The sequence below is a fragment of the Ischnura elegans genome, chromosome 5 (genome assembly GCF_921293095.1).
Source record: "Ischnura elegans chromosome 5, ioIscEleg1.1, whole genome shotgun sequence".
Lineage (NCBI taxonomy): Eukaryota > Metazoa > Arthropoda > Insecta > Odonata > Coenagrionidae > Ischnura > Ischnura elegans.
This window is the reverse complement of record NC_060250.1, coordinates 47,598,052-47,844,768: the sequence shown is the minus strand read 5'-3', so window position 1 is coordinate 47,844,768 and position 246,717 is coordinate 47,598,052. Positions and strand designations below refer to the sequence as shown.

At 37.9% G+C, this 246,717-nt stretch overlaps 12 protein-coding genes across 25 annotated transcripts; 6 read left to right on the top strand and 6 right to left on the bottom strand.

Annotated features, from left to right (window-relative positions):
- The first annotated feature begins 20,234 nt into the window (after positions 1-20,234).
- Positions 20,235-47,264, top strand: LOC124158833 (lanC-like protein 2). 2 transcript variants are annotated; one of them, XM_046534186.1, is made up of 9 exons: positions 20,237-20,803; positions 21,528-21,704; positions 22,751-22,899; positions 23,014-23,161; positions 28,195-28,335; positions 32,906-33,088; positions 35,941-36,132; positions 40,228-40,330; positions 46,708-47,264. In XM_046534186.1, exons 1-9 carry the CDS (start codon positions 20,705-20,707, stop codon positions 46,782-46,784), a joined length of 1,269 nt encoding a protein of 422 aa, XP_046390142.1. In that variant the 5' UTR covers positions 20,237-20,704; the 3' UTR covers positions 46,785-47,264. The 2 variants fall into 2 exon arrangements, 1 of the variants encoding a protein (XP_046390142.1); XR_006864875.1 differs by lacking the exon at positions 46,708-47,264 and having other exon boundaries at positions 20,235-20,803; positions 35,941-36,286; positions 40,228-40,327.
- Positions 46,823-81,388, bottom strand: LOC124158835 (cyclic AMP-responsive element-binding protein 1). Of its 7 annotated transcripts, none has more exons than XM_046534188.1 (8): positions 81,245-81,388; positions 80,529-80,645; positions 79,585-79,734; positions 77,021-77,150; positions 74,909-75,064; positions 66,570-66,864; positions 54,769-54,798; positions 46,823-48,352 (listed from the first exon to the last, which is right to left on the bottom strand). In XM_046534188.1, the coding sequence occupies exons 2-8, from the start codon at positions 80,625-80,627 to the stop codon at positions 48,193-48,195; spliced, it is 1,020 nt and encodes a 339-aa protein (XP_046390144.1). In that variant the 5' UTR covers positions 80,628-80,645; positions 81,245-81,388; the 3' UTR covers positions 46,823-48,192. The 7 variants fall into 7 exon arrangements, with proteins under 7 accessions (XP_046390144.1, XP_046390147.1, XP_046390143.1 ...); XM_046534191.1 differs by lacking the exon at positions 81,245-81,388 and adding an exon at positions 80,917-81,238 and having other exon boundaries at positions 66,570-66,663; positions 74,858-75,064; XM_046534187.1 differs by lacking the exon at positions 81,245-81,388 and adding an exon at positions 80,917-81,238.
- A 2,472-nt stretch (positions 81,389-83,860) lies between these two features.
- LOC124158831 (ORM1-like protein 3) lies at positions 83,861-113,171 on the top strand. 3 transcript variants are annotated; one of them, XM_046534182.1, is made up of 4 exons: positions 83,861-83,964; positions 84,574-84,745; positions 103,739-103,890; positions 111,833-113,171. In XM_046534182.1, exons 2-4 carry the CDS (start codon positions 84,575-84,577, stop codon positions 111,966-111,968), a joined length of 459 nt encoding a protein of 152 aa, XP_046390138.1. In that variant the 5' UTR covers positions 83,861-83,964; position 84,574; the 3' UTR covers positions 111,969-113,171. The 3 variants fall into 3 exon arrangements, with proteins under 3 accessions (XP_046390138.1, XP_046390140.1, XP_046390139.1); XM_046534184.1 differs by lacking the exon at positions 83,861-83,964 and adding an exon at positions 84,066-84,109; XM_046534183.1 differs by lacking the exon at positions 83,861-83,964 and adding an exon at positions 84,116-84,423.
- On the bottom strand, positions 87,121-93,419 carry LOC124158828. The gene is made up of 2 exons (XM_046534178.1): positions 92,054-93,419; positions 87,121-87,439 (listed from the first exon to the last, which is right to left on the bottom strand). Exon 1 carries the CDS (start codon positions 93,004-93,006, stop codon positions 92,080-92,082), a length of 927 nt encoding a protein of 308 aa, XP_046390134.1. The 5' UTR covers positions 93,007-93,419; the 3' UTR covers positions 87,121-87,439; positions 92,054-92,079.
- Positions 93,945-98,038, bottom strand: LOC124158830. Its single transcript, XM_046534181.1, has 2 exons — positions 97,483-98,038; positions 93,945-94,386 (listed from the first exon to the last, which is right to left on the bottom strand). Exons 1-2 carry the CDS (start codon positions 97,802-97,804, stop codon positions 94,163-94,165), a joined length of 546 nt encoding a protein of 181 aa, XP_046390137.1. The 5' UTR covers positions 97,805-98,038; the 3' UTR covers positions 93,945-94,162.
- A 2,045-nt stretch (positions 113,172-115,216) lies between the features above and the next one.
- LOC124158827 (intraflagellar transport protein 56) lies at positions 115,217-146,306 on the top strand. 4 transcript variants are annotated; one of them, XM_046534176.1, is made up of 11 exons: positions 115,217-118,839; positions 118,932-119,129; positions 129,763-129,954; positions 132,551-132,759; positions 133,361-133,553; positions 137,552-137,707; positions 139,309-139,419; positions 141,427-141,624; positions 141,876-141,984; positions 142,824-143,064; positions 146,022-146,306. In XM_046534176.1, exons 2-11 carry the CDS (start codon positions 119,070-119,072, stop codon positions 146,137-146,139), a joined length of 1,587 nt encoding a protein of 528 aa, XP_046390132.1. In that variant the 5' UTR covers positions 115,217-118,839; positions 118,932-119,069; the 3' UTR covers positions 146,140-146,306. The 4 variants fall into 4 exon arrangements, with proteins under 4 accessions (XP_046390132.1, XP_046390131.1, XP_046390130.1 ...); XM_046534175.1 differs by lacking the exons at positions 115,217-118,839; positions 118,932-119,129 and adding exons at positions 124,631-124,705; positions 125,558-125,689; XM_046534174.1 differs by lacking the exons at positions 115,217-118,839; positions 118,932-119,129 and adding exons at positions 124,723-125,451; positions 125,558-125,689.
- LOC124158829 lies at positions 121,612-124,605 on the bottom strand. The gene is made up of 2 exons (XM_046534180.1): positions 124,036-124,605; positions 121,612-123,942 (listed from the first exon to the last, which is right to left on the bottom strand). Exons 1-2 carry the CDS (start codon positions 124,211-124,213, stop codon positions 123,299-123,301), a joined length of 822 nt encoding a protein of 273 aa, XP_046390136.1. The 5' UTR covers positions 124,214-124,605; the 3' UTR covers positions 121,612-123,298.
- Positions 146,307-146,310: 4 nt separating the features above from the next.
- Positions 146,311-159,038, bottom strand: LOC124158832 (chromosome transmission fidelity protein 8 homolog). Its single transcript, XM_046534185.1, has 4 exons — positions 158,870-159,038; positions 153,026-153,086; positions 152,826-152,943; positions 146,311-146,677 (listed from the first exon to the last, which is right to left on the bottom strand). The coding sequence occupies exons 2-4, from the start codon at positions 153,043-153,045 to the stop codon at positions 146,450-146,452; spliced, it is 366 nt and encodes a 121-aa protein (XP_046390141.1). The 5' UTR covers positions 153,046-153,086; positions 158,870-159,038; the 3' UTR covers positions 146,311-146,449.
- A 2,642-nt stretch (positions 159,039-161,680) lies between these two features.
- On the top strand, positions 161,681-173,905 carry LOC124159682. Its single transcript, XM_046535592.1, has 4 exons — positions 161,681-162,081; positions 167,294-167,375; positions 172,568-172,729; positions 173,706-173,905. The coding sequence occupies exons 3-4, from the start codon at positions 172,600-172,602 to the stop codon at positions 173,903-173,905; spliced, it is 330 nt and encodes a 109-aa protein (XP_046391548.1). The 5' UTR covers positions 161,681-162,081; positions 167,294-167,375; positions 172,568-172,599.
- A 484-nt stretch (positions 173,906-174,389) lies between these two features.
- Positions 174,390-228,418, top strand: LOC124158824 (E3 ubiquitin-protein ligase HECW2-like). The gene is made up of 17 exons (XM_046534169.1): positions 174,390-174,498; positions 177,124-177,294; positions 184,954-185,123; positions 188,328-188,485; positions 193,320-194,518; positions 197,086-197,224; positions 198,057-198,258; positions 201,917-202,102; positions 202,614-202,787; positions 204,683-204,951; positions 210,258-210,458; positions 211,287-211,553; positions 212,877-212,975; positions 214,078-214,270; positions 215,731-215,929; positions 216,833-217,031; positions 226,375-228,418. Exons 1-17 carry the CDS (start codon positions 174,459-174,461, stop codon positions 226,484-226,486), a joined length of 3,978 nt encoding a protein of 1,325 aa, XP_046390125.1. The 5' UTR covers positions 174,390-174,458; the 3' UTR covers positions 226,487-228,418.
- Positions 228,419-229,749: 1,331 nt separating this feature from the next.
- On the bottom strand, positions 229,750-238,336 carry LOC124158825 (deoxyhypusine hydroxylase). 2 transcript variants are annotated; one of them, XM_046534172.1, is made up of 4 exons: positions 237,828-238,336; positions 237,424-237,747; positions 234,940-235,061; positions 229,750-230,014 (listed from the first exon to the last, which is right to left on the bottom strand). In XM_046534172.1, the coding sequence occupies exons 1-4, from the start codon at positions 238,099-238,101 to the stop codon at positions 229,832-229,834; spliced, it is 903 nt and encodes a 300-aa protein (XP_046390128.1). In that variant the 5' UTR covers positions 238,102-238,336; the 3' UTR covers positions 229,750-229,831. The 2 variants fall into 2 exon arrangements, with proteins under 2 accessions (XP_046390128.1, XP_046390127.1); XM_046534171.1 differs by lacking the exon at positions 229,750-230,014 and adding an exon at positions 233,549-233,815.
- A 121-nt stretch (positions 238,337-238,457) lies between these two features.
- On the top strand, positions 238,458-242,861 carry LOC124158826 (28S ribosomal protein S23, mitochondrial). Its single transcript, XM_046534173.1, has 3 exons — positions 238,458-238,710; positions 238,830-238,991; positions 242,356-242,861. Exons 1-3 carry the CDS (start codon positions 238,667-238,669, stop codon positions 242,693-242,695), a joined length of 546 nt encoding a protein of 181 aa, XP_046390129.1. The 5' UTR covers positions 238,458-238,666; the 3' UTR covers positions 242,696-242,861.
- Positions 242,862-246,717: the final 3,856 nt, after the last annotated feature.

The following is a 246,717-nucleotide window of genomic DNA, read 5'->3' as shown; positions in this document are numbered from 1 at the left end:
TTAGGCAGGCAATGTATGTAGCGTTGACAGGAATTGAAAGTTTTGTATTGCTGCATTTGCTAGGAAACTACGTGCAGTGAACTTTCATTGTGCTTCTAGTGCAAGTGAACACAATTTGTGCCCTTAATGTACACCTAAGTGAATGATTGCATATAGACGATGAAGTAAAGAGTGAAGTGAGTTGTGAATGTAACTGCTTCGACGAAATTATTTATTTCTTCCATGCTAGTTCAATCAACCCTATACATTTCGATCTAAGGTATCTAACTATTGCCTAGGGGATATTTTTCATATTTGAGCTAGTTGTGCTTTAGGGATACATCGAACGCATATTAATTTTCAATCGTTTGTTCGCTTCTAAGTTCCGTGTGATTTTATTACCTATTCATTTTGAGCATTCACGAGTGTTTACATTTCACGAATTTCGTTGCGCTGTTGTTTGTTTTGGTCATATTTGAATTTTAGAGATCGGAGGTATGGTATACATCAGCCCCATGACACTTCCTATCCCACTCCATTGGGAACCCATGGTCTTTTATTGAAGTCGTTTCCTCAACCTGCCGCACGTTTGCCGGGGCGGCGCCACGTATTCTGGAGGGCAAGAATTAGCGGATAAGTTAATTTCCGTATTGTTGAGCGCATACTACAGGTGAGTGGAAATAGTCATTTTTGTAATTAATTAAGATTTAGTTTTCATTTATTTTCAAATTTTAGTCTTCTGCATTATTTCCTTATTGTTCTATAGTAATATTTCGTGGATAAATATCGCGGATTTACTGAAAAAAGGAAAATGCCGTGGACGTGTGTTGTACCGCGTTGCACCACTGGTTATGGCCACAAGACTTCGGGGATTTCGCTTTTTAGAGTCCCCAAGGACCCTGAGAAGCGATGAAATAGCTGTACGATTCCTTTTTTGGGTGTGCTAAAGCTCCAAAATTTATACATATTTTAAATTACAGGTTCTGCTGTTCCAGTGGTCAATGTCATTCACAGTGGAGGAATGAAGTAACACTGAGAAAATGCAAGATGTGCGACGGCTTTCATCAACTATTCATCATTCTCTCCAACTAAATTGAATCTCTTAGAATGATTAGTAATTAGTAATAGAAAGAATTAATAGAAATGTTAAATTGTGAATACTTAAAATTTATTTTTCATGAAATTACCTTGCATTGATTGTATGAATAATCTCAGTTTCAATAGCATTGTGTAATCATTCTGGAAATGTAGATTTGATGTGTGTGTGTACATTATATAAGTTGGAAAAATGTGAATCGTTTTCATTCTTAATACCTCTTTCGATGATTTCTTTTAATGCAGCTGTTATCGATGGTGCGTTCAACTCTCATGAAAAGTACATTTACCGCGTATTAGCAGTATTAGCCTGTGGTTTCTGTCGTACTACTCATATTATTTTTGGGCGAGGGATAATATTTCAGATTTGCCAGCACCTGAAAGTGATCAGACATCCGCAAATCCCTCGGATTATATCCATTGCACTGTTTTCGTGGAAGTTTATTCGGAAATTATTTGCAAAATCTCTTTCGTTCTTATCTTTCATATGGTATTTTACTTCCTTAAATCTCAAATTATTCCTTTGGTGAGTAGGCAAGCATCGTAATAAAATAGCCTTTAACTGTAATATATATCTTCCGGAAATTATTCACCCTGTTCAACGATTAAATATGCCTATTCTATACCCGCAAAACGTCCCTAGGATAGAATCATTTTTTTAGATTTGCTGTGCCCTGCCATTATTATTATCACTTAATTGATCGAGACTCAGGAGATTAAAAACATTAACATACGTCACTTCATAAGAAGTATTTCACTTCGGCCTTGGTAAGAAGCCGTTTGCGTTTCTGATATTATATTTTTTAATAGTGTTTGAAAGCAAGGAATAACATCTATATTCTTATAAGGCCGTGGAAACATGCCGATGGGCTCAGAGGCAATGGTGCGTACGTATAGCTTCTATGACAACTTATATTAACGTTTACCACAAGATAGCTATAAATAATTATTTCCTGAAAAATACCTTTCCTCACTACATAAGGTTTTAACTGCTGACAATCTTTCGTTATGGCTGTAACTGATTTTACAAAGGTATGGAAGCAGACGAAGCTGAAATCCAACGCCTTCCATTTGATTAATACTCACGTATGAGAACGATTTCTAGGTATTTTTCGTTATAAGATGTTAAGTGCATATGAACTTGTTAACTAGTAACCACTGTCGATGTGTTTATATTCATTTTTGCCATAAATTAGTTCATAATTACTGAAGTATCGTATACAGATACGTAGGAAACTTGCCCTTCAGGATAGGTGGCGCCCCTACCGGCCTCAACGGGAAACGGCTTCATTAAATGACCATGCCTGAACGGAGAGTGTCCAGACCTTCTCATATTCTAAGACCGTGGTATACATTTTTCACGTACATCGGAGACAGCGCCCCTATGCTGATATTTGGAATCAAAAAAACAAATGAGTAACAACAAGCGGATATATCTCTTTTTTTGGAGAACAAAGCGCCACCGCGCCACAGTGGTACTAATCCGAACCTGAAATCGGATTCGAAATACGTGCTCCTGTAAATGAAAACTATAAAGAAGGCAAATTATACAGCTATAGCTGCAGAGAAAAGTACACATCAATTGGAAACCGTTATTATATTATTGTTTGATGCACAATTAGGCCCCGAGAGTGACTTTAGTTTCAGAACGTTACGGTTAACATTTTTGATGAACATCATCATGCCGGTATCATTCACCTTTTACATTATTTCGTGAATAGAATGTGTCTCTAAATCATTAAGTGGTTTTGTTTTGATGTCATCTATCTATGGGCAATCATGTTTGAGGAATATATCAGTGTAAATATTCGATGTGAACTTGGGGTAACATTTCTGATGAACAATTTTCTCATGCGGCATTTATCCTTATTTTCATCGTTCTGGAGTAAAAATTCAACTGTGAATAATAAATAGGTAAACATATCGTGTTATCGTACAACTAGAACGCTTTTTAGATGCAAATTAAAGCAATGGGAGTTATTTTAGTTTCAGAAAGTTTAGGTTAACATTTTTGGTGTACAACTTCATGTCGGCATTTATTGGCATTTTACATCATTTAATGACTAGAATGTGTCTCGTAATGATAAAGTGGCTTGGTTTTGATGTCATCTTACAATGGGCAATCATGTTTGAGGAATGTATCGGTGTAAATATTTTATGTGAACTTGGGGTAACATTTCTGATGAACAATTTTCTTGTGCGGCATTTATCTCTATTTTCATCGTTGTGGAGTAAAAATTCGATAGTGAATAATAAATAGGTGAACATATCGTGTTATTATAAAACTAGAACGCATATTTAATGCAAATTAAAGCAATGGGAGTTATTTTGGTTTCAGAAATTTTGGGTTAACATTTTTGGTGTACATCCTCATGTCGGTATTTATTGGCATTTTACATCATTTAATGACTAGAATGTGTCTCGTAATGATAAAGTGGCTTGGTTTTGATGTCATCTTACTATTGGCAATCATGTTTGAGTAATGTATCAGTGTAAATATTCTATGTGAACTTGGGGTAACATTTCTGATGAACAATTTTCTTGTGCGGCATTTATCTCTATTTTCATCGTTGTGGAGTAAAAATTCGATAGTGAATGATAAATAGGTGAACATATCGTGTTATTTTACAACTAGAACGCATATTTAATGCAAATTAAAGCAATGGGAGTTATTTTGGTTTCAGAAAGTTTGGGTTAACATTTTTGGTGTATATCCTCATGTCGGTATTTATTGGCCTTTTACATCATTTAATGACTAGAATGTGTCTCGTAATGATAAAGTGGCTTAGTTTTGATGTCATCTTACTATGGGAAATCATGTTTGAGGAATGCATCAGTGTAAATATTCGATGTGAACTTGGGGTAACATTTCTGATGAACAATTTTCTTGTGCGGCATTTATCTCTATTTTCATCGTTGTGGAGTAAAAATTCGATAGTGAATAATAAATAGGTGAACATATCGTGTTATTATGAAACTAGAACGCATATTTAATGCAAATTAAACCAATGGGAGTTATTTTGGTTTCAGAAATTTTGGGTTAACATTTTTGGTGTACATCCTCATGTCGGTATTTATTGGCATTTTACATCATTTAATGACTAGAATGTGTCTCGTAATGATAAAGTGGCTTGGTTTTGATGTCATCTTACTATTGGCAATCATGTTTGAGTAATGTATCAGTGTAAATATTCTATGTGAACTTGGGGTAACATTTCTGATGAACAATTTTCTTGTGCTGCATTTATCTCTATTTTCATCGTTGTGGAGTAAAAATTCGATAGTGAATGATAAATAGGTGAACATATCGTGTTATTTTACAACTAGAACGCATATTTAATGCAAATTAAAGTAATGGGAGTTATTTTGGTTTCAGAAAGTTTGGGTTAACATTTTTGGTGTATATCCTCATGTCGGTATTTATTGGCCTTTTACATCATTTAATGACTAGAATGTGTCTCGTAATGATAAAGTGGCTTAGTTTTGATGTCATCTTACTATGGGAAATCATGTTTGAGGAATGCATCAGTGTAAATATTCGATGTGAACTTGGGGTAACATTTCTGATGAACAATTTTCTTATGCGGCATTTATCCTTATTTTCATCGTTGTGGAGTAAAAATTCAATAGTGAATAACAAATAGGTAAACATATCGTGTTATTATACAACTAGAACGCTTTTTTGATGCAAATTAAAGCAATGGGAGTTATTTTGGTTTCAGAAAGGTTAGGTTAACATTATTGATGAACATCTTCATGCCGGTATTTTTGACCCTTTACATTATTTCGTTAATAGAATGTGTCTCGTAATGATAAAGTGGTTTGTTTTTTATATTACCTAACTATGTGTAAACATGTACTTGTCAGTGTAAATATTTTATGTGAACTTGGGGTAGCATTTCTGTTGAACCAACCTTACAAGGCATTCATCTAGATTTTCAACATTGTAGGGAAAAAATTGAATTTTGAATGATAAGCAGGTAAGCATTTCTTGTTTTATCACAATTATAACGCTTGTTTGATGCAAACCTAAGCACTGGGAGGTATTTTGGTTTCAGAACGTTTGGGTTAACATTTTTGGTGAACATCTTCATGTCGGTATTTATTTACTTTTTACATTATGTCGTGACTAGATCAAAACATGTCTCAAAATCATAAAGTGGTATGGTTTTTATATTATTTGACTATGTGTAAACATGTTTGAGGAATATATCAGTTTAAATATTTCATGTAAACTTGGGGTAACATCCCTGATGAACATTTTGCTCATGAGGCATTTATCTTTATTTTCATCATTGTAAGATAATTTTCAATTGTTAATAATACATAGGTATACATTTCTTGTTATATCATCAGTGGAACACTTTTGAAGCAAAGTTAATGTTTTAATCTCTTGCTCTCCAAAACTTTGACAAAAAATAACAATAAATACAACTAATATATGTAAAATAAGCTTTTAGATCTTGAATAAAAATTGTTAACCTGTATATTTATGATAATAAATCTGAACCAGTAAATAATTCTTTCTTTCTGTTAATCATATATACTAATGCAACTGTTTTAAAAATTCTTCAGTACCTTTTCAAATTGGCTACACATTTGAGATATCAAGGACCTCATACCAATGTAAAGTATTCAGTTGCATATCTGTCTATGTTGACATTCAGAAAAGGGTAACTGAGAAATTTTGTCGTAATCCTTACAATGCTTTCATGTGAAACCAAGGGACTCGAATATTTATTTGCTTACGGTTGAATCAATATCTGTCTCTAATGTTAGTTTGTAGTCCAACAGTACATATTGGTCCTGTTTTTAGTGGACCCTATGTAATATGTTTTCATGTAATTAGTATATTTAAAAAAAAGGGTTTCCATTTACAAAAGGTAAGTACACTACATTTAATGATGCTTATCTGCAATAAATTAATCTTGTACTACAAAGCAGATAAGCTAACCGTTGCTGAAGGTCAATGACATCATGTAGTATTACCGCTGACACTGCACTATGTGAATCAATGGAATACAAGATTTTAAAGTCAACTGCGGAGATGGAGTGCTTTCTCAGATTTTAAGACCATTCTCCATTAATGGACTCTATGGAAAATCCATGATAATTATCATTCACAAACAGTAATAAAGGAAGTGGTCCCAGGTGGGAGCCCTGTGGAAAAGCAGATGTTGCATAAAATTGTGATGGTTCTGCATTCTGGATTTTATTTGCTAGTCCTCTCTTTGACTTATAGCATGGGACCAGATATTCCATTGGCTGTCAGTTTTGCTGCTGATAGAAAAATGATAAACTTTATTGAATGCATTTGGAAAAATCACAATACACTCTACCTGAAAATGATCAGTAAGATCTGTAGCTACAAAGAGCTGAAAAGGCAAAAAGGTTTGTACCTAGTAGTTGAAATACTGCACCTAAATCCTTGCCCTTAATCAGTAATCAGGTTTTCAAACACTTTGGCAAAAACTGACTGAGTAATGATGGTCTACAATCACTAAAGGCTGCTTTACATGGGGCACGTAATTGCGCAGGCTAGAACTGCATTAATTTTCAATATGGCATAAAATTGTGAGAATGTGAGCTTGGGATTAGAAGGAGGCTATTTTGTCATCTCGTGTCCATGCATTATCGAATGCGTCCTAGGAATTCACTGCTTTACAGGACACAATTTTGACTGTGCCTTTGTACATAAGTCTGATTGCGCAGTGACTTGCCACTTTTTCATTTTTTTTTAACAGTGTTAACGTTTTTACACACAGGTATCACAATTGCTTTTTTGGAGGAGCTAGGAATTATGCCAGTATTTAGATACTTGTTAAAGATAATATGGAGAGCTATTTTAAATGTTTTGTTAAGAAGTGGGGACACAAATTCAACTGCATTCTTGAAGGAATAATATTACTTTTCTCATGAGTTACATGCAGAGGCATAGCCAGGAAGGTCTCTTGCCCCCCTCCCCCAAAAGCATTAGTTTTAGCAGAAAAATATTAACCTATAAAACAAATTAATTCAATTCCACCAATACTAGGAAGCAAAACTAATATTGACTATTATTTTTGTGAAGCAAAATACATAACATGTCAATTTTAGAGATAAAAATGTTCACATTTTCCCAGAGGGTTCCACCACTGTACCCCGAACACCATTCTAGCTCAGGTGCCCAGTCAGGAATTAGGCAAGGGGATGTTATAGGCGCAACTAACACTGAGGGATCTGAGGGTATGGAATACCCACTAGGAAAAGAGGGAGGTAGGCGGGGGCCCTCCCCTAGAAAATTTTTCAGATAAATGGCGAGTTTTACCACTTTAGGATGGATATTTTATTAATCCTTACACTATTCTATAAGTAATATTAATGCAATTAAGTAAAATGGATTAAATTGAAAAATTTCTCTGAAATCTGGGGGAGGGGTTTATCCCCAAAACTCCTCCTTGCTGCGCCTGTCCTAGCTAATGCCCTGGTAACATGAGGCCAAAAAATTACCAAATGGTTTAATGATCGCCTATTACTATCTCTTGATGAGGTGATTGAATTTCATGTACTCAGTTCGATCACCATTTTTTTAAGGTTTAATGGTAAATTTTATTTTGAGTGATCCAAATTTTGAGAGCAGGGATGAATCATTTAGGATAATTACTCTTACTAAAGAAATTTACGGGAGTGAAAATGCAAACAGCATATTAAGTACTGTTTAAAAACTATTCATAGCATCATATAGCGATTTTGGTTTCATGAAATCTCATTGTTGGACCAGTTAATATAACTGAAATAATAATTCAAACTAATAAAATCAGTTTTGAAAGTCATACAACAGTGTGATAAATACCACAGGCTTAATGGCAAATATTTTCCTCATACACTGACATCATTGATAGAATTATAGGTACTGTGTTTCCATGTGCTTTTAAGAGTTCCAGTCTTTTTCTGGGCAAACCTTTATTTGTACTATTAGTTCAGCACACTCCCGATTATCCGGCTACGGTTTATTTGGGTTGCGGATTATCCGTGCATGATTGTCACTCTTGCTCATTTTTTTCTGCTATATATTTAAAAAAATACAATCGGACGCAAAATCATCGGAATTACTGCATTAATGCGAGGATACACCATGCTTATTATTTCCGTTACAATCCCCTACGTAAAACGGAAGCGATCGCGCGCTAGCTGCATTGACGGGATCACCGTGTTCCTATTTTCCAAACCTCGCAATGCACGGCCGCGCTCCGTGATCACGGATACTCCTTTACCGACCTTGGGATACACGTCCCGCAGCAGTTGCAATCTGGGCAACTTGTGCGAGACGCAACTAACATAAGTGGCGCGGTGCCTGAAAGTAATATCCGTCGTCGAGTAGCGGTTTTGAAGCATTCGTTCAAACCACTTTACTGCATCCGTGATCACACAGCCACGGATGTATGGTTTTCGAAACCAGGCCTTATATAGAGCATAATTAATACAAGCACAACAATCTTATCGCCGCTAAAAAGATCGAGAACTGGCGAAGAAAGCTCTCATTGAGTCCGGGAAGCACTCTTAACTAACAGAATACCTGCATAAATAATATTATATTGTTTTTTACGTAAATTAGGAACATTACCAGACATTTAAGTAAAATTTTAGGTTATTCGTGTTTTCCGATTATTCGTGCCGTCTCTCCCCATCATTAGCCCGGATAATCGGGAGTGTACTGTATATGAAGTCATTTTCTTTTTATACATGGGCTAATAATTCTCATGTACTGACTAAACTAGCAAGTGGTACTCATTTAAATACAATGGGTCGCAAAGATTTAAATATGGATTAATTTATTATGAAAGAGGTGGTTTACTGTTTATAGCATGTTAAAGTAGAATTGTTTCTTAGGCAATGTTTCCAGATATTAGTAATGGTCCAAGTCTGACCTAAATGGAAAGAATACCATAGAGCTCTGCTAATGTTATATGCACAGGAGGAAGAACTGAAGCCCTGAAATACATCTGAAATACATTTACTCTATCATGTACCTTTCCACGTGAACATGAAACCCAAACACCTAACTTCTTCTCCGTGTTGTACTGATCTAAATAAACAAGAACAGATACCTACCAATATAATTTCCTAGAAGCAGGAAAAATTTAGTTACAGTAGAAGCTCGTTATTGCGAAGTTCATCGGACCGATAGCCCGGAGGTATGTAATAACGAAGTTCGTATGAACGTTTCTCTTAGGAATCGTCGAAAAAACCGTACGTGATAAATGCGATTAAATTACCTGGAAATATATATAAACAGGAAAAATCGTTTCAGTTTAAGGCATGCGGCATGACGTAATCGAGGGTTGATATCCTCCCGAGTACAGTAAGTCCGATTTACGAACTAGATGCGTTCCAAGACCTTGTTCCTGAGTTGATAAAACTTAGGTCCGGCCGCCGAGAGTTGTCCGATGACATGCAGAATAGTCTACGTCTGGGCAGTGTTGCCAGGTGAGAAAGTGAGACGCCTATAAGGGCCTCCGTGAAGAATGGAGACGGAAAGGACGACGAGCGTGAAGGACCCAGTGGAAGAATCACTTGTTTTGGGGATTCGAAGAAAGGGCATGTTTTAGTGGATCAGGCTTATTTCGCTGCTCTGTATGCATTTGACAACGTTGCATGACTAGGCATGTGTGAGGTGCGTTTGGGGGACAGCGATTGCCTGCAAACCGTGCTGGCGAAGGGTTATCCGCACCTCCTATTGTGCCGTCATTGGACCGGTCGTACTGTATGCAAGGCATCGAGGAGTACGGTTATGATGCAGAATGCAACACTTCACAACAATCGTGCGCTAACTCACGATTGTGACGAATTGATCTAGCTGGGCGTGCAACGCAACCGGAGCCGAAAAAATCGCTCTCCGCGGCAAGGAACAACGGGCGAATCGTTGAACAGTTCCTAACTTCACACCGGAATGAATGATACTGTTCAGATTATTCCCAGAGTACGATTTCCTCTACGCCGCACGGCTTAGCAACGGCTAAATCAAAAGGCACCAAATTCGAAATTTTTTAATGCTTTCATGTCCGCAAGTTCGTAAATCGAATGTGCGAAGGAAGAGAACTAACTGTACATCAAATTTACGAGCTGTGAGTCTGTCACCATGATTCCCAAGGAATGAAGTTCGTTATATGACGCTGCGCGAATGGTGAAGAAATAACCATAAATGACGCTCTCGGTCACAGTACAGGAGAACAACTTAAACGTGGCGAGATTATTAAAACTTAGCGTAGTGAATATCCATCTAAATGCCATAGCTTATGCGTGGTACTTCGTAATAAAGTTCATTTTGTAACTACCAGGACCGGGACTGAGGTTCGTAATTTCGTAAAAACGAAAGTTTTGTAATAACGTCTCTTTTCCTATAGCTTGGATAGGCCTTTTCGTCGGGACCAACGATTTGCTTCGTAAAAGCGAGAACTTTGTAATAACGTTGTTCGTATTAACGAGAGTCTACTCTAATATACCACAGTTCTCCAACCACAGTTGTATTCCATACAAGGAATTGATAGAAAAACTTATTTTTCTATGTATAGAAAATTCAGTAAAATGGTAAAAAAAAGCTCATATTGATGACTTCCTATGATCAATTGAGTAAGTTGAAATTATAGTTATCAAGTAAGTGTAATAAATGGGCTATGTGCTTTAGACATTCTCCTCATGCCAGCAGTAATACCAATATGTTTGTGGAAACATTTCACAACACTCTGAAAACCCATTACCTTAACTGGAAAGTTAACAGGAGATTGATGATCTTGTAACAATTATTTTCAGAATGCAAAAAACAGCGTACCTGTCTCAAAAGTACAATAGGATTATTGAATAGCCACCTCTTGGATTTGCAAGCGTAATTTGTTTACACCATTACAAAGGCATCAAAATCCTTGATGAAAATGTAATGGTAGTGACTAAAGGCTAGTGTTGGAATGTCAGAGCCCAGTCTGATCCTTCGTTTTTGTACTTTGTCAAGTTGGCCAATGGTGATTGTAGCCTTCCAGAGTTGTGCTTCGTAAAATGCTGTAGGTTATCTTGTGCGGGTCTTTGTTCACACATGTATATTTGATCATACAGTGACAAACATTCAATATGGAAGCACGTTCATAAAGTTCACTCTTTTCAAGTTCGAAATCATCATACTTCATGTGCCCCTGCCTTTGAAGTTGAAAGTACAGCGAAATTGGACCTTTGCTCATCATCACTTTCCAATAATGATTAATCTAAAGAACAGTTACTCCATTCCATAGAAAAGAGTTTGAAGCAAATAAAATCATTCATCAATCAAAAAAAGTCAGAGCCTCTCCTTCTCCATGTTCTTAACACTTTAAAATTACTGCTCGAGAAATGAGATGCGATTGAGCATACCACAGAACCTCCTAAACTGCAGCATGCAAGAGTACCCCCTAACTCTAAACTAGCAACTCAGTACAGGTTGCACCAAACCTCAAAGGATCGCAAACCCACCAAGCACTACTTCTAGAGGCCTAGCCGAGAACAACTAGAGTCCATTAAAGATTCATTAATGAATAATGAGTGTTGCTCTTGCAAAGATCGAATTTCTTCGAACAGTAATCTTCTGAAAACTGTTTGCAGGAGTGGCCAATATACAGTCAATTCTATGCATCTAAATCACTTGATTGTTTTATAAGTCATTTAGAAGTTGAGCAATTAGCCTAGTGTGTATCACCAGATTTTCAAAGAGGCTGGCTGTATGATACTGTAATCGCAGTTTTTCTAACAATTGTAAGCTCATCTATATCTACTGCTAGAATTATAGATCCGGCAGTTTGTAGTTAGCAATATGATGAGAAGGTATTATCCCTTTTTCAGAAAATCACCTTCCAGATGTAACTAAGCTAATTATTCTATTTAATCCATTGAATTCACATTGGCTTCTCCTAGTAGTTAGGCTTAATGAAAAAGAAATTGATTTTTATGACCCTTCCAGTGATAGCATTAAGCCTCTGTATAAATACAGTATTGCTCGGTAGGTTATATTCCTTGGTCATAAATGTAGTGGTGAGATTGCAGACTGGAAGACATTTCACCCAAAGCATCTGTTGCAAATTGATGGCCTTAACTGTGGGGTTTACATATCAAGGTTTGCTGAGCAAGACCTGAAAGGACAACCAGGCGATCACCCTTTCGATCCCGTTGCCTACAGGAAGTTAATGTTCAACACAATCACTGGGAGAAGCCACTGAAAACCATGCATGTAGGCTACCCAATTGCCAGAGGTTAAATCAATGAGTGTCTTCAATAGCTGCACCTTTTCATTTTCCTGTGTGCCTTAAATATTTTGCATGACATTTTTTCAGATCTTGAGATGACTTGCATCACATGCATCTTCTACTTACTTCTTCCTACTATCTTTTCAAATTTGATGGAGCATACTTCCTAGTTCAGAAGTATAGCATTTGTATCATTTTATGTGCTAGTCATATTTTATTTTTTGTATTGGAAGGTATGCCAAGATCAGTGGTGCCGACTCCATGGGGCTTGAGGGGGCCCGAGCCCCCCCAATAATTCGTTATGGGTGAGAGGAAAAAAGTGTCAGGCTTGTCGATTTTCCCCGGAGTGTCCAGATATCGAGATTAGAGTTATCAGGGTTCTAACTTTGATCATATGTCTCTTATAAAATGCATTAAAGACTTACAATTCACTACTTATAAAATTTCCGGGAAAAGTTCCCCGGTTTGGGCCCCCCCAATATTTTTTGTGAGTCGGCGTGCCTGGCCAAGATAGCAAATTTTTATTTGATTATTCTAGTCATTTCCATACATAACACCTTAAGTCTTCCACAAGGTCATGACTTTTATTTAGCTTTATCTATATGGAAGTGCTAAGGTGCTTTCTATAAAACTGTGCAATATTTTTTGCACTGACATTTGACGTCATGTACATTACAGCTTGCTAAGAGAGCAAATTTTTGTCCAGTCGTTTTGTAAACAGCATGCTAAGAAATGAATACGTCAAGCCGAGTTGCATAGCCATTTCTAATCATATGCAGCATGTCTATAATCATTCAATAACAACTGGCTCTTAATATCCTTCATAAATAACACATGTACATATCTCTCTATTTTCCTAAGTCTTGAAGGCTCAGAATGTTAGGAGAATGTGCAAGGAATTTATTTATCTTCAGTTACATTATTTTTTACTTTATAGTTACACCTATACTGTAAATATGTAGATAAGCAGTTTGCATGTCTCTTTCCAAGGACTACTACCTTGTCGCGGTGGAAGGGCTTGTGTGTTCCGTGAAATCTGCACAATATTGGCAAATGATAAGTTTTTCTCATTGTCATGTAAATTCACACCAATAATTTACAAGGGTAGGAACCAGACTAAAGGTAGTAGGTGATATCAAAAGCAGTCTTATCAACAATACCAAAATGGATAGCTGTTGAGTGTTACTTTCATGTACTTAATATTTAAGGTACATACAGATTTTTTTCTGAAAATAGTCTATGTATTTTTGGAAAGTGTGTCTGAAAATAATTTTTTGAAATGAAAATTTTTCTGTGAAAGTATTGTTGCCTCAATTCAATGCCAAAAGAAAAACAGCTATTTTTCTTTTTAACTAAAAATTTCTTTGTCAGCAAAAACATAAGTCCATCACCTGGCCCGAATGATTGATGGCAGTCCCCTTATGTTAATATAACAAAAAATGTTTACCTATTTTTTATTCACTATTGGATTTTTACCCCATAATGATGAAAATACAGATAAATGCCTCATAAGCAAATTGTTCATCAGAAATGTTACCCCAAGTTCACATCGAATATTTACACTGATACATTACTCAAAGATGATTGCCAATAGTTAAATGACATCAAAACCAAGCCACTTTATCATTACGAGACACATTCTAGTCATTAAATGCTGTAAAATACTAATAAATACCGACATGAAGATGTACACCAAAAATGTTAACCTAAACTTTCTGAAACTAAAATAACTCCCATTGCTTTAATTTGCATCAAAAAAGCGTTCTAGTTGTATAATAACACGATATGTTTACCTATTTATTATTCACTATTGAATTTTTACTCCACAACGATGAAAATAGAGATAAATGCCGCACAAGAAAATTGTTCATCAGAAATGTTACCCCAAGTTCACATAGAATATTTACACTGATACATTACTCAAACATGATTGCCAATAGTAAGATGACATCAAAACCAAGCCACTTTATCATTACGAGACACATTCTAGTCATTAAATGATGTAAAATGCCAATAAATACCGACATGAGGATGTACACCAAAAATGTTAACCCAAAATTTCTGAAACCAAAATAACTCCCATTGGTTTAATTTGCATTAAATATGCGTTCTAGTTTTATAATAACACGATATGTTCACCTATTTATTATTCACTATCGAATTTTTACTCCACAACGATGAAAATAGAGATAAATGCCGCACAAGAAAATTGTTCATCAGAAATGTTACCCCAAGTTCACATAAAATATTTACACCGATACATTCCTCAAACATGATTGCCCATTGTAAGATGACATCAAAACCAAGCCACTTTATCATTACGAGACACATTCTAGTCATTAAATGATGTAAAATGCCAATAAATGCCGACATGAAGATGTACACCAAAAATGTTAACCTAAACTTTCTGAAACTAAAATAACTCCCATTGCTTTAATTAGCATCTAAAAAGCGTTCTAGTTGTATAATAACACGATATGTTTACCTATTTATTATTCACAGTTGAATTTTTACTCCAGAACGATGAAAATAAGGATAAATGCCGCATGAGAAAATTGTTCATCAGAAATGTTACCCCAAGTTCACATCGAATATTTACACTGATACATTACTCAAACATGATTGCCAATAGTTAAATGACATCAAAACCAAACCACTTTATCATTTTGAGACATATTCTATGGTCATGAAATGATGTAAAAGGCCAATTAATACCGACAAGAAGATGTACACCGAAAATGTTAACACAACCTTTCTGAAACCAAAATAACTCCCATTGCTTTAATTTACATCAAATCAGCGTTCTAGTTGAAATATAACAAGAAATGTTTACCTATTTATTATTCACTATTGAATTTTTACCCCACAATGATGAAAATAGAGATAAATGCCTCGTAAGCAAAATGTTCATCAGAAATGTTACCCCAAGTTCTCATCAAATATTTACACTGATATATTCCTAAATCATGTTTACACATAGTTAGCTAATAGAAAAGCAAACCACTGTATGATTCTGAGACAGATTCTAGTCACAATGATGTGTAAGGCCAATAAATACCGACATGAAGATGTACACCGAAAATGTTAACACAAACTTTCTGAAACCAAAATAACTCCCATTGATTTAATTTGCATCAAAAAAGCATTCTAGTTGTATAATAACACGATATGTTTACCTATTTATTATTCACTATTGAATTTTTACTCCACAACGATGAAAATAAAGATAAATGCCTCGTAAGCAAAATGTTCATCAGAAATGTTACCCCAAGTTCACATCGAATATTTACACTGATACAATCGTCAAACATGATTGCCCATAGCTAGATGACATCAAAACCAAACCACGTAATAATTTTGATACATATTCTAGTCACGAAATAATGTAAAAGGCCAATAACCCAATAAATACCGACGTGAAGATCTTCACCAAAAATGTTAACCCAAACCATCTGAAACCAAAATCACTCCCGGGGCCTAATTGTACATCAAATATTAATGTAATAACGGTTTCCAATTGATTTGTACTTTTCTCTGCGCCTCGAGCCTTAAAACTCGCCTTTGTTTACATTTTTCAATAATATTTCGCTTTCAGCCATCTTGAATTTAGATGTACGTCCACATGTATACCAAGCCTCCGATCGGAACGATTCGTCATATTTGGGTTACGGTAAGAGTACGGGTAAGAGTAATAGTGAAATTCGAAGTTTTTTGATGTTACAATAACCGGTTTAGCTATTTGTTTCAGCCTATTCATTTCATTGTCCTCGAAATGTCAATGTGAAATAACGTAAACTGATTCTAAGTCGTTAGTGATGAGTGAGAAGTGAGGTGTGGAGAATCTTTCGAACTTCAAGGAGTGCAAATTCTTTTAGCGTGTGCATAGTGATTGGAAAACCGATTATCATGTTTTATTAGTGTTTTATATTTATTGTGAGTCAAGTTTTTCATTGAATCAGTTGATTCGGAATATATTCGAATAATTCGTATCAAAAAGACAACTCGTGAAATGTGTACGTTGTAGTGCTATTTATGATATGATGAGCAATAAATATGTACAAGTAAGGGTAATTTTGCTTATTATTACTCTTATTAAAGGATAAATTTGGATTTTCTTTAAACACTGATCTGGCGGCAGACGCTGGAGATCTTGAAAAAAAGTGGAATAACCCTGCTGAGCCACTTAAACAACACTGCAGTAGGGCATCTACAGGCTTGTGACGTCACACATCAATTCAAGATGGAAGTAGGGCTTTTTGGCGTAACGTAAAATTTGTCACTGTTTAAAGCCTTCTCTAAACATGTACAATGAAGAAAATAGCATAATATTATTGTCATTGCTCCTTCTGAAGCACGATCTTTCGATTTCTTAAATAAAAAAAATATGGTGAACAACCCTATTCTCTCATCAGCTCATTCTTGTACATGAATGCTTCCTCTGCCAACACAATGCTCCACCTGATGTCCTTACTGCTCTCTCAGTTTTCCGTTACTGTGCTGCCCTAATGTAGTTGAACTGCCCCACCTGCTCAAGTTTGTTCTGAACTACATTCATCTTGAGCATCACCTTTCCTGCTTCCAATGTTTCACAAAACGGCATCACTTAATTGTTCTTCTCATAATTTATCCTCATACCATAATTCTTTACAACCCTTTTTTTTTTTAGAGAGAAATTTTAAGTTCAATCCATTTTACTTGTTTGGATCAGTATACTTATAGAATAGTGTTAGGATTCATCTAATATACCTTAGAAAGGCGTAATACTCGCCATATTGAACCATTATTCTTAAAAATTTCCTGGAGGAGGCCGCTACTGCTTATCCTGATGGGTATGCAATACCCCCACACCCATAAGTATTAATTACCCTAAAACCCCCCCAGCCTTAATTCCTAGCTGCGCCCCTGGAACCATGCGTTAGTGATGAACAACTGCTGGAGCATTGAGAAAGCATATACTTTCTCTCCATGGTTGTTTTGCATTCCTAATCCAAATTCTCATTTTCCTCATCCTCATCTTCCTTAAAGTGTTGTGAGCACATAGGCAGATTATATATAAGGGGGATTGCAGCAGGCATGTGCCCCCCTCTTGTGGGACTGACTGCATTGCATAACCACAGCTTTTCTATATCATAAGATGGCATTATCCAATAAATGTTTATAATAAGTTTAAATAAAACTTTATTAAAATTTGTACGTTACTTGACTATTTTTTACTATGATAAAAGTGAAGGAATATGTTAGCTATAGCTCAAGATATCTTGTGCACCCTCCCCTTGAGTTTTTTCTGTATCCGCGATTGTGTGAGTATGAACATGTGCACCAACACTATACGGTTGGCATAGGTCGCATCTCAATTTCTACCGCCAGAATTCTATTATATATATATGTATCTGCTCTATACTTATCACTCTCTCATTGAGCTTCCCATTTACTATTACTATATTCCCACCATTATACATATATGTATTTAACCCTGTACCCATCACTCTAGTAGTCCCCACGTACTATATTCTTTCACCTCACCTGGACGGTCCCAAAATATCTATTCCCTCTTTCTCCATCTCCCTCTTGATATTGCTTAGTTTACCCTCACTCATTATTGCTTTAACATTCCAATTCCCTACATTGATTGCTACCTTCTACTTCTTTATCTTCTTCAGGGGTGGTCTAGCGAGGTCGGCTGGTTGGCGATCGCCGCGGAGGGTCCCGAGCTTAGAGAGTCCCCACAACATCTTGTGTATTGTGGCGCATATACAGTAGATTCCAGTTAATTGGGACATATCGGGATTTGTGAACTTAGCCCCAATTAAGCAGCTGTCCCAATTAGGCGAACTATCCTGTATATGGGCATAAACAAACGTTGAAATGATAGATAGAAGACTAAAGAATGTTTATAATGCAACATAAGTTTATTAAACTATTAATTTGATTAATAAATCAGCGAGTTTAGTTAATTTATTATCATTTTTAAGAATTAAGACGTATTAGTTAAAAATATTTTTCACAGCCTCGGGCGACGCTTAATGAATGTCTTTTACCGAATCCTATTAAAGAAAAGTCCTATCCTCTTGCGGATAGTATAAAAACAAGAGCTTTCAAAATAGGGCAACAATTGGAACATTTGTGAAAAATAAGAGTAAATCAAAGGAGGAAAATATAAAAAAATAGTATTCTGAAAAAAAAAATAATTTAATTTCGTCGCGAGCATATATGCTATATATAGAATCTATGTCTCCGTCTCATGGCCCAATAAAGCGGCATGCTGTCCCAATAGGGTGGTTTCCTATTATTTTTTTATTGCCTAAATCGAAAGATTATTACTCCTGGAGTACGTATTTCACGCTTTTAGATTTTTAAATGACGATATCTATTTTTCGCGATTAAATGAAAAGTGAAAATTTTCAAGCGCGCAAAAACGCGACGCGTAAGTAGGAAAGTCCGTGCGACGCATTTCTGGTTCCCCCTCTCTCCTTGTGAAGTGACCTTGATCGAGGCTCTGAGCGCTGATAGGACGCAGGATGCTAGCGGATAGCTGAGTACCTTGCTGAATGGTAGCGCTTGGCTTAAAAAAGGTTTATTAATACCTTATCAAACGAAGAAAACTTTCCGACCTTAGCCAGTTTTAATAGGTGATTATTAAGACATGTTTCCCTGAGCTCTGTGCCTCATGCATGCATTGGTAACCTCAGACGATGTATAACTCCTATCCTCTCGTGTAGAAACTAGGTCCCTGTGACGTCACGTGGAGTGGAATCGCATGGGCGCCAATCTGGCCTTTTTCAAATGAGGATAAAATTTGACCCTTGCCATTCGTCTAAACCGGTATTTCTAAAACCAAATAATTTGTGTATTATGAATACACTAATGGTGGGTAACGAATCGCAATCAATGCCTATCGTTTTCTTTGATGAAGTAAACTACCCTATTGAGCAGAGAATACTCTGGGATATTCCTCTATTGGGTTCTGTTCTTCAAGATCTGCCCCAATTAAGCGGCTTCCCCAAGTAACTGGTGGACCCATTAAACGGAATCTACTGTATTAAAAGTGTAACAAAAGAGACTCAGATTACTTGAACCAAAGTTTTTATGCTATTATAAAATTCTAAGTTTTCAATAATTTGCTTTATTTACAACATACTCAGTTTAAAAAGTCATGCGAATAATCAAAGGAGTCAAAAGAATAAAAAGAACCTGATTCTGTTTTGAAAGATTTATTTGAAAAGCTTATTTCAGATTTGTATAATTTAATTTTATAAGCTGTGAAATTCTCACTTCTAACTATGTATAATATTAATTCTGACGAAATTGCTATTTTTATTAACTTATATCTAGTTTTCAAGGGCCATTATAGCGTCAAAATCCATTTCTGGGCATTCAATTTCCTGAAATGTTCCGGGGAGGACCCCCAAATCCCCTGGAAGAAGGGCTCCATCATGAGCCTAGCCATGGCTCCCATTGCCCTTGCAAGGGCTCCCATTTACCCCAGACCGCCCATCTTCTTGGTCTTGATCTTTTCTTCCTTCTTGGACGTTGCTGATGATAATAAGTCTCCTAAAGAGTATCGCACGATGATGACCCTGCTGACTTCGCTGCCATGAGCAGCATCCATCCTTAAGGGTTGGGTCTCTTTGGATAAGTTTCTGAGGCTCATTTCATTGTGCTCCATGTTTTCAGGTAAGAAATATTTTGTAGGGTTTCCTATGATCATTCCTAAATGTATTCAAGTAATTTATTTAAATTGAGCACTACCACTAAATAAGGAATTATTATTATTAAAATTGCTGTTGTTAACTTCAATTTACCGGGTCCTTTATGAAAAACTTCAGGGAAGATGATTTGAATTTTCTTATGACAATTAACTCCATCTGTTAGCTTTTACGGTACTAGGTCTACCTACAGACTACTACCGTGCCACCGTGCCGTCTACGGTACTGGTTGGTACTAGCGGTACTAGCCATCAAAAACAAATCAGTCTTTGTTTATACAATAACGTCGTGTTGTCAGGAGTTATGATATTGATGTAAAACCTAACGGAGTGATTTTACTGTGTCATAATCCAATGATAATAGATTATGTTATGTATTGCCTGATTGCGACTAACTGAAATCTCAGTTATCATCGAGGCAGGTGCCGGCACGGCGTCACTTTCGTACTACCGCCAACATTTGTATATTCCTTATCATATGTTCTCAATGCTTAATGTCCTGGAGTAAGCATCGGGTTTACAACAGCGTGTTTTAGTTAGGAGGGGAGTCGTACAGGTAAACTCTATATCTTCATTCAGGGCTTGCAAGACGCTCGGAAGGTTTCGGTGCATTTGCTCTGAGCTATTATTACATTCGGACTGGGACAGCGGCACTCTGCTAGTTTCAAATAATTATAGCAAAATGGTTGATGAGAGGTCATATCCAAATCCTTTTGAAGATTACGTCGAGGAGCGTTTTTCGGAATTCTTCGAGCTGACAAAGGCTGGTGGATTCCCAAAGGTATTTAGTGTTGTGGGTTTTGGGATGACTTTTCAAAACCACAATGACAATTTTACAACGAATAAATTTTTTCGCCTGTTTCATTGTGATTAAAATATTTTAAAGAATGACTTTACCTACCTTTACCTGCTTGTCATTCATTGCTATTAATTAAAATATAAAACTACCACTTATGTCATTAAACAATATTTCACAGTAGCAACTTAATACAATATATATTAAGTTGCTACTGTGAAATATTGAATGAAGCCAATATTTTAACAGTGCCTAAGGAACGTTGCCCATGATAGAAATTAATATGGCAATCGGCAAATCATTTGAAGCTGTTCGTTTTCGACAACATCAAACCTCATTGAGTACTTTTTATGATGGTGTCAGTTTTAGTATCTATGAAATAATACAGCTGTGTCCATTTCAAATTTTGGCTAGCAGAGTCATTGGTATTAGCAATTTTAACATCTTGATATTATGAAAAATAATTCTTTCTAGTGATACTGTGAGAAACTGAGAGGGGATTTAAAGAGTTATAAATGAATGAAAACAAATCACAAATTTTCCTAAGTGCCAAACACAAAACTTGTTTTATCAACTGGCTTAATTGTAACTTTCTAATTGAAGGGTAGTGTGGAGGATGATGATATATGACATTGATTCAGCAGGTAAAGAGATAAAATGCATCCCAGAGGCCTGTCCAGGTTGTGTTAATAGCATTTTTTCATTTAAGCTTAAATCAGATTTCAAAGAGAGGCTGAGGACATCTGTTGATCAATTGCTGGCCAGACTGGAAGCTGGAATGGCCACAACAAGCCGATCAGATGTTTCCATGTACACTGGGACACCTGGATATGCCTTACTCTTCTGGATGTTGAGCAGAAAGAGACCAGGCGAGGACTTTCAACAGGTGAGTTGCTTTCAATTTCTATTTCTAGTTCCTATTATTGTCCTTCCCAACAGGTACTAAAGTTATGGATCCATGTGCCTGGAATCACTTTCTTCTATGAGGCATTCCAAACAAAGAGTAAATATACTTTTTGTGTGTTATAAGCCCTGCAATATTTGACCTTGAAAGTCACCTGGTTACCACTTATCAATGTGCCAATGTTTAAAGTTCTTGTTATGCATATGTTTACAAAATCTATCCAGCCTCAATTGGTATTTACATAGTGGCAGGTATAATTAATAACTGGAAAAGTATGTCATGCTGTAACAATTTCACTCCAAATCATATTTCATTAATATTAAGATCTTTCACTTTATCTTCAAATGACATTGCCCTTTACATAATTTCGCTCGAGGGGAGAGTCCTTGAGCCCATATGGGATCAGGGCCTTTAATACAATTTGATCATAGTGTTGCCTTAGTACAGAGAAGCTATTTTTTCAAACAATATCTAAAAAAAGTATTTATTTTTAACTTTTCAGTGCACTTCTTGTATGAAATGCTGTTGGATTTCAAAATTATGTACTATTTCTTGTACTACATTTAATTGAGCATTGGAAAAAGTCCCTTGTCTTCACAATCGGTCATGTGTATTAATTTTAGAGGGAAAGGGATCATCGTGGAGATCAAGTCATTTTTATCTAAAGTCTTTGTATATGTGCAGGGGCGGATCCAGGATTTTTTTCTGGGAGGAGCACAAGCAAGGCCGTATCCAGGATTTTGTTCAGGGGGGGCACAAGGATACACAGTAATACAAAACGAACGCAATGAAAATGGGACTGTATTAAAAATCTTGCATATTTTTGAGGGTCTGGGGGGGGATCGTGCCCCCTCCCTGGATCCGCCTATGTATATGTGCTTATTGTTTCTTTCTCTGGGGAAATTTGCTATGTTAGTTAGTAGATCAATGCATGAAATTGTTATAAAAAAATTGGGGTACATGTGAGCATCCAGTAATTTCAATGATATCCATCTAATAATAAATCTTTCATTTTGATGTTCATCTAGCATTCTATGAACATTCTGGAAGCTGCACTTCCAAGGCTGAGGAATCGAGATGTAACTTTCATCTGTGGTGACCCAGGCCCCTTGGCATTAGCAGCAGTTGTTTATCATACCCTGGGTAAACCTGATCGCTCTGTGGAGCTGGTGAAAAGGTGACTTTCTAACATTAATGTGAATGTTTCAACCACTGAAGTTTGTTAAAATTTTGAAATGCATGTAACGAGATTAAAAAGAAACTTATTTTGGAATTCTTCTTCTTGTCACAGGATAAAGTCCTTTGCCCCAATAATCACTGATTTGGAATCGGATCTTCCTGATGAAGCGCTTTATGGGAGAGTCGGTTATTTGTATTCTCTTTTATTTTTGAATCATTACTTAAGGCCTAATGCGATTGAAGACAACATTATTCGTCAGGTAATGATTATTGCATTTATTTGTCTCGTGATTTTTGTTCATGCTTTTTCCATTATAAAAGGCTTGTGAATAATGCAGAGCGTTTATTTATATTGAGATTACTAAAAATGTTATCTGTACAGTTAATCAATGTACAGTCCCAGGCACAAAAATCTTACCATCTGAGAGTCAGAAGTTGAAGCCAAATTGGCCATGCTACCAAGCCATGTCCCTAAAGCAGAGAACAACAAACCCTCTGAGCTGGGAGGGAGGGTCAATTCTTCCCTGTGATTGAAAAGTAGTTTGAAGCTTATTGAAGAAGGGATTTTGTCCAGAATAGTTATTTTTATGATGGGGTACACACTAGTTTTGGCACACAAACGGGTGTGAAGTCTTCAATGAGTTGGGTTACCAAGTATCCTGTAGCTATCATCCGCAGAAATTAGTTTGATGCATATTGCTTTGTAGAACATTTCAGAATACAAATGAAGGGCCATTTTGTCCCTACCATTAGATGTATTGCATTTAATAATTTGAATTGCACTGGTTATCATGAGTAGGTGGAGTGTCTGACTGCTATGTCTGGTCTTTCACAGTGGAAACAGGAAGCTGGGGAACAAAGGCCAAGCTCGAGCTTATGCCTTCATTCTGTTATAAAGCTAAGCTTTTAATAGGTAGAGCTTTCTTTAGTTATAATTATATCCAAAAAGTTATCGAGAGTTTTCCATTATTTTTCAAAATTGTATGCATTTTGCAAAACAAGTTCATTTTCTATTTTTGTAAAGTGCACCACGTTTTTCATAAGCCATAATATCCTCTAGAAATCATCTGGTAGCTCCTTTACCTATTCAACCTCCTACCTTGCCATCTGGGTCACTTTTCCAATCAGTCATTCATGATCATCCTCTAACCACCAAGAAGGGTTCCCATTTCCAATCCATATGGAGAAAATTAACTGTGATTGCTCTCTGCTGCAAATGTTGCTAATTTTGTCTACTCAAGACAAAACTTTAACATGGAAGCCCCTGCCTGACCAGTAATGTATTTATTTTGTAACTCATTGAGTATATGTGTGTGGTGACCCTGATAGTGAGGAAGGAGAGTGAAGAATTGCTTCTTTACTTCAACACTCATATTCCCAGCTGTTAACCTCCTTTCTTAAGAATGTTAAGATCCTCTCTTTTGGGAATGCCCTCTCTGTTTGGTGTATTCTATTCTATATTCCCCTTTTGCTTCGTCCATCACTAGTTACTTGGCAACCCAGTCAGCAGAATTCCTCCACCTCCTGAAGGGTTTAGTTTCCTCGTGTAATATTGGTCTTTGCCTATTCTCTTCTGCTGTTCATTTAGATTTAAATTTTTTCATTTATACATACTATATTGACTTATAGCCCATGCCTAGACTTTTTCTTTTTGCAATTAATGGAAATTTCTTCAGATCCGTCTTCGTCTCTACTATGAGTGCTGTGTCATCAACAAATCACAGCATGCTAATATTTTCACAGTGGATGTTGAAACACCTGGTGCTTCATCTTCGATTTCATTAATATGTAGATTTATTAATTGAAACTGAGGATTGTAGAGGACAGAGCTCAACCATGTTTCAATCAGTTATCATCTGTAAGAATGGTTATAGACTTTATTCTGTGGAGCTTGGAATGGTAATGCCCTGTCACTCCAGGTATTTCACTGAGTCCCCAAATTGTCATTAATTTTTATAATCCCATGGATGGAAGGAAAGATAAGTCATCATAAAAAAGTGATATATTACTCATTTATCCATTGGTTATTAAGTTTAAAATAAAAAATAGAAAGTGTGTGCCTACTTCTCATGAGTCGTTGCAGCTGATATGCATTGTCAAGGAGTAGCAAAAAAATGGTAAACTGCTTTTGATGTCATCTATTTATTTTTGAAAGGGGTAAGGTCATCAATTTTCCATAGCAAATAGCTTGAGAAGTTAATGACAGATCAAGAGACAGAAAAAGATTGGTCTTTTTTTATTTAACCCTTATCCGGGCAAGGAGGGTCCAACGGGCCCTACAGCCTTTATTTCAGGTTATAACATGAGAACAAAATATCCCAGTGCTGTGAACCTCTGTGACTTTGTTCATACGGACAAATGGAATAAGAAAAAAATATTTCTAAATAAAAATAAATATTTCTTTTTTGCTTATGGTAAATTTAAACTTTTCCTAACGTAACCGGGCAAGCTGGGTCCAATGGACCCTTCACATACGCGATCAGTTGCACATCATTAGATGGTTAATATAAAAGGTATTATGTTGTAATTTTTCAAGTATTATTTGGGAATCTTCACATACACATCTAAATAACCCCCTAACTCAGTGGCGTATGGCAGGAGGTGAGTGTTCACCAGTTATGCAACACGCTGCACTTGGATGTTTACGATCATATATATCCAGTTTGTGTTAGCTTCAATCACGAAGTTTATTTTAGCTATCACGGCTGGAAAATGTAATTAGTGTAAATTAAATAACTAGATTATGTACGCAGAATGTTATTCTAGGTAGCATGGGTGGTAAGATGGGGGCAGATACCGGGGAAGGTGAAAAGGGAATATAGAGTAGGGTGGTCACTGGAGAGTCACCGGTGCATTATGGTTGGAAAATCCTGGTGAAGTAGAGTGAGATGGGAGAGGAATGAACTATGCGCAACAAACACCATTATCTGTATCCATAAATGAAGGATGGGGACAGTTTTTTCATTCTTTCGCTTATTGCTATTGTACCGTGGCGGTCGCCAAGGGCATATGCTAAGAGAAATTTTCCTTCAGTTGGGTTGAGTCACCGGGAAACCCTAGAGAATGATCACTGAAACGATCCAGTTGTTTCCAAAAAAACACTGATCCTCGGAATTTATTTGCAGCGTCCATCCAACGACATTAGTGATAAAGGAAAGCATATATCCTGCCATACGGAAAGCATGCAGATGATGTCGCTTCGAATTTGAACGTTCCTGTTCATTATCATTCTCCTAAAAATCCCTAACGCATTGACAGTCCATCCTTCCCTGTTTTCTCCTTCTCCTGCACTCCTTGCCTATCTTTCCACCACCTTTCACCTCTACATCCTCCATCTTTCTTTCCCATATAAACTACGGCATGTATGACAAAAGAGTAGAGTGCTAGCAAAGTGCTACTGAGCAACGTAGATGAAGGCATATAAGATGTTGCACATAACTGATTCCGAAAATATGGGCTTTTATACGGAACTACCGCCTCAATATGCAATTCTCTTTGGGTAAAAGTAACACAGCCATCGGAGTGATGGCAAATATTTACAAGTTTCCTTCACTAAGACATCACATACCCAGGTAAGTTCTAATAGATGAGTACTAAGGAAGTAATCCGTAGTTTTAGAGAAATTCTATGAAATAGCATATTTTTTTATAATTATTAGATCATGGCTAGACAAAAGCTTTTGTCTCAAGATGGCACACAAAAACTGCTGAACATTGAAGAAACTAGTGACGATGATCTGGATTACCAGCCAATCGAAGAGGAGAGTTCCAATGAAGATGACATTGACATAAAGAGCATTGCCTGGTTTGGATCGAAGAGTTGTACAGCACCTCACTGAACCATACCAAAATACGAACAGAAATGAAACGAGTGACAAAAATTTCTCTGATATAAAGTTTGCATAGAGTTATGTTGGAACTATAGGAAAGTATTAACGATTTATTCCAGGAAAATTTCAAGCCAATAAAAGTGGTAAAGTCGTTTCTTCATTGTTTGGTTTCACCAAAAATGGTATGTTTGTGTCATTGCCCAAGATAAAGAGTTGACCGGTAGTTCTTCTATGATTCATGCATCATAATAAAATTATGGAAGACGTCAATGCTAAACCTGAAATTATCTGTCACTACAACTGCACCAAAGGTGAAGTCGATTTCCTTGACCAGTTGGTAAAGACGCACATGAGTAAAAGACACAAATAGTTGGCCTTTTGCGTTTTTCATGAGTGACTTGGACGTGAGTAGAGTAGCAGCGTATGTGGTGTGGGTGAATACTGATCTAAATTGAAATGTTGGTAGACATTATTCAAGAAGACTATTTATTGTAAGTGCATCCGATATTCTGGTTGATGTCCACATTGAAAGACGATCCAACTTGGGTTTTCCTTGGAACACAGGCTAAGGATTTTTTGATGAAGGAATTTCTGAGCCAAGACATTCATCAAATTATAGTATAACAAAAAATGAGATAATATATATGCCCATGATAAAAACATTATGAAGAAAAACAAATGTGTAACAACTGTGAGCAATCGGTGTGCAATGAACATAGTGACGTAAACGTGTAAATGAAAAGTGAAAAAAGCTTTGAGGGGTGGCCTATCCTGGACTCGTTGATAAAATTTTGTGTTTTCCCCCAAACAATAAGTTTTGATGTTGTACAGTGTCTCGTTTGATAAGTAAATGATATTCAATTATCCCTTATGTTAGTTGATTCTAAATTTAAATTATTTCCACCAGAGATCAATTTTATGAAGGATGAATAATAATTTATTTAGATTTCAAATTTTTGTTACTAATTAACATGAAAATTATTATATATATATATTCATTTATGAACATTAAAAAATATTTTGAAATCATTTATTTTGTATAAATTTGCACTATTTGACAAAAAACAATGATATTTATTCTAGCAGGTTGGCCCACATGAGCAAAAAGAAAAAATTAACAAGGAGGGTCCATTGGGCCCTGCTTGCCCGGTTACGTTAGAAATTTGAGGTGCCCGGATAAGGGTTAAACTCACTATCAATAAAAAAAAGTAGTGAACAAGCTCATTCTGGTGCTGTGCTATGGAAATTTAAGAGATGGAATTACAGTACAATGTCAATGTCTAAACCATTCTTTTTGTACAGGTAAAATAATTTTCATTGCATGGAAGTGGTTTCTATTTGGATAGATAATTTTTCATTAATGGGTAAAAAAATATTCTTGATGATTTTGAATTTATTCTTATCGAGTTGTATATTCTTTTATGCCTGTGAAGTGTATTCTTTCTGTTTTACCATTCCCATCAGGTTTTATCTGCAATTTTGGCTTCAGGGAAATCTCTGGCAAAATCTGAACATCGCAAAGTACCCTTAATGTATCGCTGGCATGGCTCATATTACTTTGGAGCAGCTCATGGCATCGCTGGAATACTTTATACTCTTCTATTGGTGAGTCTGTGAGAAATAGTTTTAAATTATTTTATATATAAGGGCTTCAGATAAGAATAAAAAAAATTCCGCTATCCTCGGGCAGTAGAAACTGATTAGAGAAGGACGAAGAGAGAGGGAGACAGAGGGTAAATATAGGGAGAGAAAGATGGAAAAATTTCTTAGACCATGGGGTGGGGAGCTCCTTCATCGAGTGTGGGAGAAATAATCCATTGCCAAGACAAAAGATTTTAGGTTCAATGAATTATACAATTGCAGAGATGTTGTGCAGATAATGTTTTTGAAATATATTTCATTGTAAAAGAGAAGGAAGGATGCATCGGGCAATTTTTAATGTACACTTTCCTTGTTGCAGAAATAGAATGAGAGAATCACATTTTTATTACTTTTTTGAGGGCTTATTACTATTTATCAAATACTTTCCCGATAAAACTAATCAACATGTCGTGTGCATTCATCTTCACAAACCATCCTCTAAAACAAGTCTGCTCCAGAAAATGTGTGTTCTAAACGAGCAATTGGCTGCGAAAACAGTCTGCTGAGCTATTTTCCATGGGCGCACAGAACATCCTGAGCTATTTTGTGGAAAAAGCCCACGTTTTATAAACTAAAAGCTATTAATATTTATTCCCAACCGTGTCCCCATACTGGAAATAACATAATAGATTACCAAATGTCTTAAAATTCAGAAATTAACTATCCACGCTTAGGGTTTTGGCCCGCTGTGCTTGAGAGTATGAAATTTGTCATAAGATAAAGGTAAGAAACAATTATTTATGAGCATATATATGGTTCTATACTTTGAGTACGTGAGTAAATTAAAACGGAAGATTCAAAGACATATCGTTTTCATGTCTGCATTTCTTGCAAGATACGCTGCAGACAAACACAACCATTTGGAAAAAACCGCGTAGTGCTGCATAAACACATATTGAATTTTTTTAAAATCATAATTCATTTCAAGTATCATTTCAATCATTGTGAAGTCAGGAACTGTTCAGTATTGTGCCCGTTCTTCATCCTGTGGGCAGCAATTTTTTTTTTACTCCAGTCGCAGGCACATGCAGCTACATCAGTTTGTGACCACCGTGAGCAAAGGCAAAATTGTAATGCAGTGCACCATTCTGCTGGATAAGGTCACTTTTCAATGCCTTGCTGAGGCTTTTCAACTTACGAGCAACGTCTTAGAATGCAACTTGGTCATAATCTGAGGATTTCCTGTAAAATTACCAGCGCTCAAAAGTTAAGAACACATATTTAAGTGGTGGGCTACAATTTAGTGTGTGTTACACAGTGGGTTACAATTTAGTATGTGGTACAAATTTCAGATAAATACTGTGGGGTAAATATGTACCTTAAGTCTGGGTATATAGACCATAGGTAAGTATTCAAAGATTAAAAATAATTGTTCACTTAAATACAAGGCTGCAGTCAGCAGAGAGGGGTACATACTCCTGCTGAAATGATCAGAATATTCATTCCCTCCTTCTGAGTGCTGACAAAATACACTGGGTAATTCATTATAGATAGGGACATGCAAAAGTCGCAATGGAATAACGCAAATTCCGGGGTATTCCTGCGAATACGAGAATTTTGTGTTAATCGCGATTTTCTCTTATAGTCCAGGAAATGAAGCATTTTGGCTTGCAATTTTTTCAAACTGAATCGATTTTCTTGAAATTTTCACAATAAGTAGGGAATATACCAAGAATCAAAATCTATATCATGCCGACGGGCGCTTTTACCCAGGGGGTGGTTTCCACCCCATCTCGGGGGTGGAAAATTTTAATTATATTTTGAACACAGGAAACGATAGAAAAATAAATTCTAAGAATAAAATGTTCTTTCCATTTTTTGCGTAAAATTAATATTTTTCGAGTTATTTGCGATTGAAAGTAACAGTTTTTTGACGAAAAAATCAACGCTTTTAATCGATTATAGGCAAATAACTTGAAAAGTATTAATTTTATTAGGAAATTGTTAATTAGAAAACTGTAGCTTGTAGAAAATTAAATAAAAATATTATTTTATATTTCCTTTATGACGAATTCGGACCGAGCTACAACTTCTTGATGGTTATCTATTGTTTGTCATATGCTAAATTTGCAAGATTCAATACCAAATAGCGGGAAAATGTATTTTTCGAGGAAAACTTATGCAATCTGTTTAAAAGTGTTTTTAAAAAACTTTCTTAAAATGGGAAAAAAAAATTTTTATCATGAAATTTGAGCGATTTATGATTAAAAATAAGATCAGTCCCCACTTTTTTCTACGAAAAAATCACTGAAAACAACTCCTTATTACCACACTAGACAAAATTGATCAATGCCCTTCAGAATTTCTCTTTATTTAACTATTGTTAATTGATCCTAGAAGTTTTTTTAATTTACAATTCTAACTTTTGAAAAAAATGGAGGAAAAAGTGAAGAGTCATTTTCTACAATTTCGTTAAAAATACTCTTTTTTTCAAAATAACTCCAAAAAAACTGGAGATATGAAAAAAATGCTAGGGTAATAAATTGTAGCTTCTTTATTTCCAAATATTTTGGTGTGTTTTAATTTTCTATACAATAAATATTTGGTGAGATATTGATAATTAAAACCTCCATTTCCAAGGGAGCTGCACCTTATTTAGACCCTTAAATCCCTCCCCTTTAAAAATTAATGACTCGAAAAATATTTAATTCACATGACCTCGTAGTCAGTAAAAACCCTACAAAATACAATTTAAATGAACTTTCTATCATAAAAAATAAAGGAGCTATGTTTGAAATACCCATCAATTATTTTCGAAAAATTCGAAATCCACAATACATAGCATAACATTCCTCATAATCAGCATATACTTTATGTACTTAACGTTCGAAGATAACGATACACTCAAATTTGCTACAAAATAAACACACATACCCATATGATGTATACATACATACACATATGTGAGTATGTGTGCTCTCGCTCACATTGACCTGTGAGCATGCATGTTGTGGGAAGACTGGAAGCCATACAGTCTCCGTTTGATAGTGTTTTATGTTACCATGACGAAGTTTGTTCTGTTTATCCTATTGTTATATATTTTCAGTGCTGTGATTAAAATCATGAGAGAAAAAAGTGAATACATAATAAAAGGAGTAAGAAAGTGATAAGAAGATAAAATGTGATAAATTTATATTTATAGGGTAAATAATTTTTTTTACATTAACCCCCAATAAGGGTTGATTATTATGGGTTGAAACGCCTTAAAATTATTTTCCAAACAAAAAATAACTATACAAATAATTTAAAGTAAATTTTACATGTATTTAGCTTTAAAATATAATTTTTTAAGTTTTAGCTTTTAGGGGTAGTTTTCACCCCTAAAAAATAAAAGGCGCCCTTCGGCATAATATAGATTTTGAAGAAGGGGGTATGATTAGTCTAATCCCAAATATTTATGAAAATCGATTTGGTTTGAAAAAATGTTTTAAAGGAGGTATGATTAGTATAATTACAAATTTTTATGCAAATCGATTCAGTTTGAAAATTCTTTTTTACATTAATCCCCAATAAGGGTTGATTATTATGGGTTGAAACACCTTAAAATTATTATCCAAACATAAAAAAATAATTATACCAATAATTTAAACTAAATTTTATATGTATTTACCTTTAAAATATAATTTTTTAAGTTTTAGCTTTTAGGGGTAGTTTTCACCCCTAAAAAATAAAAAGCGCCCTTCGGCATAATATAGATTTTGAAGTAGGGGGTATAATTAGTCTAATCCCAAATTTTTGTGCAAATCCATTCAGTTTGAAAAAATTGCAAGGTTTTTCACTTTTATGAGCTTCATTTCCTGGACTATTAATTCCAGGGCGATTTTCACCGACTCAGATGCGATTTTCATCATTTCTTTCTTCTGGTCATGCTTCTCCCACGAAATTGTTTTTTCAAGGAGTATATTTAAGCTACATTGTTCTGATTATCTCTAGATTTTGATGGCTTTCTTAGCTAATTTTCAACAATATGTGGTAGAATAACGGTACTGTGCAATATAAATTGATAATCGTAAATTATTCATCAGTGAGAAATCAACTAGTAATGTTTTCACCTTTGGTATAAAATTTTAAGCAGCTTTAATTCAGTGCATTAAAAATATTCCCGGTGAGGATGAAGCATTAATAACGAAAGAAACTGGTAACTGATCTGATATATTCATAATGAAGGTAAATAAACTCATATGAAAACAATACGTGCAAGAGAGTTTTTGATAAATGCCTTTCTTGTCTAAAGATGACATCAAAGGCAGCTTTCAGACGCGACGAGTTTTCGCCGGCCGCCATGATATCCAGAGAGATGTCACATTTGAAAGTGGCATGAATTTCACGACGACACGTTGCGACTGCGGGTTCACGGCGACTCCAAAAACTCATTAAGAGTGCTTATATCATCAGCGTAGTGAAATTTTTTGAACAACAGATTCTGATTGCATAGGTAACCAATCAAATTCAATTGATTGTAATAAATGCAATCTGTGGAATCTCTTCCCTTTTGAGGTGCAAACAAATACACATTCTGTTTTTGTAATTTCAGGCAAGAGACCAGTTAACTGATTCTGAGCTGATGGAATTGATTCGTCCAACCATTGACTTCCTGCTGGACACTTCCTTTCCCAGTGGAAACCTACCATCGTCTCTTGGCCGAGAGAAGGACAAGCTGGTTCATTGGTGTCACGGTGCACCAGGGGCTGTGTATTTGTACTGCCTGGCATACAAAGTAAGCTCAGATCCTTTGCTTTAAGACCTATATTGTGCACAAAAAAGTAACTAATTTTGTCACAAAAAAGTAGCCGGTACTCTCCCTCACATTCAATCCATTGGTCCGCTTTGCCATGTAATTCATGAAATCTGTACTCTAATGACCAACAGTTTCTCACCTCATTTTATCCTTTGCAGCATCTATGTCATTATAGCATTATCATTTTAGTTCTTTTTTGTGGATATAAAAAGAAATGAGATGGATCAGGAAAGGATATTGGGTAAGGCAGTCTTTTATTTTTCATGAATATGTACATACTAATGCAGGAGGTGCTGCTTGAGGAGGTGTATTGTCAAGGTGGGAAGACCAGTCCCTTATCTCCTACGAGCATCAGACAAAATTTGCTGAATCAATCCCCTGTAATTATTACAGATAGTATCTTCAATACTCTATTGTGGGTCTTGGAAGCATGATTGTAAGGACTTTTTCATCAATTTTGAAAGCTGATGGTTGTTTGAAATGGCCAAACGTTCAATCTGAGTCATCACATGCTTGGTGGGTGGCCTGGTTTCAGGTTCCCCTTTTGACTTCACTCACCATGCATGTGTCATCTGAATGGGGTTATAGCTTAACCAATGACACTTCATCAGTTGAATTTTTTATTGCTGAAAATAACAGAAGAGAAAATGAATGTCAAATTTTGATTGATATTTGCTCAGCTTGACATGATGAAGACAATCGTCGAAGGACAAGTGGAAGGCAAGAATGGAAAAAGAAGACCTCGAACAAAATATATGGGACAAGTAAAGAGAGATGTGAAAGAGAAGAAATACGTAGGTGTGAAAAGATTAGCTGATAGGAGAACTGAGTGGAGAGCTGCGTCAAACCAATCCTAGGATTGTTGACCAGTGATGACGATGATGATTTGCTCAGCTCTTCATAGAAATAGTTATTGGAAACGAGCATATGCTGGTTGAGTCTATTATTAGTGGGTAAATTTGGAGGTATGGATTGTTATTAGAGATGGGTCGAATAGCAGATTTCTCGAACTCTAATATCGAATTTGAATATTAAATCATTGCTCGAATATTCAAATACCTCGAATTTCGAATACCTTGAATACTAGAACTGCGCAAAGCATATTGAACGTACGTTTTTTCTTCTATTTCACTTGATGAATGTATGTATAAATAAAAAGGTATATGCAGTGGAACCCTGATCTATCGTTCCCGCATTGATCATTTTCCCACATTCATCTTTCGCTGTTCCTGGTCTCAAATAAAGTTCCATAATGACAATGGAAGTTATCTATCTAAGTTCGCGTCTATCGTCCCCCGAAGTATCGTTTTCCCACATTGATCATTTGAAGATCGTGGTCCCATCCTATAATTTTCCCGCATCCATCGTTTGACGAAAATGAGACGAAGTGTTTACAATGTGTTATTTGTGGCTGATGACGACAGACACATAGTTTGAATCTTCCCCTGGAGATTGAACTACCATAGAGAGAAGCTGAGTGCCGTGGAATAGTAACATTAGCGCATTTCCCAAGATCGGCTATCCCCCTCCTTTCAGCGCTCGCCTCCCCCCCTCTGACACTTTCCTCTTCTCTGAAATCAAGCAAAAGGTCCCAGCTCACGCATGGATCATATTACAAAGGCCTTAGTTTCGAAAGAAAATATCAAGTTACACGAGAACAATAGAAACGTGTTTCGCGTCTCTCTGATTCTCGCCCTCTGAATTTTTTCAGCCTTTCTCCTTTAAAGTTCCCAGTTTCTCAAGGTCAACTGCTGCATGAATCACCAATTAGCCCAAAAGGTGTCTAAAAATGTATTTCGGCAATTGGTATTATACTGTTATTAGATGGAGATATCAGTAATGTGCACGTAATTCAAAAAAGAATGATACCAAATACAACGTATTTCTAACGTTATTTAAACATTTTAAGCAAGGAAATAGTCGGAATAATACGATGGTGATTTCTGGCGAATCTTAATGTCCTTACAGCTGAGCTTTCTCGGCAGTTATTGCAGCATTTCTTTCGAAAACAGGGCATCAGGTTACAATTCACGAGTTATGCTACAAGTCTCACTTGTCAGAGTTGTTATCGAAGTGACATCTTCTCAGGATATTGTGTCGTAGGTGTATTGATGCATTCAGCCAGGGGCCTGCATATATGCCATTTTTTACTATTATTTTAATGAAAATTTTGATCCTTCATCAAATTTTATGTGTCATTGCGGACCCGTCATTTGGCATAAAGAAACAAAACTGACGTCAGGGGAAGCCCGCATTCTTGTAGTCTTTGAACCCGAAATGCTTCTTTTTCAACAGTGAAGAAGTAAATCTTATGTGATTTGGTGGAATGTATAAATATACCATAGAAAACAAGAAAACGGACAGCATATAATGCAAGGCGAAGAATAAGTTATGGCTGGCTGTACGTAGTATGTACAACAGCCACCACAATGTTGTTACAAGAGACGAAAACAACTTCAAAAAAAGCAGGTTAACTGATTTTTTTTTAGTCGATAATATGATGATGAAGTTACTTAGCATTACTACATCCTGGCCTCACCGGATTCTGCATTTTCTGTCATTTTTATGGTGAAATATCATTGTAAGTATGTGGAAACCATATATCAATGTAAGTAAAGTTGATGTGTAAGGTGACATTAATGAAAATGGGTGAAAACAAATGGTTTGGGAATGGGCGAATGAATAATATGACAGGGTGAATAAATGCTATGGTAAGAATAGGTATGGAGGTGAATAAAGGTTTCAGGGTAGAAGATGAATAATATTATTGTTGAGTTAGTGATTGCATTAAATTTATGGAACATGTCATTCATATTGGCTGCACTTTTCAGGTGTTCCACGATGAGCGCTACTTGGATGCTGCCAAGAAGTGTGGAGAGGTTGTTTGGCAGAGAGGCTTGCTAAGAAAGGGATACGGCATATGCCATGGTGTGGCCGGGAATGCCTACACCTTCCTCTGTCTACTCCAAACGATAAATGATTGCAAGGGAGCTAGCGACTCAGAATCCCAGCAGCAGTCTTGGGTATGATTTCCATCCCTCAACGAATCCTGTAAAAACATCTTAAGTGAAACAATCTATCTCTAAGCACTGTGGTTGAATAGGCCGTGGTACTCTCGTCTGAAAGGAGCATAATCAGCTCAAACATTGGGTTGGCTCAATGGATCTTGATAGATGTGTAAGTGCTATGGAATGAAGGCAATCCAGACATCCCTCAAATGTGTATACTTCACAGCTGAAAAAAAGGGCATTATTGCTCGTCATATTTGGCCACACAATCCTCTTCTTGTTACCACCCCCAATCAGTTGTTGTTGTCCCTTTGGTCCTGGGATCAAATCACATTGGTAGTTTTAATATTTTTGTGGAGGCCTGTTCGATTGGGCGGATCGGAAAAATCGATTTTTTTCAAATCCATCTGGCCCAATGACAAAAAGTTATGGGGCCGATCAAAAATAAGGCCTGAAAATTTTGAGACCTCTAGGTGAACCCCTGAACCTCGATCAAATGCAATTTAGGGGGGGGAGGGACAAAATTCGAAAAATATAATATTTTATGGTCATTCCCTATAGATTTTGCTGAGTTACTGCCCATTTAGGGCAAGAATTTTGTGGATTTTGACGAATCTACCACCGTTTAGCCACAAAATGCCTAATTTGAGTCCGCGAAGAAAATATTCCAACACCCACACAGGGTCGTGGATACAAGAGTGGCAGGCCCATCCCATCCCCTCGCTTCTCCCCCTCCATCACCTCGAATACAGCAAAATTCATCCGGCATGTGCTGCCAGGAGGGCGTTCATCTTTGATAATATAAATCGGAAGATGGTAGAAGGTAAAAAAGGGTGCGTAGTTAGACGACTTGTCTCTTCTTTGATTTTCACTTGGAAAGGAATTGAGAATCGCAGATTTTATTACTTTTGCTAATCCTCCGATGGGTGAGGCAAAACCCCCAAAAGTGGGACCCTGTTTCTTCAACTAACACCACGCATTCCCCTCTAAACTTGGATTGATATGTCCTCTTGCTTTTTTTCATCAGACAAAAGTAGTCTTTCATTCCATCAGAATGGAGCCTTTTGATACCTCTCTTTTCGTATTCACAGTAATTAGCATCTTTTTCTGTCTATGTAAGTAATTCTGGTGCACTACCTTGGATGTATCTTACAAAGTTATGATTTTTGTGTTGGTTAAAGTTGCGGGAACGATCATTACTGTTGCTTGGTTCTTGCATATACCTCTATAACAGTTGGCAGATGCATTTTCCCCGCAGAAGTTCCAGTTATAGTTAAGTCCTTCATGTTTATTTCATGAGGAACGTAGAGATACTAATCGGCTGAATTCTCGTCAGTTTAATTTTCTTCAGATAATTGATGAAGAAATTTTAAAACTATTTTCCCACATAAGAATTGACGATGTTGACTCAACGCTCTCTGACAATTCCCTTTTTTTCCTCAGTTGTCGAGTTTCTTTATGATTCAATCCAGCAGCCATCATCTTTCGTTTCATCCAGTTGTCTCTCAAAATACTTCTCCATTAGGGGGAACCTTATGTTCCCTCTTACATTTACATGCGAAAATATCTCATAATTTCAAATGTTCCATTAAAAGTGTTCGAGTTTTGTACTTAAATAAAACCCTACTTTTGGCCTATTTGCATTTTCCGTAAGTATTAGTACTTCCTATGGTACCACTAAATCCATTTAGTCACACACATAATGGAAGAGAAGCGTGTCATCATAGTTCCCACACCTTTACAGCCATTTTTAGAGGCTTCTTCATAACCCGTAGGCGCCTTTCCTGTGTTCTCGGATCTAAAGATATTTCATCACTTCTCTAAAAGTTGGTAACATCGATTTGTTTAACACCGACAAGGTGCCAAATAAGAGACAAGTCGTCTCACTACGCATCCTTTTTTACCTTCTACCATCTTCCGGTTTATGCTATCAAAGATGAACGCTCTCCTAGCAGCACATGCCGGATGAATTTTGCTGTATTCGAGGTGATGGAGGGGGAGAAGCGAGGGGACGGGATGGGCCTGCCACTCTTGTATCCACGACCCTGTGTGGGTGTTGGAATATTTTCTTCACGGACTCAAATTAGGCATTTTGTGGCTAAACGGTGGTAGATTCGTCAAAATCCACAAAATTCTTGCCCTTAATGGGCAGTAACTCAGCAAAATCTATAGGGAATGACCATAAAATATTATATTTTTCGAATTTTGTCCCTCCCCCCCCCCCCTAAATTGCATTTGATCGAGGTTCAGGGGTTCACCTAGAGGTCTCAAAATTTTCAGGCCTTATTTTTGATCGGCCCCATAACTTTTTGTCATTGGGCCAGATGGATTTGAAAAAAAATCGATTTGTCTGATCCACCCTACTGTTCAAGGGTGGCATTACCAAATAGGACGTTCAGCCACTGTCCCTTTGGTGCCTTTCACTAACATCTTGGAAATGCTGGGTTTCATCCTTCTTAACCCTTTGTATTGGCATAATTGGGAAAAGTTGCATTTTCCTTCTCTCAAAGGAATAGAATTCAAGTGTATATCCAGGTAATAAAATATTTTGACTTATAACTTTTCCCGAAAACTTTTTACTCGGAAAGTTTGTACTTCATTACCAAATGCAATTGCATATTTTTTGTCTGCTCTATCACCATGTCAAATGTTGCAGTGAATTCCTTTGTATGTCCATTCAGGGGCGACTTTTTGCAGCTGTGTTGATGGTGGCATGTTGACTGCACGATGTTAGAAGTCAATCTGGGTCAGCAGCGGTGACAAAAAAAATGAAATTTTGGTCATAAAGTACTTTCAAAGTAAAAATTCTTTTGGGGTATGCAGTCATGCTAGTTATAATTAAAATATTTTAACATGAGTGTGTGAACTCAAATTTTATTTTCAGAGTGGGGAAACAGCTTTTCCCAATTATAAAAGGTACAGGATGTCCCAAGTGACAACTGTTACTCACCACATCTAGTCCATTGGCTTTATTGAACTTTTTAGGTTTGCAAGATTGAAATTGCCATATTTCAATGCATGTAAGATTAACATTTTTTTCCAAAAGAATAGGTAAAAAAAATCACCTGCTTCATGCATGCTTAAATGTGAAGATTGAATATCCATGCGTTAATGTTCAATACTGACTCGATTATATTTTTACTGAAATGTATTTATTATTCAATTGAAAAATTCTGTGGATGTCATTGTTTTTATTGAGCTCATTGCTATTATGTGATGTTATTAATCATTTATTTAATACAGTGGAACCTCGTTAAAGCGAGTACGGACTATAGCGACACCCCCGCTATTACGAGAGATAGCCGATGCACCGTCGATTGACCCTATAATAAGCGTGTTAAAAAATTCGTTTTTACGAGACCCTTTCGGTGTTGGCTCTCGCCATAGCGAGGGTTTCACCGCCGGAAGACTTTCATGAAGACTCCTTAACCTCTGTAATTGCTAGCGATCTGTTAGAAATGAAGTTAATGGAGTGCTCAGTCTCAAATTTATGTGGTAAACTGTCGTTCGATAAATATAATGATGACAAAACAATGCTTTGTATGATTTTTATTCAGTGCGGCGCTTATAAATTGTTTGAATAGTTGGTCGTTATTTGAGTAAGGAAATTTAGTGATGCAAAAAAACATCGCCTTTCTTCTGGATTTATGCTTACGTTTATCGGATAGATGTTTATCTGTCGCCGCACCACTCCTGTTCCTGTATATCTGTTCACAACAGGTATATTGGCTATTATTTGCTCCACCTCCGGTAAAGCGACAATTCGCTATAGCGAGTGTTTATTAGTGCACCGTGGGGTGTCGTTATATCGAGGTTTCACTGTATACCACTATTGTTTTTCTCGATTTGTCATATCTAAGGAGTTGGGAGCGAGATACTGAATGAGCTTGATCGTATGTATATTAATGTGGTCAAACTCATTCGATATCTTGCTTCGATTTATACGATCGTATAAGATCTAAAAGGAACAAAGTACCTTGCCTTTGCATGGACTTTTTTCTTGTGTGTGCCATACGAAAGTGAGGGTGTATCTAATAAGCTGTCAAATATATTATTTTTTTCTTCAATTGAAGCTCCCCTTCATGCTCTGGTCTCTTTTTTTTCCTGCAGGAAGCTAAATATCTCTACAGAGCTTGTAAGTTTGCAGAGTGGTGTATGACATATGATGAGCGCCAAGATCGGGTTCCAGATCGACCCTTTTCTCTCTTTGAAGGTATGTATGCCAATGGTGCCTCGTGAACTCTGAAGAGGGGAAGTCTGCTCCAACTCTCATTGTGGTACAGAGCTCACCGCCCCATCCCCTATGCGTATAGATTAGCCCTTATGTGTACATTTGGTTTATCTTATGGATAAAATAATGTGAATAAAATCTGGAATATAAAGCATATTTAGAGTTTTAGGAATGAGTTATGAGATTTGCATAATTGAGAATCAAGTTTTATAAACTCAAGAAATAGTTCCACTCATCAGGGGTGCAGCTACGAATTAAGACTAGGGGGTGTTTTAGGTGCAACTAGACCTGGGGTATGTGGTATACCCACCAGGATAAGAGCGAGGAATGGGGCCCTCCCTCAGATATTTTTTAAGATAAATGGTTCAAAATGATGAGTTTTATGGCTTTCTGAGGTATATTTTATTAATACTTACAATTTTTGTATACGTATATTAATCAAATGAAGTAAAATGGATTAAACTTTAAAGTTTCTCTGAGCTTTGGGGGGGTTTTATCCCCCAAACCCCCCCCCCCTCGCTGCACCACTGCCACTGATGATGGGTTGAGTAAAGAGTAATTAGTTTATACATAATTGGAATTATTGGACTGTTATTCTGTTATTTTTTGCTATTCATCATCCGTGAACTGATTATTTTCGAAGGGCAAATAGCGTTGAATACCCCCTCCTTTTCTCTTCCTAGTTTCCTTTAGCTTTGGCACCAGCTTCCTGCCTCTTTGGTGGTATTACAGCAACCTATTTAACACATTGCGTTAGCTGTAATTTAGAGAAAATGGTCGGTGACTGACATTTTGGCAAAAATTTGTATATTTTTATTATTATTTTAACAGTAGGATCTTATGAGTAGAAGCAAAGATTATCGGTGAATAAAAACTTTGAATTTCGTCATAAAAATCTGTCAATTTCGGTTTAAAATTTCGTCGTGAAATTGCAATTTCGTCATATAAAATAGTTTCGTCATAAAATTTCACTCATCACAAATATTTATTTTTATCCCAAGATCAGTAATTTCACCAATAAAAATTGTTATTAGCATATTAAATATATTTTTAATAGTAAAAACCTTGATAAAGAAGGGTCAAAGCAAATTCTAAAGGAATAAGTTAAGCATTTGTTACATACACATACCATAAACAGTCTTTGCTATTTATGTATTTCAACCTCTTAACGCGAGAATAGAGAAATGTGGGAGTTGTACAGATGGGGAATATTTTTGATTGGTCTAAATTTCACCGGATCATTGGCCTGCATGATATAAATAACTTATAGTTTTCACTTAACTCATTGATAATAAAAGTCTTCAAGGTCTTACATAAAAAATATAAAATCAACACATGCAAATATGTATTTGTCTACTAATAGGTTGCTTCTATCTATATTTTTTTTTGGAATATGCCACCTGAAATTATTCACACTATGGAATTAAAAATTGGCTGAATCCTTCTTTTACTGGAATTGAGATCCATTGATCAAACTTGACTTTAATTCTACATTTTTTGGAAGTTCAGTGGTTCTTTTATTTATATTTCCATACATGGAAAAACCTCTTTCTGCATCTACATTTGCCACAGGTATCCACAGGGTTTTCACACAATTTTCTGCAAAATGGGGAAAATCATTTATAACTGCAAGAATTAATGGAAGACCTGAAAATTCTTTTCCTTCTTCCCGAACTGATCTTACAGAATCCTTCAAAGCAAAATAGGCAAGAAATTCTTGAGTTTCTGTTAATAATTATATGAGGACATTAGCAATAATTGTGCTTAAGCCCTTCACATTAGTTGTCAATATACACCTTGAGTTAAATAATCTTCCCATGGCTGTAATAATGTTCCCCCCTGGGTCCCTGTATACAAGAAATGACAACTTGATATTAGTCTTTATGCCTATTTGCTTCAGGACCTCACACATGAAAAGTTGCACAGATTTTTTGACCATTAAGATAAGATTCATTTTCTTTTCCAAATTGTGCATTGCTGACTAGGGTAAAGGAATTCTATAAATTAAGGTTCAATCAGTTCTTAAATGTTTTTGGTTCCCGGTACCTGTCTGGTTCTCCCCCATCGGTTCTCGATACTTGGTTCCCAAGATGAACTCTAATTATCTCAATTAATGTCAAATTTAAATGAACAACCACAAGAAGTGAATGCAAATAATTTCATGAAAGATGCTAATTAGCAGGAAAGCTCTGTAAAAAAACTTGAGATTGTCTCCATAATTTTATTTGCCAGGTAAAAAAGTTAAATAACACGTTGTTAAGAATGCATGATTGACCAATATGTCTCATTACATCAGGCAACCACTGGTTCTTTCTCCAGATTTTTTGTTGTAACTTGTAAGTCAGATCAACATACATTCCGTGATGTTGCTTGCTTAAATTGTTACTTTAATTGACAACTTATTAGCATGCTTCACTGTCACAGTTCTTATAACCTCAACAATAAACTGCTCAATACGCCGGTACAGCGACAACATGGATAAACTGAGCGGCCATGAATTAACGCAAAAGTGTAATGCGGTGTTGCATTCTGCAGGATAACCACACACTTCTACTTATTACATTAAGTAGTTAACTATATTTCTTTATTTCATTTGGTCACGAAACCTCAGGGCAATTTCAAATACATCATGCGGCTTACACCCGTATGTCTCTCTTTAATCAGATAACTACATCTTTAACGATTAATTTTAATTGTAAAATGTTAATCTTACTATGCTGACTAAATACATAACTAAAACACTGAACTATGCTAAAGCTATTTATTACATAAACTTTCAGAGTCATACTGAGTAGTTCTCACTTAATGACATTTGCATATGTAATCAAGACCACTGAAATAAATTGGGTGAAATTAACTCTCTAGTGTTCCCATTTATTGAAGAATCAACCAAGTTTCGCTTTTATGCTATTTTGGGAGGACTACAGCAATTATGGGCATGTTTGCTGGTCATTGTGCGGTACTACTAGGCAGGTGTCAGGCAAGCTAAAGACAGCATTTACCATTATAATTAAACTTTGCTTAAGCAAACAAACCATATTTGTCAAAATGTTAGTGTATGAAACCCCAGGAAATATGTACAGCTGTATATGGACTCGTCTCTAGTGACAGACTCTTATCCTAAGATTATAATGATCTGCTTGCAACTGTAAAGGTGTGCTACATTCAGATAGAAAAGTATACGAGGGGTCAGTGGCATAGCCAGGGGGGAGGTCCGGGGGGTCCGCCCCCCCCCCACTCCTCAAAATATAAAAACATAATTACTCTGATTCATAAAAGAAAACAAAATATTGAAAAATCATGAATTTACAAAAGATTTCTTTGACAAATGAACTTTTTTTTATTATGAAAAGTGTTTCAATTAGTTAAAAACCCTTTTACTCAGTACTCTGTTTGTCAAAAATTTACCCCTAATTTTGGAACCCCCCCATGAAATTGTTGGCTACACCGCTGCGAGGGGTCATGAAGAGGAAAAGCATAGCCAACATAGCAATGCATGGTGTTGTTGAATAGAATTCGGTGGGAAGTGAAAAAGGCATAGTTAGGCATGGCAGGGAGAACCCAGCATTGATGGGTCTCCTAACTCAATAGGAGGTTGGCGAGTGAGGAAAAAGGATGGGAGGATTTGTAGGGAGCACATTATTGCATTTTTTTTTTTTAACTCCATGCATTCTGGTCAGTGATGATAATGAGCAATCTAGGCTGTAAATAAGGATCGTTTGGAGGAAACTTATGTGAAAACAATATGAGTTGATATGAATGCACTTGGATTTCAAGAGAAGTATTTATTGGAGGAAAGACAGATGATTGCCCAAGAGATGGCTTGGGCACTGGGAATAATGGCAAAGGGAGGAGGAACTGTTTTTACAGCATGCCTTTAGTGTATTTATGGTTGTAAGAGTGTCAAATAAAGATTTAGATTTTCCCTCGGGTATGGTATGAACATCCGCAGTTTGCACTGATTTGATCGTTGACTATGATAACTTATGGTAAAGAAATTATTTTGGGGGAAAAAATACTGAAGCTGAATGGATAAAATAAGCTCCACCCAACCACATGCATATATTCATTGAAATATGCATTCAGCAAGACTGTGTATCAGTTTTCTTGGAAATTAGTGGACTTAAGGAAGATAATTGTCATCTTTGTGAAGTGGCTATCATACCTTGCGTCAAAAGGTATGTCTATAGGAACCACTTTCAAGAAATTAAGAATTACTTTCATTCATCAGAGAACAACAGGTTAGAAAAAGATATGACATTCCTAAAATACTAGAAATGTAACTTCTCAGATGTATTGATGTATCATCTAATATACTTTGATGAACCCAACTGAAGATTTTTATATTATTAGTATTGAGATAGTGCCCTTTTTTGGGCTCCATTCCTCTGAAATGTTTATAAGTGACCCGTTGGATTTGGTTTCAAGCTGCAGTGCACATCATCATCAGTGCATGCATATCAATTTTCAGCTTCTGGGATAGCTTCGCCATTTACAGATGCCTCTTAGAATTGAAAGGGAAGAGGAGTACCTGATTAGATCCAGGTGATTGGAAATCTAGAAAATCTCTGGTTTTTCAACAATTTTTGTGCCAGCCATTCCTTATTGGCAATTAGTATTCTTTTCCACTAGCACACTTAGCCAGGACCAAATTGCCAATTGCCCTCTTCAAAATCAAAAGAGAAGAAAATCTTATGACCACATGTCACTCACAAATAATGAAATATACTTTGAATGCTACTCTTAAAACTCCGTACTTGTAACTGTTGGTATGCAGGATCCATTAGGATATGTGAGACAGCACAATTGCCAAGAGAAAAAAGCAAGCAATTGCTTCTATACCCACCTGTCAGCTTCTATAACCAAGGTATGGGTGAGTTCATTAAAATGACAATGGATTTGCTAATTATGGAATAGTAATTGGAGGCAAAAAGGGGAGGTGGCCGTAATTTGTAAATTACCTTGATATTTTTTTTAGATAAATGTCCAGAATAGGTGAATGCATTCTTATTGACCTAAGGTCAGATTTATTTTAGATCGAAAGTAGTGTTTTTCTTCTCAAGGAAAAAAAACTGGTTAAGGTGATGCTGACACCGAAGTGCTACAATGTTGGGCAGTAGCAAAAATTGTTTCCAATAAGCACTATTTGGAAAGACAATGTCTGCCGCATAACTTTTCATAGTGAAAAATTTGACAAAGCTGCTGCATTCAAGAAATTTGTTTTTTTAAGTTCAAAATTTATTTAAATGGTGATTGTGCACTTTTTTGTGAGTGAAACGATGTTTAATCACCAATATTTCATGTTTTTGTTTACTATGTATTGTTAAAATATTTGTTTCGTGAAAATTTAACGCTGTGAAGATGAGGTATCCACTGACCCACCTGAGAACTCCTAACATTGCCTTTACACATTATGTCAGCATAAACTATTACCAACAATAATACGATAATTTTAGTTATATGAATGTTTCATTGCTATTTCAACAAAAAATTGAAATTTTGATGCTATTAACAAGTGTGGAATTTTGGAGTTATATAGTCCAATGTAATTTCCTCCATTTGAAGAATTCTACCATATTCATTTAGAGATATGGAGTTCAGGATTTAAGTTTTACAGTTCTCTTTTCCTCACCTAATTATCTCACTGGAAAGGGCTGGTTTAACATATGCTAAATGATGTACGAAGAAATTTCCCTACTATTTGCCACAACATACTAATGATAATTTAATAGTACTACCATGGTGAAAGTACACCCATGAGACTTTGAGTATGTGGGCAGAATCGGAATTGAACTTTCGTGTGTGCACAACATTTTCTCTTGTATTTAGAGAACCCAACTGAAGCATCTGTAACAATTTATTTTGTGCAAGTCCTTTTCACCCACCAATGGTGAGTGTGTTGAGGGAGTAACCCCGAAGGCCGTTTTACACGGTACACGGAATTGCGCAATCTGACGTACGTGCGAAGATCAAAATTGCGTCGTGTTAAGCGGCAAATTGCTAGAACACATGCGAGACGGCAAAATTGCCCGTTCTAATTTAATTCGTGCATTTCCACGCCATTTTAGAAATTAATGCAGCTCTAACCTGTGCAATTCTGTGTACCGTGTAAAACTGCCTTAAGATCAAACTGGCAGGTTATATCACGTATTTTCGAAGCAATATTGCAAGTATTCTACATTTTCAGCTACAAAAGTAAAATAATTTTTTAAGTACTGCTTCATGCGACAGCACACCACAGCAAAGAAATGTGGTTGTAGTTAGATCTATTTCACCATTTCGATAGATGATTCATTTTATCTACTTTCATTGAAATCGAGTGAATTCTACTAAACTGTATTCTCTTTTCCCTTGCATAGGCCTCGCAGGAACTATTTACTTCATGAATGATATGCAGGATCCAATGGAAGCACGTTTTCCTGCATTTGCTCTGTGAAGGATGAGATCTGGTTATGGGGTAAAGGAAAAATAAAGTCATTACTCAATAAGTTTCATTCTTTCAGGCAATATCCCATGCACACTCACACATAATTTATGACATTAACATTGCAACATATGGTTTCCATATTTGTTTCAAATTCATATTATAACCTCTAGATATTATGTACAAATGTGCTATGTGTAAAAATGCCTGTTGTCAAAAAAAGGCAACAAGAGTCACTTGTGAGCCAGAGCAGCAATCACCGACTGCAACAATGTGATCAAGAGTGAAGAGAAACTTTAGGCACATCATGATTTACAGTACTTTAAACTTGGAAAACTACTATGTGTACACACGAGCATCCACAAACTTCTTGTGATATGTAAAAATATGTCTCTGTCAAAATGCTTAAATCTTTCCACAATCAAATCATTTGTTTTTCTCATCTCTAAACTTCCAAGTAACGTACTGTAATAAAGTTACAATTCAGATTAATCTCTCTTTTTTTTTTTAATGGTACCAGGTGGTGACCAGTTAACGTTCACTTATCTATGTGCTGACAGTTAATTAATGTAAAGCAATATCTAGAGTCACAAATGACAACTATTAAATCAACAAGTGTAAAAACAAATCTCTTAATAAATAAGGTGACTTGATAGTTATTCACCGATGGTCACAGTATGGCCATAGCAAATGCCCAAACTATTAAGACATGGCTGTCTGAACACCATCCAATACCATTATCCTTTCTAAAGGCCGAAGAGAGTTGCTCTCATTTCTGAAATCGATAACAAGGGATTGGTAAAGAGCATTCTTTTACACTCACTCACTGATAGATATAATCACATTACCTACAAATCGCAATTTCTGTTATCAATAAAAATGCCCATAAAGTTCAAGCAAATCTTTTTCAGCAGGAAAAGGAACATGGATTTAAGAATTATCTATGGCACAAAGTTCATTCTGACCCTGAGTATGTACCAATGATGACATTCAAGAATGACAACGCACAAAAAATATCGCCTTTAGGGTTATACCACGACAGTCTCTTCATTCAGCAACATGCACCATATTGAGAATTCATTTGCTCAGCAATGGCGTACGATGAAATCTCTCATCACAAGCCCTTTAGACACTTTTTTTATAGTTAAGGTTTTCTGTAGGTTTCATTGTATAAATACAATATTATCTTACATAACAACAAAATGTTAGTATTTTCTTTGAGAAACAACTTCACTTAAACACACAAAGAATAGGAGTCATATCAAGAAGGTACTCTCGTTTGCTTCGACCCCTTCCTCCCTGGCCACGTCACAGAGTGACACACTAACATCACAGCTCAAAGCGAGATTGGCAGGTGCCAACCTACAGGGGCCCACCGCAGTGGGCCGCCAACTAGACTCGCTGGCAGGCACCCTCTGCTTCACTCGCTCCCACATTCCGTCTTCTGCTGGCAATATAGTTCCTTGAGTGCCTTCAGCTCGTCAATGAGGGCCTTGTTCTGATTCTCCAGCACCGCCACCCTGTTCTCCAAACACTTGATGTACTCCTTCTTCTTACGACGGCACTCCCGAGCCGCTTCCCTGGATGGAAAGTTTCCCAACAGTTGAAAAAGCCATCATTTGCAACAAATCGTACAACAACCAACTGGTCAATGCATACAAGCATACTGCTCATTCCCCACTGACCAGTCAACAAACAATGTAATGCTATAGCTATCGGAGTTCATCTTTTCATATCACAATTAAGGCCGTGCAGCACACCTTCCCTGTTCTACCAAATAAGATTTTTTTCAGTAATAATGTGAAATTAGAAAACACTACTGAAGGTGTCCACTTATAGTAACTTAAATAATACAACTAGTATGTTAATGCATCATATTTGAGTACTTAAAGATGATGCAAAAGAATTGACCCTAGTTATACTTGCAAAGTTAATACAAGAGACACCTTTCGTACTTATAAGTCAGCAAGTTCCGCAACATCTTGCCACGCACGAATGAGGGGATTTCTCATTGTCTTTACAATCATTTTGAATGCCATTTCAAATTCTTATTTTGAGGTGAAACAGACTCAATCAGTGAAAGGGTGAGCACAAAGCAAGGTTTCGATAAACTACCGACAATAGATGTTGTTTCACTTAAAAGCACAGTATCCAGATGAGACCCTATTCTTTGGATTTCCTACTTAAACGAAAAGTTTACATTTAGAAGAAAAAGAAACAACCAGACTTCTCCATAATGAGAATAAAATGAAATAGTTGTGCTGCTGAAATGAGCAGGACACTTGTATTGGTTTATTTCACTCATGTAATTGAGCTAACTAATGGGCATTTAGCATAAGGTGGACATTCCTAACATACCGAGAAAATGGCACCTGTCCTGTTTAGGTGGAAATGTACCAATGTGGTGTAAATGTAATTTGTAGTGCATGCTATTTTCCACAATTCTAATTCTCTATAGCTTACCAAATTATGGAACCAACGCCCATCATCAAGATTAAGGGACTTCCCTGAGGTCATGTATGTTTTCTGTGCACAATACCTAATTTGTTTTCAACTTCTGAGCCATCCTAAATTTTTTGAGACCACGATGATTACAATTTGGATAATAGTTGCCACTTTTCATCCTTGGGAAGTATGGCCAGCACCCAGATCAAGACTGGCTTCCCTCACTTCATTTTTGCTTGCAACTAGGCCCTAGTTCCACTTGTCAGTTATTGATGCCATCCACTGCTCACTACTGTGAGCCTACAAACTCGAGGGCCATTTCCTGTTTCACACATCCCTGCTGAAATTATAGTCAATCTAAGCATCTAGTTAGCGTAACTAATAGAGTATCCTACACAATAGCAGGAGGATCTACTGTCCTTGCAATAATGTGGAGATACCTAAATTCAACGAGTTGTATCTAGATACTACCCTATCAGTTGAGAATGAAAGGGATTTTAATTCTGAGTTTCTTCCATGTCGTCAGATATTCATCCCTACATAAACAATCTTTTGTCCGGCTTTCTCAGGGCCATGTAAAACATTTTGTACAAAATAAGTAAACACCTAAGCACATTCATACTACACGATTGATGTTAATGTGCTCCTAGTGAAATGCATTGATTATGATAGGGATCTTTTTATATGAATAGGCTTTCTCACAACCCTAGTGCTTACTGCATTGTTATTCTACTAGCATTAATATTTCCTCCTTACATGCATACCTGGAATGAAGTACTGAATGAAATACTGAAAGCGGTTAAAATGCTGAGTAAATGAATACCTGTAGGATAATTGAAAAATTGCATTAGATGATTAAATTTAGATTAAGATTAAGGAGGAAGCAAAGACTAGCTAGCTGTGAGCCTTTAAAAAGTAACCTTCATATACACACTAAATGCACAGTCCCCCAAGTTGTCACTGATGTTCCATACTATTGCCACTCAATCAACCTAGCAACATTTTATTTTATATTTTGTATAAATTTGGGACTTAAGTCAGTAGTTGGACTCAGCATTACAGTGTCTATTATTAAATTTACAATCCCTCATGAAGCTCAGAAATACATTGAAAAAATCTTTTCAAAATGGTTCTGTTTAAACAAAAACTGGGAAGGTTGAATTAAATAATCAGGTTAATGGCATGTAACAGGTTTTTAACTAACCATGCAGCTTTCAACTGTTCTACAGTCATTATCAAGGTGCAGAAGTTTGGTAAGTAGAAAGTATGTATTGCTTGCGTCAGTTAACACATTAGCTGTCATAATGCTTTCATACATATTTCGTGTGATGCCATGCATTTTTTATAGTTGCATACTTTTGTTTCATATAATTTCAAAATATCAATAAATGTGGATTTAACATGAATTTTAACTCTGTTTTGAAACACTGCAGTCATGATGACCAGGGTGGCATTACGTGATAAAATCGATACCTGCACTGCAAAAATGCTCAACAATCGCCCACTGAATTAAATCTGCTCATGTAGTACCCTAACAATACGAATCCGCTCAGTTGGTAGTGTCCGGAGCATTCCTGTTCTCGAAGCTTGGAGTTGAGCATTAATGCTCCAGGCACTACCAACTGAGCGGATTCGTATTGTTGGGCTACTAGATGAGCGGATTTGATTCGGTGGGCAATTGTAGATCATTTTTGCAGTGGAGGCATCGAAATCTTTGCCAGGAAACTATTACGACCAGTCAAGCAGCTCTGCCGAGAAAATGAGGTGAGTAATTTAGGCACACATTACTCATCTTATCTCATTCTGAAACAATTGTTAAAAGCCAAAAGGCACAGATAATATTTCATCAACTGTCATCTGTGCTTCAATGAAGGCCATAGAGAAGTCACTGAGGTTATGGATTTATCAGCATGAAAAAAAGCATTCATCCAATACATGAGATAATTCTAGCAAAGGCTTTCAGTTCGCACAAAAGGTTCAAAGAACAGCATAATTCTTCAAGTGCTACCGGCAGATTTTCTCTATAGCTTGTTTAGCTCACTTGTACAAAATCATACTCGACACCTACTGGCACTCTGTGTATGAGAAATTTCTCTATAGAACATTTACTCACAACTTTTCTACATAATTTTAAAGTTATTGCATTATTTTATATAATTTTGGATTGTAATTGTGATTAATGCATTCCTTTGCACGATAACACTACATGCATTAACGATGGAGTATTCCCCATAATTTGATGAGCATTTACACAACAATTTGGGCACGAGCTCGTAATTACTTATGATAACTACATAAATAAACAAAATTAGACTGAGTGCGATTAATTTATTAAAAATGCAACCCCTAAATTAACAGATAACTTAATTTCTCGATTCCCTTTACACTTTCAGGCAATATGTTGGAAAGTCCATGACTGACTACAACAATACCTCGTGTGCATACAATACCAAGACACATTTTGGCACATTTTGTTAGTTATGAAAATATGAGATGAATCATGATATGGACAGGAAAGCAGACCTTTGAAAATGGAATAATAAAATAACTCCAATAGAATCATTCAAGTTATGATTATTACACCATTTCTACTGTGTTGTTTTCAAAGGTAACAATGTCATTGCACTGTGTAATGACTGCCAGACAGAGAAAGGGGACAACTGATAGCTTAACAGATGGAGATTCACACATCTATTCCTGGATATATTTTGTAGATTCGGTCACTTGAGCTTGAATGGACATTATGGAGGATATCAATTCTTAGAAAATTCTCAAGCGTTACAGACCACAGTTAGGAGGCCATTTCTACTTTTTAACGTACCTGCCAATTAGAATTTGATTTTTTCTCAAGCTTACACCGTGGTGCTACAATTGCCTGTCTTTCATTCTGGCTGAAGCAAAATTTTCTCTTTACAATAAAGTGGCATAATGTCCAATATGCAAGTGAAGATGTGAACAATAATACTTTTAACGTCCTGTTTTTCACTAAATTTGTTGAATGAGGATTCACTGCTACCTTCAAATAGCTTTTCCTCAATGTTTGGCTATTTTTCTTCACCTTAAATTAAATACCTACGTTTCTTATGATTCTCAACATATACAGCCATGAAATTTAAACATTAACTTCACTACAATAAGCATTTAACTAATCTTTTAATAACTATCAACTAAAAAAGGAATAACTACCTGGAAATGGCTGTGAAGGAATTGGCTTCACAAACACACACACACACACAATTACCCTTAGCAATGCATTATGCTTGGGAAGGTTTCACACGATCATCTTTAGAGTAATCCATTGTTTAACATGTTGTACTCCAAGTGTACTTGTGAGATAGAAGCACGGACACAAACTGCAAGCAAGTATTGAGCATACTTACTGTGCGAGTTCTAGTGCCCAAACAAACATGAGATGAATATTTGTCCGGCATATCATAGAAATCTTGAGGATATCTAGATATTTATCATCATAGAAATGAAAGGTCATTTTTCCATTGTAGAATAATACTTTCAGAATGGCCACCACCACCTGCGTACGACTTAGTTATGCACCCACATCCATTGGTTGCAGGAATGAACCTAAATGCTACTGGCTAGCCATTAAAGTCATTTTCATAGCAGTTAACTTGAGATCAACTGGCTCAAACGATGTATTACCCAAACGATAATCGTGTGAAGGCACCTCTACCTCCATGGCATATGACATATAACATTCCCTTGAATTAAATCTCTACTTCCCTTTGGCCATGTACCTATGGGCTACCTTAGGGCTATGTAATGAAGCCATGCCTTAAGGATGCACCCAATTTGATTTGATTCCTCCCTCCCCTCACAGGCCAGTCCTCAGATCCCTCTCTCCACAGTGCCTACAACATACTAAATGGCACCAACCAAAGAAAAATATCCCCAGGACACCAAACATGTATAAGAAACTTCTTCAGCCATCACTCTGTGGAATTTTTTTTTCGTATTGAATCAAATAAAATTTTGTTTATTCCACAGATTTCATTAAACACTGACCAAAGTTTCAATGACTGAGCGACATGATCATGGTTCATAAAATAACTACTTAACTAACAAAAATTTTGTGAACCGAGACCGCGACCCTTAGCCATTGAAACATGTCAGTGTTTAATAAAAATCTGTGGAACATACAAAATCATTTAATTCAATTCCAAACATGTAATTGCATTTTGCAATTATTTTTTCTGATTATTCACAGCATTAGAACAAATGATGAAAGTCAAATCAGAGAGGACTAATTAGGTAAAAACATTAGCACAACAAAAAGGGGGGGATTAATAAATTTTAAACATCCAATCTTAAGGATTGATCTTTTGAATGGAAAATACTAACACTCAATGGAAGACTTTAATAACGACCGCAATTCTACGGGTACCAAAAGGATTTGACAACTAAGACTGCTACAACAACTATTTAGACCTTATATTAGATCTCTGTATAAGGATAAATAGAGCCATGGCCTTCAAAGGGCAATAAAAAGTGGATTGAAAAATTTCACATGAGAGAAAACAGAATACGCCCACTAGTGAAACTATCACCGGATAAAGAACAGGTGCAAACAATTGACACACTCCTCCCTACATAATCTAAACAACTTTTTTAGAACCGTAATGGAAATTGAAGGAGAGACTTATCAGAAATAACTACAGGTACTAATGAAGTACAAACATTTATTGCCATCGCAAAAAGTCTTGACACTTGAGTATGAAGTGCTGTAATTAGGTAACTACTGTATGAATTGGAAATGAAATCCCACGTATTTCTGTGCTTGCTGATTTCACAAATTCATCCAGAATTATTATATGGAAAGAAGCATGTTTTTTGGTGCTCAAAAATTGTTTTTAAGACGCTCAACTTTAAATATTTGCTTTTCAAGACCTTCTCCATTCATTGATGTGAGAGTACATATTACATATCAACGGACTCTTAACAATGCATTTTCCGATAAAGAACGTAGTTATAACTGTATTGCCTCTAAAATTAATGATAACATTATATGATATATTGCACATAGAGAAGTTCTTTGAAAATTGGCATTTAAAGTGGAGCTACTGTTTCCCACCACCAAAGTCATAAACATATAGATAAAAAAACACTGATTACACAATGAATAACTAATGATATTATGGAGGAAAAGAAATCCATTTCCATCAATTTACCGGTTCATTTCACCACAATTAATTCATTAGTAACCACGATAGAACAATTCAAATGAGTCTTGACTTTTTTAAAGTACCTACAGTACGAGCTTAATCATCAATCACAATAGAATCAAGATTGCAAGATAAGATGAGCCAATAGTAACCTGTAGAATTCAATTACTTAAAGCCAAAATGTTACCCCGACCAACATCCCTTAAAAATTGGATTTTACCAGATTTACCCTGATATAGCAAGGGATGGGTAGGGCCTGCACAGGGTTGCATGTATAATTCACTTTATTTATGCAGTAAAAAAAAAAGAGAAAGATTTAACTGCACATATATATACACCTAAAATAATTATAAGTACAGCTGTAAAATCCTCACCTGTTCTTCATGAGCCGCTGCTCACGCTTTCTGGCCATTTATGAAAACAAATAAAAATCATTTCTAATTAACAGAGGGACATTATCACACTAAATAAACTGAAGTAAATTAATCAAGCCCTTAGATAGCATGATGCATTCTAAAAAACATTATGAAATACAAAACTAGAATATTAACTAAATTAATCCTCACTTGGCATAATTCATACATCAATTAAAGTCAGCTGAGCATGTAGATTGAACTCAAATAACATATTAATGCAAAAAAAAATCTCCAGACTTGAAAAAATTCAATTTGTAAATGAGCAAGATTATGCCAAGTGATGGCAGCAAACTCTTGGTCATCCTCGGATGGATATTACACATATTCAGTTAGTGTTTTCTCTAAAAGCTTTACTCTCATGAAAAATAGGATTCAACCCGAAAGAAATACTTGGCAAGTGAATTGTGTGTTCCTTAACCTCTGGATGACACAATAGTGTCCAAAGAACACATAGCAGGTCAAGTATAACTTCTTCATACCAATCATAACAAAATGAAACCTCCTCACGACAGAGAGATGGCTCGGATACAGTGGCATCATAAAAAAATGCACTATAGCAATAGTCCAACAAGCATTTAAGTTTGCCATCAACACTTACACGAACACATTACAAAATCTCACAAAAACAACAGATTTCTCCTCTCAGCAATAAACTGGGATATTTACAACCAAAGTAGTAGCAATCAATTCCAAGTAAAGGCATCACAGCAATCTCATTGCACGAAATAGCCCAGGGAAACTTCAAAGTATATTTATAGCCAAGACACAGAAAATGCTGTATTCAATGATGTGCTTTCCTGAAGTACACGTGCCCTCGTAACAAGTGTTTCAGATAACATCCATTTGGCTACTAATAAAATATGAAGGTTAATTTTTCAAATTTAATGTATTTAAAAGATATTGAGCAGCAATGAATGTCTTGGTGATCCAGAATACTTAGTTTAAAAGAATACTAGCAATGTTTTCCATATTGCCACTTAAATACTAGTAAACCAAACTCTTAGCTAGGAAATTATCTATAAATAACTTTTTTGTTGCAGGTTGCCTTCTGCCCATAATCACAACTCTATAGGAATACGCATCATCTAAACAAAAATTGGACATACAACAGACAGTCAGAAGTTCCACGGCTAAATAAATTCAATTCATCGATTCACTATGATGTATTATTACTAATACATACTCAATCTTGATCGAAAAAATGAACGCCAATTTCTTGGCCAAAATTTCCGAACTTTTGAGGGAAAAAATTACGTCAGAATATTTTGACCAATTGACCATGACATGCACAATTTTTTGAAAGTACTAGAATAAGAAGTGCCCTATCTCAAATGTACTCGCCAAAAATTTTGTGGATAAATAATGTTTTCTAGCTGAGTTATGAGTCATTAAAAATTAATTTTCATCGAATGCTTGAAAACACGACGTCATCCGAGCGTGCGCGCAGGACGTCAAGGCACGGTATCCACTGACAACAAATTGAGAAAGTGCATAGAAAATCTGTCAATGCAGGGGCTCAAATGCAAATTTGGCAAAAATAATAGTTGTTTTCACGGCAAACTGCAGATTGTGAAACTGTTGGGTTGCCAAGGTGTTATTGAAATAAATAAAGGGGATTGTTTGGGGAGATTTGGAAGTCGATTGCAGATAGTGATCTACGTTACACACCTACCTCATTAGTACTACTAATGCAGTTAGTGTATAGCAGCATCGATAAATCATGTATAGTGCCCCTTCGCTCAAGTACCTCTATTTCTTTGCTGTAAAGGTTTTTGCTTGTGTCCCAAAGGACAAAATAAGAGAAGAAAGTGGTTGATGACCTAAAGAATGGAGTTAAATACTTCATCTATATCGTTAAAGGGACATTCTCAAAGTAAGTACATTCTTGAATCAGAGTTACCAAAGGGTTATATCGAGTTGCCAGTTTTTTCCGGATAGCCACCAAATTTAGGATGTATCACTTATTTCACTTTGTAAACGACCATAGAAGTGTCCCTATGCCCATTATAGAATTAAAAATAAAGGAAGGTGGCTAAATACTGATTACTCTTAAACCATGGGGAAAAATAAGGAATATAAGAGAAATATCAGGCTTTTGGCAAGGTAAACTGAATATTTATTACTGTGATGCCCATAGCGTTCCCCGCAAGTCAATGCAAAACCTTCAATTTCGACTCATTTTTGCTGTGGGTCTAGGTTTAAAAACAGAAACGAGTAAATACAGCATAAATAGTACTTGAAACTTATTTATGTATCTATCAAATACTTTTATATTTCCTTTTAACAATCATTTGGATCTCAACTCCAGCTGTTTGGGGAAACTATCCAAGTCCCACATGGTAGGTTACTAAGTAAATACATTAGATAGATTTTCAGCTAGCAATAGATATATTAAATCTTACTGGGCAATAAATAAATATTTAAAAATGTTCTTAATACAATTTTTGACAATCACATAATTATTTACCAGCTAGCATTTACTCCACACATCGCTGTAGAGATGAAGCAATCACTGTTTTTCAAGAAATCAGCCGTCATAAAGGAGTCGACCAAACGTAAACTGTTGTATTGTGCCTTCTAAATCCCTCTTAAGCCAATTCGTCCTTAGAAAAACTACGAGGCATGTTTATTAAGTAAATACCGTTTTGAAATTAAAAAAAGACATCAATCTGAAATCAGATGATTAACACAGCCAATTGTAAACATCTTGCTCTCTAATTAAATTTAAAAAGGAAAACAACCATTTATTGAGGTGAATCGTGGGGCAGGGTCACCAAGAAAAAGTAAGACCATAAACTGAGTAGAATACAAAGTACTACAACATTTAAAAACAATACAATTGTAGAAGCTAACGCGAAGGAGTGTTTTACATTTAAAGATATTCCTCTTTTTACATATATTTCACTTTGCGGTTAACGAATATTATAATTATCGTCTAAATTAGGAGCAAACAAGACTACACAATGGATGAAGAGAGAAAACTATCGATGGGATCCAGCTCAGGGAGTTTCTTGGCTTAATGGAGAGGAGAGAGGTCAAATTTGGGCAAAATGCAGTCAATAAGAGCCTATTGTAGGCATATTTGCTACATTCCTTGAGATTTTTTTAAGTATAGCTAAGTTATATCACAGATTTAACTATTATTGCCTGAAATTTGTAAAGATATCAACATCAACCACTTTTTAAATAACTTTTTCGGGGCCCATATGAAGAATACACAACTACCATGTACAATAAATCGGGAAGAAAAGTTGTAAAAAGTAGAACAATCATTAATTACCCATGCTATTACTTGATGATCTACTTCATCAAGTTCATGTTCATTGTAACCAATTTATTTTATACTACAATAACTATTTTTGTGTTTTGAATTTTACACCCGTATGAACTGCTGTAATCATTCGTGTGAGGCAAGGTTTGTATTTGCACTACATCGACTTAATTATGCACAATTTGGGTGAGATTTAAGGTTATACAATAATTTAATACTACCGCAAGGTAGCCAGGAGAATAATAAAAATGATTTTAGCAAATATTTTAAATAATACTTTTGTTACATAAGGGTAATTTTGGTTGGGATCTTAAGTGATGAATATAAGCCAAAATTGTTTTAGTTTTTAGTTTTCATTCTACTTACTATTACAATAAAAATAATTAGTGTAACAATTCGGTGTTTTCCACAAATTTCTATTTTTCTGATTCTGTTACTAGAATATATAGCATTTAATGCAAGTTCACTTGTCAAATTGTTTGAAAAGGTTACAAATTCTCAGCTCATTCTGTGACAGCAAGCAAATGACCAGTGAAACTATTTCCTTAATGTAGGCAGCAATAAACAACCAAGCATTAATTTCTGCTTCTAATAGTAAAATCAAGGTCAGAAAATTACTTCTGAACGCTACTGCACAGTTTGCTTGAACCTCCATTAGATATCTAAAACTCAGAGATGGTGCTTCATGCCAGAATACTGAAATAAGCCCTTTTCACCGACTGATTAAGGAATTTCAAAGAAAAGAAGTGAACTCCAGTTTTGCATAGCACAATGAGATTTTTGGATGAGAGAGGAAAATGCCATAAAATGTACAGAAGACAAAATTCCACAATCTATTCCTCGCTGAAAAAATAATTTCCTGAATGAAAAAAGATAAAGTAAAAAAAATAATCTATCCCAGTGAATTAACCTCATGATTTCATTACCACTAAAAATTTAAGCTAACCATATCACTACCTGAGCATCAACACTATCAGCAGGAACTAATAAATTGCATTCATTCTCATTAGCTACACACACAAATATTTGTTCAGACGTTTTTGACAAAAGGAAACATAGATTCACACTATCACTTCCAACAGAACTTCTTCAGAAATTATTGATGCATTATTACTCCAATACATATATAATCTCTATATTAATATTAGGGTGATGACAAGGAGAGAAAAAGTGAAGAATAATTTTATATAGTAAATAATTATACAGTGCTGTATTCATATTGTATCTGCGATTAATCTAAATGTCTTTTAAATTTATTTTTGAACATCAATAAGTGTGTTAAATTTTGTAACTAATTGTTAATTTCAATCTGCATTGATTTCAGACAGCTCACAAACACATTTATTATTAAAATGCGTTTAAATAGAACTTGGGACACATTCAGAAGAGAACTTATGATGAACCAAGAATATATTTTGATTCAACAATAATATCAAATGAAAGAGCCATTGAATTTCCAGAGAAGGCAACCCAGAGGTACCTTAATGTTCTATATAGTACCTTTTCGTGTTTTCTCCCATATTTTAAAAACAACTGGCAGACAGTTAATTGCCCTTATGGCAGGAAAAATGTATGGTCCTCATAGGTTCACAAGTCATCCACGACATCACAAAATGACCGAAATGAATGAAAAATATGCAAATAGCCACCAACATCTCCGCAAATTTAAGCAGCAAAAAGAGATTAACCTTCTTCATAAAATGGTGAACTATGTATAGGTATGTCAAGTTTGGGAAATTTATCAGATGTAGCTTTATAAAGACCTTTGCACTTCAAAGCCTCAATCAAGGAATTTGACATCAAACGAACTACATTCTTTTTCTGGGTCACGTGAAAAAATGTGAATTTCATCTATTACCACATTCAATATCTATCTTAATATTGAACTTATTTTTTAGTTCTTTTATCCCCGTAGGTTTCCATAACTAAAATGATCACTCAAGAGAACCATATACTGAAATTTAAAATGTTGAAAAATACCCAATTTGCCACACATGGAAGTCTTAAGAAATGCATCGACACGTGACTAGTGTGCGAGAGGCATGGCATGTGCCCAATCGGACATAATCAATAAATGGCCTTCAGAAACCCCACATCTCCACGAGCAGCACTCAACATCATTCACTTGAGAGAGCACATAGTCCAAACTGACTTCATATTGACCTGATCAATGATAATTAATCTTGATTAATATTCATTGCTAAATAGCAATTAAAATTTTAAAAACTCTAGGACACCATTCAATTTCACAAAAAAACTCCAGCTAAAGCGATTATCAAAGAGTATCCATTAAATACCTTGATGCATTTATGCAAGCCATATCGATTGTTAATTTAAAATGAAAATTATAGCTTATAAGTATGTAGATATACCAGTTTGCTGAGATTTACCAGATTAAAATTCTGCACATTACATGTAAAACTGACTGAAAAGGTTAAGTAACACGGTACACCGTTACATTTCCTTTAACACATGACACTTAAATGCATAAAAGCAAGGGAAATGAGACAATGAAACAATTTTTAAACAAAGTCAATCAAAAACTGTCCCAAAAAGATCGACTTACGTAAGGGGACAAGAGAGATCACATTGCAAACCCATCCACCACCTCACTGAAGGCAAACGTCCACACAATTAGTCCAGTCAATGAATGTCGAAAATGGCCATATATATAGGAGAGAAATGGTGCAGTAGCAAATTATTGCAGTGGTATAGCCTACCTCAAGCCCAGAAGATGGTTCAACCTACAAAGTAGATGTTGACGTCACCTGGAATCTTTTCTTCGTGTTTTTGAAACTTACATGAGTCTAGGATGGTCAACATTTTTATTCTGTTGTCTTGTCTGACATTCCACGTCTTGAAGCGGCTGTAAAAATTGTACTATGCACCTGCCCTCAAAATTTTATGTGAAATGAATTTAATTTTGAAATTCCAGGTTGGAGGAAAAATTATTGAATAAATGCATGCTTAATTCCAGAGACTAAAAATTCACGCACAAATACCAATTTTCCTGGTTGCTGGACACCCTGCCACTAAAACCTCTGACCTCAACGGGGGTGCGCAGGGATCATGAAATATGTCTTTTTTTCATTTCTCACAAATAACTTGAAAACTGAGGCCCTGGGCAAAACAATACTAAGACTGAAAATTAAAACTTCATAAATTTGTGACAAAAACTGTCCTAATATTATTTTTCTCTTCGAATTCTAATCCACAAGTTACAGGCCACTCTTTTATCTTACCTCGAATGAATATTCAATTCCATTTAGTGAAGAGTTCTCGGGATCGCCACCGGGTCAGGAACTCCATATCTGCAAACGTTTCGATGGCTGAGTCGGACATCGAAACGTTGGGAGATATGGAGTTCCTGACCCGGTGGCGATCCCGAGAACTCTTCACTAAGTCCATTCGCCGGGAAAGCACAAAATCTTTCTTCATTCAATTCCATATCCTCTTTACTTTCTAATCTACAAATCCTTAGGTAAAAAGGACCTTAATTTTTTAATATCTTTTAGCTTTAGTTTAAATTTGTGCTCTATTAATGTTTTACTGAAGGCCAAAGTTTTCAAGTTTTTTATGAAAAACATAATAAAGTGACATCATGGAGGGACATTCTCAATCCCAAAGAATCAGGGGTTACAGTGAGCCATTCATGAGGCTTGGTCGTACCACTCGACAAAAAATTTTGACTACACCATTTTTTTCCCCTAAAAAACATTCATTAACTGGATTAACTTGTGACTTGAAATGTGTAAATATGCAGCCTTTCAATGTAGTCATTCAATACATTCACCACAAAGAGGGTTAGTTTGCTTCCATTAATATATAAAAAGCATCTATAAATAGTGAGGAGATGCCATTGTTTATGATGGATATTGCACGCTCATTTCAAGCAATCATTCAAGCAGAATTAGTACATGCTTTAAGTTCAATGTAATGCATGCGCACAATAATGTAATTCAGAGAAAATTGATCAATTCTTAATTGCTCAATTCTATATACAGCCGACTCCTGATTATCCAGCTGTGGTTCACCTGCGTTTCGGATAATCCGTGCATGAGTCAACACTCCTTCAATGTGTTACGCGATCTTTATAAAAATTAAATCGTACTCAAAAGCACCAGGATATTTGCATTTCAATGCAAGGCCACACCGATCTAATTTCCATTAGGATCCCCACCGTAACATTGAATTATTTTATTTACTTGCCGACAAGGAATGTTTCAAGATTACTTGGATGTCTGCTCCAGCATTTCAGACGACAATTAATGGAAGGGAAAAAACTCTTGATTAAATTTAGAAGATTCATCAACGGTTATGTAATCGTAAGTTAAGAAAAATGTTACCTACGATCTTTAATTATATTTTTCATACTGCAAATTCACAATTATTCCCATGGCCTTGCATGTGGTTGAATATGGCCACAGAGGACCGGAGATTTTGTCCCACCCAGTCATGTTTACACCGTGACTAGTCAAGTTCAAACTGGACAGGAAGGGAATAGCAGAAGTGAAGGCAGCGGGAAGTGGTAGTAGAGATAGCATGAGTCATAGCCAGGCATTTGCCTGCATTGACAGTTTGCCATTAAGTCCTGATTTCCTATAACTGCTGTTATGATACGGCATGATTGCCCGCCAGTTGCCTTCACTGGAGCTTCGTGTTCCCGTTTTCCAAGCAGTGCAAGATTGCTATCAGTGATCATGGATCATCATCCTGCAGCAGTTGCAGTTGCAACATGTACGAGAAGTGACTACAGTGGAACCTCGATCTATCATTTTTCAGGGGGATGGACTAAAAAAACAATGGATGCGGGAAAACGATCAATGCGGGAATGTTTGGCTAGGTTGCTTATGTCCCAGGAAATGCTATATTTTGGCGCGTAATTATGATATTCGTTAAAGGATTCAAACAAGATTTTAGCCAATTACAGGAATACTAGTACTTCATCGAGACACTTAGGTCATATTGTTGATTCGAATAATATCTGTTTCAAATATCCTAAAGGAACTCGCCACCTTGCTAAAAAATGTTTGCTCTCCACTCGGCATTTACCCTGCTATTATGGATTTCTAGATGTAAAAATCCATGAAACACCATTTCCAGTATATGTATTCACGAGAGCAATGTGCATGTTATGCCTAAAACAACCACTTTCGCCGGCTCAGCGATTGGTTGTGAGACGGATCATATAGCCAATTATTTGTAATGTTCCTGTCTAATAAATATATTTTTCATGTAATTTAGGCAATGTGTGAAGCGTGAACAATGCTGCGTTAATCATCAGCGGCATGCCCGCCTGAGCCTCGGCTTCATCCCACTTCTTGTTTTCACCAGGTAGCTCGCTCTAGCCCCACCCCTACCGTCATGTGCTAGCAGACGGCCCGAGGCGTTCTTCAATATTCACGCGCTTCTATCCCGCATGCTTTTCTCTATATTCAATTATTTTCAGTCCATATTTTTAAGTACTCACTTGTTTCTTCGGAGGGGCAATGGCCCGAAGACGGATAAAAATAAAACTAATACAAATGAAACCTCACTTTGTTAAACCCAACGGAATACACTCGCTAGTTTGAAGTCAACCCACCCTGGAAAGTACGGAACTACTCATGCGAGGTGAAGTTTGGAACTGATGCTATCGCGTACATCTCATGCAGAACATACTGCAGAGGGTGAAGTATAAACATATGACTGCGCCATGAAATTTTTTGTCCTAAAGAGAAGGCAACTTACACATTCTTTTCTAATTAGCGTAGCGCCAGATGAGTAGCCGAATTCGTATTGCTAGTAGGAAGAAACAAAATATCCTGAGAAGATATCCCTTCCTCAGTAACTCTTAAAAGTGAGACTTAAGAGTATAACTTGTATTGATAACTGATAATGACCTTATATCCTGTTTTCGGTAAAATGCCACATTAACTGCCGAGAAGCTCAGCTATGAGGATATCGAGTTTTGCCAGAAATCACCATTGTATTTTCCAAATATTTCCTTGTTTGAAATGCTTAAATAACATCAGAAATACATCATGCTTGGTATCATTCTTTTTTGAATTACGTGCACCTTACTAATATTTCAATCTAATACAAGTAGAAAACCAATTGCCGAAAGTCATTGTTGGACACCTTTTGGGCAAATCGGTGTTTCATTCAGCAGTTGACCTCCAGAAACTGGGAACTTTGAAGAAGGTAGGCTGAAAAAGGTCAGTGGGTGAGAAAAGGGGCGGGGGGGCGCCAAACACATTTCTCTTTTTCTCATGTAACTTGATATTTTTTTCAAAGCTAAGGTGCTAAGGTCTTCGCAATACAATCCCTGCGCGAGCTGGGACCTTTCTCTTTATTTCGGGGAAAAGGAAAGCTTCAGAGGGGGGAGGCGAGTGCTGAATGGAGGGGAATAGCAAATCTTGGGAAATGCACTAATGTAACTATCCCACAGTACTCAGCTTCTCCCTATAATAGTTCAATCTCCTGGTGGTGTCTGTCGCTATTAGCCACAAATAACACGTTGTAAACACTTCGTCTCACTTTCGTCAAACGATGGATGCGGGAAAATTATACAATGGGACCACTATTTTTAAACGATCAATGCGGGAAAACAATACATCGGGGTACGATGGATGCGGGAAAAATTACATTGCCTTTATGGAACTTTATTTGGGACCAGGAACGGCGAACGATGAATGCGGGAACGATAGATCGGGGTTCCACTGTACACAGTGCCTGAGTGTAGTTTCCAACATCGCACTGCGGTTTTGAATCAGTCATGCAAACTACTTTTCTGAATCTGTGATCATGCAGCCACTGATATATGTGGTTTACGAAAACCAGATATTACAAGGAGCAGTAGGAATAAGAGTACAATCACGTAACCACCACTAAAAGATCGGGGTTATGAAAAGAAAACTCTTTATGATTCCAGAAAACAATCTATTATAACAGACAATGTGCTATTTAATAATAATATATTGTTAGATTTAGGTAAATAATGAAAATTACTTTAAAATAAAGAGAAACTTTGTATTATTCACGTTTTTCGATTACTCGTGTTTTCAATTATTCTTGCCACTTCTCCCCATCATTAACCCGGATAATCAAGAGTTTGCTGTAGTATTAATTTAACGAATTTCATTCACATGATAAACCAAATGACCTTGCACATGATCATACTTGGTGCTAAAAGGCCCTCATATAAATTTACCTCTGAATTCGATCATTTTAAATAAGTGTTGAATTTGGCAAAACTAAACAAATGTTCAATAAATTATGGCTTACCAAGCTACTTTTAGTTGAGAATTTGTTCTCCACCAAATGGGAACCAAAGTGATTGTATCCTTTTCAAAGGATACTGAAACAGGGAATTTGCAAACATGTACATCATCACTAGATGAATCCTCATTGAAGTCTTTTTCAATTACTTACACTTACACACACTATATCTAATAATTATTTCAGAAGGGTAAAATGAGTTGCTCACTTTTTCTCTTGAAGCAAATACTGGTACTATATTATAGCATTTATAGGTGGCAACCGACAGCTTATGCCAATAAGGAAGGTGGGAAGCCAACACTAGCCAACATTCTAGCCACCACACAACCCAATCGCCCACTATATTATGTCAATAGCAAGCCCTATGAAAGCCCTGTGAGCCTGCCAACATTACGCAGCAATGAGTCAATGACCAGCCGTAAGTTCCTTTTAATGCTAAAACAGTGCAAGTTGAACTTTAAATTTTAATGATTTCATGCATCAAATAGAGGTGGACACAAATTTATATTAATGATGACAAAATCTACCATATTTAATTTTTCATTTGATGTAAAACCCTCGCTCAAGCAAATGGTCTATTATCAATTTTGCTAAACAGAAAAGGGGAGCAAATAAAGCTACTTTTATGTGCATAGCCCTATGAAAGCTAGTGCCATAAATAAATCTGTTTTGCCAACATTCACAAAGAAGGCCACATATCCAACACACTTCCTTATAATGTAACCACATGCTTGCAATGTAAGCATACTTGTATTTAATGAAAAATCTTGTCAAGTGCTTAATTGAAATCCAAAAAATAAGGCATCCTCTTCCATTTTCAATTCACATGACTATAGATTTACATTATAATCAATAGATGGGAAAACAATAACAGACTGAGGAAATACAAATGTAACAAGCCATTAGTTTTGCTCGCAATCAGGGCCATAAGAGAAAAAAATTTAGAGGGAGGGAGAAGTCTTTGTTAGGGCTTATTAGGAGGAGGTGCAATATTTGGCACACTAAATCACATAATTATTTCAAGAGAGGAGCTTGAAGCTCCTGACTCCCAGCTCATAATAGCCTAGCTCAAAACTGAATTAATAACATGGATTGTTGCAGGCTGTCATTGTCTCATGTTCCCTTTATCAGGAGAAGAAGAATTCAAATATGATCATCAGTCTGGTTCACCAAGAGTTTGCTGCCAAGAGTGGTGTTTCGACCGCATTTTCAGAGGTGCCACACTCACCTGTTCTTCATGAGGCGTAGCTCTCGCTTCCGGGCTGCCTCTTCAGCCAGCTGCTGCGACGACTGCATCGTGGCGCCAGCATTTGTCGTGACCACTGCCCCGATGGCACCCGCAAGGACGCCGCCGCCCAGGGAGGAGCCGGCCACCAGAGGAGAGGACGAGCAGGACGAGGATGAGGGGGAGAGGGAGGGGGAGGGCGGGGGGGAGGAGGAGGAGGTCGTCGTGACGGTGTACCCCAGAGGCTCCAGTTCGACACCTCCCCCCACCACTCCACCGCCTCCTCCACCCACACTTACTGCGGACGGGCGGAGACAACAAAGTCCTCTCTTCACCATTCATTCCCCCCTCCCACACAAAACGAGTCTCCCCTTCCGAACGGAGGGATGGACTCGTCTACGAGCTTATGCCATCTACGCACAGGGCATAGTGTCTCTCATATATCTTATCAAAAACCATTAGAAACTGAATAGGGGCGGACCGACCCCATAAATTTGAAGCTGAGAAATGCATTTTGAAGCAAACTTCAACAAGGGCATAAAAACACTTTAAAAAAAGGCACTATATGCCATCTCAGGGACAAATGTAAGGAAGTGAGAAGGGGCCTGAGTTTCCCTAATTTATGTACCACCATGGCATTAAAGCCGTCTACTGCCAAAGGCTTCAACATATAGCAGTACTTAGCTTTTTTGTAATTTTAAATTAAGTTGAAATATAAAACACCATGGGTCTTCTAGTTAAGCTTAGACAAACCTTAAATTGAGAGACGATATATAATGAGTAGTCACAACTGTGCCATCTTTAAAGGATAATAAAATTTTTACAAAGAACACCCAAAACTCCCTACCATTAACCCAACACACACATGGACCTCTGAATATGCAATTTATTTTTGAAAGGATGCACTTCAGGAAAGTCTGAAAAACCCATCTTTTTAGGTAATGCAAATAAGAAAAAGTATACCCAGGTTGCCAGAGATTGGTAAAAGCACATACATTGATTACTAGATGGCATTACTGTCTGGTAGCTCGTAGGTCGTCAATCCCTTCCTTCTCTATCATTTTCACATAAAGAAGCTCTCTAAAATGAGAGAGCAGATAATACCGCCACTGTCAACTCATTTGATCATAATTGTCATAAAATATTACTCAAGGTGGAGGAGTGCAGTACATAGAAGCAGAAATGAGAGGGTGAAGAGCCTCATTGACATTGCATCAAAATACTCTTTAAGCCATGAGTGTTGTTGGCCAAGTGTTCATCCAAATGAAAGACGGCCCCATTGGAATAGCCTACCTACACGGTAAAAATAACTTAAGGTTGTTGCCACCATCAAATTTAAAAGTCGTAGAACTAATCGTAAGTCCACTGAACGAGTATCCACACAATAAAAGATTGCCTGCCAACGAGCTCAGTATCATTTTCAATCCTTGGGACTATTTTTGGTATGCTATTAGCCACCACATCAGATCAGCGATGATAGCTCATGGAAGTTACGCAAAGGAATTTTCAGTGCTGCGACAAGGTAGTTGATCCAGTTCAACAAAAAATTCAATGATAATTCTGGACTTTGAACAGTGAATTACGAATTTGCACTGATGGGGAGGAATGCAACAGAATTACCAGGAACTTTTCTCATGCACTCTGATTTGATCCAACCTGGAATTGGAGTTACATCCTCCCATACTTTCACACAGTTGCCGCTCACCAGCCCACTAGTATAATGGCATGATTGCGAACCAATTGACTTCAAAGGAGCTACGTGGTGTGGTTAGTGAAAATTTAGTCCTCTTTAGCCAAACCCTGTCATGAATCCAGCAAAATGAGTCAAAAACACCCCCTCTGTGTTTGCTTCAACAGGACAACACATGCAAATACCTATTTATCTGAATCATTGATGCAGTGTCAAGCATGAGGCTCTGCCTCTCTTATCCACTTCTATGAGGAGGGAACTTGGCCAGCTCCAATGGCAGCCAAGGGGATAACTGAATAATGTGAAAAGAGGACTACCCACAGAGAATACACCACTATAAAAATGCCTCTGGATATGTACAGTTATAAAATTTAAGTATTTATAATTCCCAAACCAATACATACTACTAGGCATATTCAATAACAATAGACCCCGCCACACTCTTATTGAGGTGGCTTTTGGGGTGGTATGTATATTTAGATGAAAAATTTAAATCTATAAAAAGAGTACCGACAATATGCAATGAATGCTCTCATTCTCATATAAAAAAACTATAAACATAAAAACCTTTCTTGTGACTAATAATCACTGCTGTCACTGACAGTGAGACAAATATCCCTGATGATAAGCACACAGCATGATAGGCAATGATCAAGAAATAAAAGCTGCAAGAGCCATAATTTATTTTGCAACATGTTAATACAGTTAACTGTTTTGCACAAGTATTACGCACTCACTCACTCAGAGTATCAAGAGGAAGGCTTGATTGGATGGGTGAGGGTAGATCATAACCATCATCCATACCCACCCCCCACTACAGATCAACTCATACACACATTAAGGGTAAGGGGTCAATTTCTTTCCTTAGGCCACCTCGCTCTTTAAGGATTCTTGTTTGGGGTAATCAGAAGACTTCACTGGGGATTTCACCCGGGGACCCTAAGGTTATATGCCAAGCGCTCAACCCACTAGGCTTCCTAACTCGCCATGGATAGACAGAGAAGCTCAACATGTCCACTCATCATTAAGTCCAATGAATAAAATATTATAAACCATATCAAGTCTCTTTGACTCATCATTTACGTGCAACCATTCTAGTTCTTTCTCAAGCCTCTGAGTGCTGCCACTCCAAAAGACAGCCAAAAATTAGACTTCAGCAAAAATAACATATCCTAAGCCATTTGTCAGTCTGCAGTCAAGTGGAAAACCTTGTAACTAAGACTGGTGTAATTATACTTCACTGTCTTATACTGAAGATGAAAAGAGAGACCCAGAAAATAGGGGGAAAAGTAAGTAGCATAATTTAAAGTTGGAATTTTATGAGAATACGCAAAGACAAGGCCAATAGAGCTACATAAGGATAATATTCCCTACATAACATTTTTGCTAAGACAGCTAGATCTCACATCTTTGACTGAGTACTGAAAATATTCAAAGGAGGCCAGAGAAACTAGGGGGTAGAGTAGACGTGAAAGGGCTTTGTAGTCCATATTTGTTGAGATTTCTCAGGGGCCCATGAACGTTATGCAACAGATTAGTGAAGCTTCTATCACAGAGTCAAATTTTTCTGCTGGTTTGGATTAATAAAACAAGTATAATATTTTATCTAATTTTCTGTACCAAACAACTGTTTCAATCAAACACTATGTAAATTTATTAACAACTACACACTTCAAGTTCAACAATCTGAGTATTAAAAAATTGGAAGAAACAATAATGTTTCAGGATACTACAGTAGATTCCGTTTAATGGGTCCACCGGTTACTTGGGGCAGCCGCGTAATTGGGGCAGATCTTGAAGAACAGAACCCAATAGAAGAATATCCCAGACAATTCTCCGCTTAATTGGGACAACATGCCGCTTTATTGGGCCATGAGTCAGCGAAATAGACTCTATACTCACTATGAAATTAAAATTTTTTGTTATCAGAATACTATTTTTTACATTTTCCTCCTTTTATTTACTCTTATTTTTCACAATTGTTCCTATTCTTGCCCTATTTTGAAAGCTCTTGTTGTTGTACTATCCGCAAGAGGATAGGACTTTTCTTTAATAGGACTTACAATTAGTAAAAGACATTCATTCGGTGTCGCCCGAGGCTGTGAAAAATATTTTTAACTATTTTGTTATAATTCTTAAAAATCATAATAAATTAACTTAACTCGCAGATTTAATAATTAAATTAATAGTTTAATAAACTTATGTTGCATTATAAACATTCTTTAGTCTAATTTCTGTCTTTTCAACGTTTGTTTATGCCCATTTACAGGATAGTTCGCCTAATTGGGGCAAAGTGCACAAGTCCCGATACGTCCCAATTAACCGGAATCTACTGTATATAGGGAGGGAAGGTCTAGTTGGGAGTGAGAATGGAGAGGGATGCCCACTGTCCCTCTCAACAAAGATTCAAGGGCCATGAAGACAAGGGAGACAAGAAGGAGGAGAGACAGTATGTGCAAGCAAGGCATCTCAGCAACTTCATTAGGGTTTAGAGATAGGAAGTAAACAAGGGCTTCGAATGTTAGTATTTGAGTGGTCAAGAAATCATTTTTCATCCACTGGGGATTGAAATGCTTCTTCCTGTATCTAAAGAGAGGAATTGGAAATGGCAGATCTAGGTTAGCACAAAGAGGATTGGGGAGAAAAAGCACAAACATATCACATAGAAGTAATTTCCTCATCTTCAAGAGGTGCAATAAGGCCTGAAGCATATGTAATGGTTATCCAGTAGGGATGGACAGATCCGGTTTTTTTTTCGGATCCATATCCAGTTCGGATCCTTGATTTCAGGTTTCAGATCTTTCATTATTTTTGGATCCAAATGCTTTTTTTAATTGCCTGCTATAAAATGCAGTCATTATTCAAATTTCTTCATGGTAAATACAATAAAAGGAATGCGATTTTGATTGTCATTAACATTTCAATATTTTCCAACTTTCCTCACAAACGTTTCCCTCGAATTTTGTCACTTTCTCTTCGCATACTGACTTGTGTTTCAGTGGCAGATGCTTCAGCAGAGTTGAGGTGGATTTAGCATTTCCTCGCAATAGTCTCACGTCACATTGCATACATTGAGTTCACACTATCCAAATAAAAATGTTTTAACACTTGGGAAGACATTTTCAGAAGTACAGTTAAGCATTAAATTAAAATGAAACTGCACAACCTGCAAAACAATTAAGAGCAATATAGATGTCAACTGCCGGAAACCTTATCAGAACGAGACAACAGCTCAATGAGGGATTGGGCAGCAGAAGCAGGGTAAGGAGACGTGGAGAGGAAGGAATGCACACCCTCTGTCTGTCAAGCAACAAGGCTATGAACAAGGGAGCTAGGAATTTGCTTTTCCAGTCTGTCTTGTTTTGTGTGAGTGTCCTCATGCAATGCTGGTTTCTTTGAAAATTGTGCTGTTTGGACAGTTTTGAGTAATGGCATAGCCTTGTTGTAACTAGAAAGCCTTGCATCAATCAATTAGAGCTTAAAAAACATAAATACTGACAGATGCGTCTAGTTTGGTCTAATTCTTTCTTGACTCTCGTGCATGTTATCCAATTGCCAAAAGCTATTGTTAGACACCTTTGGGTCCAAAAGGTGACACACATACCAGTTGCCTCCACGAACAGGGTGAATTTGAAGAACGTAGACTGAAATAGGTCAGTGAGACTGGGGAGGGGTGAGTAACGTTTCCATTGTTCTCATATAACTTTATATTTTCCTTGAAAGCTAATGATTTATGGTCTGTTCCATCTCGAAGAGGAAAATACAATATCAGAGGCGTGGGCCGAGGGCTGATGGAAGGCTGAAGGAGGGGTTAGCGGTTTTGTGAAGTCTGTTACGTAGTTATTTTCGACGTGATTTTTATCTTACACTGCTGAGCCTCCCCCTATGGTTGTTCAATCTCTCGGGAAGATTCACACTATGTGCCAGTCGTATTTTGCCTTACAATTTTCCATTTTTTGAAATTCTGTTATGGAGAGAGCTGCAAGAGCTTTTAAACAAAATGATTCATAAGTAGGACAAGCATTGCAGTGTATTGACGCATGCAAAGAGAGAATTGGAACTCTTTTTCCACATTAATGAGGCGTTGCATTCACTTAAGCTTTAATTTAAAATTTCTGATCCATATTCGAGGTCTTCCACGTCTCATAATCCGACATATCCAATGATGGGCAATGTCTGCAGGTATTTGGATCCGATTTATCCGATTCAGACCATCCCTATTATCCAGCGTCAGAGAGTTTTTCAAGCTGCTAGCCAAATATTGGGTCAAAAAGTATGGATGGTAAAAAAGCATGGATGACTGCATGATGCTTAAAGAAAGGCTAATTAAATCTGAAAGTGGCTTTGGTTTTAGATAATTCTTTCGTACACATGGTGAACCACGGTGAAGCCAGGGAAAGGTTGAAAAATACATAAATTTATTTCTCAACAACTAAACGTCAGGAAATACATGCAAGGGTATTAAAAATGTGAAGCAGGATTTTTGTCATTAACTTTTGTGCCTAAGACTTCCTGAATACGATAAATCAGTGACAAATTTAATTGGACATTCATGATTCTTCCAGCATTTGGTGCCATACTCAGAAAATGTGAAATTCAAATTATTAACTGATTGTTTCATGTTTGCAAAGTTTGTACAAATGAAAGACTAGTAGGTGGTTAGAGGCACCTCCCACCGATTTTCTTAAATTTGATCCACATGATCTCAGAAGAAGTGCTCAGTATCTTTCAACTTCTGATATGTTAATTTTAACAACTACAGCTTTATTAATGAAAAAAAATCAACAAGACGGATTTTTTCTCAAAGCTATTGCCTAAGTATGAAAATGTAAAAAATATAATTGCATTTCTGGGAGTAGTGGGCAAAATTCATAGGCATGAGCAGTTGACATTTTAAAAAATTGATAAAACTCCTGTGAGCTATCAAAATTTCCATACAAATTTTTCAGGAGTCAGAAATGATGCTTTTCTTTCACTTAGTTTGGCCTATTCTTCTGCAAATTTAAAGTTGCAGCTCTCTAGCCCATCCTGAAGCACCTGAGAATTTGAGTGAGTGAGTGAGCAATACAGCCAGTTACCTCACAAGGGACTGTGAGCAAAGAACAGACGCACACCACATAATTACACATCAGTTCGAGCAGAGATCACTTAAATAAGCTAAATGCATCCTCAACCTCTACATTTTTTCATATTCATAAAACAGCAGCAACACTTCAGAAGGTTTCACTCTTAAATGAACTCATGGATACATATTTTGTGAAGATGTGCGAATACCAGTTTTAACACGAGTCAAGTTCAAGTATACAGCTTACGAGCCTCACGTCAAGGTCAAGAGTTGATATTATACTTATTAACAAAATGAAATATGTAAGTTTAACTTCAAATGAGATTAAATATTACTTTATGATTGAGTACAATTTTTTAATGTAATAATATAAACATCACCAATGAGAGGTGTTGATCTTCAGTCAATGACGCTCTACTACAGAGGGGTAAGGGTCATAATTTTCATATATTATTTCCACTGATATCTTTCATGAAAACCTGAGTTCAAGTTACACAACAACACATTTTAACACAAGGAAGTGACTCTGACCTCATTGGAGACCGCACCGTCTAGTATTACTCTTTGCACATGATCATTCAAAACTTCTCTGATTCCATAAATGACATTATCATCGAGGCCGTAACTTGAAGAAATTGTGTCCAATATTGTGAAAAAATACTGGACTAGAAATTGGTGTGTGTCAGTTGGACCACAATCCAATATCCATTGGTTTGGCCAATGAATTAGGAATTGTCATACGGACTTAAGTGAGGACTTACTGTGATTTAATTTGAAGTTATTACCCACCATACGTTTTATCCCATTAAACAAAATCTTATAGTCTCACTGAGCACAATAATTTTCTCAACCAACATACTTATTGACACCAAGGATGAAATTCAAGACAAAACCCTTTGGCTAATCTGGGATTTGAACCTGGACATTCAAATAGCCACTTGGGAATGCTTGGTTCATGGCGCCTTAGACAACTTATATTTTTTAATTATTAATCAATTTTCTGCCAAGATGAACTGTGGTGGAGGTTTCTCACCTCCACCACAGTTCATCAGTACCTCGCCAAGTCCTCTTTCTCCGAGGTCTATTTCAGACTTGGTTTACTGATCAAGATGTTTGTGTCTCCAGCCCACATTGTGTCATGGAAGTCATGCTAAGCCACTGTTTAAGACAGAGAAACCCTACTTAGTTGCTACTCATTGACGTATTTTTTTCTTTAAAGTATTGCACATTAATTTGCATACAATCGCTCGTGAGAAGTTACGACCTACAAGGATGAAGGATGAAATTTTCCATGAAAAATCAGTATGCCTAGCGATGATTTGAAGCCTGACCTCCCACCTTCATGACCCAATGTAAGAGTTGGACACAGGTTTTCCAAATTCAACCTGACTCGCATTGTGAGTTATTCGCACACCTCAAATTTTTAGATGACAACAGACAAATTAACATTCCAAGGGACTGCCCTGACAGGCCATAAACAATTGCAGATAATTCAATTTACTCTACCAGGACACTAAGCCAAACAACTGAACTTGCCTCCATCCATGAATGCTGCTTCAAAAATCACTTCTTTCCCAATCAACTCACCAGGGACAAAGAACTGGCCATCTTGACCTTGTGCATACTGAACAATGGTACCTCCAGCTGCAGTAGCATTGGTCATGGTCAATGTATGCAAACCCTGGACGCCATCTCCCTGTCCTCCAGGACCAGTGGCTATCTGAATGGTACCAGCAGGGATCACTGTAAATGATAGAAAATTGCGGTCATCCTAAAGGAGATACCGTATAAGCTTGTGTAAGAGGCGCACACGTGTAAGAGGCGCACCCCTATTTTGAGCATCGGAGCTATAAAGAAAAAAAATTTACGGCATTTTTTTTATACTATCGCGCGGTGTTGCAGACGTACGCCGGGAATTTCGACAGTTATCGAACTTTCCTCTTTCAATATTGGAAAATTTCCTCTTTCAATTAATATTGAAAGAGGAAATTTTGATAACTGCGGCGGTAATAGCGGTATAAGAGGGAGTAGAAAGAGTTCCGATCCTCTCTTCGCATACGCCGTTGCTCTGCAATGCTTGTCCTACTCACGAACAATTTTGTTTAAATGCTCTCGCAGGAGTATTGCAATAGAATTGCAGCCGTGGAAAATTTTAAGGCAAAACACGACAGGCATTTAGCACGAACCTTCCCAAGAGCTTGGACAACAATCGGGCAATCTCAGCGCCGTAGGATAATAACCACGTCGTAGATTTAACGGAACCACCCTCGGTCCTCCATCAGCCAATGCCTCTGCCGTTTTTTTCCCTTTCCGAGACCCCACAGGAAAACATCAAGTTACAGGGGAACAATGGAAACGTGTTTCATCCCTACCCCGTTTCACCAACTGACCTTGATCGATCTCCCAGTTTCTGGAGGCCAAATGCTAGGTGAGTCATCAACTGAGCCCGAAGATATCTCGATAGCTTTCAATAATTGTATGACACGCGCGAGGTTCAAAAAAAGAAAGAGATCTAACGAGACGCATATCTGACAGAATTTAAGTTTTTTAAGATCTAATTGTTTGACACAAAGATTTACAGTGACAACAAGGCTACTTATATTCAAAATAGTCCAAACAGGACAATTTCGGAAGAAACAAGCGTAGCATAAGCGCATTCAAACAAGACGAGACGGACTGGAAACTTTATGCAACGCAAACTGCGTATATCACATTGCTGCTCCTTTGCCCCTTAGCTTTGAAGGCAACGACGTCAAATGCAAGATCGGACGTGTTCTTCCCCTGCTCCTTCGCTCATAGCTTCGTAGCTTGAAATACGGAGGGGAGGGATCGCGCTCCTTCCCCTGGACCTCTCCTTCCGCGCTCTTCACTTACAAGCATTTCTGATTTCTTCCATCCACAATTTAGTCCAACAATGAACACTCTCGTTCGAATTTTTTAAAGCGCAGGTTTTGATACCAATATAATTTTCAGTTGCAATAATCGTCATATTTTCGTCTGAAGATGATTTTTGGAAAATCAGGTCCTCAGCGTAATGGAAATTACTCGGCAAGACAGATATTGACTATTGACCAGGTATGTCATTCAAAAATACGCGTTTCTCTACGTTTGATAACCGATTACTATATGCAGTATAAATGGCGCGGGATGCCCACTCGCGGCGGTAAATTTAGCGCGCCCTCCGGAGCGAAAAAACCCCGCGCGATCTTTTCCATGTTCACCTCTGGGGTACTGACGTGACGGCGCGATGCTTACAAGAAAAGCAAACAGGAGAATTTTAAAAATACGTCACTAAGGGAGAAACTCCCCTGCCTGCCGCTTGTTTTTGACCTAGGATTACAGATAACTGACTCACACTGAAAACCAAGGCCACTCAGTTCCCCTTAGACTCGCAACCGGTGAAGGGGAGGGGGGAAGATAAGAAGTTTGTGTAAGAGGCGCACCCTCATTTTCGGCTGCAATTTTTGGGAAAAAAGGTGCGCCTCTTACACGAGCTTATACGGTACTTTAATAGAGTGGTTACAGGGAACCAGAGAGCCCTGTCCTGGAATAGGCTCTCAACGAATAAAGAGACATGATGGAACAGTTAGTGCATCAATAAATACCAAATCTAGAAAGATATAAAAACAAAACTAAAATTTCATTTCAATAAGATGTCACAAAATAGCATGGACTGGAATTTCAAAATGAAATGTTTACCAGCTATCTCCCCACCTCCGAGGTCGTTCAGTATTTTCCTGTAGGAAGGCCTCCTTGTTAATATATCTCTTCTCTTCTTGGTTGACTCATCATCGTTTGAACAGCTTTCATCGCTCCCCGTTTCCACAACCTACCAATACAATTGAATGACAAAAATGATAAATAATTAATAGAGAGGTAAACAACTATTTATGCCCATTTCCACTACGTCACCTTGAAAGAGCATTGTAGACTCACAATCCGACTTATTGTATGCAATACCAATGAGTTTGCCAACATGTACGTGAGTTGCATGAAAGGAGAACATTTGAGTGTAGACACCATTGCAAAAAAAAGCAAAATACGTCTAAGCAAAAAAATGAAAGTAAAGAGCAATACGAGAGTAGTGTAATTAATTTATCTTCCTATTTGCTCCTAACAATTTAAAAAAAAAGAAAATTAGGTCCTGTGGTGTGGGAGGGCAAACCATCACAACAAAAATGTCCGAGGCAAGCATAATAATACTAGTCAACCATGTTATCGCCGCTAAAAAGATCGCAAACTGGCGAAAAAAGCTCTCAATGAGTCCGGGAAGCACTCTTAAATAAAAGAATAACTGCATGAATAATAATATATTGTTTGTTTTACGTAAATTATGAACATTACAAGACATTTAAGAAAAAGTTTGGATTATCCGTGTTTTCCAATTATTTGTGCCGTCTCTCCCCATCATTAGCCCAGATAATCGGGAGTGTACTGCATGTCAAAAGCTGATCCTGTGCTTTTAGTTTATTTAATTTAAAAAATTCTGCAGTCATTATTGAGAATAATAAATCAATAAATTCATACTTGTAACTTTTGTTGGCCATAGGGTCCATCAGACGCATATGCTTTTTCATTTCTTTGTTGCATATACAGTAGATTCCGGTTAATTGGGACACATCGGGACTTAAACACTTTGCCCCAATTAAGCGGCTGCCCCGATTAGGCGAACTCTCTCGTATGTGGGCATAAAAAACTTTGAAATGGTAGAAAGAAGACTGAAGAATGTTTATAATGTAACATTAGTTAATTATACTATTAATTTATTTAATAAATCAGCGAGTTTAGATAATTTATTATCATTTTTAAGAATTATAACAAAATAGTTAAAAATATTTTTCACAGCCACGGGCGACGCTGAATGAATGTCTTTTACTAAGTCCTATTAAAGAAACGTCCTATCCTATTGCGGATAACACAACAGCAAGAGCTTTCAAAATAGGGCAAGAATAGGAACATTTGTGAAAAATAAGAGTAAATAAAAGGAGGATAATATTAAAAAAAAAAAATAGTATTCTGAAAACAAAAAAATTTAATTTCGTCACGAGTATAGAGTCTATGTCGCCGACTCATGGCCCAATAAAGTGGCATGCTGTCCCAATTAAGCGGAGAATACTCTGGGATATTCCTCTATTGGGTTCTCTTCTTCAAGATCTGCCCCAATTAAGCGGCTGCCCCGAGTAACCGGTGGACCCATTAAACGGAATCTACTGTATTACCCATGCATATTTTATTCTTCATGAAATAATATCAAGTTGATATATTTTCTTTTAATAACCAATTTCAATTCAAATCGTTTTTACTGCCACAGATACTATGTATTATTTCAATGACGTCACATGCATAAAACTCAAAATAGAACATTTTTTAAAAAAACAACAGCAATTTTAATGACATCATAATGTATGGTTAGAGACTTTTTGAAGTCAATAATGAAGATATTACATAGGATATTAGGAAAAGTCTTCCAAGGCAGGATCTTTCTTCTACCTTCCACCGTTTTTGTCTGGAGAAACAAATGTGATATGCTATTTCACATAACTTCCGTGAAACGAACAGGAACGATAAACATACACCAATGGAAGTATTTGAGGCATTAAATAACCGGGGTACCGCTTCCTCAGTAATTGTTTGAATTTTCAGCGGAAAATCACAAAATAATAGATTGATGATGTAAATGCACCAAGTACATAGAAAAGCGGCATTGTTGGTTGTGCATCAGACAATTGTGCAAGTTACTTGCAGTGATTTACCTCCTCAAATTATATTAGAATAAGCTATTACAATTGTAAATAATTCTACTACAAAAGATTCACTGCTTAAGAACAAAGCTAATTTTGCCTTGACATGGAAATATTGGTTTTTTGTTTCTCTCCCTTACAAGCTGACGATTGAAAGTACTCAAGGGAATGTCACTTCCAAAAGAGTTGCTTTTTGGCCATCGACAGCACCATTCCTATTACTGGTACTAAGACATTCACAGAACCGAGCAGCAAGAATCTACAGCAGCATCTTCAACAACCATTGGACCCAAAAGCTGAACACTAAGTGATATATAACTAAAATGAGCAGCTGTTTGCAGTAATAGTAAATGGTAATACTTCTACAATGAGCACACATAAAAGACATATTCTCCCACAGAATTCACAGCTTTAAGAATACTGATAACTGTGGGGCACACACCATATTTAGACTTGGTGACAAATGTTGGAGTTACTTGTCATGTGGAATACCATTAACAGCAACAAATTAAAAATACATACCTGTAACGTTTGAAGATTCCCACCAGCTGTTTGTATGACAGAATTTGGTTTGCTAACCAATATAACATTTCCTTTGGACAAATGTACTGGATGAATATTGGCGGCGGTCTGAATAACTGATTGTTGGTTGGGTTGAATGACAGATTGTACCTAAATGAAATGAACATAAATTATAATTACAGTTCCCCCAAAACACTCCTTGCGTTTCAAAGTTATTACTGAAATATTTCAGGAATTGAAAAACAAATAGAATGATTCAAGCTTCAAATGAATAATTGTATTACATAGCATGCAAAATATTGAAATTTGAAGTAAACACTACTGCTTGTATAGATAACCACTTATCTCTACCACACCTAGAGCATTCTCCAAGCCACATCCCAAAGCACTCGGCGGTCGACAAATGGTAACTAAAATCAAAATGGACTTAATTGAAAAGGGAATATGTGACTATAATATGCGGACATGTATTCTGGTAGGGATAAAAAAATTTGGCATGCCAGATAAATGACATGACTGCGCCAATATAACGTTGAAACGGTATATAACCATGCAAGTACTTTTTGATTCCCATAAGCATCATCAGAATAATGGAAAATTCATTCCAAAAAAATATAGTCCAATGTACATGCTCATGAAAACGGGTGATCAATGGGTTTTTAAGTTTAAAAGGCATGCACATGAATATCCTGAGGACTCAAAAGAAAACCTAGAATTGCGGAAGGGGCGGAATGAAAAAAAAATTGTGGGAGAAGGTATTGTACCAAAGTGTAAACTCAATGAACACTATTCCTTCCTGACTTCTCCCTCTCTACCTGTGCACCGGGAGTCTGTGGGATGGTGACATGTAAAATGCTGAGCCCCGTTGACCCCTGGGCTGCAGGGGTCGACGGTGACGAGGGAACTTCCAAAGTGGGAGTCTGAGACTGCAAGGAATTCTGTACCGAAGTTACAGTCGGCGACGAAGCCTCCCCTGGGGAGGGAGCAAGTGGATCACCTCCCGCGTTTCCTGCATTCCCATTTTCTTCTACCATAGTTTCCATCACCTCGAGGCACAATTCCTAAAGAGATTCAGAAAAATTAGGGTCTGCGATTATTTTTTTATCGTAAGAAGCCATAATAATACAAATTTGCAATTATCAATGGAAAAGTATAGTTGTACATCAGCCAGATTTTCATTCGCCCGATCATTCGGCAGCCACACAGTAAAAATTCAATTTCTTTCAGATATATGCTTAAAGTCACTTGTTATTGTAGATGAACTGATTTTTTAAAATAAATAGCGCATCCGAATTGCCAATCGATATCCAACTTAGTAAACTTCAAAATTACCATTCACAACAATGACAGTCTTCCTTTTCGTTTCCATTTAGCACGATAATACGTAGATTTCTCTTCACACTCCACCCCAAATCTCAAATTAAGTGATTACTTCATTTAAACACAAGTCACTTGGCTGCACCCAATGTAGATCTAAATTTACACATTCATTCATTCCACTGGACGCCATATTCTCCACCTTAGATAGTTTCAAGGCAAATTCGTCGTAATACGCATCATTCACATTTGCCTCATCTAACATCGCATTTGAACCCCACAATCGTGAACACCTTAACCCTAACCCATGCTTCGTTGTTATTTTCTTCAACTGAGTACTTACCAGTTACGTATTCCTCGTCACCAAGTTTGCTGCAATCGGAGTGGGCAACCAGGCAAGTACGTAGTAGCCACGTCAAAATTCCAGGGCCTTCGTCACACCACAAAATAGGGAGCCGAATCACCAATGGCGAGATGCTCACGTATACGTGCGCGTTGCAGCCTCGGCAACGGTGGATATGGTGGACAAGGGCAACTTTATGTTTAGTGTGCTTATTGGACAAGGCAAGGCCGTCTCTAACGTCGTTAATGATAGAGACTATATCAATTGTAAAACGGTATAAATTGATGTAAACGGGTAGGCCGAAAGCCGTCGTATAATACGATCTAAACCCTGGGTAGCATTATCCCTCGTGGGAGTGAAAGGAAAGACCAAGCGGAAATTTCAAAGGAAATGCCACACTTTATAATTTTAAATTATGCGTTCTGTTATCTTTCAGGATATAATTGTTTAATTTCATCCATTACTTTAACTTCAAAGATTTTAAACTTGGAATCAGTTTTATTCCACCGCTCTTGCATCATTTTCGATCGTATTTATTTAAAGGAGGGCCGGGGTGATTATCATTAATCAATCATTGACATTTTGCTTCCATGAGAAATAGGATCGTGCTGGTATTTCATGAGAATTTCATCGGAAATGTTGACAATGCCTTGTTTTTTTTCACTATATTTCAGCCATATATGCGTAGAATTCTGTGTCTTTATTGTACGGTACCATGTATGAAGGAGGAGATAAACTTACATATTTACGCGATAAAACATAGCGATATGCGGCAGGAGCATAGCACGTACACCCTTGAATAAAAAGTCTGTGCATACGTCCAATACGGAAAGAGCGCAAAATTAGCGCTGACGTCATCGTAACCTATAAGCGATCCCTTCGAATCTGAAGCCTCAGATATTCTGTAGATGACATACTCATTTTGTGGAAATCAAGGATTTTGCTCATATCTTTATCAAACCAACCTCTAACCAAATTTTCAGATTTAGTGAAGAAATTGCATGTATTCAGAAACAATGGGGGTCCGAACCAGTGGGCGAGGGGAAGGGTCCGGATCACCCCTCCTGAATTATAACTAAAATTATTTTGCTTCACGAAAGGAACCAAAATATCGAAAAATCATGACTTTTCAAAATATTCATTTTAAAAATTAAGTTTTTTTTTAATTGTGAAAAGTATTAAAAGTAGTTTAAAACCCTGTAATTAGTACCCTGTTTTTTTTTAATTTCCTCCCCTGATTTTGGACACCTATTCCCCCCCCCCCCCCCCCCCCCCCTTCCCGAACAAAATTCCTGGCTACCCAACGGGGACGAACAACAATGGTGGTTTATAATAATCCTTCCATACTTACAACTTACTTCCATAATTACAATCGCCGGTTGGCGGTGTGGCGTAACTGCACTAAGAACTTCAGCAACGGCGACATTGCTGAAGTTATTAGTATAGTTACTTTTAATAGCATTAAACCCTACATGCCTCCTCTGAAAAAATCTAATTTGTCGACCTATAAATTACAGCTTCACTCACTCGCACGGGTGACTCATTGCATATCTTTCTTTCCATAGCTCTAACCTTGCATGTATTTGCTATAGGAATTGCTATACCATTGGCAAGTTTTTTTATGAATATGCATGTATAATTTGCTGGTATGCGAAATATATTTCTATGACCGTGCGGTGTACATGTGGCGGTCTTCTTGCATGTTGCAAGTTGGTGATTGGTCACCCCCTGCCAAACACCATAAAGTGGCTCGCAGGGTATTATGTTAGATGTACCTTGAGCAAATGTGGCCGACAGGAATGGCAAAGTTGCTTTCACACTGCAGGGTGTAAGAATTATATACCAGTGGCGTAATTAAGGAGCATGCTTTGAGAGGATAGAGGAGCCTAGGGGGGTGATCCCCCTTCCGGGCAACGGGGGTGAACATTTTTGAAAGATGAAATGCCCGGAAATACATTTTACATCACTGGCATTTGAATTTTAACTTAAAGCAGATAACAGTTATTATCCGTCAAAACTATAAGAAAATGGTTTAAAATATTTTTTTTTTAATTCCTCTGAGGCTTTGGGGGGGGGGGGGGGGGGGGGGGAAGGGGAGCGGGGATCTAACCCCTCATCCCCCAATATAGTTACGCCACTATTGTATACGTAGGATAGCATTGGTTACCCCGAAAATACTCATCAAACGATATTGAACGCATGGTTATGTTACACGATTGAGATTGGTACGCTGCCAGTATGATACGTCCGCCAATAATCTTTCGTTATAAGTATTTATGCTACTCTGAAAAAATATTAATATCATTAAACGCAAAAGGCATTTATTTTCGTCACTATCTTGTCCTTTAGTACAACTTGTATACAAGAATCAATGAGTTTTGACAAAAATCGCGAAAAACGGGGAGGATAATAAAGGCTTCTTAAGGAATATTGAATGGTTGAAATTCAGACGTTCACAAGTAGTGGCCCCGTTTAGGCTCGATCCACCGTTTTTACTCGGTAATCATAATATACATGGTCGTGGAGGTGACAAGAGGGTGGGGTGGTGCGTAACCACTGAGGGTGGAAGGAGAGGGGACCGAGGAACTGAGTATTGATGACGTCAATACTATGACGTAATCATGAGTCATGTGTTTGGGAGGGGGCGGTTCAGGGGTTTGAGGTGTCAACAAGTTTCAGTCTCGCGATGCGAAAGAGTTCGTTGAGTTGACGCCTTATAGGTAAATATTCGTTGTCAATAATTGATGATAACGTGATAAAGACGTATGCTTTCAAAAAATACTATTTATTAATGGTTTAATTTTTCTCAATCATTGATATTTCTGAATACAAATACATTGACAGTCATGTGATACTTCGTCTGGGGTATATTGTCTATTTTTTGGTAAAACCAGTATTTTTTGGTGAAATTATGATGAAAGCTTAATTTATGAGTATATTTACTTGTCCTGTGCTTAACATTTGAGTCCAGCTAGCGATAAGAACGTCGTATATTTTTAAAGGCATTTGTCAATAAGGGATGTTTGAATCCCTTCAACTTCATCAGTCAACACATGTGGCTAGAGCTGTGCTCGATTCTGCATTTGAATTTGAGATGAATTGATGCTAGATATAAGTCTCCTTCGCCAGATCGAATTAGTGTAATATATAACTAGTTCATCATACTGGCATTTTCGAAGGCTAGTTCACTCGTCGATTGCTCGACGACATTGTACCATATGTTGACCAATAATTTCGACTTACTGCTGCACAAGTTTTACGATATCCCGAAATATTCCATTACTTGATGCTTCTATCTTGTACTTAATCATTTTATTGTTCTTCCCTAGGATGTTGGTTGGGGGCCATGGGGAAAGTAATCCCAACACCGTTTGGTTACAAAGCCGGGGCTTATGGCTAAGCTACATAGTGGGTGTCCTGATGTTGCACTTGATTCTTCTCAGTGTTCCACTTCTCACCATCCCATTAGCATGGACGTTGACAAATCTCATCCATAATTGTGTGAGTATGGTGCGACTAAATGGTTTTAGCCTCGATTCATTGTTCGACGAGCCTAGTCTCAAATTCATTTATTGTCTTGCATTTAGTTTTATTGATTTTTCCCTGCGGTTTGCATACTTTATTTCAATTTTCCAAGTGTTAACTAATGCTTAATTAATTAATGCTTTGTTTTCTTGAATTTATGCAAAATAATGCATGAACTGATAGCATAATAGGAAAAAGAAAATAGTAAGTGACTAGAATGGAAGCGTTTCGTTTTATCATTGGCATTATGAAGGTGTGTGTTTGTCATTAAATGAACATAGTAATCACTCCTCGCTGGTGATTTCCTGGGTTCAGTGGAATGTTTTTCCTTGTAGGGTGGATGTAAATTCCAAACTTGGTAACTAAATAATAACATCTTGCTTGTATGGGTGCAAAGATGAATTTTTTTTTATTGTGTCAGGATGTAATCTTTTCCTTAGCTATTCAAGGTTCGTATGCATTTATTTAATGTTAATTAATTGGTATAATTTCTCAAAGAGTTAATAGTGATGTAAATGAATAGTAAGTCAGTAATTTCCAAATTTATATGTTAACTTTAAAGAAAGTGGTGTCTCATTTTGCTTTGAATCAACACCATGGGTTAAATTAAATGGCTGTTCATTGCCTTCTTTTTCAGGGTATTGCTAAACAGTCTTTGAGAGTTACCATATCAATGTGGGTTTACAGGGAAGAAGTATTTGTTATCTTGGGTATTGTCTTTTCTTTCAGTGGCACTGAATATATTTTTAGAGCGGACTTTTGGTGGTTTCATTTACCCACATCACAAATGCGATCCATCTGCACCCTCATCTCACATCTAACAGCTTACTTCTTATTACTATCCATAGAAGATTCCTTATCCCTCAATCCCTCTCACCTTGTACGTTCTTCACTCATATCTGTCTCCTTTCATCATCTATGATTTTCCCATGATTTTATATGTCATACACATATCTTCCTAGACCCCATCTTTACCTGTTTCCTACCTACGGGTTTCCTTTCTTGTATCCTCTGGCTGTTCAAAGAAGGTAAACAAGTTTCTCAGAAGGATGCGAAAGAGAGGAGATACATAGGTGCCAAAAGGCTAACCTATAGGAAATTTAGGTTGAGAGCTACATCAAACCAATCTTAGGATTGTACACCAGTGAAGATGTCCACTACCCCTAACTTTTCAGTATTTTAACCATATTTTGTGACATGGGGCACAAGTATTTTATTTGTTATATACTTGGAACATATTCTGTATTCCGAGTTGCTACTAAAGATCTTTCTAAAGATCATCTACAATCCTTAGATTGGTTTGACCAGCTCTCCACTCAATTCTCCTATCTGCTAATCTTTTCACACCTATGTATTTCTTCTCTTTCTTTACCTGTTCCATATATGCATTGTGTTCGAGGTCTTTCCTTTTCCATTCTTGCCTTCCACTTGTCCCTCGACGATTGTCTTCATCAGGCCATCATCTCTCAATATGTGGCCTATAAGGTTGTTTCATCTTCTTGTTATGGTTTTCATGAGGCTTCTCTCCTACTCCTCTGAGGACTTCCTCGTTACTAACTCGGTCGATCCATTTGATCTTCATCGTTCTTCTGTAGGACCACATTTCAAAGGCTCTATCCTTGCTTTCTCCGCTGCAGTTATTGTCCATGCCTCACTTCCGTGTAGGAGCATACTCCAAATGTAGGTTCTTATGAATTGTTTCTTTACTTCCATATGTAAGTTTCCTGCTGTAAGCAGGTCTTTCTTTGGATGGAATTCTCTCTTCGCCTGGGCTATTCTGCTGATAATCTCTTTCTTACTTCTCCTGTAACTAGCTATCTTGTTTACCAAATAACCAAATTCATCCACCTCTATCAGTTTTTGGTTCCCTATTATAATGTTAGTCTTGACTTCTCTTCTGCTGCATACTAAGATCTTAGTTTTCTTCGTGCTTATTTTCAGTTGATATTTACCTGTTACCCTACACATATTAACCAGAATATTTTTCAAATCATTCTCTGTTTCTGCTATGAGGGCTATGTCATCAGCAAATCTTATCATGCTAATTTTTTCTCCGCGGATATTCACTCCCGAGGCCTTTTCTTTGATTTCATTAATTGCTTTCTCTTTGTAAACGTTGAAAATTACAGGTGACAATGCACGGCCTTGTCTCACTTCTTTCCTAATTCTTGCTTCTTCACAGCTGGGCCCTGATTTTATCACCGCTACTTGGTTTTTGTATAAACTGTATAATGTAAGGTTCAGTATATCGATAGCATCAGGGAAAGGCAGGATTAGTTTAAAGGAAAAACTCCATTACTCAAGCAGGTTTATTGGGCACATCCGCACTCTACAGCCGCCAAACACACTCTCCGCTCTTCGTGGACGCAACTCCGATGGCCGTTCTCATAGCACGCCTCTCCGCGTGATATCTCCTCTATCTTCTCACCCACGGCCACCCAAGAGGCTGCCTTCTGCTGACGCTGCACGGTTCTCACGCATAAGGCGATGGGGAGTGGGGTACGTGACAGGAAGGGTGATAAGACGAGACGCAAACCGCCAATGCAGCGGCCCGTGGGCGGTGGGTGGCGAGAGGTGGAAATAGGAGGTCACGTCCCATCTTCGTGATACTTACATCACCCTCCCTCCAAACAACATTTAATCCCCCGATTAAATGGGGATGGCCGGAAACTGAAAAAATGCTTAATAAGTGACAACATATACCAAAGAACCAAAAACATCCAAGCAATTGGGATTACCCACACGATACAAAAGAAAAAAAATTAACACTCAGTAATGGTAAATCATGTCCCCAAAATAAAAGAAAAAACATAGCATTCAAGGAATAATGTTTACACAAAAATAAATTCTGAGAGACAATAAAAAATAAACGTGATCAAAACCATCGTGGAATAATAATTACACTTCTACCATTACACAAATCAACAAATTCAGTACATCAACAATAAAAGCACAAACCAAACTATGAAAGTACACTTCAAACGCCACCGTGAAAGAAAGAATTGGGAAGAAAACAAATCATTCAAATATTTCACGCGCCTTTCTCTCTCTCACTTCACTTCTCCTCACTTTCATTTACTCTACGCGATACACAATAAAAATTTCTTCACTTTTCTCAGGATCTCTGACAGCCACGAAAAAGCTCTTCGGGGCAAGGGGGTTGGGAAGGGCAAACAGTTTTATTTTAAATCAGTCACACACTCTGAACATTTCACGCTACAATCACTGGCCTTTGAATTACTTTTCTCGTCTCGGCCGTAAGTCGTAGACACGGGGACCACTCACACCCACTGGGACCTCGTCGGGGGGGGCAGGGGAGGGTAAGGGCGTCTTCTCGTCAATGACGTCTTCTCCAGCTGGCGGCGAGACGTCCTGCCGTCGCGGTCGAGGGCGGAGATGATATGGGGGTCTCCGCGGAAGTGCCGGCGTGTCGACCTTCGCAGGAATGCAGCCTATCTCACGCTCACCGCCCAGATGATGCCGCACTGTTTGTTGACACTCTTCTTCGCCGGCCGCCGAGTTAACACTCGATTCTTCGTTACACTCCGTATTCAAGTCTGGGCTTGATGCTTCCTCTCGAGAGACAGTGGACTCAGGGGGGGAAACTTGAGGGATTTCACCAACACTAGGGGTGGGGGAGGGCTCACTTTGGGAAGGGGGGGCTTCAATTCGCGTATTCGGCGATTCTTGAGGAGGACATGTGGAATTAGTCATATAAGGTAAATTTTTCCTTGGTCTTCCCCTCCCCCTTCTAAACACCTCAGGGCGGAAAATACAGTCAGCTTCTCGCTTTTGTTTTTTGCACGCTCGATCAGCACACGCAAACGGAATTTCGCCAATGCATTCCTCCCATTCACTATCGGATACGGCCTTTCTCGGTCTGCCACGCCGTCTTTCTCCGTGGGGTGGGGGAGGAATCGAAAGATGACTAGGGTGGGGTTTCACTCGATCCTTATGTACGATCACAGTCCTATGCTGAAGCTGCAATTTTAAATTGGAGGGGGAAAGTACTTCTATCACCCTATACGGTCCTTTCCAGGGGCTGTGAAACTTTCGCACTTTGCCCGGTTTAAGAACTGGGTCCGTCAAGTACACATACTCACCCGCGACATAATTTATCCCCCTTTTAGTGTTTTTTAATCCTTTAGCTTGTTCCTCATGGGCTCTGCGATTATTCCGTTTACAATCTTTCCAAATCACTTGCAGTCTATTTTGTAGCTGGGACACAAAATCGTCCACGGAAACAGAGGCGTTTTTCACGCACTCAAAGGGGGTCTTTAGCCTTTCCCCGAATATCACTTCATGAGGGGAACGACATACGCTTCTATGCCAGCTTGAATTGTATGCACAGACTGCATAACCTACCCATAAATCCCAGTCATTGTTTTTGCAATTAACATAGTGGGAGATGATCTGAGCTATTGTACGGTGTACTCTCTCGACCCTGCCGTTACATTGGGGGTGGAATGGGGAGGTTTGTAACTTCTCTATGCCCAACAACCGACACACATTCTGGAAGAGTTCCGAGGTAAAATTACTACCCTGATCGGAAAGTATTTTTTCCGGGACACCGAACTTAAGTATCCAATCGCGCACCAGAGTAACGGACACAGATTCCGCGGTTTGATCCCCCAAGGGCGCCATCACCAAATACCGTGAAAAATGATCTATGATGGATAATACGTAACGATTTCCGCGTTCCGTTTTTGGGAGCGGCCCCACGATGTCTAGTGCAATGAATTGGAATGGTCGGTCCGCCTCCGGCAGCGGCTGCAATGGCGCCTTTGTCTTCCCATATGGCGACCTACGTAGACATGACACGCACCCCCTGACGTAATCAGTACAGTCTTTCTTTAATCCCGGCCACCAATACTGACCGCCCACGCGATACTTCGTGGAATTTACACCCATGTGCCCAGCGAGCCTATGGTCATGACACTGCCTTAGTATTTGCCTCCTCAAACCAGCAGGAACAACTACTTTGTGCACCCCTTCCTCAATTCGACACAGCAAGCCATCCGCAAATTCAAACTTATTCTTCCCGATCCATCCGATGCACTCTGCGTCTGCTTCTTGCGCCTCCTTTAGATTCAGTTCCTCCTCTGCAGCGACTTTTCTTACCTTGCGGCTCAACCCATCGGCATTCCCATGCAATTTCCCCGGCTTATGACACACCTCGTAATCGTATTCCGACAATTTTAATGTCCAACGAATCAACCGGCTATTAGGATCCTTCAGACTAAATAACCATTTAAGAGCCGCATGATCAGTGATAATGTTAAATTTTCGCCCATATAAGTAACACCTGAAATACCCTACGGCCCAAACGACGGCGAGTAATTCTCGTTCAGTGGCAGAATAATTTTGCTCCGCTTGATTAAGCCTACGAGATGCAAAGGCGACGGGATGTTCTTCTCCACCAATCTCTTGTGATAACACGGCGCCGAGGGCGTGATTACTAGCATCGGTAGACAACGTGAACGGTTTCCGAAAATCAGGATATGCCAGCACAGGGGTGGAAGTTAGAGAGTATTTCAATTGACTCAAAGCAGCCTCGCATTCAGCGTCCCACTCGAATGCCCTCCCCTTTTTAAGAAGATTTGTGAGCGGCTTTGCAATCGACGCGAATCCCTTTACAAATCGCCGATAGTAGTTAGCCAGGCCGAGAAATGACTGCAGCTCTCGGACGTTCGTAGGTGTTGGAAAATCTCGCACCGCTTGAATTTTTTCTGATTCCGGTCGCACCCCTTCACCACTTATCACATGACCCAAATACTTCACGCTGCTTTCCGCAAAATTGCATTTCTCCATTTTTAACGACAACCCAGCGTCACTTAGCCGCTGGAAAACAGAGCGTAACCGGACAACATGATCATCCACCGTGTCACTGAATACGATAATATCGTCTAAATAGACGAGACAACGTTCCGGCTTAAGGCCTCTAAGTACGCCGTCCATCATCCGCTGAAAACTTCCCGGCGCGTTCCTAAGGCCGAAGGGCATGCGTTTATACTCATACAGGCCACTATCGACAATAAACGTGGTTTTCTCCTGCGAGTCTTTAGCCATGGGTATCTGGTGATAACCACTCGTCATATCCAAAGTAGTGAAATAGCGACACCCCCCTAAATAATCCAAAGTTTCTACTATGTTAGGTAGCGGGTACACGTCAGGAATTGTGACAGCATTAAGTGCCCTAAAGTCTACACAAAAACGGTACGCCGGCTTTCCATCGGTAGACTTTTTTGGAACAATAACAATTGGGCTCGCCCAAGGACTGGAACTAGGGGATATTACCCCAGTTTTTAACTGCTCTTGGACGAATTGTTCAACCAAGGGCTTCTGGTGAAAAGGAATCCGATACGGACGTCGGTATATTGGACGAGCGTCACCAGTAGGAATATGATGTTCGACGAGATTAGTAACAGGGATGGATTCCTTTTCACTAAATAGTCCCCGAAAACTTTCTATTAGTTCCTGAAGAGGTTTCCTTTCCGACTCTGAAAGGTGTGCAAGTTTTTCCGTGAGATCCCACCCCGACTTGTCCTTCTCCGCGCGTCTAATTGCTCTTTCCGGAACTTCACTAATTTCCACACCGTTTGCCGCGGCAATCGTCGTACCTCGACGTATTCTAATTCCCTCGTCACTCCAATTAGACATCATTACTATTACCCGGTTTTCCTCATCCACCCTACTCAGGGTCCGGGCAACGGCGCACCCTTCCACTTCGATCAATCTGGGTTCTATCACAACCATTTCTGCGCCCCCTACCGCCGCGCGTGGTACAGTCACTAGAAACCTTTTTTCCGACCGCGGCGGTATGTACTCCTCATCTGAAAGAATTACCGCATGGTCCTTGTCCGTAGTGATCCGGAACGCACTAAATGTCTTTTCCGAACGATCATTCTCTACCCCATCAGCCCCGTGCAGCGGAATTACACGCCCGTCTAGTTTCATTGCCCTTTCTGGAAGGTTGATTACACATCCGTATTTACATAGAAAATCTAACCCCAAAATCCCTTCAAAACCGCCCAATGTTTCAACTACTTGCACATTGATTGGATAAACATGACCGCCTATTTCTAAAGACACCGGCTTCTCACCATAACTTTTCAGCACCCGCCCCGCGACGCCTCGGATGCGATATTGTGACGGCTTCATCCCGCTCCCTCTACACGATCCCCGCACTAATAATGACACTTGGGCCCCAGTGTCTAACAGAAACGAGCACATTTTCCCTTCAACCACCGCTCGCACGACTAAGTCCTTCACTCCCGCACTCACCTGGACGGCTGGAATCAGCACTTCCTTTACCAGGGGTCGGCGCCGGCGGGACGGTCGACCCCTTTGCCGTTTAAATTGGCCGCCCGGCTCGATGACCCCTTCCTGCACTCACGAGCAAAATGGCCCTCCACGCCGCAGCTGTAGCACTTCCCACGGCGTTGGCTGCGACACTCACGGGCGAAATGGCCAGTGCGCCCGCAATTGTAGCACTCACGAGCCGTCACCTGGAACGCTCGACGACTGGGCGATGGATTACGCGGCGTCCTCTCAGCCTCCCGGATTCTCACTGCCGTCGCGACGGCGGCGTCGAAACTCTCGGGCATAGCGAGTCGGCATAGCCTGCCCAATTCGCCCGAAAGGCCTCTCAAGAAGGCATCCAAGGCTCGCTGATCAGCCTCGTATCTCATTGCCTCCATCCGCTCCGGAGTTCCGCCGATTTCCGCCGTCCGCGCGTTGATCCGCCTGACTCGATCCGCGAACTCTTCGATGTCCTCCTTCGGCTCCATGTGAATGACTGCTAGGAGCTCTCGGTAGAAACGAGCGGTCTTTTTCGAGTGATAGCGGTCGAGAATGATGTTCTTCCATGCCGAGTAAGTGGCCGCCGTCTTACATTCTAGTCTCGTGCGCTCGTACACCGCGGCTTCCCCACCCAGACGTAGCCGCGCGGCGGCGAGCGTTTCCCCATCGCTCCATCCGCTCAGGGACGCCACCTGCTGGACTCGCTCGAGGTAGGCATCGACGTCATCGCCGGGGCGACCATGGAAGGGTTCTATGGAATTTAGGAGGGTGAATTTTGCACTCGCGGGTGAAGCGACCTCCTGCCCTTCTCCCCTGGCGACGACGGCTCTCAAACGCTCGTTCTCAGCACCCAGCTGCTCAAGTTTGTCTGAAAAGTCGTCGATCACCCGTTGGAGGTCCACCTCTTGCCCGCCAAAACTAACCCGACTCGCCATCTCGCCTTAGGTCGTCTCGTGTACTGCCCCTTGATACATATCGATCCCCACTTCGGACACCAGATGTAAGGTTCAGTATATCGATAGCATCAGGGAAAGGCAGGATTAGTTTAAAGGAAAAACTCCATTACTCAAGCAGGTTTATTGGGCACATCCGCACTCTACAGCCGCCAAACACACTCTCCGCTCTTCATGGACGCAACTCCGATGGCCGTTCTCATAGCACGCCTCTCCGCGTGATATCTCCTCTATCTTCTCACCCACGGCCACCCAAGAGGCTGCCTTCTGCTGACGCTGCACGGTTCTCACGCATAAGGCGATGGGGAGTGGGGTACGTGACAGGAAGGGTGATAAGACGAGACGCAAACCGCCAATGCAGCGGCCCGTGGGCGGTGGGTGGCGAGAGGTGGAAATAGGAGGTCACGTCCCATCTTCGTGATACTTACAATAATTCATTTGTCATCATAAAGAACCCCAATTTCCTTTAGAATTCCAAGCATTGTGCTCCAATCCACGTTGTCAAATGCTTTCTCTAAGTCTACAAACGCAATGAATGTTGGCTTGTTCTTTTCCATTCTCTTCTCTATGAGCAGTCTAAGAGCCAATATTGCTTCCCTTGTGCCTTTGTTTCTTCTGAATCCAAATTGGTCCTCATCCAAATACCCTTCTGCTCTTTGTTCTATTCTTCTATAAATGACACAGGCCTGCAAAAAAATACTTTTTGAAAGTTGTTTGAAATTTGATAACTGATTTTTATGTACATACTTTTCAGCGCCGATTTCAAAAATCTAATCCATTTTTGTCTATCACATCAGGTTTTCTCACAAATTAGGGATTATGTTTGGGTATAATAACAAAATATAGGCAATTTTTCACGTATTTCCAAAGTTATAAAATTTTATTTCATTTATAAATGTCGTGTTTGTTACACCCAACGTTGGAGGATTGAAAACACACGCGGTACTCTACACAGATTTATTCAACACAATCCACGATACAACCGCGGCCATTCGGCCGTACATCTTACACCGGATATCCGGGAACACACACAATGCCACCTTGTCCCCAACACTTAAATTACCAAAAAACAAGTGACACACAAAAACCATACATCACATTCCTCCCCTGCTAGGTTTCAAAAACCCTCCCTTCAGCCTCACAGGTTAAGGCGTACAGGTGCCTTGCTTCGTCGAGAGGAGCGACGAGGCTCACTGAAGGTGGTATCCCGAGGTTGGTCGTGGAGTATGCTTTCAGGACTGGTAGCTGGGGACAGGACAGGAATCAGTGGGTACAGGCATGCTGGCAGGGTAGAGTTATGGGTCTCCAATGAGGAATGTGGAGGTCGAGATGGTGAGTCCACCCTGTATCTAGCTGGTGCTCCTGGAGATGGAAAATCCAAGGTGTATTTATACTTAGAAGTGACATAGGGTAATGACAAGGATTTAATTTGGTTCATGTGGACTAGCCGAGTTTCACCTCCAATGTTCACTTTATACATCACTTGGCTAACTCTTCTCTGAATAATCCCCCGAACCGGTTCACTTTTTGGTTTTATTCTCACCAGTACCACTTCCCCCTCCTTATACTCTGGATACTCATGATTATGAATAAGGGGAAGGGGGGACCGAGGTTTGATTAATGAGAGGAGGGTGCGGGGTTTGAATTTCAACATTAAGTCGGATGGGCTTAACCCACCAGAGGAAAGGGGGGTGGTACGGTAAGAAAACAAAATTTTATTAAGAACCCCTTGAATGTTTTTGCTGTCTGCCGTACTAGAGCTCAGTTCCTTCTTTAGGGTTTTCTTAATGGTCTGAACTGCCCTTTCTGCAAGGCCATTTGATTGAGGGTGGTAGGCAGGTGACTTTAGGACCTCAATGCCTTTTGGCTTACAAAATTCCATAAAATGTTTGGAATCAAAGGGTGGGCCATTGTCAGACATTAATTGCAAAGGGAAACCAAAAGTACAAAACAAATTATTTAAATGCTCACACACTTTTTGGGAATTTGTCCCATATGGCATATAAAAGGCTTCAATCCACTTAGTACAGCTATCAATCACAATAAGGAAACATTTCTGCTGTATTACAAAAAAATCTACATGTAACCTACACCAAACATCAGCCATAGGCCAGGCTACATTTGCTGAACAATCTGGTCTAAAATTTGAAACCTGGCACTGTTCACAGTTACGGACCATATCTTCAATATCCGTATTCATGTTTGGCCACCAACAAACTGAGCGAGCTAAAGCTTTCATTCTTACCATACCAGGATGGGAATCGTGCAATAATCTCAAAATTGACTCCAGCAGGGATTTAGGAATAATTACCCTGGTGCCCATAAGAAGACAGCCATTTTCCAAAGAAATTTCAAACCTTCGTCGGAAAAAGGGAGCAATAGCATGATCCTCAACAAAATGTGGCCAACCTTGCTTAGTTAATTCCATAACCTTACTTAGAACTACATCTGAGGCAGTTTCTTCAGCAACTTCACTGTAGGTCAATGGAAAATTAATGGGGAGCACACTGAGTACATTTTCAATACAGTCTTCTGAGGAAATGGGGAGCCTAGAAAGTGCATCTGCAGGACACATTAAGGCAGACTTACGGTACTCTATTTTATATTTATAAGCAGCTAGAACAATTGACCACCTTTGAAGTCTTGCAGCTGCAACAGTCGGTATTCCCTTATCAGGAGCAAGGATATGGCGAAGGGGTTGATGATCACTGATGAGTGTGAACTTCTGGCCATACAGATACTTGTGGAACCTTTTAACTGCAAAGATCAGAGCTAATGCTTCCCTGTCCAACTGAGAATAGTTTTGTTGTGCAGCCGACAGGGTACTTGATGCAAACAGCACAGGTTTTTCCACACCCTCAATTATGTGGCTTAGGACTGCCCCTACCCCATAAGAAGACGCATCAGCTGAAACCACGATGGGTAACTTGGGGTTATAATGCACCAATAAGGAATGTCCTAAAAGTAATTTTTTGCTATCTTCAAAGGCTCGGTTGCACTCCTCAGTCCATTCCCAAGAAGCATTTTTCTTAGTCATATTATACAAAGGTTTTATGACACTTGAGAGGTTAGGCAAAAATCTATGGTAGAAGTTTAACATCCCTACATAAGACCTCAGCTGAGTGACATCTTTGGGAGGTTCAGCCTTCACAATGGCATCCATTTTATATGCCATCGGTCGAACACCCTCCGCATTGATAGTATGACCCAGATAGTCAACAGATTTAGAGAACCACTTACATTTGGCAATGTTCACTTTTACATTATATTCATTCAGTCTCTTTAATACCATTTCCACTCTGTTTTTGCAATCTTGAAAATCCCTTCCAGAGATCAAAAGGTCATCCAAATAACACACTACCATTGGTAATCCCTTGAGAATCTCCTGCATTACTGACTGGAATATACCAGGTGCACTAGAAATGCCAAAAGGTAGGCGGGTAAATTGAAATAATCCCTGGTCAGTATTTATAGTGAGGTACTTCTGGGACTCCAAACCCACTCCGAGTTGCAAGTATGCATTTTGGAGATCTAGAGTGACAAAGACAGTGCCTCCAGCTAATGAAGCAAAGACCTCCTCCAGTTTTGGCAATGGGTAAAAATCAGTGACCAGGACTTTATTTAGTGTCACCTTAAAATCCACACAAATTCGTACCCCCCCACCTTGTTTTGGTACACACAATATAGGGGAAGCCCACTCAGAATGGCGAACGGGTTTTAATATCCCACCCTGCACCATTTCTTCCAACTGCCTCTGAACCTCAGCTTTTAATGCAAATGGAACTGAGTAAGCTCGGTGAAATATCGGAGTAGCCCCCTCCTTCACAACCAGATTTGCCTTAAAATGATTAATGCTATCAGATTTCTTACCATTAAAAACACCAGGGAACCTGTAAACATACTTTGAAACCATTTCTTCTACATTTAGAATTGACTCACACACCCTTGCTTGGGGATCAGGTTTAGACTCAAATTGAAAAATGGACATGCCCTCCATTTCCATACTCAATTGTTTTACATCATTTACACTGCCCAGGAACACCTTCCTCCAACCTGGAAATAAGGCATCCAGCCATGGTCGACCCAACAGTGGTTTTATTTTCCCCTTGGACGAGACAACTATCAATTCTAAAGGATGACCTTTACTTTTCCCACTCTCTGGAAGGGATGCATTTACACATTTTCCCATGAACACAAAGTTGATCTCCGGTTACAGACTTAAGGGCTAGGGAACATTTTTTAAGAAAAATACCACTCAAAAAACTCTTATAAGTGTCTTTAGAAATTAGGGACACACTAGCTCCACTGTCAACTTCAAAAGCTAGGCGTATTCCATTTACAAGTATATTAATTATCACAGGAGCGCTACCTGACACTGAACTAACTGTGGGCACGTTAGAACAAGTTACCATTTCTCTTGGAAGAACAAATGAATTACTTAGAGGAACATACTCTGACCTCGATTCAGTAGATTGATGGGGCTGATCATCTTGCCATTCGTCCAAATACACCTCGCGGACATTGCCACTCCGGCACATTTTAGAGGAATGCCCCCTTCGATGACACCTGAAGCACTCCCACTCACGGGCCGGACACAAATCCTCGCGATGGAAACGGCCGCACCGCTGACAAGAACCGCCCCTCTGAGGTCCATTGCTCGGCCGGGTGCTCCACTGCCGTGACCCCCGATGCGCAGGAGCGGATTCTCTCCCCCATGGAGCCGCCTCTTGCTGCGGTCGCTGGCGATGGTCTGGGGCGGGGACTCTACGGCGAACAGCATCCACTTCGGCTTGCGGTTTCGCCGATTCCAAGGCGGAACTCTTTTGGGCTAACTCCACATCCGCGGCAATCGTGCACGCCTGCTCAAATGTTAGCTGGCTCTCTAGCAGAAGCCTCTGCCTCACCACAGTCGATTCCAGTCCGCACACAAGCCTATCCCTTAGCGCATCATTAAGAAAGTCACCAAATTCACAGAATTCTGCCAGTTTCTTCAAGGCAATAATGAATTCCTTAACACTTTCTCCCACCTGCTGCGAACGTGAATAAAATTTGTAACGCTCCGAAATTGTCAGACACTTTGGGGCAAAGTGCGACTTTAGCGTAGACAAAAGCACTTCGAAAGGCTGCTCATACGGCTTCTTGGGAAACAGGATGTTTTTTAAGAGCGTGTAGGTGGACGCTACACAAAAAGTTATAAATAACGGCACTTGCACGCTTGACTGTGATATGCCATTGAGCAAGAAAAATTGCTCAAAACGTTCTGCGTACGAAGAGAAGTCCTCCTTTTCCGGATCAAACGGGTCCATGCGCCCAATAAGCGAATTAGTCACCAACGGCGTCGCCATTTCATAAAAATCACAATTTATGAACTTATCCCAACCGTCGTCGCCAACTGTCGTGTTTGTTACACCCAACGTTGGAGGATTGAAAACACACGCGGTACTCTACACAGATTTATTCAACACAATCCACGATACAACCGCGGCCATTCGGCCGTACATCTTACACCGGATATCCGGGAACACACACAATGCCACCTTGTCCCCAACACTTAAATTACCAAAAAACAAGTGACACACAAAAACCATACCTCACAATAAATAATGTTATAAACTACACTTCCAGTACACTACCATTTCTCTTTAAGCTCATAAGTCCTTATAATAACCCTTTTGCTCTCTGTCGAAACTTCTTTTACTGCTTGTCCCGTCGTGGATTCGTTGAGGATCATCTCTTTTTATCATCCAGTATCTTCGTTCCACTTCTCTGACGTCTCGATGAATCTTGCGCCCTGCTCTTCACTTACATCACCAAGGTTTGCAGGGAAGTAGCGAAGATGTGAGTGGAGAAAATGAACATTAATGCTCATGTTACAGCCAGCTTCTTAAAGTTGTCGAGCATGTCTGCGACGATTGTCTTGTAGCTTGGATCTCTTTTGTTTCCACTTTGTTCACAAAGTTGGTATCTGTCATGAGTTTTCTAATGTCTGGTCCGACAAATATTTCTTCCTTTACCTTTGCCTCTGATAAACCAAGAAATTGTCCTCAAAGAAATCTGTAGCACTTGCCTTCTTTTGACAATGCCTTAAAAAATTGTTTCATCAGCCCCAATGTAATGTGAAGTGGTGCAAGTAACACCTTTTGTGGAACCACAAGGCTGTCAATATTTTCAACCCATACCTGTAACCTTTTTCTCAAGGAAGGGCCAAGCTTTTTGTATTTGGCGTTGCTTTTTGTCTCTACTGTCCCATTCACAGAGAAAGCAAGGGATCTTTGTATAGCCACTTGTTGACCAAGCAGCATTTAAATCACTTTTAAATCACCATATAGTGCCCATTTGTGGTCTGAATAGCAGAGTTTGCTTAAAACCAGTTCAAGATTTTCATAACATTCTTTTAAGTGAGCCAAGTGTCCAACTGGTATAGAAGCATACTTATTGCCATTGTGTAGAAGTACTGCGTAAAGGCTTTTTTCGAAGAATCAATATAAAGTCTCCACTCATCAGGAGCATATTCTACTTTGTAACGTGACATAAGTCCTGTTCTCTAACTAAATCTTTGAGTTCAAATTGTGAGAAAGAAATGGGATCGGTTGTGCTGGGATCGTAGCAATCAATGTCTTCTTCAATATTACATAGCTCAGCCAATAGCTCGTGGCCATCATGCATATCATCCAAAAAATCTAGAGGAGAGGGTATTGATACCTAAGATCCATGAGGAACAGGGCAAATGGCTGAATGAATGTTAGGATAAGAATTACCCTTTTTGTTTCTCAAATTGAAACTTCGTACCCTGCAAGAACAAAAATAGCAGTCATCGCTATGATTTTTGGGCTCCCAACAAACCATTGGTATTCCAAAACGTAAGGACCACTTTTTACGTTGAAATCACTGCCTCAGTTCTTCAACACACACTGCACAAAATTTGTGTGGGGACCAAGGGTTATTTTGATCACCTAACTTTATACCAAAGTAGTCGATATTTACTTTTTCAGCAAGTTAGCCAGCAAGTACATGGGGGAGGGGGACGACAAGGACAAGTGCTGACATGAAAATACTGCTGGTTTCTCCTAACAACTCTTCATTTTACGTATATCTAGTATGAAAACGGCAAAATAAAAGTTTTTCTTTTAAAATAAAAATTCAAACTCACTAGAGTACTGAAATGTTTATAAAAATATCTAAAAGCGCTAAAACTAGAAATGCAGTTTGTGAAATAACTGTGCGTGATGGAAATTTTTCCTTATTTTCCCCGAAATCAGTGTTGAAAACACTATGAAAATCACTTATTAAATTTGAAACAATTTTTATGTCACAGACCTGTGTGATCCATGTCAGTATCTTCGACGCATGTGTAGTTACGCTTATGGTCCTAAAATCTTCGCAGTTCTCCCCTCTTTTCTTCTTAGGAATAGGGATTATAATGTTCCTCTCGGAGTCCTTTGGTATCTCACCTGTCGAATATATTTCACAAATGATTTTGTACAGCTGCTTCAACGTCTTCTCTCCTGCATTTTTAATTAGCTCAGTGGGAATATGCCATATGCTTTATTTATCCTAAGGTCTCTTACAGCCTCATAAAATTCTGATCTTAAAATTGGGGCTCCCATGTCATCAGCATCCACTTCCCTCTCGTTTTCGATTGCATTCGTTCTTAGGCTGCTTCCTTTGTACAAATCTTCCAGATATTCCTCCAATCTCTTCCCATTGTCTTTGTTTTCAATCATTAGTTCTCCATTTTTGTCCCTAAGGGTATTACATCTTACGCCACTTTCCTTAAAGGGGTTCCTCACTATCCTATAGCCGGCCTCTACTTTTCCATGTTTAAGATTGTTTTGTACGTCTTCACAAATATTTTCCATCCACGTTTCTCTAGCTTTCCGCTCTTTACGACATATTTCGTTCCTTATTCTCCTGTAGCAATTCTGTCCTTCATCTGTTTTCGCAGCCTTGTATTTTCTTCTTTCTTCAATGAGATCTAATACTTCCTGCGTGATCCATGGTTTTTTCAGAACGCCTCTTCTTTTACCAAGAACTTCCTCAGCTGCTGCCTGCAGACCACTTCTAATGGTTTTCCAACTCTCCTCCACTGGTGTATTGGTCGTTTCCTCCCCTATTCTCTTTTCTACAGCTTCCTTAGAAGCCAGTTGATGCTGATCTTCCTTATATTTTTCAACCTGCCCTATGTTTTCCACGGCTTTCTTCAATTTTTTAAATTAAAGGTGGCATTTCATCATGACTAAGTTATGGTCACTATCGATATCTGCCCCTGTATAACTTCCTGGTTCCTGAATCTTTGTTTCACTAGAATGTAGTCGATTTGGAATCATCTAAGGTCTCCTGGCATCTTCCATGCGTATCTTATTCGCAGGGGATTTTTGAATAAAGTGTTGGCAACCACTAGCCTGTGCTCAGTGCAAAATTCAAGTAGCCTTTCTCCTCTTTCATTTTGGTTACCTAACCCATATTTCCCAGTTATTATTCCATCTTGACCTTCGCCGACGATGGCATTCCAATCACCTAAAATAATAAGATTTTCTTTCCCTCTTACCTGCTTGATAACTCCCGCTATATCTTGGTGGATATCTTCTACTTCTTCATCTTCATAATCTGATGTAGGCATGTAAACCTGTACCACTACAGTAGCTACGGGTTTAGTATCTATCTTCACCATTACTATCCTTTCATTAAACTGCAGATAGCTTTTGACACACATCCTGGTGCTCTTTCTAAGCATTATGCCTACAAGCATTATGCCTACAAGCAAGCATGCTAAGCATTACCATTTAGGGATCCTGTGTATCATTCCGTAGCTTCGACTCCAAAAGTCTCCTTCTAGGGGCCACTTCATTTCGCTGATGCCTAATCCATCGAGGTTCATTCTTCACATCTCCACCTTCAAGTTCTATAGCCTACCGCAGGTATGAAGTGATCTAACGTTCCATGTTCCTATCCTTAACATTCTATCAACTTTTTACCATGTACCCTCTCGATTAGCCCCCGCCCGGAGATCCGAATGGGGGACTAGTTTACCTCCGGAATATTTTACTCGATAGAATTCCATCATGTCATTATATAAATTGAGTGGAGTAGCTGCGACTCTTCGGGATGATAATGTGGTGGTTTCCCCTTGCCTTCCACATTGCAGTACTACAGCTGTTACTGTAAATGTTTGCCACGCCCGTAATGAAATGTGTGTCGCTGTACTGACCAGTATGGTCTCCACCTTCGCACATATGAAAAAGAGCTGCTGCCCTCTCCCCTGGGTGATGAGAGGCATAATTGTTGGTGGTCCCCAGTTGCCAGTCGCGGTATCTTCACAGGTTTTGGTATCATTTAAATGGTCTACCTTACCCAAGGGTAGTCCAATACCTCCTCAGAACACTGCTGCTTTTTGTCCACGACTGCTTATTCGACGAGAGAACTCGCTTATCTCGCAGCTAACCTCTATATCTAAAGGTCGACCCACCACGCAACCCGGTTGGTGGCTTTAAGCTCAGCCGCGAGATTGACAGGTTAGTTGAAAAAAACAAATCTGGTTTCGTTCAAACAAGTAATTTTTTTATCAAATTATTCTACCGATTAAGGTAGGTGTCCTTGGAGTGCTTTATAATCATTCTGGCAGCCACCCTTCCTTCATGTCCTTACCTCTTCAAATCATAATGAGGCCTACTTCTTTTCATTCTATCTAAAAAATTCTTTGTCTTCCTTCCTCTCCCTCATTTACCCGACATTCTACCCTCTAAGACTGTTTTCAATATGACAACATTTTCCCTCCCCACTAACAAGGAGACATCGCAAGAGTGATGTTCAGGATCTGGATGCGGATGTTATTAAATGACACAAATTTGGTTGAGAAGTAACAGAAATTTCAATATTTATTAGAGAGAAAAAAATTTGCTGCTGATGGGACTCGATCCTGGGACGAACACAGTAAGAGTCACTGGACCAGCACCCTAGACTGCTCCACCACTGCCGTAGTTGATAGTACTCAAGGGAAGTGATTTTGCACGAAATCTTAACATGTGAATATCTCTCGAACCCGGGCCTATGTGGAAGAAAGCAGTGACACTTTTTCTACATAGTTTCTATATAGTTTTGGAAAATAACATCCAAATCCAGGTCCCAAACATCACTCTCACGATGTCTCCTTGTAAGTATTCCATAGCATATCTATATCTACTGTCTCCTACACATCTCATCTAGAAGCCGCCTGTCCTCACCCACCATGTCCAGCATTTTGTTGTTCCTCCTCCTCTCTGTCCACTTCACCTTCTCCTTTCTCCTCCTAACCCACATCTCGAACACCTCCATTTCTCTCTTATCCTCTTCCCCGAGTGCCCACGTTTGTGCACTGAAAAGAGCATGGGTTTCCATGAAGGGTTGATGGAGTATCAGGAATTGTGATAGCATTCTTTCCTGAGGCTACAACTGATTTTTCTGGTTAACACAGCCTAAAATTTCTTCTTTGTTTCTTTGATCCTCATTGCAATTGCCCTCACCAAATCTCCTATGTACTCTTAGCCACTCAGGGGTAGACTCCCCATGTCAGATGCAACAGCAATTTAGCAGAATCATATGCCAAGAAAACTTACCTTTTAACTGTCGGCAGAGGTGGTGGGAGCAAGTTTACCTGTAATAGAAATTCGTTAAGTGATTGTTTTGTTTAAACTCAGTGTTTTATTGTAGTGGTGCTCATCACTGTCCTCCTTTTCAGTGTCACCTGGTGTTTTTACACTTAATTAAAGGTGCACCATGGATTCCTCAGGACCAAGGATATTGCAGAGCGCTGACACATTGGGAGCAAATAGATCACGGATGCCAGTTTACATCAACTCGAAAATTTTTGACTGTGGTGCCTATTGTATTGTGAGTATATCTTTTTTGTGTTTGATTTTTTTCTCGTCAGTTGTCTGTTAGATTTCTCTCTTGTTCATGCTATGTGCGAGGGAAAAATGGGGTTTGACATGTTTTCACAAGACTGACTACAATAGGATGTCTTTGTATTTGTGTAACGAGTTAATAAAATGGAGTTAAGTATTTCCCCTCACACATTTTACTTATGGTTTTGTACAGCTGGTTTAACATCTTTCCTCTTGCATTTTTAATTAGGTCCGCTGAAATATCATCAATTCCAGATGCTTTATTCATCCACTGGTCTCTTAGTGCTGCATGAAGTTTTGATCTTATAATTGGGCCTTCTGTGTTATATTTTTCCACTTCCTCTTCTTTTTTTATTAGTTTTCATTCTTTGACTGTTTCCATTGCACAACTCATCCAGATATTCTTTCCATCTCTTGTCTTTGTTTTCTATCGTTAGTTCTCCATTTCTGTCCCTTGGGGTATTACGTCTCACATCTCTTTTCTTTAAGTGGTTCATCACTGTCCTGTCGTCAGTTACCACTTTTCATGCCCGTGATTGTTTTTCACCTTATCACTGATATTTTTCACCCAAGTTACTCTAGCCTTCCTCGCTTTTCATCATATCTCTTTTCTCATTCTCTGGTAACTATTCTGTCTCTCCTCTGTTTTCTCATTCTTTTACTTTCTTCATTCTCCAATGAGACCTGCGTGATCCATGGCTTTTTCATAATGACTTGTCCTCCTCAGCTGCTGCTTGTAGGCCATATCTAATGCTTTTCCAGCTCTCTTTCACTGATTTGTTTGTCACATCATCTCTTAATCTTTTTTACACCGCTTGTTTAAAAGCCAGTTAATGCTGAGCCTCCTACAATGAGGAACTTGCATGGGTCGTAGATTGCTCTAAAAACTATTTTGAATAAGTCAAATGGATACATTAGCTCGCAAAAATACCTTCAGTTTCTCCATTCAACATCAAAAGAAATTAAAAAATTGCATTTAAAATCGAGAAAAATTTCTCTGAGCCGACCACTGCGCGAAGACACCCGAGCGTTGCCGAGGCCAGGCGTGACGTCATAGGTGCCTAAACAACCGTAGGGAGTAGGGAAATACGCTGAGCGCATGGTGTAAAATTTGTTTTGAGGGAGTATTTAGCCGCTCATCGTCACTTTATTTTGTTCTGTTATTCTTGGGAAAGTTTTCCTATTGCTATTGTTCCTAGATTATTACTTGGGATATTAATAATGCGGCATCGGGATGATGAAGTACAAGCGTTTCACTTCGTGTGTTTTGGTTATCAGAAAAATGGATGATAACGTTGCCACTCGTTCGAATAGTACACCTGAAATTCATCTACGTCTACATAATACCCCGCAAGCCGCCTAAAAGGCGTGTGGCATGGGGTGTTAGGACACCAGCCTTTTTTTAGGACACCAAAAATTGATGCCACGACCCTCATGGAATTTGTTAAGACAAATTATTGCTATACGTCGGCGGCAAATCGAGTTGTAAAAGAAACTTGTAATACTGGAGGATAACGATCGTAAGCTGTTCTGTTGACATTAGAGTAAGCTGTGCTGTTGAATTTGGCAACGCCGGATTAACGGAGAAGGTAGTTCTATCCGCCCTACGGTACGAATTCACAGCAAAACAGTCTGCACACAATCCACATGTGAGATCGCGAATCGGTTCCGCTGCCAACACACACACAAGCTACAACCTATTTCAATAATATAGGTAAATCCATAAACAATATACTAGCATATACCATAAAAATATAGTGGGAAATAGGCAAATACTCTTATCAAAAACTGGATGTCACTATCACATTCTTATATTCATCACGTACAACTTACAATAACAGAACTCGTTATGATGAATACAACTATTTATTTACTGATTTAAACCCTTAAATTATCCCACACAAGTGACACAGGTGACATTTCTCACTACTATTCGTTGAAATAATGGAATAACAAACTTCACACACAGTTTTTATTTCAATAGCGTGATCGTGAAATGTCATATCTACGGTGAACAACGGAGATTAGCACGCCACTGACAATTTTTACACTACTGTTAGACATTTATGGATAGCGTAGTAGCACTTTTTACAATTCAATCACGATGGAACACTGATAACTCATGGCCGATATTTTTCAACCTTGTCAAACTTTGTGCATTACAACCACTGGCACTGTGATTATTAGCAGTAGCTTAACGGGAGATGTCACGTTGAAAATAACACTATTTTGGCACAAAAATGTTCCTAGATGTCTCCAATCAGCGAGCAAAAGTTGCATTGACTGGAATTCACCTCATAATACAAGCACAGACAGTCCTAAACGACGAATTCTCCGGTACCTACGAATAAACGGATGAAGTTATTGTATATAAAAGCTAAGCGGACATTAGTAAACATCAAAATCGTTCTAATTACATACTTAAATGAATGATATGCCGTCGATAACATCAACTTACAATTAACGTATCCCCTTTCCAATGGCCGTGGCTCAGACTCCTACAACGATGTTATTTAGGTATTATCAAATTTTTGGTTTAACTGCTCCAGTTTTATATTTTATGCCCTTACTCAGATATTAATATTATAAATAATGCAAAATACGAGGGCTTCCAAGCCTCTATCGTCGGATATTTATCTTTAAATATAAAATATTCAACACGTCTAACAAACGAAGCTCTCACAACTGCTGGCAACTATTACAAACAATCACAACAATAGCTTCGCGTGATGTTTAGGCACCTTTGACGTCATCGAGGCTTCGTCGGCAGTGGCTTGGGGGGTGAGGGAGTTTTTCCCGCGCTTTAAAATTCGTAATTTTTATCATTAAATATCTCGCGAAGGAAAACTCAGATTTACATGCGGTTTTCTTTGTTGTATTCAGAAAATAATTTTCTGTCCGCCTATGAAATAAAAAAAATTCATGCAAGTTCCCCATTTTTCAACCTGCCAGATGTTTTTCATGGCTTTCTTCAATTTTTTTTATTTTAGGTGGCATTTCATCATAACTAAATTATGGTGACTGTTTATATCTGCTCCAGAGTAGCTTTTGCAGTCCTTGACTTGGTTCCTGAATTTTTGTTTCACTTGCATATATTCAGTATTCCTTTCGTCAGCCCTAATGTCAGATACACCTACAAATGAGGATATCAGTTATTGATTGTCTTTACCATGCATGTGCCGTCCTGGTATTTACCTCAAGGTCTTGGGAATCAAAATTCATTTGTATATTTTCAGAATTTTTTTTCTAATGTATGCTTGGGGTGAATAACCAAGATTTCTGCTAAGATTTTTAGACTTGGAAATATCATAGCACACCACTATCTGTTGAAGTAATGAAAATCTTTCAGGTGACAAATACTAAGAACATTTTCAAGATTCATTCTCCGATTGGGAAACAAAAATTTACCAGCTCAGCCAGAACTATTACTAGATTTTTCCTTACATAGATATTAGAATCTGGAAATATTTTTGGATTCTGCAATTATAATTTTAATTTCAAAGAGCATACAGCTGTACTGCTGGCATCGTCAGGCTAGCATGACACAAGGTTAGTCTTATGAAGCCAGCAGTAAAACTCTGTTGTGCCTACCTAAATTGAAAGTGAATAATAATCACGGAATCCAAAAATAGTTAATGATGTGATGAAATGGAAATTTATTGGTTTTTATGCTTACATTCAAAAATCTAGATGCCCTATAAATAAGAGTAGAACCTCCGTTATACGACCCTCAGTTATATGATGATTTTATCTGGTCCCAATGGATACAATGACTGTGCATTGGCGTACCAAGCGAGGGGCAGGTGGGGGCAGCTGCCCCCCCCCCAGAAGCAAAAATCGCAAATGTCTTTAAGGAAAATAATATTTTTTCAAGCAAATAATTTTGAAAACCAATAAAGAATATTATGTTACATTTTCCTTAAAATGTTGGTTTCATTCACCTTTTCTATGCTTAAATCTTACCTATGACTTAACCATGGCGTGCCCCGCCCCCCAATTTTGATCCTGGGTATGCCCTTGTGGCTGTGGTTGATGGCATGGTCTGCTACTCCAGATTTTTTTGGGTTGGCATAGTCAGAAGTGTCTTTGACTTCTACCAAACTGAAGTATTAAGGAACAGTTTGGCCTTGAAACAAAAGTATTCATGCAGTACATTCATATTTTTAAAATTATATATACTTGCACTAACACATGCATATATAATTTTAAAAATATATACTACGAATACATTGGCAAAGCACCATATCAAAATTTATGTGCTTATTGTTGACCGTTTTGGACATTGAATTCTAATTGATTTTTAGGTTCATCACTTTGAATGAGAGCCGTGTTATCTTTGGCATTCAATGGTAAAGAGAGATTCCAATAAACTGAAAAATTATAATATGAGGTGATAGGAGTTAGTGCCGAGAAGATGCTCAAAAACATAAGCATGACTAAAGGGTGTGTATATGGTGCTGGAGTGCTGGCAATTGCAACGGCACAGAAGCACTCTGTGATAGTGAAATACTATCAAAAGTAAATGACTCAGCATGTCAGTAGCCATGGTAACCGATGACACTTCGCAGCCTAACTTGTTCCTTTCTTGTATTTCTTCCTTAATCATAAGTGAAGTGGCCAAACAGAGCCCTTCACCTACTGAAGCAACTCTAGAGTTGCAAATGGACAGACATGTCAGCTTTGCATGCAAGAGTTATGCTAACAGATTTTACAAATGTATTTCAGCCAGTATTAGATTCAGATAGCTACAGTCTTTTGTCATGATTTTAATTTGTAATACATAATAATTATAATATCTTTATTTGTCCAACAATTTGCAAAAAGCAAATATAGGGCACATCAAAATGATACATATAATTTTATCAGACATAAAGCACATGGGTTACATCAGAAAAAAGAGCAAATGGATATAAACACAAAGATGATAGATACATCAAAATGAAACAAAAATTTTTTCAAACATAAGGAAATCAGGCGATACAAACATGGAGATTTAAACAAGATTAATAGCAGATAGACAAAAGAAGGATGCCTATATGCATTTTTCACTGAATTCGTCCAAGCTATAAAAGCACTTAATAACAGATAGTTCTTGAGATTACGTTTAAATACATTTAGTTCTTTTTCTAACTTGAGGGCAACAGGTTAATTATTATACAATTTAATTCCAATAGCTAAGGGACTGTGTAATGTTAGTGATGAGGGATGATGCGTCTGATGAATATGTTTACTAGTGCAGGTGAAATGAGTATGGATATTTGCATTTGATTCAACTTGGTGGAGGTTTTGTTTGATGAAGAGTAACAGATTTAGGATATAGGCACAGGGTAATGTGAGTCATTTTTGAGCTAGGAAGTGGGGTCTACATGATTCTCTATTGGGCAGGTTTAGAATGATACGTAAGACACGTTTCTGAAGGAGAAAGGCTTTATTCAATAGGGTGGGTGAGCCACCCCAGAGTAGGATATGTAATAGGTAGCTCTGCTATAAAAATGGCCAAAATAAACAGTAAGTAAAATATTTCTGGACACAGAGGGTTTTAGATATCGTAAACAAAATATTGAGGAGTGCAGTAGTGAAATAAGTTTGGAGACATGGACATCCCATTTTCCATTGTACGGAACATGTACACCTAAAAGTTTAATGCATGTTGTTGTTTTTATTATGCTGCCATCCAGAATTATATCTGGAATTTTTGTCATGCAATTATTTTTAAATGAAACCAATTTAGTTTTTTTGCTATTTAGCTTGAGAGAGTTCCTAGTGCTCCACTCAAATACTAAGTCAAGTAAAACTTGGGCTTCAGGAACTAATAAGTCAATGTTGGGGGATTAGATTAAAAAGCTGGTATCATCAGCATAAGTTGCATTACCAACATCGCTGTTGTTCCCAATCACTAAAGTCATTTATAAAAGTTATAAATAATATTTGGCCAGCTACAGATCCCTTTGGTACACCAGTTTTGATAGGTAAAGGATCAGACATGTGTTTCTGTTTATCATGGGTTAAACAAACAACTTGGTATCTGTTGCTTAGGTAGGATAGAATCCAGTTTAAAGCCACACCCCTTATACTAAATGCATTGCATTTCTTTAGCAGCAGTTGATGGCCAACCATGTCAAAGGCTTTGGAGTAATCCAGAAACATTCCCAGAGTTTTCCCCAAAACTCAAATTTTTTCTCATCCATAGAGTTGAAAATAAAGTGCATTGCATGGAAAAGGGCAAGAGAAGTAGATCACCCTTTCCTGAAACCCCACTGGCTATTAGATAATAGTTTATGATCTTCCAAAAATGGAATTAAACGATTTAAAAAGATTTGCTCAAATATTTTGGTAAACTGGGAGAGCAGGGATATGGGATGAAAGTTATTTAAATCATCACTATCACCTCTACCTTTATAAATTGGAATAGTTAAACTAGTTTTTAAGGCTTCTGGAAATAGACCCTCTTGTAGGAACCAATTAATGAGAAATGGAAGGGGATCAACTAAGTGATCTCTGCACAGGAAAAGTAAAGACCCAGAGATCTCATCAATTCCAGTGGAAGAACAATGATTCCATTTCTTAAGAACTTGCAGCAATTCCTTAGTGTCACAGGGGTAAAGAAAAATGCTGAAAGGTGAGTTAACTACATTCGACTGGCTGGCAACATTACTTGGAGGGCTGACGGATTCAATATCAAGAAATTTTTTATTGGTTGAATTGCTAACAGCTTTTAGATCATAAGAATTAGATGGATTATTAGCTCAAAGAGCCTGAAGAAGTACGAAGGGTTTCACAAGCTCCTGATTAACTATTTGCAATGCTACCTTGGATTTGTTTGAGGCATTTTCAAGTTGAGAATCATTATAAGATTTCTTTGAAGCCTGTATGAGAGATCTATATTTACGTTTCAGAGCTACTAAATAATCACGAGGGAGTTATTATATTTGACACTATAAGAAAGAGATTTCAACTCCTGAGAAAGGGAAATAATTTCATCAGTTACCCTCTTTTTCTTAACCCTTTCGCTGCTACAAGCGGGAATACCCGCAAAAAACATTATGGTTATTGCCTGCGACATGCGGGGATATTCCACGACTTTCAAAAAACTTTTCCTTTCAACACGACATGCGGGTAAATATCTACATTTTCGAAAAACCCTCCCTTCGGTCGTAGGTGCTGTCATCTGCTCGAAATTCTAGCGGAACTACGTCCATTTGTGCGGCGACATTCAGCGACGTCAAATGAATGATTCAATTCATTTTTTTCTGGATAATAGGCAAAATAATGGAACCGATGAAAAATCTATTGAAGCAGCAAAAGGGTTAAGTTGACTTTTTCCCAATTTTTTTCTTGACAAACTGAAAACAGGAGTCAAACATAAGAATTTGGAATAAAAGGATTAAATCCATTATAAGGTTGTAAGATTCTTATGTCACACCCAGAAGTTTTCTCTCAGAAATGGATTTTTTAAATGCACGAAGAATTTTCAGTGAACGACAACATTAAGATTTTGGCTAAATCAGATGCTCATATTGGAACGCACAGCGAACTGGCATCACAATTGGGAATTTTGGGAGGGCTGAATACAATGATTGAATATCATGATGAAATGGAAAGGTAAGAAAGTAAAAGTTAATTTCAGGAAAAAATATTTTTTTTAAGGGCACTCCCAGGACTTTCCTATATTTGAATTTCTGTTTGTATCAGTATAATAATTAGGTTTTTTAGTAACACCTTATTTTCTGGTGCAAAGTACCTGATGTGAAGTGTTATTCACATGAAAAGTCACTAAAATTTATGAAATCGTCTTTAAAAAATTAGGAGATGCCAGAAAATTTTTCAAAATGACAAGTTTACGAAACATGATCAATATCACACTCATTTGGTTGCAATGCATGAATGCAATAAATTGCATGCTAACAGTTTGATGCTCTTTTTTGCAGGTTCCTCCTGACAAGTTTTTATACCAGATATGATACCTATCACTTCGTCATCAACTTCATCTCCTTGATTGTGGTTGTTATTCCCAAGATGCCCCAGTTTCATGAAGTCAGGCTCTTTGGCATCAACAAGTACTAGATAATTATCATGGATACATTTATTATTTTGAGGAATATCATTCCATCAAGGTCTATAGGCTCAAGATGGTCAGCATCTAATAACATGACGTTAGCTGTGAAATTAGGTGCGTAGTAGCAGCTGCTGTTTATGTGCTGCTTTCATAATAAAAATTCATGAGGAAGCTCTTTCATGTGAATATGAGGTAGCAATTATTCGTGTGTACTCTCTCTTCAAAAATTGCTGCATCCATTTCTACCTTCATCATTTTGTACATAGCATTTTTATTTTCAATTGCCTCTCAATCATGTTTGAAATTTGACATTTTATTATTGTAATTGCTCATTATTATTTTAAGTCCATTTATCATGTTACTATTATCAAGTGATGAGTTTTTTTTATCGATGGAATATGTGGATGCCTGTATGCATTTAATATTTTTATGTTGCCTTCAAGAAGAATGTTATATATGCTAAGGTTGCATTTTTGGTGGTGCTGGATATTCTTCTTATTCCATAATGAGAAGCGGTTTGAGGCTGCTGCTTTATTGTTGCTCAATTTCGAGGGATATCAGTGAGGCTGGTTTTCAGTCAAGGCTTGAGTGGTCAAACAAACTACTGTCATGATGTTTTTCTTCGATGGATGGGGGACCCTTAAGGGGAGAGGGGGGAATAATTTCTCTCATTTCATGTGAGTGTGTTCCATTCCTGGGGAACCTGACCACCAGAACTCAAAATATGGGACTAAAGCCCTGATAGCTAAGAACTGTGGCTGGGTGATGCACATGGGGTGATGATTACGTACCAGTCCTCCTTTAAAGGAATGTGTTAATCGTTTTCATGCAACCCAGACAATATGTAAATCACTTTGTGTGGAAAGAGGTCTGAATATCTTGTTTCAAATGTGGTGCAACCTTACAAAACACTGTTTCTTGGATCTATGATCACACTGCTGTGCTTCATATAGCCATAGATGTGTGGTTCTTGGAAGCCAGGGTTAAGAATATGTGAGCATGGACACACTAAATGTCTACCCTCAATAATTCTTTTTCTACTTGTAACAATCCCGCATGATATGCGTGCAGGATAGTTACAAATACTGCATGAAAAGTGCAATCTTTTATCGATGCATGCCGTACAAGTATTTGTAAATCACACCTTTTATCGTATGAAGAGAAAAACTTTGTTTTGGTTTATTAAATAAAAAGTTCAGATTCTAAGGTGATGTTGCACAAAAAAATATTTCATTCCAAGTTCTCCATTGACATGACCTTCGATGTGAAATATTTGAACTAGTCCCTCCAAGGGCCGATCCAGGATTTTTTTCTTGGGGGACACAAGGGTCTAACAGGCAAACGATCTTCTCAGACTTGAAATTAAAAGCAAGATAAGATACAACATTTACAGTGGACTGTCGTTATTATGAAGTTTATGGAACTGAAAAACCAGAGGTTTGTAATAACGAAGTTCATATGAACGTTTCTTTTAGGGATCACCACAAAAATACATACTTTGTCTCTTCAATCTCCTGTGTATGTAGTCGCACTGTGGAATAGCTTCAGAGTCAAGTGTATGATACAAGCAATTAAATGAAGTGCAATAATATAAAAGCGACCTAAGAGACCTTGTTGATAAGTTGATAAACCTATGCAAGGCATTGAAAAGTGATGTTATCCTGCAGAATGCAACACTTTCAATTTTGACGAACTGATCAAGCAGTGCAAGCGACACAGCTGATGCCAAAAAGAATTGCTGTAAGTGGGAAGGAAGAATGGGTGCTGAGGGAAGGAAGAATGGGCGCCCAATAGTTCCAGACTTCACAACAGATTAAACAACATTTTGTTAAGACTGTGCCCAAAGTGTGAGTTCCTCTATTCCACTCCCCATCGTATCTGCCGACTCCAAAGGCACCAAATTTGAAATTTCAGGCACGCTTGAATTATTTGAATCTTCGTATCTCTGAAAGTTGAAAGTTGGTAAATCAAATGTTCGTAAGAAAGGGACTTACTATTTCGAAAGGCAAGCGGTAATAAGAAATTGCATATATTTGTAATGATTACAGATGAGGACTGAAATTTTATGTGTACTTCTTTTTCATCTCAAATCTCCTACAAATAAAAAATGATGCTTAGGATGGTGGCTTTGATCATGGCTGTATTTTGGTAGCTCAAAGACTATGGGAATTGCATATACGAACTCAAAAGATTTCATTAATAGTTGTGGCTACATTCTGTTTATATTTTGATTATGATTTCTTGTGGCTGCTCTTATTTTGTAAGAAATCATCACCATGGGTTTGTGGGTGTTGTGAGATTGGTGGCATCCTCCAATCACAGCTCCCATTTTAATCTCATTAACCATTAAATGCTCTCTCTGTGAAATCTCTGAAGTGAAATCCTTGTTTTTTTCTACTGGGTCCATAGCCTTGTGTACTTTGTAATTGACTTGTTTTCCATGATCAGGGCATCTTGGCTTCTAATCCAGCATGAGGAGTGCTCCATTGATTTTTAGTGTGGCCACAGAATAAGGATCTCTACGGAGTACATAGCTCCCTATTATGTGGCATGGCCGTGGCCTGGTCAAGAACCTGAGAAGCATTTATTGTGGTATAAATTGTGATAATTGTCTTGCCATCCACAAATGTTCCTATTGAGTCAGAATGAGGAGGAAACGAGAAAGGCTGAATGCTCAGCTGCCAAGTATTATAAATGAACTCCTTGTGAGGAATGGAAATGGGGACAACACAATCTGATGTTCATCAACAATGATACTTAAATATGTACATCAAATCGGTAAAAAATTGTCATATTATTTCCTCCATTTTTCAGTCAGACTTTAGAATTACCTCAAAAAAAACTTTCTCTCTTCCATGTGTATAATCATTACTTTGCTGCAGTCATTATTGAACATGGCTTAAATATAATTTATATGGGGCTTTTCTTGATTTCTATAGTTGCTGTGATTTAGGAATTTTAGTTTAAAAAAAAGAGCTGTTTAAAGAAGTCGATTTTGAACAATCAGCACTCTTGAAGATAATACTAGCACAAGTATGTCAAGACAGAAATATGCACGAATCACCATATTTCATTCATGTTTATGTTAATTGTAAGATAAATATTCTACACCATGTCCATTCGTTATTGTGGCAATGGCAGATTAACCCTCTACCTACCTACTGAAGTTTAAATGCTTCTTACTCCCCTCCGTCCTAACTCGGCCGCCACCATTTAGGTCGCTCCTTCATAAGCCGGCCGAATCCGCCCGCCCCACCCTACTATACTTGGGGCAGCCTTGAGCTTCAGGCATCTGTTTTTTCTTGAGAGTGTTTATCTTTGTTAGCACAAGCATCCTCCTTATCTCTCGTTTATTTAAGAAGAAGCAGAACGTTGTCACCATAAGCTAAAATCCCGAGACAATAAGGTGCTTTGTTCTAGCATGGTATATTAACTGGGGAGTAATGAGAGAAGATTCTAAGTCATTACGGAGGGATTTTTATGAGGGCCAGTTTTGAAATGATGTGATACGAAAACCCTATGCCAATCCTGTGTTATTTACAGTGACTGTCATATCTAACGGTGATATTTCTTTGTGCGTGGTCATACACAAGCTCACTCTTTTCCTATCTCATATGGCAATGAGGCGAAGCTCAGCTCAAATGAAAAGAAAACTTATGTCCCTCAGTTCTGACCATGGCTTCTTTTAGTAAGGATGCTACTGCAGAAGAAGTGAACAGAAGTGAATTTTCGAGTGATTCAGATAGTTATAGTTGTTTGACTGTAGAAGAAGGATACAGTGATAGTGACAAATCAAGTGAAGTAGAACTGGAGGATGACGTAACTGCAAGTACGAGTGATTTAAAAGGTGATAGATATTCAGGTGCATGACTCTTGGAGGGACACCCTGATTTTTGAAGAACCGTCTGAGTTCAAAGAAGAGAGCTATTCATAATTTGGTGATAGATGACAATGAATTTTCCTTCCTCAAATATATGCTAGGGGCCGAAGATTGTTTTTACAGCATTGTCAAGAACATAAATATGCAGAACATCTTCAATATTCCTCAGAAAAGGCTGACAAGAATGGGTAGATGTTATGTGCGATGAAAAGGTAGCATACATAGGGGTGCTTGAATACATGGGAATATTTGATTTATCTGAAAGCAGGGATTACTAGCATAGCCAAGATATTTACTGCTCAATTGTTCGTGACTGTATGACCTTTGGTAGATACACAAAAATTTCAAATACGTCCATATTACTGATATAACTCAGGAAAAAACCAGGGAGAGGAGGGTTTTGATGTATTGCATAAAACTATGCCGATTCTTGAGGCAATGGAAACTTTTCATCAAAAGTATAAACCAGGTAGGGAATTAAGTGTTGATGAGGCTCATGAAATTACTACTTATGAATAACGCATACGCATGCACTACTACTAGATCATCTTGTAAAGAATGGCCTATGGATTTGAAATATCCAAAAAAACTTAAAGACTCCAAAGAGGAGAGAGTAGAAATTTACAGAGTGGAAAAGTTACTGCAACGGTTTGGGATGATAATCGGGATATTTGTATCCTTCAAACCAATTGCGATCCCAACAACAAAGTCCATGAACAAAGAAAAACAGGAAAAGGGAACAAACAAACTATGGTCTCTTGTCCACATTCAGTCGCATTGTACACCAAATACATGGGTGGTGTTGACAGAGCTGATCAAAGAAGGTGCTACTATGGCTTAGGTAGGAAAACAAAAAAATGGTGGAAATATTCATTTGCCTTCGTCGTAAACACAGCTATAGTGAGCAGTTTTATCCTGTACAAAGAAACCAATTTACCCTCAAATACTAGGCATGGAGTAACACCGAAGAATTTTCGTCAAGCACTTTACAGGCAGATGATAGGGAAATTCTCCTCCTATAAAGTAGCAGGACTTAAAAGAATCCTTCCGATGGGCACATTTTCTCAGAGACAGCAACACTCTGTTGTAAACATCGTGGGGAGAAAAAAGAGTGTGCCCTTTGCAGCTCGAAGAAAAGAGAAACTCCTACCGGCCAGAGCAAGGACACGTCTTGGAAATGCATCGGATGCGATTTACCTCTTTGCAAATTAGGATGTTATCATCAATATCACCAAGAAAATGGAGTTGAAGCAGGGAATTAAAGTCAATATTAGGTAAGGCAAACTTCTTTCAATAAATTTATATATTCTTAAAACGTATACAAATTTAAAAATAAAAAACTTAAATATATTTCAAGCTATTGTAAGTTAATTGAAATAACCTGTGTAAGTTCCTCATCGCAGAGAAAAAAAAATGTCTACCAGTGGGGCAAAAGGGTATTTAAACTTTGTGCATGACACGGAAATGTTTACGGCCGGTTTTGGGTGGTTTAGGAAGGAGAGGGTTAAGGGGATGAGGGGTAGCCTATCCAATCCTTCCCCCATACTTTGTGGAAAAATTGAAAAGATGATAACCTTAAAAGGAGCTCTCTAATGAAAGCTTTACTTTGCAAACTATTAATAAACAATAAAAAAATAATTGGTTAACATTTACTAAAAGCAGATAATCTGTTTGAGATAAGAATTGCATATATCTAATGTAAGATCAGGCTATCTTAAGTCAATACTCGGGCTAATTTTTTGCAATGTGGTAACATCATTTTTTTGCATGCATATAATGCATTGTTATAAAAAAATTTCATTTCCCTGACGTATTTCGCTAAACCCTGACAATGATACAATTTGGTGAAAACTGTTATCTATGGAATTTAAATCCTACAACTGTAGAGATGGTTCCTCATAGGACAGCGCTTCCCCCCCCCCCCCTTCAAAAAAGTTACAAATAACATCTGTGGCAACCACACTTTGCGCAGTGGTTGGATGAAGGAGCCAATGATTTACTTTGTTCTTTAAGGTATATTTTAATATGATTTTAAGTACTTAGGAGACAATTTTGGCATTCATTCTTGTGTAGGTTTTCTCAGCAATGCTCAGGATCCATGAACAGTTTCAGGTTCTCCAGTTGCATTTGTTGTTTATTATTGACATCAGTTTCAAAAGGCATCCTGCTTTTGTATTCAGGTTGAAGCTTTGACTTTTGGATGTACTTCTGCTGAGCATTAGGTGAATGTGGTAATAGGCATCACCATCGAAAGAGAGGTCATCATGATCAGCTTTGACGTGTTACGATTTAGGAAAGAATCAGTGGATATTGTGAAAACGCTGACCACCTCAGGATTTCCCTAAGCTTGTAAGACATTGCCTGAAGACCACCTTTTTCCTTTGGAATGGTAATTGCTATGAATAATCTGACAGAGCAGAGATGGGATCTTCCCATGTAATGGCAAACCTCTTAGCGGAAAAGTTTGAGGAGGCCATCGACGCATACCATAACCAACCCTAATGCAATGTTAGGCCGGTGCTTTTTTTTTCAAAAAAGATCAGATTTAAAATTTGCTGTCTCAAAACATGCATATTGGTGAGAAAAACATTATCAAACAAGTTCCACGTTTGTGCGACATCAGATAGCAGTGCCTGAGGAACCTAGGGCCTAAATGCAGTTATTTTGAATGTTGAGTTTTTGACCCAGATAAAAGTTTTCCAGGGTAAAAATGATATTTTATAGTCCTCGGGGTAAAAATTTCAATCTTTTTGTTGTATCTTGATTCTTTCTGGCTGAAACACTGCCTCGAAGGCGTCCGCCGCACACCTCCCTGCCACCAGTAATGCTGCACGTTGCTCGACTCATGCGACACCCCTCAGTCCCATGGATCCTCCTTCTTCCCCTAACATGCTTGCAGACTGGATCTATATTGAGTGCTGGGGACAATATTGCCAATGCAATTTTATAAGAAGTACATTTTGAGCAAACAGGATGAGGAAAACAAGGATTTGCACTAGGTAAATATGTTGAAACAACAGTATGAGATATGTTTCTTTTTGTGCCAAACAATCCAAGTTGAATTTTTGTCATCGAATAATTGGCTCCTTAGTTGCCACAGGAGCCAAGCCCCAGATGAACATATTTACACGTTTAACGGAGTGTGGGAACGGAGGCTGACATTGAACCTGTCTGCTTCATCCTTGTATCCAGCAGCCTTACGACCGACGATCAACAAGAAAGCCAACAAATGCTTTTGAGGACTAACTGGTTAGAAACCTGCCATAAGAAAGAGATGCGAACAGGAAAGGTATAATATACATACCCAGTTTTGATTTTCTTCACTATCTGCACCAATTATATGTACACCGTATTTATCTGAATCTTACCCCCATTTTTTCCAAAAATTCCCACGGTAAAAATAAAGGGAGGACTATATTCGTACGCATTTTTTAAATTTTTCCTAAAACTACAGCCTCAAAATGAGAGAGGGGGGGGACTATATTTGGAGAAATATGGTAATTATAAAAAAATTACATTATTTGCTAGGGTATGAAAAAATTAAGGACTTAATTAGGAACTAGTTTCTCGGATAAGCATATTTTAATTTCCACCCGTTGCCAATAGGAATTCCATAAGTGCTTTCACCTCAAAATGAAAGTTTTGGTTACAATGTTATACTTTCAAAGTCACAAAAAATGAGATGCTACATTGAACTATGAGAGGAATCAGAATTTTAGCTAGCAATTATTCAACATGGGGGGAATAGGTACTTGCCATTGATCAGAATTATTCCAGCTGGTTTTCATTCTCATTGGTTAGCAATGCAATTGGAATTTGTTGCATATTTTTATTCTGATGACAATTAGCCCTCGTGGTCGGAGTGAAAGTTTTCAAATACAACAAATTCTAATTGAATTGCATCGAATTAGAATTAACTTTTCAGAGTGAAAACCAGTTCAGATCAATGTCAGGGAGAGGACAATCATGGTATGAAGTTTAGTAACGCCAAAAATTTCGAAGAAATTTATATAGCAGATAGAGACAATGGATTCGCATCCAAGACTAAATTATTGCCTCCACAAATGACTGCCTTTAACCAATACTTTCCCCACTTGTGGTCTATGGACACAAATTAAATTGCTCTAATATTCAATAAAAAATGATGCAATATTTTATCATTCATAGCCACTATCTTCTGGAAAAAGCAATAACTGCAGGGATAAGATTTTACTTTATCTCACCTTTACTTAAATCCACGGTTACATAAAGTTGTCTTTTATGATATCAAAGAATAGGGTGGTTTCCTATTATTTTTTTATTGCCTAAATCGAAAGATTATTACTCCTGGAATACGTATTTCACGCTTTCAGATTTTTAAATGACGATATCTATTTTTCGCGATTAAATGAAAAGTGAAAATTTTCAAGTGCGCGAAAACGCGACGCATAAGTATGAATGCCAGGAAATCTCTCCATGTGACGTATTTCTGGTTCCCGCTGCCGCCCTGTGAGGTGACCTTGAGGCGAGGCTTAGCGCCGATACGACACAGGCTGCTAGCGGGTAGCTGAGTACCCTGCTGGCTGGTAGCGCTTGGCTTAAATAAGGATTATTTATACCTCATCAAATGAAGAAAACTTTCCGACCTTAGCCAGTTTTAATAAGTGATTATTAAGACATGTTTCCCTGAGCTCTGCGCCTCATGCATGGTAACCTCAGACAATGTATAACTCCAATCTTCTCGTATAGAAACTAGGTCCCTGTGACGTCACGTGGAGTGGCATCGCATGGGCGCCAATCTGGCCCTTTTCAAATGAGGATAAAAATGGACCATTGCCATTCGTCTAAACCGGTATTTATAAAACGAAATAATTTGTATATTATGAATACAGCAATGGTGGGTAACGAATCGCAATCAATGCCTTTCGTTTTCTTTGACGAAGGAAACTACCCTATTATCTTATTCAGAACTTACTTTAATACCTCATTTTTTGACTTAAAATAAACGCAATGCATGGAAGATGCATACATTTTTATTTCCCTCACACAGCCACAAGAAAATACATGCCCCTTTTCTTCCCAAGAGCATATCACATATTCCTAACAAACACATAAAAGAAGAAATGAATCCATAATTAAGTTATTGTTGCCACTAGTTCACATATCATACAGCATCTCGAATCATCAATTTTTGCTGGTAAGTCATCATTAAACTATAATTTCAACACTCACTTTTTTAACTATTGTAATTGTCATACCCCAATTAATCGCAAGTAATTTCTTTCTGAACAGCTAAAAATCTGCTTTATTTGACCTATTTATCAGTTGCATGACTTACAAGACATATACCAAAACAGTGTAAGTATGGGAGGACAGGAAATAAAACATGAGATTAACTGATGATATGTAACTTGATCTCATATATTGAAAGATGCCGAGGTTATACGAAAAGATACATAATTACATACCTGTGGCTCAATAGGATATGCTCTAACCACTTTTGACTTCCCGATAGAAAAACAAAAAGTGAGAGTGGTTAGCCAACAAAAACAAGGTACATACTTCAAGGTGTGATTGATAGTTTACGGGGAATGAATTAAACACAACTTTAGAGGATGTTTAGGTATGAGGCATCTTCCACAAAGCAGAATTACAGTCGACAATGCTATCACTCAAGTTCACAAATCCTTTCCCGAAGTTGAAATCACACTAACGATTCATTTCTCATCAGGGTAAAAAAGTAGCAACTAAAAATTACTTTAACTTCCTCATAGTACAAATAACAATACAAATACAAAAAATAAACTTTTATTTTCTCTCGTGGTGAACATAATTGTCAGCAAATAACAAATTCATTTAGTCTAGAATAACACTACCATGTTGTCAGGTTTCATTACCATGCAATACCTCAAAGTACAAGGCCTAAACATCACCATTGATTACAGAGTGTGCTTACAGCCATTAAGTACAACTAATGAGCTAACTCCCCAGGGATAAAATAAGATATCATGAAATGGAATGTACAATGTAAGCACCATCAACAAAGGTGACATTTTACACATTAATTAACTCCAAAAATTAATGATATTCACACATCATATTATTTTTTAATTAAATAATTTTACTAGATTTTCTTCCTAGACTCTTTTCTTTCTTAGGATGCATGGAAAAACATAGGATGGTTAACTATATGAATTATCAATAAAGCACCCATGAAGAGAAAGTATTACAGAAACTAATAACTATTACATTATCTATAGGTACCACTGCAACACAGATGCCGTCCACGGGCAACAAGATATGGCTCTAAAGTGAAATAAATTAGCAGTATAGGCTTCCAACTCATGATTGTGACCTCGTCTGCGATAAAAATTACTCAAATAATACTAAAAAATACTGAGCTCAAAGAGCTAATAAAAAACTAATTAAATTCTCCTAAAATGTCATTAATGCCTCATAATTTTATACTCACATTTCCTCTAATAAAAATACCTTGTATAAATAGGTGCAGGTGTTTTAGCTATTAGCTTCCCAACTGGTTCTACAATGATGGGAGCCTGAGATGTAAAATATATTGCTGTGATGAGATCAAAGTTGCCAGAAGCTAGCACTTTTTACGTTAAACATGCAATTTCAAGATTTCTGGCATATACTGAACTTTATGAGCTAATACTAACAATTTTAAAAGATACCATATCTACTATTCATTTCATTGGGGGAAACTAAATTCCATACAATAGTATTCCCGTAGCACTCTGCCCTTCCAATTACAATTCAATGTCCAGAGCAGTCTAACAATGGATACTCCAAAAATATTTTAAAATTTACACTATTTCAGCTAATTTGCCACCTCTGTTGAAAAAATCATAAAAATATCGATTCTAGTAAACCACTCTCGCCATAAATGGCTATATTATGTATGTTCAATACTATTATCATATATCAATCACTAACCAGTACGTAAGGGTGCATTAGTGCTTGAAGTAGATGTATCAATAATCAAGATTCTTAAGAATGACAGCAATCATAACTGGGTGTCTACATATTGATACTATAGCATATTCAGGCACATATTTTGGCAACAACATCGCACTTAAGTTTTTAGTTATCCATTGGTATGTTCTGAAAGATATTAATTGACTGTGATTTGAAGCGTGCAGATCTGATTTCATAATTAATAATGTTCCTTTTTTAACACATTACAAATTATATTCCTTCACTGAGAAATTGCCAGAAACTACAACAGTTTAAATATTTTTGTGCAATAACCAGTTTGGGGGAAATAGCTAACAAGACTGGCAGTGAGTGCTCATTCAATCAAATAACATCTACAAAATATATAGGTGAGCAACAACAGATTGTAAGATAGATCTGTCAGAATTCTAAATGGTAAGGGCATCCTTGAAATATAAAGGATTCCTTGCTTTAGTGAAGAAATATCTATAAAAATATAGTATTCATTTATAAATAATCATGAACTTAAAGCACAATACTAATTGTAAAGCCTACGACAAGTAGCATCAGCAGAGCTGCCACTTCAAAACCATGCTTGGGTATAGCATTCCACACACTACCAGATATGATTCGGCTCTTTTTCCATGAGGTATGAGCATATAACATAATAGGAACGAAGATATTCAATATATCTGGCGTCATCAAACAAAGATCTCGAACCACTTGATGAGCTTGACCTCGTCCCTGAACAACATTTGCAATGAATTGGTCGCTCCCAGCTATCAACGTATGTAAAGCTCCCACTCCAGAAATTAAGAGTAACAACCGAGTGGATATGTAGTTGTCGGAATTAGCATAGTATAAAATAACACCGGTAGAAAATAATTCAGTCAGAGAGAAGAACAACTGGTGATTCCACTGAGAGTAGAAGTCGTCATTCCAATAATTGATAAAAGACCACCAAGAATAATAATGGGAAAACAAAGTTGTTAAAAATAAAAGAGCCATACTGAAACGCAGGCGTTTCAGTAAAGCAAGACGAACAAGACGCTTGATGCTCTCGTATAAGGACACAATTGCAAAGGTTGTCAACATCCACATTTTACAACCATTGCTAGTTGCATTGAAGTACATATGCTTGTACGTGGCCACACCAGTTTCGTATGGACCTAGAAAGCAGATAACCTCTTAAGCTCTTACATGAAATTAAAAAAATCCACGCAAGGATTGGCATAATTGCCCAGAAAAAATATTCCTCGTACCTTTGAAAACCGTATCCCAACACGAGCAAGAGCAGAATCGTTTTTCTACATTCCTGGAATACTGACTCCAAAAGTAAGATAGAGTATACACATGCACTGGAAGAATCAGTGCTGGAAGTAAATATCCACATAATGCCGATAAAAATTTCACTTTATACTGCTCTATATTGATATACATTTCTGTTGGCAAACATTCAAATCTTCGGCGGCATTATTCTATCGGCATAAACGATGGAGAATCGCACTTAGTCTATCCACAGACAGGTCTGATATCATGGTTGAGAGCAATTTACTTTCCAGATAATGGTACGATTGCAGCAGATTGCAGCACGTCCTTAACACAAGATAAATGCAGCGAGTGCAGTGAAGATAGCACCCGCTGGCTCCAACTACATAAATAAAAGAGCTAAAAAAAACCAGGAAGTTTCCGACGGTACGAACCTACAGTAACTATTGGTTCAGTTAAGTGTGGTTAATCGCGTTTAGAGAGAAATATGAATAATAACGAAAATTCTGTAACTTCACAGCCTTCACAGTTTCAAGGATTCCAACCATTTTAAAGACAAATGAAGTACTGGAAGTACTCGAGCGAAATCTACCTCGAATTACAAATTACGTGCAGGACCCTTTTGAGGGTTCTCGTTAGTGGTTGTACGGTTCGTGATTAAATGTAATTATATGTAGCGGCTACTTAATCTGAATAAATTCTTGTAAAAATGTAGTACTTATAGGAATTTCCTTTGAATAAGAAAGAACAAAGATAAGAGATTGGCAGCGTTAGGAAATGTTAAAAAAGTCGACTGAATTTCGAAGTACATTGGTTGTCTATGGGGAAATACAGTGAAGGTTGAATAAATCCAAGGTTCTTAGACTTACTCTAAGAACCTTGGGATAAATCCATCGTGCGGCGGTGCGGTTCAGCCATTTTATAGGAAACATACAATGGTTGACAAACAATGCAAGTCCGAGACTGAACTATTATCGATACGACAATTTCACTTCATTTCAATTTCACTTTGTATTTCAATCTCCATTTTTTCTTCTATGACCTCTCATAACAAAACTTCGAAAAAATCTTTCCATATAGAATCGTTATGTTTCAAACGATAAATCAACGAATTTTCGCGGAAATTAGCGGTTGAGAAAATGACTGTTCGTAACCATGGAAACGCCGGTGCAACAAAACATAGTGCCTTACAGCTGCTCACGGCCACACACGGTGCCTCGAATGTGGATTCATTGGCAACGTGCTGTGAGATCCTAGATACTACGTGGAAGATCAACTTTTGATTCAGTGTAAATGGTGCTAAATGCAGATTTCTATAACTTGCTACAATTTGGGGATGGTATTGTAAAGGGACCTCTCTGTCTACGTACATAAATACTCTATCATTGGGGCATATTAAATTCAAAATGGTAACTTTAAGTTATTTGCCTTAACACCCTATGATATTTAAGATACAATATTTCCTTTTTGGGTTGCTTTTGATAAGAAAATAACCCAGGTACTTCCGCTTCCCAGATGTTGTCAAGGGCTAAGCCTGCTGCTGGACATTCAGCAAAGAAAGAGCCAGTAAATGTTACTAAGCAGCTACCGAAGTTGAATGAATTTCTTAAGTCAAGGGATTATGTGGGTGCTCTTACACTTCTCGAGGTATGATGCAAATTCTCTCAGGTTACGTTTACAAATAGTATTTTTATTTGATAGAAATAACTTTACTTCATTATAACTTTTTGCTAGTTTAGATTTCCTTTTATGTAACAATGTAAATAAAATGTTTGTTATTAGATTTTTTAACCATTATATTTCACTGGTTTTATTTTACCATCACTGCTCAGTCAACACAACAATTGTGGCCTAAGTGGTTTGCCATTATGGCACCATAATGGTTTTGACCCGCAGCCATAATGTGGCTTAAGTATGGATCCATATCCATAGTACACTTTCTTAATATCAATAGAATCAACCAGCTTCCATTTTAATAACTTGCCAACAAACCTGCATCAGCAACTCACAGTATTCCTGATGAGGACAAACGAGTCACCGGTCTAAATGTCTACGGAAATCAGACAACTTGCGTGGTCAGAGCAATTCGAGAGCATTTTATTCAATTGAGACTCTGGGAAAGCACCAGATCATTCTTCTGCATAACTTTCGAACAGCTGAATTGAATCAGAGGTTAGTTTTTTCCCACTTCTTATCCATTTCTTGTAGAAAGGATTGATTTCCTCTTGCAAGAGAAAATACTCCACCTGGCAACCTTGATAGAGCAAGAGCAGTCTAGTGAGGCATTCTACCTTTCTGTTTACACTGCTGCTCTAGTGTGAGAGCAGCTCTACCACTAGAGCTGAGAGTCGCACTAGCTAGAGCACTCTCAGAGATGTTTAAATTGTAGACTTTTCTAGTAGACTGCTCTCGTTAGGGCAAATCTAGCTAAAAACTCAAAGGTGTACAAGTGCTTTAAAAGTTTGTCATACCCAAAAACTGGCATAACTGTTTGATTGTCACCGGCTCAGGAAATTCTTGGATGGCACTAACCTTGTCTATTAATGGCTCTGTGCCATCAACACTAACACAATAACCTAAAAATGTCACTTGTGACACACCAAAAACACACTTAGAAGGATTGATAACAGCACCGTAATCACTAGGTGGCTGTCCTTCGTGGTGGTGCTCGAAACTAAGAGCTCCGCCACACCCATTTACTTTGTCTATCTAATGCTTTTTCAAAATTCACAAAGCAAGCATATATGTCCTGGTTATATTATCAATTCCCCTTATAAGGTCCTTTTCACCACTATCACATCTCAGGTTGACTTTACCTACTTTAATACTAACCATTCTTCAACCAAATAATTAATTGTATGCCCTGTTTTTCATATGGCTGTTAGCAATTAGTTACCAGTACCACTTTATCTACATGCAGTATTAGGATAATTATGATAATTGGGATAAATTATAGTGTCCTCATTCTATAGGTTTCTTTCTTTTCAGTTGCAGAATTAGGACCATCTTCATGAAATCCTCCATGAAAGACCTCTCCTCATAAATCATTCGGATTAGTTCAGGAAACTTCCTCTTCTCAGCATTCCCTAAATTATTAAGAAGCTGAAATGGTATATTCTCTATGCCCACCTCTTTACTTGCCTTTATTTTCCAGAGGACTGTCTCTTTCTTCATGTCTAAATTCTGTGGTTCTAGTTGATCCTCATCCACCACACTTTCCTGCACTACGCATGAGCTGGCTGGCCTCTTCCTGCTGTCATTCAGGTCCTCCATATCGATGGCTAAGTTCTAACAACACAGATCTCAAATTCGGCCTGTTTGAGACGGGTATCTTAAACGAAGTGTACTAACATTTAAAAAAATAAAATACAAGCAAAAAACAACTTTTTTTTGCAAATGAATGCTTCTTTTTTAGTTTTTAATGTAAGTTCGCAAGAAAAAAAATAATCGCTTTTTTGCTCTCCTTAAAAGTTGCTTTGTATTTCTTTGAAATACATGTTGTAACACAACTCACCTTCTATTTTTTTGTTTCATGTTACCTTGGGGTATAGAAAAACACTTAATTATGAAATAACATGCACAAAATCACTTGTACACTTTTGTATTCAAAACATCATAATGGAAGACTGATAGGGTAGTTTCCTTCATCAAAGAAAACGAAAGGCATTGATTGCGATTCGTTACCCACCATTAATGTATTCATAATACACAAATTATTTGGTTTTTGAAATACCGGTTTAGACGAATGGCAAGGGTCAAATTTTATCCTCATTTGAAAAAGGCCAGATTGGCACCCATGCGATTCCACTCCAGGTGACGTCACAGGGACCTAGTTTCTACACGAGAGGATAGGAGTTTTACATCGTCTGAGGTTACCAATGCATGCATGAGGCACAGAGCTCAGGGAAACATGTCTTAATTATCACCTATTAAAACTGGCTTAGGTCGGAAAGTTTTCTTCGTTTGATAAGGTATTAATAAACCTTTTTTAAGCCAAGCGCTACCAGCCAGCAAGGTACTCAGCTACCCGCTAGCATCCTGCGTCCTATCAGCGCTCAGAGCCTCGATCAAGGTCACCTTACAAGGCGGGAGGGGGAACCAGAAATGCGTCGCACAGACTTTTTCCCATCATTCCTACTTATGCGTCGCGTTTTCGCGCGCTTGAAAATTTTCACTTTTCATTTAATCGCGAAAAATAGATATTGTCATTTAAAAATCTAAAAGCATGAAATACGTACTGCAGGAGTAATAATCTTTCGATTTAGGCAATAAAAAAATAATAGGAAACCACCCTATTGGGCCCAATTTACAATCCGACATTACAACAAATAGATTGCATAACATCCTTTTCTATTCCAATGGGCTTTTAACTCTTCCCCTTTTCCTTGTGTATTTATAATATCAATTTAAGTTCCACTTATCGGGTTCACTGCTCCTAGACTTCACTCAAACACTGCCGGATGGTTCAGTGCTCCACAGCTCCACTCACTGCCGAATATCTTCCTCCACGATCCCTCTCTCAAACTCTCGCCACCATTGTTATTCACGCATCCTTTCTTCTATCGGTTCTTTCTTGTGGGCGCCTCCTTTACCTTTGCGTCCTCTACTTTTTTTCTACCCGTCTTTTAAAACACGTCTTTTTTTTGTCTCTCTCAACGCACCACTCCTGTTAGTTTTCTGCAGTTGTTACCTCCTCACTACGATTGTTAATTTATTTATGGTAACGAATGACATGGTGGTTTGCATAGTGTTGTTAGAACTCAGCCATCGATATATTCCTTCTGCTTATCCTCAACACCTTCATTCTGTTAGTATCTTTTTATCAATAGCCATAATTTTGACAAGGCTTGTTCTCTTTTTGCCTCCCAAAAAATATCTTGGAATACAGGGTAGGTACCTCACCATTGTCCTGAAACTTTTCCATTCTCTCAAATTGTCTTTTCCATAAGCCTCTCTTACCTTCCTGGTTTCCATGTTTAATCTATTTTGGTTAAAATTCTTTTCCCTTGCACCATGTCCATGTTCTTTTCTCCTGCGATTTCTTTATCATTTCCTCCATGGTCCATGTTTATCCTTCTACTCTTTCTATATATATATATAATCAACTTCTCTGCAGCTTTTATTTATTTTGTGTTCACCTTCTCCTACCCTTCCTCTACAGTCTTTATGTCCCCTATCTTCCCCATATTTTTCTCTACTTGTTCCTGGTTTCCTCTTCTCTGAGTAATCTTCAGGGTTTCTAAGGGCTACCATACATGTTCTGTCCCAGCCTCAATGCTTAGCCTGTTTGGCCAGACCTCATTGGTTTCCCATCCGGCCGACAATCCACCTCAAGGAATCGCCACACACTGTCAGTACTTCCCTCAGTCCAGGACTGAACGCATATGGTAGGCCTAAGCTGGGCTACAGCTAGGAGTTTCGTCAAGGGGGCAAAGATCAGTTTGCCTCCCTTGATCCCCCCTTACCACTAAAATATAATACATCTGCAAGCTATTTTTTTGAGGGAAGTAGTTGAAATTGCATGCCATTTGTTTGCTATTTAGAAGTTTTATTAATATTACTGTATAATAATTTGTGGATTCATAAATATTGTTAAGTAATTTTGTCAGAAAAATAAAACAATTTTTTAATAAGCTTTTCAAATGTTTCCATCCCTTGAAATCTGCCACCTGGGGCACGTATATTACATTTACAACATTTATTGTTTTTCATTATTTCAGTTTAGCAGAAATGCCTTGAAAAGTACAGATGATGTGGACATGTGGATTGGATATTGTGCCTTTCATTTGGGAGACTATAAAAAAGCTCTTTTTACCTATGAGAAACTTTTACAGAATTATCCCTTTGAGGAAATTGCAATCAACTTATCATGCTGCTACTTTTTCCTTGGGATGTATAAAGAAGCTCTTGAGGTAGGAATAATGTACATACATAGGTACATTTGAATAGGTACTGTCAGAGGGATGAATTAAGGTTTTGCTACTTTCTCAGAGTAAAGTAAATACCTATGTAGTAAATACCCCCTCTCCCCATTGAGATTTTCCAAATGATGCCATTGGATCTCTTACCTGGCTAGAAATATAAATTAATAATTAGCATTTTATCACACTTATTAAGAGAAGAAGGCATCTGAAAGTTCAAAGGTAGGTAATTAAGATATGTGCTTCAAAGTACCACACATGATCATATATTTATGTCTATTCACGCTGATTTATACTTAAGGGAAGGTCCAAGCTATTTAACCAGATGCACTGAGCTAAATAGTTATTTTTAGCATGTTCTCACAATTTTTCTGACTTACATTGACTTTATTCAAAAACAAAAATTGAATTTGTATATTAGGAAAATTCAAATTATGTGGCAATTCATTTCGTGACAATCTGTAGTTAATTTTCCTAAGTGTAATAGGAGTTAATCATATTGTCTGTTATTGAGTAAATATTTGGGATGTTGTGACTCAGCTGCAAAAGTGGGGTAAAATTTTGGTGCTTATTTATTCTTTAATATACAGGCAGTTACCCTTTTACAGTAATTTTTAATGGTACGAATAACATCACATCATTCCTAAATCTCTGCTTTACCATAATAATGATACCTACCTATTTGATGTCTCCATATCCATATCAGTTACTACAACAACTCCACAAAATCACTATGATGTGTTAGAGCATGAAGAAAACTGTAGTATGTACCTGTTTCGTGAAAATTAAGTTGCACATAAGTTGTCTGGTTCAACATATGAGATCACTGCCTCCCATTCAGCTCCCACCTGATGGCTAAGGTTATGCTCGTCTTTGTATTCCTCTCAATTTTCCTGAGTCTGATCTCCATCCTCCTACTCCTCTTACCACATCTAAATTCAAAACAACTGCCAACCTATTGCATGTTATCAAGGAATTCAACATACTTTAAGCTGGGGCTTATTAAGGCATTATGTCCCAGATAGCACTAAGTATGTAAGAGAGTTATCTGTTTCCTATGGTTTTCTTACATAAAAAATTGATAAGCAGCTAATCGTAAGCTAATATAGACTTATATATGTCAAGGATAAGGATTTAGGGAAGAATAGGTAAGGAATGCCGTCAATATCCTCAGATAGCGTAAGTCGCTTCTGTTGGAGTGCCAAGACAGCTGAACAGCGTACTACAGATGCAATGTTGCTCAGCCCGAAATGAATTAAAAGCCTACCAGTGAAATTCAGTGAGTCTTTATAAGAGCTTAAAAACTAATTCCAGATTTTTGCTTTAATATAAAAAAATTAACAGCTGCAAGCGACTGGCTGATGAAGATGCAAAGCATAATACACATACTTTAACCTTGTGGCGGAAAGAAAAAAAATAAAAACAGGGAGTACCGAACGTGTGACCCCAAGCTCCACAGCTCTGTATGCTGACCATTACACTGCTGCATCTATTAAGGAAGAATGGTGTAGGCACCAGTTTAAAATCCAATTATATAACAAAACTTAGTTGCTGTGTGCATGAAACAAACTGAAGCATTCTAGGTCCTCACAAACTTACATTTATAAATCCTAGAATGCTAAAATCATATATGATTTTAATTTATTGTCTGATAATCCGATGAATACCATATGTATGTATATTAGAGATTCCTTTCGGCATTTTTATATTTTACATCGCTATTCGTGTGAAATTATGTTTTTTTCTTACGACCACGGTTTCGCCATCATGTCATAAATGTGAATGATTTTCAAATTATGGCTGTATGATGTCATTTCTACTCATACTTTAAAGAGCCAAAAATTTAAAAAAATATTCTACATATTACATAAATTCCTTAATGAATATTTTAAAACAATGGAATAATAACAACACCTACGGAAGTGGTGAAAGTTTGGCCTCCATTTTCCTTTACTCCGGATATCTGTCGGCCTGGCCTTAAGAAACCCATAAGGAAAGGCCAACAAACTTACTTTATAAGCGCCTTCCTAAATTCTTCCTTTCACCAAATCTTAATGACTTAAAATGTGCTAGCTGGGGTGGTTCAGCTACCCACTAATACTCGGCACCCCTAAGTGCTTATCAATACGTTCAAGGTGATAATATTAGCCTCCCTTAAACCCTCAGACTCTGCCCTTAACCTCATTGAAAAATACTTCATAGACCAACATCTCTAGGAAGTGCAACCGATCAAAGGATAAGCCTCTGTAACATTTCCATGATAAGTACCTATAAACCCACATAGCCGCAGTCAGCCTAATTTCAGTTTAACTGCAGTGATTTGTGTTGGCTGAAGTTTCATCTATGAAATGAAACCATGGATTGTCATTGTAAGATAAACATGATAAAAATGAGGCTTTAAACTTAGAAAAAATGCATGATAATTTAAAAAAATAAATTTCATTTGTCTGCAATTTATAGAAATATTTGAAGTGACTCTTAAATTCGTAAGATAGTGTGTATTTTATTCATAATGATGATATTCCATAGTTTTTACATTTTTTTAAAAATCTACTTTGAATGCCCTATGTAACTTTGGAATTTTAAGGCTGCAGAAAAAGCTCCAGAAGGTGGATTAAAATCAAGACTGCTGCTACATCTTTCTCATAGATTTGCAGATGATAAAAGAGTATTTGAGATGGAACAGAAACTAGGAGAAATGATTGAAAACAGACTTAGCCTTGCTTCTTTAAACTTCATAAAAGCCCACTATCAAGAATCCCTGGATGTTTATAAAGCAGTTCTACTGGATCATAGGTTTGTCTTTATTATATATTTTTGTGTTTTTAAATAAGATTAAATAGCATCAAAAAGTTGATGATTGCCTCTAAGTCAAGAGTATAAGGGAAATTTAAAAAATGTTACCAATTTACGGGAGTAGAGTTCGCCTAAAAATCTGAGATGAATAATCAGAGGGGGCAGGGGCTCAGCTGAAAATATACAAGTTTAGCCCCAGAAGTATTTCATTAGTAACAAAAGGAAAGAACATGGTGGTGAAATATTCTTTTGTGCAGCACTGCATTAATTACCAGTAGATGGGTTGGAGGTAGAACTATCAAGTACCACAGTTGTGAGCTAATGAGGGCAAAGGGGTGGATAATCTATGGAAAACTGCATGGGTATTCATGAATCCATACAGTCAGTGGCGGATCCAGAGAGGCCCCTATAGGGGGGTAACTATTGTTACCCCCCTTTTATCTCTATCCTGGATCCGGTACTGCATATAGTTAACCATAATTTATTTTAAATATGTCCATTCGACAAATCTTATAATTATATAAATGTACATATTACATGTGTGTGTGTTTGTTATTTATTTCTTCTTCTTCCAATAACTTTCTTCCTCCAATAACTTTAGGGAATACCTGGCAATAAAAGTTTATGAAGCCTACTGCTACTATAAAAATGGCTATTTGGATAAATCTCAGGAAGCTCTGCACAACTATTTGCAGCACTATCCAGATTCTGTGACTGCCAACAATCTAAAAGCTTGCATTTACTACCATCTGGATGACATGAAGGCTGCTGAAACTGAACTAAAAATTTTAAAAGTGAGTTATATATTAATTTAATAGGAGTGGATATCACATTTTTTCATCTCAGAATCTAATTTCAGCTGAATTCATGGCTACGTAAGGTATTTAAATTACACATACCTTGCACAATATTACATCTTTCGTTGGGAGCTTGTCTTACCATACTATTGAATCTAATGGTGAACATAATTATTTTTCTCTTATTCTTGCATTATAATTGCTTCTCAGTTCAAAAATATGCACCAATAGTTTAGTCTCTTCTGCTGGAGACTTTCCCACCCAGATAGCACTAAGTAAGATGGTTATCCATTTCTTATTTCTCACTTTACAACTAGTACCCTATGATAACCAGTTTACATAAAATTTCAGTCCATTTTGCCAATAGGTCACTAATGTGGGCAAGAACTGCAGCATTTATGCAGCCAATGCAAGAGGTTACCATAAACAAAATCACGATTAATTTTTTTGTGAAAGTATTCTGGGCTTAAATTCATCATCCATCAATTTATCAGCAGTTGCAGAAGGTAGGTTACCAAATACCATAAATTAGATGAAAATGATATATTTCCCAGGCCAATTCATCAATAAATTGGCTGTTTCAGGTCAATTTCGTTATCTTTTGGCATGCTAGAAGTTAAGTCACGGGTTTTAAGCGAAAGTTGTATTGGGGAGAAAGCATTTATTTCCAACTGGAATGCCAAATATTGTTAACATATTCACTATCGTCGACGAGTATGCTAGCAAATGGTTCTATGTGTTGAATAGAAAGTAAATTCTGCTGCACTAGGATAGACTGGATTTGTGATTGTCATTCTCTGACAGAAACACCTGGCCAAAGCTTTAAACTCAAGCAAGAAAGATTCCCAAGGAACTGGACTATCCGCTCAACAGATTTCCCTACACTTTTTACAAAAATCAAACTGCATAGAGAGAAGTTAAACAACAATATGAAAGACACATTTATTAAGGCCAATGTACTCCACTTAAAAAATAGAAAACCATGAATTAACCCTTTCAATGCAGCACCACGAGATGTGATAACTTTGCTGGTAGCGGAAAGTTTTTTTTTTGTAAAACAGAGTTATTTCTGCATAATTTAGGCTTAATACGATAATTTTATTCTTATTATACCCATTTTTGATAAAAAATAAATATTTTTTATTTTGACATTCATGGATGTCACCCACGTCATATGATGACTTCGGTGGTATGCAACCCGCATTGCCAAACCTGCTTTTCTATATCTTGATGATATTTTTTTTGTACATTTATGTCGTAGATGCATTTATCTGAATTAGTTATTCGGAATTAAAGGATATTGGGTCCATTTATTTCAAAAGATTTAAAGCCAAGTTCATACTTAGTTGTTTTTTTTTAATCCACAAATCAACAATTTGAGTGGCGGTGAATTCTTCTCGGGTTTCCATCCAGGTGAGCTCCATCTCCATCGCTGCTGACGTTTCGATAGAATCCATTTCTATCGTCATCAGGGCCGATGATGCCAGTAGGAAAGTGCCAGGTTTATATATCCTCGGTCGTTATGTTAGATCGTTCTGATTGGCGGAGAAAGAGTGCGCTTTTCCCGCCACTTTCAAAATCGGGTTCCATGCCTTACTTAAGTTGAAACCTTCGTCTCTGTTGAAGTTTTTCTTGGAGAGTCGTATTTCAATTGCCTCCTTGGTGAGGCGATCCCAGTAGCCTCTGGAGTGGCAGAGCATTTTGGTGTTTTCCCAGCGAATCGCGTGGTCGAGATTGATGGCGTGCTCCGCAACCACCGATTTCGATGGTTGGCACAGCCGGAGATGACGCTTATGCTCTTTGATTCGGGTCTCGATCGTTCTTCCCGTTTCACCGATATACTCCTCACCACACTCGCATGGTATGCTGTAGACACCAGGCAATTTCAGTCCTGCAGGGTCTTTGGCACGGACTAAGACTTGTCTTAGTTTTTTGTGAGGCAGATGCACTGTCCGTATGTTGTGTTTATGAAGAATGCGCGAAATCTTGCCGGATACCGTAGAGACGTACGGCAGGTATGCGTTGGCCACCGGTTTCCGCTCTTCTTCATGTGTCTTCCTTTTTCCTTCAAAGGCCCTTTTCTTCTTCAGATGTCCGAGTTCTGCAGGAAGGCTTTGTTGATTGGAAATGACTTTGGCTCTATGTAATAAAGATGAAAGAACCGCTGATCGTTGTGCTGGATGGTGGTGACTTCTTGCGTTTAAGTATAAGTCAGTGTGAGTCGACTTTCTATAAACCTTATGGCTCAGACTCCCATCTTCTTTCCTTTGCACCAATATGTCAAGGAATGGCAATCTTCCTTCTTTCTCCGATTCCATGGTGAATTGGATGCTCGGATGTCGGCTGTTCATGTGGTCCAAAAAAGGCTTCAGGGTGTCAACCCCATGTGGCCAGATGACAAAGGTATCGTCCACGTAGCGATAAAAGTATTTTGGCCGGAGGGGAGCCGAGTTGAGCGCATGCTCCTCAAAATCTTCCATGAAGAAATTGGCAATTACCGGAGAAAGTGGGGATCCCATGGCCACGCCGTCCTTCTGTTCATAGTAACAGTTGTCGAAGGTGAAGTAAGTCGAAGTAAGCGCGTGGTGAAAGAGCTTCACTGTGTTGGCTTCGAATTTCTTTTCTAGGAGAGACAGAGTTTCACGGAGTGGCACTCTGGTGAATAATGACACCACGTCCAGGCTGATCATGATGTCCGATGGATTATGGTAGATGCCCTCTAGGATTTTGACGAAGTCAGCGGAATTTTTCACGTGATGTCCACAGTTTCCGACGTGGGGCGCTAGAAGGCCTGTTAGATGTCTGGCAAGATTACAGGTTGGCAAGCCAATGGCGCTAACGATCGGTCGTAGCGGGATACCATTCTTATGGATCTTCGGAAGACCATACATCCGTGGTGGAGCTGGTGCCGGTGGCCGCAAGTTCCGTGAAATCTCCTCGGGGATGTTTGATTTCTTGATGAGTTCAATAGTCCGTTTCGTTATTGATTCAGTGGGGTCCCGTGGCAAAATCCGGTACGCCGCATCGTCCAGAAGGTCTAACATTTTCCTGCGATAGTCTTCCGTTTTCATAATGACGGTCGCGTTTCCCTTGTCTGCCGGCAAAATGGTGATGTCTTTGTTCCTTGTGAGTCTCCGAAGGGCAGAGAGTTCACTTGGCTTAAGATTAGCCTTGGGCGGTTTGGCTTTTTTGAGGAACGTGGAGACTTCATTCCTTCGAGTTCAATCCTTTGGAGAGAACCGCTCTGGTGGAGTCATCAATTTCAGTGTCAGTTAGGTTCACTACCACTCGTTTTTGGTCGATTGCTGTTGCCTTTGGCCGACGTGCTTGTAGATGATCAAATTTCTTATTCAATCTCTCCGTTTCTTGCGTCAGGAGTGATTCTGCCGTGGCCATTGTGATTCGGTCAATAAACTCCCAATCGGAGGGTGAGAGTTTTGTGGACAGCCACAGGTGCTAGCAAAGCTTTAGTCCGGGAAAGGATTCATGACAAGAGAAGACTACTGGACGCCAACGCCAAACACGGGAAAAATCTTCACCAACAAATTTTAGGAATGATTGTGTGCTAATTTTATTTTTAAATCGAGCTCATGCTTATCACACTGAGAATGTGATTAGAAAAGATTCAGAATAACAATTTGAATACTACCGAACATTTCTTATTAATCATTGAAAGACACAAAAAAGTAGAGAGACAAATGAATTGAAGTACATATTAATGAATCGTAATAATGACATCCAGTTATTCTAACATACCAGCAATAGTAATTTCATAAGTTTGTAGAATTAGCTTAAAAAAGCATTAAAGATACTATCCTTAAATTGAAAAGAAGTGAGCTATTTAAAAAAATTACTGTAAACATTATAAGGTTCAAAACATATATGTACATACATAGTTGAAAGTTTTATCTTGGAATATTATGACATCCCACCGAACAGTGTACCAAAATCCCACTGAACTGATTGCTCATAGCTAACTCTGTATTATATTTCAGGAGCAGACATCTGCATCAGTTATTTGCTACAAAGATCTTATTGATCACAACAAGGTTGTATTTCAAAGAGGTGAAGGTGCTCTACAGATTTTGTCTCCCCTGGTAGGCATTGTTCCAGAGGCTCGCCTTAACTTAGTCATCTACCATATTCTGCAGGTAAGCAATTTCAAATTGAAACAGGTTACTTTATTTTCATGTTTCACTGTATGTATATATAATGTAGTTCATGCAAAAGTCTGTTGAGCCAAAGTCCATTTGGCTTGAAATAATTGTCCAGTCAAAGAGTATTTTTGCCTGGATTTTGGGTATTTAGATTTCTTCCTCCTTCAGGTTTTTTGTGTGGCTGAAATGGTTTGATCACAAAATTTTGTGATTCAACTTTGCAACATTTGCAAAAAATGTAAGAAACCATATTTTTTGGCTTTTTTTTATAATGCTGTAGCTGTTAAATTTATCCACATGGTTTTTCAGTTTAACATGTATCTAATGTATAAAATTCTCGTGTCACGGTTTTTTGTTTCCAAACTCCTCCGAAACAGTGGGACCAATTCCTATGCAATTTGATGAGTATCTTCAGTAGGACTGAAAATATGTTGTAAACTATTTTTCATTCTTCTCCAGGGCCCATGAGGCCCTGGAACGGGCTCTGAGTCATTTCCATAAGAAATACACGTGAAGTTCTTTATTAATGACTGCAGACCTTTTTTCTTTCGCATATTTAAATTAGTGATAATGGTCAAATTAAGTTGAGACATTTTTCGCAAAATTGCAAAATTCGCAAAATTTTCTCAAGAAATTTAAACTAAGAATTGAATTCTTTATCTTTTGAGCAGCGTTTACAATTTTTAAACGAAATTCTACGATAAATATTAACTTATATCTCCAGTTATGTATAAACATCAAAATGGAAATTGTTGCTGCATTAAATGCGTTAACATTGACCTAAGAAATTTGTTTAAAATTTGAAAATGCTCAGAAAAAAATGAGGAATTCAATTTAAAGTCTGCAATCAACGTGCAAGCAACAATTATCCATGTGTCAAATACATATAAGCAATCCATAAGTTGACTGTGAACCAATGCCACAGGCATCGTAAACCCGGAAAGGAGGGAGCACAACTATGCTCGGAGTCCGAGAAAATGCGGAGTCCTTGCTGGGAGGGGTTGAAAAAGGTTGGAGCTGAAAGCATGTGATTATCTGCAAGACCCTTCTTAACAAATATCCTCCAAAAATTCTCTGTACCTCGAGAAAGAAGAGTCTCTTGGGGCTCAGTACAGCAGTTATGCTAGGGACAAAAACTCCACCGTCTTGGAAGGGTTAATTTACGCGAATTGATACTATGTTAAATTTGGTTGAATCTAGTTGGTCAATTGAATCAAATTTTTTAATGGCATCTAGAAAATTCAAGAAAGAGTTCCAAGAAGCAAGGGCAGTCCATCATCGCTAATGGCAACAATAGATTTCAATGCAGCTTTATTTTCCAAATGGATTAAACTCAAACTCACTGAAAGCAAATCACTGAACTAAATCAATCATTGCGGTTTACATTGAATGTATTAAAGCATTTCACATCCTGCGATTTCACATATGTGATGCAGTCAATCATTTACAATTATTTGTACATATTATCATGTGTGGTATAGAATAAATATTTTATTGGCTGATTGAGTACAGCTTAGTTTGATTAGATAATATGCACTCTGTTGATTGCTGTACATAATTCACATTTCAACTAATGTACAAACTTCTCTTTCAAGGATGACATCTCGGAAGCTTATAATCTCATGAAAGACATCAAAGCCACACAGCATTCTGAATATATTCTTAAGGGTATCATCCATACTATTATAGGACAGAAAAATGGATCGGTAAGTTGTCATTATGTTTTTAGGTGCATAAGTTAGTTTCAGTGATCCACAATAAGCCATTCACTGTTTGCTTCAACTTAAGGGAAAAAAGGGCTTTGGAAGAAAAGTTGCAGCATTTGATAATAGATGCTACCTCGACATCTGTAATGATCAAGCACAGTCTTTTTGGCAGAAAATAGCTCCGAAAAATTTTCTAAATATCTTTCACTAAGACATTTACTTTTCAAAGGGAATTTGTGCATAACTAATATGACGAACTGTATTAAGTAATATTCAATACGTAGTTTAAAAGTTATTTATGATAAAGGATGTCAAGTAAGCACCCCACTATTTAAATATCCTCCTCTACTGTAAAAATTTCCTCCATAAAAAATTAAGTAAGACCTAAATCAACAATCTGTTTCCAATCTGGGTGGTGAGGAGAGAGTTTACTGATAAAAACATCCCTCACTAATGGCTAAAGAATAATTTACTTCAATCCTCTTTAGTGACAAAGTAGCCCAACAAGGCTACATGAATACACACACACCTAGAACACATGGAGAATGCTGCTGTTGTGCAAGTTATGTCTCACTCACTAACAAGATTGCAAGATGAGAAAGCTTATGTTAATGAGAATGAAGAAACCCCACCGAGAAATCAGTCAGCCTAGGTTGGGAATGCAGTGTGTGGTGATTTTTACCTTTGAGTGACTCCAGTATTTCTCTTATGTGAGAGACTCATTCATTCATGCGTTGTCCCTATTACGTGTCCTCAACATGTTTCTCCACTCTTTTCCTTTTACCCTACCTTCTCTCTCCTGTTCTCTTTTCTCTATACTTATCTGCCTTCCATCAACTGCTGCTTTATTTTTTTATTTCAACTGCATTGAAGTCATCTTAATTCCTACATTTTCCCCTGTTTCCCTGCATCTGAGACACGAATTACCAGCATTAAAATCTATTGAATTATCAAAGGATCACTCACACCATAGACCAGTATCTGTTTCTAAAGAAATAGCAACTTTAGTTTCCCTTGCATGAATGTGGCACCTATGCGTTTTATTAAAAAAACACAATGACTTACATCATAAAACTAGAAGTATTCCATTTACTGTATTTGTCTGAATATAGTCCCTCCTTTTTTTTCCAAAATTGCCCATGGTAAAAGTAAAGGGGGGAAAATATTCAAACCCATTTTTTAAAAGTTTTTCCTGAAACTCAAGCCTCAAAATTAGGGGGGGGGGACTATATTCAGAGAAACACGGTAGATGTACATATTTAGAAAAGGTCAGATGCAAGGGCCTTCAGAGTATTGGAGTGGAAAATGTAAATAAATATTATATGGACCTGTAAAAGAAAATAATTGGAAAAGAATAAGTTAAACTGGAGGCTTGATCAATTATTTGAAGGCCAAGACATTTACAGGTACATGAAAGTACAGAGGGTAGAGGCTCAGCCATAAACAGAAGACCCAAATGAATGACGAGAGAAAAGTTCTAAGACCCAAAAAGAGAAAGGCAGACCAAGACACTTGTAGATTAATTAAATTACTGCAAATATGCAGCTAACGAATATTTAGAGATGGAGGAGCTAGGGTAAAGAAAACTGGAGGCAAATTAAGGAGGGGGCTATGGTTCACCAAGGGTTCACATAGAGAAGAAAGAGGGATAGATTTCCTCTGGTCTAGATCGGCCTGAAAATTTGTAAATGTGCAACTCTTTCCATTGTGTGTGTCATGTACTAATTTTTTTTTCACATCACTGATAGTACTCATAATATTTGTCTAAATATAACCCTCCTGCATTGTTATTTTCATATGTTTTACTTGGAATCCTTTATTTGATCAGTAAATTATCAAGACTTGATTTCAGCATCAAATTGATCGTCCATACTTTAGGTTACAATAAATGAGCAGAAACAAAATATGTAAGAAAAGAATATCTTGCCTTGGAAATACATTGGCATACCATGTAAAGATTAGTCTTGAATTATTACATTAATATTGTCACCATTTTTATCATTGCAGCGTGAGGATACAGAAATTGCTCAGCAGTACTACTTAGCAGTTGGAAACAGTGAAAGTGAAAGGGATACAGTTCAAGGAAGAGAGTGCATGGCTTCATTTTTCTTTTTACTGCATCAGTTTGATGAAGTTAATCGCTATCTCAACGCAATACGTAGTCATCATCATGGTGATGATGTATTTAATTTCAACTACGGACAGGTAACTAAGTTCCATAGTACATATCTATCATTAACATGTTGTTTTTTTGACCTAAGAACCTTAAAAGTTGCTACCATTGAATTCCATTTTTCCCTTTGAAATTAAGTTCATAAAGTGTACTATGTCAGTAAAATACAATTTCATCAATGAATTATGTTTAGATATGTAGTGCTATTATTAAGTATAGGACAGGACATTATGCCTATTGTCATTCTCTAATCAATGAAAATTGGTGGCAATGAATTTAACAGGCTAAAGCAGCAATTGGGAGTTTTAAAGAAGCAGAAGAAGCATTTCAACTAGTACAAAGTGAAAAATTAAGATGTGATTACACATTTATCAGCCTTTTAGGCAGATGCTGTAAGTATAACTTCTTAGAATATTAAATTAGTTCACTTTCATGCTCTTTCTCTGGTAAAATTACCCTCATTAAGCTACACACTTAGCTATAATATTGTCTATAATTTACTGTTCTCTCCACCGAGGAGTGTCAGTACATAATACATTACCTGCATTTCATCTGAAAATGGAAATTTTGGCCTGAGCCAAATTGAGCATACCTGAAGCTTTTAGTGTGATGTAATATAATAACATTTTCAAAACATCACAATAGAGAAAACCTAAAATTATAGAAGGCCATGAAGTATGAGTAGTGGATTTTAAATATGTAATAAATAAATCATAGAAAAAAAATTGCACAAACCAAAATTACACAACCAATCCTGTTATTGTTAAAGGGGTGAGAGCTGAATCTGATGTGAAATAAATCATGGGCATGGATTTATCCGTTAAATTTTAGTAATTTGAAATGTTTGCATTTTGCCAGTATTATTTCATGCAATCATTTTTTCATTGTTTGAAATAAATTAATGATTTGCATGTTACCAAGATTAAAATTTGTTGATTGCCCCTTAGCACTGCAGCCCTTTAATCATCCCCAGCCCTGAGTCAGAGACATTTTATCATTAATGATGTTTGAGCTATATTTCCTCACTCTGTGACCAATGTAATGCATGTTAGATCTGGGATGAGCTGATGTGTAAAGAGGTCATCTAAAGTTGCCCAGCTCTCTTTTTCCTAATGGATATAAACCAAACAGAAATGTATGTATGGGGATAAACAATTTGCTTACCCTTGCTCACCTTCAAATTTTCATTTATAAATGGCAGGTGATTTTTTTTCTCTCTAACACATGACAGACATCATGAATAAAAAACCACAAGATGCATGGGAGCTATACCTGAAAATGGAGGCATCCCCTGAATCTTTCAATTTGCTGCAGCTGATTGCAAATGATTGCTACAAGATGGGCCATTTTTATCATGCAGCTAAAGCTTTTGATATGCTGGAAAGATTTGATCCTAACCCAGAGTATTGGGAAGGGAAACGTGGTGCCTGCATCGGAATGTTTCAGAAAGTCATAGCGTGCGAAGAGCCCAAGTATGTATACATACTGTAGAAATATAGCACTCGTGATTCAGAAGTTCGTAGCCACTTACTGTGGATAACTAATTTTTATTACAACAATTTTCTCCTTGAAATAGACATTTTATTTGGAAACAAATTTATTCTTTTACTTTATGCACTAACATTCAATAAATGAAAAATAAATTATTTTCAAAACTTAAAAAGTTATTAAAATAAAGTATAAATAATTTTAAATATATTTCAAAAGAATTAATTTGATTTGAAAATCCTTTATCACATTGTTTCCAGTTCTAATGAACAAAAATATAATTAATTCTTTCTACTTCTTTTTCTGTGTTCTCAAGATGTACCTTTCAAATTATAACTTTCTTTTCCTTATTCTCATTTGAATATCCAAACATACATACATCATGGTTGTTGGTATTGGTATTTATAGTTTCAAAGTTTTTGGAAGTTAATTTGGGTCAGATGGGTTTCTGCAAGCACTCAGTTAGACATGAAATATTATTTGGAAACAAATTATCAAAACCACTGCCTAACTTGTAACAAATGAACAACACCAATTCTTGACGTCACCAGTGTTGTCATTCACACGATTCATGTTTTCATTGTCCACTCTTCCTTCTTTTTTGTCATTCCTGATGTCCAGTACATACTTCACTTTTATTACAGTCCATACCTATTCCTCTCTACCACTATAGAGTTCACTTCATTCCTTGTGTTCTGTCCATTTCCTTGGTCTGTTGCTTGGAATATTGGCATATTTCTATGCCCCTTCTAGTGTGGGTAATATCCTTTGATTTTTGCTTCTGTCATTGTACTGTGCTCGCTCTTAGTGAGGGGGAGCATTAGCGGATACAGGATAGGGACAAGGGGGGGCTAAGTGAGGTTAAAATTCCAGCTTTGGAGGGGGTCGGAAAAAAAATCACCATTCTATCTAGTGTAAATTGGATACCCAAGGGGGGGCTACACCCCCCTCAGCCCCCCCCCCCCCCATAGATATACCACTGAGTGGGAGTATCTACTGAAATTGACCAATGTTTCATTTAGAGATGGGACGAATAGCAGATCTCTCGAACTCGAATATCGAATTCGAATATTAAATAATTGCTCGAATCTTCGAATACCTCGAATACTAAACGATGAATGCAGGAATATTTGACTAGGTTGCCTATGCAGCAGGAAACCCAAGATTTTGGCAAGTAATTGTGATTTCCTTTGAAGGATTCAAACAGGAATTTAGCTGGTTAATGGAATATTTTAATTTTATGGAAACAATTTGGGCATATAGTTGATTTAAATAACATCTCTTTCAACTATTCTAAGGGGACTCACCACCTCGCGAAAAAATGATTGCATGCCGTCTCGGCATGTACACTGCTACAATGGATTTCTGACTGATGTATACATTCTTATCTACCAAACGCCATTTCAGCGGCACGCCCATCTGATACTCGGCTTCATCCAACTTCTTATTTTCAAAAGGTAGCTCGCTTTACCCCCACTCCTGCTGTCAAGTGCTGGTGGACAATTCAAGGCGTTTCGCAAAATACACGCGCTTCTCTGCCGGATTTTCTTCAATTATTTTCAGTCCATCTTTAGAAGTTCTCACGAGATAGCAGATGAATTCAAATCGCTAGCAGGGAGAAACCAAATATCCTGGGAAAATATCCCTTTGTCTGTGACTGTGACGATAGAGATTTATAGCATAACTCATAAATTGTAACTTGATATATGTTTTCGGAAAAAAAATATGGCATCAACTTCTGAGAAGCTCAGCTGCGAGGATATCGAGTTTCGCCAGAATGCTAAGTCTCCATCGTATTTTGACATTTATTTTCTTGCGTAAAATGCTTAAATAAAGTCAGAAATACGTCATGTTTGGTATTATTCTTTTTTAAATTACGCGCACATTACTAATATTTTAATCCAATAAAGATGTAATATCAATTGCCGAAAGTCATTGTTAGACAACTTTTGGGCTAATAGATGACTCATGCACCAGTTGACCCCCAAAAATGGGTACTTCAAAGCAGGTAGGCAGAAAAAGGTCAGTGGGGGAGAAAGAGGGAAGGGTGAAACACGATTCTATTATTCTCCTGTAACTTGATATTTTCTATCGAAACTTTTGATTTATGGATTTCATAATACGAACCCTGCGCGAGCTGGTGCCTCTTGTTTGATTTCTGAGAGGAGGAAAGCATCGGAGGAGGGGCAGAGGGCTGATGGATGGAGGGGGTAGTGGATTTTGGGAATTGTTCTTTGTATGTAGTTACTATCCCACGGCACTGAGGTTCTACTGGTGGGGGAAACCGGGGATTTTCGGATTTTTTCACCCGATCATTTTCGGTTCTCCAAGTAAAACTCTTTTCACCGCTCTAATCCACGAATTTGATGTAGTTTGTCAACTTGCCGAAAACGGCACTGCATGCACTAAACGACTAGAGTTCTCTACATTTTTCCGCGTCAACTACCAATGACGTGCGTGCGACAGTGTATGGCGCGATATTCAAGGTATTCGAGACGGTACCTTTAGCATAATTATTTGAGACCTCGAATATCGAATACTTTCTAGCATTCGAGTATTCGCCGTTACTATTTGCACATCTCTAGTTTCATTACAAAAGGGACATATAATAATTATTGCATGCACACAAAAGAGAATTGAGTGTTGGGAAGTAGCGTAAAAAATAATTCATTTTAATATACATATTGTCAGCAGAGCACACTCTTTTATGTTGTCTCTCTCCTCAGGAAAAGGCAGAACACATTAATAGACATTCTCAGTCACTTCTGTTGTAACTGGTATAATATAAACTTTAAGTGGACAACTTGATTGAAAAAATCATTGACCTCTGAATTTTATGCGCCATTTTAAAGAAGTTGAGGACAAAAAAATCCACATGTTTTGGTTTATGCCATCCATGTCTCTGGTCACATCATTAAATGAGTAATATTTTAATTTTCAGATCCATACTAAAAGATGCTATTCAACTGCTAAAGACATCTAACAAGCCAGGAGTAGAGCAAATGATAAAGGTGATTAAGACATGGGCAAAAGAAAACAAGATAAATGTTTTCATATGAGTACAAAAGAGTGAGAATAAAATGAAGACTCTCACTGAAATTTACAACTACATACTCCATTTAAGTATGCTTGTTTATTCATGATTATAATTCATGAATAAATAATTAGCTCAATTAGAATACAGACTTAAGTCTATTGTAAAAATAAATACACTTTTTAATACCAATTTGTTATTCCTTATTATGCATTGCATATTTATGACAGTTTTTAAAATTGAAAATAGGAGCACACAGGTCACAAAAGACAATTGTTATAAAATAATGTAATGAATCTCACATAATGCATATAGAGATCATTTCTATCTTACAGTTATGCTTGTCCAGCATATACATTGGCTATTATAGGCTTAGGCCTTGTTTTGAATATTAGCTTCTTATGAACTATAGTTTTTACCTCATACACACATTTATTGCCATTCTCCCTCAATCCAGCATCTAAATTTGCTGTTTTACGTTTCTCTAAAACAGCAAATGGTTTCTCTAGTGGAATTAATTTTCCGTGAAGTATATGATGTCCTATTATGAGGATTGGGATTTTCTGAAAAAATATGAATAAAATTATCCTCAGGTATTTAAATATATCTATTGAAATACATGCCATTTAAATGCATTTATTTAAAAATTTCAGATTTTTAGTCATAAACGTGAGCATTACATTATTGTGACAAGATTTCACTGGACTACAAGGTGGACTGAAGTTCAAGAAGAGTAAACTATTTTATTTTTTGTTTTGTAATAAAATCAAACAAATTTTATCAGTAGCATCACTTTTCACAGCTATTTCCCACCAACCACATACATATTTTATTAAATATCTGCACAATTATTCCATTTCATCCATCCCTTTTCACTTGTTGTCACCACTACAAAATCACTGATGCCACACTGGCATGACTGGTAGGTGTGGTGCCAAATGCTGTCCCAAAGAAATTATGAGTTGCTTACACGGACTAGTATGCACTAAAGTAGACTCTTGTTATTACAAAGTTCAAGGGATCGAAAAATCGGAGGTTAGTAATAACGAAGTTGATATGAATGTTTCTTTTAGGAATTGTCAAAAAAAACCGTATATAATAAACGCGATTAAATTACGCGGAAATATATACAAACAGGAAAATTCATTTCAGTTTCTCAACAGAAGAATGCGGCATGATGCAATCAAGGGTAGATATCCTCCCAAATACAGAAAGTCTGATCTATGAACTAGATGCATTCCATGGCCTTGTTCCTAAGTTGATAAACATACAGTCCAGCCAACGAGAGTTGTCCGATGACAGGCAGGTCTGGGTAGGGGGCAAGGTTGCCAGGTAATATAGGGAAACGCCTACAAATGGTTCCGTTAAGAAAGGAGCCGGAAGGGACGACGAGCGTGAAGGACCCCAAGGAAGAATCACTTGTTTTGGTGATTTGAATAAAGGGCTTGTTTTGGTGGATCAGGCTAATTTTGGTGCTCCATATGCATGTGACAACGATGCATGACTAGGTGAGTGTGTGAGGTGCATTTGGGGGACAGTGACTGGCTATAAACCGTGCTGGCGCAGGGTTATCCACCCCTCCTCTTGTGCCACCATCAGACAACTCTTGCTGGCTGGACTGATTGCAAGGAATCGAAGAGTACGATTATCCTGCAGAATGCAACACTGCATTACACTTATGCGCTAAATCACAATTGTGACCAACTGATCTAGCTGGGCAAGCGACGCATCTGGAAAAATAACTCCCCTTGACGCATCCGAAAAAATAGCTCCCCATGGTGAAGAAGAATAGGTGAAACGCTGAACAGTTCCTAAATTCATAGTGGATTCAATGACACTTTGTTCAGATTGTGCCCACAGTCATAGGCAGATCTAGGGGAAGGGGGCACAAGGGCACGTGCCCCCCCCCAGACCCTTAAAAAATATACAAGATTATTAATACGGTCCCATTATCAATGCGTTCGTTTTGTATTACAGGGTATCCTTTTTGTATTACAGGATACCCCCCAGAACAAAATCCTGGGTACGGCTTTGCTTGTGTCCCCCCAGAAAGAAATCCTGGATCCACCCCTGCCCACAGTGAGAGTTCCTCTACGCCACAAAGTGTAGCATAGGCCAAATTGAAAGGTGCCAAAATGGAAATGTGAACATTTTGAATGCTTGTTTCTCTGAAAATTCATAAATTGAATGTGCGTAGGAAGAGGACTAACTGTAAGTCCAATTTACGAGCGGTAATGAGTTGGTCACCATGACTCCACAGGAATGAAGCTTACTATATGTTGCGTGTAAACTGAATAAAGAACCATAATTGACGCTCTTGGGCACAGTACACGAGAAGAACTTAAATGTGGTACGATTACTAAAACTTAGCACAGTGAATATCCGCATACTGTCGTTGCTTATGCGTGGAAATTCGTATTAAAGTTTATTTTGTAACTACCGGGACCGGGACTGAGGTTAGTAACTTCGTAAAAACGAAAATTTCGTAATAACGTTTCTTTCATTCTAGCTTGGATAGGCCTTTTTGCTGGGATCAACGATTTACTTCGTAATAACGAGAACTTCGTAATAACGTTGTTCGTATTAATGAGAATCTACTGTAGTATGTTGTCTTTATGGAATAAGCATACTGCAGGACTTTGGGCCTAATTGTTTTCTCCTCCCACTGATGCTACAAAATGGTGCAGCATTGTGTCTAGCACGAACTAAATATTGTGCTTCCTGCATGTAATAGGAAATGAATCACAAGGGGAGACCATGTTACATTGCTCTGCCTTTTATGATGCTGTATTTTTTATGACATTCCATATGGCAAACACATCTCGGAACTGATAGTGGCTCCATTGAATCGGCGTTAATTTGGCTGTTATTAATTAATTTTCATGCGGTACTTTTAACAAGCCTTATATAATAGACCTCTGGACACCTATCAAGGTAAAGACCTTTCTGAAAAGTACGTGTAAATATTAACCTAAGTGGTGTAACACTTTGGCCGTATAATCTTGCATTTTTTTATTTCGAGCATTTAAAATAGCTGTCACTTGCCATGCAAGAAGAACGTAATGCGCACCACTGCCATCTTGAATGACGTCAGCTCATGCAATAGTGTCGTTCGCGTCCGTGCGCATTACTGTAGAGGAGGTAAAAATTAGTGATATTGTGGATATTACGCCGTTTTTGTTGTCGTATGTATTTCGTCGATTTGTCGAAGCACAGCTATAAGTACTGCATTGTGCCTATGTGCAGTAATACTAGTGGGAATGCCTCAAATAAGTATTTTCACTCGGTCCCCCAAGACGGTGAACGACGAACTGTTCGGATGAAAAAGTGCCGACGAATTTCAGTTTCTTGATTTATTGGTACTTACTAAGAAAACTCTAATATCATTAACTGAAGTAATTCTCTCTTGAAACTAGGGAAAGACTGGAGTTTACAACGTTAGAGTAACTCGAATATATGCTTTCAAAACCAAATTAATAAGTACCGTAGAACCCTATAGCTCTTTGATAGGTAACAAATGTAATAATAATAAGCGGATAGTTTTATCTCATATATTTTTGCTGCAGGTAAAGAATATAAGGAACAGCAACAGGAAAAGGGGAATTTTTTTATCCCATTAAGTTACTTAAAAGTGAAATTTTGAGGAAGTGGGCTACTTCGAAGAAGTTCCATATTATATTTTCCACACTTCAGGAATTACTAATTGTTAGGTCTATTAAATCGGAGATTTCACCACTTAAAAATTTCATCAGGTTGTTCTACACAAATAAATAACAGGAAAATTTGTTTACCTTTAAATGCCAAATAAAAAAGATACAATACCACTCAAGAGTAAAGTCTTACGTACCCAAACTGGCTATGCAATCCTTACACGAAAGAGTCACAACTTCGCTTTCGCCGCTCTCCTCCAAAAGACGGGCTTCAACAACATAGGCCTTCAATCGAACCTACGAATACGAGCACGGACGATGCATTCATTTTTATCACGCTTAACTTGCACGTAACCTATAGCATCATCGCCGTATTCTTCTCGTCCGACTCTATGTGAAAAAAAGGATTTAGAAACGTTAACATCAACTAATACCCTAAGAAAATCAATTTCCAATCGTGGCGATATACTCACCTAGCCATCTTCACTCCCCGGGTCTCAGAATTTATGTAGTTACTATTTCTACTTATGAATGTAAACATTGAGGCAGTTGAAATTTTAGGCTAGTTTCTCGCGTCTCCCTTACCGAAACCAGGATCCATGATGCCCACAGAAGCAAAATAATATCCCTAGTACCTTTTTCACTCTTCGGAAAAGCACGTCACGGCGATATTATGTACACTTCGCAAAGTGAAACGCTAACGAAGTGCCGATCCGTGCTGAAGATCTCCTTGCAAATCCGCCGAACCCCCATAAATTTCATGGGACCGCCGCATGGTTGCATGAGCTGACGTCATATTTCCGTCAGCCAATGGAAATACGTATTGAGGTGGGAGTGTCTGCTGATGAGAAAAGCTTCCTTTTCTTGCGATTAAAAAACATTCCATGGAAAATTATTACATATAATTAACGTTTTACGTATATATTTATCATTATTGATTTTTTAGAACATATTTGAAGGCAAATTAAAATTTTGTCCAGAGGTCTATTCCAAAATAATGCACCCTTCTGCAGATGGGTCAGTTTGTGTAGTGGTTAGCACCGTCAACTCTCACCTCGGGGGCCAGGGTTTGGGGCAACCTCACAGCAGTATACGTATTTTGTAGTCTTCATTTTGATCATAAGGCGACAAGTTAATAATTAATTTTAATTGCAGCAAGAACAAGCATGAGAGGATTTTGTTATCGTCATAATGGTATTAAGTTATTTAAGGAACCACTACCAGTTCGAAGATGTGTTCGCCATTTCGAATGCCATAAAAAAACACGGCATTGAAAAAGGCAGAGTAAGGTACGTTGTCTCCCCTTGTCAGTGAAGTATATCAAATTCTGTTGTTTACCTGTAGACTACAAATTCTAAGATTCAGAAAAAAAGATTGTGCAAGTCGCTGAACAGCCAAAAAATATCCTTATGAGCTTTGAGGAATGTCTATTAACTTTCAAATTTTTACTTCAAATCTTTGAAGAAGCACTTATTACTTAAAGCACTTGCTGTAAAACCTCTCATAAGGATATGTATTAATAAGTTTGGAGGAGTGATAGTAATGTAAATTACATCGAACACTGAATTATTTCCAGATGAAGCATCAGTTTAAAGATACATAGTGCATGTAAATGTTACTGTGATAATAATGATTGGTTAGCAAATAAACAATAGAATTGCATAAAGGATAGCACATTGTGTGAGTGGAAAAAAATTGACAAATTAAAAAGGGCATACAAAATAAGCTTAGACAGAACGCAAACTAAATCACATGTTGAACCTATTTTAATGCGAGTGTCTGCTGTGTATTAAAATAAGTTATGAATGGAAGAGGCTAATTGATACCTCTGCTGCACAAATGCTCAACAATCACCCACCGAATCAAATCTGCTCATAGTAGCCCTAGTAGTACTAGATGAGCGGATTTGATTCTGTGGGCGATTGTTGATTGTTTGTGCAGTGGAAGTGTCGTAATACAGCAGCAAGTCAACATATTGGAATATCTATCAAGCGAAAAACATGCAAACACTCAGTTGTAAACCTCAGAACCAGCTGCCTCTAATGATGTGCCTTTCTTTATGATTGTGAAATTCGAATGGCATGAAATTCCCTGATAGACAGTGTAACAATTAATTTTGAGTTATTTTGGGTTGAATGTTAATGTAACAACTGATGGGAGAAAGACAATGAAGCAGGCAATAATGAACAGCAAAAATAGAATGGATCAATTGTTGTTGACAGCGCAGGAGGGAGAATTGGGGAGATGGTTGGAAAAAGAGTGGCGTGCGTGTGTGCGCGTCGGCGCTCCTGATGTGTTCGCCGGGATAAAAAGTGTTCTAATTTTGTTTCAACTGTATTTGTGAAGTTTGCGAAGAAATAAAAATATTACAACAGGTAAGGTTATTCTTCTCTGTGGCAATGCACTGATACATTGCTCAAAAAACTATTTTCTCCCCAATCAGCACCTCTTTAAACTACTTCCGAGAAGGTGTCTTCAGAATGGAAATTCTAATGTTTGTTGAGAATGACGTGAAAAAAATGTGCGTCTTATTATATATTTATTTTATCTTGACACTTTTGTGGCACGATATCATATTTTTGCCCTTTTGGAAGAAATTTCGAAGAAAAAAATGTTGAAAGGACAAATCTCATCATTCTGCTATAATGATGATGTAATGGAAAGGTGAAAATTACTTTTTTTTTTAATATTTCACCATTCATTCCAAATTCTGATTATTCCCCACTATTTTTTTTACAAGTAAAAAAAAAAAAAGGATGTTCCCTACGCAACATGTATGAAAATCAGGAAATGTTTTGCAGGTGTTTTCACTTGAGGTTCTTTCGTAAGTGTTCTTCATAGCAAATTCTGTGAAAATCTTATGTAGCTATGGTCAAAACGGTGATCAATTTGACAAGACATTAAGAACTCAGAAATAAGAATTCTCATTGGCAAATGCCATTTCATCAGTAGTTTCACTCCTAAACATTTTACTCCTCGTAAAATGAAGGAATTTAATATTTTACTCATTGAGAAATTAAGGAATTACTGCGTGAAAAGGGAACCTTCTACTTAAGGTTACCTGCTGGCTGTAATGAAGATCTCCAATGAATTTTCCAGCCACATCAGAATGAATTCTTGACTCTAAATCTCCTTGTAACTCTATGATTGCCCACTCCTTAGTTTTTTCCACCGTTGAACTGAAAAAAAGGACTTATACTTTAACTGACATATTATTTACAAATAATTTAACTTCACTCAAAACATGTCATAAATACTTACACATTTATTAATATTTGCATTTTTGAGACAGTCTTCTGTCAACGTGAGCTGAAGTGAAGCCCTGCATCGTAAAAAGAAAAGTAAGTGCAGAGATTTTAAAATTAGGGAAAAGTCTTGGGATTGAAAATCCATCAGGGAGACTAGGGATACGCCAGGGAAAGTCAAATTACCGTATAAACTCATGTAAGAGATAAACCCTTATTTTGAGCATCTGAGCTAAAGTAAAAAAAGCGGTGTTTTTCTTACTCCCATGGCAAGGTGTCTCGGTCGTTTGCCTGGACTTTTGACAATTATAAAATTTTCCACTTTCAAAGCAAAAATTTACGAAACATTTCTCACCTAACTCTTCACGGCACTTACAGTGGTCGGAGAGGTATTCACTTCCCACATAGCACAAAATATCCTCTAGATGTCTAGAAAATATCTTCAACGTCTTGGATATTTTAACTATATACTAGAGTCTGGAAAATGTCTTCAATATCTTGGGTATTATAAAAATCTACTAGATGTTTAGCATGTGTCTTTTTGAGCAGAAACTCTTTGTATAAGTCCATTGAAATCAAAATTGATAGGTAACTATGAAGTGTCTCAGCTTACTTACCATCAATAAACAAATCATATTCAATGGAATGAAAGGTATGTCAAAATTTTAGTCTGCTTTTTATAATTGATTTAAAACTATTTTTATACTATCGTAATAAATATTACCATTACCTTTTAATTATCACATTTATGAACTCATTCATATAAATACCATTCATTCATAACCCTGATGAAGGCATTTAAATACGTTGGCAAAAACTTGCGTTAAAAATTCTTCAAGACCCAAATGTATTGCAAGACACTGAACTAACATTCATTGAAAATGTTGCAGACTCCTAAGAAAATTCTAAAAGGAAATTGTAAGCTGCTTTGGTAACTTCAAATTTGGAATCGGAGGAGGAAGCCCCCATTAAAAAGAAGTGAATGCCAGAGAGATTCCAATATTCAGGTAGAATCCCCCAGATAAGGCATGCTACCATCACCTCATGCTCCACCAGTAGGCTGTCAGTTGAAAATAAACTCTTGGTACACCGAAAAGTATTACATTTTATCCTGAATTTTCCCAATGGATACAATTTGAATATAAATGTCTAAAAAATGTCTTCTCAAAGATATCTTGTAGATATCAGAAAAGCGGACATTCAGATATCTACATAATATTTAGAAGGTAATACAAGATATTTTCTAGACATTGGCTGAAGTCGTTCTAGATATTTTGTAGGCATCTAGAAGATATTTTTTGCTATGTGGGTTGTAGTCTTAACCTTATGATACTTATTGGCGATGGTTCCATTGGGTACCTTGGATCCAAATATCTGCGGATAATGCCTTTCATCAGATATGTCAACTTTAAATTCACTGAAGAAATCGAATCTGAATCCGAAAATTTAAATTAATGCATCCGTAAATGCAGCGTCCCAAAAGAGGGAGCGGAAATTCAAGATGAATTATCAAGTTTTTTACAAATCTTGTACTGGGTCATTCCATGTCAAATCAACCAATATTTTGACCAAATGACACCCACCGACTCGGATTTTCATGAAACTTACCATGGTCATAAATTTTGGTATTATTAGAGGTTGTGTGCAATTTTAGCTTCCAATTGTCATTTGTTAATGAAATATCAGCAATTGAAATTTGGGCGTGACCCCTAAAGTGCCGCAACGTGCAACACATGGTGATTTTTATTTTCATCCATAACTCCATTCCTGTGAGATGAAAAGTCATGATTTTTTTCTAATGCTAAGTGGTCCATAATGATCCCACTATTATCATTAAATATTCACTGCATGAAGTAATTCAGCTGCAAAAAAATAAAGTTTACAAAAAAATCTCCCTTGCACTATTTTTCATTATCAGCATCCACAGGGAAAGGCCATGCGAGTACAGACTCCTGGTTTAGTTTAAAGTAATCACTAATGTATGAGCAAAGATCCTGATGAAAAAAAATCGTGAGTCCGGCGTTCCTTTTAGTAAAAAAAAATACTCGTTCATGTTCACGGGGAAAAAATGGCTCTTTTTCAAGGCACCTAGAAATTACACAATTTAGAGGAGATATAAGCTAATACTCATGATTAAACAATATTGGATCATGCATTATCTCACTATAGTGTATGCTACTGGTTCTTAGAGTAGGAAACACAAAGGCAATCATGTGAATGTACTCCCCAACGTACTGCTAATTTCGTGCTTTCAGGACTATTAGAGCAGAGGGAGTATTAATAAAAAAACTGCATGATCCATTGTACACTATTACATTCTACATATCTTTTAATCTGTGTCCAAAGACCAAATACATTTCATTTCCAGATGTATTTACATCACAGGAATGTACATTATCAAATGTCAAAGGTAACCGTCATCAAATCATTTGAATTGAGAAATTTCTCAGGTACTTTATCCTAATGCTTATTTTCAATGTTTCATTTAGTCATTGTATATCATTGGAAATTTTGGCAAAAACAGTAAAATTAAATTAATGACCTTACCAATTGATTTGAAAGTGAGCCTTCTCTTTTTAACTGGCTGACCACATTCTAAGATGTCTCATTGTTTTTCACAAAGTCTAAATATTTTTTTTTTAATGTTGTCCACTTCCTCCCTCAAGAAGTAGTATGACCTCCTAGAGCTTGTGGTTGCATGAGAATAAAGCACACACAATAAGTACCGTTGTGGCACACAGCAAACATCATATCTCTCTGGCCAAGAGAATGAAGTTGAGGGCCCTTTAGGTGTCATGAATTTAACTGAAATATCACCATCTTCATGGTTGAAAGCTTTCATTGCTCCAATGTACCACTGCTTGCTATAAATACACACTGCATGTGAACCAACAGCCAAATTATCTGGGAAATCCACTGTTTCAGAACAAAAATAAAATATAATGCTGTACTCATCATCCAGGCCAGTGAACTTTGCAGCGACTTTTCTATCTGATAAAGGCACAAAAGTGATGTAAATTTCTTGTTCCTGGAATTGTTTTTCTTTCCTTCTTTTAACAAACGAGGATTGTTCTTAGGTGACGTAATAATGTGGTATCAGTTTATTCATTTTGAGGTATAGAATGTCCAAGAGTTCATCAATGGATGATATATACAACTGAAGTTCTGTTCTATCAGTGGAAACCCACTGCCTATATTTCACTGTATCAGAAGGGTCATATTCACAAAATTTAGAAATGATGATATCCTGGAAGGATCTGGACAGTAAAAACATTTTCTGAGCATACAATCTGCATTGTTTTTGTCACAGATGATGATAGCAATCAACTTCTTATGCTTCCTTCAATTGCAAGGCACTAATTAGCAGTTTCACATTTTGATGTATGACACAAACACAAACTGAATGAGTCCTAGAAGCACCAGCCATCACACACCATTTTGGCTGAAGTGAACAAAATTTGGAGAACCCAATTTTTTCTTGTGGATATTGCTCTTAGAAGAGCACATGAAGTTTCTTCAGGTTATATAAAATCATCCTCTTCTCCATGTACCTACTCATTCTTACTCACACTGACTTTATCTTTGACTCCAGGAATCTGTCTAGGATTCTTGTCAAGCTGGTAAAAATTTTCCTTCAGCTCTTCTGTGGAGTTTAGACGTGGTTTCCCTGTACATGGTGATGGCATAGCAGAAATTCCCTTCTCATCAAGTAACTTTTTTGACTGTCTCACAGTGTAGTCTGAAACATGAAATTCACTCATAATCCTTTTCCTAGACCAAGATAAAGGGGCCAGGGTCAGCATTTGAATTTTACCCTGCCAACTAACTGTTGGCAATTAGTCTTAATTTTAGTCAGCAGGCCATCCAAGTTGGCTGCCTTTCGCTTGATGAGTTGACTGTCACTCTCATCTTCATTACTACTTATATTTTCCAGGGATGGATTCACTAATTTCAATGCACCAGACACTTTAGAAACAAGGTAATGCTTAGCCTGTGTTATCTTTCCTTTTCCATATGAGTGTCTACTGTGAGAAGACAAAGAATGTAATTTCAAAGGAGAGCAGTCTAAAGCCTCCAATCTGCAGTTGGCTTCTTCTTATTTTCTATCACTTTCCACCACAGACTTAACTGGTGTAAGTTCTCTCTCGCTTTCCTCACTGCCATTGGAAACAACTTCACTTTTACAAATTTTGGAAATCCTCTTGTCACACCTACAGCAAAATTTTTCTCCAGGCTTCACCAGGCTGCCCGCTGCTCACATAGGCTTAGACTTTTTTTAGAGGTATGGTCCTCACAGGACCTTTATGTATGGCAAAGGGGTACAGCATTTAAGCTGGTAACACTCGCATTTCTTTAAGTAGCAATGAAGATGATGAGAGCACACAAGTAAATGTAATCTGAGGTTTCAGGCGAGATGGAGTGGAAACGAGACATAATGATGAACTGCTTCTTCATTATTATCACACAAGTCAACAGTGATGAAAAAGGAATATTGCACAGCAGGGCAATTGATTCTCTGTCCACTTCTGGTAGTTCCTTGAAATAAAAAGTTTGGGTTCTTTTTTGTGGCATTCAGAACTGTGTTCTTTGCCAACACTACACAATGCTATCTCTGACATGGCATGACAGACCTCAATGTGAAAAAGAGATGCTACAATGTAAGCCTAGTTATCAGTCACACTAATATGAGTTACTTAGTCTGAAATTCAACCAGGATATCACTAAGACAGCACCATATGAATGAGAAATTAATTAACTTCACCCAGACTGAAATTTGAAAACTTTCTGATGGCTCTCTTCTGGCTTTACATTTTATACCATACTATTCAGTTACCCATTACTCATGGAAGATACAGCTTAATAGGAATAGTCCTGAAAGCACGAAATTAGCAGTACGTTGGGGAGTACATTCACATTATTGCCTATGTGTTTCCTACTCTAAGAACCAGTAGCATACACTATAGTGAGATAATGCATGATCCAATATTGTTTAATCATGAGTATTAGCTTATATCTCCTCTAAATTGTGTAATTTCTAGGTGCCTTGAAAAAGAGCCATTTTTTCCCCGTGAACATGAACGAGTATTTTTTTTTACTAAAAGGAACGCCGGACTCACGATTTTTTTTCATCAGGATCTTTGCTCATACATTAGTGATTACTTTAAACTAAACCAGGAGTCTGTACTCGCATGGCCTTTCCCTGTGGATGCTGATAATGAAAAATAGTGCAAGAGAGATTTTTTTGTAAACTTTATTTTTTTGCAGCTGAATTACTTCATGCAGTGAATATTTAATGATAATAGTGGGATCATTATGGACCACTTAGCATTAGAAAAAAAATCATGACTTTTCATCTCACAGGAATGGAGTTATGGATGAAAATAAAAATCACCATGTGTTGCACGTTGCGGCACTTTAGGGGTCACGCCCAAATTTCAATTGCTGATATTTCATTAACAAATGACAATTGGAGGCTAAAATTGCACACAATTTCTGATCATACCAAAATGTATGACCATGGTAAGTTTTGTGAAAATCCGAGTCGGTGGGTGTCATGGCCTGGTTGATTTGAAATGGAATGACCCTACTATGTTTATACAATTAAAATATAGCAACATTACTATCAGTTTATACTACTGCTTACTGCTGTTCAAAGAGGGTAAATGAATGATTTATATATTTAAATATAAACACTGTAAAATTACCAATTTCTTAGCAACACCCCACCATTTTCCTGTATTACTATATCTAAATCAAAATAGGGGATTAAAATAAATAAGATATGAAATGAGAAAAAGACAGCTACATGCGTTCAGCAAGAGAGAAAAGAAAATTTTGGAAAAAGCAAAACAAACCTTACCGAGAGATGTAAACACTTTTAAATGTGAAAAATTGATGTTCCAAACGTTCCTTTATAAATATTACAAAATTTTAGTGTCATTAATCAATAATTTCCCATTAACTTCACTCCAAATCGAAAAACATCAGGCTGAACTAACCCGAACCAATTTCACCGCCAAATACACGAAAACAAATGACTGGAGTAGGCCGTCGTATGAATTACGCTTACAACGCTCAACCGACGCTGACATTCGCGCATTCAGCGCTCGGCAGTATTGAGCATAGCTAAGTGTAAGCGCTCAGTCGCGGCTGCTTTCCGCTGATTGGCGGGAGTTCAAATAGCTTAAGGTGTCCAATGGTGTGTTATTATAATGGCCTCCATAAATACAGTACAATCAATATTGATGGAGGCCATAGTTTTTATGTTATTCAAAAACCTCAACGAACGACCTGCTCAACTTTTTTCCGGAAGAAAGGTACTACATACTATGCTTTTGGCATGGAATATTTCTACTCAATGGTTTGACATGTGCAGGGTTAAGGGAATGGGGGAGAGGAAACCCCAGGGGGGGAGGTTTTGGCTAAGGAGGTATAGGAAATTGGTTTATGAGCATAGAGTCAAGGGAGAAGGAGAGGGTATTTATGCTAATGAATACATTGTCTTCAAGAAGGGGAAGGTTGGTCAGGTGGATAGAAGTAGTGGTGTTGTCTTCCATGGTGGTGTAGCCAGGGGGGCTGTTTTCTGGGTTACAACAACCGCCATTGAGCTTTTTCTTCATCCGATCCATATAATTTATTAAATGCTCGTAAAAATTACTGTTTTTGAATCCTAAAAAAATCGTATTTTCAACATCGACAATCACAAAATTTCCCTGGATCCCCCTAATTCCGCAGGGGTGTTTTCCATACACACCGGAAGAGCTCTGAAATCTCCTGTAAATCCCCCATTTCAAAATCGTGCGGCTAAGCTACAGGGGAGGAGGAATTATTGTAAATCAGTGAAAACATTGTCAAGTGAGGTAGAAGGGGAGTTAGGGTAGGAAATAAAGGTATGACTTCTTTAGGTATGAAAGGAAGGAAAGCCTAGAGGCGGCAATGAGGAGAATAAAAAATCTCTTTCACAGTGCTTAGAATGTCAGATTGCTCTTTAATGCGTCAAGTCTTTCCTTCATGACTATGTGTAGGTTCTCTGGCACAAAGTCACTACTATAATGAAACAATGTAAACCGAACTGATGTATATACTTCTTCGGCTGCAGTTTCGGCCACGTAAACATTAGAAGTGTAATTCTCTTTGTAGTTTCTTTGATACATTATTTTTTCTCCTATCGGAACATGATTAATCAGTTGAAGCATTAAAGAAGGGAAAATAGTTGTTACCAACGTCACAATCTTCATAAAGAGTATGCCGTGGAACCGGAGCTAAACATGTGTCACATGCCTGATGAGTCGTTCAGGCAAAATCGAGTAATTAGGGGAAAAACCATGTGGTACATGGGATTCTCTCGTAAAAATATAAATAGCGCGACGTCAGTGGTTCGGGTCGATGAAAAACCATTGCCCCGATATGGTTAAGATGTGTAGAAAGTGGCGTATCTATTTACGAAGTTACATTCGAACTATTCAAAGTTAGAGGGGGATTTTTGGGTACGTCCCGCCATCTACCGATACTTCGACTAAAATGCGAGAAACGCGAGAAGCTCGAAGCGTTCAATGCGCGAGAGAGAGGAAAGCGAGGAAAGTAGTGATGGGCAAAGTCGATCATTTTAGTGATTCAATCATTTTGACTCGAGTCACATAAGTGATTCAATCAATTGATTCAATCACTATGATCGAAAAGGCTCAAATGAATCAAGATCGAAAAGACTCAAAGGAGTCATGATTGAAAAGACTCAAAAGGAATCAAGATCGAAAAGACTCAATCAATGGATGTAATAAATCACTTTGAATAATCGAATAAATACTGCCTCATCTGCGAAGAGCATTGGTAACGCTGATTGCTGTCCATATTATCATTTCATATACTATTTTGATTGTGAATTCCTAGATGAGTAAATTAGATTTCAAAAATGAAGGAAGTAGTGTCATGAAAATATTTGGGAAGGCAAAACTGCCACAGTTTCTTAACACTAATAAAATAATTTCTAACTATAGTTGATGAAAATATAACACAAAATACACCACACACTATGCAATATGCATGAATCTGATCTGCAGGATAATTTTATGAACGGCACAATAAAATGTAACCAGCTTTAACTTCTACTTCTTAACGTTCTCCTACAGGAGTCATCTTAATATTTTCCTTTTACGTGTATTGGTGTTATTAATACTGATAACTGCTGGAAAACATTTAAGAAAAAGATTACACAAGTATTCAGTTCTTCACAACATAGTATTTAATTTTCTCACAACTATTTCTGCCCTGAGGAAAAGAGATCAAGCATCTATCGTTCCAAATTTTGAAACAAACCGGAAACCGAGATGATTGATATTTATTTATTTATTTATTTATTTCCAAATTCCCCGTAAACAGCACATTGTGGCCTTTACAACGGGTCTTCAACATTAACAAAGCATAGCACAAACATCCATGCCCTGGTTAGGGATCGCCTACCCAGGTGGGATTCGAACCCACGACCTTCGGAATGGCAGGCGAGGACTTTACCCCACCGCCACCGAGGCCGGCGGTCGGATATGAAACCGGAAGTCGGAGTGATTGATGATTGATGATCGACTTGTTTAACGAAATGAATCATGAGTCATTTGATTCACCTAGTGATTCAATCTTTTTGATCGAATCGTTCATGATCGACCCATCACTAGAGGAAAGGCTCGGAAGAGGAAAGCGAGGAAAGGCTTGTGAGGGCTGGAGAGACAGCGAAGGGGCAAAGAGGGGCAGAGGATTCTCTGTCCGTCGTGCCCTGCCCACCCATCTGCGAAAAACGCAGTAAGGCAGTTTTCTTGTGATTAATTGGTGATTTATTGTCTGCAGAATGACAAATAGCTCAAGCCTAAGAATTCGCTATCGTGTTTTGTGAAACTATCAGTCGATGCTTGTGTTGTATTTAAATGTGCTGATTACATGAGGACGTTATTGAAATGAAATATTGTGTCATCAGCGGAGCTAAGAAGGCATACTCTTTTTACTGGCTGGAAAAAGTGTTTTCTGTGATCGTTTTCTACGAATTTTACCTCTGGCAGAAATGTTCATGAAATCTTGTCATGAATTGTAAGTTTTATATCGTTAAATTTTAAACTGTCTTTAGCTGAAGCTTTTAGCATGTATGAGTGAGTTTTATTTTTAATACCAGGAATGTAATGTAATGTTTTCGTTTATTAAGGAAATAATTAAGTTGTCCCGAGAATGCATTTATCCTTAGATGCACTGCGGCTAAAGTTATTAATTTCCTGCAAATTGTTATTTTTTTATTTTATCGCCGTATACCTTCTATTTCATAGCAACACAGTAGCTATTACCAATGAAAAAAAAAACAAAATGCACACACTACAGTAAGTTGTAGTGAAAAGATTGAAATATACACGTATACTTAGATGGATTGATCAGGAACGCTAAGGAAAGAACGAGAGAAAGACGTCAGATGTTTAGTTATTGAAATATGTAAAGATTTTTTTGGCGCTGAATCTACTGTTGCAAGTAATTGTCATTAATGTTTGCAGATTTAGCATAGTTAATCCAATGGAGATTGGCCTATTGCAAATTCGGGTATAAATATTTTTTTAAACTTTTCTCATGTTTATATAGGGATTGCTGAATTGATGGCAGCGTCCTACCAACAATTCGTACTTGATATCTGCTGCTTCTAATTTTCCACTCAATTGTACTAATTCGCACTATCCATTATTCGTTTTAAATTAAGTGTTCGGGTAGTAAAAGTGCGAACACATAATGTGAACACATTAAATTATTTACTGTTTATGTTTTTATTCTTGGAAGTATTCATTTTATTCACTGCGAGTTGTTTAAGTCTTTGTCACTCGGTGGAGTATACTCTCACCTCTGTCTCATTCACTTTTCCACTTCTTTGCAATATTATTTTTTTCTCCTTATTGCTTTTTTGTTGAAGTTGTACTTTTTTTGCAACACTTGTTTCTTTAATCACATTAAAGGTTCTAGCTATCCCTTCTGTGGTCCATTGTTTTTTAATCCCTCTAAATATCATACACGCGTATGCTTCCCCTGACTGTCTTAACCAGAAAGCATTTTAAGATGGAGTGTCCCTTGACTGCATCTCACTATAGTCTCCCAATACATAGCATTGCTGCACAGTTCAGATGATTCAGGTTATCAAGGATGCTAGTTTCCACTGGTCCATCTTGCAGCGGGCTCGCAGAAATTGCTTCAGGGTAATTTAAATAATTTCAAATTGGTATATATATATATATAGAGGGCTATGGCATGGCTATAGAGGGCTATGGCATATAGTGAATTTCCTTATGTAATTTTCCTCACTCTCCTTCATGAGCGCCTGGCTGCAGTGGTGCATTTTTACATCGCACAACTTGGTGGATAGCCAATTCAAATAAGGGAATGCATGAGCTCGTTACATTTGCAAATAAAAAACATTAATTAGTTCAATTTTCCCTCATATCAACAATGGTATGTGGTCACAAATTTTTCAAATGGAAACCCTTATGGAAAAAATGAACATTAGTCTGCTATGGTTTAAGTGCCCTTATTTCATGTACATTAGAGCTTTATGATCCTAGAATAATAAATAATTTGTCATGAAGTCATCGTTCATAATTTTTGAAGAGCCCACACTATTGTCCATTATGCTTCCTTTCCATTTGTGGTATTGTTCAATATGGATCCATTCAACTAACAAGCGTAAATGCTATATCATCATTATTGATAAACGAAAAGTGAAAATTTTCAAGCCTGCGAAAACGTGACGGCTAAGTATGAATGCTGGGAGTGCCACTACGATGCAGGCAGCAGAGTACCCTGCTAGCAGGTAGCGCTTGGCTTAAATAAGGATTATTATTACCCTGTCAAACGAAGGAAACTTTCCGACCTTAGCCAATTTTAATAGGTGATTATTAAGACATGTTTCCCTGAGCTCTGTGCTCCATGCGTGCATTGGTAATCTCAGACGATGTAAAACTCCTGACTACTTGAACAGCATCTAGGTCCCTGTGACGTCACGTACAGTGGCATCATATGGGTGCCAATCTGGCCTTTTTCAATTGAGGTTAAAATTGACCATTAACATTCGTCTAAACTGGCATTTCTACAACCAAATAATTTGTATATTATGAATACACCAATGGTGGGTAAAAAATCGCAATCAATGCATTTCGTTTTCTTTGATGAAGGAAACTACCCTATTAAAGCTTGAGAGTCGATTGTAAGAAGTTAACATCTTTCAATGCCCTCTAGGCTGGCCCTTATTTTTCAGAATTGAGAAAAGTTATGTTTTCCTAGTCTCAAAACGATCCAAATGAGGTTTATATTCACATGTTAAAATTTGGTTACTTTAAAATAACGGCAACATGTGCCCCGAGGGCCCTAAGTAGCGAGGATCCACAATAGGGTAGTTTCCTTCATCAAAGAAAACAAAAGGCATTGATGGCGATTCGTTACCCACCATTAGTGTATTCATAATACACAAATTATTTGGTTTTTGAAATACCGGTTTAGACGAATGGCAAGGGTCAAATTTTATCCTCATTTGAAAAAGGCCAGATTGGCGCCCATGCGATTCCACTCCACGTGACGTCACAGGGACCTAGTTTCTACACGAGAGGATAGGAGTTATGCATCGTCAGAGGCTACCAATGCATGCATGAGTCACAGAGCTCAGGGAAACATGTCTTAATAATCACCTATTAAAACTGGCTAAGGTCGGAAAGTTTTCTTCGCTTGATAAGGTATTAATAAACCTTTTTTAAGCCATGCGCTACCAGACAGGAAGGTACTCAGCTACCCGTTAGCATCCTGCGTCCTATCAGCGCTCAGAGCCTCGATCAAGGTCACCTACCAGGCGGGAGGGGGAACCAGAAATGCGTCGTACGGACTTTTTCCCCTCATTCCTACTTACGCGTCGTGTTTTCGCGCGCTTGAAATTTTTCACTTTACATTTGATCGCGAAAAATAGATATCGTCATTTAAAAATCTAAAAGCGTGAAATACGTACTCCAGGAGTAATAATCTTTCGATTTAGGCAATAAAAAAATAATAGGAAACCACCCTATTGAGTTTTTTGGGGCAGAAAAAGTACTACTCAAGTGGAAAACGTGAAATTAGAGACCTTTAGGAGACTTCCCCTCCTCCCCCTTCCTGTCTTTGCTCCTACTGGCAAGATCTATCCTCTGAAGAAATGTGCTTACGTCAGAAAGAATTTAATTACCATGGCAATACTTCCAATCCAAGTGATCAAGTTATTTTCACTATGTCCATGAATTTCAGTACATATAAGCCAAAATAAAATACATTTTCAGTCTATTTCTAATCTTTTACTGACACCCCATATTTGGCAATTAAAGTGTCTTTGTGTACGTTAGGGGTTGTGCTACGATGAAAATTCACACTTAGTAATAAATTTTGAAAGCTATCTTCCTTCGACGTGATTGACTTAAAATCTTGAATTACTTAAGGACTTCTGCTTCTCCTCATCCTAATGGCATTATTGAAATAAAAAAAAACACTGAAATTTACCCTTTAACAATGGCAACCATTAAACAAAATATTACTTGCTGGAAACTCCTTTATCAACTAAATAACAGATGGGTGTCAAAGTGGTACTCTTCAGCATTCCGAGGGGTTCCAATATGTCTGGTATCATATGCAGATCTAGGGGGGGGGGGCACGGGGCATGACAATCAGACCCTTAAAAAATATGCAAGATTTTTAATACGGTCCCATTATCATTACATTCGTTGTATTACAAGGTATACTTCCCCCCCCATAACTAAATCTTGGATAAGGCCTTGCTTGTGCCCCCCCACCAAGAAAGAAATCCTGGATCCGTCCCTGTCTGGTATTCAACTGTTACAACAGAAAACAGAATGTCCAACAGTAGAGAGAGAGGGAAAGCACTTGTGCTGTAAATTATGTATATTTTAAATATCTCAATAAATTCATGAAGTATGCAAGTGGACCAGTTACACTGCCAATTACATACTGCATTGTAAACAACATCATTTTAACAGACAGAGTAGAACCCCTCACATCAATCTTCATCCCTTTGGATTAAGTCTGCTGGAAGTGCTTTTCTGGAAAAATTTGGATGCTGAATCCTGACTCGACTGCTTTACCTTATTATTGTTTACCATCAGTATGTAATTGGAGAGTCGTCTTCGTGCTATTTCTGGTTTACTCAAGTTCGATACCATCTGGATCCCTCCTTCTAGGATAGTCATTCATATCAGGGGCGCAGATAGGAATTAAGGCTACGTGGGAATTAAGCACAATCAATACTGAGGGGTTAGGGGGTGTGGAATACCTGGCAGGGAGTGTGGGGACCCTCCCTCAGAAAACTTTTAAGATAAATGTTGGAAGATGTGAGTTTTACGGCTTTATGAGAGATATTTTATTAATAATTACACTATTCTATAAGTAATATTAATCCAATTAAGTAAAATGGATTAAAATGAAACATTTTTCTTAGCTCTTTGGGGGGTTTATACCCCTAGAACCCCCTTTCGCTGCACCAATGGCTCATATTAAGGGTTTGTATCCTTGTATCGCAGGACTCTACCCTGTGATTTTTGGATAGATGACTGGGATATTGTGCTAGATTGGTGTGTACTTTGCCAAGATATTTATTTAGTAAAAAATTGCTGAAAGTTGTTTGATCTTGGTGATTTTGAAAGAGCTTTTTTGGTCATATATTGTCAAATGTCATATATTTTTCTTTTGAACACATTGTGATTGTGAATGAAAAATTTTCCTCAGCTGAGTTAATTATTTGTGTATTACCATTAGCATATGTTTTAATATAGGTATTAGATGATAAATAGTTAGCCTGTATGCAGTTATTTTCAGGGGTAAATTTATGCCCAAATAAAATGAATGCTTTTTTGTACTTTTTGTTAGTATATTTGACTGTGGAGGAAAAAATAATATTATTTCTATCATATAACTCTTGGAAGGAAATGCATTACTGCAAAATCCACATGGTATACTTTTTGCATTATTTAAAAATTTTGTATGTAATTCTTTTTTGCATTTTATCGATGGAGCAAAGCACGTTTGTGGTGGTATCACGGAGTTGCTATTTGTAAAGAAGTCAAATAATATTAAACATCTGGTTATTGAATGCTTGATTAAAGTGAGCTACATATTACATCACTCTCAAACTTGGGTTTTATCAATTAATAAATCCTACTGTGTATTAGGAAATTACCTCTGCATCTTGCATGGCTGGCCTTGGGCCCAACAATGAAGTATATTGATTGCTCTCCTTTAATTCTTACAGATCTGCAAGGCATTTGTTCCAGTGAAATGGAATCAACAGCATTAGGCTATTGCCTCAAAAAGTCCATCTCATTATCCTGGAGGTAAGCTGTGAGCATATATGGAGAAATTATTGAATTTAGCCCTCTCAGAAATGAAACTTTGTCTAATTTCTTTTAAAATATAAGTAAATTTTGAAAGGGGTTGCCAGCACTGTGTGAAACATAGCTGCCACAATTTCAATTGGTCACATTTATTGTAGGGGCGATTGGGGGCTGCCTTCTGAGGTACCCCTCCCCTTCTCTCCCTATATACGGCTGCAGGATTGAAGTTCATAGTATGTTGCAATTTTGGTGAATTGTGTTACCGAAATGCATCATCATCAGGGTACGTTTAACTAAAGATATAAGGGAAATGAAAATTGTTTTAAGGCTGCGTTATGCATTTTCTAAAATTAATGTTATCTACTCGCAAAAAGGGAAGCCTGAGTATAAGATGCTTACTGCCTATGGAAACACATAATACTGCTTTGTTTCACCATTTATTTATTTTTTAATTTTAATTATGTTGTCATTTAATCACTTGCATAATTTTGTGAGCTTGTAAATTCCAGTTATATGTGCTTAAATCCATGCGTATAAAATTTCTCAAACAATACATTGTGTCATACACAAACCAGGATAATGCAACCTTGAAATAACTTCAGCCTGAGGAATGTGGAATTATCCTGGAATTTTATTTGTTGATATGTTGTGAAGGTATTGTTTCCAAGGGTTTGTTGGCAATACGTAGTAGAGCCCCACTAATTTGGACCCTGGTAATATAGGCTTCTGGATAAATTGAGGTGGGATAAGGAAATGTAAAAAAAATTTGAACTATGAAGTACAAATTCTCTATTGCTGTGCTGGCATGCTGTGTGTAATATCTGAGGTTAGCTGTCTCTATGACCTTGTTTGTCTACCTCAACTCTGGGCTCCTTCCTTCCCTTACTGTGCCTCCGCTACCAGAGTCGCTTCATTGCAATTGCCAGCTCTTGCTGTTTCGGTTCTCTCTCGGTTTTGTGTGCTTCAATGAGGACACAAGGTTACCTCAGCTTTGTGAAAAACTGGCAGCACTCTTAGCCTCTCCTCCAGAGTTTGACTGAGAGAACAAAGAAGATGAGGGAAGGCTTGGGGTAAGGTAAGGAGTGTGTTATCTGTCCACTACCATGACTAGTGTGCATAAAAAAGTGTGCGGATGAACAGTTTTTTGTTCCAAGAATGTTTAAGTGATGAGTTTGTGCTGTGTGTCAAAAGATTTTTATTTAAAGAACTTGCAAAAAAAGGTGGTCTTATAGTGGACAAAGCACCATCTCATTTGAACAACAATGAACTGTGAGTCGGCAACGTCAAGAACTTATTCCTGCCGCCTAATATTTCAATACTAATTCATCCTATGTATCAGAGCATACTAGAAAACTTGTATCAGTACCACTGTCATAAACTTTTAACTTCATGGATAGACTGTGAAACATAGATGAAGAACATAAACCCTTGGCTTGAATTAGGGCCTTTGAACCTTATCTGGGGTTCAGTGCATGCTATATTAATGAGTAATATGTCATTTTAAAGAAAATTTAATTCTAAATTCTGTTTTGCTTTTAGTTTTATGAAAAATCAAAAATTAGACTCGCCAGTGCAACAAATGACTCTGCGCACCGTAAAATTAGCCATTTTGTCAACTTCATGAATTTTGGAACTCTACCTAGGCAAAACTACTGCTTATACAGCATTAATCTTCCACAATAAGTTTCATACATCAATTAAGATTAATAAAATGGCTTTTGCATATTTTTAGAACCCATAGTTTGTTGTTAATTGATGAAATGTCTAAACATTATCTAGTCTTACAGATTACCTTGAAAGGAAAAATAAAACTTCTCAGGTAAAAACTTCTCCCTTGAAACTTAACTGAAACTCAGCAGAAACAACCTTGTAACTCACTGCCTTGCTTCTATGCTGAAACTGCATTGAAATTGAAACAAAATCAGTGGAGTTTGGAAGAGGGATGGCAGTGCAGTAGCAGTGCACTTAAGTACTCCAGCTACTCCAATGAAACTCCCTTGGCTGACTAAACTGAAACTCCCATGGCTAGCTAGACTGAATCTCCCTTGGCTAGCTAGACTGAAACTCCCATGCCTTCTGAGCTGGAACTCCCTTGTTTGGATGGATACAATTCCTCTGCCCAACCCATTGAAATTCTCCAGTCAAATCATATGAAACACCATAAATTAACAACTTGCACAACGTATGGCCAACAGTGGATGATCACATAATAGGTTTCTCCCACAATTTTGCATGCATGATAAAATATAAAGGGTAGACAGTTGATTGCGAGCAACAATAGTAATAACTGCAACAACCACAACATTTTTCAAGACACAATTTATGAGAACATGAAAATACATCAATAAATCAATAACTGTTAAATGCACATAAAAAATATTCTATATCAAAGAAGTTATGGAAGTTGGGTGCTCCTGCAATAGAGAAGAAACATGACTGATGAGAGTCACAAACAACTTAACTCAAAATCAAATTAGAATTAGAGAATTCAAAAAGATGGGCAATTAAAATAAATAACATAAGAATACATATCAGCACACAATTGATTACAAAAAAATCAAATCAAGTCATTTATTAAACAGTTATATCCCTCATTAATTACACTGGGTTCATACCACCATCAGCCATAGGACGACTTAGCATCAATTCCTTCAAATAAGAAAGACACTGCACATCTTTAAAAAAACTGTAACATAATTATATGGTTGCATTAATGTGAAGCATTCAAATGATAGAAAGCAAAACTTAAATTATCACTAAAGAAGCATGCGCTTTGCAACATAGTTCAATCAAGAACAAAGCGATGACCCGTTACTTTGGCTATGTGAACTCCTAACGAAAACCACGCACGCTTCCAAAACTATCAGCAGTAACACCTGCTTTCAGCAATTGTAATTATTTGTAGTTCTCCGTAGAGCTCACTTTTTTATAGCAATCTGCAGCAATTTAGTAAAGCGCACCAGCGAAAATTTACAGAATCTAGTAAACCAAACTGCAACTGAATGCACAATGGGTGATTTACCTGTTCGTCCCAACCTGCTGGTTTCAGGTGCAGGAACATGCGATATGTGGCGTTGGCCATGGCGTTCAGCCCTGAAATTGCGAAATATCACAGTTAAGTGAAACGTTCCTGATGCTAGGCAACGTAGAAGAACTTTTGACAGTATTCTACCAATTACTTATGGCTTTTTGTACGTACATACATTTAAATATACATTTCACAAGTGATACCCACCCGCATTCTTCGAAAGCCCGCTCGAGCTCACTCCTCCGCATGATGACTAACAGATGGCGTGGCATTTATGACCCGGTGTATTCTTCTTCTCCTTGTCCGGGATATCCATTAGGCAGGAAAAGAGGACGGCAGTCATCACGGCGTTCAAAGAAGAATTCGGTGGTGGCTGCATGACCCCCGAAAAAGGTTCTCGAAATCCTTAACCTGCCTGGATTAAAACACGAATTCAATGTCAAGATTCTCATGGTTAAACATGAAAGGAATAAACATGCCATCAGAGAAGTTAAAATGCTTACCTCCTATAATTGTGACTGCAGTCACCTCCCTGACCTCATTCTCCAGTTCGCCTTACTTTCGATTTATACTTGCCGTTAACAACCGTCTTATCGGGAAAATATTTGTCATCAATCTTTTCACGCCTACACCAACCGCTTGTCTTCGGCTTCTAGCAACTTGAGAGAAATAATGGCAACCAACAGCTTGATGCGCTGGAAAAGATACCTGTGTTGCCAATAGCTAAATTTAAAAAAATACATTACCGCTGGCTACAAGGGGCCTGTACATGTCTGGTAGATGGATTCCTATTATTGGCAAAACTTACGCTGGGTAGCACATGTGCAGCAAGGGAGAAGCAGTTCCACTTCATGAGGGGGGAGGGGATACCCAAATGCTGCAGCAGCACTGTGGCAGGGCAGTAAAGACATTTGCCAAGAGAGATGCAGTGGAGTCATAAAGTTGGCCTGGCCTGAGCCAACTGTCCAGTTCAGTGTCAGTGGAGCACACGTGCAGCAAGGAGAAGCAGTTCAAACGCAGTGAACTTGCAAGGAGAATGGCATCAGAGTTTCAGTGGAGTGCCCTTTTTCTTGTTGAGGACAAGGGAGTGAAGTGCAGTTACAAGGTTGTTTCAAGGCAGTTTTCACACATTCAGTGGAGTTTCAGCCCAGAATCAGCTCTGTTTCAAGGGAAAAATTTTTACTTGAGTTAGAGAAAAACTTTTTAATTTATTTTTAATTGTTATTTGATCCATAATCTATAAAAATATTGATATTTGTGAATGTTAATGAATTCTATTAATGCCATGTTGCCAAACGGGGGTGGGACGGGCCACTGCTGGTTCCCCGGAAGCAAGGCTAATGGTGGTGCACACCCACCGCTCTTTTCTTGTCTTTTACTGAAGACTGCTTTACATGGGTCGCGTACTTGCACAATCTGATGTGTGTACAAAGGCACATTCAAAATTGCTAGAACACACGCGAGAATGCGTGGATGTGAGATGGTAAAATAGCCCCTGTTCTAATTTTGTTCATGCATTTATTTGCACAATTACGCGCCATGAAGAGAAATTAATGCAGTTCCCACCTGTGAAATTCCATGCCATATGTAAAAGAGAGATGTTGACGATAGTCACTGTGGGAATGGAAGGGGCTGCTTGTGAGAGGGTAGTCAAACAAAGGTAATAAATAGATATTGGACAAATAAATGAAATTTTAAAACCCAAAAAAAGTAATTTAAAAAACAGTAAGTGAGGAAATTTTGTTGAATAGCTAAATGAACTGTAAAATTTAAAAGAAAACAGAGGTACAGTAATCAAAAATTGATTGAAAATTCAAATGCCAAAAATTCCAAATAAGTCTGTTTGCGATCTGAAAACCTGTATTGTAATAAAAAAAATTATTACAGAGATGAATTGGCGTAATTTAAAACTAGAAAACATTTTAAATTTCTACATCAGGTACCTTGTTCAATTGTAATTTCATACCTGTCTAAAAATTCAAGTTTCAAACCTTTGTTATGTATGTGTGAGTAATGAGGAAAAAAGTCACGGTGATATCCAGTTCAAGGAGAATTTATTACTAAGCTTGATTTCAAGTCATTGCTTAACTAGTTCTTCCTCTGCTCTTTTACTCTAGTCCATAGTACTGTGCCCAGCATATCCTATTTGCTATCCATATTTCAGGTGGCGCAGTGGTCGTGTGGAGGGATAGATCGATGCTGGCCGAGGTGCCTGCAGGTGACGACGCCCACCCCTCCCCTGCTGATGCTGCTGCCGCCTCGCACGATGACGAACAGCACCACCGAGATGCAGATGATGAGGATGCCCCTCTGCCAATGCCCCCACGTGAGTCTCACATTCAACCCTTTTGGAAGGGTGTTCTATGGGCTCGCAGAATTGAAATTATGATATTTTTGCTGATTGTGAATTTCAAGTTTTTTTCTAATCTGTGGCTAGCTAGGGGGTATAGCCCAGATAAAATGTCATGGCCCCTGTGCAGATGCTGGTATTGGGTTTTTGCAATTCTATTTTGAAGAAGGACTGTTACTTGGGATTGAAGGTTAAAATTGTAATTTTTGCTCGGAACTTAACTCAATCCGAAGCTCATCACCTCTCTTCCAAAATTCCTATCAGAGGCACTTCTCTCTCTACTTGTTCGAGTTCTGCGCATTCAGACGCCATTAATTCTTGTGGATTTTTTTTGGCTTATCTCATTTTTGTTTTATGTGAGAAAACTTTTCTTCTAATACCGTAAGTGGATATATCAGAATAACTTATTTGGTTACTGTTTTGTGGGATTTGCCTGCTGTGGAGGGTATGAAGTAGGGAAGCCATTATTTAAATATTTTCATCTCCTGGAAGGTAAGATTTTTCTGTGTGAGACTCTAATTACAGTTCTTTCCCAAATCATGATTTTACTTGCTTTTGAATTTGTTGCATCGAATAGTTAAGGACTTCAGATCATTGTGGGTTTCCTTGAAATCATTTTCTTCACAGCATCGTGCTGTAATCATGGTTGTACCTCAGGGGAAACAAATTATTGGTTCATTACGGGATCACAAAATGCACAATAGCAGTGGTTGCTTATATTTGTTTCCTGCTCTCCATTAACTAACATTTGAATTCCTCTTATAACTTGGTATGTTGTGCCCCACCATAGTGGTCAAAGCAATAAAAAATTATATTATAGTTTACATTTGAAGGCATGCATGAATGTCTTTTGCATGATCATTCACTGTGTAATTTGGCCATTGTGTAAATTCATGCTTGGTATTTTCAAATGCCTCTGCTTTTGACCATTGACCTTTCATTTGTCCTGCAGGTGGTGAGGGGGGGTCGTCATCACGTGGGGGGGTTTGGGTGGAGCCAGTGTCTGCCGATGAAGCCCTCTTACGGCTGCTTGTGTGCTGGGACCTTGAAGGCAATCCTGTCAGCCCACACGACTGGATTGCCCTCTACGACCAAGGCACGTGTCATCTCTCCCCACTCTCCTCAATTAGCTCCACTGTTTCTCATGGATGAATCCTTAGGACAAATCCTTGGGTCCTCAGCTGTTTGGACAGATTCATAGGGTTTTTAATGATGAATGTGCATTTCTAAAACTAGGGCAGTAACATTAATTTTTAATAACTGTTCATGACATTTTCAACCAGTAGAATTAGGTCTTGCTTTTAGAAAGAAAAATCAGCCAAATTGTTTTGATTGACTACACCTTTAAATGGAAATATTTTTATACAGTTCTGGAGCCTTTTGAAGAATGCCAGTGAATTTTCATTGCAATTTTTGTCTAGTTTTTGGAAAAATTGTTTAAATTTTAAAATTGAATAGAGTCCCTCATTAATGCTAATAACCCTGTCATTAGGCCATTGCTTATTTTGATTTGTTCTAAATCAAAGGTGTTTGGTTGTGTAAAGTGCTCATTGGTATGTGTAAAACTCATGATCTTTTTCTCTAGGGATTGATTGATATGTCTCTGATATTTGCAGATGGGGAGGGGGATGGTGAGGGTGGTGGAGGAGGTGGTGGGCTGGTGGAGTGCCGTGGGGAAGGGGTGAGCGGGGAGGCGAGCGGGGCGATGACATGGGTCCTTCCCCTGCCTTCGAGTGACCCTAATGGTGCGTACAATTTACTTTCACTTATCCACTAGTAAAATATTCATGTACACAGACACTTGTCCTTCTACAGTACAATAATAATATGTATTCACCTTGGTATGAAAAACTTTTTCAGAGCTATAATTTTCCTTTTTTTTAAGAGATGTGCGAATAGTATCCGCGAATACTCGAATACCTCGAATATTAGAAAGTATTCGATATTCGAGGTTTCGAATAGTTATGCGAAAAGTACCGCCTCGAATACCTCGAATACTTTGAATTTTGCGTCATACACTGTCGCACGCACGTCGTTGGTAGTTGACTCGGAAACATGTAGAGAACTGTAGTCATTTATTGCTCGCAGCGCCGTTTTACGCAAGTTGACGAATTACATCAAATTCGTGGATTTTAGCGGTGAAAAGAGTTCGACGAAGGGAACCGAAAATGGTCGGGTGAAAAAATCCAAAAATCCCCGATTCCCCCCACCAGGAGAACCTCAGTGCCGTGGGATAGCAACCTTAGGGCATTTCCCACGATCCGCTCTCCCCCTCCATTCAGCACTCGCCTCACCCACTCTGACATTTTCCTCTTCTCCGAAATCAAACAAAAGGTCCCAGCTCGCGCAGGGATCGCATTACGAAGACCCCTGCTTCGAAAAAAATATCGAGTTACGAGAACAATAAAAACGTGTTTCACGCCCTCCCCCCTTTTCTCATCCACTGATCCTTTTCTGGCTACCTGCTTCGAAGTTCCCCATTTCTGGAGGTCAACTGCTGTGTGAGTACCGTGGGATACTTACATTAGCGCATTTCCCAAGATCCGGTATCCCTCTCCATTCAGCACTAGCCCCCCCCCTCTGAGGCCTTCCTCTTCTTCGAAATAAAAAAAAGGTCACAGCTCGCGCAGGGATCATATTACGAAGACCTTAGCTTCGAAAAAATACCAAGTTACACGAGAACAATAGAAACGTGTTTCCGGCCCTCCCTTTTTTTTCCCCCACTGACCTTTTTTTTCCTACCAGCTTCGAAGTTCCCCAATTCTGTGGAGGTCAACCGCTGCATGAGTCATCTATTAGCACAGTGTCTAAGAATGACTTTCGTCAATTGATGTTACACAGTTTTATTGAATTGAAATATTAGTAATTTGCGCGTAATTTAGAAAAGAATAAGACCAAACACGACGTATTTCTGAGTTTATTTAAGCATTTTACGCAAAGAAATAAATGTCAAAATACGACAGAGACTTTGCATTCTGGCGAAACTCGATATGAGCAGCAGAGCTTCTCGGAAGTTGATGCGGTATTTTTTTCCGAAAGCATATATCAAGTTACAATTAATGATTGGTGCTATAAATCTTTATTGTTACAGTCCCAGACAAAGGGATATTTTCTCAGAATATTTGGTTTCTCCCTGATAGCAATTCCAATTCATCTTCTTATCTCGTGAGAACTCCCAAAGATGGACTGAAAATAATTGAAGAAAATACGGTGGAATAGAGCTTGTATTTTGCAAAATGCCTCAGATTGTCAGCTAGCACTTGGCAGCAGAAGTGGGGGTAAAGCGATGTTAGTTGAATTAATGATATGCCCAATTGTTTCCATAAAATTAAAATATTCATTAATCAGCTAAATTCCTGTTCGAATCATTTACAGGAAATCAAAATTACTCCCCAAAATCTTGTGTTGCCTGCTGCATAGGCAACCGAGTCAAACATTCCATCATTTAGTATTCGAGGTATTCGAAATTCGAGGTATTCGAATATTCGAGCAATGATTTAATATTCGAATTCGATATTCGAATTCGAGAAATCTGCTATTCGACCCATCTCTAATTTTTTTGTTTTAAAAATATTTTGTATTGATCAAATGGATCAATGATCACTTCATCTTTGCTGGAAAAGTAGAAAATGTGAAAGTTGTGGAGTACGGAAGCGTGATGATCCAGTCCATCGAATCCACCACCATTCTAGGACTATTTTTTTCTCTCTTACATTTTTAAGCCTGCATTGAATATGAACTTATAAACGAGAAAAGACCACAAGAAGGATTATTATTGTGCCATTATGCTAAGAGGAGATCCATCCTCAGCTCCTTGTTGGCCTAAAATGGCTATTTTATTGGCCAAGATATGAGTGGAATGGGTGTAGAGCAGTCTTTTGAGGCATGCTCTCCCGGAGAACCTGCACTAAGGTGGTTCATTATTTCTGACCAGGTCTGTCAGCCACATAGCCATAAATTTGCTTTGGGAGTGCATTGGAGGTATGGGGTTTGCGTATACTGATGTTTTGTTTCCATTTTCGTGTATACGAAAACCATAGATTTGATTAAGTTAGCTATATTATTCATTTGTCCAATGTTTGAAGTCAAATGCATTGTTAATTGTTAGTAGATATTCTGAAATGTAACTGTAACGAAAAATGGAGTATCAGAGGATATAGCTCGTGGACTAGTGGTCTCCTCAGCAGACGAATCGTGGTTAGTCGCTGCTGGGGAAAAAATTTCGAGGGGGCTGAAGCCTCAAAGCTCCTCCTCACCCCTGCTGGCTACGAGCCTGTGGTCTCCACAAAAAACTTTCTGAAGTGTGAAGCCAAAAAAAATTTGTATTATTCTTATTGGAAGTGCTTGAGCAACGTCTTTGTTGATTGCAGTGGCGGAAGGGGGGGCGGTGGGGCGGTGGTGCTTCCGCTACTATTCTGGCCTCAGCCTCGCTTGCCTTGCCGCCTCGGAGCCTATCCATCCTCACCAACTGGTGGCTGCAGCCCATGCCACCATTCCACCGCTCAATGACCCGCAACAGTTGGTCCAGTTCCGGGTATCTGGTGAGTTTACCCACTGCATGCTTATTCACAGTCTCAAAACACCTCATAAGCAACTGCCACCTTTCCAAATTAAACTTGTGCTTAAAGATGAGGATTTTTTTAATATTATTTTTTTACTTCAACCATTTAAATTGTGCTTTACAGAATTGAAATTATAATAATCAGGTGTATTTCTTGTGACATCTAGACATCACTCTAGAACCCCAAGTACAATGACAATTATTTTTCTCAAATTGACCAAATTATAGCATCAATTCTAGGTGGGAAACATACAGTTACAGTACTCCTTTGCCAAAATTCAGTCCATTTTTTTGCCTGAGCAACTATTTTCCAGGTATGAAAAATTTCAGCATGGTCTTCCCTGTAGACAGCACTTGCGGAATGTTAATTGATGTCAAAAACCTCACCATCCCAGTAACTCTAATTTACTCATGTGCATATTGAGGTTAACACGTTCGCGGCTATCGTGAAATTTGCGTTTCTTCCCCGTGGGCGTCAATTTTCGTAAAAATTAAATCGATCCAATCATGTTAAAATTAATGCACACTTCTTTGGTATAGTTGAAAATGATGAATTGCAATAAATTTTGGAAAACCTATGCACAGATATTTAGTAATTAATTAATCCCCTTTTGCGTATGCAACCACGCATTACACGTTTTATTTTCTTCTGTATTTATTTATTGTCACCTAAAATACCTTCAAAATGTACAAAATGGAAACAATGAAATAATTTATACACATAATATTATTATAAGCCCAGAATGCAATATTTAGCTATAAATTAATCCCCTTCTGCATATGCAACAACGTATTACACGTTTTATTTTCTTCGATATTTATTTACTGTCACGTAAATACCTTCAAAATGAACAAATAAGACGTGCTTTTAGATATGAAAACGATGAAATATTTATTTACTCTTCTTATAAGTATTCAGTTATAAGTATCAGAAAAAATTTGGTATTTCATAGTTTTTTTGCAACTGTTTAGAATTTCTTCTGAGCCTTCATTACACTCTTTCTATTTCGCTGTGATGCCTTGCTTCGGTTTTATTGCTTTGGGAACAAAATGCAGCGGGAGGAAATCATACATCTCGTTCCTGCTTTCATTGTTAGAGGTTCTATGCTTTCAGAAAGTCGCGAAAATGGTTATCCCCAAAATAATCGGGAAAACCTCAACCTTTGTGACGCTGGCGACTGACCGCTCAGTCCGTAGCACCCGATACGAAACAATGGCTTTCCCCTTCTCTCGCCTTTCGGGGTGGGCGTTCCATGGGATTTCGTAGACTCAAGACGGGCCTAACCGCACTTGTCCGGCGCTTAGAAAAGGCTAGGGCTGACGATATTCCGCACCCAACATCACGCCTCCTAGGAGAGGGATGGTGGTTGGGGTGGAACCTTTGAATCTATTATTTCCATAGTCTGCGGATAAGAAACCAAATTATTATTGGCATAGGTGAAGCTTTGCTTACAGTTTTATTGCAGGCAGACCCACTTGTGGGTGCAGTTAATATCGTAAGCTTACCCACAATTGGGTGTTGCAAGTAACCCTTAGGAGGCTAATCCCCCGACAGTTTCGTTTTTGACTAATCTTGTGCGGCATCGCTTCTCACATAGTGGCCTTGTCACAACAACGCAATCCACACGTCGAGTTTCAAATTAGTCAAGCCAAGCGGAGGGCCTTACATGTACAATGGTGACAAAATTTTCCTTGCAGTGAGAGAAGAACTTTCAGTCTTGGCTAATAAACGAGTGCCACTAGATATGTATACGAGTCTAATTTGCTTGCCTTTTTGTGGAGCAGTGATTTTTGTGTTATTAGTGGCAAAGAAAAATTAGAGGAGATGGCTGACTCAGATGCATCTCAATTTAGTTCTGACTCCGATGATTCATACATTTCATCCGATTTCGAAGAAGATTTCATATTCAGAGGACGAAATTGGAGAAGATTCACCTGAAGAGGAAGAGCATGTCCCGTTATCAAGCTCCGATGAATGGGGAGACTGCACCAATCGTACAGATGGTACCTTGGAGAGGTCGATTACATTTTAGGCAGTACCTGCCTGGAAAGTCTCATAAATATGGAATAAAATGCTACAAACTGTGTAGCCCTGACTCATTCACGCATAGTTTGCAAGTGTACTCTGGTAAAAGTGAAGTGCCAAACTAGAAGGAGAAGGTTGGACATGGACACAAAGTTGTACTGCAACTGATGGAGGGACTTTTTGATGCTGAGCGGACATTGTACATTGATAATTTTTATACAAGTATGGGCCTAGCTGAAGACCTTTTGGGTAGGGAGACCTATGTTTGTGGCACAATGCGGGTGAATCGGAAAGGTAATCCACCAGAGGTTCGTCAAAAAAAGTTGAAAAGGGGGAAATTATTGCAAGGCAAAATGGAAAAGGTGTTAGAATGATGAAATGGCAGGACAAAAGACCACTTATGATGATATCCTCTAATCCCGACCTTGGTGAGATTTTGCAACCAACCACGTCGAAATCTAAGCGAGGGGAAATAATGAAACCAAAAGCCATCATAGTCTACAATAGGGCGAAAAAGGGGGTAGACATTTCCAACCAAATGTCTGCTTATTATAGTTGCATCAGACGATCTCTCAAGTGGTATTAGAAACTGGCATTAGAACTGCTTCTTGGGACATGCATGGTGAAGTCATGGGTTTTATATAATAATTATGGCCAAAATAAAAAAATGGAAATGCTGAATTTTCGAGAGAAAGTTATTGATGGATTATTGAAAGAAGATGTCGTCTTTAGCGATGTGGCTGGGGGAGGTGTTCCAGCTTCGAAGAAGTGGAAGTCCTTGCACAACCTAAGTAAATATGAAGGTATTGCAAGGATAAGTAGGAAGAGATGCCTCAATTGTTACGAGAGAATGGGTAAAGAAAAGGGAACGAAAGAGGCGAGCAAGAGGGCAAAAAAAAGTGAACACATTTTGTGAGGAATGTGATGGACACCCTACAATGTGCTTGGATTGTTTCAACAAAATTCACCATTGACAATGTCAAAGAAAATAAGTGAATATATTGAAAATAATGTAAATAAGTGATTGTATTGAAAATAGTTTGAAATTATATTAGAGATTCGGCAAGTTTTCGTTGTGCTCATTTGTATTCCCCATTTAGAAAATTGTTTCCATTGACCCAATTAGGATATCCAAACTGAAAATGACATTTATTATAGTTTTGAAATGTTTTCTCCATTTTTGTTTTCGATCTAAATAATTTTTCCGGTGTATGCTACCCTCTAAATATCTACGGAATTGGAACATCTTCGATATGTGAAAGCCATGTAATTGAAACGGTGAGTGTAGTAGTATTTCAACGTGTAATCAAGGAAGGTAATCGTCCTTCTTTTAGGGCTATCTTACAGTCTTATTGAAAACGAAAAAAGCATTTCTAGTGATGCATAATGCCACGTAAATTGTATGAATATTTTAGTTAACCTATCTTTGTCGTAAAATGTAAATAAAGCCAAACCAACTTGATTTATATTTCGATATACTTTTGATAGACGATGCATAGCATAAAATTTACGTCTAGAGATTGCCGTGTCATAGAAAATAATGGCTCAATAACGAATCAACTATATGTAGCTCTCGTCTACCTTCAATATGACTGCAATATTCTTTATTTTCTTTTATTACTGAATAAACTTCATAAAACTGCCTGTGGAATTGATATGAATGAGAACTTTGTACGCAACACAACTAGAATTTTTTTAAAAACCTATAATCGACGGATAGGCAACCCGCAATGCAAGAATTACGCTTTTCATAAAATTATGGAAGTTTATTACCGATGATCAAGTTCATTTGAATATCTTTCCGATTAGTTAAACTAAAATTGAAAATATTTCACGCACAAATGCAAATACAACATCAAATACTGAACCTTTACATCATTACCCGTCATTTTCCTTGCTACCTTTCTCTAGGCAAAAAGTTCGATTTGGCATCAGTAAAAAGTTTACTAAAAACACCTTCATGGGCGATGAAGAACGTAATAAGTCCGTCCTCATGGGCGAACGTGGGCAGAAGCTCCTTTAATTCGCATAGGAAACGTGACCACCGGTGGGTCATGCCGCCCATGGGGATAGGCCAGCCATGACCCACCGGTGGGTCATGCCGCCCTGAACGTGTTAAACACTTATAAATTTTATAGTGATGTAAATGATCAAAATTATATACTTCTAGTCAAGAAATCAGAAAGAAAACATGGCCTATTATCGTAAAACTTCATTAGTTTCTCTTAAGTTGAGATGAATGAGTTTATGGCTGTTAGCTGCTCTGGTTACAATCAGTATGCATACTATGTTCTTTTGCTGTTTGTTTGGTTACAGTTTATTAAGTGAGTTTGGTGTTGTAGAGTGAAAATCTATCGGTAAACTTATTTGGTTTATGGAATTAAAGACATTTCTTGAAACATAACTCCAAATATTTTAGATATTTTTATTTTATTATATATAGAATATTTTATGGTAACAATTTGGGCATATAATTGATTCAACTAACATCTTTATCAAATATCCTAAGGGGACACACCACCTCTCGAAAAAATGACTGCATGCCGTCTCGGCTTTTACACTGCTACGATGGATTTGTCTGATGTATATATTCTTATCTACCAAACGCCATTTCAGTGGCACGCCCATCTGATACTCGGCTTCATCCAACTTCTTATTTTCAACAGTTAGCTCGCTTTACCCCCACTCTTGCTGTCAAGTGCTAGCGGACAATCTGAGACATTTTGCAAAATACACGCGCTTCTCCGCCGGATTTTCTTCTTCTTCAATTATTTTCAGTCCATCTTTGGAAGTTCTCACGAGATAAGCAGATGAATTCGAATTGCTAGCAGGGAGAAACCAAATATCCTGAGAAAATATCCCTTTATCTGTGACTGTGACAGATATTTATAGCATAACTCATAAATATCTTAACTTGATATATGTTTTCGGAAAAAAATACCACATCAACTTCCGAGAAGCTTAGTTGCGAGGATATTGAGTTTCGCCGGAATGTCAAGTCTCGGTCCTATTTTGACATTTATTTTCTACCATAAAATGCGTAAATAAAGTCAGAAATATGTCGTGTTTGGTCTTATTCTTTTTTAAATTATGCGCACATGACTAATATTTCAATCCAATAAAGATGAAATGTCAATTGCCGAAAGTCATTGTTAGACATCTTTTGGGCTAATAGATGACTCATGCTGCAGTTGACCTCCAGAAATGGGGAACTTCGAAGCAGGTAGGCAGAAAAAGGTCAGTCGGGGAGAAAGAGGGTGAAACACTGTTCTATTATTCTCACGTAACTTGATATTTTCTTTTGAAGCTTTTGATTTATGGTCTTTGTAATACGAACCGTGTGTGAGCTGGGGCCTTTTGTTTGATTTCGGAGAAGAGGAAAACGTCAGAGGAAGGGCCGAGGGCTGATGGATGGAGGGGGTAGCGGATTTTGGGAATTGTGCTATGTAGTTACTATCCCACGACTTTGAGGTTCTCTTGGTGGGGGTTTTTGGATTTTTTCACCCGATCATTTTTGGTTCCCCACGTGGAACTCTTTTCTTTGATTTAGTTTGTCAACTTGCTTAAAACGGCACTGCATGCACAAAAAACGACTTGAGTTCTCTACATTTTTCCGAGTCAACTACTAACGACGTGTGTGCGACAGTGTGTGGCACAAAATTCAAAGTATTCGAGGTCGTACCTTTAGCATAATTATTCGAGAACTCGAATATCGAATACTTTCTAGTATTCGAGGTATTCGAGTATTTGCGGATACTATTCTCACATCTCTAATACATACACCAGACCGAAATGCATCTTTTCAGTGTAATTATCGAGACGGCATGCAATCATTTTTTTGCAAGGTGTTGTGTTCCTTTAGGGTGTTTTAAAGAGCTGTTCGTCGAATCAACAATATGCCCAAAGTTTTTCCATAAAATTCAAATATTCCATTAACACATTCAATGTGGGCCCGATTTTCATTTAAGTTGTCAAATATGGCCTTTAAAATAAGAAAGAAAAATAGCTTAATAAAATATAAATAACTTTTATACCAAAATAAAGATAATATTTTGGACAATAATTGTTGTATTTTGTTTTTAATCTCAAATATGACAAAACCTGTCAGACCTTATGACCCCCCCCCCCTCGATGACGCATAGCGGTATTGGTCAATGTAACCAAATAACCTCTTAAAACATTCAATGCGGGCCCGATTTTCATGAAAGTCGTCGGAACCGGCTGATAAAATAAGAATGAAAAATAGAGAGAAGTTTTCGCACCATAACTTCCGTTCAAATACTGCTTTTTACAAGCAGCGCACACGGGTCGAAAGAGGAAAGCTTGCTGAAGGCCATACACACAATTGGAAGACTGGTAAGTGGATATTAGTCACGTATGGAGGTGGAGAAAGGCCCGTCCGACCGGCAGAGCACGTCAATTGATGTGCTCCATATCTCGGCTTGGATGGGACCACTTCAATTGATGTGCTCCGCAGTGAATGTGTTAATCAGCTGAATTCCAGTTTGAATTCTTTAAAGAAATTTCACGACCACTCTCCAAAATCCTGCTTTTCCTGCTGCTTAGGTAACCTAGTCAAACATTCCCGTATTGATCGCTTTCTTGCACTTATTGTTTTTTTTCGTCCATCCCCTTGGAATAGGATAGATCGATTTTCCACTGTATTACCTGAAGACAATTTTCTTCCTATACACATTTGTGTGGCTGGGCAAGTACTTCCTTGCCAAAATTGCAAGATGTGAGAACCTTGGAAATTTTTATCAAGAATTGTATGAACAGTGTATTGGATCTTGAATCTTTGTGGAATTTAAGTGGACAAAGTGAGCAAACAGTAGAACTTGCTATAGTTTCATAGAACAAAATAAACCATTCTTTATATCTCACTTTGTTTAATTAACTCTAGGAACTGTAATTTTGTTAGTTCTAGAAGGAAACAAATTGTCGACAAAGCAATAAACAACAATTGACATAGGATGTTTGTAGTACTCATTTAGGCTTAAAGATGCCACCAATTGCCTTCAAATGTGCATTGTCAGATAAAACCTAAAAGCTACATTTTTTTTTTCTTAGAAATCTTAACAATTTTTACGTATTCTCTCAGTGTTCAAGTAAAGAAATTAGGTTAGGTTTTAAAAGTATCGCATAAGAAATTATGATACAGTGTTCCCCTCCGATTACTCCAAACATGCCACAAGGTTGAAAGAGGGTCAGCTGCTGCTACTGACGAAAAGGTATTCAGCGCCCACGTTGACTGTTATAGTGGTTGAATACTACATATAAAGCAAGCTGAAACTCCCAGGCCAAGGAAATAAAACGATTGATTTGTTTTACAAACGATATTCTTACATGAGTTTGATGACAGTGCTTCCTGTCAGTAGATTTCTGACCTACCGGTCTCGACAGCTCTGCAACTGAATCAGCTCGACTCGACGTTTGTATTGGTACTCAAAGCCCTCGTGTCAAGTACCAACTACTCGACTTGAATTTTCGAGTACTCGCACATGCCCAAATTATTTTAAACTTGCTGATATTTTGCTTTTGTTCATGCCACCCCCCCCTTGTTGCTGTAGTGCCAGTGTCACCTATTTGTTTATACTTGCCTCATTTCTTCAGGTCTGTCAGCACGCGGTCTCCGCCGTGGTGCAGCTCCCCCTGACCCTTATGCCAAGCTGCGTATCCGAGCCATAGGCCGTGATGGAGGCCCTGCCACACCACTGGCAGAGGGGGCACAGGCGAGGACAAGTGTGCGTGAAGGCACAGCACACCCTGCGTGGGATGGTCAGGTCAGCCACCTTCCCTCTTTCTATGCAATCAAGTCTTCTACCTGATACCAGTGTGGAAACATACTCACTCACTGGAGCTCACTTACATTTTACTGTGGATTCTAGGACAATAACCTTACAATCAATGAAAGGACTGCGTAATGAAAAAGTGAAATTTGTGAATTGGAAGCATGAGAGCAGTGATTATTATGGTTACATTAGATTCTACGTTGCACCACGTCACATCATTAGGCAATTTTAAATGCTCGTCATGTGGTTTGGTGCAATATCCATTAATGTTACTTCATCACTTGAGGTTTTAGAGGTATGAATGTATTTGTATACAGTTTAAGTTAGTAAAATATGTATATTTCTGTTATGAATTTTAATTCTCTCGGGCACTTCATTGCTGCTGATTTGATCAATTGATTGTAAGGATTACCGTATAAATGCGTGTAAGAGACGCACCTTTTCTCCTAGAAATTGTTGCTGAAAATGGAGGTGCATCTCTTACGCAAAAATCTTATCTTCCCCCCTCCCTCCCCCTTCCCCAGTCACAAGTCCAAGAAGAACTGAGTGGCCTTCGTTTTCAGCATGAGTGTGTCATCTGAAACTGTAGATCAAAAACAAGCCGCAGGCAGGGGACTTTCTCTCCTGGTGACGTATTTTTACAATGCTCCTGATTGCGTTTCTTACTCGTAAGCATTGCGCTGTTACGTTGGTACCTCAAGAGGTGAACATGGAAAAGATTGCACCGGGTTTCGCTCCAGAGGGCATGCTAAATTTACTGCCGTGAATGGGCATCCTGTGGCTTTTATACTGCATGTAGTAATCACATATCAAACTTAGAGAAACGCGTGGTTTTAAAGGACAATACCTGGTTAACATCTGTCTTGCTGAGTAATTTTCTTATGTCAAGGACCTGATTTTAAAAAAATAAAAAATAAATCATCTTTAGACATTATTATGAGGATTATTGCAATTGAAAGTTATGCTGAAGTTGAAACCTGGGGTTTAAAAAATTCAAACAAGTGGGTACATTGTTGGATTAAATAGTGAATAGAAGTAATCGGAAATGCTTGTAAGTAAGAGCGATGAAGGAGTAGGAGAGGGTAAGGAGCGCGCTCCCTCTGTCTTTCAAGCAACGAGGCTATAAGCAAAGGAGCTTGGGAAGAATACGTCCGATCTTACATGTGACGTCATTGCCTTCAAAGCGAAGGGGCAAAGGTGCAACTATGTGATATGTGCCTGAAGTTTCCAGTCCATCTCGTCTTGTTTGAATGTGCTCATGCTACGCTTGTTCCTTCCGAAATTGTCCTGTTTGGACTATGTTGAATATTATTAGCCTTGCTGTAACTAAAAATATTTGGGTCAATCGATTACAGCTTAAAATACTTAAATGATGTCAGATATGCGTCGCATTAGGTCTCATTCTTTTGTGAACCTCGTGCATGTCATACAATTCCTGTAATCTATCAAGATATCTTCGGGCTCAGAAGGTGACTCACTTATCATTTGACCTCAAGAAACTGGAAGTATTGAAGCTGGTAGACCGAATAAGGTCAGTTGGTGAAACGGGGCAAGGATGAAACACATTTCCATTGTTCCCATGTAACTTGATATTTTCCTTCGAAGATAATGATTAATGGTCTGTATGGTCTCAGAAAGGAAAAAAACCTCAGAGGCATGGGCTAATTGAGGGCCAAGGGTGGTATTATGAAATCTACGCCGTGGCTATTATCTTACGGATCCGAGATTCCCCCAATTGTTGTTCAATCTCTTGAGAAGAGTCACGAAATGTAATGTAGGCTTCCGGGTTTTAATTTTCCGGGTTTCACCGCATCATGGTTGTGTTGGAGATAACAGTTTCTCCTGCATTCCAGCAGGCGTCTTCAGGTCGAAGTGCTTATGTGGTGTTTTGGCCGTCATTATATAGGCAGCCCAGTGGTGTATGCTCTCCCTGATTGGTCGCCTTGTGGCCAATAGCATAGGGGTATGGGGCAAAGCCTCTCTTCCATGTACTGTGGAGTTGGTAGCTATCCTCTCGATTGAAATTATGAGGATGCTTAGATATTTCAATCGCCTCTCGGTTGATCCTGGGAAAACATCAGGATTTTCTGGCAATGACTTATTTCTTCCCAGTTGATGTTGTGTCCTGGTTGAAACAGAGTTTGCTCAGCCACAGCTGACAGATGGAATTGTTTATTTTTCATCGCTCTTCTATGTTCTTGTATGCGGCACTTCAGAGCTCTCCCAGTCTGTCCGATGTATGACATACAGCAACTGCATTCAATTTCGTAAACTCCTTCATAGGTGTGAGGTGAGATACGGTCCTCAGGAGTCGGAAGAAGTTCTCCAGTCTTCTTAACACAGTTGAAATGTGTTGCAACGTCGAATTTTCGGAGAAGCCTCGCCATCTTTTCGCTAGTGCCTGCCACATAGGGTATTGTGGTATAACCTGCTGCCTTGGGTTTCTCCGTTTTCGGACTTGGTGTCTAATCACTGATGTGTCTTCTCCCCTGATATTTCATCTGAAATATGCTTGTTAATAATTTCCAAAATTTTATTTCTTTGTTTTACAATGTTTTTACATTTTACAAGGGGATCGGGTTGGTGTGGTGGCTAGAGTGTAGGTTTCCCACCCGGCGGGCTCGGGTTCAAATCCTGGCAGTGGCAGAGAATTTTCAGAGACTGCCCGATCCCTGCTTGAGTGTTGTGTGGAGGACATTTCAAGCGCAACACTCCGTCCGTCGGATGAGACGTGAAGCCGTGGTCCCCTTGGCGCCTTTCGTTAAGAGCAGGCTAATGCCGACGGCGGGTTTCTCTCCACCCTTCCTTCCTTACCCTTCCCGCATGGTGAAAATGACCTTAGCTGTCGGTCGCCTCCTCCAAATACCATAATATACCATACATTTTACAATCTTTCAACCATTTATGTCTTTCAGTTTGTGCAAAGGAAGAAAACATCAGTCTTTGAAAAACCAATCTAAAGTCCAAACCCAAGCAAATCCTTTCATCCCAGCTTGAGAACTGTATATTTCTTATTATTTTCTTGAATAAATCGAATAAATTTGAAAAAATAATTAAATACAATAAATATTTTATCTTAAGTGAAGCATGTCGTTGAACACTACTCTGATCATGTCTAAATGAAGCCACATTATGATTTAGTTTGAGGCAAAAGAGAAGTTCTATCTGTGCCTGAGGAACCCATTTTCTCTTCAGGCCTTCAGGCTCGTTGGATGTGTGCAGGATTCCCTTGAGGTAGAGCTGAAGGACAAGGCAGGGAAGGGCCGCGCTGCAGCATCTGGAAGCAGCAGCAGCAGCCGTTTCCTCGGCCGGGTACTGCTGCCGGTGCGGGAAATTTGTGATCGGGCAAGCGGGTAAGTGGTGGAGACGAGAGATAGATACTTGGAATGTATTGTAACCTTCCTACTTTTACCTCAGGTATCCTTAACTTATACACAATCTTTCAGTTTTGTTTAGGATAAGGTTAAAAATTAACCAGTATAGTATGCATTGTAAGTATGTATCACACAGGCTGTAATTATCCAAGTAGGTTCTAAGAAAGGTTTCAGCCTTCTACAGCACTTATGTCACCACTCAAAGATTCTCTATTGAGTTTATGATGGATATTCCCTTCATGTTTTTAAATTGTGTAATACATCCATCAGAGCATCGTGTATTAGTTATATGGGTCTTCCATTGTATGGATGCCTACTAATGCCTGTCATGAAACATGGGTAAATATTTAGCCATGATTGATTAATTTGTTTAAAGTATACCAGGACTAGCCGCGGTGATAACTTTTACGGGAGTCACCCGCAATGCACAATTGTGCGAAAGATCCACAGAGATAAAATCATCCGCCTTGACCGGGAGTCAAACCCAGATCCCCCGATTTACGTTCGAGTGCTTTAGCCAGTTAAGCTACTGAGGCGTTATTCTTCCCTGTGGATACACCCATGTCTCGTATAGCGCAAGGGATGCGTTCCTTGGGGTCTTTGCGCTATACGAATTTGCGTTATACGAGAGCGTTTTAACATAGGGAAGATAGGGATGCATTCCTGGTAGCATAGGTCTTGGGTATTGAATTTCCTCTAAAACATCTATATTCCCATAAAAAGCCTTAGAAAACATTATTTCTATAAATATTTATAGTTAAAAACATCTTTAAAGATAGTATTCACGCATTCAAAGACTTTTATTCACGTTAAAAAAAATTCTTACGTGCTTTCGAAATTCCGTCCTGTCGTGCGGGTGGGCTAACATCTGCTATCTCAGGGGATCGTAATGCGTTGCCGGCAGTTGATGATTTTTCAAACTAGTCTAAAAACAACTATTGTGTCACCCAGGCCCTTTTGTCGCTCATCGAAATGACAGGAAAATGCTACTTTAAATGCCATTTCATAGCTAGCGGAGTTTATGAATGATAAATCATTTTAATTTGAAGTCCTCCGAGTCATTAGCAGCTACGTGAAACAGCCTTTAAATGCCTTGAAACCTGACCCAGGTTTTCCTTCCCTGAAAATGAATGAACGAGAATGCATTCTTTTCCAAAAGAATATCGTCTCATCTACACTAAAAACTAGTTGAGGGGGAAAGGAGCCACTTTCAATAACAGCTTGGAGTTCATCAGAAAATGTTGTGGTGGCTGCACTATCAACACTTGCAGATTCACCAGCTGATATCGCCGCACTGAAAATACCTGCTTGCCGTTTAAATTCTGGAACCAACCGGAGCTTTCACTTAATGTCTCGGAGCGATTACCACTCTCGTCTTTTTGTACTGATTCACCATGAACTTTCCGTAGATGTAGACCGCTTGGTTGAAGTTGGTGCGGCTGAGGTCACTGATATTTTAGCTTCGTCTTTATTCAGAATAAGGCATCGTGAGTTTAAACTTCCGCGCAATATCGCTTTGACGCTCTCCATTTTCAAAGCAATTGACCTCTCTCAAGTCCTCTTCTAGGTTAATGGTTTTTCTTGATAAATTCTTGATTTTTCTACACGCATTCCTATTTTTTGCCATATTCTCTTGGTTTTTACCCTGTATGGCTCTATCTAAATCACCTTCTTCTGCTGAACTGTATTCCTGAGACGCAGAAGGGCTATGACTGCGGGGAGGGAACGAAGCCATTGTGTTTAAGACTCTATAGCGGACCCTTTTATGTGTTGATGCTATTCATGCGCAACTCGGTCACCGCTCCGTGAATACCGATGACCTTGAAGGCTTTAGCGTAGACTCTCTACCTGGAAGTCAATCGCCCGGTAACCTACGACGGCAAAAATACGTCTCAAACCGTATTGCTGAAAAAAAAACTCATTTCCACTAGCCCCACGCTTGATTAACGATCTAAATTATTTATTATCATTCTGTTAAGGAGACGAGATAAATCTTTGGTAGGCCGGCTATCTAGACCCAATGACGAGTAATACTTTTGGCAATTGCGCAGCAATGAATTTCGATTAATATATAAACAATAAAGAAGATTTGAGGCAAGAAATAATATTAATATGCGTAAATTGATAGAAATTTCGTGTGTACTTAGCGCAAGGTCACGTTTTATCACGAGAGCGTTTAAGATTTTTGATTAGGCTACACTGCGTTGCAATGTTTCCCCGAGGGACGAATTTGCGCTATATCGAAATTGCGCTAATCGAAATTGCGCTATACGAGACATGGGTGTATTTGTGGACACTACTGGACAAGGTGTTGCTGGACTGCTGGGCATATGATGCCACAAGCAGTCCAAATCATGCGCACAGCGCCACAGCCGGAGAGCAGGCCCGGACATAGAACACAAAGAGGTGTTCGCTCTTGACTAGTTTAAAGTATACCGGGACTAACCGTGGTGATAACTTTTATGGGAGTCACCCGCAATGCACAATCGTGCAAAAGATCCACAGAGAAAAAATCATCCTTAACCAGGATTCGAACCTGGATCCCCTGTTTTCCGGTCGAGTGCTCGAAAAGCACTCGACCGGGTCAAGGTGGATGATTTTTTCTCTGTGGATCTTTCGCATGATTGATTGACTTCCATTTTGCTTTTCATTTACAAGCGCAACATAAAACTTCTTCCATTTCTCATTATAAGGTAGTGGTGTATATCCGATGAAAAATATATTCAGATGGTACAATTTTTTATAGTCTTGAGGTGTTGATGTTGTTTTCTACAACGCTGTGCTATTCCACACGTTTTTATGTAGAAGTTTTTGGTAACCTTATAGGACTCACTTTTATAAAATAAAATTACAGTAGTTAAAAAAAATTATCTAAAATACACATTTTAATTTAAAATAAAAAGAAAAAAAATATTACAATAAATACAAAATTAGATTAAAACTATGCAATATATATTCACTGAAGTCAAAAAAAGGGCTGGGGAAAATGGGTGGAGGGAGATTGAAGATAGATCCACAGCATATGCTACTACATGTGTCCAATATCTGCAGATTACTTACTTACTTACTCCCAGGGCCATACATATCTAAGTAGATATTTGGCCGCACCAACAATCCTCTTCCATCTATCTCTATTTCCTGCGTCCTCCTCGGTCGCTCCTAATCGCTCCAGGTCTACCTTCACTTGGTCCCACCACCTTCGCCTTGGTCTTCCTCTTGGCCTTCTTCCTTCAGGATTCCTCATTATAACTTGTTTTAAATGATTAGTGTCCTCTCTTCTCAAAATGTGCCCAGCCCATCTAATTCTTCTACATTTAAACTCGCACACTACATCTGGATCCTTGTATAGCTCTCTTTATTCTCTATTGTGTTTTCTCCTCCACTCTCCTCCTTCAGAGATTGGTCCATATATTTTCCTAAGGATCTTATTTTCAAAAACAATTAATTTTCTTTCTTCCTTTTTATCCAGTTTCCAAGTTTCACTTCCATATAACAGTACGGGTCTTATGATTGTTTTATATATTCTGATTTTAGTAGTGTGTGATAGTAATTTTGAGGACATGAGTTTGTTGCAGGCGTAGAAGCATCTGTTAGCCACATTTAGCCTGTTTTGTATTTCTATTGCTTCTTTGTTTTCTCTTGAAATAAAAACGCCTAAATACTTAAAGGAGTCCACTTTTTCAAATTTGTGGTTGTCTATGTAGAGAGGATTTTGATTTCTGTTCATTTCATTTCTTGTAAAGTGTATATAATTAGTTTTTCCATCATTTACTTTTAGTCCTAGATTAGCTGTTTCTTCCATGAAAAGTTTTGTAAGCCGGCGTATGTCGTCTAAATTTTCTGCTAAAATTACCACATCGTCTGCAAAAGCAAGTATATTTATTCTGGAGCCAATTCTTACGCCTTCGTCCATTTTTGCTACTTTTTGAAGAGCTTCTTCTATTGCTAAGTTGAATAGGATTGGGGATAGTCCATCACCCTGTCTTACGCCTGCCTTTATCCTGAAAGGTTCCGACACCCGTGCATTTATTCGTACTGAGCATGTGGAGTCTGTCATACTTGTTTTAGCGAGGTTTATTAGCTTTTTTGGAATTCCGAACTTGTCTAACTTTTCCCACAGTCTCTCTCTATTAATACTGTCATATGCTTTTTGGAAATCGATAAATATTGCAAAAAAATCTTTATTAAACTCCCAGTACTTCGATATAATTTCTTTGAGAATAAATATTTGATTTGTTGTGGACCTGCCTTTTACAAACCCTGCCTGGTGATCTAGAATTATTTCACATGTATATTCTTCAATACGATTTAATATTATCTTAGATAGGACTTTATAAGGAATGCTAAGGAGTGAGATTCCTCTAAAATTACTGCACTCTAATTTCTCTCCTTTCTTGTGTATGGGGACAACTATTGCTTCCCTCCAGTCTTTTGGCATTTCTTCTCTTTCCCATATTATTTTCATTAATTCACATAGCTTATCTATGACTATATCTCCTCCCGTCTTCAATAGCTCTGCAGATATTTCATCCTTACCAGGAGCTCTGCAGATTATCCTTAACAATATGCTCCCTCCACCTCTTGTACCAAATGAACTCACTTCCAAAATCATTCACCCGTTTTCTTCTACTTCCTACACTGGGCATGTATAGCAATTTTCTTTCTTTCATGTTTTCATGAATTAATATGGATGTGATTTCTGTTTCGATGCATTCGTCTAACTATTCCATTGTCATTTCATTGTGCTGCCACTGTTTATTGGCAAGTATGGCGTGTGTGGACAATTTCCTTAATAAATAAATGTATTGCTCAGGTGCCCAGCTCAGTTCCGGTTGCCTCTCTCGCCTCCAGAGGGAGGGGCCGACGTCCTCTTCACGGTTGCTCTCGAGCCAGTCTCCCTGTCGCCGGACGACGGTGCTGTAGCACTGCCTCGCAAGCGGCCCTCACGGCCACGACACCATCCAGCCCCCTCCACGCCACCACCATCAACACCTTCCACATCCACGCCCCCACCATCCATGCCAGCTGAGGATGCTGCTGCTCCTGAGGTGAGTACAGATCTTCATGGGCGAGGGCGTCACCATCGACTAGAGGACCTGGTGAGGGGAGCTGTGGGGGGGAGCTCTGAGAGTGAATCGGAGGCTGAAGGTGGCAGCAGCAGCCTGCACTGCCTTCGTAGGCACCTGCTGCGCAAGAGGGGTGGAGGTGCAGGGGGTGCGGCAGGAGGCGAGGATTCAGGCTCGGATGCATCTGCCAAGGAGCAGACGACATGGAACTCACATAGGCGTGGTGCCTCGGAGGGTGAGGAGGATGAGGGTGGGCCGGAAGGCAAGGAGGAAGATGGCTACGTGGCCATCTGGCCAGCCACACCCTCCACGTACGAGTCACTGCGCCCAGGACCCCCACCGCTGCCCCCAAGGCGAGGGGGTGCCCGCCTCCACCGGACCCCTCCACCTGACCTGCCACTGCGCCGCCGGCGACAGCCACCCAATGCTCAACAGCAGCCTCCACGTCCGAATGCCAAGCACCCCCTCAACCCAGAGGACACCTTTGCCTTTGAAATAATCGACACAGATGAGCTGCCAGCCCCATCGGCAGCAGAGGGTCCTTCTCTGCTTCCTGTGGCACCACTGGCCACTCCTGAGCAGGACAGCAGTCTGGTGGATGGTTCGTCGCTCGAGAACCTGGTGGATGAGGAGGAGCAGCAGCAGCCCCAGGCGTGTCCCCCTGCATTTGCCCTGTGCAGGCAACCCACCGCTGAAAACAGTGAGGAGGGGCCATCTGAGGAGGAGGGGGCTGTGGCACCGCCACGTCCACCGTTGTCACGGCAACTGAGCCACCCTCTGCCATCATCACTGCGTCGTGCTGTGCCATGCCCCCCCACCCCAACCCATCATGCAAGGGTGCCTGATCACCCATCGGCACCTCGGCTACCGTCCATCCCTGAGCGTTCACTGGGAGGCCATCAGCGCAGGCTGGAGGCATTAGTGGAGGAGGACCCACTGCCCCCACGTGAGTTGCACAGCTGGTGGATTATTATTCTGGACTCTCCATTGTAAGGGTGGACTCACATCCCCCAAACAAAAATCTTCAAAATACACTAAGGGATATTAGTTTGGTCGCCTGAGTTGAGCTATGTCAATTCATTTTCATGAAGTATAATGCTAGCTTTCAAGACTGCTCAGTTGAATTGTTTTTGCTTCTTCAGATGACATGCGTTGATCGAATGAGGAACTTGCATGGGTCGTAGATTGCTCTAAAAACTATTTTGAATAAGTCAAATGGATACATTAGCTCGCAAAAATACCTTCAGTTTCTCCATTCAACATCAAAAGAAATAAAAAAATTGCATTTAAAATCGAGAAAAATTTCTCTGACCCGACCACTGCGCGAAGACACCCGAGCGTTGCCGAGGCCAGGCGTGACGTCATAGGTGCCTATACAACCGTAGGGAGTAGGGAAATACGCTGAGCGCATGGTGTAAAATTTGTTTTGAGGGAGTATTTAGCCGCTCATCGTCACTTTATTTTGTTCTGTTATTCTTGGGCAAGTTTTCCTATTGCTATTGTGCCTAGATTATTACTTGGGATATTAATAATGCGGCATCGGGATGATGAAGTACAAGCGTTTCACTTCGTATGTTTTAGTTATCAGAGAAATGGATGATAACGTTGCCGCTCGTTCGAATAGTACACCTGAAATTCATCTACATCTACATAATACCCCTCAAGCCGCCTAAAAGGCGTGTGGCATGGGATGTTAGGACACCAGCCTTTTTATAGGACACCAAAAATTGATGCCACGACCCTCATGGAATTTGTTAAGACAAATTATTGCTATACGTCGGCGGCAAATCGAGATGTAAAAGAAACTTGTAATACTGGAGGATAACGATCGTAAGCTGTGCTGTTGACATTAGAGTAAGCTGTGCTGTTGAATTTGGCAACGCCGAATTAGCGGAGAAAGTCCTACGGTACGAATTCACAGCAAAACAGTCTGCACACAATCCACATGTGAGATCGCGAATCGGTTCCGCTGCCAAAACACACACAAGCTACAACCTATTTCAATAATATAGGTAAATCCATAAACAATATATTAGCATATACCATAAAAATATAGTGGGAAATAGGCAAATACTCTTATCAAAAACTGGAAGTCACTGTCACATTCTTAAAGTTATCACGTACAACTTACAATAACAGAACTCGTTATGATGAAAACAACTATTTATTCACTGATTTAAACCCTTAAATTAGCCCACACAAGTGACACAGGTGACTTTTCTCACTACTATTCGTTGAAATAATGGAATAACAAACTTCACACTCAGTTTTTATTTCAATAGCGTGATCGTGAAATGTCATATCTACGGTGAACAACGGAGATTAGCACGCCAGTGACAATTTTTACACTACTGTTCGACATTTATCGATAGCGTAATAGCACTTTTTACAATTCAATCACGATGGAACACTGATAACTCTTGGCCGATATTTTTCAATCTTGTCAAACTTTGTGCATTACAATCACTGGCACTGTGATTATTAGCAGTAGCTTAACGGGAGATGTCACGTTGAAAATAACACTATTTTGGCACAAAAATATTCCTATAGATGTCTCCAATCAGCGAGCAAAAGTTGCATTGACTGGAATTCACCCCATAATACAAGCACAGACAGTCCTAAACGACGAATTCTCCGGTACCTACGAATAAACGGATGAAGTTATTGTGTATAAAAGCTAAGTGGACGTTAGTAAATATCAAAATCGTTCTAATTACATACTTAAATGAATGATATGCCGTCGATAACATCAACTTACAATTAACGTATCCCCCTTCCAATGGCCGTGGCTCAGACTCCTACAACGATGTTATTTAGGTATTATAAAATTTTTGGTTTAACTGCTCCAGTTTTATATTTTATGCCCTTACTCAGATATTAATATTATAAATAATGCAAAATATGAGGGCTTCCAAGCCTCTATCAACGGATATTTATCTTTAAATATAAAATAATCAACGCGTCTAACAAACGAAGCTCTAACAACTGCTGGCAACTATTACAAACAATCACAACAATAGCTTCGCGTGATGTTTAGGCACCTTTGACGTCATCGAGGCTTCGTCGGCAGTGGCTTGGGGGGTGAGGGAGTTTTTCCCGCGCTTTAAAATTCGTGATATTTATCACTAAATATCTCGCGAAGGAAAACTCAGATATACATGCGGTTTTCTTTGTTGTGTTCAGAAAATAATTTTCTGTCCGCCTGTGAAATAAAAAAAATTCATGCAAGTTCCCCATTTCCATACGTGAACTTGGAACTTTCTAATGCATGCGACTAATGAACAATTCTGTTAGACACTTCCTCTGTTAAGTTGCTGAAGTATTTTCTGAGAGTATGGTAACAAAACTATTGCCGTTAACGCCACTAACTTGTCAGTTTAACTGCATGTGTATACCTTCTTGCCAAATGACCTGCTTTGTGGTTTGCAGTGGAATATTATGGCTCTATTTTTTCATTATCTTGTGTGGTATGTAATGAATTTGTGTTTTCTTTCAAATGTTTCCATGCCATAGATTGGGAAGCTAGGATAGACAGTCATGGCAGAATATTCTATATTGACCATGTGAATCGGACAACGACTTGGCAGAGGCCTTCGACCACTTCAACCTCTCGCTCCAGCAGTGATATGCAGAGGCAGCAGTTAGATAGAAGGTTGGGATAAAGGCAGTCATTGTTAATCTGTCTGTGAATTTTTGCTCCATATTTAATTTAGCTTTTTTGTGTTCCAGCAATATTGCATCCTGTGATACCTGTCTCTACTCCTATTCTATTTTCCCATTTCCCTTTCTTCCTATGTGCCATCTCTTCTCCTCTATCTCAACCTCTTTTCGTCTTTTTGTAATGCCTTCCTCAAATTCTTAATCCATTTACATGTAGTTCTACCATTATTCTCAGCAAATGACTTTTTCTCTCCTTTTAATTTGCATATGCTACTGAATTATTGCCTTTTCCACTTTTTCTTTATTACTTTATTGATTAAACTTTGTTCTTGCATCTGTATTTCTTGCTTGATTTCCTATTTTATTTTTATTGCTCTTTGCAATTTCACTTTGCTTGATCAAAATGAAGGTAATTGTTGGAAAAAAAACCATCACATATTTTTTATTTCTGATCATCGACTTAATTTTTGCCATAGGATCCTGAACACTGGAGTATTGTACCTATGATGGAATCCTCACTGCAATTTTGAATGAAAGAAAGTTGAAATTTTCAAACTGGATTTTTCAGTCAAATATTTTGCGATCCAGTCATTTATCTTCTATGGTTCATTTGCTAATGAAACAGCTGAAAAATGTTCATCTGTACTGGGCCACTCACTTATGTCTCTATCTTGTCTTGAATAGTATTCCTATTTAATAGTTGAGAGTATAGCAAATGTGTTTGCCACCAAGGTGCCTGATAGGGCTCAAAATATTCATAAATTAGTCTTGAGAACTGGTTTGTTAGAGGAATATATCCCTTTATGATGATTGCCTCTTGCTAGGTACCAGAGCATTCGGAGGACGATCACATCTCATCGCTCTGAGATGGATGACAGCCTCCCTGTGCCACCTTCCTTTGGTGGCAATGCTACAGCACTACCAACTGCAAGGACTTCTGGTGGTGCCCCAGAGCACCTGCTCACAATCCCAGCTGTGCGTTTCATCTGTCGTCAGGACTTCTTCCCCCTCCTTCACTCTAATGAAGTAAGCTTCTCAATGAAAATAATTATAGTGAACCATTTTTTTTGCCAGCTCGCATGATGAAATTCACAATGTGTTGTACACATTATAAATGCAACCTGTGACCTACGCTTCGCCTCCGGCTGATCAAGGCTTAGCTTTCTGGATTCTGATTTTGGTTCATTGTAGTTTTAGTGTTGTTGGTTTCACCGAAACGCCAATTTTCCACTGTGGGTGCATAATGGGATCTAACTACGAAACTGACGAAAGACATCTGATAATTTTTGGGCGGATTATTAGGACAATGGTTCAAGGTAAATGAAGAAATAAACAAATGGTATTATCTGCCAGGTTGTGTCGGTACATTAATTATCGCTACAAATACACCCATGCCTCGCTTAGCGCAATGTCAATAAGGTGCAAATTTGTTCTTCGGGGAAACATTCCAACGCTGTGTAGCCTAAGCAAATAACCTTTAATACTCGCTTGAAAAAATGTGAACTTCTGCTAAGTACACACGAAATTACACTCATTTTATGCATACTAATAGTATTGCTTGCATCATATTTTATTCTTTTTTTATATATTCATCGAGATCCATTGCTGTACTAAGGACAAAAACATTACTCGTCAAGCATCCAGACAGCCGACCCACTTAAGTAATTTTTCTCGTCTCCTTATCTGAATAACATCAGTTAATTTAGATCATTAATTAAGTTTGGAGCCAGTGGAAATGAGTTTTTTTAAGCAATATGGTTTGAGACGCCATTTTTGCCATCATAGGTTATTGGGTGAATTGATTACCACGTAAAGGGTCCACCCGTCCAGCCTTCAAGGTCATCGGGGAGTGGAGGCCCAGTTGCATATGAATAGCATCAACGCGTAAAAGGGTCCAAGGGAGAATCTCAAACACAATGGCTTCATTCCCTCCCAGTAGCAGGAGGCCCTCTGCATCTCTGGAATACAATGCGGCAGTTGTTCAGTGGTAGAAAGTGATTTTGATAGAGCCGTACGGAGTAAAAACCAAGTGAACAATGGCAAAAAATAGGAATGTGGATAGAAAAGTAAAGGAGTTATCAAGGAAAAGCATAAACCAAGAAGAGAAATTGAAAGTGATCGCTTGCTTTGAAATAAGATAGCGTCAAAACGATATTGCGTGTAAGTTTAAGCTCACGATTTTGATAGTCTGCCCTATTATTCTGAATAAAGACAAGTTTAAAACGTTGTGTCATCAGCTGCACCAACTTCAGTCAAGAGGTCAACACATACGCGAAGTTCGTTGCTGGAAATGGAAAGATTTCTAATTACCTGGATTTTTTAATAAACAGTTGAATGATGTTCCTCTATCACAGGCAGTTATTTGTGCAACAGCTGTGGCTTTATGTGAATCTACAAAAGAAGATGAGGGTGGTGATTACTCCAAGACATTTTGTGGAAGCTCCAGTTGGTTCCAGAATTTTAAACTTTGAGCTGGTGTTTTAGTGCTATATTAACATTAGGTGAATCTGCAAGCGCTGATAGCATAGTCGCCACAACATTTTCTGATGAACTCCAATCTGTGATTTAAAGTGGATCCTTTCCCCCTCAACTAGTTTTCAATGTCTTCGAGACGAAAATTTTTTAGAAGAGAATGCAATGTTGTTCATTCATTTTCAGGAAAAAAAACCTGAGTTAGGTTACTAGGCATTTAAAGACTGTTTCACGTTGCTGCTTGATACTAATGCCTCAGGGGACTTCAAATTAAAGCCAGCACTCAGGGGACTTCAAATTAAGCATTCTCTGCCCAGAAACAAGCTGTTAAAGCCATGTTCCAAGTCCTAATCAGTACCCCAGGAAAACCGCTATTCACCAAAGCCCATATACTGACTCTGCCCTATATCTTTATCCTATCCTGTGTTTGTTTTGTCAAAGAAAATCCTGATAAATTTCCACTTAACTCCGTATTCCATGAACACTCCACCCGCTACAAAAATGACATACACACTAGTCAGCATTCATATTCCCTATTTGCAAAAGGAGCTCACTACTCGGCCTCAAAACTTTAAAATAAATTACCTAACAGCATTCTAGCTATCAGCTCTCCTGATGTGTTCAAAAGGAGAGTCATAGAGTTACTAATTAATAAATGCTATTATGATATAAAAGACTTTTTAAATGATTATACTTTTGTTAAATAATTATGGTGTATCTTTGTGTATTGCTTTTAAAATTGAAATTCAGACTAAATAATTAAGGAATTATGTGGTATATCGTTGTATATGTATCTGAAACATTGTAACTTATGTATTTGTCCCATCTGTATGCTTTTGACGAAACCATGCATGTATATGCCAACGGTGATATAAATATATTATTATTATTAGCTTTTACTTTCCGTAAATAATTTTATTATTGGGCAAATGGCAGCATTAACATACGTTTTCCATGGTCATACGTAAACAAGGTATGTATTGGTTTTCAAAAGCATACCAAGTACCAAACATAAAAAATATTTATATAAATATGCAAAACAAGGTGTATGTATACCACTATATTGACTTCAGCCAATTTTATTATTTATTTCACTTGATGGGTATAATGTGGTAGTAATATTACCTTTCTGCTATGTATCTGTACATTTTAAAATGTTTAGTGCCAGCTCATCTCCCTCAATATGAATTATTGCCCAGATTCTTCATTCGAATGCATCAGCAAATGAAATTGGCTGCCATGTTTTTGTTGGGTGCAGGGCTGATTCAGATATGCCACATCAAATAAGGGTCGTTTTGTTCCTAAAATGGTCATATGTAGGGCTTGTGGTGGTGCATGTAGGATGAAGTCGGTTTATGTAGGGGCTAATGACGTATCGAGGCTCGGTTGGCCCTGCAGGGTCGACTGGGCATGTGGCCCTCAATGTCCCCCTCCAATTGTATTCACTCACAGATGGTGCCAGACTACGTAATCTAATCAGTAATTGGATCACATCCTCTGGGTTGTAAAGGATGATTCAACCTTTGACTTTGATTCCACAGCAGAGAAATCAAGAATGGAAGCTTTGGAAATGTGTTGTTATGGAAGAATGGATGGATTGAATGAGTAATTTGTAGTTCTGAGGGAAGTAGGGAAGAAGTTTTATGATTACCTTTTGGTAGAAGACAGGGCAACTATATCAGCCATGTCATTAGACACAATTGTCTGATGCAAATAATTGATGAAGGACAGTTGGAAGGAAAGAATGGGAGAGGCAGGCCTCAGATGAAGTACATACATAGAGCAGATGATGAAGTATACGAAATAGAAGAATTATGTAAGTGTTTAGGAAAATTGTTAGTGTTTAGGACTATTGGGAAAATTGAGTGGAGAGCTGTGTCAAACCAATCTTAGGATCGTTGACTGATGATATCAATGGCAAAAATTTAGTGTTATTTGGATTCGGTTTTTGAATTTAATTAAAATGAGTGGGATTTAGTTAATGATTTGGTGTAAAAATAATATTTTGGTATGGAATTATAATAAATTTTGGGTTTTCACCATTGCTACTTATAGGCTGTAAAATATGAGAATATATGTATTATTTTCCTGTATCATCACATTTTTTAGCCTGTTTATTAGTTTTAAGCAACTGAGCATTATGCAGGTGTCTGTGCCTCATGTACTTGCTTCCGTAGCTTGACTAATTCAACCCATGTGGCTGCATTTGCAGGAGGCCCTTATCCTCTACAACCGGAATGGATCTCTCAAACATATGATATCAAAGATTCGCAGAGATGCTCACGCTTTTGAGAGATACCAGCATAATCGTGACCTCGTTGCTCTTGTTAACTTGTTTGCTGATACAGGGCATGATTTGCCTCGAGGATGGGAAACAAAGCTGGACCGCAATGGAAAGGTATTTCTTTAGTTTTCATGTAACTGGCCTTGGTGGTAGGGAGATTTGAGGAACAAATTCTATATTTCATCCTGAATGAGAACTTGTTGTATGCAATTTCATGAGTAGTGCTAATATTAAAGGATACACTCAGGTTATTTGAGAACAAATTATCAGATCTGAAATTAGAGAGTAGAGAATGTTGTGTCCATGGACAGGGGGAAACCATGTGGAACTTTTATGGTACAATTAAAACAAAATTGATTAATTGGAAGTTAAATGCATGATGCTCTCAGTTTATTTTCGGGTCAGTATCTGTCCCAGATTTGACCTGATCGATTCAATCTGATTTTAAGTGGGAGCTGCTCCTGTGAATTGTTGATAGGGAAGTGAATGTGTTTGTACAAAAAATATTATAGAACATGTTAACGTAATGGTCAATACTTGCTAAAGTGATTCAACCTTATGGTTGGTTTGAATAATTTTTGTTATTGTTTCTGTATTGTCATATGGTTGATTCTTCTGCCGGCAGCAATTCTTCATTGACCACACATGCAAGACAACCACTTTCATGGACCCAAGGGTTCCATGTGACTCCCATGTGGGTTGCGGCGGTGCATCACACAAGTTGGTGCTTCCAGGTGCCAGGAGGCGCAGTCGCAGTGCTGGCGAGGAGGAGGAAGTATTGCTTGCACATCACCTCCGGGTGAGTGCATTGTCGTTCAATGGTATTCAAGCAAAAAGAACAACCATGAACTACCTTAAAGTAACTTCATATATATTGAAGGATGAATCCTTTATTGTATTATAATTACAAAAAATTGAACTTTTTCTAAACAAATTGTAATTAAGACTACAGTGAGTCCTCGTTCTACGTCACCCCGTTTAACGTCATTTCGCGATAACGTCACGAAAATTTTACGACCGTGATTCGTTTATCGCCCCTTCGCTTCGCGATAACGTCACGTATTTTAAATTTCGCGCGAAAAAAAAAGGCGAAGCGGCGGGCGTTGCAGGTTGTTTGTTTCGTGGGCGGTAATACGGTCAGTCTATTCAAAGTGTAAAACGGTGTGTATTAATTGCGATTACGGTTTTGGCAAATTTTAGCATCAGAGACATTTCCACGACAATGTCCAAGAAAACAATGTTCACAATAATTTTGGTTCCTGTTACTGCGACGATGTTTCAGCGATGATGATGCCCAGGCGACACCCGCCCGCCTCAATTCGCAATTAAAACCATCTCTTTGATTTCATAATCCCAGTTTGCCCGCCCTCGCTCATTTGCGCCATTTTGATTTCGCTCCTGACCGGTCCGAAAAGAAATTCTCGTAGCGAGGGTAGGGCCTATGGACCGGAGCACCGGATCCCCGGTCTGTAGCATCTGGTAGCATTCATTGGACCGCACTATAGCGAAGCCGAAAAGCAAATGCGGGAAGATACGAAAATGGAGAAGGATTTATGTCACTGCTGCTATTGTCGTCGATGAAGACAGGAACTCGTATTTATGCCATAGTTTGGCATTCCCATCGTAAAAAATGCCCCAGATATGATACGCTAAAATTTTTTCGCATAGGAATTGTGAGGTCTAGGAACCGATATTCAATTTTTACATTGTTTTTATGGGATAATATGCTTCGATTAACGTCATTTCGTTTATCGTCACATTTTTCAGGAACGGTAGGTGACGTTAAACGAGGACTCACTGTATATAGATTTTTATATAAATAATTAGGTTACAAGATGTGTTATAATTTAAGACAGAGAAAGAGTGATGAGGAAGAGGTGAGATGAAGAGATTAAATAGTATATTGAGGATTCTTGTGTCCAAACATATGAAATAGAAATATGTAAATACAATATAGTTAACATTGCTAAAATTCTATGATATTTTCAAAAGCAATTTTCGATGTTGGAAATAAAATGGAAGCATCCTTTCATGTCCAAAACAAGCTCACCTAATAATGATTGTGTCAAATACCCACCTAGCTATGTAATCATCTATTCCATGAGCTTACAACATATTTTATTGATTTCTCATCTTCCTTTGGCAGAACTCTAATAGTCTTTCTAGATTTTGCTTTTTTATCACCGCAATAACTCTTTGATCCACTGGTGGAATTATTGCCATAATGTCAGAGGGCAACAATTTTGCTGTTACTTGACCTTTTTCTTATTATTCTTGATTATATACAGAACCATACTCAAACTTACTTACTCGTCTTACTGTCTTGACATGTTCTAACGATTTGATCGTTGGATCCCTCTTCCTCATAGAATGATCCCCCAAGATCGTTAGAACATTAATGGCTTTGCCCGGTTTCGCTGATGGTAGGACCCGCCCGCTTATGTGACGGTGCGGGATTCCTCGTCCCTTCCCTTCCTTCCCTATCCCCTCCCAGGAGGCGTCGTCGGGCTCCAATCGCGGCAGCGCCTCCTTCCTTTCTCCTTCCTGTCCTCCCCCTTCTGGGTGCAGAGGTAAAAAGCTCGCGCTTACAGACCCTGCCCCCGGGAGTGTATCCTCGCGAGCCCGCCCTAGGAGTCTCGTTCCAGTTGTCTTGACATGTGTTTCTGTGTTTCTGCTGACTCTCTGCCATGATAGGCTCCTGCACTGCCCCCTCGACCAACACCTGCCACTTCGTGCCTTGGGGGCCACCTGCGTGCTGGACACACTCCTGACATACCCACAGCTTACAACGAAAAGGTGGTGGCTTTCCTTAGGCAGCCGAACATCATGGACATCTTGCGGGAGCGTCAGCCGGCCGTGGGCTCAAGACAGGTGCTGCGAGACAAGGTGAATGCAGTGCGTGTCGAGGGGACGGCAGCACTGGATCGACTGAGCGATGATGTTGACCTCACCATCCTACTCAGGTAACTCAGTCAATTCATAAGCGCTAGGTTGTTTACGCGGTACACTTTTGTTCATAAAATAGTTAACACTCCGTTGGCAAAAATTTTCCAGCCAATATGACAATGCAGCAGAGTCCTGTCCCTGTGCTGGGTCTAAACTCTTGAACTCCCACTACTGAATTAAGGAAGCTCCAAAGCAAAAAAGAACTCAGGAGAGGCAGTTGATTTTGGTGCCGCTAATGGATTATTTCTGAGGAAAAGGGATTGACTGTATTTCTCAAGTTTGGAAACAAAAGTGATATTGCAAATTTCATCACAAAAACTTTCTAATAGTGATGGGTCGGTTCGATTCCTCGATTCTCGGCCAAGAACCGGAATCGAAAACGAGTACTTGCCAAGGTGAAAAATCGATTCCGATTCCAGTAGTACTTCAAACCACAAAATATACGACTGCGTTCCCAAAAGTCATTTGAATTTTCGCGCCTTGTAATCGTGATAACAAAACACATATCTTCCTGGGATGTACTCGAGCGTTTCGAGTAGCATTATGAATGTCGAGTCGAGTAGTTAAGGTTATAGAGCTTTCGAGTATAGTAGGTCCAGCGATCTGCCGACAGGAAGCGCTATCATGAAACTCGTGTTATAATGCAGTTTTTAAAGCCGATAAGTCATCCTAATGCCTTGGCCTGGTAGTTTCAGCTTGCCGAATACACTTGTATAGTTGTCGACATGGGCGCCGAATACCTTTACGGCAGCCGCGGCGGCCGATCGTCTTCCTACCCGGCGCGCACTGGTCCGAAATCGGAAAAAGCTGGAATGAAGTCCAAAATGACCTTTTTGGGGATAGAGACTTGAAACTTAGCGTAAATACTCATAAATTATTACCAGATATAGATTTATATGCCGTTTTACGTAATTACGACCCTTTTGTGAGATACAGTGGCCCAAACATGACCAATTTTTCAATGCCACGCGAGATATCGTTTTTCCTCAAAACATCTTTGAATTTATCCAGGTGGTTTTGCGTTGGTATGAGTTTAATGGAATAAAGAACCGCAATATTCCTTTGACCTGGTGCTTTCCCTTTATTTTCAATGACTTTTGAAGATTTTGGCTCTCATCTGTCTGGTTTTACAACGCAAAATGGCCGACCTGTTTTTCACGTGAAATTTGACATAAAGTAGATATTATCTTTCGTTTACGAAAAATATAACTCGGAAAATTTGAACCACAATATAAAGTAGAGATTTCTAAAGATTACTAAGTAGAAATCTTGGAAAAAAGTTTGCGACGAAGGAAATTATAGCGATTTTTAATCGCGCGTCAAGGCTGACCTACACGCCGCGGACCTCTGAGGCTGGGTAACTGAGGCCGATTTTTCAAGTTTTTTAAAACATTAGTCTTGAAAATCGTCATGTAAAGCATGGATAATCGTCTTAATTGACTGAAAACACTAAATTGAGGATGTTATAAAGGATTATGTATAGATCGAATAGGCCATTTAGCGCATTACTCGAAAGAAAATACTAAGGATTGGATATTTTTCGGAACCATCCCACGCATAAGAAATATGGCTCGGGTATTGAAGTAAAATGAAGAAATTAAGTCAGCATGCTTAAGAGAGAGAAAAATGAACTGTTGCCACGAAAGGCAACAACTGATACCCTTTTTCTAGAGATGGGTCGAATAGCAGATTTCTCGAATTCGAATATCGAATTCGAATATTAAATCATTGCTCGAATATTCGAATACCTCGAATACTAAATGATGAATGCTGGAATGTTTGACTCGGTTGCCTATGCAGCAGGCAACTCAAGATTTTGGGGAGTAATTTTGATTTACTTTAAAGGATTCGAACAGGAATTTAGCTGATTAATGAATATTTTAATTTTATGGAAACAATTGGGCATATAATTAATTCAACTAACATCGCTTTACCCCCACTTCTGCTGCCAAGTGCTAGCTGACAATCTGAGGCATTTTGCAAAATACAAGCTCTTTTCCACCGGATTTTCTTCAATTATTTTCAGTCCATCTTTGGGAGTTCTCACGAGATAAGAAGATGAATTGGAATTGCTATCAGGGAGAAACCAAATATTCTGTGAAAATATCCCTTTGTCTGGGACTGTAAAAATAAAGATTTATAGCACCACTCATTAATTGTAACTTGATATATGTTTTCGGAAAAAAATACCGCATCAACTTCCGAGAAGCTCTGCTGCTCATATCGAGTTTCGCCAGAATGCTAGGTCTCCGTCGTATTTTGACATTTATTTCTTTGCGTAAAATGCTTAAATAAACTCAGAAATACGTCGTGTTTGGTCTTATTCTTTTTAAAATTACGCGCACATTACTAATATTTCAATTCAATAAAGGTGTAACATCAATTGACGAAAGTTATTCTTAGACACCTTTTGTGCTAATAGATGACTCATGCAGCGGTTGACCTCCACAGAAATGGAGAACTTCGAAGCTGGTAGGAAAAAAAAGGTCAGTGGGGGAGGAAAGGGAGGGCCGGAAACACGTTTCTATTGTTCCCGTGTAACCCGGTATTTTTTCGAAGCTAAGGTCTTCGTAATATGATCCCTGCGCGAGCTGTGACCTTTTTTATTTCGAAGAAGAGGGAAGCCTCAGAGGGGGGGGGTTAGTGCTGAATGGAGAGGGATACCGGATCTTGGGAAATGCGCTAATGTAAGTATCCCACGGTACTCACACAGCAGTTGACCTCCAGAAATGGGTAACTTCGAAGCAGGTAGCCAGAAAAAGGTCAGTGGGTGAGAAAAAGGGGGAGGGCGTGAAACACGTTTTTATTGTTCTCGTAACTCGATATTTTTTTCGAAGCAGGGGTCTTCGTAATGCGATCCCTGCGCGAGCTGGGACCTTTTGTTTGATTTCGGAGAAGAGGAAAGCGTCAGAGTGGGTGAGGCGAGTGCTGAATGGAGGGGGATAGCGGATCGTGGGAAATGCCCTAAGGTTGCTATCCCACGGCACTGAGGTTCTCCTGGTGGTTTCGGATTTTTTCACCCGACCATTTTCGGTTCCCCTCGTCGAACTCTTTTCACCGCTAAAATCCACGAATTTGATGTAATTCGTCAACTTGCGTAAAACGGCGCTGCGAGCACTAAATGACTACAGTTCTCTACATTTTTCCGAGTCAACTACCAACGACGTGCGTGCGACAGTGTATGACGCGTAATTCAAAGTATTCGAGGTATTCGAGGCGGTACTTTTTGCATAACTATTCGAAACCTCGAATATCGAATACTTTCTAATATTCGAGGTATTCGAGTATTCGCGGATACTATTCGCACATCTCTACCTTTTTCCCTTTCCACCTTCGCCGAGGTGAGTCGCGCGGAAGGGGGAGTTTTCATATCACAAGGCATCTTTTAGCCTTTTTTATTACTGCATCCGTCCGATGTGATATTCATTTGTAGCGTTTAGTTTCTTTCTTGAACTTAAAAAAGCAAGAGACTTTAACCCTGATTAAATGACGTGCGAAGTATAGAATTTTTTTGGCTCTACAAAACTCAAGTTTAGTTCTATATAGTTCGTTCGCTTCGTCCATTTGAATTCCATGAAGATTCAAGGTCCAAATAAATCGCTGATATTATTTTTAATAAAAATTCCAAGTCTCCAAAATCTTCCAATTTTGGTAGGAAAGTACTTGCCCAGTCACATAAGTGTGTAGCAAAAGCCAAATTTCTGCAGGCAGTAATACTGTAACATGAAGATGTCAAAACCTGCTGGCTGAGCATGTAGAATAATTAGATTTTCTGCTTGAGAATTTGAAAGGGCCAAATATTACATGATTCATATACTTAGTATGTAATCTTTATTATAGCTGTGAAAATTACTATACTCAGGGCTCATTATAGGGCACGATCCTCATTATATTTTCCTTCTTACATTAGGCTAGACATTCATCATAGAAAATTGGAGTAGAATATATTGTAGTATGCATTGCTGTATTGCCTGGTTCAGAAATTATCATACTTGACTCGATACTTGCGAGTAATTTTCAACTCAACTCGAGATCAAAAAGTGCTACTTGGAAATCCCTTTTATATTCCAAAGGAGCAAATGCAGACTAGGGAGCCTGTGACAGGTATATAGTCAAGATACAGTGATGCATTTGGAAAAGTACCCAAAGTCACTGTTGAAGCTGAAGTGAAGCTTATTTATCATAGATGAATGCACCACTAAATTCCTTCCCTGGGAAATACTGAAAGACTTGTATCTCCTACCAAAGGCTGAAAGTATTAGCGAAGAGGTTTCTTGCCATACCGCCATCCACTGTGTTCAGGGAAAGACATTTAGTTCTGCAGGAAAATATGTGATGTAAAATGCAACAGGCTTTATCCTAGGATATCCTAGGCTATCCTAGAAAGCAAAGCATCTTCACTCTTTCAGCTGACAGAGTGAAGATGCTTTTATATCTGAGCAAAAATTTAAAGTCTGTAAAAGGAGACTAAATTTGTGAGACATTATTGATAATGATAAGATATTATCAATAAATGATAGATATTAAAGGAGATACTTTTATTTTAAATTTAAACATGAGTGTTAATATTCTAAAGTAATACCTATCATGTAACATCACTTTTCAGGAATGTTCTGTTTTGAAATTTAGCTATTATATTTTAATTACATAGTGATGATATAAAAGATGCTTTTGTTTGACTGACTCTTTCACAGAGTAATATTTTTTAAAGTGGTTTTCTTGTTGCCTGGAATTAAGTGATATTTTTCTTGGAGCCTATGGCATCAGAATCGATGGAATCGGTATCGGTAGAATCGGAATCGAAATGTCAGAATCGGAATCGGGATCGGAATCGATAAAATTTTGGAATCGACCCATCACTACTTTCTAACATTCTTCATCTTCAACAATGAATTTCATATTGCTGTTTAAAGCCAGTTCTTTTATATTTAATGAGTTTCCCTGATTATTATATTTCTAGTGGTATGAATAATATATTTAATTCTTTATGTGATTATGTGACATTGACAATATATGTCCCAGTTCCTATTAGTATTCAAATATCTGCCATATTACTGGTAGGTACTGTACCATTTGAAACTTTGATTATGTCATATTTAGGCCTTCAGTAACTTTAAGAGGGTTCCCCAGGAAAAAAATAAAACATTGTTTTTGTGTCCACTCTAATATACGAACTTTCAGAGATACGAACATACTACAAATTCAAGCGTGCCCGAAAAAATCCTCTAGCAAACCTGACCCAAGTAACCTATTGACTCCCAATTTTCATGTACATGGGAATATCCTTGAATTTGACATCCAGTGTTCTTTTGATCATTTGCAGTCTCTTTGAGCAGGAGATCATGTCGTACGTGCCGTCCTCCCCTCGTTCCTCTCCCCAGCCTTCACCTCAGGCCTCGCCAGCCCTGTCAAGAGCCAACGCTCGAGCCCCTGCCCCCTACCGTAGGGATTTTGAAGCCAAGCTCCGGAATTTTTACCGCAAGCTGGAATCCAAAGGATATGGCCAGGGACCAGGAAAACTGAAGTAAGTTTAATTTCAAATATGCATTTTCTTTGATTAATCATCATTGTATGGGAGTAAATTGAAGTTTGCATATTAACCAAACATTTACTTTTTTGATGTGCTTGTTGTTTTTTTGGCCATTTTTGTGTTAAATTTTCTAAAAGTTATTACTCCTACGTGATTACTCATTATTTTCATCGGCAGAATTACAAAAGCTGTTCATAACATCGAAGAATTGAGAACTTCTTTTCTGCTCTGTCTTTCTTTAGTGTTAATCCTGCAGTTCAGTGTGACATTATATGATCTTTGTACTTGTGACCTTCTGCTCTCATTTTTGCATCACAATGATCACCTCACCCAATCAAGAAATTATATCCTCTCCTATCAGTACTCCAGCTCTCCCTGTCATAAATGTCCCAACCACTATACCTCTTACCTTTACAATAAGATTCCTGAAGAAATAAAAAAATGACACCTCACTTTCCTTGTTTAAAAAGAAATTCAAACTTCATGCGTCTGAAAAATGATAATATAGTATTGCTGAATAATTGGAGAATGTATTTTGAATCTAATTTGTTGTAGGTAAGTGGAATCCCCCTGAGTTTCCATGCCCTTGCAATCTGTTGTTCCTTGTGTAAACTTCCTGTAGTCTTAATCCTTCTCTGTCTTAATCTTTCATGTTATTTTAATTAAATTATTTTGGAAAATCTCAAACTTGATGTTCATTTTTTTCATAATATGTGTATGTGATTATATTTTATTCTTTCTTTAACTTCAGCCATGCAGATGTATGTTCTATCATTGGTGAAATAAATTTGTTATTACTATTATCATCACTCTTATTTATAGATTGCACATACGCCGTGAGCATCTGCTGGAAGATGCATTCAACAAGATAATGTCTGCCTCAAAGAAAGAGCTGCAGAAGTCCAAGCTGTATGTGACGTTTGATCGAGAAGAAGGGTTGGACTATGGTGGGCCATCTCGTGAATTCTTTTTCCTTCTGTCGCGAGAACTCTTTAACCCCTATTATGGCCTCTTTGAGTATTCGGCCAATGACACATACACGGTCCAGGTGTCCCCTATGTCTGCCTTTGTGGACAATCATCATGAGTGGTGAGCATTCCATATTCCTTAAATGCATGAATCAACTGATGAAAAATTGTACTTTCAGTTTATGCTTTTTTACTTCGCATTTGACATGAATCCTACGTCATATACAGTCCTCAGATCTTGGACTTTTCAAATATTTCATTTCCAACTGGTAGGAGAAATGTTGACATTGTTTAACAAATCTTTCATTCACATAAATATGAAGAAGATTGTTTTAGTCCAATGGGAATGCCATATATGTAGGTTATGTTTAATAATGAGGATAGAATTTTTGACCATTTCCACTTTATTTCACACATTCACCCAGCAACCATGTCTGCGAAGAGAAAATGTACAATATAGAGCTCTTGCATTTGTTATTCGAAATTACTTGGGAACCTCAGTTGAATACAGTTAATGAGCATAGGGGTCACCCAGTGAACTAAGGACACCTCTGCACCACCCTATTGCATGTCACTTGCCTTCATGAGAGCTCTATGTGTAATATTCATAAGTGTTGCAGGCTGTGCTGCATGCTCACATGAGTGCATCCCACTAAAATTACCACTTGTGCAACTTTGTGAGATGCGACTGTTTGGCGCAATGTCTGGAATATGGTTTCTGCTGTTGTACAGTGATAGGACATATATTTATAGCTGGACGATACCAAGTCCGTGCTCACATCAATACAAATTGTTCGACACTCTTCCACAGAATTTGTTCTCTTTTTCCTTAATTCCTAGCTAACTTAACTGAGTTGACCTGTAACCTCTCAGATTTTGATGAAAATTAATGTGCATGTTAGCCTACTCAAAAAATAGCATTTTGTGAAACTCAAGAAAAAAGCTGGATATTGGGTACTTTAAAGTGGTGGATGTTTGCTAATGCAAAATTTTTGATGGCGCATTTTTTGATATAATGAATCAATTGCTAGTAAAATATGGAGTTAATAGTTATAATAGAGAAAAACACAGAATGTGGAAATGCTAAATAAAGATATTTTTTACATTGCTCGAGTATGGAATGAATCGGGACCCCAAAAAATAAACACTAAATGTGGAAAAACATTGAATTCGAAGATGTTAAATCTGGATCCGACAGTATTACTGCTTCTAAGAATAATGTGTAGGTTATGGAGAGGACTCTGAATGTTAAGAAATATGGCTTGCAGGTTCGTCAGGAGATTGGTGCTGTAATGTTGATGGCCCATTTTGTAATTTGAAAACAGTGGGTTTATTTATAAGAAATGGCCTTAAAAATGATTCTCAAGTGTCGAAATGAATATAATGTTAGATATTTTATACTGTGTGAAATAGCATGTAGTTATTCTCTCTCTTCCCTTTCCAGGTTTCGCTTCAGTGGGAGAGTCCTTGGACTGGCACTCGTACATCAGTACCTTCTCGATGCCTTCTTCACTCGTCCTTTTTACAAAGCTCTCCTTCGACTGTAAGTTTAATGCCTGATGGATGGAAATCAATGCTCTTCTTCTCATTTGTAGGAAACTATGGTTTCCAACTTATGATTTTTCTCAAAACGGTATTTTTTAAGGTATCATTTGTGGTAGCTCGTGCTATCTCAATAATGACTCGAGAATTACTCTTGTCAAACCTTACAAATTCCTCCTGACCAGGGATGCCGACTTACAAAAATTATTGGGGGGGCCCAAACCGGGGTGCCCCGGGAAATTTTATAATTAGTGAGTTTTAAGTTTTTTAAGCATTTTAGAAGAGTCATATGATCAACATTAGAACCCTGTTCACTCAAATATCGAGATCTGGACACTGTGGGGAAAATCGACAAGCCTGGCACATTTTTTCCGCACCCCATGACAAATTTTTGAGGGGGTTTGGGCCCCCTCAGGCCCCATGAAGCCACTGATGGAGACCCACTCAACTCAAATACAATAGTGCTATGTTTAATTGAAATGTCACCCATATCACCCATTTCATTGCATATATAAGTAGTTCTGGAGTGATTGACTGCTGGACTTAAGATATTCTGTAGATATTGTGTAATAGGGCTTCTCTCAAGGAAATTTAAAATCATCAATTTTTTTAAGATTTAGATTTGTTGTAATTATGGTGTCGTTCTTTATCCTATGCAATGCCAATATTTCCCTTTTGGTTTGTGTGTGCTGTCCATGCATTATAAATAGGTTGTTGGTGGTGGAAACTCATACATAAAAGTATTTATTCACATTGGTTAGCAAGCACTTTGTATCCGTATGGAATAACAACTTTACCATGTCTCTTTTCGTAAACATCAAAATAAGACTAAAAAAAAATTCACATTTTTCCTTAAAGTATAATGAGTTTAATTTTGAAAAAGTGATATGTATTTTACTCAAAATATTGCAGTAGCTGCTAAAATTCTCTGAATTTAGTGAATAAAAAGTTATTTGAGTAATTTCATCAATTCGCATCATGCATGAGTGCAGTTTTGTTTACACACCAACCCTGCTAAATTCTGATTACTGGGTGTCAATATTCTTCACACTTAGATGTGTGATTGCTAGTCGTGACATTAATCACTTGGCAACTTTTTTCAGCCCTGTGTCTTTGAGTGACCTTGAGTCCCTTGATGGTGAGTTTCACCAGTCTTTACTGTGGATTAAGGAAAATGACATCACGGGGCTCCTGGATTTAACATTTGCCGTCACTGAGGAAGTGTTTGGTCGTGTGGCAGAGAGGGAGCTGAAGGCTGGTGGACGAAACCTCCCTGTCACTGAGAAGAACAAGAAGGTTGGCTCTTGTTGCTCTTTTTCCCAAGTTCATGTGTTGTTATCGGTCAAAATTTGGAAAGAGACACAATAAAATGGCTCTCTTGAAAAACTGAGATAAACATTTATCAGGCTGAGAAAATTGTCAGACTGAAGTATTCAGAAAGATATTTAGTGTTAGTTGAGGTCAAAAGATTTCATGGCCAGCCAGAGATTATGGCCATTGCTAAATAGACATTGGCCCATGAATTTTTCTCATGAGATTCATGTTTAACTGTGGTAAGCATCAGCAACTATAATCACAACGTGTAGATCTCCTGAATTTATATACCGTATATGTCTGAATATAGTCCCCCCTTTTTTTTCCAAAAATGCCTGTGGTAAAAGTAAACTGTATTCAAACGCATTTTTTAATCTTTTCCCGAAACTTAAGCCTCAAAATTAGGGGGGGGGGGGGGACGACTATATTCGGAGAAATACGGTAATGATTACACAGAAATAATAATCTGTAATGACGATTGTGAGTGTATGATAAGGATTGTACAATCTTAGGGCAATGCTTTGAAAGGGTAGACTGTAACTTTGGTGAGGAGGGTGAAATGAACTTCCAGGAGGTAGGGGTTAGCAACTGCTCTCTGTCTCTCGCCCTTAATGGCTGGCTCTGTTGTAGTTTAAAAATATCTATAATAATTCAAAACTACAATAGAGTTATTATAAAATATGAAGTAATGGAACTAGGTGCCAAAATGTTGAGCGGTTGAGTAATTAAAATTGTGAAGAAAATAACTATTTGCTTATATTTTGGTATGAATGTAACCAATGTCCGCAAAGTTAAGCTTGATATGGTCATCTATTGTTGGTGAGGCAATAAACGAGTTGAGGTGTCAATGCCTAATGAAGTAAAGTTGGGTAATTTGTCATGTGCATAATCCTGTGTGAAATTGTGTCAAAAGAACCAGTAATCATTTGAAAAGAAAGTCTAAAAAGAAGGCATACATAGGTGTCATGCCTATAAACAAATAGTGCAAACTTCCTTTACTCATCAAGTGTCCCCCTCCTGAAGATTTTAAATATGCTCTCAAAGAATATATAATGAGTAAAAAATGCTACCATCTTAATGATTTTCTTTCATAAACTCTTATACAAAATTCTATTTTCTATTTATTTTCAGTGGTAGCCAATTGATTAAATTTCCTTATATTTTGATTTGTTGAAGGCATTTCATGATACCGTTGATGCTTTCCTATGGCCATTGAACTTGTGACCTCTTGGAACAAATAACTATTTTTATTATTTATATAACGTAAATGCTTAAAGGCAAATGTATGAAATGTGGCTTACCCCCTCTGGTGGTGAGCTCATCTATAAAAAAAAAAAAAAAACAAATTGAGTTTTAATTACTTAGTTGGTGGATTTGAAAAATGTTGTCTTGTTGATGCTGGATGGCTATGCAGTGTGATGGTGCTATTTTCTGATTTACAGGAGTACCTGGAGCGTGTGGTGCGTTGGCGCCTGGAGCGTGGTGTAGGCGAGCAAACAGAGTCTTTGGTGCGGGGCTTCTATGAGGTGGTCGATCCTCGGCTTGTGTCTGTTTTTGATGCTCGCGAACTCGAGCTGGTGATTGCTGGCACGGCAGAGATCGACTTTGCGGACTGGCGGAAAAACACTGAGTATCGATCTGGTATGGATGAATGCTGATGTGTGAATACACGAGTCAGACAAAGATGATTGTCATTTTATCATGGCTTCTCATTCTAGGGCGTTTCTGTATTCTGCCAATTGTGATGTTTTATAGGCCATCATGCATCACCTCAATGTCCATGGACTCTTAAAAAACCTTGACAGTTGGCAACGTGGTCCTTCACTCAGGTCTAAATTAGTTATTAATTAAAGTAAATCGTTAGGTGATTAGGAGAGATGAGCTATGATGAAAAAAGTCTTCCTCATTCAGCCATTCTCTTGAAAGTAAAAGATGAAGAAGTTGCTGCCTTTTCATGAGTAAGTGATGTCATTTGAGTTCTGTTTCAGTGACTTTTTGGGAATAGCCGTTTGTTGAGAAAATGAAATACTCATGGGTACTGCAAAGAGCCACATGAAGCCAGTTATTTAAGGAAGGGATGAATAGATGGGAATCAGTGACCACCCTCTTGTTAGTAGCCCATTATATTATCAACTTCTGTACGATATATTGATTACTTTTTCATTATGATGAGGATGAAAAGTTGGTGACACATCAAAAAATCTGAAAAATATAGGTCTCTTTGATTTTTCAGTCTGTATCATAATCATAAACAAATTGGCCATCAGGTACATTAAGCTAGATTTTCTCCATGGGGATTGTGGTGACTTCTCACCCTGCGGGCCTGGGTTCAAGTCACCATAGAAATATTTCAGATCACCTTACTTGAGTTCTGTGTTGAGGACATTTCAAGTATGGTCCTTTGGATGGTACATGTGACTTCTATTAAGTGCATAAAACTGATTGTGATGCCATGGGTCGTCTTGGCACCCCTCCTCTTCCTGTCCTTCCTCCTGACATTGTTCTTCTCCTTTATCTGATTGTGTTCATTGGGTATCCCTGCAGGTTACCACGACAACCACCCAGTGATTCAGTGGTTCTGGCAGGCCATGGAGAGATTCTCAAATGAGCAGCGACTAAGACTCCTGCAGTTTGTCACAGGAACTTCGAGTGTGCCCTATGAAGGATTCTCTGCTCTGCGTGGCTCGACAGGACCGCGGAAATTTTGCATTGAGAAGTGGGGAAAGCCAGATAGCCTCCCTCGGTGAGTAGTGTCCTCCACTTACCTATTTGTTGTCCCTAGATAATATTGCAATCACACTCAGTCTAAATCATTGTATGGAGATCAGAAAGCGTGGAACATCCCACTGAGGAAGGAGATGCCTTGAAAGGTTAAGTGATTGTTAGTTACTGCGTAGTTACTGCATATGAGCAGCAAGGGGGGCATTTTTTTGCAGTTGGACTTGGTGCTACATGACTTTATTTCTGTACTACTACTGTTACTTGACTTTATTTCACAATTCCTTAGAATCGCGGATATACGATGACCTCAGTTATACACCAATTTTTTTGTTCTCATAAAAATATCTTCGTTCTTATGGGGCATAAGAAAGAATGTATTTCCTACATTCCTTATTACCATTTTTCATTTATATGGTAACCTCGGTTTTGAAATGTGTTTCTCCAGTCCTGTGACCAGAAGTACCTCACTTATACGACTTTTCAGATAGCTGTCCTACAGAAAGATGGCATATACCCTGACCTACAAGGTGTGAAGCCAACATTATAGCCACCACATCAATCCAATCCCTCCGAATTACTGTATCCCACCCAGTGATGCATTAGTGATTTTGCTTTCCACTTGTGTTAATTTTCTTGACTTTCCTCAGAGTTTTCATTTCCTCTATCCCAATCTTGGTCTGTCTCTGGGTAGTTAGATGAATTTCCTGAACACAGTTGTTGAATGAGCTAAATATTTTTGAAATTGGCTTCTCTGCAATCATTTAACATCATCATTATGAAATTTTCCAACTGTGAATTAAAACTTAAGCCCTGAGTCTTAGTTCCTTAAATGCTAACAATTAGGCAAAGAAATTCAACCTAGGAAATATTATTCAGAAATGCAGGTTTATGTTTCTCTTTTGGTAACATGAACGTTTGTGGTTTTGCTTGAGAGTTCTTAAGATTATTGGGCTTTATTTTCCTGCCTCCAAATGAGTAATTTTAAACTGGAAACCAAGCAGACCTAATGGAAAGCGGTTTCTCGCTCCCTTACCATAAAACCTCAGTAATAGAACTTCCTCACTTATGATACTTTTTAGCAGTCTACAGAAAGTTTCATTAGTGATGCCCTACTCTATGCATTTTTGTATTTTCTCATGAAATCGATGAACTCTACTGTTTTGCAGTTCATGTAAAGTCAGGTAAATTTTAAAAAATCAGACCAGAATTCAGGGAAATTGAAAAGGGAAAGCTGACGTAAACCCTGGTCATTAGTTCATGCACCCTCAAAGAGCTGGGTGAACAACTTGAAATAGAAAAATTCATGAAAGTTCTTTTATGTTTGAATGTATCTTTTCCTTCTCTGGAAAATTTGCCTGTCCCTAATGCTTTGGAAAATGCAGTCTGTCAATATGTGGAAATGATCTCCTGATTGCTTAAAGGGAACTTTTTCTTTGACATGCTTCTCACACATGTGTTTGCTTAATTCAGTAGTGGATGCAGAAAAAAACTCAAGGGGGGGCGCAAAATATATCTCGAGTTGTCTTGACTTTTATCATTATGAAAAACAATCAAGTCGCAGGCAGAGTATAAGAAAATATTATTTAAAGTGATTGTACACATGTAGAAGACAATGCGATACCTCCACTGCATAAACGCTCAACAATCGCCCATTGAATCAAATCTAGATAGCCCTTATAGTACTAGATGAGCGGATTCTATTCGGTGGGCGATTGTTGAGCGTTTATGCAGTGGAGGTATCAAATGCCATCTTATGATATAAAAAAATTACAATTGTGGTTTTGCAATGTTTGGCAGTACAGGTGGACCCGCACGAGGGGGTGGGGGGGCACGTGCCCCCCGCACTCTCAATCTGTATCCGCCACTGGCTTAGTCTAGTCCTCAATAACATTGCAAAAATTGACCACTTGAATATTTACTAAACCCTTGCAATGTATTTCATGCATTCTGACTCTTGCCCTAGTGGAGATTTTAATTGTTAATCACCTGGTCCTCATGAGGAGTACATTTCCTTCAGATGCCCATCATCATGCCCCCTTAGCAATATGTGCACTACATAGCAATATATGTACTACATATGGAATGGAACGACAGATAATATCTTTCAGCTCATTGAAAATATTTGTTTAATGGGTGTTGCTGTTATATGTGGTGATAAGTGTGTGAGGTGAATTCCATAGTGCGATGCTGTGCAATGTAATGGCTGATGATTATTTGAAATAATAAAATGGTTATCGTGAATGTCGACTTTTTAGATGTTACCAGTTTCAGTGCTGTTATCCTAAATGTATATAAATATTCAGGCACCCAGGTAATTTAATGTAATTATTGAGTGTGTGGTGGTTATTTTGTATATTTGGTGTTCATATCTCAAGGGTTTTCGTCTCTTTGTCTATGTGATTTCAATTAATTATGGACACTGTGCTAATAATGTGTTTTATCTTTACTCTTGGCGTCATTGAAATGGTGTTTGTGCCTTGTGGTGCTTCTCACGCTGCCGTTTATAGCTCATGGTGTGTAGATAAAACTATTTGAAACATTTCAAATGTGGTAGCATACTCTTTGGCAGTTGCTTTGTTTTCCTCATTTTTATTCTTTGTAATCATATTTAGTTTAATTTGTTTCTGTGTAAATTATGTATTTCTTGGTAAGTGGGCTGAGGGACAAGGATGTTATAATTACATTTATCACTACGTTTACCTACCGATCTGTGTGATCCATGTTGTCATAAGGAAGTGAGTACAGGTTGAAGGACTAGTACTAATATAACTGGACTGAAGAGTTCAGTTGTATTCGGCGAGATATGGTGTAATATCAGTCAATGAATCAAAGTAAAACTGTATGCACTGTCCATTCCTTGAAGCACCGGTATTGATGTCAGTTCCAGTCTGGCTCTCTAATGATCTAATCAGTGTCATGGTAGATTGCACCCATGTACAATAGCATAAAAGCAGAAATTAAAACGACTGAATGCTAGCATTGAATCCTAACAGCCATCAAAAGTTTCTAGAGGTGGGTGTAATTCTTTTTGACATTTATAACCAGGTGTGTTAAAAATAGGCTGGGAAATGTAAGAATTTTTAGAGGAAAATAGGTTTTAAGTGAGATCTTGAATGATGAAATGTAATAATTTTAATAATTCTTTTTTGCATTACATAATTAAATGTCAAGGGAATCCATCTACTCATACCAGAGTTTAGAGCACACAAGAAAACAATTGTAAGGAAGACTCGTAGTTCATGGTGATGGAACGAAAAGAGTGAGGGTGGGATTTGTTTGGGTAAGAAGGGATGATTATCACTTCAAGAAAGGAAGAGGAGGAGGCTGCGAGAGTAGCCAAGAAGAGAGAGTTGTTGTTGTGCTGTTACACACGTGCAATCCTAGATGAAGGATTTAATGACATCCACATTAGAAAGCATCAGTGAGGTACAAACTCCACTATTAGATTTTATATTTCACTTGCAAACAAAAGAAGTGGATGGCAAATCCGCAAAACTCTTGGGCCTCATCATAGCTGAGGCTGATTATTCATTATTCCCAGCCCACTGCCATTTACTGTCAGTATGACAGTTGTCAAATCTATATAAGATTGATGGGTAAACGTGGTGAATGCTGTGGGCATAATAATCACTACCTATTGGTGTTCATTTCATATTTACTTCTAGCTTAGGAGTAAAGTATAGTTGCATGGCCTCCTGGGCTATTTCTCCACAGTAATCTAATATCTGTCTGTAGAGTAAAGATTTAGATCTATCCTAAAATTGTAATATCAATATCTATCAATATGGTATTAAATTTTTCTAATAGATTAAATAGAATCCTCTGAGTTGAAGACTTCCTAGACTCAAAAGCATGCGTACATCTATGTCTTATTGAGACTAATTTAATTAAATGGATTAGTGTAAGAATTCAACTTTATTCACTAAAGATAAGAATTTTTTTAAAGGGTGTGAGCCCTTTTATGTGACTGAACCCCATGGTGTTGGGATATGATGGTTTTTGTGATAGCATCAGTATTTGTTTACATGATCATTGCAGAGTCCATGTATGCTACATTGACCCTCCATCTGGCACAATGGATTTGACTGGCAGATTGTGACTTTGTTTTTATTTCTCTGTGCCACTGGGTGGCATAGACCCATGGCGCTTTGAGTAGCTTTTTGTTTTGAAACAACCTATGCAGCCTTTCATTTTTCGCATTAATGCCGACAAATCAGTGGGTGATTATTCAGTATAATTAAGCGAAGTAATGGCGCAATAAAGCAAAATAAAAGCGTCATTAGATGAATAAGATAGCAAAATAAATGAAACTGATCTCATATAACACATGGTAAAATATATTACGTATAATAATACTAGCCTAAAGATCATGTTAAATTGTACCTTGCTGATCGGTGCGGGGCTGTATGACGGCATGTATAGGGGTCTATGCATAGCACGGAAGACTTCATATAAGTGTTCAACTACATTAATAATTTTGCTTTAAACTTTAAAGGTGTACCACAGAGCCAAGATAAAAATTAATAATGTTTTTTCACTTTTGTGCCTGTCAGGCACATTGCGCCTGAACTCAGCAATTCCAATATTGCGCCTGACAAAAGGTTAAGAAGTTTATGTATTTGCATTTCATGATTTGTTACTGGTCGTACAGTTTTTTTACAGAGATTTTACTCCCCATGTGTCTTGTACACAATGGAATTGAGTTTTTATTCCATAGCCACTGCATGTATATTGGCCATGCAAGTCTATGAAGCAGCATTTGTTTCTTTGGCATCAGTTTCACCTGATATTACATACTATGCAGCAATACATAAATAAATGCCTATCAGTGCATATATTGAGTCCAGGTTGTTTTCAAGTACTGTCTTAAAAATTTTATGTGATGGGGACAACCATCTTGCTTAAATGGGATTACCATAAGGAAATTATGAATTGCATAACATCATCAGACAGCTTTCTGATTTGGAGAAATGTTGACGTCATTGATTATCAGTTGTAGAATAGGCACGACTCTTGCTGCTCCTGTCAGCAAGAATGGCGGGTGCTTTTTAGGCAGTGTTTCGGCTGGAAGGAATCAAGATGTGACAAAACAGTTACATTTTTTGACCCATTTCAAATTTCTCGTAGTGAAATAAATACCATGCAAACCTCAGGAAATGTTTTATCCAGGTCAAATTTTCAGTATTAAAAATGAATGCCCTTTGGTTACATCAAGCATGGCCATCAGTTGTTGCAAAACCTGGTGCTCTTTCAAAAATATTCTTCTCTCTGATTTGCACATTTTGAGACCCCAAAATCATACCTGAGATCTTTTCTGAAATACTAGCTCCAGCCTTGTGGTGCAAAGGATTCAATATAGTTGTGAAAAAAATCGCTGATGACTGTGAACTGATTGAAGAGTAATGATTCATTGCATGTTATTGCAATCGAGTTTGCCCACATCATGTTTAAACTTGAGTAGTTGTGCTGGTGCACAGTTTGTGAGGACTGTTTCCTTTTTAGCTTATTTATCCATGATTGAAACCATCCAGCATTCCTCAAGTCTCCTGACAATTATTTAGTCTATAATTAATCGATTTGTTGCTTATAGTTTCATATTTGGTATGTATAGGATTTAAATATAAAATTCGAGGAATCAAGCAAGATGGAGTGGAATTAATTCATAATGAAAGATGATTTGCAATTTTCCACAAAAATAAATTTAATCTGACCCAAGTTTTATAATATAATATAATATCTTTATTGTTCCATGGGTCAAACAGGTGACATAGAACATTGTCAGGGAGACATAGAACAGACATAGAACATGTGACATAGAACATCAAAACATACATGTTGTCATGAACTATCAGACAAGAATTCATTTACATTATAATAACCCTTAGGCTGTAAAAAATTTTTTAATTCTGTCTTAAAAACATTAATATTTGAAATATGTTTTATACTCGTAGGCAATTTGTTAAAAATAAGCGAGGCAGAGTGATGTGGACCTCTTTTGGCACATAATTGTTGTAAAATATGTATATTTTCACTCCCACGGGTCAGAATGATGATGTTTTGATGTTACTACATCATTTTCAAGGTACAAATGGTGGTAAGTGCAGTTAATTTTAATATGCATAATATTTAGATAATGTTTAATTTAAATATGCATAAATTAACTGCACTTACCACCATTTGTACCTTGAAAATGATGTAGTAACATCGAAACTCGGGTCGGATTAAATTTATTTTTGTGGAAAATTGCAAATCATCTTTCATTATTCATTATAGGACTTAAATTATGGCCACAAGTAAGACAGCTTCATGCTACCTTAGTCACAATGATGTGTGACTGCACTTGCAGTGATATTCAAACTTTTTTCAATCTATATAATAATCATGATAATGTTTTAACAACCAGAAGGACAAATATGACATTTTGGATCCTTAGATATTATAGCTCCCAGAGTTAGTCTGAAATGGTGTTGTCAAAGTGCTCATCTTAGTAAAAATGACAATGAATGAAGTTATTTGGTTTTATATGTACACCCATGTCTCGTATAGCGCAAATTCGTTCCTCGGGGAAACATTGCAACGCAGTGTAGCCTTAATCAAAAATTTTAAACGCTCTCGCGATAAAACGTGAACTTGCGCTAAGTACACACGTAATTTCTATCAATTTATGCATATTAATATTATTTCTTGCCTCAAATCTTCTTTTTTGTTTAAATATTAATCGCAATTCATTGCTGTGCAATTGCCAAAAGTATTACTCCTCATTGGGTCCAGATAGCCGGCCTACCGAAGATTTATCACGTCTCCTTAACAGAATGATAATAAATAATTTAGATCGTTAATTAAGCGTGGGGCTAGTGGAAATGAGTTTTTTTTCAGCAATACGGTTTGAGACGTATTTTTGCCGTCGTAGGTTACCGGGCGATTGACTTCCAGGTAGAGGGTCTACGCTAAAGCCTTCAAGGTCATCGGTATTCACGGGGGAGAAATGGAGCGGTGGCCGAGTTGCGCATGAATAGCATCAACGCATAAAAGGGTCCGCTATAGAGTCTCAAACACAATGGCTTCGTTCCCTCCCTGCAGTCATAGGCCTTCTGCGTCTCAGGAATACAGTTCAGCAGAAGAAGGTGATTTAGATAGAGCCATACAGAGTAAAAACCAAGAGAACATGGCAAAAAATAGGAATGCGTGTAGAAAAATCAAGAATTTATCAAGAAAAACCATAAACCTAGAAGAGGACTTGAGAGAGGTCAATTGCTTTGAAAATGGAGAGCGTCAAAGCGATATTGCGTGGAAGTTTAAACTCACGATGCCTTATTTTGAATAAAGACGAAGCTAAAATATCAGTGATCTCAGCCGCACCAACTTCAACCAAGCGGTCTACACATACGGAAAGTTCATGGTGAATCAGTACAAAAAGACGAGAGTGGTAATCGCTCCGAGACATTTAGTGAAAGCGGTTGGTTCCAGAATTTAAACGGCAAGCAGGTATTTTCAGTGCGGCGATATCAGGTGAATCTGCAAGTGTTGATAGCGCAGCCACCACAACATTTTCTGATGAACTCCAAGCTGTTATTGAAAGTGGCTCCTTTCCCCCTCAACTAGATCTAGTGTTGACGAGACGATATTCTTTTGGAAAAGAATGCATTCTCGTTCATTCATTTTCAGGGAAGGAAAACCTGGGTCTGGTTTCAAGGCATTTAAAGACTGTTTCACGTAGCTGCTAATGACTCGGAGGACTTCAAATTAAAATGATTTATCATTCATAAACTCCGCTAGCTATGAAATGGCATTTAAAGTAGCATTTTCCTGTCATTTCGATGAGCTACAAAAGGGCCTGGGTGACACAACAGTTGTTTTTAGACTAGTTTTAAAAATCGTCAACTGCCGGCAACGCATTACGATCCCCTGAGATAGCAGATGTTAGCCCACCCGCACGACAGGATGGAATTTCGAAAGCACGTAAGAATTTTTTTTAACGTGAATAAAAGTCTTTGAACGCGTGAATATTATCTTTAAAGATGTTTTAAACTATAAATATTTATAGAAATAATGTTTTCAAAGGCTTTTTATGGGAATATAGATGTTTTAGAGGAAATTCAATACCAAAGACCTATGCTACCAGGAACGCATCCCTATCTTCTCAATGTTAAAACGCTCTCGTATAACGCAAATTCGTATAGCGCAAAGACCCCAAGGAACGCATCCCTTGCGCTAAACGAGACGTGGGTGTATTATGTTACTTTGTTAAATGTACTAAATTCAGAAATGCATCTGGGTATATGGGTAGAATAACATCTGGTAAGCCCAAAGAAGTTTTTAAACATTTTATTTTAATTTTTCACATTTATCGTTAAATGTGCAGTAAAACCTCTGTACAGGAAATCCCCATGTAGCAAAAGTTTATGAAAATCTCCCCACTTCAAAGTTATAGCCCCAGTCCAAGACCCTTCCAATGGGCAGTCAGTGCATGTAAAATACCTCCTGTTAGAAACTTCTATAATTATGAAAACTTTGTACCACTGAGTCTGCACTTGCACCCAAAACAGGAATCTCTATGACAAATGTTGGTGGCAGAAGTGGAGTATTTTGCGTTTACAGGTAATGTTTCCCATAGCTATTAAACGCAAGGCCCACCATACACGTTCAGTTTGGCCTCAAGGCCTGGACTGTACAGTCCCAGACTGAAGGCAGAACTGACAGTGTGTGGCGATTCCTTGAGGTGGATCGTCGCCTGGACGGGAATCCAGGGTCGCTTGGCCTTGAGGCCGGACCTCATTGTTTTCCTATCCATCCGCCGTCCCGCTGACAATCCACCTCAAGGTATCGCCACTCACTGTTAGTTCTGCCTTCAGTCCGGGACTGTACAGTCCAGACCTTGAGGCCAAACTGAACGTGTATGGTAGGCCTAATAAGCAGGGAGTAGAATAGGAGTGGAGGGTACTGCAGTGTAACAGCTCTGCTCTGGCCTTTCCTTTAAGAGGCACCTTGATGTTATGCAATGCCTCTTAGCATATTCAGCAATGATTTTTGTCTCTGAGAATCCTTTGTATGGATTTATCACCAAATTCAACTTTAAGTGAAATTCTTGGTGCAGGAGAGTAGGGCTGTCAGGAAATTACTTAGATTAAAAGATGCACATTTATATATGGATTATATAAATGAGAATCACTAATGGTGAACTGATTGAAAGAGTAATTATTAGCATGTTTTTGTATATGAGTATGTACATGTGTACTGTTCTTATTTTACATATATGTATTGTCATTAAGCATAATGATTATTTTTTAAGGAGCTATGAGAACCCTCTTTATCCATTAGCTTTCCCACTGGTGGCTATACTTATGAAGTACATGTTTGTTTTTCAGTGCTCACACTTGCTTCAACCGTCTTGATCTCCCTCCATACCCTACCTCCGACATACTCTATGAGAAACTGCTGTTGGCAGTGGAAGAGACGAGTACATTTGGAATTGAGTGAAGGCATCACTTTGGACGTCCAATGCTCACTCAGCCTCAGGACTACATTTATAATTTTAAGTGTACAACAGGGAAGTGAATTTGCGTGAGTGAATCATTGTCATTATGAAAAAAAAACTTGTGTACTGAATTATTTTGATTGTCAAAGTTCATCTTTAGGTAACCCACTACGGAGTTTGACTTTTCTGTACTGTGATTTGGGAATCTGTTAAAATTATGAATAATCCCATTAACTTTAAGTGAGAGGGTTGGTGCCACCTATCCTGTATGTGCAAACAAGCCCTCAGATCGCCGACCTATGAAAGTATGGGCTGAGAAAACATCACACAACAGCTCAAGTCAAAATGTAATGTGATTAAGTCTCAAGGACATGATCACTAGGAGTCAACCTATACATCAGGATTCCTGGAAGATGGACTATGACTCCAAATGCCGTGGAAACCAACAGTATAACTCATTTCAAGTGATTTTTTCGATAGGGAAAAAGTTATGCTCTCCCAAAACGGCTGCATTGTAGTTAAATTTCCCATTGTGTCTTTTTGAAAAGTTGTGTGCACGTATTTGAGTGATTCACATGACGTATGGACACGCTCGCTCGTGTGAAATCCTTGCGTGCACATACAAGTTGGGAGAAGTGTCTCAAAGTGCAGCACACGCTAGTGATAGCATGAAATGCATTGCCTTTATTGTCAGTCTTAGGAGATAACTTGCACACATCTCCATCATTCACCAAATTCCTTTTGTGCCAGTCACAATTTTTGACGTGTCTAGTGCACAAGAGGCTTGCAAGATTCAGTCTTTTGATCTATGCAAAAGTTATGTATTTTTGCAAGGTTTTTTGAAGTATTGTTTTGATTAAATGTTTTGTTGTGTGCCACTTCAAGGCAATCATGTTATCTGTAAATGCATACAGTGTCCATTTTTGGAAGAGCTATTATTCCTAATTGATTCTTAACGTTTATGGAGCACTTTTGCTATCTTCAGGATAATACATGTAAAAATATAATATCATTGCATATACAGTATTTTGTAAAGGTTGGTGATAGATTTTTATGGCTTTTGAACAAGTCAGGACTCAATTTTGAGCATAACTGCGCTCAAGAGTGTACATGTTCACTCAAGGCCATTGGCCTTAACTTATTATTATTTAACTTCTTGTTATTGATGGACACACCAGCTTGTAGGTATAATTTGCACAATTATTTTTGTCTCTGTAACTATGGTCCTCCAAACTCCTAGGATTAATGAAAGTGCAGATCTGAACTCAAAATGCAAATATATCAGTTATATTTGTAATCTTAATATTCAGAATGTAGTACTTTTTGTTACCAGGTATTCAGCCAAGAATTGAGAATGAGTTAAAAACTACAAAATATTTTTGCCCAATGCAACACAATACAGGACTGTTGCAACAGTCGTTGGAGGCATGCACAGAGGCAGATCCACAGCAAGGACTCCCTAATATGTTTCTCACTCTATTAGTGGAAGAGTGGAGCCACTACAGTCATTTAAGGCATCTACATTTATCCTCACGTGGAGTCTATAATGTGGTCTCCTAACAGAGTCTAAAGGCAGTCCAGTGAAACACCTCTTTTGGAAACCTCTCTTTGACTCAAGTGTAAAGGTGATTTTATTGAGTTATTACAGGTTTTCTGATTCCTTCAGAGCACTTGCAGTTTGGTAGTTTATTTGTTAAGGCTACATTGTGTAGCAATCTAGTCACATTTCAGGAAATATGTTTTGATGTGTGTGTTAGTGCACTATTTGCTTGTGATATGTAAAATGGTTTTACTTGTCTTAATTTATTTTTTCACCTTTCAGGAAGTATGGTTTTAATTTAAGATCACCAAAGAATTAATTTCAGTAATGCATTATATTTTTATTTATAGCTATTGAAATATTGACTTTATAATAAAATCCCTCATCAGTTGTGTGTGAGTCCATTGTTTAAGGATGGTCCTACCTCGTTTTCCCAACCCTCTCCCACAATGGATGATGACCAGTGTATGTATTAACTTGTACACATGTATTTCACAAGAAGAAACCATGTACACACAATCCTTTTCGGGAACCATATGTTTCTCCCGAAGACCAGGAAATTGAAAAAAATTGACCTTTGAGGTAACTTATTTCGACCAAACTTGGCAAATCCTCTTAATTTGATTACTTAATGAAAACCTTTAGCTCAAACTGAAACTAAGCTGTCCTGTCTTCTCCTTAAGGTTTTTAGAAGACTTTCTTTGCTCCCAAACTTCTTAGTACTTCCTCATAACTTACTCGGTTAAATTATTTTGTCTTCATCATTCTTTGGTAGCATGACATATCGAATGCTTCCACTCTTGACTTCTCTGCTGCTGTCAGTGTCCAAGCCTTGCTTCCCTAGAGAACATGCTCCATATGTAACATCTGATGAACTGTTTCCTTACTTCTGTACTTCTATTTTCAGCTGTATTAAGATTCTTATTTTTGTAGAAATCCCTCTTGGCATGCCCTATTCTACTGTCTACCTATTTCATTCTTGCTTCGTCCATTGTTAGTGATTCGGCTTCCTAGGCAACTCTTTCACCTCTTCAAGCTTTTGTTTTCCTAGTTTAATGTTTGTCCCAGCCCCCTCTCTTTTGCTGCTTATTAATATCTTAGTCTTAATTTGACTTATTTTCAGCCCATATCTGGCCATTGTCATTTCCATATTTACCAAACCTTCTTCATAACATTATCTGCTTCGGCTATGACCGCCATGTCATCAGCAAATTACAGAATACTAATTCTATCTCCGTGGATTTTTACACCCAAAGCCTTCTTGATTTCATTGATGGCTCAATTGATGTAAACAAAAAAACAGCGCAAGACAGTGCACACCCTTGTCTCGCTCCTTTTCGCATTCTTGCTTCTTCACAGTAGAGTCCACATTTTATTACAATATGGTTTTTATGCAAACAAAGTCCAAAATTCTAAGATCATTGCAGAGCACTCTCATTTCTTCTAGAATTCTAAGCATAGAATTACATTCCATGTTATATGCATCCTCCATGTCATCAATAAGAAATTTACAGGAAAATTCAAGCTATGCATTCCAAAACTGTACACAAATCCACTTGGAAGGACGATGTCTTTATGCCAATTTTTGAGGCAACCAATTGTTGCTATATTTTTTATCTATGAAGTTATGGCTTTGGCAGCTTTAACATTGTACACAGAAAGTTTGCGGAGTGGACTAGCACTGATTTGGAATGCACAACTTAAATAACTTAAAACACAACTTCATTAACTGCCATTTGTGATTTATTTATCAATGTGGCAATTTAATAAATGTGCATAGATGACTTCAAGATAGGGAAAAAATATCTTACACGAAAGACAAAGTATCAGCATACTGAAATTCAGGGCTGTTAGCATAGTCACATATATCTAGAGCCACTTCACAACTCTCCCTCACTACTCTTTTGCCATCACTGAGGTACTGCTGCAGGGCCTCCACGCAACTGTTCGTGGCTATTGAGCCAAGGGCTTCAGCACACTCATGCCTCACCTGAAAATAATGAATATTTATCTTGAGAGAATAGAATTGAAAGAACATCAAACAGTAAGTATACTGTCCTAAGATATTACATATTTATATCAATGTATACCAATCACATATGATAAAAACTTAAAAAAATATATAAAATCACTTATGATAAACAAATGATAAATTTATTTCCCAAGTTTAGTTTGAGTGGGCACATATTAGTGCATAACAGCTGCAAAAATGAAAGAATTCAAGTTAAAAAAAATACAGAAATGCAAATAGCGTTTCTTGGAGAAGCTCATGATCTACTACTGATCCAATTACCAGCATTTTTGGAATTTAATTGATGCTAGTTAGGGCTTTACTAGGATGTGTGTTATTTCTTAATTTTCCTCTGACATTTAATTTCATACTCTTAGGAGTAGAATCAATATATGTAAAAGAAGCTGGTCAATTGTATAATATAACTCATGCAAGAGCATTAAATGAAATAACAATGTATTTGATTGTTTGAGGCGTAACTTGGTGAAAGCGATTCATAATTAAATTAAAAAAGAAGAACTTTGTGCTTTCACATTAATATTTATTCACTTATTGTACACAATATTGTATACAATAAGTGAATAAATATTAATGTGAAAGCACAAAGTTCTTCTTTTTTAATTTAATTAACAATATATTATTTTTAAATAGACAAGAGTATATTTTTAGAGGGTAAAACAAGGAGTTAAGAACCCATCCCAACGGCACAGAACCTTCATATTTTTTTAGTCTATCCTATGACCGAGGTTCAAGCAATGATCTGCTACTGCCGACTTCAGTGGATAAAACAGGTGTATGCATCTTTCATGCTCCATCAACCGTTTTTCAATCATGCGGCCAGTTTGGCCAATATGTATAGACACCACACTTGCATGGGATGTTGTACTCTCACGAGGTTTTGAGGTCTATACACTCTACCCTAAATGCCATGCCAGGTGTTCGTGGAGCACAGTCACCATTAGGTGAATAGTCCTGCACCCTTAATTACCCTGCTTCAAAAGATCACTAACCTTTTGCTTCATTCCTAAAAATACTGTCCTGTACTTGAAAAATTGTCATCGCTTTGAGGGCTCTTGAATAACCTCTAAATAACAAAAAATTAACCTAACGTTTTAGAATTTTAATTCTTTTATTATACATTATTATTTATATTATACATACACTTTTATTATATTTTTCATTGCACTCAATACATATTTTTCATTGAATATTTTAGAGTTGTACATCATCAAAAAATCTTAGAAAAATAAAAAATAAGCCATACCTTAGCCTCCAATATTAAAACTCTCTTAGATCATCCACGATTTTCTTTCTACAATTTAGCTGTCCAGTTAACTATGCCGATGCACATCCATTAATTTTTCTATCTTTGAGACTCATGTCTTATGGTGTGCAAATAATTGAGAAAGAATGTATAGTTAGCAGGGATGGGCAGCGTCATTTTTTGCACAGATTCAATCTTAATGAAACAATGCACTTGGATGATTCAATCACTTCAGTCTTTTGATTCTCAATGAATCATGAATGGAAAGATTTCAGGGGTTAGAACATCACTTTCTGGGTAAACTGAAGTTGATGAAAATGGAAGTACCTAACTGTTGAATGATCAACTTGTATTTGCTCAGCAAATCATGAGTCTATCAACTCACTTGATCATTCAATTCATTAAGAACAGATTGATCATGAACAAGCCATCACAAGTACCTAAGTATGTGAGGGTGAGTTACAGTCTATCTGAGACTTGTGCCAATACATATGCTGAGACTTCGAGATTCAAATACCAGCAAACTTATTTTCTTTGGATGTGATCATCAATTTTTAGTTATTCTGAACTGATTTCAATCATATTTTTTATTAACGATTAATGAATTTGCATTGAAAAACTTCATCTTGTCAATGCTGATGGACCTGATGGAAATAATAAAGCGATGAGTTACCATAAAATGGCAAGGAACAAGTATACACATTTTTGTATCCACATACCAAAATGAGTTTGCTATTTCAACAACAGTCACACTAGATGGGATGCACCTAGTATTTTCAAGAAGGGAATTTTGGGGAAGGCATACATATTTTGAATAACTGGGCAACGAACTAATGGAACACCCACTTCGCTATCGCAAGGCATGCCAAAATAATCCCAAAATTATTCACTTTAACTTTGAATGCAAGGCATAATGAAAATTAGTTGTGAGAAGTACTTGGGATTCGCTCCTGAGTTGTGGGACAGAGTAATTTCTGCTATACCCATTGATTACTCGCATGCAGGATTACCAGCCGTGAAATATAAAAATAAAGTTCAATATATGTACAGGAAAATCTGTAGTTATACTTTTCAAATTATTTACCAATTAATTTAGAAAAGTTTCAATATAATATACACGCTATCGATGAAAGGCTGAGGTCATTAACAGAAATGAAGTACTTAAAAATTACCTGATTATTTTCTGAAAAACATATAGAAGAATACTAATTTTCATCGGATAATTATTTTTGCTAAAATAATTACTTGAAAGTTGAAAGATCAAACACATCTTGATGGTTGGCTACATTGGATCCTCAATTGCGATTTGCTAATAGTGGACTGCAACGTTAGACACGAGTGGACAAATAAATAATGAAGGAGGAACATGAACGCGACTGCAAGTGCCGAAGTAACGTGCATGGCAATTATAATTTCTAACTCTTCTTACTGGAGCATGAAATAAACTAAACTAAGTTACCTGATATAATGTTGAAAATTGTAAAAATTTAATTCAGTGGAAAATTTAACCTGAGAGTAGCATCGTTGTTGCTGCACTTTTTGCTGTAATGCCATGGTGAGGCAATACTTTTTAATAACCTTTGTAGCTGTAATTTACTTCCCTCTACATCTGCCCAAGTAGAGCACTCTTTACTTACAGTGATTTCATTGAAAAATTCATGTGAAAAAAAAACTGGAGTATCATATTAGTTTATTGGATTCTCATTTGATTAAATTTGTTTCCTTGTAATTATGCCCAAAGGCATTTGGTGTGGAAGGTGTTGTCACCGAGAGCTCAACAGAAGAGAATTAGTCCCAAGTCTAAGATTGTTTGTATGTATGTTAAAAGAAATCAAATTGGCAATTCCTCTTAAAACATACCATTTATTTATTTCAGTCATTTCTCTTTCAATGAGTACACATGTCCTCATGAATGTAGGCTTTATTTTTCTAATTATTTCCCTTCCACCAAGTGGTTATTTTCTCATACAGAAGTCTTATTTGTATGTTTAGTAACTTTTCATCATTCAATAAACAGTTATTCTTCAATATCGATGTCGATTTCATTCATTATCAGGTAATAATTCCTTTAATGCATCAAGTCAATGTACTGTCAGTTCACATTAGTCCAGACAGAGGGGGGGCGTCGTGTTTATTTTCAAGCTCCACAGATGGCTCTGATGTCGTATCGGGAGGTTTTACCCGGAAAAAGTACAAATTTTACCAGTTAAATTTATAGATAGTTTACCTGTTTACACACAAGTTTGCCAACTTCTACCATAATTTTACGTGTGTAAAATAAGGGTAAAATTGGGGTAATTTATCTTTTGTGCTGACTGTGATACTATTTGTACAATTAATTTTGTACTTTCGAGTTCCCAAACTATTTGTAATGAGTGAGGCTGGAAATCTCGTTTCTGAAGAACTTGATCATTACTGAAGAGTGATGATAGTACATGTAGTTTTCTTGCCACAATATTCTTGTTTGAGCCTTTTATTCTTTTGTACAGGTGAAAAATAACCATTTCCATCATTTCCTAGGACATAGAAGTATACATTTCCTAAAATGCTACTGTTAACGGGGATATTGAAGTATTGGCCTGCGATGAATAAAAATTGGTGATTTATGCATGAGGTTACATTGTATTAATTAAAAAGTTATTCTTTCAAAGATAGATCGTTCTCTGTTCATTTGAACCTTTCACAGAAGTTATTGTTCTTATTTTCCTGAAAAAACTAATAAAAATGCATTAAAATTTTTTAACTGACCTAAAATAAATCAAATCAATACCTGCTCAAATATGTAATAAGTTATGCTGAAATGAAGTAAACTGTAAACATTACCGGCAAATAAATTAAAACAAAACCATCTCACAGACTGCATTACACAGCATACGCTCCAAATAAGCAAGCCACTCAATTCGTTACGATACATAAATCAAGAGTAGAAGGAGATAGATAGAAGTAGGGTGATAACTTGTCTGTATCAAGAAATACAATCTATTAAGTTTTGTTAATACAATTCATCCATGTTTAATGTCAGGTTTCTGAGACGGTGCTACAATAATTGCAGTGTTTGTTTGCATACTGCCAGGTCTCCTCCTGTCGATAATATTTCACAAACAAAGACGTGAGTGGACAAAACCCATTATGCACTTTATCGTATTGTAGCAATAGAATTAAGTATCTTATCACTACTTACAGTTTTGTTTACTTCTTTATTCTTCCTCTTTATCTTTTTAAGTACAAAAAGTATATATATATTATATAAACTTCCATGTTCTCTCTCTTTCGTTCCCCAAACATGAACAACAACCCATTATTGGTTATTTTTAAAAGTGGAGTTATTGAGGGTTTTCTATAACATTTATAACATACACGTCAACTTGTGATTTCAGGGTAAGCATCTTCAGAAAAAATATCATAGGATGCTACAGAACACTTACAAATGGATGGAATGAAAGTAAGCCAACCCTATGACCTACAAGACAGAAATAGCCTATAATTTAGACGCACAACAATTCCCATTCACATTGAAAAAATAGGCAAGACCCTCCACTTTTCATTTTGAAAGAGTTTTACTGCAGTATTAACTTAATGCAACCTAATATGATCCCTAAAGCATGTTTTGCATGGACCACTTCCTGAGTAAGTTACTCACCATCTCATTTTCAGAAAGATCAGCAAGGTTTTCCTTGAGGTAATCAATAGTGAGAGGATCTTGAAGTTGTCCTAAAACAAAAGCCACCTCATGCCTGAATAAGGCACTTTTGGCCTTCAAGCCTGGAATAAACAATTAATTATTAAAAATAAATTTCCTTGCAAGATACAAGGCAGACTGCATTTGATGAAAGTACTTAGGGCAAATACACTGCAACAACGAAATTAGGTGGAGCAAAATAGGATTGATGATCATGGATCACAAAAATGATACCGAACCATGTTTTGTAGGAGTTCTGTTTCGTCTTCAAATTTTAAAATGAAATCATTTTCTGCCATAGTTGGAATGAAACCAGTTTCAACACCAAAAAATATCATAGCTCACTGTTACATATAACCATTAGTGAAATTGTTGGAAACTGCTAATGCTGGGACCAGCGAGATCAATCTGACTGTATCAATTCCTCTAGTATCAATTTCACCTAATCAGCACCCAAGGATACAACTTTATTAGTGGTATCCATTACAAAATCCCACAGGCTTATTATTTGGATTACTATAAAGTGGAAAATAATATGAAGGGGTACAGAAAAACTTGTAATCCAATGATAACAAAATGAACATCAGCTATATCCACAAAATCATATCAAATAATCTCTAGAGAAATGTGTTTAAACAAAAGTGACAATAATCTATTCACTTTATATTTCTGGGTGAGCATTTGTGAGAGCCCGGACACTCTCAGAAGGCTTTGCAAATGGGATCTAGGTAGTATCGAGCGAGAGAGGAGGAGCAAACTTAAAATTGCCACACACCACGCAGCACCGAGACAATATACCTACCAATTGGTAGGTATTAAGGATAATCCTTTCACAGACGCCCATGACATTGTCAGCTACCACGCTGAATGAGGCACCATCGGTGAAAGGTGTAAGGAAAACGCAAGAGGTTTGGCAACACTGCTCCATGAGCAGATTCACAATGTTAACTAGACGAGGTCTGAGAGTGCCTGACTGAGGTCACACCTGCTGATTGCTGACTGGCAAAGGGAAAGTCATGTGTCAAGAAACTTTACTATCCCTCATATCCACTTGCTTTAGCCACACAAGCTCATCCACATGGAAAAAATGAATAGATAATAAGTCGCGGGTTATCAGTAATAGTAGTTGTATAGTTGATTTTAGTCCAATAGCCTCTTTAACTTTAATTCAATAGCCTCAAAGAGAGGGGTCCATTTAGGAGAGGCACCAAACACAATGGCAAGTCATGTTGAACGAAAGGCATTATTTTTTACCAAAAAAGGACCATAATAGCATTACTGCAATTTAATAGTGACAAAATCACTAATAACAAATAAAGACGATTAAAAACAATACACAACAAAAACGGGTAGTAAAAATATTAATAATTATAATTGCATAATAGGAAGGTGGAAATCACGAGGGACATCTCATTACCAATGCGATATGTTCGGTAGTTTAGTGGTAAATGGGACGTTTGTAAGCTCGATGAAGGAGTCTAAAGGCCTGTTTACACGGTATATTAACCTGTACAAGGCCGTGTACCTACTCAACTTGTGTGAATGCATGAACAGAAAATAGAACCTGTTCTAATTTGCTCATGCATTCCAACATTCTCTGTTCTGATCCACAAAAATCAGTCACGCAAACAGACATTAACTTGTACGTGTTAATGTATCGTGTGAACAGGCCTTTAGAAGATAGGATAAACAGATCAATATTTTTAGGAAAATAATAAAAAAGGTGAACACATGACACTGAGTGCTACTCAAGGGATAATCTCACGATAGATGAAGTATTGTGTAGGGAATGCATGGGTCTGTAAGGGGAACAACAAAATTGATGAGGGAGTAGAAGTAGGGGACTCGTATATTAGTGAGGGTTTTGAATGTCCAGGCATTGATTAAACAGCCAGCGAAAGGTTAATAATATAGTAAGTAAAGAGTCCAGGGAATACAACATGAAGATTAATCATGAAAAAGCTTGACTCATTGAGGAATAAAAAACTTTTTGGGTTATAAAGGTATTTCACACCTTCTAAAAGTAGAATATCTAAGTGATATGTACTGATTTTGGTCTTCTATAGCCTTAATTGTTTTTATTCGTGATATTAATGGTCTACATTTTATTTGGCATGATGATGTTGTTAAGTCAACGATGTTCATATTCTGAACTTCATTTGGGGATATGGATATATATTATTCTTAGGTAAATATTCTAAAATCTCTACTAATCTTTCTAGAATATATAGATATCATGCAGTGGGCAAGAAGTGAGGTAAAAAGACAACTAATTTTTTATCATTAACAACATTGTCATTTTCATTGATATAGTCATTTGTCATTGTCGGTTTGTCTTGTAAGGAGATAAAGAGCACCAATTGCCTCGGAATTTTGAAAGCGGTTAAAATTTTCAATAAATATACTACAATAACGAAGAAAATTGAGAGGAGAAATGCACTATACCTTTAGCAATGGAGAGTGCGCTGTCAGATGTCCTGAGATTTCTTAACGCAAACATCGCTCTATAGCGATCAAACAAAGTTTTCTTTTCATCCAAAAGAACAGACTCAAGGAACGAAATGTCTTCTTCTGAAGCCGGTGGAGCTGGATCGACAGAGTCAAAGGGGTTGGCTGATAATTTATCACAGTAACTATCGCGAGACTGTTGCCACTTTATCCGATCAATTGCAAGCTGACATGTTTCAGCAACTTCCTCACATTCGTCATTAACAAATTCTTCCAGGACAGGAATCACCGCCAGAGATCCGATTGCACCCAGGGCTTCTCCTATGACGGGAATCGTTTAATTAAAAATTGTTTACAAGCAAACCTTACCAGATTAAAGCGATAAGTCCATATGAACTCACCCGCTTCATGCCTAACCATGGCTTCCTGTCGCTTATCTTTAAGCACAGACACAAGAATTGGAATTGCTTCCTCACTTCGCATTTGTCCCAAGCAGTAAGCCAATTCATGTTTCAGTAACGCAGATTCATCAGAGAAACACTTTTCAATGCACTGAACAGCAGCTGAGCCACCCAAGTTCTTCAATGTGAACAGAGCCCGGAACCTCTCCTTCAGAGGCCTAGTAGGATTATTTAGAACTGCTCCTATTGATCTTATTTGGTCTTCAGGCACCATATTTTACCTCAAAAAGAAATTAAACCTGTATCGCGCACCACAACCGTGGCTGACCAGTCGAGCTTATGTATTCTTACAATTTCAGAACAATTAACGTTACTTATATAATGGTATCACTTAGGCGTGTCACTGATACTGCTTTGCCAACTGATGCCAATCGTCCAACTTTACATGTGTCTGCCACTTTCAGCTGCTTCAGCCAACTTGACTAATTATGACAGCGGTACCACTGGTACCATTCACAGCCATTCTTTAATACTATATTAAATTAAAATTACGTCTAAAATACTCAGTATTAAAGGAGGCATGCTAATAGCCTCTATTTTCTACAGCATTATAAGACGTATCTGCAAGATAAAGTTGAATTGATATCCAGTATTATTGTTGCGGTAAACTTTTATAAACTGACGTGTTTACAGCACTGGCAGTCCAAGGCCCAAAGCACTGAGCAACGATAATGCACTTTATGTTGGGCTGTTTTAAGTGGTGTCAAGAGCCTGCGCGCAGTATAATATATTACATATTGTGCCGGGATACCCTATAATTTAATACATTTTTAGACTAAATGGCGTGGAGTCGGTTGGAAAAAGTTGGAACTATATTTTCTAGGTAAGATGGTTTTCTTCTTCATGGACCACATATGTCATCATACTATAATCATCATGTTTTCACGTCACATATTTGTATTCGTTTTGCTTATTGCCTGGTGGTAAATGCATTCTTTTCAGAGTAAATGGATTAATACGTGCCGGTGCCCTGAAAGAAGAAGATACTCCCTTGTGGTTTGAATTCTACAAACGATTTCCGCCTCTGGATGAGCCTAAATTTGATCGACCGGCGAAGGATGTTACTGTTAGGAAAATATTCTACCCTGAAGATGTTGTGAGAGCGTGAGTTTAACCATCGGATAAATGTGTCGCTGACCTACCAGCCTTTTCCTCACGATTCATACTCAAGCTTTCTCAGTGGCGGATACAGAAAAAACTCAAGGGGGGGGGGGGGCGCAACATATCTTGAGTCGTCTTTACTTTTATCGTAATAAAAGATGATCAAGTCACAGGCAAATTATATGAAAATTTTATTTAAAGTGATTATAAACATTTAAAAGACTGCCATCTTATGATATAAAAAGTTACAATTGTGGTTTTGCAATGTTCGGCAATACAGGCGGACCCGCAAGGGGGGGAGGGCGGGCCCCCTGCGCCCCCCATCTGTATCCGCCACTGAGCTTTCTGTGAATGATCGGTGACGCAGTGATTTGGCCTCTGCTTAAATCCGCTTTAAATATAAAGGTGTAACCAAAATCCATTGACCAGTGCATAACTCTAGGTGTTAATCTTTTGGAGGAAGGCGAATGGAGCAGTTCCCTAGTAGAAAAAATTGTGTTCTTTTGGTGTTCTTTATATGTTCATTCAGTGTTCAAGTGTTCTTTTGATGTTCTTTTGGTGTTCTTTTATGTTCACCAATTTCTTGGTGTGTTCTTTTGATGTTCAATTTATGTTCTTTTTATGCTCATCTCAGTGAACACAAAATGAACATTTTTCTTTATGTTCATTTTGTGTTCCCTTTGAGTTCATTTTATGTTCACCATGGTGAACACAATATGAACATTTTTTTATGCGTTCATTTTATGTTCACTTTGTGTTCATTTTATGTTCACCATGGTGAACACAAATTGAACATTTTTTTATATGTTCATTTTATGTTCACTATGTTGAACACAAAATGAACATTTTTCTTTATGTTCATTTTGTGTTCCCTTTGAGTTCATTTTATGTTCACCATGGTGAACACAATATGAACATTTTTTATGTGTTCATTTTATGTTCACTTTGTGTTCATTTTATGTTCACCATGGTGAACACAAATTGAACATTTTTTTATATGTTCATTTTATGTTCACTATGTTGAACACAAAATGAACATTTTTCTTTGTTGTTCTTTAAAATAAACCAGTATAAAAATTCTCATTCCTTGGAGGTGATTGTGGATAACTGCAGTTCATGTGTCATGACAAGTAGCTTTACATAAAACAAGTAAGTAATACAGATGATTTTGGAGACTTTGTCTACCAAAAATGAGTTTGAATTTCGCCATCTTGAAATCTACAAAACTGTATTTTTTAGCAGTTTTCCATAATATTTCTAGAAATTTAAAATAATGAATTTCCGGGAAAATTATCCCAAAATGAAGGCATATCATCAAAAAATGGACATTGAACGATCCGAGAATGCAATCAAGGAACACCTGAAAACACTCTCAATATGTACTTTATTGCATACTAAACAGGGATAAGGCCTGAGCATTTGGCTTCTACTATTAAGTTCGTTTCTAATAAAAAAAGCTGGAAATAAAATGATTTGAAACTTATCCAAACGCTGACATCTGACTTGCAAAGATGTGAAAGTGTTCATGGAAATGATGGGACTTCCGTGAAAGCTTTTTCTTTGCTGTTCAACAAAATGTTCTTTTTATGTTCATTTTGTGTTCTTTTGATGTTCAAAAAAGTGTTCATTTTGTGTTCAAATTATGTTCTTTTTATGTTCACAGACGAGTGTTCATTTTGTGTTCTTTTTATGTTCTTTCTGTCACAAAACACATAAAAAGAACATAAAGTGAACATTCGGTGAACATAGAAGGAACACAATTTGAACATTAAATGAACATAAAAAGAACACTGAATGAACACACTTTTTTCTACTAGGGTTACCTCTTAAACCCCAAAAATATTTCTTTTACGTCATCCCCAAAAATTAATTTCTCAGTAATGTTGTATTCGTTATTCTATGTAGAGATTACAAATGGGCTCATCCTCCTGGTTCCCAAGCTATCTCAAGCAATCCCTCAATCTTTTCTTTAATTATCTGCTTAGGGGATGGGAATCCATAATCACGGATCACTGCCGCATGCACCGCAATGCTTGGAAACCAGGAACGCAAAGCTCCCATAAAGACAACTGGCATACGATCAAACCATCACACATCATGAGGCAGGTCTAGGAAACCAGGGCTTAACATGGACGATAATATCAATAAAATGTAGAGGAGATGGCATGGGTCCATTTTTTGGTTCAAAGTTGTCTCTCCTTGGAATGCATCAGAAATGAGCACAAAGGCCCTCCGTGGTTGAAGTTTAGCTTAGGTTTATCATGACAGTTACACTTTTTGGATGACTTCTGCAGGAAAATACTCCCGTTATGGTGCTAGTGCAAATATGGGCTCTTGTTATAGACAGATTCCCAATGCTTTTCCTCATGACCAACACAGTTAAAATCACTCGCTACAGTGCTAACCTCACTATAGGCTGTAATCGTTATAGTAGACTTCTACTGGCCAAGAATTTTAGGATTTTTTTGCTGATTGTTATACTTTTATCTGCTATCAATGGTATGAAATATATATGGTATGGATATCAAACGGATCAGGCATTCTGAGAAAAATCTCTACTACGGAAGGGATTTGAACCCAGACCTCCTGGATAAGTCTAACTCTGTGCATAATTGATATTTTCATAAATTACAATTGTAGTTGATTTGCTTTTTCAAAAACCATGTCTACCTTGGAAATAATGTAAGAATATTGCAATTCTATTTCATCGTATTGCGAAAGAGCCGATATTCTAGGGAATAAGCCTTGATTAGCTGATGACGACAATTGATTTAGTAACTATGTATGAAGGTTTTGCAGGCCATTTAATTAATATAAATTAAGTTTTGGGTGAATGCCATGCATTTTTTAATGAAATTTTCCCCATCCTTGGCTGAAGGCTATATGACTCTCAAGAAGTTGGTGGCATAGGAGAAGAAACAGGAATTGGTACCTAAAAACATGGGAAAATTGACCAAATTGTATAAATTGTTTGGTGACCCCTGCATCATTTTTGACCTCACTCACTTGAATAAGGTCAGACTGAGTGCAGGGCCTGACCCTGCATGATCTTGGGGCATCCATGGCTGAGGTCTGCCAGGCATTGCAGTAGCCAGTGATTCAGTTATTAAGATTTTATGCTGTCGGTAGATCATTTATATGGCGTACAGAGCTGGAAAATTGATAAAAAATAACTTTGAAAACTGTGAACTACATATGTAGCTTTTTCCACCTCAAATGATGGGTTTGGATGGCTGTTGTTGGTCTTGCTTTTGTTAAATCTCATATTTCTATCAATATCATTACTGCACGTGATTGTTCTTAGTAGTTTAATCTTGTGCCCAGTGACTCATGTAATTAATTGTAATGTTTCCCATTTCCTTTACAGTAAATTCTATAAGAAACATGGGGAATATGTTCGAGAGAACTTAGCAGATCATGCAGCTGTTACCAAATGCCAGCATTTCATTGAAATACATGGCTCCCTGAAGGATCAAGGCACTCTTGAAGAGACAGAAATATTTGATAAAGCTGCTGAGATGCTTGGACTAAAAAGTGCCTCTGAAATTAAAGGAATGGACGAAAGTGCTGGAGATTCTAAGGATGGAGTGTATAAGGAGACGGTCGTTTCAAGCTTCAGGCGAGCTCAAGAAAGGCAAGTTGATGGAGGAGGACGAGCATTACCGGAAGGAGGTGGAATCAATGTCAAAGACCTATTTAAAGAGTGATAGACATCCTATGAGTATTTAATCATCATGTTGACTTGCAAAAAAGTGCTCTACAATTATGAGACTTTTCAATTTGTCATGGGGATGTTGAGTAGAATGAGGAAGTTGTATTTTGGCAAGCAAGCTAGGGCTCCTTAGGAGTTGGGAATAAATATTTATTCAGTTATATGAGTAGAAATAATTTGTAATAACTTCAATAATTTTATTCAACTTGGGTAACGCAGCCTGGAAGGATGATTAGTATGGAAAATGAATCATCCATATGTTGGTTGACTGAGGCCTTCACTGCTTGCTTTGAAATTAAGGAAAGGAATGATGACCAATGTCTCCCGGCTGGAATTGGAGGCAATTGATATTCCATGCTGCAGGTAATTGTATTCCTTTGCTTTAGTGAGTATCTCAATATTTTATGACAGTATTACTTGTAGGGGAAGAAAAGTCGTGCAACCTAGTGCAAAGGTTAGCCATGCTGCGCCTTGGCACTGGGAAGTGTTAACTGCTGGAATATTGTCACAGTCTTCCAGCTGCCTCTGAATATGGCAATGAGAGTGTTTGAGTGCTCACCAAGTGAAGGCCAAACTGTTCCTCCATTTTGATGGAGGAACATTCTGTGCCAAATGTCATTTCAGAGGCAGTGTAGCCCAAGGAGATGTGAGGCCCATAGTTAGGGAATGTGATCGAGGGAATGCTGGCTGCCATCGAAGATGACGAATATTTTCGATGCCCTTTTTCTATTTTGAAATTTTTCTTTTTCCTGTTACTGTTACCATTCCTCGCATTGCATTAAAAAAACATTTTGCTTAAAGGTATCGCATGCCCTGTTACATTTATTCTGCGATTTACCTTTGTCATTTGTTCCTCTGATTTCCATTAGCCACGTTCAGTGTTGTAGGTGAGGATTGACGTAAACAAGAGAATGAAGAAATGTGCACTAAGGAAAATATCCTTGCTGTGACTTTGAGGGGTTGGAGGTATATAAATAACTAATGGGAGACGTAGGTGTCTCGCCCAAATCATGATTGAGCTACAGACCTTTGAATGGTGATATTCGATGTCACTTTTGGTATTTTTAATTTTGTTTCAACTCATTACAGTTTCAATTACATTCATGGTATTTTATATGAATTTGAACTGAGGATAGGCTTCATTCCCAGATGAAGTACATATTATCATTAAGTATGGGGAAATTCTACACCAGAGTGCCTAGATATTTATATCGTTTCTTTCTCTGAGCCAATTGTTTTATCTGACAAAATTTTCTAATCTGTAGCAATGTTACAGATTTTTTTTTCTTTTTATTAATGTGTTCCAAAATTTGTATCTTTACCTCGAAAAACAAAATAATTCTTATTTTTATATTAGGGTAACCGTGAAAATGCTCTAGGGGAAAAGTCATAAGTCAAGATGAATGCCTAAATTTAAAACTACCATGCAATTAATGCAATGTTTCCACCAACTTGCTAAAATTCTGCACAATTTTCATATGTCCGACTGGTTTTGCTCCTTCATGCACCATTTTCTGTTTTTTTCCCCTGTTTAGTTTGTCAAAAGGCTAAGTGCTCTTGATGCAGTTTTAAAAAAACTCTTTTCTTATTTTAAATGTTCTCTTTTTCCTTTTTTGTAGCACCATAACCAAAAACCATAGTCCCTTGGAATTCTTATGGCTGATAATACCTCCATCACCTCTATTCCCCAACCCCTCTGAGCTACCATTCCCCAAACCATAAACCACTCAGCTCCCCCTTCTTCATTTGATGACCATTTAATTGTACTTTACTCAGCCCTCCTCTTGAGTGTTACATACATGCATGTGATTCTCACTCTCAGTTAGTTAGAATTTGCACCCTTGGAAATGGAGCAGTGGAGCTCCAAAAGCTTGGTCGGTTGAATAATATAATGTGGAATATTTCCTACTTTGTATTTCTCCCACCATTATTCCATTCATCGATTAGTTGACTGTAATATGTTGCCCACTGAGAGGTGTAATTTAGGTATGAATTGAAGCCATTACAATTCAAAAATTGTGCTAGTCCACTGAGAAGGAATTCGGGATTATCAATATCTATGTTTATCAAAGCACTGCAGGAACAAGTGACTTTGTATGCAGTCACGTGCATGGGTACAAAGTTAAATACACCAACGGATGAAGTTCACCATGAAAAAATATTTGACTTAGCCGGAATTCGAACCTGGATCTCCCGATTGCCGTTCAGGTGAGTTAGCCAGTTTCACCCCTAAGCCATTTTCTCAGAGGGAATTTCAATGGGTTTTACCGTAAAACCCATTCCAAAGTTTGCTGTGAGAAAATGGCTTGGTGATGTAACTGGCTTAAACACTTGATCAGCAATCGGGAGATCCGGTTTCGAATCCCGGCTAAATCAAATATTTTTTCATGGCTAACTTCATACATTGGTGTATTTATTCATGTTTACTTTTGGGGCTGCTAGAGTTGTTGCTTCAACTTTATTCCCATAAATGGTCATTTCATAGATGCAGTATCACATCTTTTCATTCAGAAAAGTTGAGATGACGGCTAAGATTCTGGTCATCACAAGAAGGTTGATTGATTATTAATTGGAATATTCTATCATGTTGCCCCTCAACCAAAGATATTCACATGAGTTCATGCAAGGGTGGCCCAAGCCATGTTCCAATGTTGTGTATGATATTTTGTGTGTATGGTTTGTATTCAACAAGGTTTTGTGTATTCTGGAGGCATCTTTTGAATATTCAGCACATTGAAAGTTGATGATTGAGGTGGTGAGGTCTAAAGTAGTCCTCTACGACCCCTCAGGCCTGATTCACACACACCGATTTTGGATGGCTAATAAAATACCGGCCGATATTTTACCGGCAAAGTGCTGATTGCACACATGCTGGATGTTTACTGGTCAAACGATAAGGTGCTATGCCGTTGTGCTGGTGATCCACAGCAGCAATGGCCGGCAGTTAACCGGCATTTTACAGGTGCTGGTGCATGGGTAGTATGTGTGCAAGCTCCCATGCCCTCCCATTGTTCACTATTGGAATGTGGACGGCCAATATTTTACCGCCCATCCAAAATCAGTGTGAGTGCAAGGGGCCTCATGGGCTAACTGAAGGTCAAATGATTTTTTTGTGGACATCTACACATAAAATTTTGGTATTAAAACTTTTAAAATATATGAATAGATTCTTATAAGATACTAGTGGTATACATTTATGAAAGTTATGCACAATATTAAAATTAAAGCAACTATTTAAAAATTTTCCTCCCCTTCTTTTTAATATTCACAAAAAGTAAGGCATGTTTTCTGATTTGTCCATTACAGATTTGATTTTTTCAGATTTTTAGGTATTTTTTAGGTTTCATCAATTTGTTGAAGTTCACTTGTAGTCCAGAAATTAAAAGGAAGAAGGCTGTACATTAAATTGATATGTAATGGACACAGTGGAACTCATGTCTTAATTTTTTCATTTTTGTTTCTATGAAGTAGAAGGATAAGCAAATTTTAAAATGGTTGCTGGCATTTGAATTGGGTGCATAAAGTTCATAAGTACATATATACAAGTTTTGTATGCGTATATTATCAGTGGGTGGTGGGGGGGTGGTGGGGGGATAAACCCCCCCCCCCACAGAGCTAAGAGAAATTTTTAAGTTTAATCCATTTTACTTAATTGAATTGATATTACTTATAGATTAGTACAAGGATTAATAAAATATCCCCCAGAAAGCCATAAAACTCACCATTTTGAATCATTTATCTTAAAATTCCACAATTTATAAATCTCGCTCATACCGCTTATCCTGGAGGCTATTCCATACCCCCATACACCACGGTATTAGTTGCACCTAAACCCCCCCTAGCCTAAATTCCTACTAAACTCCTGATTATAACACTAGATGTTGAAACTCGGGTCGTGCTATTTAAAATAAGGTGTGGAATAAAACAAAGTTATTTTATTTATTCTATAAATCTTTGCTTATTTCAGTTTCAGTTACATTTACTTAGAAGGCAAACAGATGTTCTGTTTATTTGAAT

Bases quoted from the DNA above. Each gene is read 5' to 3' on its own strand.
- LOC124158833 (XM_046534186.1), top strand. From the start codon at position 20,705: ATGGTTGATGAGAGGTCATATCCAAATCCTTTTGAAGATTACGTCGAG. The intron at 20,804-21,527 runs GTATTTAGTGTT...TTTTCATTTAAG, and splicing joins AGGCTGGTGGATTCCCAAAG to CTTAAATCAGATTTCAAAGA. The intron at 22,900-23,013 runs GTGACTTTCTAA...TTCTTGTCACAG, and splicing joins TCTGTGGAGCTGGTGAAAAG to GATAAAGTCCTTTGCCCCAA.
- LOC124159682 (XM_046535592.1), top strand. From the start codon at position 172,600: ATGCTGGCCGAGGTGCCTGCAGGTGACGACGCCCACCCCTCCCCTGCT. The intron at 172,730-173,705 runs GTGAGTCTCACA...TTTGTCCTGCAG, and splicing joins CCCTCTGCCAATGCCCCCAC to GTGGTGAGGGGGGGTCGTCA.
- LOC124158829 (XM_046534180.1), bottom strand. From the start codon at position 124,213: ATGTATATCAATATAGAGCAGTATAAAGTGAAATTTTTATCGGCATTA. The intron at 123,943-124,035 runs GTACGAGGAATA...TCTGCTTTCTAG, and splicing joins TTGGGATACGGTTTTCAAAG to GTCCATACGAAACTGGTGTG.
- LOC124158825 (XM_046534171.1), bottom strand. From the start codon at position 238,101: ATGGTGCCTGAAGACCAAATAAGATCAATAGGAGCAGTTCTAAATAAT. The intron at 235,062-237,423 runs GTATAGTGCATT...TGTTTATTCCAG, and splicing joins CGCACTCTCCATTGCTAAAG to GCTTGAAGGCCAAAAGTGCC. The intron at 233,816-234,939 runs GTGAGTAACTTA...TCTATGTCCTAG, and splicing joins ATCTTTCTGAAAATGAGATG to GAAATGATGGAAATGGTTAT.
- LOC124158828 (XM_046534178.1), bottom strand. From the start codon at position 93,006: ATGGCGAGTCGGGTTAGTTTTGGCGGGCAAGAGGTGGACCTCCAACGG.
- LOC124158831 (XM_046534182.1), top strand. From the start codon at position 84,575: ATGTTGGTTGGGGGCCATGGGGAAAGTAATCCCAACACCGTTTGGTTA. The intron at 84,746-103,738 runs GTGAGTATGGTG...CCTCCTTTTCAG, and splicing joins CAAATCTCATCCATAATTGT to TGTCACCTGGTGTTTTTACA. The intron at 103,891-111,832 runs GTGAGTATATCT...TCTTTTTTGCAG, and splicing joins ACTGTGGTGCCTATTGTATT to GTTCCTCCTGACAAGTTTTT.
- LOC124158830 (XM_046534181.1), bottom strand. From the start codon at position 97,804: ATGCTGTTCGCCGTAGAGTCCCCGCCCCAGACCATCGCCAGCGACCGC. The intron at 94,387-97,482 runs GTCAGAGTATGT...TTCCATCTCCAG, and splicing joins CATCAATCTACTGAATCGAG to GAGCACCAGCTAGATACAGG.
- LOC124158835 (XM_046534187.1), bottom strand. The intron at 79,735-80,528 runs GTACAGAATTCC...CATTTCATTTAG, and splicing joins CGTCGCCGACTGTAACTTCG to GTACAATCTGTCATTCAACC. The intron at 66,865-74,908 runs GTGAGTTGATTG...GCCCGTCCGCAG, and splicing joins TGGCCAGTTCTTTGTCCCTG to TAAGTGTGGGTGGAGGAGGC.
- LOC124158832 (XM_046534185.1), bottom strand. From the start codon at position 153,045: ATGCAAATATTAATAAATGT. The intron at 152,944-153,025 runs GTAAGTATTTAT...CCTTTTTTTCAG, and splicing joins ATGCAAATATTAATAAATGT to TTCAACGGTGGAAAAAACTA. The intron at 146,678-152,825 runs GTAACCTTAAGT...ATATTTTTTCAG, and splicing joins ATCTTCATTACAGCCAGCAG to AAAATCCCAATCCTCATAAT.
- LOC124158824 (XM_046534169.1), top strand. From the start codon at position 174,459: ATGACATGGGTCCTTCCCCTGCCTTCGAGTGACCCTAATG. The intron at 194,519-197,085 runs GTGAGTTGCACA...TCCATGCCATAG, and splicing joins GGAGGACCCACTGCCCCCAC to ATTGGGAAGCTAGGATAGAC. The intron at 215,930-216,832 runs GTATGGATGAAT...GTATCCCTGCAG, and splicing joins AAACACTGAGTATCGATCTG to GTTACCACGACAACCACCCA.
- LOC124158827 (XM_046534174.1), top strand. The intron at 132,760-133,360 runs GTTTGTCTTTAT...CAATAACTTTAG, and splicing joins GCAGTTCTACTGGATCATAG to GGAATACCTGGCAATAAAAG. The intron at 141,985-142,823 runs GTAAGTATAACT...AACACATGACAG, and splicing joins CAGCCTTTTAGGCAGATGCT to ACATCATGAATAAAAAACCA.
- LOC124158826 (XM_046534173.1), top strand. From the start codon at position 238,667: ATGGCGTGGAGTCGGTTGGAAAAAGTTGGAACTATATTTTCTAG. The intron at 238,711-238,829 runs GTAAGATGGTTT...CATTCTTTTCAG, and splicing joins GTTGGAACTATATTTTCTAG to AGTAAATGGATTAATACGTG. The intron at 238,992-242,355 runs GTGAGTTTAACC...TTTCCTTTACAG, and splicing joins CCTGAAGATGTTGTGAGAGC to TAAATTCTATAAGAAACATG.